Source organism: Lissotriton helveticus, chromosome 2_1, assembly GCF_964261635.1.
Source record: "Lissotriton helveticus chromosome 2_1, aLisHel1.1, whole genome shotgun sequence".
Taxonomy (NCBI): domain Eukaryota; kingdom Metazoa; phylum Chordata; class Amphibia; order Caudata; family Salamandridae; genus Lissotriton; species Lissotriton helveticus.
This window is the reverse complement of record NC_136059.1, coordinates 870,065,624-870,353,981: the sequence shown is the minus strand read 5'-3', so window position 1 is coordinate 870,353,981 and position 288,358 is coordinate 870,065,624. Positions and strand designations below refer to the sequence as shown.

At 45.2% G+C, this 288,358-nt stretch overlaps 1 protein-coding gene across 2 annotated transcripts; it reads right to left on the bottom strand.

The window, feature by feature from the left end:
• Positions 1–68,324: 68,324 nt before the first annotated feature.
• PHAX (phosphorylated adaptor for RNA export) lies at positions 68,325–222,749 on the bottom strand. 2 transcript variants are annotated; one of them, XM_078675593.1, is made up of 5 exons: positions 222,519–222,739; positions 160,911–161,542; positions 139,486–139,606; positions 120,000–120,083; positions 68,325–69,303 (listed from the first exon to the last, which is right to left on the bottom strand). In XM_078675593.1, the coding sequence occupies exons 1-5, from the start codon at positions 222,609–222,611 to the stop codon at positions 69,034–69,036; spliced, it is 1,200 nt and encodes a 399-aa protein (XP_078531719.1). In that variant the 5' UTR covers positions 222,612–222,739; the 3' UTR covers positions 68,325–69,033. The 2 variants fall into 2 exon arrangements, with proteins under 2 accessions (XP_078531719.1, XP_078531720.1); XM_078675594.1 differs by lacking the exon at positions 120,000–120,083 and having other exon boundaries at positions 222,519–222,749.
• Between the last annotated feature and the right edge of the window lie 65,609 nt (positions 222,750–288,358).

The following is a 288,358-nucleotide window of genomic DNA, read 5'->3' as shown; positions in this document are numbered from 1 at the left end:
GTGCAGTCTCTAACACGTGCAGTCTCTAACACGCGCAGACTCTAACACGCGCAGACTCTAACACGTGCAGTCTCTAACACGTGCAGTCTCTAACACGTGCAGTCTCTAACACGTGCAGTCTCTAACACGCACAATCTCTAACACGCGCAATCTCTAACACACGCAGTCTCTAACAGATGCAATCTCTAACACACGCAGTCTCTAACACACGCAGTCTCTAACACACGCAGTCTCTAACACACGCAGTCTCTAACACACGCAGTCTCTAACACACATAGTCTCTAACACACAGTCTCTAACACGCGCAGTCTCTAACACGTGCAGTCTCTAACACACGCAGTCTCTAACACGTGCAGTCTCTAACACGCGCAATCTCTAACACACGCAATCTCTAACACACCCACTCTCTAACACACCCACTCTCTAACACACCCACTCTCTAACACACCCACTCTCTAACACACCCACTCTCTAACACACCCACTCTCTAACACACACTCTCTCTAACACACACTCTCTCTAACACACACTCTCTAACACACACTCTCTCTAACACACACACTCTCTAACACACAAACTCTCTAACACACACACTCTCTAACACACTCGCTAACATATGCACTCTAACACACAGGCACTCTCTAACAAACACACTGGACCACACACTCTCTACCACACGCTCTCTACAACACACTCTCTATCACATGATCTTTCCCACACGCTCTCTACCACACGCTCTCTACCACACGCTCTCTACCACACGCTCTGTACAACATGCTCTACTAAACACACTCTACTACTCTTTAAAACACTTTCTGCTACACACTCTCTATTATGCACCCACTACTACACACACACCCTTCTACACACTATAACACACACTCCCTACCACACACTCTACCACACACTCTATACTACACACTCTTTACCATATACTCTCTACTACACACTCTACAATACACACTCTACCAGACACACTCTACCAGACACACTCTACCAGACACACTCTACCAGACACACTCTACCAGACACACTCTACCAGACACACTCTACCAGACACACACTCTCTCTAACACACACTCTCTCTAACACACACTCTCTACAACACATACTCTTTACCATACTGTTTTAACTACATACTCTTTACGACCCACTCTCTACAATATACTCTCACACACTCTCTACCACACACTATCTACAACACACTTTCTACCAAACACTGTACTACACACTGACTACAGAACACTCTCCTGTTACTATCTCTACTACTTACTATCTACTACAAAATGTCTATTGTTCACTCTATCTATTTTTTCCTTAATTGTTTCCACTTTTCTGTTATAAGTTGGCAATAGCTGATGATGAAAAAGTGAGCATGCAGGTGAAAACAAATATGCATACTCCCATGGTGTTACTTACGCGAGGCATTGTCAACATTTCTCAGCACTTTCATAGCTTGCTATTTCTCTTTGTTCACACTATTACACTGTGTTACTCTTCTAAACACACTCTACTACTCTTTAATAAACATCCTGCTATATACACTCTCTACTATGCACCCTGTACTACACACACTCTTCAACACACTCTCTATCACACACTCTCTATCACACACTCTCTATCACATGCTCTCTATCACACACACTCTATCACACGCTCTCTATCACACGCTCTCTATCACACGCTCTCTATCACACGCTCTCTATCACACACTCTCTATCACACACTCTCTATCACACACTCTCTATCACACACTCTCTATCACACACTCTCTATCACACACTCTCTATCACACACTCTCTACTATACACTCTCTACAACACATTTGGTAACACACACTCTCTACCACACTCTCTACTACACACACTCTACACAATATCGACTACACTCTCTAACACACTCTCTAACACACACTCTCTACCATACTCTCTACCAAACACTCTCTACCACACACTTTCTACATAATTTCTACTACACTCTCTAACACACCCTCTAACACACACTCTCTACCATACTCTCTACCACACAATTTCTAGAACACACTCTCTACCACACTCTACTACATACTTTCTATGGCACACTCTCCTATTACTCTCTTTACTACTTCCTATATAAAACAAAATGTGTATTGTTACTCTCCTCTCTCTTTTTCCCTACTTATTTCCACTTTTCTGTTAGAAGTTGGCAATAGCTGATAATGAAAAAGTGAGCATGCACGGAAAAACAAATATGCATAATCCCATGGTGTAACTTACGTGAGGCATTGTCAACATTTAACAGCACTTTCATAACTTGCCATTTCTCTTTGTTGATACCACTATTACACTGTATTACTCTACTAAACACACTCTATTACTCTTTCATAAACATTCTGCTATACACTCTCTATTATGCACCATCTACTACACACACTCTTCAACACACTCTCTATCACACATGCTCTACCACACACTCTCTACAACACATTCTCTACCACACACTCTTAACACACACTCTGCCACACACACACTCTTAACACACACACACCCTCTTAACACGCACACCCTCTTAACACACACACCCTCTTAACACACACACCCTCTTAACACACACACTCTCTTAACACACACACTCTCTAACACACTCTCAAACACACACTCATTACAACACACACACTCTCTAACACACACACACACTCTAACACATACTCATTAACACACACACACACTATAACACACACACTGTAACACACACACTGTAACACACACACTGTAACACACACTGTAACACACACACTAACACACACACTTTTACATTTACTTACATTTCCTAGCCTCTTTATTGACAAGTTAACAATTACTTAATAAAAACATAAAAGTACAACTACAAAGTAATCTGCTTACAAACATATTGTTACACACGTAATACTCTGTCAACATTTTAAACATTACTACACTCTAAAAGACTCACTTTACTACTCTATACTAAACACGTTATAATAAACACTTTAATACACACAATTCACTACACAATATCTACTACATACTACTCACTGTATAGTATAACCAGTCTTTACTAAACACTAACATCAACTTTCATGCTTTCTTGACATGCAACAAATGTATTTATAACAATATAGAAATTGTTCATTAATGCTGGTTTACATTCTTTTCTAGGTTGCTAAATACCTCTCAAAACATCACAGGCTGATAATTCCCTATCAAAACATCCTGAAGGTAAAGGTAGCTTAAGATTTTGTTTGTCTATCCACCTATACCAATAGGGAGCATTTCAAAAAAATAAATTACATATATATATATATATATTCACAGAAAAAACCATAGGTTATAGACCATATATAGTTAGGAATTAGCATTTACAAAACCTTGAAAATTCACTGAAAAAACCATAGGTTATAGACCATATATAGTTAGGAATTAGCATTTAGAAAACCTTATTTTACTCACACAAAACCATTGAAATTCCATATATAGTTAGTTGCACTAACTATATATCGCGCACCCGCAATCCACTGCTGATGATGTCACATATTACATCATTCATGACATGGTCAGTGACATCACTGATGACATCACTGATGACATCTCAAATGACATCACTGATGACATCATCTAGTGTCTGTGTGTTTTTGTAAAGTTTAAATACGTTTTACATATTGAAGAATGACTGGATGTATGGAAGACTGAGTGTGTGTGTGGCTGGCTGGGAGGTGTGTGACTCTGTGCATATCAATGTGTACTTGTATCAGTGATTGTATAAGAGAGTAAGTATGTGTTAGTATATGTGTGAAAAGTATGGTGTTCTGTGTTTAACTATAGATGAGGAAATCGAAGTGTGATTGATTCTTCACAGGACTGACTAGGTGTATGAGTGCATATGATAGTGTTCTAATAATAAGTGACTGTATGTATGAGTAATTGTATGGGTGAATGAGTGAATGTGTGTGTAGACGTACGAATCAGTGAGTGTGTATGTAGTAACTGGTATTGGTGTGTCATGATGTCATCAGTGATGTCATTTGAGATGTCATCAGTGATGTCATTTCAGATGTCATTAGTGATGTCATCAGTGATGTCACTGAAGTATGGTGTTCTGTGTTTAACTGTATAGATGAAGAAATGGAAGTGTGATTGATTCTTTACAGGACTGGCTTGGTGTGTGAGTAACTCCATGGATGAGTGGCAGTGTGTGACTGTCTGCATAGGTGTATGAGTGCATATGATAGTGTTGTAATAATAAGTGACTGTATGTATGAGTGATTGTATGGGTGAATGAGTGAATGTGTGTGTAGACGTAGGAATCAGTGAGTGCTTATGTAGTAACTGGTATTGGTGTGTCATGATGTCATCAGTGATGTCATTTGAGATGTCATCAGTGATGTCATCAGTGATGTCATTTGAGATGTCATCAGTGATGTCATCAGTGATGTCACTGACCATGTCATGAATGATGTAATATGTGACATCATCAGCAGTGGATTGCGGGTGCGCGATATATAGTTAGTGCAACTAACTATATATGGAATTTCAATGGTTTTGTGTGAGTAAAATAAGGTTTTCTAAATGCTAATTCCTAACTATATATGGTCTATAACCTATGGTTTTTTCAGTGAATTTTCAAGGTTTTGTAAATGCTAATTCCTAACTATATATGGTCTATAACCTATGGTTTTTTCTGTGAATTTCATTGGTTTTTTAACAGCTAATATCTGTAGCTGTAAAATGTATTCTTCTTTAAATCCAAAAATATATTTTATATGTTTATGAATAATTTTTTTTTTAAATATTTTTTTTTCTTCGTTCCCGCTTCGCGAATCGGGAAGCTTCCCGTTAGCTGACCTTGATGCCGCGAAATAGACCGCGAGCCGGTAAACGTTTCTTTACCGCAAGTGCCGCGTTAGAAAACAACATCGTGACGCCTCCCGTCCGCATGACGTTTCACGTTGTCGCGTGATACGTCATATGACGTACAACGTTAGCGAACTGGTACGCGAAGCGAGTCGCAAAGCGCAGGTTTCTGGAAGCAAACCGGGAGGCCCTGCAAAGCGCTTAACGTAAACACAGCAAGTCATGTGACTTGGTAATAACACTTTTCATTGGTTCATTTCACTTTTGGTTTCCTAATGATGTAAGACTAGGTCATATAATCTAAAATGAACACTTTTGATTGGTTGAGAACTCTTGTTTTTCCCAAATGATGAAAATCCCTCCTTCTTTCCTCACTCTGACTTTCATCATTGTGAGAGAAAGACCCTTTGTGATCACTGAGCAATGGCTTCTTTAGTAGCTTCAGCTGGTGCTTCCCCACCACCTCCACCACATCCAAGGAAGAGTGGACCACCTGCTCAAGTTATAATTCAACAAGGAGAGGAAGAAGAGGAACAGGAGGACGAGCACGAAGAGAGGCAGTTTTTGCCTGAGCAGCCCAGGACGTCTCACCGGAAAGAAAACTTCATTTGGCAATTTTTTAAAATTCCCAAAGGTCAGAAAAAAGTAAATGCAAGATACGTAACTTGCCTTATATGTCAAGATAGACTGTCCAGAGGGACCGACAAAAAATACAGTTTCGGAAACTACACAATGCATCGCCATATGACTAGGTGGCATCCTAACAACTACAGTGCTGCACAGTTTCGGAACGACCTAGATAATCTCCCTATTATGGCCAGAAGATCTGTTGTACCGGAAGTAACGGGACCAGAGGGCAGGGAGATGGTGCCAAATATACAAATGAGATTTGGTGATGTAAAACACATCTGCGTATTTTGCGATGGATTCATTTCCTACGGAGAAAAAAGCATCACTCTGATCAACAGAGCTATTGACTATCATATGCAAGTTTGTACGAAACGCCCAAAATAATAAATACTTCTTTTTTTTGTTTTGTTGCTCCTGTTGAGCCCTTTACAATGAATCGTTTTCATTGCCCCCTCCAAGAAAAACCCAAAAAAATATAAAACTGTTCAGAAAAATTCAAAAAAAGTAAAAAAATGTTCTGAAAAATAAAAAAAAAAGTTCTTTTCAGAACTACCTCCCCGTTATTAAAAAATTGGTACAATATTTGGAACTGTGCCAACCTCTATTTCTCTTAGTTCGCTTCCCAGTTCGCTCCCCGGTACGCGAACCGGAAGCGAACCAAAAACAGTAAGTATAAGGGAAGGAAACAGACACTTATGTTAAAAGAAAGACAGCTATAGGGGAGTAAACTAGAGATACTATTACCCGTAATCCACTGCTGATGATGTCACATATTACATCATTCATGACATGCTCAGTGACATCATCAGCAGAGGATTGCGGGTTTTTTGGCAACGTGCCTTATCCACGGTTTAATAACGCTGCCTTTTGCTTTATATAAGTTTTCAAATTGTATGAAATATATACCAATAGGTCGTTATGAACCTTTAGGTAGTGCTTTTCTTCATGAGGTCTGGTCGCTTCCATACACATACAGATGTTTCAAAGATGATCAAGAAGTTTATCTGAATGGAGAGGAATGCACTGAGACGCCAGATCATTCACTAATGTGTAGGCACATACAGTTACACGGTTCATGCAACAAACACCGACCAAATATGGCTTGCGTGTTGCAAGGCACGCCAGTTCCTGCTATCATCCCCACGTTCAAGTTGTTGGAAAATGGTAGTTATTTGATGCTCAATAATGAAGATTGTTCTGAGTTAATTAAAAGTATTCCTTTTATCGTAACAGTAAGTGAACGGGTTATTTGCTGCAGAAATGTTCTATTTCCTCCCACACATGAACATAGGGAGTTTTCAATCTGGCCACAAATACCAACCTTGGGACAGATTTCAACGGCATGGCAAGAATAAGAGCTCTTTTGTCTCAGAGAGAGGTGGCCTTGAGTTCGGCCCGTGAAACTTTCGTGCTTCACATAGCGAACACCCGTACAGAGGTGCACACACTTTTCAATTCAGATTTGCCTTTCAAATTCAGCAAGATGGTTCCGACTATCTTTAACGCATCCTCCGCAAAGTCCCTGGCGCACTTTTTTAAAGTTGTTACCAGTGGTCTCGTGACTTCATTTGAGAAAATCTTTGGACTCATCCCTGCTTCCTTTCATTCTATTTTCTCCACTCTGGTTCGTGGATTGGCATTTTTACTTGCATTACCAGCGGACGCTCTTGTGCTTTTTTACATTTTTAAATATGGATGTCCCTCCTATGCAACCTCCCACCCTGCAGCTGCTGACACTGTTCCGCAATCGCATGCTAGAATATTATGGCACAATGCCGTTGGCGATATTAAGCACGGCATATGGATTATCTTTTCGATTCTCCTACTTCACCTGTGTCCAGCCTGTATTTCACTGCCTGACCTGTGATTTCGATTGGGCCATTGATTTGTGTCTCTGCGGACCGGTTTCTCCTGACGTCGACTTTAATCAGCTGATGACTCCTATCATTACTCACTGGTTGGTTTGTCCTGGCGAAAGGATTATGGCTGTGGCATTGATGCATGGACTACTTGGTCCCTGGAATTTACTGGCGGCAGCACAGTCTTTCTTGGAACAGAGCTTTCTTGAAAACCCACCGAGCTGTCCTCTGATGGTGATAGAGGATCCGGTGCTGGGAGAGCACGTATGTTCTTTTCCGCTTTTAAATTGGATGGCTGAACTGTTTTCGGATGAAGACGGTGACTTCCTATTGGAGGCTGTTGCAGCTTATTTTGCATACACAGTTATGTCATAGACCTTTTTCATGTTTGATATGCTGAGTACTAGCATTTCATTGACAATTCATTGACTTATTTGTCAAGTTTTTATTATTTACCTTGCCTATTGGCTTAAGACTCGATAAAGTACTTGGCTGTTTTATTTTTCTTTAGCATTAAATTTTCCTAGTTTTTAATGCTTTACCTTGCGGACCGTCCACATATAAACTTGCAATCTGCTCTCATGAGATGGCACTTCTATTATCTTATTCAGTTCGTTTCCGGATCATGGGGAGGTGTCATCTAGGTCCTGGATATCTTTACACCGTGTTAAGTTAGCATGGGCTCATTACCGGTTTAAACGCCATTTTTCCTTTTTTGCAACTTCTGCACACGACACTTAGTTGTTGCTTTAGCTTTCCACCTAGTAGTTCATCGTGGTTTACATGAGAATAATATGTTATTGCTCTACTATCTGCTTTGCTTGTTAAACTATATCTGTACAGCGAGTGCTAAAGTTTCAAGAACAACACGATACAGAATTGTTATGAGGTCTGATCTCCACGACTTCATACTCATAACATAAGTGCAACTTCTGCCAATTCTGGGCATGAGGCGGGTTTTATATTGCTTTGCCGAACACACATACACAACAGTTGATGCGGCTCACATGAAGAGAGAGCTGGTGTATGCTGATGTGATTCCTTCAAATCTAAGACACTAAAGTATGGGCACGCCCTAAACCAACACAAAGAGACCTTCTTAGCAAATAATATAATATGTGTATTAGGGAGGGTGAGATATAAGCAGCCGCGGGCCGTGGAGGGAGTTACGGTGAGGCAGGGAGGCGGGGAGGGGGAGAAGCAGGGTGGAGCCCTCTCTACCTTGCCCCTCCCCCTCCCCGCCTCCCTGCCCCACCGTAACTCCCTCCACGGCCCGCGGCTGCTTATAAGTGTTGCTAACTCTTATTCATTTACAGCATGTTAACATACTATCACCATTCGCTTTTTATGTACTAGTAACTATGCTGGTAATTTTGCTACTGATAATATGTGTACTTGTATTATCTAAGATACTACGCCTGTGAAGACGGCATTAGTAAATAAACATTTCAAATACACATGTGTTCTTCTTAACTCCATGTTCTGGTTTCTAAGAAATACATAACGACCGACTGTTCATGAGTTCCACGTATCCTGAGGTACTATAAGTTCATATTCTGGATTGTCTAAACATTGAGAGTTTGTTATATCCAATGTGACACTGTACCTAGCTTGCTAAGGAGTTTTTGATTACTAACGTGAGTTTTGGGACACCCTAATTCGCCGAGGTTCCAATCCTCTGTCCACAGTTCTGTGTGAGAACAGAAACCCTGCGACAGGGGCACCCCCGACCCTTGCTGGAGCTTCATCACACTTGCGATACAACTCCAGCAATGCGCCACCTTTACGGCACAGATACATCACGCATCTGTGCTGTTTTTGCCCCATGATGCGCCGCATTGTAAATGCAGCACACCATAGGTGACGGAACAGCGGCACAGAATGACTAACACATCCCTGGTGATGCGCCAGTCATCATAAATGTATCCCTATGCTTCTTATCTTGTTAGAGATGAACCGCCATATGTATCATCAAAGTTTTTTGCATTTCCTAAATAGCGAACTTTAAGGAATAAATAGCGATTCTTTACCATTCCTAGTTTGCGATGAGCTATTTGCTAATTACAAATTACCCATTCATTTCCTTCATTTCCATAGGGCGGTTGGACTCACTTTTAGCTCGAACGGCTGAATGGATTTCCACGAAACTTGGCAAAATTGTAGGGACTGGTAGCCCGATGTGCCTTTGCTATGTCTCAAGATATATGCTCCAGTGGTTTTTACGAAAATTAACTTTGAAAAATATATATTGGGCTACATTGGCCTATATATATGTTGGAGCCCAAATGTAGCCCAAAGATGGCCGCCAGACACACAAAAAAACAAATGTAGCCCAAATATCAGCCAGATGTAGCCCAACTATAGCCCAGTGACAGAATGACCAATCAGCTTCGCAAACCTCCGTTACGCGAAGCGGAGCGCTGTTACAGATATATATCTTTTTTTGAACGTTAATTTCTTAAAATCCACTGGAGCACATATATTGAGACCTAGCAAAGGCACATCGGGCTACCAGTCCCTAATATTTTGCCAAGTTTCGTGCAAATCCATTCAGCCGTTCGATTATTATTATTATTATTATTTTTTGCCCCGCAGGGCCCTTTTAAAACCTCCACATCAAACCTAGGGGGTCAGCGAGGATCTACTATGCCCCCTTATAGTTATTTCCCCCTTTGTTTTGACCTCCTCTTGTCTCTCGATCCTACCGAGAGACAAGATGGCGGCCGCTACGGACTGTTTGGAATGTTGACAGACGCCGGAGAACCAATCAGCTTCGCTTCACAAAGCTCCGTTGCGCGACAAGTACGCGTCCTGGGCCGCTGCCCAGTCCGCTGTTACAGATATATATCTTTTTTTAAACGTTAATTTCTCAAAATCCACTGGAGCACATATATTGAGACCTACAAAAGGCACATCGGGCTACCAGTCCCTACAATTTTGCCAAGTTTCGTGCAAATCCATTCAGCCGTTCGGGCTAAAAGTGAGGCCAACCGCCCTATGGAAATTAACATGGGAAAAACGCGTTTTGGGACCCCCCTTTTTTCTCGGCCCCCCCTTGACGAACCCCCCCAAAATTTTCAGGGGCTGCTCAGAAACAAAATGTGCCATTTTCCTGAAAATTTCAGCCAATTCCGTCCACAAACGCCAAAGTTATTAGACATAGAATTTTCAAAAATCCCACAGAGAAAAAATCCTAACTATATATACCTACTGGCGACCGCCAGTAGGTAATATATATGGATTGAGAAAACATAACTCTCTCTCTATATATATTACCTACTGGCGGTCGCCAGTAGGTATATATAGTTAGGATTTTTTCTCTATGGGATTTTTGAAAATTCTATGTCTAATAACTTTGGCGTTTGTGGACGGAATTGGCTGAAATTTTCAGGAAAATGGAACATTTTGTTTCTGAGCAGCCCCTGAAAATTTGGGGGGGTTTCGTCAAGGGGGGGCCGAGAAAAAAGGGGGGTCCCAAAACGTGTTTTTAACATTGAGTTTTCCATAGGGCGGTTGGCCTCACTTTTAGCCCGAACGGCTGAATGGATTTGCACGAAACTTGGCAAAATTGTAGGGACTGGTAGCCCGATGTGCCTTTGCTAGGTCTCAATATATGTGCTCCAGTGGATTTTGAGAAATTAACGTTCAAAAAAAGATATATATCTGTAACAGCGGACTGGGCAGTGCTCCAGTTCGCGTACTTTTCGCGTTATGGAGCTTTGTGAAGCGAAGCTGATTGATTCTCCGGCGTCTGTAAACATTCCAAACAGTCCGTAGCGGCCGCCATCTTGTCTCTCGGTAGGATCGAGAGACAAGAGGAGGCCAAAGCGAAGGGGCAAATGACCATAAGGGTGCATAGTAGATCCTCCCTGACCCCATAGGTTTGATGTGGAGGCTTTAAAATCGTTTTTTTGGTGGGGTGCGCCCGGTTAGCGTAACGGGAAGCGGACTGGGGAGCGTACTACAAGGAATGAAGAATGATTGACTTTTAACTTATTGTATGTTTATAGACTTTTTTTTAACTTTTTTTTCTGCTGAGTGACGTCTCGGCCTATCTTCACGGGATGCAGTCCCTACCATCTCGGCGTTTAAGCCCAGGGGGACCAGTAGTGTGGGAGAGATAACGGGGCATATTATCAAGGGGGTTTATCTCCGCTTTTTTGGCTTTAAAAGCCAAGAAAGCGGAGATAAAATTATTTCCGTATTACCTAGCTGTCGCTAACACCAGTTAGCGACCGGTAATAGGAGATAGCGACCATCTTGGGCCCCACTTTGCATGTCAGTGATATTTATCACTAATGACATGCAAAGTGGGCATGCCAAGATGTTAGCGACTGGAAACAGTCGCTAACATCGCTATCTCCTATTACCAACTTTTGGAGATATTCGCGCTAAGCGCGAATATCTCCAAAAAGTAACACCTGCCCTGAGCAGTTCTTAGCCATGTTATCCAATGGGAGGTGGATAACATGGCTAAGAGCATTAGCTTGGTAATGCATGAATATCGCTGACTTTTCAGCGATATTAATGCATTGCGGCCGTTTTTTATCGCATTTGCGATAAACCTTGATAATAGCAAGGTTTATCTGCGATAATTTCTGACGATGCTTAGCGGTAAAAAATTTGTTGCTAAGCATCGTTAGGGATAAATATCGCTTAACTTTGGTAATATGCCCCAACGTCTGTTAACGTTCGATTCGAAGGAAATCAGGAAGTGTTGAAAAACATTGCCTGCGCCATCTTGCCTTTTTTCAAATGCCACACTTTTGTCGGGCACGGCAGCCATTTTAGATGACTTGACCAGACCCACTCTCTGCACGCTGTCGATCCTTAGCATGGCTCCCCACCCTCGCAAGCATCTCCCCCAGGCACTGGTCACCCCCGCTCTCTGTCTTATGCATGGGCAATAAACCTCCCCCCATCTGCGCTGCTCTTCCCTGAGAATCACACCCTGTGCCCGCCCGACACCTCCCTTTCGCCCTATTCACTACCGCACCCTCTGACACTCCTCTTCCTCTGTGTTCGATTGTCCAGGCCGGTCCCAGGCTATCAGCTAGCCCTGCAGATGTAGTTTATGGCCCCAGCTGTAAAGAATTACCCCTCTTCAAAGGAGTTATAGTAGATCAAGGCCCACACCCGATGAGATCCGTCACACCACACGCGTTCCTACTATCTGAAAACCATCCTGTATTGTGATTGGGGAGGGGACCGAGCCTGAAGCGGAAGATTCCAGGGATGACTCTTTGTACATCAAAATTTTTAAAATTATGTGTCACATTAAAAATATATAGCACTCCAACAAGGTAGTAGGATTATAAAACTTTAATAACTTATAAATATATACAACAAAACAAAAACAGTAAAAACATTTAAACATTTTTAGGGAAAAAGAAGGAAGTAGCGGTCGGTTGTGCGAATAGTCCCAAGGCAGCACAACGTCCAGATTTCTGGACGGCACCCAGGTGATGTTGCCTGGGTGCCGCACTGATTTCGGTATCCGGGGTGGGGTGTCGCGGGGGGTGGGTCATCAGTAGCGGTCTGTTGTGCGAATAGTTCCAAGGCAGCAGAACGATGGCACCAAGGTGATGTCCAGTAAGTTTCCGCCCTCCGAATAACGGCGTGGGGCGCCCCGGGGGGGGGGGAGGCGGCGTGAACGGGCCTCCCCAGGTGGAGCCTCATCTGCTGTAGTGGGGCGCCCCTTTACCGTTTCAGTTGCCATTCCGTCCGCTTTTGGTCCACTGTGTCAAAATCCGCAATTCAGCTGAGTTGCCGCCCTCCGAATAACGGCGTGGGGCGCCCCGGGGGGGGGAGGTGGCGTGAACGGGCCTCCCCAGGTGGAGCCTCGTCTGCTGTAGTGGGGCGCCCCTTTACCGTTTCAGTTGCCATTCCGTCCGCTTTTGGTCCACTGTGTCAAAATCCGCAATTCAGCTGAGTTGCACCCACTCTTGCGGTGCAGCGATAGGCGGCTGTCACAGGACTCTCAAAATGGCGGCAGGCTCTTTCCTTTTTGGGCCTGGTCCACTGAAATGGCCCTGGGACACCTTGGAAATCGGACGCTTGTCTGCTAGGTCTTGGACCCCATTCTCGAAAGCGTCCCCTCCGCCTTGAGGATTCTACAAAAGTCTTGGGGGCCCCCGACTCCTGCAGGCTTCCGGTGGGGAGCGGCTGCCATGATTGCTCGCGGAATGACCACGACGGAGCCACGAGATGGTGGTGCTTTCATGCTGACGCCAGCTTCAGTCTGAAACATCCAGAAACAAGGTGGGGCTTTCATCGTTTGGGAAAAAAAAATAGTTTTCATCCAATGAAAAGTGTTATTTTTAGGTCATATGATCAAGCCTTCCATCATTAGGAAACCAAAAGTAAAATGAACCAATGAAAAGTTTTATAAACAAGTCACATGACCTGTTATGCGGCATAGGGTATAAAAAGCGTAGAAAATCCGTTGGCACGTGAGGCGGCGTCAGTAGCGGACCGATGTGCGAATAGGCCGAAGGCAGCACAACGCGCCAAGATCCGGATGGCACCGAGGTGGTGTCCAGCAAGTTGTCGCACTGGTGTGGCCATCCTACAATGCTGAAAGTCGGCGTGGGGCACCCCGTTGGCCTGTGAGATGGCGGCAGTAGCCTACCGATGTGCGAATGGGGCCAAAGGCAGCGCAACAATATTTTCTGAATAGAAGACACCACAAGGCGCTGAGATGCCAAGATCCGGATGGCACCGAGGTGGTGTCCAGCAAGTTATCGCACTGGTGTGGCCATCCTACAATGCTGAAAGTCGGCGTGGGGCGCCCCGTTGGCCTGTGAGATGGCGGCAGTAGCGGACCGATGTGCGAATGGGGCCAAAGGCAGCGCAACAATATTTTCTGAATAGAAGACACCACAAGGCGCTGAGATGCCAAGATCCGGATGGCACCGAGGTGGTGTCTAGTAAGTTGCCGCACTGGTGTGGCCATCCTACAATGCTGAAAGTCGGCGTGGGGCGCCCCGTTGGCCTGTGAGATGGCGGCAGTAGCGGACCGATGTGCGAATGGGGCCAAAGGCAGCGCAACAATATTTTCTGAATAGAAGACACCACAAGGCGCTGAGATGCCAAGATCCGGATGGCACCGAGGTGGTGTCTAGTAAGTTGCCGCACTGGTGTGGCCATCCTACAATGCTGAAAGTCGGCGTGGGGCGCCCCGTTGGCCTGTGAGATGGCGTCAGTAGCGGACCGATGTGCGAATGGGGCCAAAGGCAGCGCAACAATATTTTCGGAATAGAAGACACCACAAGGCGCTGAGATTCGGTTAGCACCGAGGTGGTGTCTAGCAAGCTATGCAGCTGAGTTGCGTGCGCACTTGCGGCGAATAGGTCGAAGGCAGCACAACAATGTTTTCTGAATAGAAGACACCACAAGGCGCTGAGATTCGGTAGGCACCGAGGTGGTGTCTAGCAAGTTGCCGTACTGGTGTGGCCATCCTACAATCCTGCTCCGAATAACGGCGTGGGGTGCCCGAAGGGGGGGGGGGGAGGCGGCGTGAACGGGCCTTCCTAGGTGGAGGCTCGTCTGCTGTAGTGGGGCGCCCCTTTACCGTTTCAGTTGCCATTCAGCTGAGTTTCGGCCGCTCTTGATGCTACAGCGACAGGCGGCTGCAAGAGGACTCTCAAAATGGCGGCCTGTTCTTTGGATTTGGGCCTGGTCCACTAAAATGGCCCTGGGACACCTTAGAACTCGGACGCTCGAATTTTTTTTCCTTTCCTCTACATGCAAAAAAAGGTAAATGCCCGGTACGTTACACGCTTCATCTGCCACGATGTACTCTCCAGAGGAACCGAAAAAATATATAGTTATGGTAACTATACCATGCATCGTCATATGGAGAGGTGGCACCGATTAATTATAGTGCTGCATAAAAGAGAGATTTGGAGGAGAACCCCCGACCTGCCAGTACATTCATCAAAGAAGTGGCACTGACAGCATCAGAGGCAAGGGAAACGGTCCCAAATATTTAGAAGAACTTTGGAAAGATTAAAATGACATGTTTAGATTGTGGCAAATTAATTTCATGTGGACAGATGAGTGTTACTCTAATAAATACAGCATATGAACATCATCATAGTCGATGGTTGGTAGAGACATTTTGACTATATCCTGGACCTGCCCGTCCTCGCCCAAAATGGCGCCGGAATAAATGGGACTCGTAACTCCTTGTTGTGTACTGGTTGCACAACCTTGATATCACGAGATACGTATGCAGTTTTGAAGCACATGGCGGGCGGGGACGAGAATAGATTGAATATTTCGATATCCCTATTGATATTAAGTTCTGATGTGTTATTGATTACTGTACTATTGAAAGTTTGAATTAACGTCACCCATGGTACTTGCCCGCAAATGTATATCTAGATAATTTTATTGTAACTGGCCCTGTCGTATTTTAATTATAAAATGTACGTCCACCGATTCCGCAACTGTTAGACACTTTAGTTCTTGCAACCTAATGGCCCGCCCGTTACGTTCCTCTACAGTGTAAATGTCTACTCATCATATACGATTACAGTTTGCTCCGTGGCCGGCCCACGTGGTTATAGGCCCGTATTTGTATAATGACATTTTCACAATAAAGGTTTTTAAAAGAAAACATGGTAGTAGTATATACATTGGTAAAGTTTTTAATAATAGTCACTGTTTTAGAATCAGTAAAAGGCAAGTGAAATAAAGCAGACCAATTACATGAAGGGTAAAAGGTATAATACGCAGGAACGCAGTAAAGATAAATGGTCAAGGGCTGTTGTGTTTTCTACTCCTGCAACATAAAGTGATCAATAAGAATCTCATATTCAGGCGTATCGGCGACTAAGACAGCAGGCCGACCCTCTTTTGCTCAACGGCTCCGTCATGGGACAAAGAAACGCCCTTTTTCTCGAAAAAAGGAATATATTTTACTTGCAGGACAGTTGTAAATTTTCCGGGAAAGTACATTAGCCTGGAACATTATAACATATATTTAAGAAAAAATAATGTTCGAAAGCATCATTAGAATAAGAAAAGTAAAATGAACCAATGAAAAGTTTTATTAACAAGTCACATGACCTGTTATGCTTACGTTACGCGCTGCGCGTCGCGCCCCGGATCACTTCCGGATGCGCTAACGCGGCGCGTCATATGACGCATTACGCGACAGCGCAGGTCTAGAATATAGTCAAAATGTCTCCACCAACCAGCGGTCGGAACACAACCCCTTTCAGCAGGCTAAATAGTTCTGTTAAATGACAACAGAAGGGACAGGCAACAAGAACCATCAGTGAAAGAGGGGAGGGCTAGTTCTTCTCTACCGGGTCACGTTGGGGCGCTACCGGAACTGATCGAATTGGTAGTCTACAGTGTTTCTGGATGTTTCAGACTGAAGCTGGCGTTAGCATGAGAGCACCACCATTTCGTAGCTCCGTCGTGGCCATTCGACGAGCAATAATGCTAGCCGCTCTCCACCAGAAGCCTGCGGGAGTCGGGGGCCCCCAAGACTTTTGTAGAATCTTCAAGGCTGAGGGGACGCTTTCGAGAATGGAGCCCAATCTCTAGCAGACAAGCGTCCGAGTTCCAAGGTGTCGCAGGGCAATTTTAGTGGACCACGCCCAAATCTGAAGAGCCGGCCGCCATTTTGAGAGTACTGTGGCAGCCGGCTATCGCTGCACCGCAAGAGCGGGAGCAACTCAACTACATGGTGAGCGAGACGCTGTAGTCGAAAGAGCGGGCGGTAAACAGCTGAATAGCGGAAGAGGCACAGTGTAGCAAAAGCGGGCAGAATGGCAACTGAAATGGTAAAGGGGCGCCCCACTACAGCGTGTCTTTAGGTGAAACGGATTGTGGGACAAGGTCAAGAATGGAAGAGTTACCAAAAGGCAAAAAGTTCCGCTTGATCCCGGGAGCCGGCCACCTATGTCGGGGGCGATCTCAGGCTACACCAGGAGAACACTACTTGGGGAAGGAGCCGGAGCCAAGCGCCCCCTCCGAGTCCGCGCCATCACACCGTCCCTCGGGGGCCTCCGCCAAGCGGTTCAGGGTGGCACCACATTACATTGTTCACAAATGCAGTCACGTCCTCAAACAGCCCCCACTTTACTTTGAGAATAGTGAAGCTGAAGCAAGTGCAAATAGGCTTCAGACAGTGTTACAAGCACTCCTCAAAACTTTGAACCATCAGAGTGCATGAGTTTCATGCTCGATCGATTGAGCTAGCCGGATCGGGCAACAAAAAGTATAAAATAGTTATGTAAATAGTTGTTTAATAAAATGTTTTACCCTGTTACTTTGCTGGTGTGTTGTATATATTTGTAATATTTGCATAGAGTTTATCGTTATTTTGGGCGGGGTGGGTGGCGGAGCCGAGCTGTATTGCAGCCATCATGGTGTGGAGTTCAGTTCATCTCAATAGTTTCGTGTTTGTCATGAGGGGTTGTTCCTAATGTTTCTATTTTAGCGAGGTCAAAAAGAGATCCCATTAGTGGCCTACTGATTTTGCTCGATTCCTTTTGTTTTTTTACACGATTTTTCGCTATCTGCAAAGACTAAACAGAGTATTGCGACTCTGTGCTTGTTTGTAAATAGAGAATGAACCAAAGAGAACCAATTCTAAAACAGTAAATGCTTGGATAACAATCAATCAAATGGAGAGAGAAGCAGGCACGACGGATTACAACGGGGGCAAAGGCCTGCGTTACCTGCCCTTCACTATCTGCAAAGAGAGAGTACTCCTAATAGAAATGAGGGGGAGGGGGGGGCAGCATTCAAAGCAGATCAGTGTGCATAAACACGAAAATGTTTTTACTTACCACGTACTTGACATTCGACAGCTTATGATATTTGCTATTAAAAAACCTTGAAAATTCACTGAAAAAACCATAGGTTATAGACCATATATAGTTAGGGATTAGCATTTAAAAAACCTTATTTTACTCACACAAAACCATTGAAATTCAATATATAGTTAGTTGCACTAACTATATATCGCGCACCCGCAATCCACTGCTGATGATGTCACATATTACATCATTCATGACATGGTCAGTGACATCACTGATGACATCACTGATGACATCTCAAATGACATCACTGATGACATCTCAAATGACATCACTGATAACATCTCAAATGACATCACTGATGACATCTCAAATGACATCACTGATGACATCACTGATGACATCTCATTTGACATCAATGACCACATCACTGATGATATCATTCATGTGACAATACAATGCATCTCCTCACACTTTAATATAATCTCTGTTACACCCAGTGTTAAATACAGAGTATAATTTTTGAAACCATTGACACACCAATACTAGTTACTACATACGCACTCAGTGATTCCTATGTTTACACACACATTCACTCATTTACCCATACAATCATTCATACATACAATCATTCATCTTTACAACACTATCATATGCACTCATACACCTATACAGACTCTCACACTCTGTCACTCATCCATGGAGTTACTCACACACCTAGTCAGTCCTGTAAATAATCAATCACACTTGCATTTTCTAATCTATACAGTTAAACATAGAGCACCTTACATTTTGAAACATATACTAACACATACTTACTCTCTTATACAATGATTGATACAAGTACACATTGATCTGCACAGAGTCACACACCTCCCAGCCAGCCACACACACTCAGTCTCCCATACAAATACTTGGGCAATCAATCAATAACCCATATAGGTACTCATATAGCTACTGACCAACACATGCAGCAGTTTACAGAACAACAGACATAATGATGCACAAATTAAGACAGTTTAGTCACTAACCCATGCACTCAGTGAGACACATTTAATCACTCACTCATACAGTCAGTCACGCACCTACTAAATCCTTCATCCAGACACTTCTACATCTACTCATTCTTCAATATGTAAAACATATTTAAACTTTACAGAAACACACAGTCACTGGATGATGTCATCAGTGATGTCATTTGAGATGTCATCAGTGATGTCATCAGTGATGTCACTGACCATGTCATGAATGATGTAATATGTGACATCATCAGCAGTGGATTGCGGGTGCGCGATATATAGTTAGTGCAACTAACTATATATGGAATTTCAATGGTTTTGTGTGAGTAAAATAAGGTTTTTTAAATGCTTATCCCTAACTATATATGGTCTATAACCTATGGTTTTTTCAGTGAATATACATATATATAGATATAAATAAAAAGATCTCATGCATATTACATAAATAGATGCAATACAAATAGCTATAACATACCTGATAGATTTAAATGGACAGAACACCAAAAGTTAATATTTGTCTGATAAAACAACAGGGTAACATTTGCAATACACAGTAAATAGCAAATAGCAATAGCAATACCAATAGCAAATAAATATATATATAAATAGACATTCAGTTACACACACACAGAGACATTTAACTATATATATATATATATATATATATATATATATATATATAATGTATACAGTAGAAACAAAATATACTAAGATATAGCTATAACTAAACTAATAAAATTATTTAAACAAAGCTCCATAAATTGCTAAAACCCATTAAAACTTCATCATAACAAAAATCACTTACTAATAAGTTTCTCTACAAAACAACTGAATAACTAGTGTCATAAATATCAGTATCATAACACACATATATATATATATATATATATATATATATATAAATATATATATATACACATACACACACACACACACACACACAGTGGGGCATTTACCTATATATATATATTACCTACTGGCGGTCGCCAGTAGGTAGTTATAGTTAGGATTGGCTATCATAGGAAATCCACAACATTCTATTGGGAATAACTCTGGTGCCGATTGAGGAATTTGTGTGTAATTTTTCAAAATTTTGGCCAGCTCCGCTGCGCTCCTTCCCTGAAAGTTTCGGGGGGATTCGTGAAGTGGGGGCTGAGAAAAAAGGGGGGTCCCAAAATGTGTTTCGCCCATGTTAATTTCCATAGGACGGTCTGACAAGTCTACAGCCCGAACCGCTGAACGGAATTACGCCAAACTTGGCAAAATTGTAGGGACTGGTACGCAGATGTGCCTTTGGTATATTTGCTGAAAATTGCTCCAGTGGTTTTTTTGAAAATTAACTTCAAAAACACATATATATCTATAGGCGCGCTCCGAGCGCTCTCCGGTACGCGTACAGGGGAGCGCACCCGGCTCGCTACGGGAGTGTGCGAGCGGAAAGCTTATTGGCTGTCAACATTCTAAACAGTCCGGAGAGTCCGCCATCTTGTGCCTCGGTAGAATCGAGACACAAGAGGTGAAAAAGAAAGGGGAAATAATTAAAAGGGGGCAGAGTAGACACCCCCTGACCCCCTAGGTTTTCTGAGGGGGGCCTAGAAGGATTCTTAAGGGCAAAAAAACGTTTTTATTTTTTTTTATTTTCGCGGGGTAAGCGCCATGTGAAAGGGCCTGCGTCAGTCTTATGCCTGCTGTGAGGCAGGTGCAAGATTTTGACACAACGGCGTCCTAAAAGTGACGCAGTGAAATCTGATAGATTTCACTGCGTCACTTGTACGACCTTTCTTTGCGTCAATATGCCCCCTTTGCATACATTATACCTGGCGCAGGTATAATGTGGCACAGGGGTTTACAAAGTGACGCATCTACCTAGATGCCTCACTTTGTAAATATGACTCAACAAGGCCCTTTTTTTACACCACTGGTGCGTCACAAAAAGTGACGCACCGGCGGCGTAAAAGTGACGCATGGCCTCATAAATGAGGCCCTCAGTCTTCTACTCTCACTTTTTCTTTCACTTTCTCTGTCTCTTTACTCCCTTACTCACCTTGTCTCACACTCACTTGCCTTTATCCAGTCTGTATCTCCACTCTTTCCTAAACATCACTGCTCTTTTCTTACCCTTCCACACCCCCGTTCCTTTACTACATTTTCTTCACTTATCCTCATTCCCCATGTTCACTCTCCTTCTTCTCACTCACCTCCCACACTCACCTTCTTTCAGTCCCCCTACTTCACTTCCCTTCCCCTCTCGTCCCTTTCTTTGCTTTCTCACTCATTTTCCTCTCCTCTCTCACTGCACTCCACTTCAGTTACTCTTTTTCATTTTTTTTTAAGAACACAGCTTTTTTTTGAGAATTGGAGGTAGTTCTAAAAAGAACTTTTTTTTTCTTCTTTTTTCTTTTTTTTCAACAAAAACAAAAATAGGGAATGCAAACTGCTCAACAGGAGCAAAAAAAATAATCCAAATTGGGGCTGGTGACGGCAGCGGTGGTTCTCCAATGCTCGAGCAATGATCAAAATACTTTGTTTCCCGTAACAAATTAGGGCATCACAATGCTTGCATTTAATGGATGCCTCATTAAAAATAGGCTGAATGTTTGGGATCTGCTCCTGTGGTCGCCCCCTCACCGATGCAGTTGATCCTCCAGTTGAAGTAGAGGCACCATCTCTTGGAGCCTCTCTTGCCAGAGCCCTGACACCCTCCCGGGCATAGTTCTGGGGATGCCTTCTCTGTACATGGCGAATCATGGTAGAATTACCAAAACTGTACTTCTATCGGGGGTCTCCTCGGGAAAGTACAGTATGGCAGATCTTACATTCCACCTTTGGAGCATTTACTTTTTTAAATCCCTCAGGAATATAAAAAAAATTCCAGATGAAATGTTCTTTCACCTTTGGCTGAGGAGGCTCTTCATCTATGAATCCATCAGACTCCTCACTGCTGCTGGATGCTCTGGCAGCCATTGTATCCACAGATTATAAGCAGAGAAAAAAAGAGGTCTTGCTCTCACCAAAGTGAAAGAAGAAGTGAAGGAAAAGGGTGGGGTTTCCATTCTTTGGGAAAAAATCTGTTAGCAACCAATAAAAATTGGTATTTTAAGTTCACATGACTTGACGCGCTTACGCTAAGCGCACCGGAGCGCTTCCGGGGGCGCTCACGCGGCGTGAACGTAGGCGCTTCCGGGGGCGCTTACGCGGCACGAATGTAGGCGCTACCGGGGGCGCTTACGCGGCGCGCCTGAGTGACGTTTTGGTAGCTTTACGGATATGCAAAATCATTTTCATTCGGAAAATCAAAAATACTGCTTTATAAGTATGGTACAGAATGTCTTGCATTATTATTTAGTTTTCATACATATTTTTTTTTACAGACGCAGAAATAGCGCTCTCGCTGCGCTCTCGGGAGAGCTTACCGGTGCGCGCACCCTGAGCGCTCCAAGTCAAAATGATACGGGTAAGCTTACCGGTGCGCGCACCCTGAGCGCACCAGGAAAAAATGATTAAAAAAAAATGTATACATTGAACAAATCATTTTAAAAAAATATATAATTATTATTTGTAAAAAACAGCTAATAAAAAAAAAGAAACGTAGATTACAAAGTCGATATACAAAGGAATTAGCTTTTAAAAAAACTATGAAATTCACTGAAAAAACCATAGGTTTCACAAACGTTATAGTTAGGAATTAGCATTGAAAAAACCTTTGAAATTCACTGAAAAAAACATAGGTTTAACACTCGTTATAGTTAGGAATTAGCATTTAAAAAACCTTTGAAATTCACTGAAAAAACCATAGGTTTCACACCAGTTATAGTTAGCCGAACATTTTACTCATACAAAACCATTGAAATTCCCACGTTATAGTTAGTTGGACTCACTATAACTCGCGCGCCCGCAATCCACTGCTGATGATGTCACATATTACATCATTCATGACATGGTCAGTGACATCACTGATGACATCTAAAAATGACATCACTGATGACATCTCAAATGACATCACTGAAGACATCATCCATGTGATAATACGATACACATCCTCACACTCTAATCTAACCTTTGATACACCCAATGTTAAATACAAACTACCATTCCTGAAATTATTGACACACCAATACCAGTAACTACATACGCACTCACTGATTTCTAGGTCTACACACACATCCACTCATTCACCCATACAATCACTCATACATACAGTCACTCATCAATAGAACACTATCATATCCACTCATACACTTATACAGACACTCACACGCTGACACTCATCCACAGAGTTACTCACACACCTAGTCAGTTATGCAAAGAATCAATCACACTCCCATTTCCTCCTCAACTACACAGTTTTACTCACTAAACCTTACTTAATCAAACATATACTAACACATACTTACTCTCTTTTACAATCACTGATACAAGTACACATTGATCCATACAGTCACTTACGCAATCACAGGCTCTCATGTATAGTCATTTATATATGCCAACTCTCACATGCACTGTGTTTTACATATGTACTTACTTGGACATTGAGCACTGAGATAGCCATTCACTCACCAACACACCCATGCACACAGTCAACCACCCATACAGCTCTTTCAACATGCACTCTCGAACACATATACCAAGTGAATCAACTGCTCACACATATATGCACAGAGTCACACACCTCCCAGCCACCCACACACACACTCACCCTCAAATACAAATATTTGGGCAACCAATCAATAACCCATATAACCACTCATATAGCTACTGATCAACACATGCAGCAGCTTACACAACAACAGACATACTAATGCAGACATTCAGACAGTTTAGTCACTAACCAATGCATTCAGTAAGACACATTTAATCACTCACTCATACAGTCAGTCACGCACCTACTAAATCCTTCATCCAGACACTCATAAATCCACTCATTCTTCAATATAGAAAACATATTTTTATTTTTCAGAAACACACATTCACTGGATGATGTCATCAGTGATGTCATTTGAGATGTCATCAGGGATGTCATCAGTGATGTCCTTTGAGATGTCATCAGTGATGTCATCAGTGATGTCACTGACCATGTCATGAATGATGTAATATGTGACATCATCAGCAGTGGATTGCGGGCGCGCGAGTTATAGTGAGTCCAACTAACTATAACGTGGGAATTTCAATGGTTTTGTATGAGTAAATTGTTCAGCTAACTATAACTGGTGTGAAACCTATGGTTTTTTCAGTGAATATATATATATATATATAAAAACGAATGTATGTCTGTCTGTCGGTTTGTCCTTTATGCATTACTATACCATTCATCCGATCGCCATGAAACTTTGGGAAGTTGTTGAGTACACTCCCACTAAGGTTTCTGGCATAAATTTGTTTTAAATATCGGCCTCCCAGGGCCCTCATAATCTTTCGAATACTGATGTAGGCACCAGACGGAAAAACAACAAATCATGTATCCACAAGCACTCGAATAAATAAATAGAATTAAAACACCATTCATCCGATCGCCATGAAACTTTGGGAAGTTGTTGAGTACACACCCGCAAAGGTTTCTGGCATAAATGTTTTTAAAATATCAGCCCCCAGGGCTCTCATAATCTTTCGAATACTGATGTACGCACAAGACGGAAAAACAAAAAATCTTGTATCCACAAGCACTCGAATAAATAAATAGAATTAAAACCGCATTCATCCAATCACCAGGAAACTTTGGGAAGTTGTTGAGTACACTCCCACGAAGGTTTCTGGCATAATTTCTTTTAAATATCGGCCCCCCAGGGCACTCATAATCTTTCGAATACTGATGTACGCACAAAACGGAAAAACTAAAAATCGTGTATCCACAAGCACTCGAATAAATAAGTAGAATTAAAACGACACTTTGAAATGTTTTCCATATTAAAATGAATAAGTTTCAATAAAAATGACACAATGTAAATTGAATGTTATCATAACGAGTTTCCTTGAATTTCCTTTATTCGAAGATCGCAGCAACGCGCGACGGGTAAGCTAGTATATATATATATATATATATATGTAAATCTCTATAGTCAGATATTTAAGTACATATACATATATAGAATATATACAGTATAAATAAATGCAATAAAATAAAGCTATAACATACCTATATAATTAATTTAATATCATTAGATAAAAACTGATTTTCTGAATTACTATAAATATGATAAAAATACTGCAAGCAGATTATCATCAAGGTAATGGAAAATGTACAGATATTTCACGAGGTAAACAATGTTTGCCAAATAGCACATTTGCAATTATACACAACTATTACAAATCTGCAAATATATGGACTAAAGAAGAGTTTACATTACATTATGGACTTCGGTGATGCTTTGTATACAGATATGCATTCTATTAATAATGAACAACTTATGCATCCAGACGATTTGCCAAATTTTATACAACACAATAATACCATCTATTCTATTAAGCTTAAACAACCTTCTTATGGAGACATATTAAAACATTTTGATCCATCTTACCCAAATATACAAACAGTATTAAAAGCTGCACTAAATTTAAATTCAGGTGCTTTGCTTTGCATGGATATGTAGGTTATATCCATTATAAACAATAACAATTCATACTCTGTATTTGACTCACATAGCCGTGATACCACAGGAATGCCTCATCCAAATGGGACATGTATTACTATACAGATAACTTTTGAACAACTTATAGAGTACATTACAAATCTTACACATAGTCTAAAGCGACCAAATACAAACTGCGTAGCATATGAATTAACTCCTATAGATATAAATACAATTAAAAAAGAATCATTGCATAGGGCAATGCTCATTACTAAACAAAATACAACTTCAGTACCAATAAAAACTATTTATGTGCATTCTACTGAAGCATGTATAGACTTCTTTACAAACAAATTCAAAACTCGGATAGAAACAGCAAAAAATATAATTCGGATATCAAATACCAGCAGTTTTTTAAATGCAGAACAGCCATCAACATCATTATATAATATTCATAATACTGAAACATATCAAAAATCACCTTTAACTCCAATAACTACACCTAAACAACTGTCTACAAGAAACAGCAACAGCATAAGTACACCACAACATACTACAACTATTAACACATATGCAAGTATAGTTAAGAAAACACTTAAGCACAACACAGAAACATAGAACACAATAACACAAAATAATAGCAGCATAAACATAAATATACAACAACCAACTACATCAACAGATAATTTACATACCAACACATATATAGATAGTTGCCAACTAACATACATACCGATCAGTGAAAGGAATACAATAATTGTTCCACAAAGTAACACCAATAGCATACTGCCCAAAAGGCAACATATAACAAACAATACCAATATAGACGCACATTTTTTAGCACAAGCACAACAAGAAATAGTTTTTTAAATCACACACATAAACATCAAGAAGAGACAAATATTGGAAGGACATCAAAGTCTGCACACAATCTCACAAATAGTATATTTGCTATTCTATATAACTACTGTAAAACAGCAAATACTTGGGATAGACAAGATTTACATAATATTATGGATCTAGGAGATGCTTTATATACAGAAATGCACTCTATTAATAAAGAAAAAATTATGCAACAACAAGATTTGCCAAATTACATAGAACACAATAACATTATATATTCGATTAAACTCCAAAAAAGCTTTAGCGAAATAATAAAAGCACCATCTTTAAATGCCAAATTTATAACAACTTTAACTTCTACAATTGATTTACAAACTGGTGTATTAATCTGTGTGGATACAAATGTAATTTCCATTTTTAAAAATATCCATGCAGCCGAGTAGATTCCCACTGATCATGCGGTGCGCGTTTGGCATATTGCTAAAAAATGTTTGGGGTGGGAGGGCAGACTTACGCTAGCCACCCCTTTACTGAATTTGGAAAAGTTGGGCAGTATGTGGAAGTCGAAGGGCTTTGACAAGTGGGACCTGATTGGCATTGTGAGGATTGGGGATGTTTGGAAGAAGGGCGCGGTCCACACGTTTGGGTCCTTAGTGGCCCAGTACCAATTACACCAGAACGAATATTTTCGATATCTACAGGTAAGACACGCATTAGTCACACATGTCCCTAAAGGAATGGTTCTTCCAGAGGCTTTGCCTCTGGAGGACCGAGTATTGGATGGACATATCCGTGAAAAGACGATTTCCCTGATATATCGCAAGCTGGTGAATCATTCAGAGGATCCACTGCGGAAGATTAGGGCCCAGTGGTTTGAAGATGGATTGGGATTGGATGATGAGGACTGGACAGCTGCGGTGGCTTCTCCCAAGGAGGTAGCGATTCAGATGCGGCTGAGGCTGGTTCAGTTGAAAATCCTGCATAGATCCTATATCACGGGACAGCGCCTGGTTCGTATGGGACGTGCTGAGAGTGGTGTGTGTCGGAGGGGATGTGCGGAGGATGGTACCCTAATGCATATATTGTGGCATTGTGAGAGAGTGCAGGAATTCTGGTCGACCATGCATGTAGAGCTGAGCCGGGTGTTGGGCATTGAGATGAGACCCGAGGCTCGGCGTTGTCTATTGAATGTTTGGGAACCGTCTGATTTGAATGAGCCCCAGAAACAATGGGTGACATTGGTGAATATGGTTGCCAAACGCAATATTGCTCAGCTCTGGGGCGCCAGTCAGACGCCAGGGGTCACCAAGTGGGCGGAGGACCTGGACTGGTGTATGGTACGGGAAAAGTCGGTATATGTGGCCAGAGGTTGCCCTCGCAAGTGGGGGAAGATCTGGGGAGCCTGGAACAGCTACAGGGGCGACATCTGTGCCCCCCCTGAACCCAGCCCTGATGAAGATGTGCCCGAAACCATTGACCCCTGAGATTTTAAAGTGGAACATGTAATTCTGATTTCTCATTCGTACCAATGTATTGTAATGTTTTGGTTTCCCTGAGATCTTATTATTGGTTTGTATGTGTGATTTATGTTTTAATAAAAAGATTTACAAAAAAAAATATCCATGCATACTTTATATTTGATTCACATAGCCAAGATGAAAAAGCAATACCTCATGCTAATGGAACATGTATTGCTCGTGAAAGAAACTGTATTAATGAAGTTATAGAATACATCATAAATCTATCTTATAAAGAAAACATAACAAATTCTGATAGTATTACTTTACAGTTAACTCCAGTGAAAATAAACACAATTCGCAAAGTGCCACTTAAAGAAACACAAAGAAACCACAGCAAAAAAAATGAGAAAGCTATAAAGGACATATATGTCCATACTACAAAAATAGCTCTAAATGCATTAACACATATTTCTAACATAACTACTAGCAATATTAATGTACTAACAAACACATTAACACATAATGATGAATTACAAACTCAAACAGTAGCTAGGATACAAAATCACAATAACAGAAAAAGAAAACATACAGAACACAGAGAAAATACAGATAACAGTGATACAGATATAACTTTACAAACAACTACTGACATAATTACTAACTTACATGAGCAAATAGCATATGGGCCAGAATACGCACGCACTATTTGCAATCAATTATGGCATAAACAAAGTTTGCAAAAAACACACAATATTAATAAACAGGCAAAATTCATAGAATATAACATTAGCACATGTCAAACAGATGATATATGCAAAACATGTTACACATATATTTGTAAAGATAAAATACCACTCTGTTCTTTCTATAATGGGATGACATTTCCTGAAATTCCAGAAACTTTACACTTGCATAATGTAGAAGAAAGATTAGTATCACCAAGAATACCTTTCTTACAAATTAGAGCACTACCACGTGGATTCTAAAAATCTCTGTCCGGCGCAGTTGTTAATGTACCTGCAAATGTTATGAAAACTGTTACTGTTTTACCAAGGCAAATTAATGATAACATGACAATTCCCATAAAAATAAAAATAAAATTAAGTTATAAATCATATACTCATTTTGAGAATGTTAGACCAGATAAAGTAAAACGTGCTGCTCTATATTTAGCAACTACTAGCAGTATGTTCCAAGAATATGGAGTCACTGTTAATCCAGATTGGGAATATACTCCAGCAAATATACTACCTTGTAATGACACTTCTGATACAAACAATACATCTGCTTCTTCAGACAACATTGCAGCAGGAAACTTAGATGCTATGTTAACTAATGAAACTATTACTACAGAAAACATTAATATTTTAAGTTTAGCACTTGCAGAACATAACACACCAAAAGGTCTATATGAAGACAAAGATTCAGAATATTTAGCTTTCCCTACAATATTTTGTGGAAAGCAAAGGCCAACTAATGAAGAGAGGAATGTACCAATACATTACAGCACAATATGTCAATGGGAACTAAGAAGTTATGATCAAAGAGTAGCAAAGTCTATAACAAATGTTTTCTTTAAAGTAAAAAAATTACACATAAAACAAATACAAAGCAAAATATACACTTCACTTAGAAAATACTTTACTAATGGCAACATTATAACTGCAAAAGATATTAAACAAAGACTAGACCGCATTTTGCAATTTTATGAAGGGTACAAGATACTTAAAACTATACGTAGTTCGCCACCATATTGGGAGCAATGCAAAAAAGACTGATCTGCTATGATTAGACAATTAGGAATACCAACATTTTTTTTAACATTATCAGCTGCAGAAACAAAATGGTATCATCTAATTAAGATAATATTGCGTACTGAAAACAGGAAAGAATGTACAAAAGAAGATTTTGAAAATATGTCATGGGAAACAAAACGTACGTTAATACAACAAAATCCTATTACACGTGCAATACATTTTGACTTCCAAGTTAGGAAATTATTTAATTGTATTTTATTACATGAAAGTAATCCAATTGGCAAGATTATAGATTACTTTTATAGAGTTGAATTCCAACAACGAGGATCACCAAATATACATGCTATAATATGGATAGAAAATACTCCACTATATGAAACATCAGAACTCAGTGAAGTTATTACTTTTATAGATAAGTATATCACATGTGCAAAAACACAAGATCCAAATATAGAGTCTTTACTAGCTCTCCAAACACACGGACATACAACAAATTGCTGTATCAAACAAAACAGAACATGCAAATATCAATACCCGAAATACCCAATGCCTGAGACTTTTATACTAGAACCATTAGCACTAAACAAAACAAATGAACAGCGCCTACAGCCAATTGAACTAATACATCTAACTATGAACACACAAGACTTCCAAAGTTATACTTTTAGTCAGTTTTTAGATTCCATGCAATTAAATATAAAACCAGTATGTTTTATGTATACAGTCTATTATAGAAAAAAATACTATTTTTCTAAAAAAGAACACCAGCTGAATGCTTTATTAATAACTACAATACTACTATTTTACAAGCATGGCAGGCAAACATAGCTATACAATACATCTTAGATGCATATGCATGTGCCGTATATATTGTTTCATATATTAGCAAATCACAACGTGGAATGAGCAGAACAATTGCACAAGCTGCAAAAGAAGAATCTCATAATCCAAATACAAAAGATCAACTTAAGCACATAGGTAACAAGTTCTTAAACTTTACAGAAATAAGTGCACAAGAAGCAGCCTATCTTATACTTCAAATTCCTTTACGTAAAAGTTCAAGATCTTTTGTATTCATTAATGCAAGCCCACCAGAAAAGCATACATACTTATTAAAAGAAATAGATACTATTAATTTATTACCAGATACATCCAGTAGAATACAATATGATAATATTATAGTAAAGTATAGCAAACGTCCTAAAAAATTAGAAAAATGTACATTAACTGACTATGCATCCATGTATAATGAAAATAAACAAAGTCAAAAGAAAAAAAAAGAAACAGACCATGACAATTTTCTCGCTGAAAATAACTTTTATAGCTCAGATGAAGAAGAACTTGAGATTAATTTACAAGATGAAACAATAGGAACAGAATATACAAAACGCAAATAACTAAAAATAATTCGGTATTGCAGATTTAACCAAAAAAATGACACAGAAAATTATTATAGAGAATTGTTAATGCTTTATTACCCCTGGAGAGTAGAGGATAAAATAATTAATAATAAGGATACATATTATGAACAATATCTACAATTTAAAGACACAGTTGACTTAAATCATAATAAGTATAAGAAGCATAATAAAACACTAACAACTAATAGCAATAACAACCGTACATCAGATACATACTTATACCTCCAATAGATATTGAAACAAATGACAGCATGTGTCATGAAGTTGAAGTTAATGAACCACTATTATATGACTTGTCATTTGATTTAGGCATTAGAAGTACAAGTATAGAAGAAGCACTAACTAATAATATAATGCAAGTGAGCAATATGATAGTATAATGCAAAATCTTACTACAGAACAACTCAACTTTATATACCATCCCTTACATTGGATGAAAACAAAAGAAACCCCGCTATACATTTTGTACAGGTGGTGCAGGAGTAGGCAAAAGCTTCCTTATTACAGCACTTTACCAAACATTAGTATGTTATTACAATACAAAAGTAGGTGAAAATCCAGATAACATATATGTATTGCTTACAGTTCCAACAGGCAAAGCAGCACATAACATTCATGGTAAAACACTACATAGTACATTTAAAATACCAGTTTCTCAAATACTAACTCATAAACCACTAACTCATGAAAACAGAAGTACATTACAAAACAAATTAATGCATCTTAAATTGCTCATAATTGATGAAATATCAATGGTAGGGGCAAATCTGTTAAATGTCATACATAATAGATTACAGGAAATATAAATGTCTAATCTCCCTTTTGGTGGAATAACTAGATTAGCAATTGGAGATGTTTATCGATTAAAACCAGTTTTTAACACATACATATTTGAAAATTCAAGACATTCATCTGACTTAACTGAAGTAGTAAAAAAAAAAAAAAATACTATCACAATTACCCACAGACCCAACTAAAATAATGGGCTTGCCATACATATTACATATTGCATTAAAATTAAGATACAATTTAACTTGCAATATAAATGTAAATGATAGCTTAACAAATGGGGCTACAGGTATAGTTGAATTTGTAGAAAATATCAAAATATCAATAACACCCCTAATGTAATTTGGATTAATTTTGATAAAGAAATCATTGGTAAATTGACAAGGCAAGAAAATAAACACATATCACACTAACATTTTGCCTAATTGGACCCCAATTCATGCAATATCACAACATTTTCAATTTACACAAAAATGTATAACAATTATACGCAAACAATTTCCCCTACAACAATCATCTGCGCGTACTATACATAGAACACAAGGAGAAACTATTGAACCACTTCACATCCACTTTAACAATAGCAAAATACATCATTTGCATTGATCAGAGCTAAATCATTAGCCAACATATATATTAAAAACTTTCATCAAGACAAAATAGTTGTACATCCAAAAGTACATGAAGAAATGGCAAGGTTAAGGACAGATATGCAATTGCAAATATCAGTACCCCAATTATGTAACTATAGCCAACAGTGTAATATTATTGTACATAACATACGTTCACTACAGAAAAATTACAAAGCGATGAAAGCTGACACAAACATCATGAATACAGATATTCTATGCCTCACTGAAATAAACACAAATAGGAACACAGATAGCAATAATTTGTTGCTAGAACAATACCATCTATTAATATTTGATAAATTCCACAATCAGCAAACTAAGCACGGAATAGCAATTTATTACAAGAAAAATATTTTCTGATTCCCAAAATATGAAGTGCAACATGGAATTCACATTATACATTTTACTATGCATCTTAATAATTGCGACTACTTAATTGTTATACTATACAAACCACCACATGTACATATACAAAAATTATTAGAAGTATTAACTACCATATTAAACTTTTATTAGACGTATAAATATATAATCATGGGTGACTTTAACACATGTAACCAAAAAATACAAGAATTCACAACTGACTACAATTCTACAGTAGATCATATCTACACTAATGTAAATTTAACACACTATGGTATATTAGTCATATTATAGTGATCACAAAGCCTTATGGGTAGCAGTTTAATATGCATAATGTATCATTTAATATGGTCTTTTCTTTCAGACTTTACCAATGTTTAGAAAAAGTATGTCAAGAATGTATACTAACATTTTTCTCTCATTTCAGATGATTTCCATACAAGAAATTAAGCAGACAAAACAAGAAGAAAGAAAAACAGATAAAAAGCTATAAGAGCTAACATAGTAAAATGTTCAACAAAAACCAACGACAAAAACGTAAAGCAAGAAAATAAAATATTATATCATCTGGCTCTAGCAGATGAAAGTGGTTCAGTTAAAGGAACTTGCTACAGCGATGATTTTTACAAACAGACAAAAGAAGGAAATGGAATTATAATTAGAAATTTTCTTACAAAGAACAATGTAATAATATTAACCAAGAAGACAAAGATATTCGATAATGCCACCTTTAACAATTCCACAGGAAATTATCCAAGAAGCAGAATACATACTGCAGCCACCTGCTCCACCACTTTCACCAATAAAAACAATAAGAGAAGCCAACTTACGATCCTTGATGAGCATATCAGGGACAATATTTGAGGTACGTTGCTTAAAAAGTAAATATGCTTTTAAACATATTCACTGTTATACAAGTAATTCTAATCAGTTTACAAAGGTAAACACAATAACTTTAAAGGCATATTTTACTATATATGTAACTATGCATGCATATATATTAATACATATATATATTCATGTAAAAAAGATACAGATATTAACTAGTCTAGGATGTTCAGCTTGTAAATGTTTAATATTTGCATAATTATCTCCCCTTAGGAAGTACTTATATACCACACACTCTCTACAACACTCTCAAACACACACTCTCTACAACACAATCACTAGGACACACTTATTACACACTCTCTAACACATACTCTTTCATAAACTCTCTAGACCATACTCTCTAACACAAACTCTGTACTACTAACTCACTACCACACACACTGTACTACACACTCTCTACAACACACTCTATTTAACAAACTCTCTACCAAACACTCTATTCAACACACTCTACTGCACAATCACTACTACACACTTACTATAACACACTCTACAACAAACACTCTCTAACACACACTGTCTAACACACATTCTAACACACATTATAAAACACACACCCTCTAACATACACCATCTAACACACACCATCTAACACACACCCTCTAACACACACCCTCTAACACACACCCTCTAACACACACCCTCTAACACACACCAGCAACAAACACACTATAAACACACCCTTAAACACAGACTCTCTTACACAGACTCTCTTACACACACTCTCACTAACACACACTATCTAACACACACACTCTCTAACACACACACTCTCTAACACACACACACTCTAACACACACACTCTCTAACACACACAGTCTCTAACACACACACTCTAACACACACACTCTAACACACACACTCTAACACACACACTCTCTAACACGCACACTCTCTAACACACACACTCTCTAACACACACACTCTCTAACACCATATCTAACACACTCTGTAACACACACTGTGTAACACACTATAGATCCACAGTCACTACCCCACCCTAACTAATACACACTATACTACACATTTTCAACTACACACTTTCTACAAAACACTCTTTAACACACACTCTCTAACACACTATCAACCACACACTATCACACATTCTCTAACAGACACACTCTCTAACACACACACTGTCTAACACACACACTGTCTAACACACACACTCTCTAACACACACACACTCTAACACACACACTCTCTAACACACACACACTCTCTAACAGACACACAGTCTATTATACACATTCTCTAACACAATTAATCTGTCACACACTATTTGAACAACACTCTAAAACACACTAAAACACACTCTAAAACACACTAAAACACACTCTAAAACGCACTCTTTCTAACGCACACTCTTTCTAACACACGCAGTCTCTAACACACTCTCTAACACACAGTCTATTATACACATTCTCTAACACAATTAATCTGTCACACACTGTCACACACTGTCACACACTGTCACACACTCTAAAACACACTCTAAAACACACTCTTTCTAACGCACACTCTTTCTAACGCACAGTCTATAACACACACAGTCTATAACACACACTCTCTGCTGCACGCTCTCTGCCGCACACTCTCTGCCGCACACTCCCTGCCGCACACTCCCTGCCGCACACTCCCTGCCGCACACTCTCTGCCGCACACTCTCTGCCGCACACTCTCTGCCGCACACTCTCTGCCGCACACTCTTTGCCGCACGCACTCTGTCGCACGCTCTCTGCCACACGCTCTCTGCCACACGCTCTCTGCCACACGCTCTCTGCCACACGCTCTCTGCCACACGCTCTCTGCCACACGCTCTCTGCCACACGCTCTCTACCACACACTCTCTACCACACACTCTCTACCACACACTCTCTACCACACACTCTCTACTGCTCACTATTCCTGCTTCTCTATTACACACATTACTAATATTTATTAATTACTTGTACTCACTCTATAACACACTTTAAAATATACACTCTCTACAACATACATTTAAGTACACACTTTCAAATACACACTCTCTAATAGACACTCTCTACGACACACCCTCTACTGCAGTCTCTCTTTGTTCACACCACTACTACACTCTATTACTCTACTAAACACATTCTACTACTCTCAAATATACACTCTGTTCCACAATCTATATAAAACACTCTATAACACACACTCTATAACACAATATCTAACACATACACTCTCTAACACACACACTCTCTCTAACACACACACACTATCTAACACACCCTCTAACACACACACCCTCTAACACACACACCCTCTAACACACACACCCTCTAACACGCACACCCTCTAACACGCACACCCTCTAACACGCACACCCTCTAACACGCACACCCTCTAACACGCACACCCTCTAACACGCACACCCTCTAACACGCACACCCTCTAACACGCACACCCTCTAACACGCACACCCTCTAACACGCACACCCTCTAACACGCACACCCTCTAACACGCACACTCTCTAACACGCACACTCTCTAACACGCACACTCTTTAATGCACACTCTTTAATGCACACTCTTTAATGCACACTCTTTAATGCACACTCTCAACCACACTCTCAACCACACTCTCAACCACACTCTCAACCACACTCTGTCTATTACTTACTAATCCTCCTTATCATTTACACACATTACGAATATTTACTAATTTCTAGTAGTCACTCTATAACCCACTTTAAAATATAAATACTCTAAAACATACATTTAACTACACTCTCAAATACACACTCTCTAATACTCACTCTCTACTACACACCCTCTACTGCAGTCTCTATTAAAATATACTACATGCATTGAAGTAAAAACTGACAACTCTACTATTCTCTCAAATGCCTATATTACTCAATACTATACTTTACTACTTCCTCTAAACTACACAAACCCTGCTACTGCTACTCTCACTACTACTTACTTTATACTACACACTATGTACTATAAACTCTACTTACTCCTTTTTCATTTACTTTTTCACACTTTTCAATTATAAGTTGGCAATAGCTGATGATGAAAAAGTGAGTATGCAGGTGAGAACCAATCTGCAAACTCCCATGGTGTTACTTTCGTGAGGCACTGTCAACTTATTCCACCACTTTTTACTTACTATTACTCTTTCTTCAAAGCACTAATACACACTATTACTATACTAAACACATTCTACTACTCGCTAATATACACTAGCTACAAAATATCTACTATGCCTCCTCTACTACACATACTATCTTACACACGCTCTACTACACACGCTCTACCACACACTCTCTACCACACACTCACTATTCCACACTTACTATTACAATCTAACAACCCTGCTATACTCTACTAAAATTTTTATTTAAAGTTCCTCAACAAAATAGTAAGCAATACTGCTCCACTATACACAATGTATTAAAAAGAAATACAAATAACTTTTTTTTGTTTTTTACAGGAGTGTTGGACCCGGTCTCATGGCGTGGTCCTACCCCTCCCGCATGGCGGGCCCAGAATGACATCGGCCCTCCGCCGAGCCTCGGGCGGCCCCTTTTGCCCGACCCTGCACGCCCCAACACTGCCGGTCCGGTTACCACCCCGGACCACCACTACCGGCCTGACTCCGTCTTGGGCCCACCACGTCACGAACACGTGGCCTCGGCCAAGGCCCCAGCGAAGCCCCGACATCGAGGCACCAAGATCCACCCAGGTGGTCGAGTGGCCACTCAACAGATCCAAGAGGAGGGAAGTTTCGATGGGCCTCCAGCCATCCCCGGACACCTGGTATCGATCGCCCTCCGGCCTCCCTGGGCGCAGGCTCCACCCCCCTGCTGGGTGTCTGGGCACCCTCCTCCCGGCCCCTCTGACCCCCAGGCGCGAGGGTCCGGACATCACAGGACTCCAGTCCTATATCTGGGCCAACCCCGGAGTAGGACGCCAGTTGTATCCTGGACTGGAGAGCCCTGCTGACGCTGTCGCGGCCAACACCAGAAGAACTCATTATCCTGTTACCATAAAGCTACCCTGGGAGCCTGCTGGCGTGCCGCGGCCCACCTTCGCTGAACTCTCTTGAGAGCCTGCTGGCGCTGCCGCGGCCCACCTTCGCTGAACCATCCTGAGAGCCTGCTGGCGCTGCCGCGGCCCATCTTTGGCGAAACCTCCTTGAGGCCTGCTGGCACTGCCGCGGCCCCCTCTCCGTTAAAGACCATCTGTCGAGTCCTGCTGGCGCTGCCGCAGCTCGACCTCTCGGAACCCCCGGCTCGAGGATTGAGAGCTGTGCGCAGGGTATCCCTTCCTGCACCCGTACTGAGACTGTACCGATACCCTGTCCTTTATTTACGAGACTTTACAGATCCCTCGATCTGCCTGTACATATTGCTGAGAACAAGCAACCGTTATTCTTGATAAAGCCTACGGACTTAACTTCCTGTATGGTGTCCGTTTGTAGTGGTGTGGTTACTCTGCTGTGCGATCCTAGGAGAGGACCCTCAACCAGGAGGCCTCTCGATAACGCTCGGCTACTTCTCGACGGAGAGGTGGACCTAGGGGTGGTCAGTCAGACATCTTCTGCCTCCCCCGGGATCGCCTTTCTAACATTGGTGGCAAGCGACGGGATCCGAGCCGACGCAGATCGCACAGAGAGTGATTCACCCACTACCGAGAAAAACACACTACGACCATGACTACTCAAGAAACCAGACCGACTACGGAATTCCAGAAAGAGAAAATGGAATATTACAGTCATAAGGAATTAAAACAATTCTGCAAAGACCTGGGCATCACTACCACTGGCCTAAGCACCAAGGAGGACTTTAAATCGGCCCTACAAGCATGGGTAGAAGCCGGTGACATGCCACCCCAGAACGAAGATAACCCGGGCCCGAACGGACGCCCGGAGACCGACACGACCCCAGCGGGGGAGAGACCCGCAAATCTAGGCACGGGCCTCCCCCACGAAGACACCCGAGAACGAGAGAGGAACCGGCTCCACGAATTGGAGCTCGCCCGACTCCGGCTAGACGGAGAACTACAACTGACGACAAAAAAGATAGCCCTCGAGCAACTACGGCTAGAAGGAGACCTGGAGGAGAAACGAAGACAAAGAGACCTCGAGGAAAAGAGACTCATGCTCGGGCATGAGCGTGGCTTAAAGGAACTAGAATTCAAGGCCAAAGCGAACGATGCCAGCGCATCCGGGGGCAAGACCTCGCCCCCCCCCTGTGGACACGAAGGTGCACATACCAAAGGACGTCGTCAAAGAGTACTACAAGAACAACGACATCCAACAATGGTTCAAAGCCTACGAAGTAGCCATGACCGCCCATCGAGTACCCCTCAAGGACTGGGGCGCCGGCCTGTGGGGGAAGTTCATCAACGAGGGGAGAGACGCCCTGCTAGAGCTTCCCAATGTCGAGATGACCTCGTACGAGCACATGAAAACCGCTCTCCTCACTCGCTACGGACTCAACCCCGAAATGTACCGGCAGCGATTCCGAGACTGTAAATAAATCCCCGGTACCACATGGGTGGAGTACGTGAACTTTTACAGCAGAGCCTTCGAGGGGTGAATCAAAGGCAGCCAGGTCACCACCTACCAGCAGTTGGTCGACCTCATTATATGGGAACATCTTTCCAACAACTTCTTCATCGAACCCCGGCAACATCTCCTCGACAGCAAATTGACAGAGCCACGAAAACTCGCTGTCGAGGCTGATAGATGGGTGAGCACCCGAGTCCCCCGGAGCCCGATGGGAGACTACGGCTGGGGATCCCCCGGAAACCACCGACCACGAGGCGGAGGAGGAGGCCAGAGCAGGGGCCGAGATCCCCCCACGGGGTTCTCCCCTACCTCCACTTCGCCATCCCTAGGCCGAAGGGGGGCCCCTCCAGCACGACCGGGGCCCCGCCTGAACGTTACTTGCCACAGATGCCAGCGACAGGGTCATTATGCGAATGACCCCCTCTGCCCGATGAACCAGCGACCCGGCACCACCGGCCCTCCGAACCGCCAGATCGCGGCCGCCGCCCTGGGTACAGAAGGAGGCGAGGAAGAGGACAACGACCCCGAGCAGGCCAAATGGGAGCACGCCACTATGATCCTGGCGTGCCTGGGTGGACGAGACATGATCCCCCGAGACCCGATCCCAGGCAACACACAGAAATACCGCCAATGGGTCACCATCAATGGATGCCGGGCCGAAGCCCTCCGTGACACGGGAGCCAGCGTGACGGCGGTCCGCTGCCACTTGGTGACCCCAGAACAAATTCTACCCAATGTCCGATGCCCGGTACGGTCGGCGGACAACTCCGAGAGTTTGTGCCAGATGGCCCGTATCCCCTTCGAATGGGGAGGGGTGTCGGGTATGCTGAAGGTGACTGTCCGGGACGATGCCCCCTTGGACTGCCTCCTCGGGAACGACCTGGAAAGTTCCGCCTGGGCCCACGTCGAGCAGAGAGAGCATCTGGGGATGCTAGGCCTTCCTGAGTGGGTCTGTGCGACCACTCGATCCATGACCGCCCGGGCCTCCGCCCCGATCGAAGATGCCCTACCGGAAGAACCGGAGTGGCCCGCACCTCCACCGGCCGCCGTCCCCGAGGACGCCGACCCTGAACCCGGCCCTCAGGGGCCCAGCCACGAAGACCTCACCGAGCTCGGCCACCTTCCAGAACTAGCTCAATGGCGCCAAGAAGGTGGCCCCACCCGCGAACAATTCCGGCACGAACAGAAAACATGTCCCTCCCTCGAGGGGATCCGACAACAAGCCGCCGCTCAAGCCGCTGGAGACCCCTCGGGGTCCCACTGGGTCTATCTGGACCACAACCTTCTCTACAGCGAGCAGAAGATTGCCGAACTAGGGGCCAGCCGGGTGCTGGTCGTTCCCCTCCGATTCAGAGACTTCCTCTTGAACTTGGCACATGACGTGCCCCTCGCCGGGCACCTGGGGCAGGACAAAACTTACAGCCGCCTGGTGACCCACTTTTACTGGCCGAAAATGCGCAACGATGTGAGTAATCACTGCCGATCCTGTCCGACCTGTCAAGCCAGCGGGAAGAGCGGGGGAAGAGTCAAAGCTCCACTCCAGCCTTTTCCCGTGGTCACCACCCCCTTCGAGCGAGTGGGGATCGACATAGTGGGACCCTTGGACCCCCGCACCTCTCAGGGGCACCGCTTCATCCTCGTTCTGGTGGACCATGCCACCCGCTATCCTGAAGCCATCCCCCTCCGAACCATCACGGCCCCAGTAGTAGGCCGAGCCCTAATGGGGATCTTCTCCAGAGTCGGCTTCCCCCGAGAAGTCGTGAGTGATCGGGTCACAAACTTTATATCTAAATATATGCGGTCCCTGTGGCAACAGTGCGGGGTCACATATAAGTTCACCACCCCGTATCACCCCCAAGGAAATGGGCTTGTAGTGCGGTTTAACCGAACACTGAAGGGGATGATCAAGGGCTTAGAAGAGCCGCTGCGACGCAAATGGGATGTCCTACTGCCATGCCTCCTGTTTGCCTATCGCGAGGTACCCCAGAAGTCCCTGGGGTTCAGCCCCTTCGAACTATTGTATGGGCACCCGGTCCGAGGCCCCCTCAGCCTGGTCAAAGAGGGCTGGGAGACGGCTGTCCGAGGTGCCCCACCAGATGTCTACCAGTACCTCCTGACCCTCCGCAACCAGACTCGGAAGTTCCGGGAACTTGCCGAGGCCAACCTGGAGACCAGTCAGGAGGAGATGAAACGCTGGTATGACCAGAACGCCTCATCCATCGAATTCGAGCCGGGCCAGCAGGTCTGGGTCATATCCCCGGTTGAACCGTGTGCCCTCCAGGACAAATGGACGGGGCCCTTCAAAGTGGTAGAGCGCAAGAGCCCCGTCACCTATCTGGTGGACATGGAGTCCCCCAGGAACCCCCTCCGGGTTCTACACGCTAACCGGCTCAAGCCGCACTTTGCCCGCACTGAACTAAGTCTGCTGCTAGCGACCGATGACGGAGCTGAAGACGACTCCGAACCTCTACCAGATCTCCTGAGCACCACCGAGAAAGACGGCTCCGTCGAAGGGGTCACGCTCTCCTCTACCCTGACCCCAGAACAGCACCAAGACTGCCGGAAGCTGCTGGGGCAATTTGCAGATCTATTTTCCCTCACTCCTGGGGTCACCCGGTGGTGTGTCCACGATGTAGACACCGGAGACAGCCCGCCTGTAAGACACCGAGCTTTCCGAGTGCCCGACCGAGTTCGGGCCTGTATTCAATCCGAAGTGGCCAAGATGCTAGCTCTGGGGGTAGTCGAACCCTCCGACAGTCCCTGGGCCAGTCCCGTTGACCTGGTCCCTAAGGCCGCCGCCCTCGGCACGCCCACGGAGCTCCGGTTCTGTGTTGACTACCGGGGGCTGAATGCAGTCACCAGGACCGACGCCCATCCCATTCCCCGGGCGGATGAACTGATCGATCGCCTGGGAGCCGCAAAGTATCTCAGCACCTTCGACCTCACGGCCGGATATTGGCAGATCGGCCTCACCCCTGGAGCGCAAGATCGATCGGCCTTCTCGACCCCCGATGGCCACTACCATTTCAAAGTGATGCCCTTCGGCATGAAAAACGCCCCGGCCACCTTCCAGAGACTCGTGAATAGGGTGCTGGCCGGGCTGGAAGAGTTCAGTGCCGCCTATCTGGAAGACATTGCGGTGTACAGCCTCCACTGGAATGAGCACCTGACCCACCTCTGGGAGGTCCTGACGGCCCTCCGACGGGCCGGACTGACAATAAAAGCCAGCAAGTGCCAGATAGGCCAAGGGTCCGTGACCTATCTGGGACACCAAGTAGGGAGCGGCCAGGTGGCTCCCCTCCAGCCAAAGATTGACGCCATCCGGGCCTGGAGGCCCCGGTCACCCAAACAGCAGTCCGAGCCTTCCTGGGGCTCACCGGATATTATCGGCGCTTCATAAAAGACTATGGAAGCATTGTGGGGCCCCTCACAGAACTGACCTCCAAGAGACTACCACAAAAGGTGCGCTGGACCCCCGAGTGCCATGCAGCCTTCGAGACACTAAAGACCGCTATGTGCACCGCCCCTGTGCTCCAGGCCCCCGACTACAGCCGAGAGTTCGTGGTCCAAACTGACGCCTCGGAGCACGGCATTGGGGCGGTCCTATCCCAAGTAAACCCTGAGGGAGTCGACCTTCCCGTTGCCTTCATCAGCCGGCGGCTGCTGGCCAGAGAACAACGATGGAGCACCATCAAGAGGGAAGCCTTCGCCGTCGTGTGGGCCCTAAAGAAGCTCCGGCCCTACCTCTTCGGCACCCACTTCCGAGTCCAGACCGACCACCGGCCCCTGCGGTGGTTGATTCAGATGCGGGGAGAAAACCCGAAACTATTGCGATGGTCCATCTCCCTCCAAGGGATGGACTTCACTGTGGAGCACCGCCCCGGCAACGACCACGCCAATGCTGACGGCCTGTCCCGATTCTTCCGCCTCGGCGAGGAGAACCCCCAAGAAAATGGGTGACTCTCCCCTGCCTTCAGCTGGGGGGGACGCGTGTTGGACCCGGCCTCATGGCGTGGTCCTACCCCTCCCGCATGGCGGGCCCAGAATGACATCGGCCCTCCGCCGAGCCTCGGGCGGCCCCTTTTGCCCGACCCTGCACGCCCCAACACTGCTGGTCCGGTTACCACCCCGGACCACCACTACCGGCCTGACTCCATCTTGGGCCCACCACGTCAAGAACACGTGGCCTCGGCCTCGGCCAAGGCCCCAGCGAAGCCCCGACATCGAGGCACCAAGATCCACCCAGGTGGTCGAGTGGCCACTCAACAGATCCAAGAGGAGGGAAGTTTCGATGGGCCTCCAGCCATCCCCGGACGCCTGGTATCGATCGCCCTCTGGCCTCCCTGGGTGCAGGCTCCACCCCCCTGCTGGGTGTCTGGGCACCCTCCTCCCGGCCCCTCTGACCCCCAGGCGCGAGGGTCCAGACATCACAGGACTCCAGTCCTATATCTGGGCCAGCCCCGGAGTAGGACGCCAGTTGTATCCTGGACTGGAGAGCCCTGCTGACGCTGTCGCGGCCGACACCAGAAGAACTCATTATCCTGTAACCTAAAGCTACCCTGGGAGCCTGCTGGCGCTGCCGCGGCCCACCTTCGCTGAACTCTCTTGAGAGCCTGCTGGCGCTGCCGCGGCCCACCTTCGCTGAACCATCCTGAGAGCCTGCTGGCGCTGCCGCTGCCCATCTTCGCCGAAACCTCCTTGAGGCCTGCTGGCACTGCCACGGCCCCCTCTCCGTTAAAGACCATCTGTCGAGTCCTGCTGGCGCTGCCGCGGCTCGACCTCTCGGAACCCCCGGCTCGAGGATTGAGAGCTGTGCGCAGGGTATCCCTTCCTGCACCCGTACTGAGACTGTCCCGCTACCCTGTCCCTTATTTACGAGACTTTACATATCCCTCGATCTGCCTGTACATATTGCTGAGAACAAGCAACCCTTTATTCTTGATAAAGCCTACGGACTTAACTTCCTGTGTGGTGTCCGTTTGTAGTGGTGTGGTTACTCTGCTGTGCCATCCTAGGAGAGGACCCTCAACCAGGAGGCCTCTCGATAACGCTCGGCTACTTCTCGACGGAGAGGTGGACCTAGGGGTGGTCAGTCAGACATCTTCTGCGTCCCCCGGCCTTTCTAACAAGGAGGAAGCAACAAAAACAATATTTATTGCGGGACAAGAAACAAAACTCAAATCTATAACAGTTAATGATGCAACTGACTTAAAATAACACTATGGAGAGACGCTACAGACTTCCCAAAAGAAGTTGGAACGTACATTAAAATAACTCACTTAACTGTGCATGAGTTTAATAGCCCAAAAATATTAAATACAACTCTGAATACACAATTTCAAGTAAGTACAAATTGCAATACAATATTTATAGCTACAATACATACATACTCTCAAAAAGACATACTTATACAACCAATAACAAACACATATTACATGCAACTGTTTACTCTAATAAATAACTACATCTCTCACTCACTCATCTACACGCATTTTACAATAATAGAATTAACTCACACAAATTGGATACCTTACTATATATCACTTTAACTACTTACATATGCATAACTCCCTAAACCTGTCTCCCTTTATATCTCTAGCTCCATAAAATGTTCATTAATACCTATACTTCTATCTTTCTCTTTGTTACCATCTACATACAAACATCTTTATCACTATCTCCACCTAACTTTATATCTCACTATATCACAATACTCAACAATTCCCAAAACATAACATTACCACTATCTACTAAACTTAGTAACACTCTTCTACATTCCTCACTTTAAATACTTCACTCATTGTACTTTGTTCCCTCTATATCAATCAATTTATCGCTCCGCCAATAACTCTCCCTAACTCGCTCTCTACTAACACCTATCACTCTCTACCACACTTTAACTTCTTCTAACTCTCAATATCTCTCTTCTTCCCTCACTCCAACACACTGAGTAAAATGCAATAAAATATGTATAGCTACATTACATGCATACTCTCAAAAAACACTTACCCCTACATATAATAAAAAAAATACACGACATCCATCTATGTACTCTCCTAACAAACTACATCTCTCACTCTCTCACTTTTAGATACCTTTTAATATATTGCTAGCTAACTCGACCCATACTACCTGTCTCACTCAGTATATATCCCTTTACATGCTACCACATGCAAAACTCCCTATAGCCAAATTCCTCTATCACTCTTTTTCACTCTAACTCCCTCAAACTTTCAAATAACCATTTCTTCTACCTCCCAACATACATATCTCTATCTCCACCTAACTATATATGTTCATATCTCACAACAATAAAAAAATGCCTCTACATGACATTGCCTCTCTGCTTAACTCAATACGTCTCCTCTACTTTACTCACGCTATATAACTCCCTCTCTCTGCCTTTCTAATTCTATAACACTAGTTTATATCTCTTACACTCACTCTCCCTACATCCATCTCTCTCAAGGTCTTTCAATTTCTAGCTCTCAATCACTCTCTATGCATCCCTCCCTACAACTCACTACTTCTACTGCACTCCACCCCCCCAAAAAAAGCCCTCACTATCTGACTCTCTTTCTGTCTTTATCATTATCTATCTATACACATCCATCTAACTATCTCTCTATATTATCTGCATTCAGCTTTCACATCTTTTTCTATTTCTGTCCCTATCACACTGACTTTTCTCTTTATCACAGAAAAACATTACCAAGATGCCAATAACAAAATGTAAATACACTCTAAATGCCTCAATGAACACATTTTTTTTTCTTCACAGAGAATAGAACCACCTCAAGAAAAACTCACAATTACAATCTATGGACTGGAGAATACAACTCAGGAGAAAAGCACAATAACAGTACAAATTGAAGATGCCGAACATTTTAAATCTGTAGAAATAACAAATTCAATTCCAATGGACTACCTAAATATAGCAGGGGACATTGAGGACTTTGGAGACGCTCTCATGCCATACCTACCAAAAACATTGAATGTCATCTTTCAAAATGGATGCATAATTGAAATTATTGAAGAATCTTAAAGTATACATACGCAAGCATCATAAAAGTGCAAAATAAAAAAAATTATACAAAATATTTAAACCTGATAGTTAATAAAAGATGTTAAAACATTTTGCCTATTGATTATTGACATGAAATCAATAAATATTAGTATGTACTTGCATGCATATATATGCAGCACTCTGCAAAGATATTAATATGTATGCACATGTATATGCATTAATATCCATAACCATATACAGCATATATATGTACAAATATAAATACATATTTATAAATATGTATCACTATACTTTATAAAGAGTACTACTCAATGTACTCTACTACTCACTCTAAAATTTAGAGTTTTCAACACACTATTTAATACTCACTCTTTCGCTCTTTATTAACAACTATTACTCACATGCTACTACACAATATCTAATACTAAGATACTCCCTCTAATTATAACCTTACTACTATACTACTTAGGCTACAACTCTATAGGGAAACACTATCTACTACTCTACTAATAACACTAATGTTCAACACGCTCTCTACTACTCACTCTAAAACTCACTCTACTAACACTATTAACACTACTAACACTCTACTACTCCACTACTCAGTCTTTACAAATGCCTATGCTAATAACTCCATAAAAATAACACTTTACTACTCACTCTTTAATATTACCTCTCTAATACAAAACAACTAACTCCACTTCTATACAACTGTATAGTACTTACAAATGACTATACTATCCACACTCTACTACTCTCTTCTCACTAACTACTATCAATAATGAATACTACTCACTAAAATACAACTTACAACTATATAATACACCGTAACTCTACTTACATATTACTCTATGATAAACATTCTGATAATCAACTAAACACTCACTAATACTCAACATTACTCAATCTACTACTAACTGTCAACTTCTTACTCATTCTTACTAACTAACTTTCATGCTCACTCTTGACATCAACTCTACTAATAATACTACTCCTCTCTATTACATCTCTGCTACTCACTCTCTAATACACACTAGAAGTACTCTCTACTAATGTCTATGTGTGCCTCTATATATATGCCTCTATGACTCAACTAACTACTACTTACACAATTACTCAAAAAATAATTATTACTGAATAATACTCGCTAATAATGACAACTACTCTATAGTACTCACTACCACTCTACTACACACTCTATACTCCTCTGAAATGAAACTTTCTAATAGTCACTATTAAGAACTCTACAACTCACTCTATACTACTAACTCTCTAATACTCGTTTTATAAGACCCTACTCACACTATACTAATTAGTATATCTACAAAATACTACTAACTTACCGCACATCAAATACTCTATACTACTCACTAAAATACTCTATAATACCCTCATCATAATACTCTCTACTACTATACTAATAATAAATCTCTACTACGCAGTCTCTACTACTCTAAATGAAAATACTAATAATTTCCTATAAAATTTACAATGCACTGCTAAAACTATTCTAATATGCATGTCTACACAGTCATACTCACTCATTATTACTCTCTATAATGCTCTACTACACTTTAACTACTCAATTAACTACTACTACTGTAAGCTAACACTTTAGTCAATGTCTAATACTCTCAATTCACACTCTACTAACTCAACTAACACTAATAGACCCTATAACTACTCTCTACTACATAAAAGTCACACTCCTCAAGACACACTAAATTAAACTATCCACACAAATATACTAACTCTCTACTACAATACTACTGTATACTACACTCTAATTCTAAAAACTACTAACTACTGCTATCTAATATATACTCTAAAGTCATTTTCTACTTACTCTAAATACATATACTACTCCATATACTATTACTCACTACACTACATCTACTTCTATATAGTAATTTTCAGAACTCACTACTACTGTCTCTACTACTCACTAAATACTACACTCTCTACACCCTATCTACTACTCACTCTATACTACCCTCCGCTAATCGACACTAGTCACTAACTACTATTGACTACAACTCACTCCTACTCTACACAAGTACACTCTCTATTCATCAACTAGTCACTCTCTAGTAACTATTAATAACTGCTAATACTCTCTACTACTCTCTACTGCTTACCTATTGCCATTGTAAAACACAATACCATATATTTATGGGTTTAAAATAAATGAAAACAATAACATTTGCAATGCCAATAGCTCTAGCTTTAACAAAGACGAGACCATTGCATTGTAAATGCTTTTTACTAAGGTGTGAAGAGCACGTTCTGCCACAGAATCTGGTTGAGGGAAGAACACGGGCAACTCAACAGATTGGTTGATATGAAAGGTAGAAATGACTTTAGGTAGAAATGTGGGCTTAGTTCTAGGAACTACTTGGTTTTGATGTAATTGTAAAAATGGTTCATCTACTGCTAGTGTCTGAAGCTCACCCACTCTTCTTAGAGATGTGATAGCTATGAGCAAAGCTACCTTCCAAGTGAGAAATTGCAGTTCACATCTATACAATGGCTCAAAAGACAGACCCATGAGTCCTGTAAGAACGATGTTGAGATTCCACACTGGAGCAGGTGGAAGTCTAGGAGGAATGACTTTTGAGTCCTTCCATGAAAGCAGGCACTCTAAAAAGACAAATGTCTGTTCTGCAGATATGGAGCTATCGCAACAAGATGTAAACGTATGGATGTATACGCTAAATTGGAACGTTGTAGATGTAATAGATAACAAATGAGGTTTTGGATTGAAGCGTCGAGCGGATTGACTTGATTGTTATTACAGTAAATCACAAACCGCTTCCTTTTTTCTGCACAGCATTCCCTTGTGGTAGGACGTCTAGCCTCTTTGGTGATATTCATGAAATCTGGGGAAGATTGAGGTAGCCAAACTATAAGATTTCAGGTGCCAGATCACAAGGTTGAGATAACTGGGATCGGGATGCCTTCTCTCGCCATGGTTCTGAATGAGGAGATTGGGAGTGAGATGGAGTTTTTGATGGGGAACTACTGACAACTCCAAGAGGGTTGTGAACCAGGGTTGAAGGGCCCATGTGGGAGCAACTAGGATTAGAGTCAGGGAGTGCTGTCTGAGTTTCCGAACCACTAATGGAACCAGTGGGAGAGGCGGAAAAGCGTGAGCAAATATCCCTGACAGGTTCATCCATAGTGCATTGCCTTTGGACAACGGGTGTGGATCCATGCATGCGAAGTTTGGGCATTTTGTGTTTAGGTGGGTGGCGAACACATCTATGTCTGGGAAGCCCCACATTTCAAAGAACGGGATGAGAATCTGATGGTCGAGTTCCAATTCGTGGATCTGTTGTCATTGACGACTGAGCAGTTCTGCAATGTGGTTGTTTACTCACTTACCGCAAGGAGATACATTTTGTGAGGTATGGCCCATCTCCAGTTGCTCTGAGCTAACTGTGAGAGCTGGAGAGTGTGTGTCCCCATTTTTGTATGTAGTACATTGCTGTCATGTTGTCTGTGCGAATTAATACAGTTTTGCCTACTAAATGAAGTTGAAAAGCTTTCAACGCTAGAAAAATTGCTAGAAGTTCTAGGTGGTTTATGTGGAGTTGCTTTTGTTGAAGAATCCACATGCCCTGAATGGTAGGTTTTTGTAGATGAGCTCCCTAACCAGTGAGCGAAGGGTCTGCTGTTAGTGCTATCTGTGAAACCTGTTCGACCAATGGCCGCCCCTTAGAAAGGTTTTTTGTATTCACCAGTGATGGTTGCTGCAATCTACCAACACTAGATCTGAAAACTGACCTTGAGCCTGCTTCCACTAACGTGCCAAGCATTCCTGGAGGGGACGCATTTGGAGTCTTGCATAAGGAAAGATTAAAATGCAAGACGCCATTATTCCGATCAATCGCATGAACACTCAAGCTGGTAACGAGTGTTGTGACTGAAACTGAGAGATTAGAGTCTGCATGTTGCGCATTCTGACTGGGTTGGGAACATTAGAGCTTTTTGAGTGTCTATTGTGGCTTCTAGATACAGTTGTGTAATGGATGGTTGGAGATGAGACTTGGTGAGGTTCACAGTAAACCCAAGGTTGTGAAGCAGTGGCTTTTATGAGCCAGTAGTGTAGGTAAGGGAAAACGTGAATGTGTTGTCTTCTTAGATGAGCCGCGACTACTGCCCGGCATTTGGTAGAAACCCTGGGCGTGCTAGTTACTCCAAATGGGAGGACCTTGAATTGATAATGTTGGCCGTCCATCAGAAACATGAGGTATTTCCGGTGAGCATGGTCAATGGGAATATAGAAATAGGCATCCTTTAAGTCCAGAGTGGGCAGAAAGTAGTCTTGCTGAAGGAGTGGGAGCACTTGTTGGAGGGTGATCATGTGAAAGTGGTCCGACTGAACGTATAGATTTAGTTCTGAGGTCTAGAATGGGCCTGAGAGAGCAGTCTTTTTTGGGAATTAAAAAGTACAGGGAGTATACCCCCGTCCCCTGATATTGTAATGGGACTGGCTCTATAGCGTGTTTTTCCAAGAGAGAGAGAGAGAACCTCTTGCTTTAGAAGGGTAAGATGCTCTGGTGACATTGCATGTGATCTTGGAAAAATATCTATGTGTGTGTGTTTAAGTTTCAGGCAGTAACCATATTGGATAATTTGTAGTACCCACTTGTCTGAGGTGATTGAATTCCAGACAGGTAGGAATTGAGTGAGACGTGCCACGACAGGAGTGGAATGATCGGTGTAACGGAAGAAAGGCAGTTTGTTTGCGGGGGAAGTGTGTGTGGAGTTGCCTCTGCCTCTTCCCTGATTTCCTCTGAAACGACCTCTAAAATAACCTCTTGAAGAGGGGGGTTGATTGTTGTCCTTGTAAGAGGAGGAGTGATTTTCGGTGGATACACTTTGGAACCACCCCTATAAAAGGAGCGGCGAGAGGAACCCCTAGTGGCAGGCAATTGCAAAGCCCCCATGGACACTGTGACCTCCGTGTCTTTTTTCATCATCTCCAGCGAGGTATCAACCATTGGGCCATCGAGATGTTCTTTGTCGAATGTTTGGTTGAGGATGGAGGTTTGCACCTCAAGCTTGAATCCTGAGACTCTCAACCAAGCATGTCTGCCTAGGAGTACACTGGTGTTCACTGCACGAGCTACTGCGTCCAGGGCACACCTGATTGAGGTATTAGTGATAAGTTTACCTTCTTGGATAAGGTCATTAGCCTTAGTTTTGTGTTAGCCAGGTAAAAATTGCATGAGTTTTTCTAACTTCTCATAATGAGCCCTATCATAGCGAGCCAACAGAGCTTGAGCGTTGGCAATGCGCCAGTGATTTGCCGCTTGTGAAGCCACTCTTTTGCCTGAGGCATCAATAAGCTTAGACTACTTATCAGGAGGAGGAGCCTTACCTGTCGTTTGTGAGTTAGATCTCTTGCAAGCGTAGGATACCACAAGAGCGTCTAAAGGCAACTAACCTCTGATGTAAACAGGGTCGGTGGGTGAAATTTTATATTTTTTCTCCACTCTAGGTGTAATGATTCGTGCCCTCAAAGGATCTTTAAATATCTGGTCTGTGTGTTTCAAAATACCTTTTAGCATTGGTAAGGTATGAGTGGCTCTCTGAGAGGAACTAAGTGTCTCAAAGTGGAAATCCTCTTCTAAAGGCTCTTTATGTAACTCCACCCCGTGATATTGAGCAGCCCTGTTAAGGAGGTCAATGTACCCAATGTTATTGTCAGGCGGGGAGGGTCTAGACGGATGCAAATGAGGGTCATTATCTGAGCTTGGGTCAGTATGATAATCCTCCCAAGGGTCAAGGTCCTGTGGCCTATCCTGATCGTCATCCTCATCCCCGTCATCCTGTGGGTCGGGTGTAAATGGTAGTGGTGGTGAATTTGATGGTGTAATAAGTAAATTGGGATCAGTGGGGAAAGCAGGTGGAATGTAATGTGGAGAAGGGTTATCCAACAGGGCCTATTTCAGGAAAATTATAAAGACCTGGCTGTTTTTAAGGTCTAAAAGATCCATTGTTGTCTGCATCGTATTCACCCACCGTCAAGACGCCTCGGCAAAAGTGAGCTTTATAAGCTCTTCAGTCAGTTAGTGCACACATTTTTGCGAGGAATGTGGTAGTCCTCTGGCTGCTCCACTGGCTGGTCTATCTTCTGTTTTTTTTGGAAGAGTGGCATGGATATGTCCTGTATCAGGGTTGATCACAAGCTTTTTAGCTTCAGATCCGAAGGCAGGGCATCAGGTTGAGGCTCTTCAGACAGAGTATCTTTAGTGGTTTGTTTCGTCGTTGAAGGCTTCGGGCTCCGAGCCGTTCACTGTTGAAGGTAGAGTCTTTGGCAACGGTGGAATTGTGACGACACAGGTTTAGATTTGGGTTTTGGTACCAAAGGTGTTTTTTGGCACCGGAGTGGGGCCAGCTCGAGCCAGAGCCGGAAGGCTTCACTTTGTTTCGGAGCAGGGCCAGAGGGCGGGGCATCGGAAACCTTTGGTCGGTGCTGACCTTGCCCTGAAGGCAGAGGAGGGACCGGAGCCTTTGTTTTTGGTTGAGGGGGGCAAAGGGGGACGTTGACCCGGAGTAACTTGCTCCTCTTCTTCCATGTCGGAGTAGACTTCGGACACAGAGAAATGTTCTTCATCTTCGGCTCATTGAGCTTGCTGTTCTGTGTCGGAGTCTTCACTGAAGATGTCCGGTGCGGAGGAGCCCTGGCGTTGCATCTCGGGGCGTCAAACCCGATGGTAACAAAGTGTCTTTTTCGATCGACACGCGTCGCAGTCTTTCTCGTTGTGTTCCGGGGACAGGCAGAGGTTGCAAACTTCGTTCAAGTCAGTGCGTGGCAATTTAGCATAACAACCGAGACATAACTTGAAGGGAGTTCGTTCCATCGACTGCTAGTGTGGCCGGTGCAGTTAAACCAGAGGGCCCGCAACGAGTTTTCTGATCAAAGGTTTTCCTTTCAAGGTGAGACGATAAGCGACTAATGGAGAACCGCGATCGATAACAATATTGTTGAGGGTAGTTGATTGCGCGTCATAGGGAACTGAGAAATAGTGCAGAACTAGAGCGCAGCAATACACATCTGAACCCAATGGCGGAAAACACCAAACAATCTAACAATGGAGTCGATGCTCATCCGCACTATCACCAAAAGGAGGAGTCACCTACCTCGTGACTGGAAAGACTTCTTCGGAAAAAACAAAGTGCAAACATCCGGACCCAAAACAAGATGGCGATCTATGCATAGCATATGATCTACAGCTCATATGCCCCAAACACATTTTCGGATTAAGAAAAAGTTAATGGAGGTAAAAGCGGACCGTTTATCCTCACTTTAAAATGGGGGGGAATATCTTAAGAGTTCTTTACTAGATCTTAAAGTGCTTACTTAATGGTGCCAATACAATCAAAGCATCGAAGGTTCTTCAGTATAGGAAGGTGATCTGGCAGTTTAATTTGCACCTTTTAGAGCTTGTGTCCGCATTGTTCAGGGTGGAGTAGCGCAGGGTAGAGGGCAGTGGCACAGTGGAGAGTGCAGGTGCACGGAGTTCGGTGGTACAGAAAAGAACAGTGCGGAGTGAAGCAGTATGTAGTGGCGTAGACTAGATTGTTTCATAGTAAAGTGAAGTGGTTTAGAGTGAAGTAGTGCAGGGTAGAGTGTAGTGGCATACAGTGCAGTGATAGAGCGCAATGGTGTAGAGTGGCGTACTGTGCACTGGCATAGAGTGCAAAAGAGTAGAGGTGTTGAGTTCAGTGGCAGAGTGCAGTGGCGCAGAGTGCAGTGGCGCAGAGTAGAGAGGCGCAGAGCACAATACAGTGGCTTAGCCTGCAGTGGCTTAGTGTGTTGTGGAGTATACTGGCAAATACTGCAGTGGTGTAGTTGGCAGAGTGCATCTGTTTTGAGTGTTTTGAGTAAAGTGGTGTTGAGTATATTGGCGTAGAGTGCAGTGGTTTAGAGTAGAGCTGTGTACAGTGGTGCAGAGCAGAGTGACGTAGAGTCAGCAGCACAGAGTGAAGTGCAGTGGCAAAGAGTAGATTATTTCAGAGTAGAGTGAAGTGGAGTGGTGCAGGGTAGAATGGAGTGGCATAGAGAGGTGTGGAGTGGAGTAAAGTGGCATAGAGTGCAGTGAGTATATTGTTTCCGAGTAGATTGAAGTGATGTGGAGTGTGTAGGGTAGAGTGGAGTGGAGTTGGGCAAGGTAGTGTGTGCTGTGGCAGAGTAATGGTGTAGAGCGTAGTGTTGCAGAGTAGAGTGGAATCGAGTGCACCGGCAAAGAGTGCAGTGGCGCAGAATAGATTAGAGTGGATTGGCACAGAGTGCAGTGGCGTACAGAATAATGATGTAGAGTGTAGTGCTATATAGTTGTAACCGGGAGGAGGGGTGCGCCCCCCCTGTACCCCGGAAAGCGCCTATAAACTGTGACCCCCCCCTCTTCTCTCAACAGGTGTCTGAGACCACGAGCTGGAACCACGGGATGGACCAGTATAGCTGCGACGAGGAAGACTTAGAGCACGGCCCCTTTAACTGGCCCGACCAGGTGAAGAGGAGGAGGGGCTGGACATCACTATAAGAGACGCCCAGATGCCGGAACAGGGGTGTCTATACACCGGAGGAGCGGTCAGAGAGGAGAAGAGTGGAGGCGAGGCGTGGAGCAGCGGAGTAGATAAGAATAGAGGAGCGGCGTGGAAGGGAGACGAGGCGTGGAGCGGAGAAGATTGGAACCGAGGAGTATCGTGGAGAGGTGGAGAGGAGCGGAGAGGCGGAACCGAAGGGCCCTCGGACAGAGCAGGGATCGGGAGCGCACCGGAGGAGTCGGGAGAGACGACGGGCGGCGGCACGTCTGGAGCGGGAGTCTCCTGGGGAGAGGAGGAAAAGCCGGGAAGCAGACGACGAGGAGTATTACGGAGAACCTCGGGAGAGACGGACCCAGGAGGGCAACGGACCCACGCTTCGCCCAGCCACTCCCCCGGAGGGGCGTGGCTAACAGAGGTACGGGGTCGGGTCACGGGGTGGTTGAGGTTTAAGAAGGGAGGACTTGATATCCCTTAGAGTAAAATTCCCCGTGCACTCCCCTCACTGACCGGGCCAGGATTGAAGCACTGAGTGTTCCCTCACCCCCTTACCCAGAAGCAACTGTAGGGTCAAACCCTGTACTGATACCCCCTCTGCTTTTCTTGTCTCCCCTTTCGGCGGAACCTGGGACAAGACGGAGCCCGAAGTAACAGGAAGGAGGAGCCCGATACGGCACCGAGAGGAGGAAGTCAGCAGAAAGACAAGGAAGGATAGAAGCCGTTCACCACGACCTGTACGCTTTCGGCCAACCTGTACAGACAGACTGTTTCAATCAATAAAACCGAGTTTGAACCCTAAAAAGACTCGTCTATTGCCTATTCCCACCCAACCAGTCACAGTGGTGGAGAATGCGGGCATTCAACCCATCAGTGTAGCAACGATGGAAGCGATCCTGGAGAGACTGGCCAAAGGACAGGAAAGGCTGGAATGGGTGGTAGAGAAGCAGATTCAGTCGGCCGACGCCGATAGGGAAATAATGAAGGCAGCTGTGACAGCCCATGCCCTGGATCCTGTTATTGCCTCGGTAGCCCCAACGGCCGGCACGGTACCCCACAGCATAGGGGGCGTGTCCCTACAGAAGTACATACCTGGAGAGGACCCCGATGCGTTCTTGCTGAACTTCGAACGGGCGGCACGGGCATGTGGATGGCCTGTGGCCAAGTGGCCGTTCTTTCTGGCCTCCCTGTTGGTGGGAGAAGCACAGGCCGCCTATCAGGTGGCCAATCCCACAGGAGACACCCCTTATGCCAACATTAAAAGAATACTTGACCATCTGGGTTTGGACACAGAGGCCTATCGGATCAAGTTTAGGAAGGAGAGGGGTGTCCCTGGGGAAACCCCCAAAACATTGTTTGTGCGGTTAAAGATGGCGGCAGACAAATGGTTGACTCCCCAGCTGTGCACCAAAGAACAGATAATGGACAGGGTGTATCTGGAACAATTCCTGGAGGCCCTGCCATATGCCACTCAAAGGTGGTTACGACAACACCATGACCTCACTACAGCTCAAGCCGTCGAGATGGCCACCACCTTTACGAGGGCACAGCCCAGAGGATCCTCTGCGTGGGAGCCGGAGAAAACAAGGCCCCCCCTGAAACAAGAGAGGAAACCAGTACGTTTGCCGGAGGCCTTGAAACCCAAACCTTGGAGGCCAGAACCCCAGTCGCACAGTGGTCCGCAGTGCTTTGACTGTGGCAATTGGGGACACATAGCAAGGATGTGCCCTAGGAGAAAGACCAACGAAGAGCCTATGGAGGTCGGGTACCTCCCTGAACAGTGCTATACTCGGCAGAGATGGGCCCCGCCTTCAGAGTAAGTGTGAGGGTGAATGGGTCGCACATACAAGCGTTACTAGACTCGGGGTGTCGTCAGTCCGTGGTACAGACCCAACATGTGAAAGCCTCCCATCTGCTCCCTGACGACCGGGTATATATTCGATGTGTTCATGGGGACGTCCGCCCCTATCCGGTAGCCCTCCTCCCCATATACCCCCGGGGGGGGGTAGACCTCAGAGCATCAAGGTAGGCGTATTGGACTCTCTCCCTGAGGACCTCATTATAGGGACGGATAACCCTGCATTCCTGGAGATGTTCCACGACAGCCTGGGACAACCCGAGGGGGAATCGTCCTAACCCGGCTCTGGTGTCCCAAGAACCGTGGGTATTGGACCGCAGTTTCCGGTTCGCACAGGCAAACGATAACACGCTCTTCAACGCCTGGGACAACGCACAGAGGACCCAAGGACAGAACCCCATTACTTATCCCCGCTTCTTCATCAAAAGCGACCTCCTATACAGACAAGGAAAGAAAGATGAGCCAGAGCAGCTGCTAGACCCCCTGGTGTTCCGGGACCAAGTCCTGTTCTATTCGCATGCCCACCTCGTCGCCGGCCACACTGGGGCCGAGAAAACGACCCAGAACATACTCCGCCATTTCTACTGGCCAGGCATTTATAAAGACGCCATGGAATACTGCCAGAGGTGTGAAACGTGTCAAAAAAAGAACATGACTCGCCCACCAGCGGTACCCCTACAGCCACTCCCCATTATAGGAGTACCTTTCGAACGTGTGGGTATGGACATGATCGGACCTCTTCCAAAGACAAAAAAAGGGCACCAATACTTGTTGGTAATGGTGGACTACGCCACCAGGTTTCCCGAGGCGTTTTCACTATCCTCCACCACCACTCGACACGTAGCGGATAAAATGCTTGAGTTGTTTTCCCGAGTGGGGTTTCCGAAAGAAATCTTGACAGATCAGGGGACCCCATTCGTGTCCAAGCTGATGAAGGAGGTGTGTCGTATGCTTAACATTCAACAAATACGTACCGCCGTCTACCATCCACAGACAGACGGTCTCGTGGAGAGGTACAACCGAACATTAAAGACCACCCTAAGAAAAATGTTGGAGGTGAACGGTGCTGATTGGGATCAAGTATTGCCTCTGGCTTTGTATGTGATTAGGGGACAAAAACAAAGCAGCACCGGCTTCTCGTCGTTTGAACTACTTTACGGAAGACAACCAAGATCCCTCCTGGACATGACTAAGGAGGCATGGGAGAATGAAACCCCCGAAGAGGCTATGAATACCTTGGAGTATGCCAGGAATCTCCGATTGAAACTGGGCAAAATGAGGGATCTGGCCTATACCCACCTAGAACAAAGTCAGAGGAAGCAGAAAACGTGCTACGATAAAGGGAAAAGGTGGAGGAGGCTGCAAAAAGGGGACTGGGCTTTGGTGTTATTACCCTCCTCCCATCAGAAATTTAAGGCCGAGTGGGGTGGGCCTTACCAGGTCGTATCAACCATCGGAAACACTAGCTACAAACTACAGGTACACCCAAAGAAGACCCAGGTCTACCATATAAACATACTAAAAAAATGGTTGGGTCCTCCACCTTCTGGAGTAAACGTGGTTGATCACCCTCCCCCAACAGAAGGGAGCACCCTAAGACATCTCGTGATAAACGAAGAATTGGTGGCACAGGAGAGAAAAGAATTGATGACAACCCTAAAGCAACATTCCTCTGTCTTCTCAGACCAGCCAGGTCGGACTTCCATGGCAGAACATCAAATACGAACACAACCAGGTCAAGTGGTAAAAATCAGACCGTATCGCGTCCCCGAAGCCAGACGAAGAGGTATTCAAGAAATCGATGATATGCTGCGACTGGGTGTAATTCGTCCCTCCAGTAGTCAATGGTCCAGTCCGATAGTGATGATACCCAAACCGGATGGAAGTCGCCGGTTCTGTATGGACTTCCGAGCCCTCAACGAAATATCCTCCTGTGACGCCTATCCGATTCCCAGGATAGACGAATTAATAGAGAAACTTGGAGAGGCCAAGTACATCAGTACCATTGATTTGACTAAAGGATATTGGCAGGTGCCCCTGCGGGAAGAAGACCGGCACAAAACGGCTTTTTCCACGGACTCAGGACACTACGAGTTCAACGTCCTACCCTTCGGGTTGCATGGAGCCCCTGCCACCTTCCAATGATTGATGAACAATGTCTTGAAGTATCTAACGATGTTTACATCCACATATCTGGACGACATAGTCGTGTTTAGTCCAGATTGGCCAACCCACCTAGCCCATCTGGATAGGGTGTTGGAGACACTCGCAAAAGCTGGGTTGAAGATTAATGCTAAGAAAACCCGATTAGCCTTCCAGAAAGTGAAGTATCTTGGATACGTGCTTGGGCACGGCATGATAGAGCCACAGATTGAGAAGGTCAGAGCCATCGCCGAAACCCCTTTTCCGTGTACCAAAAAGGAGATGCGTGCCTTCCTGGGTCTTATCGGATATTACAGGCGGTTCATCCCCCGGTTTGCCCAGCTCGCTGCCCCCCTCACGAATACTCTCCAGAATAACTTTAAATCGTCAGGGCTGTTATCCCCCACAGCGGATATGTTGAGTGCCTTTTCCGAGCTAAAACGAATGATCACAACGACCCCTATCCTGACCTCGCCCGATTTCAACAAACCCTTTGCCCTGCATACCGACGCCTCGGACTATGGAATAGGGGCGGTTTTGTCCCAGACCGGGGAGGACGGAGTAGACCATCCGATACTGTATGTAAGCCGGAAACTGTTCCCGAGGGAGTTGAAATATCCGACGGTGGAAAAGGAGTGCTTAGCCATCCGTTGGGCCGTGGACAAGCTGGCATACTACCTTGAAGGACTGCCCTTCACCCTGTATACGGACCACGCCCCTCTCCTATGGATGGCCCGCAACCGATCCAATAATCCGCGGGTGTTGCAGTGGTTTTTGGCACTGCAGCCGTTTGCTTTCACCGTGTGTCACAAAAAAGGAGCGGACAACACAGGGGCGGACTACCTGTCCCGTAATCCCCTTCCCGAACGGAAGCGTCCTGGGGGGGAGGAGTGTAACCGGGAGGAGGGGTGCGCCCCCTCTGTACCCTGGAAAGCGCCTATAAACTGTGACCCCCCCTCTTCTCTCAACAGGTGTTTGAGACCACGAGCTGGAACCACGGGATGGACCAGTATAGCTGCGACGAGGAAGACTTAGAGCACGGCCCCTTTAACTGGCCCCGACCAGGTGAAGAGGAGGAGGGGCTGGACATCACTATAAGAGACGCCCAGATGCCGGAACAGGGGTGTCTATACACTGGAGGAGCGGTCAGAGAGGAGAAGAGTGGAGGCGAGGCGTGGAGCAGCGGAGTAGATAAGAAGAGAGGAGCGGCGTGGAAGGGAGACGAGGCGTGGAGCGGAGAAGATTGGAACCGAGGAGTATCGTGGAGAGGTGGAGAGGAGCGGAGAGGCGGAACCGAAGGACCCTCGGACAGAGCAGGGATCGGGAGCGCACCGGAGGAGTCGGGAGAGACGACGGGCGACGGCACGTCTGGAGCGGGAGTCTCCTGGGGAGAGGAGGAAAAGCCGGGAAGCAGACGACGAGGAGTATTACGGAGAACCTCGGGAGAGACGGACCCAGGAGGGCAACGGACCCACGCTTCACCCAGCCACTCCCCCGGAGGGGCGTGGCTAACAGAGGTACGGGGTCGGGTCACGGGGTGGTTGAGGTTTAAGAAGGGAGGACTTGATATCCCTTAGAGTAAAATTCCCCATGCACTCCCCTCACTGACCGGGCCAGGATTGAAGCACTGAGTGTTCCCTCACCCCCTTACCCAGAAGCAACTGTAGGGTCAAACCCTGTACTGATACCCCCTCTGCTTTTCTTGTCTCCCCTTTCGGCGGAACCTGGGACAAGACGGAGCCCGAAGTAACAGGAAGGAGGAGCCCGATACGGCACCGAGAGGAGGAAGTCAGCAGAAAGACAAGGAAGGATAGAAGCCGTTCACCGCGACCTGTACGCTTTCGGCCAACCTGTACAGACAGACTGTTTCAATCAATAAAACCGAGTTTGAACCCTAAAAAGACTCGTCTATTGCCTATTCCCACCCAACCAGTCACAATAGTCCATGTGATGCAGATTGCAGTAGAGTGGAGTGGAGTAGGGTGCAAAGGCATACTTTGCTGAGAAGAGTCTCAGAGTTCAGCGGTGGAGAGGACAGTGTAGAGTGGCATAGGAATGAAGTGGCGTGGAGTGGTCCAGAGTAGAGTGCAGTGGCATAGCGTTCAGTGGCAGAGAGTGCAGTGTTGGAGAGTAGACGGTCGTAGAATGCAGTAGTGTATAGTAGTGGTATACACTGCATTGATGTTGACTACAGTGGTGTAGATTGGTACAGAGTAGTGGCATAGAGTGCAGTGACAAAAACTGTTAAGGAGTCGAGTATAGTGGCAGAGTGCAGTGGTGCAGAGCAGATCGGCGTAGAATGTAGTGGCATGGAGTGCATTGATTTTGAATAAAGTGGTGTAGAGTACAGTGGCAAGGAGCAGAGCGCAGTGGCAAGAAGTAGAGTGTAGTGGCAAGGAGTAGAGTGCAGAGAAGAGTGGTGCAGCATGGAGTGGTGTAGAGTACATTGTTTCAGATTAGAGTGGATTGGTGCATGGTAGAGTACAGTGGCAGATTAGAGTGGCGAAGACAGGATTGGCATAGATTTCACTGGCGCAGAGTGGAGTGGTACAGAGTAGGTGCATTGCAAGTGTCTTCCAACCAATTAGGGCAATAAAAAAAAGACCGGGTTAGGCCACAGGGGGCCAAGCTATGCAAGAGCTCATTCCTTACTCAATCCTTCAGTACACGCTATGGAGTGGGAAGTGGGGCATCTAACATGTTTCCAATGAAGACAGTGTGCTTTACAACAAACAGATTGGGCTGCTTGTTTTACTGCGAACTAGTGTTGAAATAAAGCTCAGCAGAACAAAGGCTACCCGCTCCATTTTAGGTTTCGCCTAAGACAGTGCATGCGCTGTCTTTTGTTAGACATGCTGTTTTTTAATAGTGAGCACAGAAGCCGTCCATTACCTACCAATAGTTGACCTCAACGTTACTCATGTGCTTCCAACCTCTTTGTGTGTTTGTCCCTCCAATGGAGCATGGACTCATAACTTGTGTGCTTCCACTGCTCATTTAAGACAATACTTTTTTCTGTGTTTAAGCACTCTACCAGAGTTAATCTTTTTCAGCTGTTTCCCTCAGGTACTTCTCCCCCTAAGTGTTTCTCATGTCCGCCAACCCTTCGCAGTCAGTCTATTCTGCTCCCCCATATGCCTCCTTCCGCTGTAAGAGAAACCCTTCCACCAATCATCCCTCCGTTGTTCATGTTGCACAAGTTACTACTTGTGTAACGATATATCTGTAAGAGACATTAGTTAGTGATAGATTCCTTACCTTAGAATATCCCCAGGCGTCAGACTGGATCCGGAAATTTGTGCGTAGCAATACCCCTGCGCGTCGGTAGGCGTCGTCTGCGGCTCCGCGTCCGTCGTCGGCGTCGTTAGCGCCGGAATGACGTCATCGGAGTACTTAGACGCCGCCCATGCACGCTGACGTCAGTTCTGATACACAGATTTTCCGCGCCAGATACGCAGAGCCATGATAGAACTAACACTGGTGCCAAGAAACTAGGGCCCTGAAAGGGGATGACCTTAACCCTAGATATCGGTTCGCAGAACGGGGAGGATGGGTGGGTCGGTAAGGAATCTATCACTAACTAATGTCTCTTACAGATATATCGTTACACAAGTAGTAACTTGTGCATCTGAAAGAGACACGTTAGTGAGATTCCTTACCTTAGAATAGATACCCCAGCAATACCAACCCCGGTGGTGGGTCTGCGAACGAATAATCACACCAGAAAGTCCTGGAGGACGGAACGGCCAAAGAAGCTATCCCTCCGGACTTGACTGTCCAGGCAGTAGTGTCGTGCGAACGTGTGCAGCGAGGCCCACGTAGCTGCCTAGCAAATGTCCTGTAAGGGCACTCCCCGACCCAGGGCAGTTGTAGTCGCCGTGGCCCGAGTGGAATGAGCCCTCAACCCAACAGGGGGCTCCTTCTTAGCCATGGAGTAACATGCCTGGATACACAAGATGATCCACCGGGATATGGTCCTCTTGTGCACTGCCTTACCCTTCTTAGCACCCACGTAGCCAACAAAGAGTTGGTCATCCACCCGGAACTGGCGTGTGCGATCCAAATAGAAGGAGAGCGCACGTTTTGGGTCCAGACGGTGGAGCCGCTCTTCCTCTTTAGAGGGATGCGGAGGCGGAAAGAAGGTTGGCATGGTGATGGACTGCCCGATGTGGAAGGCTGAGACAACCTTGGGCAGGAAAGATGGATTGGTACGCAACACAACCTTGTCCGGATGGACAGAAAGGAAAGGTGGAGTACAGGAAAGGGCCTGGAGCTCACTCACTCTCCTGGCAGAGGTGATGGCAACCAGGAAAGCAGTCTTTAGAGTCAGAAGACGAAGAGGACAGTTGTGAAGCGGCTCAAAGGGAGCGCACATCAGGAAGGTAAGAACAAGGTTCAAGTCCCACTGGGGCATCACGAAGGGAACAGGAGGGAACATGTGCGTGATGCCCTTAAGAAATCAATTTACAATAGGGGACTTGAACAAAGAAGGCTGATCAGGGAGCCTTAAGAAAACAGAAAGAGCAGAAAGGTAGCCCTTGACAGTGCCCAGAGCAGAGCCCTGCTGGGCAAGAGAAAGAAGGAAGAGGAGAACCTCAGAAAGGGGGGCAGAGAGTGGATCCACAGCCTTTGCTGTGCACCATGCCACAAATCTGTTCCACCTGCAGGCGTATACCGACTTTGTGGAGGGCCGCCTGGCCGCCAGAATGACATTACAGACTTCGGGAGGCAAGTCAAATGGCCTCAACTGTCGCCGCTCAAATCTCCAAGCTTGTAGGTGGAGACTGGACAGGTTCGGGTGGAGGACCGTCCCCTGCTGCTGCGACAGAAGGTCCTCCCGAAGGGGCAGACGAATCGGGGGATCTACTGACATGCTGAGTAGCTCGGGATACCAGTATCTTCGTGCCCAGTCCGGAGCCACAAGGATGACTTGGGCCCGGTCGCGCTTGATCTTCTTCAGCACTCTGGGCAGAAGTGGTATAGGCGGAAAGGCGTACAATAGACCGCAACTCCACTCGCAACGAAAAGCGTCTCCGAGCGAGTGCCGCCTTGGAAATTCCAACGCGCAGAACTGATGACATTGCGCGTTCTCTTCGGTGGCGAATAGATCTAACCAAGGCTCTCCCCATTGCTGAAAGAGGCCTTGCGCCACGTCCGAGTTCAGACGCCATTCGTGATCCATCAAGCACCGACGGCTGAGTTCGTCCGCCCTGGCATTCAGAGAACCTGCCAGGTGTTGAACCACCAGGGTCACGCCATGATGTTCCAGCCACTGCCAGAGGCGCAGAGCCTCCTGGCATAGGGTCCACGACCCCACCCCGCCCCGTTTGTTGCAGTACCACATGGCGGTGGTGTTGTCCGTGAACACCTGCACTACACTCCCCCGGACAGAGGGGAGGAATGCCTTCAGCGCTAGACGAATCGCCTGTAACTCCAACAGGTTGATGTGGAGCCGGGCCTCCGCCGGAGACCAGAGTCCTCTGATCTCCGCCTCTCCCATGTGGCCACCCCAGCCCTGGAGGGACGCGTTCGTCACAACTACGTGCTCCGGGTGGGGTAGGGAGAGGGATCGGCCACTGACCCAATCGCGGTCCGTGAGCCACCACTGCAACTGTCTTGCAGTGCCCTCCGAGATCAAGACGTGATCGGACAGGTTGCCCTGATGCTGTGCCCACTGAAACTTCAGGTCCCACTGCAGAGCCCGCATCCGCCACCGGGCGTGACCCACCAGGAGGATGCAGGAGGCCATCAGCCCCAGAAGCCGCAGCGTCAACCTGACCGAGACTCGGGATAAAGGCCGAAAAATGGGAATCCGAGCCTGAATATCCCGAACCCGCTGTTCGGGAGGGTAAACCCGAAACTGCGACAAGTCTAGAACCGCTCCGATGAAGAGGAGCTTCTGAGAGGGACACAGGTGCGACTTCGGCACATTGATGGAGAACCCCAGCAAATGCAGGAGGTCGGCCGTAGTCTGGAGGTGGCTGAGGGCTGTCTGGGGCGAGCCCGCCTTCAACAACCAGTCGTCGAGGTAGGGGAAGACTGACACCCCTAACCTGCGCAGATGAGCTGCGACCACCGCCATCACCTTCGTGAACACCCGTGGGGCGCTGGTAAGGCCAAAGGGGAGCACGGTAAACTGAAAGTGCTCGTGGCCAACCGTGAACCGCAGGTAACGCCGGTGGGCCGGCAGGACGGGGATGTGAAATTAAGCGTCCTGCAAGTCCAACGCTACCATCCAGTCTCGGGGTCCAGGGCAGCTAAGACCTGAGCCAAAGTCAGCATCTTGAACTTCTCTTGACGGAGGAAGCCGTTGACGTTCCGTAGGTCCAAGATCGGGCGCAGGTCCCCCTTGCCCTTCTTGGGCACCAGAAAGTAGTGGGAGTAACATCCACACCCTACTTCTGGCCCAGGAACGCGCTCGATGGCCCCCTTGGCCAAGAGGGCCGTGACTTCCTCTTGCAGAAGTTGCAAGTGATCCCCCGACACGCGGTGGAATTGCGGTGGCATGGCTGGGGGGTCGCCTCGAAGGGGAGGGAGTAGCCCCTTCGGACGATTTGCAGCACCCACCTGTCCGATGTGACAGTGCGCCAGTGGAAGTGGTGATGGCGAACCCTGCCTCCCACAGGCGTCACATGGGCCTGAAAACTCGGACTAGGAAGGCTTGGAGGCAGGTGCTGCGGAGGGAGGTGTGGACTGGCCTCGCCGCTGACCCCAACCGCCGCCGCCACCGCGCTGGGTATTCTGCGGTGCGTGGCTGGCAGCACGTGTGGGGACGCCCCTCCCGTGGCCACGAAAGTAGCGAAAGGCACCCGATTGCTGGCGCGTGGCTGAGAGGCCTAAGGACTTGGCCGTAGCCCTGGAGTCCTTAAAGCGCTCCAGCGCATGGTCTGCCTTGTCGCCAAAAATGCGACGGCCATCGAACGGCATATCCAGGAGGGTGGCCTGGACATCGGCCGAGAAATTGGCGGACCTCAACCAGGCGTGGCGGCGAACCGCCACCGTCGTTCCCATCGCCCTGCCCAGTGAGTCCGTGGTATCCAGCCCACACCGGATAGAGTAGCGCGCCGCATCTCGACCCTCCACAAGGGCTTGGGCGAGTTTAGCCCGGACCTCCTCCGGGCATTGTGGCAGCACGTCCGCGACCGTGTCCCACAGGGTGTGGGTGTAGCGGCCCAAGAGACAGGCGGTATTGACAGACCGCAGTCCCAAACTCAGGGACGAGAACACTTTCTTCCCGAACTGTTCGTATCTCTTGGATTCCCGATCGGGCGGGGCCGTCGGGAATGCGGTCTGGGAAGTGGAGGCCTGGATAACCAGGCTCTCGGGGGTGGGATGGGTGGACAAAAAGCAAGGGTCGCCCGGAGCCGGGCGGTAGCGTCTGGCCACGTTCCTATCCACAGGCGGACCCGTGGCGGGCTTGGACCAGGCGCCCACAAGAACGTCACATAAGGCTTCATTAAACGGCAGCAGAGGCTCACTGGAGCTTGCCTGCGGTTTAAGAACCTCAGTGAGGAGGTTAGTCCTCACGGCCGCAACGGGGAGCTTAAGGCCCAAGGCCTTGGCCACCCTCGTTAACACTACACTATAAGCAGCCCCCTCCTCCGTAGCCACGGTGGGAGGGGAGACAAATCCAGTGTCTGGCGAAGTGTCAATACCACTGGCCTCCCCAAGCTCATATGTCCAGTCCTCTTGAGACTGGCACTCCTGTGCCAGAGGGTCCTCAGACCCCTCCCAATCACCTCCGTCACCAGTCTCCTGTAACTCAGGGTCAACAGACTGGGCCTCCTCATGGAAATAAAAATCTCCAAAGGCCGTCGGAAGCGGCGCCAAACGGCGCCGGTCCGGCGCCAGAGTCGGAACAGAGGGAAGATCGGGGACGGCGCCCGTTGCGGGGACGACACCCTCGGGGCCGGCGCCGGTGAGGTCGTGAGGTCGACCGGCGACGACCCGGATCCGGAAGCGGGTCCGGTGAGGTCCTGCGGCGCCGGGACCGAAGTCGCCGGCGGCGCCGAGGACGAAGCACCCGGCGGCGTCGGGGCCGAAGCGCCCGACCCGCTAGGGCCTCCGGTCGGGACCGCTGGGCCCGAAGGCGCCGCGGTGCCCGGCCGAGGAGGGAGGGACTTCATGGCCATGAGGTACCGCTCGACCTCCTCCGGCGTCGCGCCGTGCCCAGGGACCCGAAGGTGTGGGGCAGGCGGCGACGCTTGCGACTCTCTCGGAGCCGCGTGGGCGGTGTCGCCCGAACCCCCGGCCGCATCATGCGAGCGTCGGGGTGGGTCGGAGGAGCGATGATGCCGCTCCGACCTCTCATGCCTCTTACCTGAGGACTTGGATCCCGACGACCGATGTCCACTCCCGGAGCTGCGAGGACTCCGACCCCGTGACCGGTCCCTCGACCTCCCGTGGGACCGGGACCTGGAACGGCGCGGGGCCGACTGCCGGAGCTCGAGCCGCTTGCGGGACCGCTCCCGCCTAGCCTTCGACGTCAGGGCCCGGCAGTCGGAGCAGGTGCGGTCGTCGTGGTCGAGGCCTAAGCACTTCAGGCAACGGCGATGGGGGTCCGTGACTGACATCAGTTGGTCGCACTTCGAACAGGGCTTGAACCCGGGCATCCCTACCGGCACCGTTCGAGTCGAAGACTCGAGTATAAAAATGATCAAAAAGATCAAAAGTTTTAGTCAAAAAATGACTAGGGGTAGAGCTTCTCCGGATCTGCGCTAGCTGGCGCGGAAAAAAGAACTGACGTCAGCGCGCATGGACGGCGTCTAAGTACTCCAACGACGTCATTCCGGCGCTAACGACGCCGACGACGGACGCAGAGCCGCAGACGATGCCTACCGACGCGCAGGGGTATTGCTACGCAAAAATTTCTGGATCCAGCCTGACGCCTGGGGATATTCTAAGGTAAGGAATCTATCACTAACGTGTCTCTTTCAGATGCCCCAACTTCCATCCCTCTGTTGTCCGTATAAGCATCCATTGCCCATGTTGCCCCCACCACCTGCCCTCCCTCTATTGTCTGTGATACCCTGCCATCCTTCTATCTGTTGTCAGTGTTGCACTTGCCACCAACCCTTCCTCCGTTGTCCATGTTGTCACATTTCACCCGCCCTCTACCTGTTGCCCCGTCACCCGCTCTCCTTCGGTTGTCTGTGTAGGCCCTCGACCCCTCATAATAAAAATAAACAATTTAAAAGAAAAATAAGCAATTTGACGCGGCCAGCGGTGGGCGTGTCAGTGCTTCTCCCTACACTCACTTGTTCATAGCCATGCCCTCACTACATGTTGCATCACGCAATTAAAAAAATAAACAAAAAAAAACTATGCCATAGTCACAGTCGACCGCATAATGAAGCCTTTTTTATTTTAATCTTCCAGCCATGCTGCTGTACAACAGGACTAAAAACATTGAAAAAGTCAATACCTCGCGTGGCAAGAACTACTGGCTTTATCAATGGTTATTTAAATATCTAACTCTTCATTTACAGGACGGAGGGGTTTTAATTTAAGACAGCAGGAGCCACAAAAACCAAAGGCGAATGACACACTGCAGATACAAAAAAGTTAGCATTTTTGCTTCCTTTCTGTTCATTAATAAACAGTCATTAAATTATAACCAACTAAATGAAAAAAACATTTCATTACATTTGCAGTGAATCAGAGTTCGGATAATTGATCCTGGTATGAAGTTAATCGCGTTTCAAATGTTTTATGCAGACTAGTATAAGAAACTATGAAATGCAGGATATAGTTTTTTTCTGAAAGCGTTGCCTGAATTTGGAACTGCCGATACGTTTTAGTTGATTACGGCTTACAAGATGGGAAAACACTTGGGCAGGCAACATCCTACATTTTTCCTTGCCGATGCATCACATTGCTTCGAAATAAAATTCAGCTATTTCTTCGTACATACAGACAAAGCTCTCTCTTTTTCCACATTACTTCATTCTGGGATGAAAACACAGCTATAAAATTGCAGATTTAAAAAAATGCCAATTTTAACAGTTTTCTCCCAGCTAATTTTTTTGCCTCAATAGACATATTTCAGATCAAAAAGTCTCCAGATCCTGACAATGATCAATTTCAATGGCATCCTCTGGGTCCACCCTCATTTCAACATGTCCATCATGAATATCATCAAGGGATGCCAAGGCCTCATTCGTGTCACTCGCAAACGTTTCTCGTGATGCATCATCGTGTTCTTGAAGGTTGATGCCTTTAATGGCCTGCTTCATCTTCAGTGCAAAAATGTGTCGCCTTCTTTTCTTGGCAGCTTTCTTGCTCTCACATTCCTTTTGGTTTTCCGAATGGAAGATAACCTTTAGGGAGCAAATTAAAATGAAAAGTTATACTAAATAAACTTACGAAAATTGTCACAGTAACTTATTACATGAAGGGATCCAGAGGTAATACTTTTTTTAAACACATTTCCGTCTCTACATATTTATTTTTTGATAATTTTTAAATTAAGTTGCAACTAGAATATTTGCTTTTCCTGATAAAATGTATTCTTTGGCTTCTGTAGGTGTTCAGTACTCGCGTACAATAAAACAACATTCAACACATTAGTATTTAAGTTTAGCACTTTAAGTTTAGCACAGGTGCATTACACTTTATCAGGAATCTTTTTTCGTTTTACTGTGGGCTATCAATACATACCGGTATTGGTCTTCTGATCGGAACGACAGCATGTAAGGAAACTAAAAGAATGGAAACGTGTATATTTTTAAACATTATATTCGTGAAGGGAGATAGATTGTTTTAATCTATGTCCTGTTGTTAAACGTCGTTTGGTTTTGTGGTGGCATAACGGCACAAGAGTAACTGAACTTAGCTATGAAAGTGGGTAAGAGGAATCTGTATATTGTTAATATTTTTTAGCCTTCTGTTTCTGGAACGCTGTGATGAATCCGCAACCAGCGGTTGCTGGATTTAAAGTGTTAATCTATTTTGTAGGGTGTGCGCATTCGTCCACCATTTAGCTATCCATTTGTGACAACCTCCAAGAAGGGTTGAGAGGCTAATTTGGTATGGAGGGGGTCTTTCCGAGAGATTTGAAGAAGGTCATTTTTTGGCTGCGGTTCAGCAGAACAGCACTGTTTTGTTTGATATGGCTGGGGCTACTATGGTGAAGGAAAGTGGTTTGGGATAATGCCAATTGACAGGGTGGGGAATTGTATTGCTGACTTATTTTTTGAATTTGATGATGCTGTCCAAGCAGTGGCTTTGATGTTTGAGGGGCTTGTGCACAGGGCTTTCATGTAGTGGCTGTCGCAGTGACATTATTTGAAGAGGGGAAAGGGCACCCCCAAGCGAGAAGGTTGAGTCTCCTGTGAGGAGGAACTCGTTTGATGTGAGGAAGAGCCTCGAGACCCGGGGATACAACTTTGTATTGTGCTTGATATGAGCGATAACCAGAAACGATTGTGTATCGTGTTGGGAAAGGCTTTTCATAGTCTTAGTAGCCGTTTGAAAGGTTGGAAAGGAGGGGTGGAAGCATACACTACTGAAGTAACACTAGATTATAGGTAAACTTCCAACCCTTCTAGAATGTCTATTGGTGTGAGCGAGGACCGACTCTCATCACATCTTTGGCACATCTCTAATTCACCCCCTAGGAGCCCAGTGCAGGAGGACTTTGGATTGGCAAATCTACTAGTGGATCCCCTCTTATCGGGTCCCAGAGCTCATGCTCAGCAGAATGTTAACCAGAACGACTGGACAGATTAGGCGCTTACTGGGTATGTAGCCATCTTGCCTCCTTTTAGACTACGCCTTCAATATGATCTCCATTAAGCACTATTCAAAGAAAATGTTCCTTAACCTAAAGATTGTGGGAGCGAGGCAATTAGTAAAGCTGAATTTGCTCCTTGAACAAGTATGTAACATTACAATGCACTTTTTTTTTACTACGTGAGCTGTCACAACATAGGTAACTGCCATACAGGCTATTGTTGGCCTATTTACCAGACAGTACTTTACTATACAGGCAAGTCCTTTTTTTAATCAGAGGACATTTTTAATGCAGCTCAAACAAAATAGGGGCGAGGGGGGATTTAAGGTGTGGTTTTATACATATATATCTATCAACGACTCCTCGTCCAGGATAAATAAAGGAATAGGGCACTTCAAGCGGTGTTCCACTTCAACTGTTTATTTCAATATGGCAAAAGTAAAGCGTCAGACATGCTTCGGCTTCATAAGCCTTTGTCACGACTTCTAAAGCCTAAACACGCCGATGCTTTACTTTTGCCTTATTGGATTAAAAAGTTGAAGTGAAACACTGCTTGGAGTGCCGTATGCCTTCGTTTATCCTGGACGAGGAGTGGATATGGATATGTATATATATATATATATATATATATGTATATATATATATATATATATATATATATGTGTATATATATATATATATATATATATATATATATATATATATATATATATATATATATATATATATATATATATATATATATATATATAAAACTTTCTAAAATAAAAAAAGGTGAACGGTATTTAATGGGCAGATGATCTAATATTTTAACATTGGACATCGAATCACTTTACACTAGCATTGAACATCACACAGGTCTGAATGCAGTCGAGCATTTCTTGGATAGAAGACCCCTGAACTGCTACAATCACAAGATGTTGCTAGACCTTATTTCATGGTGCCTACACAACAACTACTTCGTGTTTGGCAAAGATCTGTATAAACAATTGAGGGGTGTGGCAATGGGAGCCTGTTTTTCCCCCAGCTATGCCTGCTTGCACGTTGGCTGGTGGGAGGAACAGGTTCTTAAAATAACACACTCTGGTATGTATTCACAGCATGTAAAGTATTGGTTATGCTATACTGATGACATTTTTATTGTGTGGAAAGGCGATGATGAAAGTGCCATCAATTTTATTCAAAGTATCAACATGAACACTGCCAATCTCAAGTTTACATCACATGTGAGTAAAGAAAGTACTGAGTTCCTAGATGTGATGGTGTACATTAAAGATGGGAAGGTATCAACCACTCTACATAGGAAAGCCACGGCAGGTATTCCACGTTCCATGCCACCATGCGCACCCAAAACATTTAGTTTCAAGAATCCCATTTGGGGAACTCCTACGGCTTAGAAGAATTTGCAGTACACAAAAAGACCTAGATGAATACACACAGGAAGCACTCACCAGATTCAAGAGGAAAGGATACAGTGATTCTATTCTCAGGGAGGCAGTATTTTATATATTTTTTTAAACTTATAAAGCACGCAAATGCCCAATGGCGTCTCGTCGCTGCGGACAGTGGCAGAGTGATAAGCAGGTATTTGATTAAACAGCCAAGTCTTTATTTTTCTTCTGAAGGCTAACAAAGATTGACAGGATCTGATCTCCAGCAGGAGAGAGTTCCAGAGTTTTGCGACTGTGACAACAAAACGCTGATCACCCCAAGGGACTGTTTTAGTGCGAGGTACTGACAGAAGAAATGCATTGGAGGATCGAAGTGGCCTGTTGGGAATATGGATGGCTAGGCATTTTATAAGGAACTGGGGACCTAGATAACGGGAGGCTTTATAGGTGATGGATAATGCCTTGAATTTAATTCGGTTTCTCACCGGGAGCCAATGATATCTCTTGATGACATGTGAGATAGGCTTAAATTTAGGGGTTCCCGACAGCATTCTAGCTGCTGCATTCTGAACAGATTGCAGTTTTTGAATAACTTTGTTCTGTAAAGAAAGTGGGAGACAGACCTAGTGAATCTTTGATGCCAACAGGAGAGGAGGGAAGGAAACCTAAGCTAGATGATAATGCCCCAGACTTATAACTACCTATAATCAGCAGGAAGATCAGGTCAATCATCAAACTTAATTGGCCTATCGTACTCACAGATGGAGTACTGGCACATATACTTCCAGCAGAACCAACCATTACCTACAGGAAAGGATTATCTATGAGATCTCAGATAGTTAAGGGTAGCCCGAAATTGATCACAAAAAATAGATGGCTACAACCAAGACACAGATTTTTCAAATGCTCAACATGTAGAGTATGCAAATTTGGAGAGAATATCACGCATTACTCTGCCCCATTTAGCCCTGGTATGTCTATCAAGGGCAGCTACAATTGTAGGAAAGAATATGCGATATACGTACTAACATGCACCTGTGGCCTGCGGTATGTGGGAAGTACGAAGCTACAGGTGTATGTTAGGATATTGCAGCACTTGACTGCAATTGTTAATAACGATACCGCAAGAAGTTTCAAGTTGGAGCACAACAACGACCTGAAGTGCTTAAAATACGTTGTCGTTGATGCTATCCCCCAGCTCCGTAGAGGAGGCAATAGGGAAAGGTTGTTGCGACAATTGGAGTCCCGAATGATCCTTGAGTTTGATAGCAAAACACCTAATGGGCTCAACAACTCGGGATGACCTCTACAACTTTCTATAAATATCAGTAATACAATATGGTTGGCACCCTGGGATATTGTTGGTCTAAGTGAGGCCCCAATAATCCCACCATTCAGTTCCATATATGATGAGACCGCAGGAGCCTATCAATAAGAGACTGAGCTATCACCGCTGCGAGACAAAGCGAATATGTTATATTTTTCAAATCCCATTCGTGTAGTTTAAGGAAATCCGATTTTAATTTTGCCACTAGCACCTTCCAATTCATTTATTATGTGTAGCACTTCTTTGGCACGTAGCACTTCCATTTTGCAATATTGCACACACGATTGGAGCTGCCAAGCACTGTAGCACTTTTCAAATAGATGTGTAATACATTATGGAGTTAATTAATGAAAAAAACAGTACAAAAATGACAATAACATTTTGTATAGAGTTAACCAACTCCAAAGCGCAACATACTTTTTTTTTTTAAAACAGATGAGCGATGTTTTTAGCTATAGCGAGGGATCCTTATTCCAGCATTTATGCTTATACTTGGCAATATGACAGTTCCGTCACGCTGTAGTTGCAGATATATCCTTTCTACATGATCTTATGGGATCATAAGCAGGCATGCAGTACGGTATTAATGAAAATCCATGTATCAAATCAGTTATTTTTATATTTAAATATTTAACTATTTATTTATTTATATTTATGGATGGTTATTCAAGTATATTTATGACCATGTAAATCGCCATGAAGTACTATGTATTCACATTATTGATGTTGCCGCAAGATTTGCTTATACAAAGAGAAAACAGACTGACGATAGTGCTCAGACAGAGTGTCAGTATTTTGTTTGTTTCTTTATGACACGGGGGTGGTGAGCAGAACATATAAAAAAATATTGCGGACTGCGATTCCGTATGTGATCAAGGACACATGTTGTCCGAAACGCGTCAGAACGGAGGCTTGTGAGAAATAAAAGATCTTATGCCATTTACCCACTGGAGTTCGTGACTCTCTTTTGCCGGAAGGAGGTTTGGAGAGCCTGAGGTACTTCAAGAAAGCCAAAACGCGTTTTGACGACCATGGAGTAAAAACCAAATTTTTGAACTTATCTTGGGTCCATGTCCGTTTTTGGTGTCCGGTATCTATACTAGGTAGTTACAGTTAGATTTGTTTTTTTTATAGAAAATGCATTTTTTGGTTTGCTAATAACTTAGGCCCGGTTTGACGAATCTTTATAAAAAAAGTTAATCCACCTCAGATCCTTCTTGGAAAGTTTTGGGGTGACCGGTCACAAGCGGAGGCTTACAAAAAAAAGGGTGGGGTCCCAAAACGTAAAAGGCTCATTTATTTTCCATAGACTTCTTTAAGATGGGCTACAGCAAAAACTGCTGTTCGGAATTACACCAAATTTAGCAGGAAGCTAGTTCCTGCTCCACAGATTGTGCGTTTTGTGATTTGGTGTAAATCAGTTTAATAGTTTTTGAGAAATTAAGGATCAAAAATAATTGTACATTTAAGAACTTAGTGTCCAGGTATGCTTTGAATGGCCAATTTAATGGAGATTGTTCCATCCTGATTGATTGGTTTGTTTCAAACTGAATATTATTTTGGCCACCATTGCAAGACTCCGGATATTCATCCTGGTGTTCTGTAAATGAAGACAAAATATGTTAGGGGGCAGAGTGAGCACACCCAGACACCAAAGGGCATATTGGGTAGGGTCCCAATGGGATCCTTCCTTTATTGGCTGGCCACAACATTGACAACATGCTGTGGCAGCAGTTACAGGACTCTGGGACATGGCCCCATTGATATGCTTTGTATTGAATAGCAGGTTTTGAGGGTCACAAAAGGATAATGTATAACGGGCGATAACAGATTTCAGTTACAATATAAATCATTTGGTGGTGGCACCATACTGATTTTAGGAATTGTGGTGTGTTCTAAGGGGAGTTTACCCTATAAAAATGCTGATCTGCTAAGGTTTTGTGAATCATGTTTGAGAAAAATATTTGCTCATAATTTTCCCAAAGAGGTTATTGAGGGTGCTCCAAAAGCTAAAATGAGAGCATATTATCTGTAAATTCAGACTATCTTTCTCCACCATGTGATAATAAGGTCTGACATTCTAGTAAGACATGCTAGCAACAAGGGGGAGGGCAGTGCAGCACAGCACAGCACAGCAGACTAAGGAAAGCAATAGGGAGGGACTGGACCATGCACATGGAAAATAGAGAGCAGACGGGAAAGAGGCAAGAGCAGCAAGGTGACAATACCAGACAGACAGAAGGAGCAGTAACAGCACAACAGACCATGAAGGGCAGGAGGTAGGGGGCAGGGGCACGCCAACAGACTGTGGAAGGCAGGAGGGAGGGGAATGGGGACCCCCTCATGGAAAACAGAGGGGAGGCGGCAAAGGGACAGGCCAGGAGCTGACCATACACGGCAGGCGGATTGCCACTGGAAGCACAACACACCATGGAAGGCAACAGGGAGATTATAATGGCATACACACAGACAACGGAGGGAAGGTGGGAGGGGTCGGGCAGCAAGATGACCACACTGGGCAGGCGGGCAGTGGCAGCACAAAAGACCCTGCACTGAAAGCAGGAGGGTTAGTGACAGCACAAAGGCCATGGTGGTCAAGAGGGAGAGGGCAGGACCATGCACAAAGGACCATGGAAGGCAGAAGGGAGACGTAGTGGCTGGACACAGACAAGAGCGGGCAGGGGCTTCACAACAGACCACACATGGTGGGCAGGAGGAGCAGTTGATGCACAACAGAGCATGTAGGGCAGAAGGGAGTGGCAGAAAAATGGCCCATGTTGGACAGGAGGGAGGGGATAGGGGCATGGAACTTGGGCCATGTAAGGTAGGGTGGAGGGAGCGGGGACACAAGCGGCAGCCATCTGCCCATGCTGGGCAGGCATGAGGGACAGTGGCAGCACAACAGAGCACTCAGAGCAGACAGGACGGGCAGGTCCGTGGAACATGCAGGACAAAAATGAGGGCTCAAGGGCATGCATAGAGACATCGGAGGGCAGGGGCAGCAAGCTAAGCATGGAGGCTAAACAGGAGAGCAATTATAGGGGCATAGTCTCAGGCAATGGAGAGCAGGAGGAGTGAGCAGGGACACTGGTGGGCAGATCGGACCATGCAGGGCAGGAGGGACGGGGCAGATGCATGGATTCTGGCAAAAGAGGGCAGGAAGGAAGTGGTAGGTGCTGCAAGCTAACAGTGCAGGGTAGGCTGGAAGGCCAGCTACAATGGCCACACAGGGCTAGACGAGAGGGGGAAGGGGTATGGACTTGGGCAAGGAATAGGAGGAAGGTTAGGGAGAGAATGCTTGGAAAGGACCAGCACAATGGAAAATGCAAGGCCAGACCCTGCGTCAATTGTCCCTCCGCCATGCATTACGATGGACATCTTACTCAACGCTAAAACAACTCTAGAAATTCACAGAAAAAAACAGGAGGTTAAAGTAATGTTATAGTTATATAATTAGGTGAATCGGTCAGTGACAACATTAACGTGGGGGGACCCAGACATTTGCCAGTTTCACTTAGCAGAGTGAACTATGATGTGCACCCACACCATGTACTGCGTATGACCTCACATATTAAACCACCATGTTCTATGACATCTGATGCCAAGTCAATTGAGATCGATGACATTATCCAATGAATGTGTTAGTTTGTTTAACCCCTTGGCCGCGGCGGTAATTCCGCCACGGCACTGGGGAGGAGGGGGGTCTGCGCAGCACCGCCATGCTCGTGACGGAACCACTCCGCCACGGGCGCGCTGTGCGGAGTGTTTCCGTCACGGCCCCGCCCGCTCAATAAAACGGCCGCGCAGGTGCGGAATTGACGCCGCGTAGGCGGGGCGACCGCGCCGTGACGGAACCACTCCGTCACAAGCACAGCGCGTCCGTGGCTCGTGACGGAGTGGTTCCGTCACAAGCACTCAAGGGGTCAATAGTTACATAGTGGCCGGTAACTACCTTGTTACTTTTCTACCTAATTGTGTACAGTCTGTGTCCAGCTAATCCACATTAGTGTTTGCAAAACACATGTGCTCATAATGCACTATAAGTGTGTAGAGGTATGGAACACGTTATAAATCTTTGTATTTTAAGAGTAACTCTGTGGTAATGCAGAAAAAGATTCCTGCAGTGCACAGATAAGATTCTACATACTGAGTAGTTCAAGTTCAAAATCTTTAACACTTGAAAATTTCATTAGAGTATAAATTTATAAATTACATACCAAGTATTGTAAGCAGCCATGAGTTATTAAATCAAATCTTCTCAGCAAGACAATTTCTACTTAACGTAGAAGACTGTACTAACCTATGTGCAAAAACAAAAATTGATGGACAGAATGCAGAACAATGTCATACATTCACCCCAGTACAGAGATCTGGGCCTAAATCCATCGTTTTTTTGCACTCCACACCACCCCAGGTCAGACATGGCCATATGCAAATCAGCCTTGACCCTGTGCCTCATGGGAACAGTCCAGCCCGAACTGCCAAGCCTGGTCTTTCCTGGACCGGAATCAAGCATCCAAGTACTGGTTTCTGGCTATCAGCCTTCATCAGCCTGGATAGCTTGACTCCAGTGGTGTGGAGAGCATGGGACTCACGTCTGAGCATACCCATACCACTAGGGGTGACAAATGCAAAAACAACAATTGATGGACAGAATGCAGAACAATGTCATACATTCACCCCAGTACAGAGATCTGGTCCTAAATCCATCGTTTTTTTGCACTCCAAGCCACCCCAGGTCAGACATGGCCATATGCAAATCAGCCTTGACCCTGTGCCTCATGGGAACAGTCCAGCCCGAACTGCCAAGCCTTGTCTTTCCTTTCTGTTTTGCTTCAGAAGATGGGCTTTCTGTAAAGTTTCAACACAGAATGAACGCTGCAAGTAGTATGATATTTTTCATCTTCATACCTTGGTTATTTTAAGTGAATCTGTGCTGTTTGGACAAGTTGTGCATAAAGTGTACACTTTTCTTAGCAGATAATTTCTAATACTCTGTGGCATATTTCTCATGAGAGTTTCACTGTCTACAAACAGTGCGGTATAGAGTAAACTCTCCCCATGCAGTGTTAACAGTACCCACCTTTCTACTTATATCCACTTCTTTTCTCAATGTAGGTTCAGTAACTGTCAGGGGTTTGATACTAGTAAAGACTCTGAAGTAGGGCATTAGTTATGTAACAGGGCTTCAATAGCTGGAGGAAAATGATTTTTCCTGAATAGTTGTATGCAGATTAAACACTGTGTGCAGGATAGGTTACCTTTTTACCTGTAGTCATTAGTCCACATGAACTCAGCTACCCATTAAGTGTATAGTGTAGGGTCGATGTTGCACATAACACAAGATTGCTTTATCTATGGGGGTTGTACGCATGATAGCAGCAATGATGCTTCATATTTTTCCGAGCCATTTTACACTTACTTTCATAGATCTAATATTATACCCATATCTCTGTCATGCAGTTTTCGCATCAATATTTTGATAGCAAATGTTGCAGTGTGTAGGAAAGTAGGATATGCTTTCATGGTTATCCCCATTTTTTGATGGTTTCAGTGTTTATTGAACTAGTCTGACTGGGATCCTGCTAACTAGGACCCCAGTCACTGTGCTCCCTCCCTAAATTTGACATGGTAAGTGTGAACAATTTTATTTTATGTCCAGCTAGAGCGTCCCAAACACAGTAACAGAGTTATCCTTAAACCATGTTGTTGTTCACTGTCCCACATATTTTTGTTATATTATCATAGATTTTGTATTTATTTTCTACGTTTTTTTGACACCGTAATAAATACTTAAGGGTTCAAATTCTATTTAATTTGAATCTTTCATTGTTCTCATCCACTCAGTGCAAATAAGAATACTATCAAAGAGCTTCCCCCCTTCCTTTTTACTCAACTGAACTAGGTACACATGCATAATTTTCTTGTTACTGTGTCATCTTCCAATACCTCACTTATTGCCCAGTTTTAAAATATTTAAAAGGACATCTTGTCAAAATGATCTTGCGAAAATTTTATTTTCTCTTAGAAGACTTCATAAAATGCTTTCTTCTTTTTGGAGATTTATGATCGAGTGAGAGCAGCATAATATTTAAGTGCAGAATGCAATATGAGTACCGTAACCTCCATTATGTTAGTCAAGCAAAACCCTATATTTATAGTTTAATACTGAAGTACCTAAGGTGCTTGATCATAGTTTCTATTGAGGACTGTCCGTTACACATATTTGAGGTGCATAATGCTGTGTATATATTGCATAAGAATATAAAATACTATACAAATCTTTTTCATTTTTTCAATTTAAAGCGTATTTTTGACTTTTTTACATGGGGAACTTGGTCATACTTTTTGTGGAAATCGATGTCAGTTAACTGGATTTAAAGCTCAAAGTACTTTGTGGATGATCTAGTTCCCTCATAATAGTGTAATTTCACTAAGGTAAAGTGCATTAAATTCTACTTAAAGTGCACAGTACCATACAATATCTACTTATAGCTTTTTCTTTGTTCCCCTTTTTGGGGGGGGGGGGGGGGGTGGTCAATCCAGTCTTGAAATACCCACTGTGTTAAATATTCTACCTCGGGGCAATTACTCTTAGGACATTTCTGAGGTGAGAACGTATCTTAAGTTACTTCAACACAATAAAAAAAAAGGTATTATATACAGTATAAATTGAGAAACAGGATTAAGAAAAATGATTAAGAGAAAGGAAGGGTGAGGGAAGGAGGGAGGGAGTAAGGAAGGAAAAAAGGAAGGGGGTAGATTTTTACAATCTTCAAGTGTTATATAAGTTCTAAAAATAATCTTATATCCATTTCATCGAAGTGCAACTACCCTAACTCCAACATCACAGGCAAACAAATAGTTCTGCATCCATGATGTGGCACCAGGGTATTTCTGTCCCAATAGAGTATCAAACGTGATTCTTGCCTACTCAGTTCCTTTTCACGGTCACCTCCTCTTGGGGAGACCGCACATGTTTGGCACCCTAATAATTGAATGCGGATAGGAACCGGTTATGAACTTAATCAAAGTGACAGGCCATTGGGTAGTTCTCATCACCATTTGTTTTCACTCTCATATGTTGAAGGATTCTTAGTTTCACTTTGCTCTTCGTGCTACCAACATATAACTTTTTGCAACCAAATTTCAAAGCATAGATGGCATACTTGTGTTGCATGTTATTCTTTCCTTAATGGGTACCTCATGGCCTTCAACTGTGCGACTGATAACTCTTGCAATTAAGTCCATGTTTGCAAGCCTTGCAGGAATTGCACTTCGCAAAATCCTCCATATTTCTAACAAACCAATTTCCTAGTCCTTGTTCTTGCTGGCAAACAGTGACTTAGGGTCAGAATGTCTCCCAGGGACCTAACTTTTTTAGAAGTTACTTGTGGTCCTTTCTCAAAAATCTCCCCAAGATGTTCGTCATTTTTTAAGACAAAGCAATTCTTTATAAGGATTTTCTTGAAACTGAGCTGCACCATATTATATTCCAGGAACAGTCTCTTTACTGTTTTGCTGTTCTCTTCCAGAATGTTTTTTGGGTACAAAGACTGTAATCTAGTTTTTTCTTTAGCTCTTTCCTGGCGTTCTCCAATACTGTCATTGAGTATTCACATTCTCTGAAGTTCCTAACCATCATACACCCCTCCTCATCGTACAACTCTTCTGTTGAGCAAACCCTCCTTGCTCTCAACGTCTGGCTATAGGGAATACTCCACTTGAGAGCATCTGGGTGGCCGCTATTCGCATTTAGGATAGAGTTGGTTGCCGTCTTTTTCCTGTGGATCCTGGTTGTCAATATGTTTTCCCAGACCTCCAAATCTACATCCAAGAAATTGCATGATTGACGACTATATGTATATGTGAATTGTAAATTACAATCATTATAGTTTATTTTAGTCAAGAAGAGTTCTAGTTCACTTTTGCTGCCTTCCCACAGAATAAATAGGTTGCCAATGAATAGGGTCTATAGTGCCAATTTCTCAGTGTATTGGTTTTTCTCATCAGCCCAGGCCACCACCTTCTCCCACCACCCCATTAATATTTTTGCATAGGTGGGGCGAAGGAGGTGCCCTTGGCTGTCCCTTGCATTTGCTGGTAAAATGTGCCATCAAACGTAAAAATGTTATGTGTAAGACAGTAGTGCATGGCCAGGCCAGTCCCTTAAAAAGCTCTCACAAGCATGTATTCCTTTCCCATGCTCAACGGAGGTGTATAACGACACCACGTCCATGGTTATTATATATTCTGACTTCCAGGGAAAGTTATCCAGTTTCTTTTAGAATTCTGTACTATCCTTGAACTATGATGGGAGGGCCGTTACATATTCTTGCAGGAATAGATCTAGGAATCTGGAGCTGTTCTCCAACAGTGATCCTACTGAGCTCACTATTGGTCTTCCTGGTGGGAATTTTCGGTAGAAGGTAAAACTTGGCCATTCTGGTTTTCTCCTTATGGAGGTACTGCAATTCTTCCTAACCCAGTAGGCTTAGTTTAAAACCATGCCTTCAATTTTAAATGGTATTTCTTTTCCAGATGACCTAATGGGTTTGTTGTGAGGAGGGTGTAAGGTAGAGAGTTGTTTAATTGCCTCAGTGCTCCTGCTACATAGGTCCCTTGATTCATCAGGATTTTATTCCCTCCTTTATCGGACAGCTTTATGATCAAAGATAGATTGTTCCTTAGCACGTTAATGTCTTTCCAATCTGACTTAAAAAAAAATCTTTTTTTAGAAATATTCCACCATTTCCGTCTGAAAGTATCTAACTCATCCACTACCAATTCTTGGAAGAGATCAATACGATTCCCTGATGGGAGTTGTGGACAGAAATTACTTGGTGGTTTAAAGCCACCTCCAAACCGTTGATCCGTCACAAAGCCCATGCTCCATAAAGTGCTCACGAATGTATCATTGGTAGGATCCAGTACCCACCAGATCAATTTCCTGACTGCCTTGCCGGTTTTCTACATGATCCCAAACTTGTATTGACTGTTCAGTTAGATCATGGATTCTGACTAGGTCTGGTATGTCAGCAATTTTAAAAGAGGAGAGTATACAGTATTCAGTCATTTAACTTCCTTGTTGTTTGCTTCTCATCTGCTGGTATTTATGTAGTTTTAGTTTTCTAATGTATTCGTAAAATTCAATTCGAGCATCCACAAAGTCCAGATGTGTTAATGAGCAAAATGTGAAACCCAGGTTAAGTAATCTCAGATGGTTTGCATTCTATGGTACTGACGATACGTTCACAACCAAAGGATTTTTCGCTTTGGTTGGGGTCCCCAATTTTACTTGCAATTCCTGTTCATTCCTCGTCCTTTTCCTTTTTCCCCTTCTTGTTCGCCATCTTCTTTGGCGTGACCCTGTGGTGTTCTCCCTCTCCCTCCTTGTCTCGTATTCAAAATAAGCCCCGCCCTCTGGCTTACGGGCAGCATGGTCATTGTAGTGCTCGAATACGCCTCAGTGGGTTTTCATGGGGTGCCCCAGGGGGCTGGGCTTATTTTGAATACAGTAGCTGACTGCTAATTTCATGTGCACGAGCCTGAATTGCCAGTGACCGAGGGCAGTCGCCCGAAACGCGTTTGGCATCTGAGGTTACTGGGTGTGTCTGTCCCATTCGTTGCACCCTTACGCTGGAACTGCAACTTACCTGTTAGGCTTTCTCCACATGGGCAATCCTTCGTTGTTTGAATTGAATGTGGCCTGGCTCGGTCATGGAGACTGCCCGCCGCTTAATGGTGGATCATGAACACTGGATCCCCCGGTGTTCACGGCAGGTCGGTGTTCCCCGTGGGGGGGGGGCGAGGGGTTGGGTGGTGGGAGAAGTATTGGCAGGTTGTTAGAAAATGGACAATGCAGCAAACCCACAGGGGTGGTTTGATTTTATTAAGGGGCGCCACATGAAAACCCATTGAGGTGTAATCGCAGGACTACAATGACCATGATGCCCGGAAGCCAGGGGCAGGGGGGTTATTTTGAATAAAGTAGTTGACTGCTAATTTCATGTGCACGAGTCTGAATTGTCAGGGACCAAGGGCGGGAGCCCGAAACGCGTTTGGCATCAGATGTTGCTGGATGTGTGTCACATTTGCTTCACCCTCACGCTGGGACTGCAACTTAGCAGTGTGGCTTTCTCCACATGGGCAATCCTTTGTTGTTTGAATATATGGAAAATGCTACTTACCGGTATGCATCTGTTCTTGGCATGTAGAGCTGCAGAATCGTACACTTTTGCAATAGATAGCCACCAGGTGTTGGGCTCGGATGATTGCAGGTTGTTGTCTTCTTGGAAGAAGTCTTTGTAGTCACGAGATAGGTGACTCCTCCCTTAGACAATACTGCGCATGGTCATCGACTCCATCCTCAGATTGTTTTTCGCCATGATGGGAAATGATGGAGTTAGTAGGAGTAAAGAGAAAAAGGATGTCCATGCTTGTGCATCTAAGTAAGATGAGTCCTGGAACGGATACAAGTCCCGGGGAGGTGGGAGGGCGTGCACGATTCTGCAGCTCTACATGCCAAGAACAGATGCATACTGGTAAGTAGCATTTTCCGTTCGAGGCATAGGAGCTGCAGATCGTACACTTTTGCAACGATTGTGCAGCTGTGTCTCCCTTAGCGGTGGTCGCTTGTATCCGTTGCAGTATTCTGAAATAGTGTTCTAAGGACAGCCTGGCCTACTGCAGCTTGCTGCTTGGCCTGCACATCAACACAATGGTGTTTAGTGAAGGTGTGTATTGTAGACCATGTTGTTGCCTTGCATATGTCCTCTAGTGGTATATTTCCTAAGAAAGCCATAGAGGCTCCTAGTTTGCGAGTGGAGTGTGCTCTAGGAGGAACTGTTAGTGTACGTTTAGCTTTTTGATAGCATATTTGTATACACTTTACAATCCACCTGGCAATTCCCCCCTTAGAGATGGGGTTGCCTTTGTGTGGGGGAGAGAAAGATACAAATAATTGTTTTGTCTTTCTGAATGATTTAGTCCTATCTGTGTAGTATAATAGGGCTCTCCTAACATCTAAAGTGTGTAAAGCCCTTTCTGCAACAGAGTCTGGGTTTTGGAAAAACACAAGTAGCTCTACTGATTGGTTAAGGTGAAAAGGAGTGATAACCTTTGGCAGGAATTTTGGATTAGGCCTGAGAACCACTTTGTTAGGATGTATTTGAAAAAATGGTTCTTGTATTGTGAATGCTTGTATTTCACTAACTCTTCTGAGAGAGGTGATGGCAACAAGGAAAGCCGTTTTCCATGTTAGGAATTGCAATTCACACTTGTGTAAAGGCTCGAAAGAGGGTCCCATAAGTCTTGTAAGTACCACGTTCAGGTTCCACCCTGGAGCAGGTGGTAACCTAGGTGGGATTATTCGTTTTAATCCTTCCATAAATGCTTTGATTGCAGGTACTCTGAAGAGAGATAGATTTTGTCTATTCTGTAAATAGGCTGCAATTGCTGCCAGATGCAGGCATATGGAAGAATAAGCTAAATTGGACCTTTGTAGGTGTAGAAGGTAGCAAATGATATTTTGGATGGAAGCATCCAGTGGGTCAATGTGATTGTTGTTACAATATATTGCAAACCTTTTCCACTTAGCGGCATAGCACGCTCTGGTAGTGGGTTTTCTAGCTTCTTTAATTATGTTCATACAGTCTGGTGGCAGGTTTAAGTAACCGAACTCTAGGACTTCAGGAGCCAGATCGCCAAATTCAGTTGGCTTGGTTCTGGGTGTCTTATTTCTCCATGGTTCTGTGTTAACGGGGAGGGCGTGAGCCGTAATTTTTGATGTGGAACCAGTGAGAGATCTAGTAGTGTGGTGAACCACGGCTGGCGTGCCCATGTGGGAGCTACTAGTGTTAGTTTGAGAGACTGTTGTCTGAGTTTGCGCACTACTAGTGGAATGAGTGGGAGAGGCGGAAAAGCGCACAGAAATCTGCCTGACCAGTTCATCCATATTGCATTCTCCTCCGAGCGTGGGTGTGGAAACCTGGCGGCGAAGGTTGGGCATTTTGTATTCTCGTGGGTGGCAAAGAGATCTATCTGAGGATGCCCCCACCTTTGGAAGAATGGCAGAAGAACTTGTGGATGTATCTCCCATTCATGAGTCTGTTGTGACTGTCGACTTAACAGATCTGCTATCCGATTGTGAATTCCTGGGAGGTGTTCTACAGTCAGGTGTATGTTTTGAGGAATGGCCCATCTACAAATGTTCTGCGCAAGCTGGGACAGTTGCAGAGAGTGTGTCCCCCCCTGTTTTTGTATATAGTACATGGCTGGCATATTGTCCGTCCGGATTAAGACAGCTTTGTTCTGTACTTGCAATTGAAATGTTTTGAGTGCTAGAAAAATTGCTAGCAGCTCTAGGTGGTTGATATGGAACATATTTTTTGTTGGTTGTTTGTTTCATTGGCCTTGTGTGGTATAGTGTAAGAGATGGGCTCCCCATCCTGTGAGGGATGCGTCTGTTGTGAGCACTATCTGTGTAACAGGCTCTAGGAACGGCCGTCCTCTTGTTACGTTTTTGGTGTTCCACCATTGCAGAGAGCGATATGTACGGCTGTCTACCAACACCAGGTCTGTGAGCTGACCCTGAGCCCGATTTCACTGTTGTGCTAGACATTCTTGTAACGGGCGCATTTGCAGTCTTGCATGTGGAACTATGAAGATGCAGGACGCCATCATGCCTATTAGGCTCATGAACACTCTGGCTTGGAGAGACTGCTGGTGTTGAAAAACGGAGACTAAGGTCTGAATGCTCTGTATCCTGGCTGGACTGGGATACGCTAGAGCTGTAGATGTGTCCATGGTAGCTCCTAGATACTGATGAACGTGCGAAGGCTCTAGGTACAACTTGGTGTAGTTTATGGTAAACCCTAAGTCGTGCAGTGTCTGAATTGTTTGCTTTGTGTGTTGGACACGTTGACTGAATGATTTTGCTTTTATGAGCCAGTCGTCGAGATAAGGGCAGACATGTATTTGTTGTCTTCGGAGATGTGTCGCTACTACTGCTAAGCACTTTGTGAACACTCGTGGTGCTGTTGTGACCCCGAATGGAAGAACTTTGAACTAATAGTGCTGTCCTTGTATGACAAACGAATAGTTTTCTTACCTGTCGGTGTAGTTTTGCAGCTTGAAGATCTTTCTGGATTCACTATGCTGTGCATTATTCCGCGGTCTTGTGGTTGGGTCCGGATTCGTAGTCTTTTCTTTTTTTTTTTTTTTTTTTTCTTAGCCCAGGTGGGCGTCGGCGTCACACCCCCTTGGGTGTATTTCCGGTGACGTCGGCATGCTTCCTGCGGAAGCTCCCACTCTTGGGCGCCATCTTCGGGTTCTTTTTTTCCGTGTTTCTTTCGTTTCCGAAGTAATGGCAATGTTCTAATTAGTTGGTATTTTACCGCTTTGTACTTTTTAAATATCCTTTCTTTTGTTAACCACCTCTTCTCTCTCCAGCCTCATCTTTCTGGCGGAGGTGGGTGGGTTCGCTAGTGAATCCAGAAAGATCTTCAAGCTGCAAAACTACACCGACAGGTAAGAAAACTATTCGTTTTGCAGCGTGAATCTTTCTGGATTCACTATGCTGTGCATAGATTTTGTAGCGGTTTCTCATTTCTGTGGCGGTTGGGTGGAAGATGAGCGTTGGGTATTGAATATGTGCTGTAGCACCTTCTGTCCAACTTGAGCTTCCTTGTTCATCTGTATGTCCACACAGTAGTGCTTCGTGAACGTGTGCACCGAAGCCCATGTTGCCGCCAGGCATATGTCTTGTATGGGTGTGTTAGCCAGGAAGGCTATTGTAGCGCCCTTTTTCCTAGTGGAGTGGGCACGTGTCCCCTCTGCTAGCTCTTGTCCTGCCCGCTTGTGGCAGAGTTGGATTGTCTGTGCGATCCATCGTGCAATGGTCTTTTTGGTTACTGCTTTTCCCATGTAACTGTTGGCGAATGACACAAAGAACTGTTTTGTCTTCCTGTGTCCCTTCGTCCTTTCGATGTAGTGCATGACTGCCCTTCTGGCGTCCAGGGTGTGCAGAGCTCGCTCTGCCGCAGTTGTTGGTTTTTGGAAAAAACTCGGTATCTGTATAGACTGGTTCATGTGAAATTTAGATACCACCTTCGGCATGAAGTTTGGGTCAGTCCTCATCACAACCCTGTCATTGTGTATTTGTATGTAGGGTTCTTGTAGCGTCAGGGCCTGAAGCTCGCTTACTCTGCGTAGGGACGTTATTGCAACCAGGAAAGCTGTTTTCATAGTTAGCATCTTTAAGGACGCCTTGTGGAGCGGTTCAAAGGGCTCTTTCATGAGTTCCGTTAGGACTATGTTCAAGTTCCATGCCGGTGGCGGCACCCGCTTGGGCGGTGCGATCCTTTTCGCCCCTTCTAGGAATCTCTTCACCACCTGTGACGTGAAGAAACTCCTGCAAGTTTCACCCCTTGTGTAGGCGACTATCGCTGCTAAGTGAACCCTCAGGGAGGATGAGCTAAGGTTCTTCTCTAGCAAGTGCGTCAGGTACTTTAGCACTGTGGAATTCTTCTTCATTTTATTGTGAAGTCTTTCTTGTCTACACCATATTGTGAACCTCTTCCATTTTGCCACATAGCACTTCCGAGTGCTAGGCCTTCTTGCCTCCCGCAGGACCTTCAGTGTACTTTCTGGCAATCTTAAATGTGCGAACTCTATGTCCTCAGGAGCCACGCTACTAGGCTCATGCTCTCTGGCTCTGGGTGTAGCACCTCTCCGTTCTGCATGGAGAGTAAGTCTTTTCGCCTGCTGAATCTGTGGTGTGCACACTGTGTCATCTCCATGATCTGCGAGTACCATGTCTGCCTCGCCCACTGTGGTGCGACCAGTATCAGTGTCATGTTGCTCGCTCTGCACTTGCTCAGTACTCTGTGCATCAGTGGTATCGGGGGAAAGGCGTAGGCAAATGTCCTTGACCAATCTATCCATAGGGCATTCCCTAGTGACCCTTCCTCGGGCTGCCTGGATGCGAAGTTTCGGCATTTTGCATTCTGGCGTGTGGCAAACAGGTCCACCGATGGAGTTCCCCATCTGTCGAATAGGCGCCTTGTCTCCTGAGCATTGAGCTCCCACTCGTGGGATGCCGATGTCTGCCTGCTGAGCCAATCTGCTTGTATGTTGTCCTTCCCTGGCAGGTGTATGGCCAGTAGGTCTATCTTGAGAGGGATGGCCCATCTCCATATCTCCTGCGCTAGCGTTGAAAGCGGGGCCGACTGGGTGCCCCCCTGCTTGTTGATGTAGAACATCGCAGTGGTGTTGTCTGTTTGTATCAACACCTTGTGCTTGTACAGTCTTGTTTGGAAGGCTTTCAGTGCAAGGAAGATCGTCTTCAATTCTAAGTAATTGATGTGCTTTGTGGCATCCGTCGGTGTCCACAGTCCCCTCACCTTGAGCTCCTCCATGTGAGCGCCCCATCCCTTCAGGGATGCGTCTGTGGTGATGGTCACTGTTGGCGTTGGGGGCGTTAGAGGCTTTCCCCTTGCTATGTTCTCCATGATCCACCATGTCATCTCCTTCTGCACTGCGTGCGTTACAACCACTAGATCCTCCCAACTGCCTGTAGCTTGTGACCATTGCTCCTGTAGCCATTCTTGAATGGGTCTCATGTGGAGTCGTACATTCGGTACCAGGTGGATGCATGATGCCATCATCCCCATGATCTTGCTCGCAGTCCTCACTGTCCGAGCTTGTCCCTTCCGGTAGAGGCGAGTTTCCTTCACCAGCGCCCTCGCCCTCTTCTCGCTGGGGAACACCTTGCCCTGTAAGGTGTTGATTTGTGCTCCCAGGAAGATCTTCACTTGTTCCGGCTCCATTGATGATTTCTTCCAATGGATGGAGAACCCCAGGTTTATGAGCGTGCTGGTCACTGTATGTGCGTGCAGCTTGCATTTCTGGTATGAGTTTGCTTTCACCAGCCAGTCGTCCAGGTAAGGGTATACGTGTATTCCCTGCCTTCTTACGTGCGCTGCGACTGCTGCGAGGCACTTTGTGAAAACTCTTGGTGCCGATTTTAGACCGAAGGCCAGTGTCGTGAACTGGTAGTGGCTTTCTCCGACGGTGAACCTGAGCATGTGCTTGTGCTTTCTGTTCATTGGGATGTGCAGGTATGCGTCCTTGAGGTCTATAGTGGACATGAAGTCCCCGATCTGCAACTGTGGGAGCACCTCTTGCAGGGAGGTCATTTTGAATTTTTGCGTTCTTATGAATTTGTTCACGAACCGTAAATCGAGAATGGGTCTCATTGTCTCGTCTACTTTTGGTACCAGGAAGTACGTTGAGTATACTCCTGTGTTTCTTTCCTTGAAGGGTACCCGTTCTATGGCCTGCTTCTGCAGGAGTTCTTTTGCTTCTTCCTGAAGGCACTGCAGCTGCTTGCTTGCTAGTGGCTTTCTTTTTGGTTTTCTGCTTGTTGGCCTCGCCTCCAACTCTATGCAGTATCCGAATTGGATAATGTTGAGGATCCATTTGTCTGATGTGATTTCTCTCCACTCTTGGAGGTGGAATCTTAATCTTCCTCCCACTGGTGTCCTGTGGTCGTAGGTGTCTAGTTTGTCTTGACCCATCTGTACGTGCTGCCCCCTGGGGTCTTTCTTGCGGGCGGGCACACGGAGTTTTTTGAAGTCACTTGGAGGTGGGCTGCTGGCCCCCTCTTCTATTTTGTCCCCGTCCATTTCTCCCTCGAAAGGACTGGCCTCTTTGTTGGTACTGCCAGGGCTGCTTCTGATGACCCTGCTGACTCTGCGAGTCTGCCTGGTGCGTTTGCTGGAAAGCCTGGTGTGATGTACCTGGCTGGTTTCCGCCTCTCCCGCCGGGCCTCCGTGACGGGGTGCCCCTCTTGTTCCCTCTGAACTGCAATGCTCCCATGGATCTTGCTGTTTCGTTATCCTTCTTCAGTTGGCTGTGCTGTTCATCCACTGTTGGTCCGAAAAGCGTGCTGCCGTTGAACGGTGTGTTCAGGATACTGTGTTGCACTTCCGGTTTGAAACCGGATATTCTGAGCCAGGCGTGCCTCCTTTCCGTGACGCCCATCATCATGAGCCTGCTGGCGGTGTCTGCCCCATCCAGGGCCGTCTTAAGGCAAGAATTTGCCGCATTCTTTCCCTCTTCAACCAGCTTTTCGGCTTTCTGCCTGGCATCCTGGGGCAAGTCCTTCACCAACTGCCCTAGTCCCTCCATGATTTGGTACATGTGCCTGTTTATCAGGGCGTTGGAATTAGCCATGCGCCAGTGGGTCGCGGCATTCCGTTCGATCCTTCTGCCCACCAGATCCATCCTTTTGCTCTCCTTATCCGGTGGTGGCCCCGAGGTAGTGGGTACGTTAGCCCTCCTCCTTGCTGTGGCCGTGATAATGGAGTCTGCGGAGACCGTGCCCTGAATGTAGGCCGGGTCCTTTGTGGCATGCTTGTACTTCTTCTCAGTTCTGGGAGTTACTGCCTTGCATGTTGCGGGCTCCCCGAAAGCTTCCTTCCCCTGAGCCAAGACGCTCTCGAGCATTGGAAGGAACTGGCTCCTCGTTTGTGTTGGGAGCAATGTTTCTAGAAGGAAGTCTGCTTTCTGCTTCTCTTCGTCGAGCTTGAGCTTGAAAGCTGCTGCGGCAGATTGTATCACCGAGTTGTAGGCCCCGATGTCGTCCGGCGGCGAGGGCCTCGAGGGGTAGGTGTCGACCACCTCCTCCGGGCTGTCGGTGTCGACATCGATGTAATCTACCTCCTGAAGGTCCGAGGGTGCCGACTCTGTGTCTGTCCTGCCCTCCTCCTCCTCCCCATAGTTGTAACTATCGTAGGGGTTCTCGAACTCCTCCTGGTCGTCGATCACCTTGACGTCCTGGTCTTGTTCCTCGGTGACTTCGGCGATCTCCTCTTCCTCCTCGACCGGCTCCATCACCGGTGGCTTGGTCTTGTGAGGGATCGTGAAGGCTTTCATCTTTGCGTCGAAATCTTTCTTCCGCTGCATGATGTTCTCCATTTCTGCCTCGAGGCGCCTTCTCTTCTTTTCCATCTCGGCCGCGTGTTCCGCGTCGGATGGGTCGGCCGCTCTCTTCGGCGGAAGGCTCGTCGCCGTGCCTCTCGGAGTCGAAGTTTTCGACGTCGAACCGGATTTCGGTTCTCTGGTCGTCGTCAGTTTTGGGTCTTTCTCCCTCGGCGTCGATCGATCCTTTTCGGGGACGATTTTCGACGTTTTGTGCTGATCAGCAGCTCTCGGCGCCGGGGACTCCTTCTCGGAGGATCCGCTGGGCCTGGGAGTAGTCGCAGACGCCGCCTTTTTTGGCGTCGGCGCTTTCGGGGTCTTGCCCTCGATCTTTCTAGACTCAGAGTCTCTCGGGTTCTTGGGGGCCGAAGAGTCTCCTACCTTGTCAGAAGTCTTCGTGTAATCGGTCTCTACGACCGTGTAGCTGTCGTCTTCGGCGGCAGCGTTGTCTTCTTCCTCGGAGGACATCCCCAGCTCGTAGAGTGACGGAGTCGGGGCCTTCCCCTGCAGGGCGGCGTGTGCTACCCTCTGCCTCTCTCTCACACGAAGGGTCTTCGGGGTGAAGGCGGAACAGGCGTTGCAGTCTCCGCTTTCGTGGTCCACCGGTAGGCAAAGGTTGCATACCGGGTGCTGGTCCTTCTGCGCGTACTTGTGGTGGCAGTTACGGCAGAACTTGAACGGCGTGTTGTCCATCCTCGAGCGTCCAGGGCCTCTCTGGTCGCGTGTTCGTCGACGGTCGTCGAAGATCTCGATGGAAAACGCCTTATCCTTGCTTGTTTCTCGTCGATGAAGTCCCCTGGAGTCTTCAGATGACTTCTCCTCGTCTTTTCTGTATTTTCTTTCTTCTTTCTCCAAAAATGTCTGGAGCCCAAACGGGAACGATCCAGACCCGACCGCGGAAAAAAAGAATCTGAAGATGGCGCCCAAGAGTGGGAGCTTCCGCAGGAAGCATGCCGACGTCACCGGAAATACACCCAAGGGGGTGTGACGCCGACGCCCACCTGGGCTAAAAAAAAAAAATAAAAAACAAAGAAAAGACTACGAATCCGGACCCAACCACAAGACCGCGGAATAATGCACAGCATAGTGAATCCAGAAAGATTCACGCTGCAAAACCTTAGATACTTCCTGTGAGCAGGATGTATAGGAATGTGAAAGTAGGCGTCCTTTAGGTCTAGTGTTGAAAGGAGATCACCTTGTTGTAGTAGTGGGAGTACTTGTTGAAGAGTGATCATGTGAAAATGATCTGATTATATGTAATAGTTGAGGGGTCGGAGGTCGAGAATTGGTTGTAATGTCCCGTCCTTTTTGGGGATTAGGAAGTACAAGGAGTAAACTCCTGTTCTCTGTTCTTCTTAAGGAACTATTTGAATAGCATCCTTTTCTAGAAGTGCTAGAACTTCCTGTTGAAGCAGAGTCATATGGTTGCACAGTACTTTTTGGCAGGAATCACAGGTCGAAATGGTGTTTCTGCTGGTCTCTTCTTGTAAGGAATAGCTTCCACATGTCCAGTTTTAGGATTGATATGGACTGTTCTTTGTTTAGGATCTGGTCTAAACAGTTCTTCCTCCTCTACAATCTTCTTCGGCGTCGATTTATTCGGTGCCGATAGGGGTCGTTTTGTGTTTTTTGCTGTAGGAGGCGTTATTGAGTCCCGTGGCAAATTTCTCGGTGCCGAAGGTGTTTTCGGCTTGGTAGGCTTGTTAGAGGGTTTCTCTGTATCAGGCCTTGGAGTTTTTGGAGTGGAGACAGGTCTGATTGGCCTTGCGGCGCCGGACTCTGGCTTTCTATCTTTATTTTTGGAACCAGAAGGTTTCGGAGTGAGAGCTTTTTTCGGATTTGGTACAGTCTTTGGCTTTGGCACCGATGTATCTTTTGGTTTGGGTGCCGAAGGATCTTGGTCTTTGGGCACCGAAGGGCGTTTTGGCTTCGGTGTCGAAGAATCCTTCGGTGTCGAAGGATGTGTGTTCTTCGGTGCCAATGGAGGAGGTGGAATTGGCACATGTGGTTTTGTCGGTGCCAAGGCACCGGAAGGCGTAGTCGTTTTCCTCGTAGCCGAGCCCGAAGACGGGGCGTTGGAGGGGATATTTCAGTCTCGACTGGGCCCCATGGGCGGAGTGCTGACCGTTATCTTTGGCTTGGGTAGTGTCTGTTGTGCAGGGGCAAGAGTACTCACGGGTTAACGAGATGGAATCGAGTCGTCTGAGTCCTCTGCCTCCGATATGATCTGGAGATCAGGCGAGTCTTCCTCGGCGACGAGTGGAGCCTCATCCTCGGAGATGTCTTCGGGTGGATCTTCGTCCTCGGAGACGTCTTCTTCGACGATCTCTTCCCTCGAAGATGGCCTCTGGTGCTGGTGCTGATCTCCTCATTTCGTGTCGACGTGCCCTCCGATCCCGAATGGTCTTCTTCGATCGGAAGGAAGCACAAGCTGTACAGGTCGACTTGTCGTGTTCCGGTGATAGACAGAGGTTGCAGACCTCGTGATGGCCGCTATGAGGGAATTCTGCTCGACATACCGGGCATCTCTCGAATGGAGTGCTGTCCATGAGGCGTAGGCCGTACGGCGCCGACGCACCGGAATGTAGCGGATGTGGAAAGTAGTCTATTCGATGTCGATAATGTTTTTATAAAGTTTTAACGCTTCGAAGTTGCTGAAAAGTCTTTTCTAGCCGGAGCTGAAAACTTTCATCCGAACCCAGTGGCGGAAAAAAACAATCGGAGGATGGAGTCGATGACAATGCGCAGTATTGTCCAAGGGAGGAGTCACCTATCTCGGGACTACAAAGACTTCTTCCAAGAAGACAACAACCTGCAATCATCCGATCCCAACACCAGGTTGCGATCTATTGCAAAAGTGTACGATCTGAAGCTCATATGCCTCGAACATATTATATATATATATATATATATATATATATATATATATATATACACACACATATACACACACACACACACACACACACACACACACACAACAGAAGCGTAGACACACTGTTACAGTTCGGACAACCATAGATAGGAATAATTCAGATTTTTGACCCTTAACATTGCATCCATTTGACGAATCTCCACAGAACTATTGCCCCCTATACATTGGCAAAGCATGTAAAGTTTATTATATATTAGAAGTTATTTTCTATCGGTCTTTAAGCGTAGGATTAGCACAGTGTCATGCACACCGAGATAGAAAGGGACAAAGTTTTATATATAATTTATTTTTTCTAGATGTTTTCAGCCAGTCCTCTTAATTCATTGGTCTCTTGTTGTCCTGTTCAGATTTTTATCGCCCAACCCACCGCACACTACATAGGGTAAAAAGCTGTTCCCTTGAGTGAAAGGGGCTACCACATGTGCTTTCTCATACAGCAAAAAATATTTGTCCTTTTTTAAAAAATGCGTTTTATTGCTGTTGGTTGGTCTCTGCAATGGAGCTGTACGGTTCAGCTCAAGGCTGGCTTTAGGGCAGTGCGACTGGTGCAGCCGCACTCCGAACAGATCTGAATGGGGAGCACTGACCACAAGTGGTGCGGTGTGTTTAGCAAAAACCTTCTATTTAAAAGCACCTGCCGCAGAGTTCCTTGTGCACCCAGCTTTCAGGTAGCATTTCAAATATCAAGATAACTATTACTAAGGTTCTGCTAGAGAGAGATATCAAAATGTTGTCTAGTGACTGTTTTGACTTGCCATAAAGTAGCGCAGAGGATTAATATGCCTGCTGCAAAGAACAGATCTGTATTTTATGCAGATAGCTGTGTGGATTAGTAAAGTTAGCCTTTACCAGCGTCCTTAAAACAAGTTAAATATATGTGAGAGAGAAGCTATGGTGAGAGGAGGGGCACTTTTGAAGGGTGGTAGTGAGAGAATCAGAGGAGGAGGTCGGGGGCGGATAGGAAAGATTGTTTCACAGAGCGCCACCAGCGCTGAAAGCGGTCCTGGCCACTACTCACTCTGCTGTTGAAAGCCATCTGTCCTGCACTTTCATCATGATAGCTGCCACTCCGACAGAGCGCATTGTTCCTTGCTGATAAAAAAGAATGATGGAGCTCCAAAACATCTTCTGAAAGTTGTTTTGAAGCTCAGTCAATCTTTTTTATCAGCACTTCTGTGAGGCAGACTGTGCTATTGACAGGTTGCTTGTGCCACGGTAAACGTGCTACTAGGGCTGCAAGCAGGGACTGAATTTGTTTTGATCACTGAGCTTAAGCTTTCATGAAGCACTGCTCATTAGTTTCTTCAACCCTGCAGATGTTGGGAAGTGTTGCCGTGCCACCCTTTCTACCAGCTATAATGGAGGCCTCTTAATTGACCTCAGCAGAACTATCAGATAATTCTTCTTGGTTAGGAAGACTTATATTTCTGATATATTGTTACTTGGAACTAAAAGTTAATGTCTGCAATGTAAAGCAAATCAATAGCTCTAAACAGAGATTAGCATTCTCTCTTTTCACAAAGTTAGCACTCATTCTCATTTAGAAGGCAATCATATTTCCATTTTGTGGTTGCTCTGTATACGAGCACACCCATGGGATGTATTTCTTATTTCGACAGTAAATATCAGGATTTATGTGCTTGTATTTACTACCATGCAAGGCTAATCGGGACTTATGTTTTTTACTATATCTATAGGACGATCAGAGCATTCTCAGTGGTCATGAAGCTCCTACTATTGGAATTTCTACTGTGTTGAGATATCCTCTCTGTGATCTGCTTGTATCCATAGTGCTTTGGAGCTCAGCATTCTCCACAGTCTTGACTTATCATTAATGTATTGGATACCTTGTCCCCAGGGCAACCCTGTTGGAGTAGCAGTCTAGAATTACCGACAGAACTCACATGCCTCTCATTACCAACATCACCCTCACAACTATCACAGGCTAGGAGTCGCATACTACCAGAACCATTCTTACTCTACCCAAAGACAAGTAGTCACACTATCAACAGCAGCCTGCAACTCTTAGGAGAGTAGCAGTCACACAACCAACACCATTCTTGCTTCCCATCACGCAAGCAAGCTACCAGTCGCACACTTCTGACAACGCTCACAGGCTAGCAGTCTCCCACTACTGGCAGTACTGTATATCCCTTCATACACTACTAGAAGCACTCACACCCCCACAGAGTAGCACCCTCACTTTACAGGCAAAACTTTCTAATCTTTCACATACTAGCAGTCACATGTTCTCCAGACCCTCAGGCAAGCAGAATCACTGTGATAACGGCCCTCTCACACTAGCAATCATAGACTGAACACAACCCTCTCAAGTCCTGTCCCAAGGCCTCCAGGAGGCCTTTGGAAAGAATTCTATCAGAACTATATGGGGCAAAGAGCAGAGAAATGACTTGATGTCTATAATCAAGCATATGACACAGGAGTGCTACCAGAGTCCATATGGGATGCCCAGATAATCCTTATTCCTAAGGCAGATAGGTACCCAAAGGATTTGTCGGCATATCAACCACTATCAATGTTGAGTGCTAATGCCAAAGTACTTAGCAAAGTACTGGCCATGATGTTAACCTACGCGACTTCAAGCCTGATTCACGACGATCAATGTGGATTTATATACTGCATAATCTATCATACAGTACCCATCTGGTGGTTAAGAGGAAGACTAATTTGTGCAAGTCTTGCTAGATATTAAATAAGCATTTGCTGGTCTTACATGTGGAGGTATTACAAGATATGCGGCTGGGGCATGTGTAAATTAGATGGGTCACATTGCTGGGGAAGTATCGTGGCTGCACAATAACCAAAATAAATCCAGACTCTATCCGATAGATGGGCTTACACTTAACGTTTGACTACCTACTGAGGGTTGATGTTCCATGTGTGACCATGGACTTCAGATACCTGGGTATTCGGATCGCAATGAATGAAGATGACAGTTACAGGTTTAATACAGGAAGACGGACAAAGAACCTTAAATCCCAGATTCATTTCTGAAAAACAGTGCACGTCTGTCATGGGAAGTGGAGATTTAACCAAAATTGTGTTTCTGCTGCAGTGCTTGTATGTGCTGCAAGGAGCTATGCCTGTGATCCGGCAAATGGTGTTTAACATGAACAAACTAGAGGTGGAATTGATACAGGCAGGTAAGAGGAGCAGGATTAAACTCGCTATCCTGAAACGAGAATGGGAGAAGGCTGGTTTGGATGTGCCAGACATGGCGGCTCAACTTCAGCATGCAATGCACTGACTAGATAAAGTGAGAACAGGAGAATATGGAGGTGCACCTCTGCCATACTGGCTAATGAGGGGCCGCAGAGCACCGGTTTATTCGTCCCATACAATCATATAGCTCTCGATCATCTCAGCTAGAGAGATTAAAATAGTCTTGCAGCTCCCGCCGTTTGCACCAGATATATCAGCATGGTGTGTTCATCCTTTTAGCTTATCACTCATACTACAGCAGTGAAGAGCTGGAAACTAAGAGGCTGCTTAATGCTGGCTTATTTGTACCCAGAGAACAGATTTCAGACATTTGAGGGGGAAAAAAGATAGTTTTATTGTTGATAGGGGTCAGTTGATCTAGTATGCCGGTATAGCTCGTACTGCAAAGGATATGGACCACATTCCCAAAGACCGCCTAAGCTAACACAAACTATGGTAATGCTGCATTGCTCTGCCCAGTTGCAGAAAACTGGTTTCAAATATGTTTAGGGTGTTACGCATTGTAAACCCTACAAGTGAGGGAGAAATGCCAGATGCACTTAGATGAAGAGCCCACTGACAGGGAATGAATGGGTGGCAGTGTGTCAGGTTGTGAAGAAGGATTAGTTACTTACCTCTAATCCTAGTTCACATCCAGGGGTATACTCATCATAATCATAGTCATAATCTATGAATAATCACCACCGATGTGCGGGATCCCGGAGCATATAGAACATACATATATATATACACACACACACACACACACACAATGTGAAACGATATATTTGCAGCCTAGAACATTTCCAAACTGGCAAAGCTGCTGAAAATTACATGAATTAGCATACACACAGTTATACTCTCTCAACCCCTAAGGAAGAAAGAGAGCAGTAAACATTTGCATACAACAATGCATTATTGCCATAGAAAAACCTGTAATTGCAGGCATTTGCCAGTAGGCTGCAGTAGAGTATAAAGAAACAAAGAAAGACTGACACCTTGCCTTTAAGGCATTAGAGTAGGGGTACCGTGCCTTTAAGACCTGAAGGCGACCCCCTGCTCCCATGATGCACCACAGGTAGCAGTTGGGTCAGTTCTTTTTGGAGGTGCATAACACCGGAGTAGATCCATAGTAACATCTCATAACTTTATGATAATGCTCGTCTGGGGAGGTGGGCGGGAGCTTATGACTTTGATGAGTATACCCCTGGATGAGAACTAGGATTACAGGTAAGTAACTAATCCTTCTCATCCAGGGGATACTCATCAATAGTCATAATCTATGAATAGATTAGCAAGATCATACCCAAAGTCTTGCGGACTAGCAAATAAGTATACATTTAGACATTAATCAACATCACAATTAAAATGCAGTTATGCAAATAAATTCATCAACGAGGCCTGTCCCACTTGGGCACGGCCTGTGTATCTGAATCTAGGCAATAATGGCGGGTAAAGGTATGTACTGAACGCCATTTAGCCGCTTTGCTAATCTCAGAGATTGGAATATTAGGAAGAGAGCCGTAGTAGAAGCTTTCATTCTAGTAGAGTGTGCATGAGGTCTACACTGTAAAGCCTTGTTAGCTAACTGATCAGACAGAGCTATACAGGAGACGATCTAGCAAGAAATGGATCTTTTTGAGGCTGACAGACCGGTATTAGTTGACCCATAATTCACAAAGAGCTGGTCAGACTTCCTAAGCGGAAGGGTTTTTGCCAGGTAAAACTTCAGAACCCTCCGGAGATCTAGAGAGTGTAAAGACCTCTCTGGAGAGTGGTAAGTTGAGGAAAAAAGGTAGGCAGAATGATAGATTGATGGATAAGAAAGTCTGAGACTAGCTTGGGCGGGAAGCCTGGATTGCCGCTAAGTGAACCCTGATGGAGGGGTACTTCAGGCCTGACTTTGCCAAGTGCAATAGGTAGGGTAGAATCACCTACTCCTGACCATGGATAGGGCCAAGAGAGTTTTTAAGACACCACATGAAAAATCTCTTCCACTTGAAAGCATATGACTTCCTAGTGGAGGGTCTCTTGGCTTCCTTAAGAATGTTCATGCAGTCTGCTGAAAGGTCTAGGTGGCCATATTGGATGACCTCAGGAGCCATGTCGTCAAGCGAAGGGAAGGAAGGTTGGGGTGAAACACCTTCCCCTGGTCAACAAGTCTGGACGGCAAGGAAGTCGCCAGTGAGGGACTTCCGACAGCTGGAGGAGATCCGGGTACCACCACTGGCGTGGCCACACAGGCGTATCAGTATCATCCTGGTGATGGTCCTGTAGAATTTCTGAATCACCGCCGGGATCAGAGGCAGGGCAGGAAAGGCGTACAGCAATGTCTGAAACCAGCTGATCAAAAGTGCGTTTCCCCCGTGAGCCCCTTTGCGGGAACCTGGACACGAAGACGGGGCATTTTGCCTTTGCCGCATCTGCGAACAGGTCTATATCTGGTACGCCCCATTGTTGAAACACCTCCTGTGCGACCTCTTCGTTGAGCACCCAATCGTGAGCTTCTACGAAGTCTCTGCTTAGGCAGACCGCCTGGACATTCTGGATCCCTGGTAGGTGAACTGTCACGATGGATAGGCCTCTTGCCAGGAGCCAGTGCCAAATGGCTTGAGCTTCCAGGGATAGAACCCTGCTTGTTCAGATAGAACATGGTTGTTGTGTTGTCCGTCTGAACTTGAATGTAGTTGGTGCGCAGAGAAGGATAGAGGCATTTGAGCGCCAGATAGACGGCTCGAAGTTCCAAGAAGTTGATGTGGTAGCCTCGCTCTACTTCGGACCAGAGACCTTGGACCTGAAGCTGGTCCATATGAGCACCCCAGCCTTGCAGAGAGGCCTCCGTGACCACTGACTGAGATGGGGGGAGGTCGATGAAATGGAACTCCCTGCAGAAGGTGGGAACGTTTCATCCACCATCTGATTGAGTCTCTGGCACCTTGTTGTAGAGAAACACGGTCTTCCCAGTGACCTGATCTCTGAGACCATTGATCCTCGAGAGCTTGCTGCAGAGGCCTCATGTGAAGGCGTGCATTGGGTACAATGTAGATGCACAAGGCCATCGATCCCAGGAGAGACGACACTTGCCTGGCTGTGGGACAGTGAGTGTCCAGCAGGAGACAACACTTCAGGAGCATGGATGATAACCTCTCCTCCGAAGGACACACGCTTGCCTGCGCAGATTCTAGGGAAGCGCCCAGGTAGTGAATCCGTTGGGAAGGATTGAGTACTGAGTTTTTGACCTGCAACCTCAATGAATTCATCTGGTTGAGACAGAGCGATAGATGGTTCTGAAGCAGCGCCAGGAGTGGAGCTTTTTAGAAGCCAATCATCTAGATAGGGATAGACGAAGATCTTCCACCTGCGGAGAAAAGCAGCCACCACCGCCATGCACTTGGAGAATGTCAGTGGGGCGGATTTGAGGCCAAACGGAAGCACTCGATACTGGTAGTGATGACGTCAGATCTGAAACCTGAGAAACTTTTGATGCTTCACTGAGACAGGTATGTGAAAGTAAGCGTCCTGCAGGTCGATGGCAGACATCCAGTCTCCCTGATGAAGATGCGGAAAGATCTGGTGCAGGGCTAGCATACGGAATTATTCTTTTTTGATAAACCTGTTCAGTAGGCGTAGGTCGAGAATAGGCTTGTATTCTTTGGCTACTCCTCGTTTTTGGACGAGAAAGTAGCGGGAGTATCATCCTTGATTTCTTCGCATGGGAGGGATCTCCTCTATGGCCTTCTTTCTGAGAAGGACAGAAACTTTGTCCTGCAGCAGTTGACTGTGGAATCGGGGAAGGTGTTTTAGTTGAGGAAAAACTTGCGGAGGAGGGGACTTGAACCTCAGCAAGTAACCATGCTGCACAATACTCGGCACCCATCTTTCCTTTGTTATGGATCTCCACTCTTCCAGATGATGAGATACACTCCCTCCCACCGGAGTGGTGAATAGTGAATAGTTGAGGAGGAAGCAACAGCTCAGGGCTTGGGAGGCTGCTTGGAGGAGGACTGCAGTTTGTTGTTGTTCCCTCTGCCTCTGTCAGGGCGTCTCTGCTGGAACTGGGATTTTTGCTGTGTTTGGGATGATCACTGAGGGGTTTGAACCCTCTGCTGGTAAGAACGTTTGTCCCCCTGACAAAAGCGCTTCCTAACTTCTTTACGCTTCTCCAAACCCACAGCTTTAGCAGTGTCCATGTAAAGGATACAAGTCGTTTCCGCAGGAGCGTCAGGAATCCGAAGTATAATCCACAGCCTTCCCCTGCAGCCTTCCGACTCTATCGAACACTAGAGCACAAGAGGCGGAACAGGGGAAAACAGGGAGACAAAACAAGGAAAGGTGGGGGTAACAATTGTGTGATGATGGTCTTCCGACTGGATGTTTCAGCCTTCTTGGGGGCTTGGCAACGAGGTAGACTGCAATGCAAAGGAGTGATATTCTTGAGACTGAATAGGACAATCACATTCACAATTATATTAAATATCCTTTCATACCTAGATTGATGTGTGTTAACGTCCCTGAATGGAAGAACCTCTGGTAAGGGATTTATCTGGAGCTGCAGTGAAGGAGGCAATATATGCATAAGTCTAGTGTCTCTATGTTGCTGGTAATACAAGCTACGAAAATATGCTGCTCACTCTGATTTCTGTCTGAACATCCAAGAAACACACCCCAAAGGTTTGTGAGGATTCAATAACTCTGTTGCCAATATTCGTATTAGCTGGAGAAACATCTACAATAAACAAAACAGGATTTTACACACTACAACACAGTCTTTTGATAACAATATATATGTGCAGCGCAATAATGCGCTGTTACCGTGATTCTGGGACGTGCAGCTGTAGCCCGATCCACACTGGTCCACGCAAGATACCAAGTCCAAATACTTGATACTCCACAAGTGTAAGTACCCCAAGGAATGCCGGGAGTAGGGACGGGCAGGGCATAAGAAAAATAATGAAGAGGAGAACCCTAACTAACTAATACTAATTCACCGAGGAAAACCCGGCCGCCAGCGGAGAGAAAACCCGGCTGACCAGCGGAGCTCCCCGGTGAGGGTAAATGAAGGGAGAAAGCTAGCCCGGCCCGTCAGCGGAGACCAAGCCCGGCTGACAAGCGGAGCAACAAGGAGGGCTTGCAGAACGAAGAGGAATCCCGCCGGATGGCGGAGTAAAACCCGGCCGCCGGGCGGGACACCAAAAGAATGGGGAGGAAATAAGGCAATGAAAAGTGACACGGTCCGTGTCACAAGGAACAAGCGCAGAGGCAAGGCGCTTGCTCACAAACAAAGAGAGAGACCACGGAGGCTCGGAATGAACCCACAGAGCCGCGGACTCTCAACGAACAATTAGTACACTAGTACTCAGGAACGGAAGTCAGGCACAGGAAGTCAGGCAACAAACGGACCCGACGGAGCTAGACGCAAGAACGTGAAGCGTCGCTCCCTGGGTCAAGAAATCTTAAGTAGTGCACCAATTAAAGGGACAGCGCACGGGGAAGGGGCTTGAGGCATGACAGTACACTCCCCCCACAACAACCCCCAACCGGTTTGGGCTTGTCAGGATATCTTTGATGAAACACCCTTAACAGTCGAGGTGCATGGATATTAGAGAAGGGTTCCCATGTGCGCTCTTCCACACCGTATCCCTTCCAATGAACTAAATACTGGACCGTACCCCTCACTCTACGGGAATCAAGGATAGTCTCAACCTCATATTCATCCGAGTCCTGCAGAGTTAACGGAGTAGGTTTCACCGGCAATTTAGTCCCTGGTTCAACCGGTTTTAGTAGGGAAACATGGAATACCGGATGAATCCTAAATGAAGGTGGAAGTTGTAATCTTATGGCAACAGGATTGATGATCTTTTCCACCTTATAGGGACCTATGTATTTGGGATTGAACTTGCGTGGACCCCCAAGAGCAATGTATTTAGTGGAGAGCCAAACATCGTCCCCTGGTGTGTATATGGGTTCCAATCTTCTGTGTAGATTTGCCCCTTCTGTGTATCTCACCTTAGCCATCTCAAGACTCTCTAATGCCTTCTTATGTATCTCGAGTAACATCTCTACTCTGTCTGCAGCAGCAGGGGTTGGACAATCTGTGGAACAACCTGAGGGCAGCAACTTAGGGTGATAACCATACATGCAAAAGAATGGAGAAACCTCGATAGAGGAGTGTGTGCTGTTGTTATATGAGATTTCTGCTACTCAAACCAACTCATCCCAGTCCACTGGAGACTGCAATACCTGATTCCTTATGTATTGCTCAAAACACTGATTGACTCTCTCCGTCTGCCCATCTGACTGTGGGTGATGACTTGAGGACAGACGGACGTCTATCTGGAGCAAAGAACACAAACTCCTCCAGAACCGTGACACAAATTGGGCTCCTCTGTCGGAGACCAAGGCAGAAGGGAAACCATGAAGTCGCACTATGTGTTGCATGTATATGGAGGCTAACTCAACTGCTGTGGGTAAACGCTGTAATGGTACAAAATGGGCCATTTTGGTGAACATATCCACCACCACCAGCAACGTATTGTTCTTTGCTTTAGTGAGCGGTAGTTCCACTATAAAATCAAGGGACACCGTATGCCAGGGACCGGGAGGGGAAGGTAAGGGCATGAGAAGGCCCACAGGGTTGAGGCGAGAAACCTTGGTTTGAGCACACACATAGCATGTCTTAACAAAGCGTTCTATGTCTGCTAGCATATTAGGCCACCAGAAACGTTCACGCACAGTGCTAATGGTTTTCTTTATTCCTGGATGACCAGCCACTGGATGTGTGTGATACCACTGCATGACTTGTTCCTGTAATTCCCTCGTCGGTAAAACCACTCCCCCTTGTACACACACAAGGTTACCCTTCCTAGACGTGTCCTGTGAACCCACTATAGTCTGCATGTCTGCTAACGCTTGACTACACCTCACATGTGCCAGAAATTCATCCTCTGTCTGTGTGCCTCCTACAATACTCGTTCTGGGGATGATGTGTGTAGGTTCAATGGGATCTGTAGGGGTCTCGAATCCCAAACGTGATAGAGCATCTGCCTTCCCGTTACGTTTGCCAGGTCTGTACTGGACAGTGAAATCGAACTCACTAAAGAACTGAGACCAACGCAGCTGTCTCATGGAAAGTGCCTTTGCCGACTTGAGATATTGGAGGTTGCGATGGTCAGTATATACCACTGCGGGATGTCTGGCACCTAGGAGATACTGCCGCCATTCTTCAAATGCCTTCTTAATTGCTAGGAGTTCCTTATCCCCTACCGCATAATTGTATTCAGCCGGGGAGAGTTTGTGGGAATAATAGGCCACCGGATGACATTCACCGGACACGGCATCTACCTGAGACAGAACACCTCCCACTGCCACTTGAGAAGCGTCTACCTCCACCACAAAGGGCAGAGCGGGGTCAGGATGATGTAGCACCGGGGCACTGGTGAAAGCTTCCTTTAGCAACTGGAACGATCGCTCTGCCTCACAGGACCACACAAAAGGAACCGCCTTTTTCAACAATGATGTAATAGGTGTCACTAAGTCTGAGAAATTGCGGATGAACCTCCTATAGAAATTGGCCAGCCCTACAAAACTTTGGACTTCCTTGATTGTACGCGGAGCCGGCCATGCCAGAACAGCCTCCACCTTGGAGGGATCCATACGAAGGCCCCTAGGGGAAACGATATAACCCAAAAAGGGGACCTCCTGAGTATGAAAGGTACATTTTTCCAACTTACAGTATAAGCGATTGTCTAGTAACCGTTCCAACACGTTGCGTACATGCTGTTGGTGTATCGCCAAAGTAGCGGAAAATATCAGCAAATCATCAATGTAGGCAATTACATACTCATCAAGAATGTCTTTCAGCACTTCATTTATGAAGAATTGAAATGCCGCTGGGGCATTACATAGCCCGAAGGGCATTACAAGGTACTCGAAGAGACCGTATTTGGTGCAGAACGCCGTCTTCCACTCGTCTCCCTCCTTGACTCGTACCAGATGATAAGCGCCCCGCAAGTCCAACTTAGTGAAGTACTGGGCATTGCGGATTCTGTCAAGGAGGGAGGCTATAAGAGGAAGAGGATAACGGTTCTTGATTGTCACTTCATTGAGCTTCCTGTAATCGATACAACATCGCAGGCCCCCTTCCCGTTTAGGGATGAAGAACAACGAGGAAGAGGCTGGGGATCGCGAGGGTCTGATGAATCCCTTCTCGAGCATGGAGTCGAGATAATCACGTAAGTATACATTCTCTTTTTCAGTGAGTGCATACACTCTGCTACAGGGTATTCTGGCTCCTGCCTCGAGATCAATACGGCAGTCGTAGACTCGGTGTGGTGGAAGAACCTCTGCTTCCCGTACATCAAAGACCTCCTGCAGATCTTGGTAGCAGAGTGGGAGAACAGGACATGCCTCAAGACTCTCCATGGCTGCGTGTGTCTCTCCTTTAGTAGCCCCTACCATGGGCACTGGAGCCACAGGAGGAAAGGATATAGTGGATGTCTCCCAATTGATGTCAGGGTTTTGCGTTCTTAACCATGGAATACCCAGGAGCACCGGGAATTGTGGAGAACTAATCAAATCAAACATTAAGTCTTCATGGTGATCAGGTGCTATAACCATGTGCATTGTATTGGTGTGATGTGTAACTGGACCAGAAAGAATGGGGCTGCCATCGATGGTGGTGACATTACTGGCAGTCTCCTTTTCAGTGCTGGTTATCATGTTCTCCCTAGCCCATTCCATGTCCATGTAGTTTCCAGAAGCCCCTGAATCCACCATTATCAAAACGTGTAAACCAAGAGTGCCTTGTGTTAGGTATGCTGATACGTATAAATGATTAGTAGGAGTGTAGGTATAATCGGAAGAAGAGACTGTTAATCCGGACCTACCTGAGTTCCTCGTCTCACAAGAACCCAGGCTGACTAGTTTCCCGACACCTTGGACTGAGCGGGTTTAACTGGGCATTCTCTTAGGAAATGTCCCGCTTTCCCACAATATAAACAGAGCCGAAGCGTTCTTCTCCTCTGTCTTTCCTCGGAAGTCAGAGGACCTCGGACTATGCCTATCTGCATGGGTTCGCTGTCATCAGCGGCTTTTTCTGGGGCACTCTTTTTTTCCTTCAGGGCCACATACCGATACTCAGGCTTCCCTCTTTCTTTCTTCCTTTCATGCAACCGATGGTCAATCTTTACCACCAAGTCAATGAGAGCGTTACAGGAGGTAGGAAGATCAACTATCTGAGACAAGGCATCTTTCAGTTCCTCCCGCAACCCCCGGTAGAACATGGTACTGCGTTTTTCCTCCGGCCAATTGGACTCAATCACCAACCGGCGGAACTTAGTAATATAGGCTACTAGATCCCGAGTACCCTGTTTTAGTTCTAATAATTCCGTATCGGCAGAATGTGTATACATGTGTCGATCAAAGAGTTTACGGAATTCTCGTCGAAAAGCTGCATAGTTATGTAACAGGGGGTCATCTCTGTCTACTAAGGGTATAGCCCAATCTGCTGCAGAACCACTGAGGTAAGAAATTACAAAGGCTACCTTAGCCTGGTCAGAGGGAAAACATGGAGCCTTACAAGAGAAGTGTAGTTGACATTGACTGAGGAAAGCCGCGCATCGCGCTGTTTCCCCTGCAAAACGCTCAGGGGGTGCCAGAGGTATTGAAGGCGGAGTGGTCACCTGCACAACCGATGTCCCTCCTCCTGTAGCGCCAGGAGTATGCTGTCTTTGCAGGGTATCCATTCTGGCCATCAATGTCTGAGTTTCTACCTGTAGATTCCCCAACATACCTGCCACATCAGCCAGTGTGACCGCTTCGAGATCCATGACGCTCAGGCAGAACTCACCCCTTGGGCTTCACGTTCTGTAAAGGATACAAGTCGTTTCCGCAGGAGCGTCAGGAATCCGAAGTATAATCCACAGCCTTCCCCTGCAGCCTTCCGACTCTATCGAACACTAGAGCACAAGAGGCGGAACAGGGGAAAACAGGGAGACAAAACAAGGAAAGGTGGGGGTAACAATTGTGTGATGATGGTCTTCCGACTGGATGTTTCAGCCTTCTTGGGGGCTTGGCAACGAGGTAGACTGCAATGCAAAGGAGTGATATTCTTGAGACTGAATAGGACAATCACATTCACAATTATATTAAATATCCTTTCATACCTAGATTGATGTGTGTTAACGTCCCTGAATGGAAGAACCTCTGGTAAGGGATTTATCTGGAGCTGCAGTGAAGGAGGCAATATATGCATAAGTCTAGTGTCTCTATGTTGCTGGTAATACAAGCTACGAAAATATGCTGCTCACTCTGATTTCTGTCTGAACATCCAAGAAACACACCCCAAAGGTTTGTGAGGATTCAATAACTCTGTTGCCAATATTCGTATTAGCTGGAGAAACATCTACAATAAACAAAACAGGATTTTACACACTACAACACAGTCTTTTGATAACAATATATATGTGCAGCGCAATAATGCGCTGTTACCGTGATTCTGGGACGTGCAGCTGTAGCCCGATCCACACTGGTCCACGCAAGATACCAAGTCCAAATACTTGATACTCCACAAGTGTAAGTACCCCAAGGAATGCCGGGAGTAGGGACAGGCAGGGCATAAGAAAAATAATGAAGAGGAGAACCCTAACTAACTAATACTAATTCACCGAGGAAAACCCGGCCGCCAGCGGAGAGAAAACCCGGCTGACCAGCGGAGCTCCCCGGTGAGGGTAAATGAAGGGAGAAAGCTAGCCCGGCCCGTCAGCGGAGACCAAGCCCGGCTGACAAGCGGAGCAACAAGGAGGGCTTGCAGAACGAAGAGGAATCCCGCCGGATGGCGGAGTAAAACCCGGCCGCCGGGCGGGACACCAAAAGAATGGGGAGGAAATAAGGCAATGAAAAGAGACACGGTCCGTGTCACAAGGAACAAGCGCAGAGGCAAGGCGCTTGCTCACAAACAAAGAGAGAGACCACGGAGGCTCGGAATGAACCCACAGAGCCGCGGACTCTCAACGAACAATTAGTACACTAGTACTCAGGAACGGAAGTCAGGCACAGGAAGTCAGGCAACAAACGGACCCGACGGAGCTAGACGCAAGAACGTGAAGCGTCGCTCCCTGGGTCAAGAAATCTTAAGTAGTGCACCAATTAAAGGGACAGCGCACGGGGAAGGGGCTTGAGGCATGACAGTCCATTTCCGATTTCATCTTAATCATCTCGTCGTCAGCGTGAGTCCCAAATAGAGATGTACCATTAAAAGGAAGGTTCAATATCTTCTTTTGAGCCTCCGGCTTGAGGCCTGTGAGGCGGAGCCAAGACGAACGTCGTGAGCAGATTCCATAGGAGTAGCCATGGGCCGCGACGTCGGAAGCATCCGCCGCGGCACTGATGACTTGGTTGGCTACGATCCCTCCCTCCTGTAGGATCTCGGCCAAGTCCTGCCGGTCTTCCTTAGGAAGCATCTCCGTGAAGCGAGTGAGGGAGTCCCAGATCGACCTGTCGTACCTTCCGAGTAGAGCAGAGGCACTGGCCACCTTCATATATGAAGCTGAAGTGTTGCATACTTTTCTCCCAAACGAATCCATGAGTTTACTATCCTTTCCGGGGGTACCGAGGATGAGGTGGAAGCAGAATGGGATTTCATGGCAGCCGCCACGATAACCGAGTCAGCTGGTGGGTCCGACCTGAGGAACAAGGGGTCCTCTGCAGGAGCCTTATACTTCTTGGCGATTCTGGATGGTACAGAACCCACCGTCGCAGGCATGAGGAAGGGAGACATCGCCGGTTCTATGAAGCCAGGCACCAGAGGCAGCAGAGGTCTGGGAGCTGTCCGGTGATGTAGGGTATCAAAGATTATTGATGTGGGCACCACAGGGGAATGCAGAGATGTTAAGCTTCTTTGCCCCCCTACCAAGCACGTCCGTAAAGTTTATAGGTGAGACTCGTGAAGGCGTAGAGGAGAAGGTCGGAGAATAGTCCCGGACCATAGATTTCGTAGAAGAGGACCAAGTCGGAGATCTTGTGCATCCTCTTTTATGGGGCCGGTCGTGATGACGGCTGTGCCGACCCCTGGATCTAGACCGATGTCTAGAAGGAGATCTTGGCCTGGGAGGAGATCTTGGCCTGGTAGGTGTTCTTGACCTTGCAGGAGATCGTGATCTGGCAGGAGATCTTGGCCTGGTTGAGGATCGTGGCCTCCGAGGCGGAGACTTTGATGGTCTGAACTGAGTGCTTGTCCTTGGACCAGATGGTGAGAATGTGCGGGAGTAATCCAAACCCAGACTGTGACCGCCCGATACACTGCGTGATTTGTCCGCAGTTCTGGGGGAAATTCTGGAGAGATCTACACAATGTTCAACCCAGGAGATGAAGATCTGTCTCCTGATGATGCTCTGGACCCAGGTGACTCCACGATAACCGCGACCTCTTCTCTCGACGTCGAGAGCTTAGACGTCGATGACGTTTGTGTGACCATTGGCGTCGAGCGAGGCCTCGATGTTCTCGACGTCGAACGTCCACGTCGTGATGACCTCGACTGCTATCTTCAGCGTAGAGTTGGTGACCTCGACGCCGCTCTTCCTCGACGGCGAATCTTCATGCCGTCGTGTCGACGACCCCTTCTTCGTCGTCGTGTTGACGGTGACCCTTCCTGGCGTCGCCTCGACGTCGACCTCCTCAACGCCGAATGGTGGGATCTCGACGACCCTCTTGACGGCGGCATGCCAGCTGGCGGCGATCTAGAAGCCGCCATAACTCTCGACGCTGACCCCCTCGAGGGTGGCGGAGAGTGTCTCGACGTCGACGGAAGCCTCGAGGTCGACGGAGACTTGGACATGCCAGCAGCCACAGACTTCGAGCCCGAAGTGTGGCGTCTTGACGCCGACTTACTTGGATGCGGCGGAGACTCGACGTCGCGATGGAGTTCCAGAAGAGTGTCTGGGCCTCTTCGACGGCGATGGAGATTCTCGTCCTCCCTTCCTCTTCCTGGAGGCAGGAGAGGCGGAACCTCGCCATTTTTGGCCATGCTTGCTTGAAGACGACATCCTGGGGCCTCCATAGTCACCCACCTGATGACTTCTGTCTTTCTCCAACATGGCATGGAGTCTGATACGTTCTCTGTCACGAAGGGTCCATCTGGAGAACTTCTGAAAATGGTGGCACTGTTCAGGATTGTGTGCAGATGGAAGGCACACAATACACACAGAGTGTGGGTCAGCCAGTGTCATTTTCTTGTCACAAGAAGGACACTTTCGGAATAAAGCAGGCATTCTGACAGAAAATGTTAGTGGAATTCCACAAAAAACAAAAGCAGAAGCCTTAATGAACCAGAAGATGTCGAATTTTCTGAAAAATTCACTTAAACTACACAATTTCAGTCAAAACTGAAGAGCTCAAGCTCCAGGATCCTCTAAGAGGTGCCGGAAAAAAAGAACTGACCCAACTGCCACCTGTGGTGCATCCTGGGAGCAGGGGGTCACCTTCAGGTCTTAAAGGCACGGTACCCCTACTCTAATGCCTTAAAGGCAAGGTGTCAGTCTTTCTTTGTTTCTTTATACTCTACTGCAGCCTACTGGCAAATGCCTGCAATTACAGGTTTTTCTATGGCAATAAAGCATTGTTGTATGCAAATGTTTACTGCTCTCTTTCTTCCTTAGGGGTTGGGAGAGTACAACTGTGTGTATGCTAATTTATGAAATTTTCAGCAGCTTTGCCAGTTTGGAAATGTTCTAGGCTGCAAATATATGTTTTCACATATGTATACATATATATATAAATAGATGTATTTTCTATATGCTCCGGGATCCCGCACATGGGCGAGGATTATTCATAGATTATGACTATTGATGAGTATCCCCTGGATGAGAACACATCAGGTAATGCACACATCAAATTATTTCAGTATATGTACGTTCATATGACGTACCTGTGCTCAGCCAACCCGACTGCTGTTTTCCTGGGCAGGTCCTTTATATGCACCAGATATTTATTTCTTCATTTTATTTTGTGAGTTTTATATAGCACTGGCTAGACCCGGAGCACTGATCCTAGTCTAAATTCATTATTATTATAAAATGTTTTTTAAGGACCTATGCTTGTAATAAAGAGCTGATAAGAACACTGGGCATCTCTGTGTCATGTTTCTTGTATAGAATATGAAGCAGGATTAAGTGTGTTAACTGATGTTAACTTGTAAAAGATGTATTCTGTGTAACAATATGTAAACTGTCATGTAAAGCGTTCTAATACCTCCGGGTCTAGCCAGCGCTATATAAAACTCATCAAATAAATAAATACATAAATAAATAAATACATACATACATCAGAGCGCTTTACATGAGTTACATATTGTTATAGTTACATCAGATACATCAGAAACAAGTTACATCAGTTGCAAGGACGTTATATAGAGTAGAAAGGGAGAATAAGGGCGGGCAGAGGGTGAAAAGGTAAAGGGGAAGCAAATGTAGATTAGAACAGGACCATAGGTGGAACAAGGTGTTGATCAGGAGAAAGTCAGTTCAGGGGAATGACGAGACCGTAAGATGATAGTTTCAGTCACCCGGATCCCAAGTACCTCGCAATCAAAAATGGCAGCATTGCAGGCAAATACAATTCAGGTGAAAAGTTCCCAAAAAGGAAAAACCTACCCGACGAGCAGGGTTGAGATGGGGCACATACCAGACGCATAATGAAGGAAGTCAAAAGGTGGGAGATCGCCTACGACACATCGCAAATCCGGGGAAGAACAGGAGCAACGCAGCAGCCTCATAGGGGGAAAGCAGCCATGGGTCCGGCGGGCGCATCAGCCATCTCGGTGATCAGGAATAGCCGTGTGTGGCACTCGAGGCAGTTCTGACTAGGGGAAGACAGGACCCACGCGTCTCCCCGTCGAAAACCCCAGACAAGGTGCCAGCAGGACTCCAGGCTGCCACGTAGCGGAGCAGCGCAGAGGTGTAGGCAAGACCTCCTCGGCGCATTTTCGCTGTTTTGATTACTGATGAGCAGCGGGATGGCAGGCACCGTGTCTCGGGACCAAAGAGGAAGGCGGGCAGCCACGCGTCGCAGCTGCAGTTACCAGAGGCGCCGCAGGCAATAGATCCTAGCAAGGTCCGGAAAGGAAGCGTCGATCGGCAGGGCCACCATTGCGGCAAAGCCAGGCCTCCGCAGAGATGCAGCAAACTAGCGACCGTCAGACACGCAAGAGCTCGCTAGGAGGTGAAGGAAGAAAGGAGAGCCAGTGGAGTGAAGACTAGCACTGTGCCCGATGTCTGGCTGGGTAGGTGACGGCCGAGGCAGTGAACCGGAGCCGATCTCCTCAATAGCTGTCGGGGAAGCTCCATCGGGCATGTTGTTCAGGATCCGCCGCCAGTAGCATCGATCACGATTCCATGGGAGGTCTCAAGTCTAAGAGAGGAAGACCAGGGAGGTGAGAACCGCAGCACAAGATCCCAGGTAAGCAGGGAGGGTCGATGGAGGGAGGATTTCAGGGGATTTACGTCAAAAAGGCAAGCTCTAGCCGGGAACTCCCGGCAGAAGCTCCTCACCTGACGGCCATCTCCCCCCGCCCCCCCACCGATATAATATGGAGAGATTGGATTTTGTACATGTCACCTAGGAATGCTCAAAGTTACAGGGGCTCTGGGTTGAGGTTACCAGCAGTCTCAGAGGCTGCACAGGAGGCACGCAAACTCCCAAAATGAAACCGTGATTGCTGAGAATACCACCCCCAACAAAAAAAAAGCCAAAAAAAGATTAAGGGTCGCATGTGCACAACATTTTGAAATTCTATATATTCAGAACAGCACTGGCAAAGAGAAGTGCCATACATTTGTTGAGCTTTGGGCTCCACCTACTCTTGATAGCTGGGTTCGGTATACAATGGAATGGCTGCAGCACAGGAAACCCTAATACAGAAATGGAGGACGGATGATAAACTTATTGGAGGTCTAATGGAATGAGCTGGATGATCCACCATCCATCTGACCCACTGAGAACCAGATCTTCAAGAATAAAGGGGAAATGCCATCATACTTACGGATAATTAGAGATAATGCTGGGGAATACGTCTTAGTTCAAGCAGCAAAAGGAACTAAAAAAGGGAGAGGTCCCTGGATGAGAGTGGATGCATGATTAGGTAAGGAGTTAGATTAATGTAGAACCGGATATCATACCAGTTTGATTGGTTGGACCGTGCAGTCTACGGACAACCGGTATGGACATTCATGTAGAAATAGGCTAACATGCTACACTTGATATCACATAAATAGATGTGAACAATATAATTAATGGAGTTAATGAGGGGTGGGGGAGAGGAAACTAAATATACAACGGGGTGTGCGACTTGCCTATCAAGCTACTGTCAGATTATCATCACATTGGTATGGTTCTGCTTCGCCTAGTTCTAGACTGCACCTCATGTTGCCTTGCAAAGAAAAAAATATAGACGTCTACTCACTACAAATGTGCTGTCACAAGATAATTCTATTTGTCCAAAACATAATCAAAACATAAAAGAAAAAACTCATACCATTGAGAAGTAATTCCATCCAACCAACAGTACTCTGACACATCCCAAAAACTAGCAGTCTAATAATACCGACTGCACTCCCTCCCTCACTTTACTCTGCCAGAGCCTCTCCCACCAGCCACAGACTAGCTGCTAAGCCAACAGGTCTAGCTAAAAGTACCTTTTCAATTAGGGCTGAGTTTCTGTTATCAGTGGACGAGTAGGTAAATGCAAATATGAGACAATGATAGGATGAATAGTTGCTTTCCTGAAAGTAGAATGATCAGCTGCATGGAAGAGTGAGTGAACACATGGATTAGTGCCTGCTTGGATGGAAGATTCCAGGCACTTTAAGTTATACATCAGACAACGATGATCGACTGCACAGAGGATTAATAGTGATAGAGTGTACAGTTGGATGAGTGAGTGCATGGCTAGAAGCATCCAGAGTCTTCAAGTTACATCCCAGAGCCCTTGGTTTTGTCAGTGTTTATTCATAATGTGGATTTACCACAGAATCAAGGATCAGAAAGTGATCAATCAAATTTTCACAGGGGAACACTCACATTTCAGTTTCAATGATTCCAAACAATAGCTCAGAATGATGCAATAAATCTGAACTTGCACATATTCTTACATTTCGCTTTTAGCTAGAGCTTGAGTTGACAAAACGTTGTTGGACAGCTTCAGAGAGAAGATGCAGAGAAGAGAATTAAGACAAACTGGTCTTTTGTACAATGCATTTGAATGGATGTTTGCACCTCATTTTCTATATGCCCCTCTGAACAGTATACATTTGTATTGTTTATGTTCTAAATACTTTTGTTAATCTATAAGCAGCTTTGTATTTCTCTGTATGCGACTAAATATAGGGATGTGCAGTTCCTCTAGAAAACAAGCATTTGCAATGCAATAGGTCTCGCATTAGGAAAAGTTTGAGCCATTGGTCTTGTAAATGACACATTTTTTATTCATGTTTTGTTTTTGAAAATAGCGAAATTAATAGCTTTGTCATTTACAATGCCAATAGTTATAACTTTCGCAAATGTGACACCTATAGCATTTGTAATGCAATATGTGTTGTATTTACGTGACTTACATGTATTGATATTACAAATGAAAATGGCTTTTAATTTTTTTAAATAATTAATACTTAAATAAAAGTTATTGTAATTTTAATGGCAATAGCTTAAACATTTGTAAATAACTTTTTGTGAAGGTTATGTTCAGTGTATTTTATTGTGACGAAAATCCAAGAACAGAAGTGAAATATTAACATATTTGTTACATTTGTAATAAAGCTTGAAACATTGAGAGAACATATTTGAACCAGGTGTTGTTGAATGGTTGCACAGATTGATGCTGTGGTGGCGCTGGGTGATGTGATGGCAAACGAGTGATGCTGTGGCGTTCAGTGATGCTGTGGTAGCACATAGTGATGTTGTGGTGCCCCTGAGTGATGCTGTGGTGGTGCCGAGTGATGCTGTATGCTATGCTATGTTTTGTTATCCTATGTTTTGTTATACTATGCTATGTTTTGCTATCCTATGGCATAACATAGCATAGAGGGGGGTGAGGGTGAGTCAGGGTGTGTGAGGGTGAGGGTGTGTGAGGGTGAGGGTGTGAGGGGGTGTGAGGGGGAGGGGATGTGAGGGTGAGATGTGAGGGTGAGGGGATGTGAGGGTGAGTGGGTGTGGGCAAGTGTTTTTAATAAAACCATTGATGCATGTTTATAAGTGACTGTATGCCACTGTACTTGGATTATAAAATAAATGGTGTTTCAATTCCCTAATTTAATTGCACTTATTTTATCGACCTCATGGAACCTGGGAAGAAAAGACTAAACTGGCCCTGCCACCTATCAACCACATGACCTGCAGATTACGTGCAGATGTCAGCAGAGAGGGGGGTGTAGGCGTGTGTGTTGCGACTGAGAAATATATTTATAAGTGGAATCGTCGCTCTGCTTTTGGAGTGAGGAGACTTTGCTCCATTAAATCGCTCGAAGACATGTGTTTCACCCTTCAGTTTTGTTACAACTTTTCGTTGACACTACACCAACTCTGTATTTATTTCTCCCGTTTCAGAAAGAGCACCCACGCAGTAAGAATTAAGCACCCGAGAGTGAGGCCTCCCAATCTCGCCACTCCCCTGTAGATTTCTGAAATCTGCGTGTAATTCATTTAGTGTGTATTTTAGACCATTAGGGGTTACTCCCTGCGGTCCAATGAGATTAAAAGAACCAGCAGGGGCTGAACCAATTACAGCCATTTACAGGGGGAGCAGGTGACATTATCATAATTTAATTAGGGGCCGTGGGTAAGAGCGTCTCCTTCTGGGTGAGTGACATGTCGCTGGCAGAGACTACATTGTCATGTCCCCCTATAAATATCTTCCATGGGTCAGACGGTATTCATGTTTTGGATGCTTTGACATGCAGTGAGAGAGGGCATCTGTATCACAAGGGACTGCCTGGCCATATGTACTTCCCAAACGCCTTCTGAAAGGCTGGTGGGGCTGGGAAAAAGGCAGTCATTGATGTTTAAAGGGGATTTATTTACATGTATGTGCCTCTGAAAGTCCGCTAAGATTGCGGCATAGTCTGCAAAAGGGCCCAAGAACCTCTGCCGAGTCAGTGTCTCTGAAAGACCGGAAGGGCTGGGGTAGAGTCTAGTACCTCACATGCACACTGGCCTAGCTGCCTTTAGGTCTGGCCAGTTATTCCTGTCACAAAACATGAAAAGAGGCTCACATATTTGTAAAACATTTCTGCTCGCCATTTTTTTAGACCCTAGTTTTGATACCGTAGTTGTCAAACAGAGCTAGTATTAATTTGGGGCAGCTCAATCAGCTGATCATCATCTTACACCTGAAGCTATTTGGGATGTATCCTTCCACCTCCACTCAAGTGTTTGCTGTAACCTGCACGAGGGACAACTTTGCATCTAAAGACCTCTTCACTTGAAATAACAAAAAAAGTATTCTGTAAAGAAGGCAAAGGAGCCTTCAATTCACTCTTCCTTTTGTTGGTTGTCTGGATTTCATGAATTTACACTGCACGCTTAGGTGCATTTTACCAATGTGTGTTACTTGTAGAATAGATGTTCCTTTCCTTCCTGCTCACGTGCTCCTATAGCTTGTTGTGGATGAGTCTGACTGACATTCCGTGTTTTTTGGGGACAGCCTCCTTAAGGGGTTAAGCTTTCCTCCTCACCCATACTCGCCCTCATTGTATTAGAAAAAAAAAATGAATAAGAACAGAAACGTGTCTGACGTCATGTGAATCTTATTTTTTCCTATATTTCTTTTATTTTGCTTGAATTCCCTTATGGCTTTTTCTTCTGCAGCAAAGTTGTTGTTTTACAGCTCCTTCGGGAAACATTTGGAAACAAGCATCGGGGCACCTGTGCTCCACATCCGGGCCGGGGAGGAGACAGAGGGGGGATAGGAGCGCGAGGGCTGCTCGCGCATGCGCATTCCTGGATCTGCGGCTCGTGCACAGTGGCGGCAAGGCAGACTTTAGGGGGCTCCTGTAATCAAGACGGAGCCCCTCGCGATGCTGCAGTATGCCGATGAAGACATCGTGGGGTAAGGGGGTGTGCGTGCGTGGCTGTTCGTGCATGTGACGTTGAGTTTGTGCTATAGGCATATATGCAGGCCCAGTGTGTTCGCCTTCACCTCTGCTCTGCCTCTCGCAGCAGCTCCCTGTCCTGTGCATTTCACTTTACGTTTGTTCTATGGGCATAAGCCTACTGTGCTTGCCCTCAACCCTGCTTTGCGTCTTGCTGCAGATTCTTGTCCCGTGCATTTGACTTCACCTTTGTCTTATGGGCATACATGCAAGCCCACTGTTCTCAATGTGCGCGCCCTCACCCCTGCTGTGCCTATCGCTGCACCTCCTTGCCCTGTGCATTTTACTTTAAATTTGTTATATGTGCATATATGTGTGACAGTGTGCTTCCGTCACCTGTGCTCTGTCTCTCGCGTTAGCTCTTTGTCTTATGCATATGATCTCACGCTTGTCGTATGGGTATATATGCGAGCCCAGTGTGCCCAATATGCACGCCCTCACCGCTGCTCTGCCTCTTGTTGCAGCTCCTTGTTGTGTGTGTGCGCGCGTGAGCGGGAATGGTGCGGGGGAAGGGGGGTGTGCATGCATGGCTGTGTGTGTGCACGTGAACTGGTGAGTGAGCTGGGTGGGTGGTGGGTGCGTGGCTGTGTGTGTGCGCGTGAGTGGGGTGGAGGGGGGAAGGGGTGCGTGGGGGGAAGGGGTGCGTGGGGGGAAGGGGTGCGTGGGGGGAAGGGGTGCGTGAGCGGGGTGTGTGTGCATGGCTGTGTGTGCGTGGCTGTGTGTGCGTGGCTGTGTGTGCGTGGCTGTGTGTGCGTGGCTGTGTGTGCGTGGCTGTGTGTGCGCGGCTGTGTGTGCGCGGCTGTGTGTGCGCGGCTGTGTGTGCGCGGCTGTGTGTGCGCGGCTGTGTGTGCGCGCGGGCGGCTGTGTGTGCGCGCGAGTGGGGTGGAGGGGGGTGTGTGCATGGCTGTGTGTGCGCGTGAGGCTGTGAGTGGGGTGGGTGGGGGGATGGTGTGCGTGCGTGGCTGAGTGTGTGCGCGTGAGCTTGTAAGTGGGGTGGTTGGGGTGGGGGGAAAGGCTGTTGTATACATCATAAGGTGCACGTTTTATATAAAAGCAGATATAGTGGCAGTTAGACTGCTTCAGAAGGCCTTTCGTGAAGGAGCTGTTTTGTGAAGATTTTAACATTCGCACTGTAGCTTAAAAGCATGAAATAAATAAACGTGCATGGCGCCATGTTGCGCCAAAAACACGTTGTTTAAAAGCAGCCTAGGAAGTCCTTTGTTGAGGCTTTTAACAGTCACACTGAATAACAAAGCACGAAAAGAATAACCGCTCCCAAAAGAACATGCTGTTTAAAACCTACTTGCAAAGTTTCTCCATGAAACTTTTAACACTTGCAGTGAATAGTGACTCCAAAAGAAGGGACGTGGCATGGCGCCAGCTTTGCAAAACAAGCCGTGCTCCCATGCCTAATGGGAGAGCCCCGCGTCGGGCTGCGTTGGAGGAGCTGGAGTACCGCGCCGCAGCACCGGGTGATTTTGCACGTTTCCTGGGGGGGCTGGGGGGGGGGGTGGCTTGGTCGGAGGCAGGCGGGCTGGCTTGGTGGGGGGGGGGGAGGGGGTCTTAGTGGCGCGAGGAAAATGCCATTGTGCTGGAGGCTTGCAAGGGTGACAGGAGATGGACACAGCGCGTGCCTGTACGTGGTGAGCGCTCGACCTGATCCAATTCCGGCCTGCGCGTGCCCGTCTCCTGTCTCCTGTGAAGCAGAGCCGGTGACTATAGGTCTCTAGCGAGACAGCGCTTCACGCTGTAATCGCCACGAGACCTAAAAAGGGGAGAGAGAATGTGTAGTGTTCCGGGTCAAAGGAGTAGAATCAAATAGAAGCAAATGCCCTCACACGCCACGAGGGGTGTCATGCTTCATCACTGGGAATACTCCTCGTCCGGCCGGCGCTACAATTCCAAACCGGCACCTCCTAGGGGGCTCTTTGCCAGAGACCTTTTAAGTTGATGTATGATGAGGTGTGGGTATGATGTGTGTGTAGTGTGGTGACCAAAAGTGGATTAAATTAGGTGAAGTGATGCTCAAAATAAGATTTTAAGAATAATGCTCTCCCCTCCTTTTTTTTTCTAGAGGAACTGCACACCTCGATCTTAAGATGACTATTGCAAGGAGCAAGTGTGCTGGACCTTTTCGAGCTCCTGGTTTCTCTTTTTTTAAGAGTGCGATAAAACGCTACCATAAATTAACGCAACATCGCTTGCTAGATCTGTAAGACAAAACAGCAAGATTCCACTTAACTGAATTATTTTGTTCTTTAATGAAACGTAACGTTTAATAGTTACCTTGATTTGTTCTACTGTGATACTGGGGGTGTTTTTTAACAAGTTGAGGTAAACGCCACCTGGAGTTCTTCTTCTACTGCCGTTCTGTGCAACATTAAAAAGTAAGGTAAAAATCAGTCATTATAACCATTTCTTCTAATCCCAGAATTATTATGTTTAATGTAAACAAATGTTTCTACACCAGCAACATTCTATATGAGAGGGTCACTCCATTAGGCTTAACCCCTTCGCAGCGGGGGTAATTCCCCTGCTGGGCTGTGGGGCGCGCATAGCGCCCCGGTGCGCATGACGAGCTCAGCTCGTCATGAGGCACAGTGCTCGTGTGCTCATGACGAGCTGTGCTCGCCACACCCGTTTTCGTGGAACGTTCAGCACAGCAGGGGAATTATCCCCGCGTGTGAGAGTTCCACGGCTCATGACGAGCTCAGCTCGTCATGAGCACGGAAGGAATTAAGGGCCGAATGATCTAGGGCATTGATTAATACACATCACCGTTTACTCACTGGATGCCTGATCCACAGAAACGTTCAGGTGGAGTAAGGTAAAAGGAAAATGCTACCTACCAGTATGCATCTGTTCTTGGCATGTAGAGCTGTAGATTCATATACTTGTGCATAGCAAGCCATCTGGGGTTGGGCTCGGATGTTTGCAATTTGTTTTGGTCTTGGAAGAAGTCTTTTGTAGTCACGAGGTAGGTGACTCCTCCTTAGGACGATAGTGCGCATGGGCTTCGACTCCATCTCCAGATTGTTTTGCCATGGAGGGTTGTGATGGAGTTAGTAAGAAATAGAAAAGGATGTCCCATGTACCACGAACCAGAGATATTTTCTGTGAGCGGGGTGAATGGGAATATGAAAGTAGGCGTCCTTTAAAATCGAGAGTGGAGAGAAACTCGCCTTGTTGAAGTAGTGGGAGTACCTGTTGGAGAGTGGCCATGTGGAAGTGATCCAACTGAATGTAGAGGTTTAGCGGTCTGAGGTCCAATATGGGCCTGAGAGATCATTCCTTTTTTGGAATTGGGAAATAGAGGTAGTAAACCCCTGTGCCTTGGTGAGGCAAGGGGGCTGGTTCTATTGCATGTTTTTGTAATAGAGAGAGAGAACCTCTTCTTTGAGAAGTGTTCAATGTTCCGAAGACATTGGAAGATGTCGGGGAGGAATGTTTGAGGGGGGAGGGGGGGTAGAGGGGAGTTCCAGGCAGTAACCATACTGGATAATTTGTCTTACCCACCTGTCTACCTGTCTGTTGTGATTGAATTCAAGACAGGTAGGAACTGTGAGAGACGCCCCCCGACAGGAGTGGGATGATCGGGGGGTGGGGGGGGGGGGGGGAGGGAGACAGTGCAGGGAAGTCACTGTTTCGAGGTAGGGGAGGTACCGTTATTGTTGCAGCGACCTCTTCCTTTACCATTGTTGCTTCTGTAGCCTCCACGAAAGTATCCTTTGGAGGACGTTTGAGTGGGGCTCTTGTAGGAGGAAGAGGGATGTTCTGAACCAATGGTTTTGGAGCCAGCTCTGTACGAGCAGCGATGAAAAGAGCCTCTAGGGGAAGGGACTTGTAAGGCCCCCATGGACTTAGCAGTTTCTGTATCTTTTTTCATCTTTTCTAAAGATGTGTCAACTGAAGGCCTGAAAAGATGCTCTTGATCAAAGGGCTGATTCAGGATAACAGATTCCACCTCCTGTTTAAATCCGGAGACCCGGAGCCAAGCGTTTCTGAACAACAAAATACTAGTGTTAATGGTGCTGGATGCGGTATCAGCTGCGCCGAGCGCACATTTCATTGAGATGTTTGTTATAAATTTCCCCTTTGGGACCATGTTGTATCTGGCCAATAAAGCTTGGGAATTGGCCAGCCGCCAATGATTTGCAGCCCGAGACGCAATCCGTTTACCAGATGTGTCTATTAATTTTGACTCCTTATCAGGAGGGGGGTTGTCGCCTGTACTCTGTGAGTTTGCCCTTTTGCGTGCATTAGACACCACAAGAGAATCTGACCTTTAATGTAAATTGGGTCATTGGGAGCTGCCTTATATTTTTTATCTCTCTTGGTGTTGAGAATCCTGGCTCTGACAAGGTCTTTAAGAACTTCTGGGGCATGTTTGAGCATGCCTTTTAACATTGGCAGGGTGTGTGTGGGCGTTTGCGAGGGTGCAAAGGTTTCAAGTAAAAAGTCTTCCTCCAAGGGATCAGAATGTAATTGTAACCCTATATTGTCATCTGGTGGTGATGGCCTAGATGGATAGAGGTCTTGGTCATTGTGTGGGTCGGGATCTGTGTTGTAGTCATCCCAAGGGTCTAAGTCATGTGGGATGGTATGTGCATCATCATCCCCATGTGGATCTATATTCCCTCCCGTCAGTACGATCATCCTCCGTATCTGATATGTGAGGTGAAAAAGTATGTTGTGGGGAGTGAGGTGGAGAAATCAGAAGATTTGGATCAACTGGAGGAGGAGGAGAAGGAGGTGGGGAGGTGTTAGTACTCATCTCCTTTTGCTTCAAGGGTATTTCAGACTCCTCTAAAGTGTCCAGTTTACTCTTTTTTGGAGGCTTGGCTATGACTTTGCTAGTCTCTGGGTCAATAAAAAGAGAGTCTTTTGTTTTGGATCTGAAAAATCCGGTACCTGTTGTGTGGGTAAAGTGTCTTTTTTAGGTGCAGCAGATTTTGAATCAGAATGTTCTTAGGACAGAGTTTGAGGCTTTCTGTAGTGTTTTGGTCTCCTTAAGTTTTTTTTATAGGAGTTTGTGATTCCGAGACTTTTTCCAGCTCCGACGATTTTTTCAGCTCCTTAGATTTTTTCGGTTCCAAATGTTTGTCTTCAGTATGTTTCGACGCAGAGGCTGTCTTCGGTGCCGACGAAGAAAGGCGTAGAACATCTTTGGTCTTGTGCTTCGGTGCCGAACGTGACTTTTCGGCACCGGAACGGGGTTGGCTCGAGCCCAAGGGCTTCTCTTCAGTTTCATAGCCGGGCCCGAGGGCAGGGCTTCTGTGCCATGTTGCTGCTGTCGACCCGAGCCAGAGGGTGTTACCTGACCCTTAGGTTTGTTTTTTGGGAGAGGGGTTTCGGTACTCACGGACCGCTGAGCTGAGGTGAGTGTCTCCTCTTCGACATCGGAGTCGTCGGCCTCGGAGACCGAGAAGTCTTCATTATCACCTTGTTGCTCTGGCAGGACATTGGGATCTGCTCCAAAGATGTCCGGAATCAAGCTGCTTCCGCGAGACATTTCGCGACATCAAGCCCGACGATCACGGATGCTTTTCTTCGACTTGAAAGATGAATAGGCCTCGCAGTTCTGGTCTTCATGCTCCGGGGAGAGGCAGAGGTTCCAAACCCCGTGCAAGTCGTGTGGGAGAACTTAGCACCACACCCGGGGCATTTTTTTTAAATGAGTCCTTTCCATTGACTGCAGGCGTAATCGGCGCGGATAGGCCCAACAGCCCACGTCGAAGATCAAGGAGTTTGTTTTTAAAGATGCGCGTCAAAAGGGAAACACGATCGAGACAATACCGTCGAGTGTAGAGGGATTGCGCGCCGAAGGGGGGTTTGAAAGACACCGACCCGGAGCGCAGCAAATCACATCCGAACCCAATGGCGGAAAAAACCTAATCTGGAGATGGAGTCGATGCCCATGCGCACTATCATCTTAAGGAGGAGTCAACTACATCGTGACTACAAAAGACTTTTCCCAAGACAAAAACAAAGTGCAAACATCCGAGTCCAACACCAGATGGCAATCTATGCACATGTATACAATCTACAGCTCATATGCCTCGAACATAAAAAGAAATTGTGAGTCAGGGACAAGAGCATGGCAATCACTGCGCTCTTTCCCCAGTTCTATTTACTTCTTTTACACATCTCTTAACACAGATGAATGATGGGCAGATCCGTCTAAAGACATGGGGTAGGCTTACAGAGTAGAAACTAAATAGTTAGTACACAGAGTATAAATAGAACTATAGTTCTCCAGCAGTGGTACATTTTATAGGCTCACATGTGTATTACAGTATTCCCAGAGGTCGAACTGGCTCTCTTAAGTAGAATTTGAATAATATAAGCTATATTGCACATACAAACTTCAACATATCCCTCTGAAGCATCGATAGTTCGATATGATATAAGTAATACATCTCGGTACAGTTCGGTCTTGTCCATTCAGTGGTCCATTAGCCAATGAGAAGGTTTTCTGCACAGCTATTTGTCATTGTAGGAGGGGAAGGGGTATACAGGTGCAGTGAAATTCCATTTCAGCTGATCGAAAAGCCATCTCCCGTTCCAGGGATATTTAGAAGTAAAGCTTTGTTTGTTTGCTGTTCAATGGTTAATGTTGTGGCTCACAGCTGGAAGATGTAAAACAACTGTGTATTGGTGTAATTCCCACTCTTATCAGCTTTCTCTTGTGACATGGAGCAGGTCTCCTTTTTCATTTCATTTTGCTTCTGCACAATCAGGAATTTGATGTCAGACACCCATTTTCGCTGGTCTTAAGGCTTTTTGAAAATGCCAATATTTTATTGCCTAACTCCTACTCTTGCAGGACATAATCTGAATAATCTATAACACAGGAGAAAGACGCACTGCCAGGGTACCCGGAACTGATAGAGACTGGAGAAACTGAAACCCATACACAAGCATGAAGAACTATAAAAAGCAGTTAGCAATAACAGTAGTGAGGGTTAGGCATTGTACATCATCGTAAGTAACTTGATAACTAAGAATTTGTCTGAGAAGGGCAATTACTAAATCTATGAGAAGCAAACTTATTTTCAGAAGAAAAAGGTGTAATACTGCCATTTACCCAGCGCTTTGCAGCGCCTTGGCTGCTACTGCCTCTATATAGCTGGGGCCCTGTGGGCCAGAGCAACTCCTCACTTCAGGCCTGATCAAATGAACTGCCTGCTGGAGATTGAGGTCAGTGACTGTGGGTAGAGTCTTTACAGTGAGATGCGAGTGGGTCTTGCCCTCCACTGCAGTGACTACAACCCTTGGCCAACTGCTGCCTCTGTGCATCACTCTTAATCTGCAGGAGAGTTTGATCGCTATCTGGCAATTTCATCCCAGAGGATCCTACTACATGCTGGTGAGAAATGGTAATCTAAAGCAGTTTCGGTATGGTAGCAGACCACAACTGTGGGGTGGAAGGGAACAAAGGTAACATGCAACTTGGTGAGGCGGAGGATGACGCACGCTCCCTCCTATTTCAAATGCGCTCCAATTTGCAAGAGATATATGGCAAGCTTGAGAGCACAACTGGATCTCATGAAAACCAGAATGGACAAGCAGGGTGACAGGATGAAAGAAGTATAAGTAGAACATAGGATTAATATGCTGGCGGATACGATTAATGATAGGACTGGCAAGCTGGCAAAGATGATTCATACCTTCAAGGTATCCGCCAAGAATGAGGACCCTATATTATGCCAGCATCGCAACAAAATCAGCATTGTGGGAACTGCAGAATGCACAAATATTGGCAAACTGGAGACTTATGTGGAATCCCTGCTGGGAGAGTTACTGGGCAGAAAGAATTTCTCAATGTTTCATTGTCAAGCGCATTCATTGATCCTGGAGGCCTCCTCCAGGTGCGCTGCAACAACCCCTAATAGCTACACTTTTGAATTACCAGGACAGGGACACAGACCTACGATTAACTAGGGCGAAAGGGCCCTTACAACACCAGACTTTATCTTGGTGGTGTAGAAGGACAAGAGGTTGTATGCAAAGGTAAAGAAATTGCACAGAGACCATAACATACCCTAAGCCATGCTGTTTCCGGCAAAACTATGCGGCCAGCTGAGGAATAGTCCTGTCAGCGACGGAGGGAATTAAACGCCTTAAGACCTACTTCAGGGAACATGGTAATCCCCAGAGGCTCCCCTGCCTCCTTGTTGGAGGGAGGTGGCTTCGGGAGCCTAGTTTGGAGAAGCTGACAGAATCTGTTACAGTACTTAGTCGCGTTTGTAATGTACACTTGGGGATGCTCGTCTGTTGTGGCCCCGCGGCCATTCTTACATGGGGTGCGTCAGTGACCCTGCTGAAGTACTGACCCAGCGGGGAAACCCAAGACAACTGCGCTACCGGGTGCATAATGCATATCTTTGAAAATCATAACCTGATGTTTGGGTCTAGATTTGATACTCAAATACTGCTCTAGCTATGGTTGCTTCTACCTCCTATGAGTGGGCAGCGCTAGCTAGCACAGGCACACTCACCCGCTGCGTTAAACACTAGTTTTCAGTTTTTCTGAGGGAGTCTTATTGGCTTTCTTCCATTGATGGTTAGAGTGTGTGTGCTGTAAGGGAACTTTTTTAGGTTTTTTGTTACAGGTGGTTACCACTATCCGGATGAGCTTTGCTTGACTGACCTCGTCTGTCACTCTGAACATAGGTAGTGACTGCATCCTCCCCCTGTACAACATGCTCATGCTCTCTATGCAATGCAGGAGACTAGGTGCATGACCTGCAATGTTCAGGGGCTTGGAAACCTTAAAAAGCATAAATTAATCATTGAATATCTAGACCGGCACAAGGTGCACGTGGCCTTCCTTCAGGAGATGCATTTGACCCAAGTTCTTGTGCACCAATGGGGAACTTCTAATTACTTTGCTCCCAATATCTCGTACATTGCAGGGGTGGAGATGTTGATCTGTAAAACACTGCTATTTTCTACATAGACCCAAGGGAAGATATATTGTACCTTGGGGTCTAGGTAGACATATCTACCTAATAGGCCTTCTGTGTGACATACCCATTTTACTGTCAATTTCTTTTGCCCCTAATCATGATTCTCTGGAGTTTTTGAGGATATAATACAGCTTACCTGTAGACAGGGTGACTTAAACCTACTCTGGGAGGGTGACTTTAACCTAGTTCTGTACTCAGAACTCGTCAACACAAATAAGCTCAGGGATAGTGCCCCCAATGCGGTCAGCACCCACCTGAAAATAGCTTGGAGTATGATAGCTTGTATGGTATAAACAGCGGGGAGAAGCGCCCAGCAAAATGCGGTGTTCAGGGCAGAGCTCACTGAGACAATAGAATATTTTGACACAAATGTGGGCTCAGGAGCATCCTATTAGACATCTCGGCAGCGTTCAAAGTTTATATTCGGGGATAGAACTTTTCAAAACACACTGGAGTGCTGTAATATATAAGCACTCGCTTGAGTACTTTACGGCGGAGTGGATGAAGTACAGAGGCGCTATACTTCTATTCACCTGGACCAGCTTCAGCACGGTCGCTCCACCACGCTCCTCCTCACTATCTACTGCTACGCGCCCTGGTATCGTTTTCTGCACGTTTTAAACAGCACTGTAGTAACCTGCATTATAGCGCTTTAGACGCATAGCGCCACTGGAACGATTTGCATATTTCAGCGCGACCTCGCTCAGGCTATTGGGATAATATTTGCCTGTGTGTGTGCATTTGTCTCTACTGATCACTCGATCATTGTTGTTTGGGTCTGTGCTTTTGGTAGAATAGCATTTCTCTGTCGACGCATTTGGGTTTCTGCTGCCCCTGTCTGCCTTTCCCCTTTGACCCTCCATTTTGTTGTTGTTATCCCCTGGTCCGCCCCTCATCCACACTACCGCCTCCCTGCTGCCCCTCCCACGCTCCGCCCCCTCCACTCTCCATTTATGTCGGATGTCCACACGCGCAGTGTCCACGCGCTACGGCCGCGCCGAAGGTGCGCCAAAGGTAAGCCCGTCTACGCCCGTCCGCGCCTGGCCCGCGCCCAGCGCCAGACCCCCTAGTCCCCGTAATGCCCAGCCCACTCGCATCACTTACGACGCCACCACCCTCCTAGCCCTTAACCCCGGCCGCTCCCCCAACTGCGTCCAAGCCGCTCCCGGACACACCCATGGACCCTTCTCTTGCAACTCCTGCAAGTTCGACGGCACCAAAACCAACTCCTCATCTACCAACACCAAACAGAGACCTGACACCAACCACCTAAAATGCATCCTGCTCAACACCCGCTCGGTCCACAGGCACGCCATCGACCTCTGGAATCTACTAGACACCATTTCACCGGACGTCGCCTTCCTAACAGAAACATGGATGAATGCCTCTTCAGCCCCAGACATCACCATTTCCATTCCGGAAGGATACAAGATCATCCGAAAAGACCGCATCAAGCATACAGGAGGAGGCATCGCTATCGTCCATAAGAACTCCATCCGCATCTCAACCAGCTCAGACGCCAACCTCGCTAGCGCCGAACACCTTCACTTCCAGATCCACACCGACCCCAAGACCACACTCAGAGGCACCCTCCTCTACCGTCCTCCAGGACCCCGTGCACAATTCAGTGACGACATCACTGACTTTATCACCCCACACGTTCTCCCCTCCGAGGACTACATTCTATTGGGAGACCTCAATTTTCACCTGGAAAAGAGCAATGACAGCAGCACCACCACCCTTCTGGACAATCTCGCCAACCTCGGACTCAAACAACTTGTCACTACCCCCACCCACATTGCAGGTCACACACTCTACCCCATCTTCACCTCCAGCAAACATATCTCATTCAGTCACACCACAGCCCTTCATTGGACGGACCACAGCTGCGTTCACTTCATCTACAATAAGACCACAATCCACAACCACCCTCAACCCACCCTGCGAAGAAACTGGAACAAAATCACCATCGACCAGATCTCCTCATCGCTTCTTCTAAACCCCCCCGCCCACTCCTCAAACATCGACCAAGCAGCCATTAACCTCACCCAATGGCTATCCAACAGCGCCGACATCCTAGCACCGTTGAAAAAACGTCAAATCAAACTAGGCAGCAAAAACGCCTCCTGGTTCAACGATGATCTTAAGAAATCGAAGAAACTCTGTCGCTCCCTCGAGAAGGCCTGGAAAAAAGACCCAAACACCAGCACCAGGGACGCCTTCAAATACGCCACCCGCATACACCACCAACTAATCCGGTCAGCCAAGAAAGCCGCATTCAAAGACCGACTAGATAACAACGCCCACAACAGCAAGGAACTATTCAACATCGTCAAAGAATTTACCAACCCATCAGCCAACTCCAATGACATCACCCCCTCCCAAGCCCTCTGCGACTCCCTAGCTTCCTTCTTCCACAACAAAATCGCAGACATCCACAACAGCTTCGACAACCGACCCGGAGACCAACCCACCCAACCTTCTGCAGGACCTTCACCCCCCTTGAACATCCTTAACGACTGGAACCCAATCTCCACTGAGGACACCATCCGCCTGATGAACTCCATCCACTCAGGATCCCCAACTGACCCATGCCCTCACCACATCTTCAACAAAGCAGACTCCATCATAGCACCACACCTCCGAGACGTCATCAACTGCTCCCTCAACTCCGCCACCTTCCCGGAAAGCTGGAAACACGCAGAACTCAGCGCCCTTCTGAAAAAACCCACAGCTGACCCCACCGAACTCAAAAACTACCGCCCCATCTCGCTTCTTCCATTCCCGGCTAAAGTCATCGAGAAAGCTGTCAACAACCAGCTCGCCACCTTTCTCGAAACCAACAAATCCCTCGACTCCTCACAGTCCGGCTTCCGAGCCAAACACAGCACTGAGACCGCACTTATCGCAGCAACAGACGACATTCGAACTCTACTGGACAATGGAGACACAGTCGCCCTCATCCTCCTTGACCTCTCCGCAGCCTTCGACACAGTCTGTCATAGCACCCTTCTACAGCGCCTCAGAAACGTCGGAATCCAAGGAAAAGCACTGGAATGGATCACCTCGTTCCTCACCGGAAGAACCCAGAGAGTCCGTCTCCCACCATTCAAGTCAGAGGCCTCTGAAGTCATCTGCGGCGTGCCACAAGGATCGTCACTCAGCCCCACCCTCTTCAACGTATACATGAGCCCCCTTGCGGCCATCGCTCGCCAACACAATCTCAACATCATCTCCTACGCTGACGACACTCAACTGATCCTCTCACTCACCAAAGACCCTAACACCGCCAAAACCAACTTACACGAAGGAATGAAAGAAGTAGCCGAATGGATGAAGCACAGCCGTCTGAAACTGAACTCAGACAAAACAGAAGTCCTCATCTTAGGCACCTCCCCCTCCGCCTGGGATGACTCTTGGTGGCCAGAGGCTCTCGGAAAAGCACCCATCCCGACGGACCACGCACGGAACCTGGGCGTCATCCTGGACTCCTCACTCTCGATGACCAGACAAGTCAACGCCGTTTCATCATCTTGCTTCAACATTCTTCGCATGCTCAAAAAAACTTTTCGCTGGATCCCCACCGAAACTAGAAAAACGGTCACCCACGCACTGGTCACGAACCGCCTGGACTACGGAAACACCCTATACGCCGGTACCACCGCAAAACTCCAGAAAAAACTCCAACGCATCCAGAACGCTTCAGCCAGGCTCATACTAGACATCCCGCGTAAAGAACACATCTCTGGTCACCTGAAAAACCTCCACTGGCTCCCCGTAAATAAGAGGATTACTTTCCGCCTCCTAACCCACGCACACAAAGCACTTTACGAACTTGGACCCGAATGCCTCAACACACGACTATCCTTCTACACCCCCTCCCGTCAGCTACGATCCTCCAACCAAGCCCTTGCCACTGTACCTCGCATCAACAAAACCACCATGGGAGGTAGATCCTTCTCCTACCTAGCAGCTAAAACCTGGAACTCACTTCCCACTCACCTTCGCCTTACTCAGAACCACCTAGCATTTAGAAAGCAACTTAAAACTTGGATATTCGACAAATAATTCCCCACCCTTCCTCAAGCGCCTTGAGACCCTATGGGTATGTAGCGCGCTATACAAATCTCTTGACTTGACTTGACTTGACAATTCCTACCACACCCACAATGGTGTTATTAGACACCCTACTGATTGAATGTAACGACCTGGTCAAACTTTAAATATGGTTAAATATCCCCCATCAAGGATATACAGGAAAGGGAGGGGAGGAGGAGGGGGGGGGAATACAACAGATGCTCTCTGGCTTTTGAAAAAGGATGCAGCCTGGATCCTAGAGAGCGGGGGATGGTGAAATCACTGGAAATGGGCAGATAACAGACTTTACAGGGATCAAAATAAACTTTGTAAAGACCTGGGGTGTCTCTTCCACAGGAAGAACTCCACAACTTTCTGGAAGAGATAGCCCAGGCCTGGGGGACGGAAGTAGCCAGGAGCTAGTGCTCACCCCCATTACATCACAGGAGATAATGGGGCCGTAGGCAGCCTGATGGGGGAAAGGCAGTTGCTCGAACAGACTAATGCTTGAATTATTTAAAGGATTCAAGAGGCACTGGACCCGAGACTACTGGAGCTCTACCAGGCGGGCTGCTACTAGGGTGGCGATGGAAGCTCTTATATCGGTCATTTTGAAGTCAGGAAAGAATCCTGGCCACAGTTTTGGTTAATAGGTTGAACCTACTAATGCTGGGGTTGCTGCTGCTTGATTAGTCAGGTTTCACCCACTTCAGGGGTACACTCATCAACCTCTGGATATTGCTGGCATTGATCCATCAAATCAGGCTATAGATATTGGCAATATCAGTGTTTATGGACACTAAAAAGGCATTTGACTCCCTAGAGTGGCCATTTCTCTATCCAGTCTTCTGCAGAATGGGCCTGGGACACTAGTTTCTAAATATGACCAGGCTATTGTATACAGACCCCACTCCTAAGGTGCAGGTAAACGTATATATCGGACCCTTTCGGGGTATGCAAAATAGTTGTCTCGTTGCCGCTCCTGTTTGCACTCACAGTGGAGCCTTTAAATACACTACTGTGAGAAAGACACATCTAAAAAGGTATTATGTTCTCTAAACGCAGGTGCTTGTTCTCCATGTATGTTGATGACATGCTGCTTTATACTAAGAACCCAGACGAAAACCTAAATGCTATCCTTTAACCGGAGATTATTCTGTCGTGTAGGACTACCTGCTGATTTGGCACGAGGAGTCGGTGCTGTATCTGGACATCCTTATTAACAGAGACAAGGAGTTGTTACTGCGCAATAACTACGGCCCACTGCTTGAAAGACTGGCATCCCAGGTGGATCGCTCTTCCACTATCTACGGCGGGCCACATTGTATTAATCAAAATGCTGGTTCTACGAAAATTAGTATACCTCTTTATCAACATCCCATACCACCAGGAAAGCTCTTCTTTACCGCAGTTTGCTCCTAGCTTATCTGGCTAGTTTATTACTTCACATGTTAGCTGAGGCAGAATGCCACAGGCATATAGGCAAAAAGGATTAATGGTACCCGATCAGAAACATTACTTTAACAGCCCAAACACATTTCACAATATGCAGTTATCATGCGCCGTGCAATACCTCACCTCCCCAACACAATCCCACTAGGGCACCTCCTAGACCGCATGCCAGCATTGTGACAATTCACTGCACGCACTGGGAATTTAGGACCCTCGCGAAGAGCATCGGCTATGAGGTGAAGTACTCCTATGAGATGCAGTTATTCAATAATCTAGCTCTAAGCCCCACCATGGATGGAATAGTGCAGGACAAACGAACCAGACTGACTCTCACAAAACTGGGTAGCTGTTTGCTGCAGGCAAATTGAAGTCACCTGTGGAGTTCCACTCTTTTGGGGATGTCAGCAAGTTGGATTTATTTGCATATGATGGGCAGTGACATGCAGCCTCTGCCTGCTGAGCCAACCAGTATCCACCGCTTATGCAAATTTGTCTTATAACTAACACGAAGGGATGGGCGACCAGACTATCATATGACTGAAGATGCTCTTCCGGTGGTCAACGTGGACCTGCGAGAAAGATGGGAGGGCGACTTAGGTGTGTGGTTTCCATAAAAAATGGTGCTACTGTTGCAAGCAAACTAGATTGGTTTCCATTAACCAAAGATATAGACTCAGCCACTTTAACACTGAACAGGGTCTATTAACCAAAGAACTGCACCTCCTGGCTTACACCCGTACCACAAAGTGGTAAGAAGTGTTCTTTAATTAGCAGGCATATGCTATCTTACTTGTTCCTAGATCTCAACCTTTCAGAGAGTACATGGCGGAGGAAATAGAGACTGATGGCTGTGCCCCGTCTGGCATAGTGCCTTTGGAGACGGCGGATGTTGGCTGAACGCTCTGTGCAATAGTGCCATGAGGGGTCTGGTGGGCGAGACTTGAGATTGTCCGGCAGGGTGGCTTTGGGTTCTCGAATGTTGATACAATTGCTGCACCAAAAATTCTCTCTCTACCATCAACCGATTCAGAGCACATGCATGGTTCGTCAGTTATCGTCACCTGCGTCGTGAGCCCGCACTGTTTAAATCTGTTTTTTTATTTCTATTCTATCTGAAAATTCAATAAAAAGATTTAAAAATTAAATGAAAGCTTATTAATATGTATATGGTATGATCTGCATGTATTTTCTTCTTGGACAAAGAGGCATCTATATGGACACCCAATAACCCATAGGGAGGTTAATAATAGACTGGATTTCTGACATTTGACTGCTAAGCTCAGCATTCTTTTCAGAAAACGCGGGCTAACATTCTGCAGATATGTTGGTCACTTAATGATCCTATTAACATTACTCCCAAATGATGTTGCGTGACTTGCAGCTCCTGTGTCTGTCTAGGGAGGACCGGGAATTTATAGACCGTAACCTCACTACGGAAGAGGTGGCCTAGGCGGTGCACTCTTTAAACTCGGGTAAGGGGTTGGGGCCTAATGGGATCCCAATTGAGCTTTACAAGCTTCGACCTGATAGGATTGCTCCCTACCTGCGGCGCATGTTCATTGAAGCCCAGGAGAAGGGGATATTACCGTATGATCATTGGGTGGCCTCTATAGTGGTTATCCATAAGGAGGGTAAACCAAAATCCTGCTGTGCTTCCTATACGCCTATTTCGTTATTAAATGCGGAACCCAAGATCCTCGCTAAGATCCTATCTACCAGATTGATTAAGGTGATCAGTGGACTGATACACCCTGATCAGTCGGGTTTTATTCCCCATAGGAATACGGCCCTTAATTTGCGTCGGTTGCATGGGGTGCTCGCCAGGGCTCACACCCTGGTGGAACCCACTGTAATAGCATCGCTCGATGCAACAATGGCTTTTGATACGATAGAATGGCCTTATTTGTGGGCTGTCCTTGGTAAATTCGGCTTCGGCTCTGGTTTCATCCGCTGGGTCTGCTTGTTACATACTGAACCCCTTACCCAAGAAATCATAAATAACCGGGTCTCGTTGCCATTTAGTCTTGGACGGGGCACCCGGCAAGGCTGCCCCCTCTCTCCCCTTCTGTTCTCATTGGCGATGGAACAGTTGGCCGCCTGGATCCGCTGGGAGCCCTCGGTTCGGGGTCTCAGGTGGTCGCCACAGTGGGAGGATAGGCTCTCCTTGTATGCAGATGATATTTTACTTTATTTAGCCTCACCTAGGAGATCCCTGGATGCGGTTTGCGACGTGTTGTCCTACTTCGGGAGGAACTCGGGGATCTCTATAAATTGGGGCAAATCGTTGTTATTCGTTCTTAGTGGGGACGCCCCGCTTCCCCCCCCAAAACTACCCGATTCAAATAGCTACGGGGGGTTAAGTATTTGGGGATATATATTTCTTTGGACCCTGCGATCCGTTATGCTAGGAATCTCCTTCCCCCTTGGTCCGACTGCGCACTGATGTGGCAGGCTGGAAGAAACTTCCTCTATCCCTGCTCGGGCGGGCGACTCTTTTTAAAATGAGGTCTTTGCCCTGTTTTCTTTACGCCCTACAAAATACGTTCGACGTTGTGCCAGCGAGCTACTTTCGAGAGGTCGCGGGATTACAGCGAAGTCTATTATGGGATGGTAGACCCCGGATCGCATTGGCTAAACTGACGCTTCCGTGGTATGACGGCAGGATCGCACTCCCTGATATCAGGCGATATTATTGGGCCTCACAATTGGCAGCCATTAACCTTTGTACTTATGGATCCCCTACTGACCCCGGATATGCAATGGATAGATGGCTTCTTCCTGGGGGCTCCTATGGTCGTGCGCTGTATGCCAGGTCGGTGGTGAGTGGTCTGACAGGGCCGACTAGGCACGCGGTGCGGATTTGGCGTGATGCCACTAGCTCTCTGGGATGGAGGGACCGCTTGACGCAGGCTACCCCGCTTTTCGACACCGAAAAGTTGGCAAGCTTTGGAATACGAAGGGCTTTGATAAGTGGGATCTGATTGGGATCTCCACTATCGGTGCGGTTTTGGTTAAGGGGCGGATTAAGACGTTTGAGGAATTGCAAATTGAATATAGTTTGGGGAAAACGGAGTACTTTCGTTATGCGCAGGTCAAGCATGCGTTGCTGGCAGTAGTGCCGGCGGAGGCAGACCTCCCCGAGGCGTCTCCTCTTGAAGATAGAATTTTTGGATGGCCACCTGCCCGAGAAGACTATTTCCCTGATTTATAAAAAATTGATTAATCATAGGGCAGATCTCCTGGTAGAGTGAGTTCGAGTGAGTATCAAAAAACAAAAAGTGCAATTATATTTGCCTCAGTCTGCTTTATAACCTACCCTACTATCTTTCGAATGCATCAATATAGACGCTGAAGACCCTATTGTGTCCAATCTTCCCTGCCCCCGCCCTCCCCAAACCATGGTTGACTACCTCATCGATCAACAAAGAAAAGCTCCATCCAAACTGGACTACATCTATACAAAACTTTGTTTTAAACTCAAAGATGTAGATTATTCTAAGGAAGATTTTCCTCCTTGTGCAACTCTAGCGTCTGGGATTAATAATGTTATTACAACACTCATTTCGGCTCCAAACATACTAAATAGGTCTAAATCCGTACTAAACGTATGCGAAGATGCCCTGCTTATGGAATTTGTCTCAATGATTAGATGTGGTGGGTAATCGGCTGCCTCTATAATGGTCTGCTCCAGTTTTTATTCAGCAGCTATTGTTGCATCAAAAGCTGCAGCAAGGCTCGCTTTTTCCTCCCGATTTAGAACTCTGCATTTACAAGTTTTCCCTGAGCGGCAATGTTACTATTCTCACAAAAAATTCTATAACACCCGATTTTGCAACAAAAGTTTTATATTATTAAGGAGGGTGAGGGGGAAGAAGTACCAGACCTCTAGTTCAAGTGGTAATAGACACACTAAACAGGAGAGAGTAACCCAGTTACCCTACTTATATTTTTTGGCTCTGATGCAGAAAACCTTTGAGCGCATGCTTGGATCTTTGGTTTTAGTAAATACACAACAAGCTAGACAAACTGACATTAAAAGCAATAAGTAAAACAAGTGCATCACTTGAAGAATACAGTAAATTCGGCTTTAGAAGTCAATACTGTTCACTTCCTTCAAACAGCAAACCCAATACCTCTTTAATTAGGTTGGGGAATATAAACATCTTATTGTCCTATGTTGGTATTTAAAAAAGGGGGAGCTTTATGGGGGAAAAGAACACACACTGGCAATTATGTATGGTAAACATAGGGGGCAGAGATCATTCATGAAAAGTATCAAGAAAAGCAAGGGTATTATTGAAAGATCAAACTGGATAATTGATGGAAAACTTTAAATTAGATTCTCCCAGTTCAAAAAGAAATTTTCAGAGGGACTAGTCGCCTCAAAGACTCCACTTAACCTGTCACATAAATGAAAAACCCTATCTTCTAAACAAATGTTTCTTTTAACTATCCTATAGTACCAGAAACTAAGCAAGGGGTTGGAGGGAGACAACATGCCAGAAGTGTGCCACATGTGCTTCCAAACAAGAACCGGCAGAGACTAGACCTGTGAAGGGGACGAGTCAGCTATCAGTCCGTGGGAATTCTTTCTGTAAACCCGGTCTTATTAGGTCAAAACAAAAAGTTAAACCACACCCTTTAAACAGGAGAAGATCGGTATCCAACGGATCCCTCTTTGAAAGGGATGAGTTGAAACAACATGGCTCTGGTGGGGTTTTGCAACATGGACAATGCTGAAGTTACAAAAATGTGCTTTCATTCAAGCATTAATGCTAATAAATGCATAAAATAACCTCTAACATAGGTACAGAGCTCTGGAAAGGTCCAGAATTCAGGACCTCTAGCCCTAACTGACAAAAGCAATTGAGTAGAGCTTTTGAAAAATACAAGTCCTTCATCCATACATGATTCACTTCTGGCCTGCAAAAATGTTTTCTTTTTCTGGGACTTTTTAATAGAAAATTAAAGAGCCCTATACATCCCTTTCCATAGACAGGTGAACCACAATGCCTTGAACAATAGGCTCCTCAGACAGAGACTACCTAGAGGGACAGTTGTACTCAAATTTCTTTCCGTACCATATTTTCTAACATGTCCATATCCTCCTCATCACAACAGAAAATCTTGTCAATTTCGGTGGACCTGTCTTTCTGTTGTGCTCTTGAAATGATCTAGCTTAAGGTAATAAACATCTCCAAATGTATAGGTTGACGCAAGTTGACGGTACTGGCCATGGAGGTACAAATGTTTGGTGAAATGGCCTTCGCTATGTCCTTCTTTGTTTTTTAGCCTTCCCTTCAACTCTTTTTGTTTTTCCTTCTCCCTTCCTCCTTTAACCATTGTTCCGTTTGCTTGGGTTTCCATTTCTACAATAGTGGATTCTTGCCAATCCGGGTATTCAAGAGCTGTTCCTCTTCATATTTCTTCACTGTTCTGATGATTAGATTGCGTTCAGCCCTTGGAGTGACCACTTTGCCACTGGTGTGCGTTAGCCAGAGACATGCACAATTCTGGTGTTTCGAGCAAGGAGGAGTAGTCATCTTTTTACAATAGGCATCTGAGAACTGAACAAATCACTATATACTATAGGATTTCATATCATTGATCAATCAGCAATGGTAAGACCAGCATCACATTAAGTAAGACTGGCAGCACAGAACCCAATGTGTGCTTTCTGGTTTTAATAACACTGTACATGTACTCGTGTAGGTAGCCAGCCAGAACAAAAAAGTACCACATCTCAAAGCAGAATGGGAGTGTGTCAGTTCATCAACGTGTGTTCGCTAGAGTGTGCTTCAGTACAGGTGGCAATTCATGCCATAATGGAGTATCCATGGCAGGAGGATTGCTTCCCCTCTTCTTACCCATAGCAAAATGTAAATTTTTCACAAATATAAGCCTACATTTGACAGCAAAATGTACAAAAAGGACAAGCGAACTTTTAGGGACAAAATTATTTATATCAGGTCAATGTAATCTGTCTACTTTTTGAACCTGCAAGGTCTCTGTAACCAGTACAATTTGACAGAATCTACTCTACTGCCTCAATTTGCATGACCTGTAGACAGTTGCTTTGGTAAATGAAAGGCATGTAAAATTGCATTTTCCTTAACTGCCTGCATCACCTTAAGCTTTCTAGACATTGTTTAAGGGCACCATGTTGCCACCTTTTTTCTCCAAGTTATCTTAGACTGTGCAAACCTTCCTGGAGACAGTCAGGACTTGGAGGTCTTATCTAAAAGAAGGGCTCTAGGTGTAGCTAGGACAACCCTAGTTTGCAATATCTCCACATCTATAGGAAAAAACACCACTTAACCCGGAAAATGGTTTTGTTTTCGTAGACACATTAATCGACTCGACTGAGCTCTGAAATACTACTTGGCCATCTGCAAGGTTAGTTTTGCACGGTTTATTTCAACCAGTTTTTGTTGTACATCATTTTTGAAATACTTAATTATTAGAATCATAACAAGGTAACTAGAATTTGGGAAGAGGATTACCATCCTGCATTTCCCTGTAGTCCCGTTTGTGATCGGGTAACAAGTGCAAACGAGGTATGTTGGCAAATACTGCATAAGCCATATAAGAATTTTATCGTAAAATAGTGGTTTGGGATTTCTCATTTTTAGAAGTTTCCTTTTAGTGTTTGGGAGCCACGAATAGCCTGTATATTCTATATGAGTAGTGGATACTATGACAATCAAACATACCGTCCATCTTTATTGTTTACATTGTTATTTAAAAAAAATTTTTTACTGTCAATATATTTATTTATTCATTTTGACATATTAATAAACTGTTGTGCTTTACAAAAATTTACTTTGGGTAGTCAGTCACATTTTTGTTGTAATTTGGTTACACTTTACCAAGGATCGAGGCAGGTGACCCAAGGGACTTGGGAGGCCAATTTTCCATTGCAGACAAACAACCTACTGTCCTGTGTTAGTGGAACACATTACGCACTGCTAGTGCTCGGTTGACTTGGGAGAAGAGCCCAACACTGCTTTTTCATGTGCTTTCTCTTCTTAAACCAAACTTTTGAGTTAGCTGGTGTAGAGGGTGCTGTCGGACTGAAGGACTTTAAAGGGCTTTTGTTGCATTCCCGACGTTTGAGAATTCTGGTCAAATCAATGTGCACAGGACACAGATTAAATGAACCAGAGAGTAAATTTACCTTAAACATATATGGTAGCACCAATTTCCCAAAGGTACCTGAACTCCAAGTACCACAGACTTCATCAGAAAACATTACCACAAAATGTCCTTACCATTACAAACAAGCCTCCGTTTTCCTCCACTTCCGCAGTTTCCATCATTAGCTCGATTGCTTTTTTCTTTCCAATGGTCTGAACAACCTTGGATATTAAATCCTTCTTTGGTTCTCTAAGGCTAAGGAAGAAAATAAATGCCATGTTACTGGAGCATTAAAGACAAGGAGCAAATGACTCTGCTTTACCCGACAAAGCATTCTCTAAACACTTTAAAGAAGATAAGTAAATAAATAAAAACAGGAGGTATATTCTATTGCCATATGTTTTCATTTGTGATTTAGGATGCTTTTAGACTTATTTGTCTCAATCCTATCCATGAATTCACTGCTTTTCAGTTACCTTTTATCGCTTTCGATTAACCCCCAATAAAGTTGCACTATCAATCTCTTAAGTCATTCCAATTGTATGTATTAATGGCTACTAAGTGGTAGCCGTTTAGGGGGAAGCCAACACCATATTGCAATCTGTGATGTTTAGTTTTCGAAAGTACATTTGAACTATGGGCTAAAAAAACAAACCTAACTATGCACAGCACATGCTGGCTAAAAAGACAGGATTGTCTGAGGTTGTCGAATATAACAAGAGGCTTCTAAGGCATAGGTTATTAAATGCCGTTTGGGAGCTCAACCCCCTGCAGAACCCGCAGATATGAAGCTACCTCTAGCATGCTCGCCCTTAGAAAGCTTAAAGATTTATATTTGCAAATTAAAGAGGCTGCTAAGAGGAAAATAACTTTTCTAGATAAAAAAAAGTACAGGCTCATGTATATGTTGAGAGTGAGATATCCAGCAAAACTCTATCCTGGCTGTTGAAGAAAGAACATCCATGCACTGTTGTACAACTCAGTTTGAGCTCAGAAAAAAACAGACAACAGGTGAAGTTTCGCAAAATGTCTTGTATTATCATACAGGACTCGCCAAAAACATCACCACAGGATCCACATAGAAAGCTGCACTCAACCTCTACCACCAACTACAAGACGCAAAGAAAAAGGCCCCAATTCTCAGACTCTCAGCCAGCGAAAACAACGGCAAATAACTTTTTAGTATTGAGTTCTCCAATCCTGCAGCTGCCAACGACATCATTCCATCCCAAGCATTCTGCAATGACCCACTCAAACTTCTTCGTACAGAAGATTGCCAAGATCTACAACAATCTCGACCCACAGAATATCAATACGAACTCCGCCGACCGGCCACCTCCCTCATCACCAAACAAGAGCTAAGCAACTGGCAGAACCTCTTGAACAAACTACCGCCCTGAAGAATACCATCCACTCAGGAGCTGAGAGAGCCCCACGTCATATACAATCTTGGAAGAACCATCATCTCCCCCACGCTCACCACTATCATCAGCATCTCCATATCCACCACCACATAGCCAACACCATCCTAAAACATACTTCTGTCTAGGCAGAACTATGCCTCATGGTCTGCAGGGGTAGAGGGGCTTGTAGTCATACCCTATAGAGATATAGAGCATTTAGTTAGCTTGGAGCAGAAAGAAAACAAGAAGAAACTGCCTAAACAAGCACTTTACGGTGTCTACCCATATCATGGATGGGAGATGTTTTTAAGAACAAAAACGTTCTTCAAACTGTCCGTAAATGCTATTGAGGACAAGCATTTACAATGCAATAGGTCTCGCATTATTAAAGTTTGAGCTATTGGCATTGTAAATGACAATGCCTTTTATTCATTTGTTTTTAAAACCTGCAATCGGTGCATAAACATGCACTTTGAACGTATAGTCCTTGCTTACAATGAGCAAGGCTGGCAGTAAAAGAGACTGCCATCCTTGCTTTTCATAAGCATGGACTATAAGTACAAAGTGCTTGTTTACGCACCGATGCAAATGAATAAAAGGCATTGTCATTTACAATGCCAATAGCTCAAACTTTAATAATGCGAGATCTATTGCATTGTAAATGCGTGTTATTCTTGTGATGTTTGGGCCCTGTCCAGCTGGTGAAGTGGGATTGTGTGACAATAAGCTGTGAAGCTACAACTGTGAGTCCAACACACACAGCACTTTCCCCATTTAAGCACCTTGCGACTGGCCACAATTCAGCACTTTAAGCATGTTTGTACTTTATATCACGCTGCTTGCATTTGATTAGGTCCACTAATTTCTAATTTCAACCCTCTGCTCATTGCTGGCATTGCACAAACACCCACTCCTCTCTTTTCATGTGCATTCGACGCATTTCATGCTTTCCCCTACGTAGTCACTTCAAAAAGTTATTGTGCAGTTTCTCGGCCATCTTGCGGCTGACCAATGAGAGCTCCCGTTTCTCCTCTGTGATTAACAATGTTTCCCGCACACCCGCTGCCGTTCACGCGCATGAGGGCTACCCGAAGGTTGCTGTTGAATAATAAATGTTTGTGTTGCTCGACAGCATATCTTGTTGACAGCCGCACATTCAAATAACGTGGTTTTTGAAATTGCTTTTGACAAGTCACCACTCGCGTCATATGGAACTGCCAAGCAGTTGTGACACGTGTAAACATCACCGTGACACCGGTGTGTACATGCCAGATCCCGTGTTCACTCACCTTGACGTGACCTACATAAGACACTCTCCGTGCTCGAGGGAGAGGCCGAGCTGGTCTCCTATGCACACACTGGAGTAAACACCGTCCCTTCGGCCCGATGTACCTGCTCTTTCCTGCTGCATATTATTTGCTTAAAGAACAAGTTACTTACCTTCGATAACGCTTTTTCTGGTAGATACAATATCTGCCTGTGGATTCCTCACCTTGTGAATATCCCCTTGCGTCAGCAACATTCGGAAATTCTTTTTGTAGCCTCGCGCCGACGTGGACTCTGACGTCACAGAGACATGGCATCGCTCGCGGCTCCGCTGACGTCACCGACGCCTACAATAGGCCCATGCCGGCGTGATGACATCAGTTCCGCCCTTTTTTCCGTGCCCTCGAGGCACACGGACGGACCAATGACAGTAGACATATACACAGTATACGCAGTACAAATATCATAAAAATATCAAGGTAACACACATAGTGTGAAGCAAATGCAATAAAACATTTGACATAAACAAATCCTTGACAATAAAATAAATACATACAGAAACTCTGGTATAGAAGAGTGGACAACGGGGAGGCGGGTGGGTCAGTGAGGAATCCACAGGCAGATATTGTATCTACCAGAAAAAGCGTTACCGAAGGTAAGTAACTTGTTCTTCTGATAGATACATCTGCCGTGTGGATTCCTCACCTTGTGAATAGAGTCCCACAGCAGTCCCCACTCCCGGAGGAGGGTCTCCACTCTTCTAAACCAGGAAATCCTGGAGGACAGAGCGCGCAAAGTGACCGTCCCTCATCACTTCGGAATCCAAGCAGTAATGCTTCGCGAAAGTGTGGAGGGAAGACCAAGTTGCCGCTCTACAAATATCCTCTACAGGAACACCTCTAGCCAATGCTGAGGTTGAAGACTTAGCTCTTGTAGAATGAGCCCTTATACCCTCCGGTGGTTCCTTACCGGCCAAAGAGTAGCAGATCTTTATACAGAGGACGATCCATCTCGACAAGGTTCTTTTATGGACCGCTCTTCCTTTCTTGCAGCCAGCAAACCCAATGAAGAGCTGGTCATCCAAACGAAAGTCCTTAGATCTGTCCAAGTAAAAGGACACCGCCCTTTTGAGGTCCAGACGGTGCAGTCTCTCTTCCTCCTTAGAAGGGTGAGGGGGAGGATAGAAGGTAGGAAGGGTAATGGACTGTCCTAGATGAAAGGGAGTTACCACCTTAGGCAGAAAAGCAGCCCTGGTCCTAAGAACCATATGATCAGCATGAATGGACAAGAAAGGGGGCTTGTAACTAAGAGCTTGAAGCTCACTTACCCTCCTTGCCGAGGTTATTGCAACGAGGAAGACTGTTTTAAGAGTCAGAAGCCTCATAGGACATTTGTGAAGAGGCTCAAAGGGAGCACCCATCAAAAAGGTCAATACAAGATTTAAATCCCACTGAGGCACAATAAAAGGAGTAGGAGGGAACCTATTTGTGAGGCCCTTCAAAAACCTTAAAACTACAGGAGATTTAAAAAGAGATGGCTGGTCAGGCAAGCAGAGAAATGCCGACAGCGCTGAAAGATAGCCCTTCACCGTGGCACCAGCAAGCCCCTGTTGCGCCAGAGAAAGGGCAAACTGGAGAACACTAGACAAATGGGCTCTCAAAGGGTCAATAGACTTTTCCCCACACCACGTGACAAATTTTTACCATCTATAAGAATAGATAGACTTAGTGGAGTCACGCCTGGCTGACAAGATGACATCCACCACGTCAGGCGGGAGGGAAAAGGAAATCAGGTTGCCCCGTTCAATCTCCAGGCATGAAGGTGTAATGTCTGGAGGTGGGGGTGTAGAACCTGCACCCCCCATCTGAGAGAGGAGGTCTGCCCTGAGAGGGAGACGGAGCGGCGGGTGAGAGGAGAGGTGGAGAAGATCTGAATACCACACCCTTCTTGGCCAGTCCGGGGCAACCAATATGACTTGCGTCCGGTCTTGGCGAATCTTCCTCAGAACCCGAGGAATCAAAGGTATGGGAGGAAACGCGGAAAGGAGTTGATTTCCCCAACTCAACTGAAACGCGTCCCCCAAGGCTCCTTGCATCGGATACTGGAGACTGCAGAACGACAGGCGGTGCGCATTCTCGCGAGTAGTGAACAGGTCCACCCGAGGAGTCCTCCACATCTGAAAGATGTCGTGAACCACCTCGGGGTGAAGCCTCCACTCGTGGTCGGCAGAGAACTGCCGACTGAGACTGTCCGCACGAACGTTCAGAACCCCGGCCAGATGATTTGCCATCAGACAAATCTGATGGTCCTGAATCCAAGAACAGAGACGGAGGGCTTCTCTGCAGAGACACCGCGACCCCACTCCTCCCTGTTTGTTGATGTACCACATCGCGGTCGTGTTGTCCGTCAGGACCTGAACCGAACGACCGCGAAGGGAGGGGAGGAAGGCCTTGAGCGCCAAACGTATCGCCCGCAATTCTAGAAGGTTGATGTGAAGCAACCTTTCCTCTGGAGACCAAAGACATTTGACCTCCAGATCCCCCAGATGAGCACCCCACCCTAGAGTGGATGCATCCGTTATCACTGTGGCCACCGGAGGAGGCAACTGAAAAGGCTTCCCCTGAGACAGGTTGCCTTCCACGCCCCACCAAGATAGATCCGCCGCAGCTTCTCTGGAGATCCTCACAGACTCCCTGAGATCTCCGTTGTGCTGATACCACTGCCTGCGGAGGCACCACTTGCCCCTTCTTAAGAAGCCGGGTGCTGACCCTGCCGAGCCATCGAACTATCGTCCCATCTCCCTCCTTCCCTATTTCTCTAAAATCTAGGAGGCCCATGTCACCCGCTGCCTATCAAACTTTGTTGAATCTTCCCAGTACCTCGAGCCTAACCAGGCGGGCTTCCGACCTGCCCACTCGACCGAGGCGGTCATTCTGGCGGTTCTTGATACTCTCAGGAGCAACGCTGACGTCGGGAATCCCCAAGCCCTCGTCCTTCTGGATCTGTCCGCCGCGTTCGACACGGTGGACCATAACATCCTTCTCCACCGCGTCGAGCAGGCTGGCATCCGAGGCCCTGCTCTCGAATGGGTCAGATCCTTCCTTACTGGAAGAACACAGGCAGTTCGCCTGGGCCCTTATACGGCCAAAAAATCTCCTACGCCCTGTGGAGTCCCCCAGGGCTCCTCCCTCTCTCCGCTTCTATTTAATTTGTATCTCCGGCCACTGATCCAATCCCTCCTCAAATGGGACATCACAATCTTCAATTATGCTGATGATTTGCAGCTCGTTTTTTCACTTAATTCCCCACTAGCTATCAATACGTTCCACGCAGTAATGATCCACATACAACTCTGGATGGACCAGAACCAATTAAAACTGAACCCAGGAAAAACTGAGTTCCTTCTCCCCGGCCTAAGCCACACCCATTGGGGCCCTCAGTTCTGGCCGCCGGAGCTTGGTTCCCCTCCTACCCCAGCTAAAACAATAAAAAGTCTGGGCGTAATTATCTACGTTGAACTTTCCCTCAAAGCCCAAGTTGGAGCGGTAATTTCATCATGCATGTTCCAACTTCGGAGGATTCATAAAGTCCGTCACCTTCTCCCTGCGGCACTCACTCAATCTGTCACCTCACTTGTACTCTCTCGTCTTGATTTCTCCAACTCCATTTACCACGGTCTCCCACTCTATCTGCTTAACCGCCTTCAGGTCGTACAAAATCAGGCAGCCCGCTTGATCCACGGATTACCTAGATGGCAATCCGCTAAACCCCTGCTTCACAGCCTCCATTGGCTCCCAATGAATCAAAGGGTCGCCTTTAAGGTGGCATGTCTCACCTTCAAATGTCTTCACTGCCCCAGTCCAGGGTTTCTCAACTCCCTCATCCGACCCTACCGCCCCACACGCAATCTTCGTTCTGCCCGCAATGACTTACTAATTACCCCTAAAAACAAAACCAAGAAATTTGGTGGTCGCCGCTTCTCTCACTTGGCCCCCACTCTTTGGAACTCCCTCCCTCTGTCTATCAAATCTTCCCTCTCTCTTCTCTCATTCAGAAAACTCTTAAAGACCCATCTCTTCCCACCCCTATGTTAGGTTGCTCTGTTTTCCGTTTTCTCCTACCCTGTCTAGCAGCGCCAGGAAGCTTTGGCGTTAGTGCGCTTTACAAATGGCACCTAACATAACATAACATAACCACTGGAGTGCCCTCATGTGCCAGCGTGCATGGTTGACCAACAGAATGCATGAAGCCATCAGACCGAGCAGGCGAAGGACCTTCAGGACTGGAACGACCGCTCCATTGTAAAATAAAGGAATCATTTCCTGTATGTCGTGAATCCTTTGAGGAGGAGGAGGGAATGCACGACATACAGTTGTGTCCAGTACAGCACCTATGAACAGGTTGCGCTGGGAGGGCACCAGGTGAGACTTGGGTACATTTATCGAAAAACCCAACCTGTACAACAACTGGGTTGTCTCTCGCAGATGATGGAGCACTTTCTCTGACGACTCTGCTTTGATCAGCCAGTCGTCCAAATAAGGGAATACAGGAATTCCTGATCTTCTGAGATGCGCCGCCACCACTGCCATCACCTTGGTGAAGACTCGAGGCGCAGTAGTAAGTCCAAACGGAAGGACCGCAAACTGATAGTGCTGCGAACCCACTGTAAAACGGAGATACTTCCTATGCGACTTCAGGATTGGGATGTGAAAGTACGCACCCTGCAAGTCGAGCGACACCATCCAGTCTTCTTCCAGCAGTGCCTGAAGAACCTGAGCAAGGGTGAGCATCTTGAATTTCTCCTGTTTCAGATAAAAATTCAAGATCCTGAGATCCAGGATTGGACGAAGTCTGCCATCCTTTTTGGGAATCAGGAAATACCGGGAGTAGCATCCCTGACCCCTTTCCTGCTCTGGGACCACCTCTATCGCACCCTTTCTTAATAGAGTTTGAACTTCCTCCTGTAGGAGTAACAGATGTTCCTCTGAGCAATATCCCTGACAAGGAGGGTAATTGGGAGGGAATTCCCGAAAGGGAAGGGCATACCTATTTTCTACGAGATTGAGAACCCAGAGATCTGATGTAACCGATTCCCAATCCCGTAGAAAGTGGGTAAGCCGGACCCCCACCGGACCCACATGATCCTGAATGGCGGATCTAGGGCTGCTTTTCGGTGGCTGGGGGATTGGAAGAGGTGGAGGAGGAAGAGGCTTGACGCTCTCGAGGACGTGCCCTTTGCTTTCCCCTGTACGACTTATAAAAGGTATTTTGCTGCTGCTGCTATTGTTGCTGCTGCTGACCTTGTCTATATGTACGAAAAGAAGAGCGTCCAAAACCTCAACTTCCTGGTCGTTGAACCTCTAACTTGAAGACCAAGAGATCTAGTAGCCCTGCTATCCTTAAATCTCTCCAAGGCTGTATCTGCCTTTTTGCCAAAGAGTCCTTCACCATCAAAAGGCAGATCTAACAAAGCAGATTGTACATCAGCAGAAAAATCTGAGGATTTTAACCAAGATGAACGCCTTGTGGCAACAGCAGTGCCCATGATCCTTGCCGCAGAATCTGCAGTATCAAGGCTGCTCTGGATCACTTGACGAGCTGCCGCTTGAGTGTCAGATAAAACTTCCTCAAAGTCACTTCTGCAGTCTTCTGGAACCTTAGGGATCAATGTACGCATAGAGTTCATAAGTGCGTGCACATATCTTCCCATAAGGCAAGTGGCATTTGTTGACTTTAATGCCATACTCGCGGAAGAGAAAGTTTTCTTGGCCACTTGATCCTGCTTTTTAGCTTCCTTGTCACTAAGTACTTGTGGAAAAGCACCAACTGACTTCTTTGAACATGCAGCTTGAATCACCAAACTTTCAGGAGAAGGGTGAGATGACAAAAAGGCAGGGTCCTCAGGAGCCACTCTATACCTCCTAGCCACACCTTTCGAGACAGCAGGAGCAGAAAGAGGCTTCTTCCACACCTCCATAATGGGTTCAGTCAAAGCATCATTAAATGGGAGCAATGGCTCCACAGCAGAGCTCGGAGAATGAAGAACCTCAGTCAGCAGATTTGATTTAAATTCAACAGTAGGCAATGTTAAACCTAAAAGTCCCGCTGCTTTTTTCATTACCATATGATATGGCTGAACATCCTTAGACGGTGTATCAGGACCTGATGGTAATACCCACTCTGGGGAAAAATCAAGACCACTAGCCTCTGCTAGATCTTCGAAATAATTTTCATCCAGCTCACCTTCTTCCAAGTCAGAATGAGACTCACAATACCTCTGCTCTTCCAGGAGACGTTGAGCCTCTCTCCTAGATCTCTGCTTAACACGGAGTGCAGCCGGATCCACTGTCGACTCCGACGGCGCCGGAGCCGACGTCGGTATCGAATCCGAAGGTTTAGAAGGGTGCTCCAGAGATTTGCTTGGAGTGGGCAACGCCGGTGCCGGAGTCGTCGACTTCGGTCGAGCCGGCGTCGGCATAGACCTCGGTGGAGCTTGGTACTGCCACAACGGGGTCGGGGCTGGCATATACGGCATGAAAAGGGCCGGGGCATAAGAGTGAGGCACACCCAAATTAAATGCCATCGGACCCATGGGACCCGAAGGCGCTCCAGAGGGGTACCATGACCTCGAGAAAACACCATACATAGCGTTGAGAAACGCCAAAGGATCCTGACCTGGAGTTGGAAAAGGTGGATGCTCTGGTCGACCTCGAGGTAGATTCGAATCTGTTTCAACAACAGGAGTCGATACCTCTTCCTCAACAGGAACTTCATCGACCTCTTGAGTTGGAGATGGTGCCGGAGTCGGATCGGGAATCGGAGTCGGAGAATGAACTTGCGACTCCGAAGGCGAGGCCTCACCTTCTTGATCCGAAATCTCTTGTGGAGGAATCACTTTCGATTTTAATTTTCTTGGGTGATCTCGACCTCGAGTCAGACTTATCACCAGAACGACGTCGAGATTCAGGTCTCCTTTTCTTATGCTTCTTACATGACCTCGAAGCATGATCCGACGAAGACCTCGAAGCCGACGCCTCTCTAGACTTCGATCTAGACTTCTTCGAGTGGGATTTCGAAGATTTCCTATTCTGATCAGCTTTCAATTTTGCCACAAGAAGCTTAGACTCCCTTTCTCGCAGGGCCTTCGGATTCATCTTTTGGCACGACGAACACCCATCCACATCGTGGTCGGAGCTCAAACACCAAATACAGTCTTAGTGTGGGTCCGTAACGGACATCATCTTTCCACATTCTCTGCAGGGTTTAAAACCCGTCTTCTTTGTCGACATAATAAAAAGACAAAGAGTCAAGATAACAGAGAAACGAAGAAAAACAGTAACAGAGTTACTAGAAGCTACAGAGTATCCCGAAACCGTTGGTGTCGACGACGCGGAAAAAAGGGAACGGATGTCATCACGCCGGCGTGGGCCTATTGTAGGCGTTGGTGACGTCAGCGGAGTCGCAAGCGATGTCATGTCTCTGTGACGTCCGAGTCCACGTCGGCACGAGGCTACAAAAAGAATTTCCGAATGTTGCTGACGCAAGGGGATATTCACAAGGTGAGGAATCCACACGGCAGATGTATCTATCAGAAATTAGCCTTGCCTCTGATCACACGTGTGATCCTCTGCAATGGTGAAGGTAGCAGTGAATATTCACAGCACGCTGTGGGAGTCTGCGGCACTGTTTTGGAAGGAAGCGGCAGGGATGGGTTTAAGGCACCCCAGGGTCTGTGGCCCGGGACGCCCAAGGAGTGGACCTGTCCCGTCCTGTCTCCCTGTTCTTGTTCGAAGGTTTCTTCCTGGATGAGATGTGCGGGTGAAATCCTCCTAGCGAGACTATGAGGCGCTTTGTAGCACCAACAAGGGTGACACGTGATGTATGTGTGTGTGTCCCTGGAGTACATTTCAGTGCAGGGCCCTTACCGTAGCGCCAATGTTGTGCACCGGAAGTACACTCCCCAGGTCGATACATTGCAGCAGACGCCTCGGGTTCCCTGCTCCCCCTCTCGATGCCCTGTCTCTCGACTCAGCCAGACAGGGCACAAGTCCTAAACAAACTTTTACTCTTAAATGCTCTTAAATGGATAATGATGTAATTTCTACTGATCTGCATCTTGAGGATTGCTGTTTCTTTTAAATTTGCACACGTGTTATAAAACTTTCTAGAATATTTTATTATGGAAATAAACATTCAGGGAAGTTCTTAATGACTTAATAAAAAATGGGCAGGACCAATGCATCGACTGCTGGAACGAGTTGTGAAAGAGGCATACATTCGAGAAATTATAAAACACAAATGCATGGTAGAAGCTGGCATTTACTGCTGTTATTTAAAAGTCCAGTGACAGGTCTTCATCGTTTTCAACCCAAGTGTTTTCTAGGTCACTGTCGAGATTCCTCAAACAGGTCCTGCACAATTAATGAGCACAAAAGCAATTACACCTCTTCCGCCACTAACTGACCTGACCAGCCAATACATAAACCTTCAGCAACCTAAAACCATGCAATCTATTTAAAACAAGATTTAAAAAAAAGAAAGAATCGCCGCCGCCGCCCGGCCGGAAGTCAGGCAGGCCGGGGGCGGGACGACAAGACAAACCGGAAGCCCAGACAGGAGCCTACCCCGCACTGGGACGTGTGGGCAGGAGGAGAAGGGCGGCCGGCGCTAGCGGGGCTCCCGTGAGGTGAGAGAGCCCCGCACCGAAGGAAGAGACCGCGGCCTGCAAAGAGCCCCGCCTGGAGAGCCGGAGACCAGTACCAGTGAGTGGGGGCCTTCTTCCTTTGCTGAGCTGCGAGGGCTCCGGGGGGCATTCTGAAGATATTGAGTCCCCCGGGAGGGGGGGGAGGGGGGGGGGGGGTGGAGGGAGGTTCTCGATGTGTGTGTGTGTGCGTGCGTGTCTGTCTGTTTACAAGGAGCCAAGGGACCTGATCCGATTCCGCAAGGTTGCGCGTGCACATCACTAGTCTCCTGTCTCCCTTGACTCCTTGTAAGCAGAAATGATTACAATAGAGTCTCGCAGCGACGATCGCTTCGCGATCGGTTCGCAGGTGCGAGACCTAAAAAACGGTGTTAGTGAACTTACTTCATCAAAGCACACCTATGTCTGATAACACTCAATGGCAGAAGGGCTGACCGCATCTTATCGGGTTCGTCTCCCAGGACACATTAAATAGGGATTCAAAATCAGCCCAGTCACGCTCATGGTCTGAGGTGCAACTAGACCGAAGGAAGGAAAAGGGCCGTTGCTGGTGGCAGGACCACAGGCCACCGTGGGAGAAATTATCCAAGTGACCGTATCGGTTCCCCTAGTCGTGGCAAAATAATGCCAGTGACCAGCGAAAAGCAATAGTGCGGTTGGAATTAATATAATAGAAAATATAGAAAATAAATAAAGAAAATCAAATAACTAAAAGCAAAAAGGCTACGAAATCGGCCGTGCTCCCGGTTGCAGCTAGACCAACAACAAACTAAAAATGGCCATCCATAATGGCTGGGGAATTCATTAATCACTAGAAAATCCACATCCAATCGTTTCTGGGATCGGATGCATTTTGGAGCCATTCTCCAAGTTCGCGGTTGCCTACCTGCGCACCTGATCCAAAAAACTAACACCTACTTGAAAGATACGAAAGTAGTACTCTGCCTCCTTCAAGACCTGCAGTACGACCCGACATCCAGCGTCCTCATCTGCTTAGATGTGGAGAGCCTGTTTAGGAGCTTACCCCATAAAGAAACCCTGGACATTATAGAAGAGGTCCTCTATGAAGCAGAATTGACCTACCACACACCAAGACACCTGGTCCTAGAGTCCTGGAAGTGGGCCTTGACGAAAAATTACTTTTGTTTTGAGGAAACCTTGTTCCAACAACAGCGCGGGACCAGCATGGACAGTACTTTAGATCCAAGCGTGGCGGGATTATAGGTTTACCACTTTGAAGAGCACATAATCCTGTCCGACAACAACCCACATTACCCACAAATTCTACAATGGAAAAGGTACATCGATAATGTCCTCTTGATTTGGAAAGGCGACAAATCCGAAGCCAACGATTTCATCGAGTGGCTAAATCTACAGGACCACTATCTAAAATTCACTCATACCATGAGCAGATCGGAACTGATTTTTTTAGACCTAAATATCTACGCTGCAGAAGGTGTCCTTAAGACAGCAACGCATTTCAAACCAACTTCAAAGAACTGTCTGCTCTTATACGACAGTTTCCACCCAAGACACCTGAAGGAGAACCTCCCTTTTGGACAGTTCCTCAGGCTTAGAAGGAACTGTTTGGAAATGAAGGACTACAAAACACAGGCAAATGACCCATTGCAAAAACTTCGGAAGAGAATGTATCCACAGACTAGGATCATTAAAGCCTAGAAAGGTGCGGCGAACAATCATAGTGATGCAATGCTTGAAACATAGAAGGAAGACAGGGAGAAAGACAAAAGACCCATATGTATTACAACATTTAACATCGCATCAGACAGTCACCAAAATAGTCAACAAACATTGGTGTATCCTTAACAGTGGCCAGCTAAACATCCCAAACCCCATGTTCTCACATTGGAAAGGGAAAAGCCTCAGGGAGATCCTGGTACACACCCGTCCAAAACCTCTACTCAGAAAAGAAAACCACCAACAGGTGATTAGCACTCTACCAACGTGCCACCACCCATGTGGTAATTGTAGAGTGCTTCACCTTCACCTAACCACCTAACCACTATCTCTAAGAAAGTGACCTTTAACACAGGAACAACTTGGGAATTGCGAAAATGTACCACCTGCAACACCACAGGGGTGGTGTACATGATCACGTGCATCTGCGATCTGCACTATGTGGGTATGACCACTAGGAAGGTCAGCACTAGGTTATGTGAGCATCGCAGCAACATCAGATGCCACAGAGCCAGCACAAAAATGACATCACATTCCAACGCAATGAAACACACCCCAAATGATATGCGTTCGGTAGTGTTAGAGCATATCAAACACTGCGACAATCTAGAACGGAGGTTACTAGAAAAAGAACAGAGATGGGTGTATAAATTGCACACAGACACAGAAGGCATGAATGACAATATCCCATGGGGTCAGTTCACAAAATGATTTACATCACCACCCACGCCTGTATAAATATGGGTACTCTATCCTAAATACCACTCTGGGTAGAACCCTACGTTGTGGTAACACAACTAATAACATCTTAAAATACCCCCGGAAGGACAATCCTCTCTCTTATATCTACCTATCTTTTAATAGCTCACTCTCTATCCCTTTTCCTTTATTATTATTATTTTTGTTCTTTATTATTATATACCACCATGAGGGGTCAACTAGTTTAGTTGCCTTAGGACCCTTATGGTCCCACCATTTGTCACATACGGGGGCCTTTTCTGTGAACTGCATGGGCTGATTAGGACCCCTTTTTGAAATCTGACCTATCCTCCTCTTCCCCCCTTGTTATGCGCCCTTGATGAGTACTGCCTTCATTCGAGGACCCCCGTTTAAGGGTACTCAAGAGTTTTATTTTCTTCATTTTGCCTGGACTAGGGGAACCAATACTGTCACTTGGATAATTTCTCCCAAAATGGCCCGTGGTCTTGCCACCAGCAACTGCCATTTTCTTTCCGTTTTCCATCAACGGTCTAGTTGCACCTCAAACCAGAAGCGTGACTGGGCTGATTTTGAATCCCGATTTAATGTGCCCCGGGAGACGGCCTTGGAAGATGCGGTCCGCCCGGGTGCCATTAGGTGTTATCAGACAGAGGTATGCTTTGATGAAGTAAGGTCTCTAACCCCGTTTTTCCTCAACAGCATTTACGGACAGTCTGAAGAACGTTTTTGTTCTTAAAAACATCTCCCATCCATGATATGGGTAGGCACAGTAAAGTGCTTGTTTAGGCAGTTTCTTCTTGTTTTCTTTTTGCTCTGAACTAAACGCTTAATATCTCTTTAGGGTATGACTACAAGCCCCTCTACCCATGCAGACCATGAGGCATAGTTCTGCGTAAACATAAGTATGTTTTAGGATGTCTGCGAACTATATGTATATATATATTGTAGTTCATGTGGTGTTTATTCACAAGTGTTTTTTAACTTTGCATTTAACCACGCTTTCCCACAAAAGGAGACATCGAATGGGTTTTATTTCACCATATTGGATATAAACACTAATTAACTATTATCTCTAAGGACACTGAACACCAACTATAGAGGAGCACATTGATCGGATTTACCACAATTTGGTCTGGGCCTGCCTACGTGACAGGTAGGCAGGCAAATTGTGTTAACTTCCAATTCTGTTTTATTCCCTAACAGATACTAAGAGTCAAGGGTTTAACCATATGTATTTTAGATAGGTGCTCACACATTAGGTGTGCATCTTGTTTCCTTATTACAGGTTTTCACTAGAAGTGGCACACGCGGGGCTGGCCAGTGTGTGGTTCTGAAGAAGAGGTTTAGGGGATACTTCGAAACATGTCGACCAAATACTAGGGACTCTATACACATAGTAGTTATATTTCTCCCTATTATTAACCCCTTTGTATTCATACCAACTAGGAGCAAGAATTCAATATTAGTTCACTAGCTAGGTATTTTTAGCATCACTTTCTTACTCCACAACACTGCACTACACATTTTTTCACAAAAGTGCTCCCTCTTAGTTTCGCAACTTGCAGCACGCCCCAAACAACAGCTGTTTGGGACGGCCACAATGATGAAGCAGGTCACCTAGGGGCAACCCTAGGTGAGTGAGGGGACTCAAGAAAATAATTACACTTTTCTTAAGATAGGGGCACATTCAGCGGAATCCCCGTCCATTTGGTTATGTTTTTGATCTGACAATTACAGATTTCTTATGAACTATATGTAGCTTGGAGGGCGCACCTAACCTTTACCTCCATCTTCCCCCATTTTTGATTATATGGCTATAACAAACTTCATGCTTTTGGTATAAATGTTACTCTAGTGTTCATTGAACCTGGTTTTCATCTTCCTTTCAGTTTTGCCAACATATACCAGCTCGCATGGGAACTTCAGCAGATATATGATGTTCTTAGAGTAACTCTAAGGTACATTTTGGTCCCTTTCATAGGGTAAGAGATCCATGTTCCTTTTATGATACTGTTACAGTTATTACAATTATAACAGGAAATTTTCCCTTTATGAGTGACTTTATCCGTGTTGATATTGACTTGTGTTAATATTTCTTTGATTTTCTTCCCTCTTTGATATGCAAATATCAGATTCCCTGAGAAAATGCCTTTGAAATCAGGTTTAGTTGTGAGCATTGGCCAATGCTGTAGAATAGATTTTCTCAACTGAAAGCTCATAGTGGAAAATGTAGAGATTAAAACCATCCTTTTACTTTATTTTTTCTCCAGAGTGGTTTTTAACAATTCCGGTCTTGTTTTCTAGGTGCATCGTTCTTTAGCTTGATCCAACACCTTGTTGGGATACCCACAGTTTCTGAATTTATCAAGCATTTTCTCCATTTGATCAAAGGATGTTTCAGGGTTAGATACGATACTTTTCACGCTTAAGAGTTCGGAGTATGGTAAATGATTCTTCAACTATTTCTGATGAAAACTATTATAATGAAACAGGCTGTCCCGACCTGTTATTGTGTCTCCTTGAAACTTGAAAAGTCCAAGAAGTCCAAGAAGCCTGAAAAAAGTTTTTGGCGGTGAAAAAGTAGCTGTGGGACCTCAACATTCCATATGCAATTATTTTTCTGGCCAGGCTGAGGGTAAGAGACGGCGGCAAGGGCAGTCTACAATGAGCCCAAAGAAGTGCTCAAATTTCTGCAACAAAAAGGCACACAAACACAGCGCAGACGATCACCCAGAGGCGAGCAGGAGGAACACGGGGGTGCTTTGAACATAGAATGAAGAACTGCCCTCCCTTGCCTAACTGTGGTCCCGGGACGGCACACACTGGCTTTCTGGGCGACGCTTACTTTGGACACAGATAATTGGAGAACATGGCTGGGTGGTTAAATGGCGGGAGTGTAGACCAATGGGTAAAACATACATGACTGCAATACAGGTATATCAGCACAACTGGGGCATGTATTCTAAACATTCTAAACGCATGGTTCTTCGAACATAGCAGATTATGCCAATAATTTTAATTATGCTCCTCTACAGGGGATCGGATAGGTGACCCCCCATGTGACTTTGAAACTGGGGATTCCGGCTGACGACTCCCGCTACCCTATGTGCACCACAAAGGGCTTACCCGAGAGGGGTCGTAGATATTACTGCACAGCAGGAACAGTCACAGTATGCGAGTCCAAGAAAATACAGTACGGGGAAGCAACACAAAAGAAGAGATGAATATGGAACACTTGTAATTCCACAGTGAGAGCAGGAGTCTTCGGTGTCTCTGGCGCTGCTTTGTATTTTCACAACGTGGAGGTATAATACTCAAGTTGCCTATTACTGTGTGCACCACACCAGGTTATTGGTTCCTCATGTTTGGGTTGGTTGTTGTTCATGGAGGGATTCTTAGTTTCAACACGGGATGGTTTTAGCAATTGGCGTATGTTGAAGTGGTTGGGGGCGGGGGGATGGGTTAGTTCTGTATTGGGGTGTGTTACTGTGATTGTACCGACGTATAAGATGCGGCTTATGTTGATTGCACTATTAGACTACTGCGGTGAGATATGGAACTCAACAGAATTTGTGTTTCAATCTGAATATGGGTGAGAAATATAACTGCGTAACATGGAACGTTCGGGTGCTCAACACCCCGAAAAAAATTAGGCAAGTGCTCGTTTATTTAGATTGCCATAATATTCAGGTTGCTCTCCTAAAGGAGACGCATTTGACGATGATCTCAGAGACTAAAATCGCTCTTAAATGGGCTGGGTACAAGTTGGCCTCATCGTATTCCTCCTATGCTAGGGGGGGTGATCATCCTTTTTAGAAGAGGGCTTTACTTCACACCTATAAAAACATACACAGACAAAGGACGGTGTGCAATGGTGCATGGCAAACTGAGAGCAACCCTGGTCACATTTAGCAATGTTTATGGGCCTATAGTAGATGAACCTGAAACCTTTACGGGACTATAGTGTTGTGCGTGAATGGCCGGAAGCAGCTATCATGTGGGGGGGGGGGGTGATCGTAACACGTATTTAGACCCTCAATTGGACAAATCCAGCCCGAAAGGCCTACGCACACCTAAAGTCGCACACAGTATTAACGATGCCAAGCTCGAATTTGTCCTATACAGGCACTGTAGAGAGTGCGTCTATTTTATGGAAGGCTTTCCAAGTGACCATAAGAGGGGTTTGCATCAGCACAACGGCTGGTATTTTAAAAGACAAACAGGATCAACTTGTAAGGACCGAATCAGAGCGAACAGCATTAGAACGCCAATACACTACCGCACCCTGTCCCGAGACACTACATCAGATTCATGAAGCACTTTTGCAATATGACGAACTGGCATAATCCGAGATTCGGTATAGATCTCACAGACATGCAGCACGGGCATATATGGAAGGGAGACGTCCGGGCCGTAACCTAGCAGCAAAAATTAAATCCTGAGCTGACTTTCACCTTACCACTAAAATCACAGATAACCATGGGACGGAACATTATACCCCCATGGAAATAGTGGAACAATTCTGTGGATTCTACGCAGACTTTTACACGTCGCGTGGATCTGCAGATGAACAGAAGCTAAAAGCCTATCTGTATGTGCATGGCTCGCTGATAACTACAGCAAATATTTAGACCAGCCGACAAACGAAACGGACAAAAAAGCAGCAATCCGCGAACTACCCAACCAGAACTCACCAGGCTCAGATGGGCTTCTGTCGAATTTTACAAGGAATATATCTATTTACTTGCGCCTCACCTGCTCGAGATGTATGCTGAAGCGCATGAGTCCAGCATATTGCCACCATCCCTTCGCCAAGCACTAATTATTGGAATATTGAAAAAAGACATAGCCCCGGATCTGTGCGAATCATACCGACCCCTATCGCTTATCAATCTGGACACCAAGATTCTGGCAAAAATATTGGCACCAGACTGCAGCCCCTGATGCCTAACCTGGTCCTGCCGGACCATTCTGGTTTTATACTGGAGCGCTCAACATCTCACAGTCTTAGGACAATATTTGCCATGTTTCATGTCCTGGATCCAGAGTTGCAAGCCGCCGCGGTCATGCCAGGCTCGGCAAAGGCGTTTGACTCCATAGCGTGGAGCTACATGTTTCATGTTTTATGACAAATGGCATTTCTACCGCTGTTTCTCGGCTGGGTGCGACTATTATATAATGACCCGTCCGCACTGGTGCGTGTCGGGGGCCTGACTTCACAACCTATTCAGATACAGAGAAGCACCCGTCAGGGGGGCCCACTCTTGCCATTATTGTTCGCTCTGGTACTTGAGCCGCTGGCCTGTATTATTCGGCAGCGCCACAGAGAGACGGTCCTTAATTTTCTTCACCGTCCGGTCGGCATCTCATTATAGGCAGATGACATGGTGTTATTTCTTAGAGAACCGACACTGCACCTGGTGATCGTATTAAGGGCATATATTAGATTTGGGCTCTTCTCAGGCCTACAAATTAACTGGGACAAGTCATTAATGATTCCGCTAACACCTAAAACAACTACCCCGCACATGGAATATCCCCTGGTGTGGACAACAGAAACAGTAAAATACCTGGGTGTCTGGGTGCATTGTGACCCTGACATTGTAATAAGGGAACTATGGCAGAGCACCCGCCTCCCTAGAACAACAGGTAGATAGAATATGCTACCCCTCTCCCTGGCGGACCGAATTGCGATCATTAAAATGGTAATACTTCCACGCTTTTTATACCTCTGCTGCAACATCCCAATCAAGCTAACAACACTACTTCAGCGAGATAAGATTGTCCCGATATGGGGAGGGCGGCAGGCCAGGGTGAGCTGGGCCACACTAACGCTAGATTATAGCAAGGGCGCATTCAGCGCTCCTGACCCGTAAATATATTACCTAAGCGCTCAATCGCAACATGCGTACTATTGGTTCAGACCACATGCATTTACCCCACATGTTGCAGTAGAACATGGTGACGCTCATCCAGTCCCTCTGGCTGGCATTCTCACACACACCCCCAGAGGCACGCCCAACACTGAAATTAATACGTTGGACACAACCACGTTGGACACAACCATCGCCGCATGGCAGGCTATAGGTGCTATCACCAACAAGTTCCCTGTGTATGTGCCAGCACTTCCCATCGCGCATCACTCAGCACTATCCGCGACACAAGAAGAGGGTCCACTCAAGGCGCTGAGGGAGGTGGGCATAGTAGCCTTGCAAGACATATACCCTGAGGGGCACTTCCTCACCACAAAAAACCTAAACTACATTATTAACACTTCACTACTGTTTAACTTTAAGATAAACATATTGCGGCCGGCTGCTAAAGCCCACTACCACACGTACAAGGCTGAGCCCCAACACTGCACACACTACAAATGCTACTGGTGGCACCGTCAAGGCGTAAGTTAGTAACAAAACTGCATAGAGGGATACGGGATGAGAAAGTTCCTAAACCGGATAAAAGCCTGGCCTGCTGGAACGACAGTCTAACCCCACCACTACTAGACACGGAATGGGAACACATTTGTAAACTGACCAGCGCCCTCACGCCCAACGGTAACTTGTGCATTATGCACTTTAAGTACATGCATCAGACTTACCACACCCCTATCAAACTAAACAGGTGTGGTCTCAGGGAAACAAGCAATTGTAAACGTTGTTATCAGCCGGATGCTGATTTCCTGCATCTTGCGTGGGAATGTAGATGGGTGCAACTGTTTTGGAGGGGGGTATTGGAGCATATACAGGAAATGACTGGCACTCTTTTGCAATGTATACCATCAATTTGTTTGCTATGCTAGGTCGCCCTTTAAAAAGGTACAACAGGTAGATTTGTGCGCATTGCACCGTTAAGGGCCAAACGTCGAGTCACTATACACTGGGAAAGCAATACGGCCCCAAAGGGTGAGAGCTGGATCAAAGACTTGGTGTATTGCAGGGACAGTCTACAAAAACGCAAAATAGCTGTGGGTCAAAAGACATGGGAAATTAAAGCTAACTAAGTACCTGACCAACAATCCGAGTGAAAAGTATATGTAGAATACAATATGCCAAATGTGAAGGAGAATCTCTTCTGATGGTGAAAAAATACCCATCAATTGTCGACCAGTACCGCCCTTGTCATCATTTGGGATCCTTCACACCGAAAGAAGATGTTACAACCATGACAAAAATGATTTTACGATAGGTTGTACAATGTTTGTAAATCGGTGTATCCTGGAAGGATATGGACGTGTGGTGACAACTAGTCAGTGCCAATAGTAGTTTAAACAAATAGCTACTATAAATATGAATAGGTCAACATGTTTCTGCAGTCTAATTGACCCCAGTAGGAGTCAGCTGCATTCTTCAGGACCGATTGTCGCTACTGCTTACAAAAAGTGATGAGAAATAATAAATGGCGAATTTCACCTGGATTTCCTAGGTGTATTCATTCTCCTATATTTGCAGGAGAGAAAAGCTCCACCTCCCCTGGCCGCGGCGCAGGTAAATAGAGCAACGCTCGTCCAGTCGGTACTCCGGGCGTCCCTCTGGGACAAGGGAGTACAAAAACTCAAAGGTGCTCTGAGGAATTTAGCATGACTTAAACAGTGCACAGATTGGTGTTACATGTGGAATTGTGCCTTTTGAGTGATAAGATAAGCAAAATATCTATAAACTTTCACCACGTAAAATATTTTCAAACCGTTCTGCATACATGTTGTGAACAACAAGCAACACTGAAAAGTACCCAACAACAACTTAAAAATGATAGAAAGTGGCCAAAACCTCACCGGAAAGCAATCTCATCAGCAACTTTGTCTTCTGTATCTTCCTCTGTGATCTCAAATCGTCCTTTAAAGTCCATTTCCAATCGTTCCCCCAGCCTCTCTTTCACAGGGCGCTTTCGTTTGAGATGGGCATGTCCATTTTCCTCCCCTTTGTTGGCTGGTTTCTTATCCTCATTTTTTTCCTCGTTCATATACTCATCCAGCTCTTTATCCAAGATTGCCATCTCCTCCCCTCCTAGCTTTTTTTCTTTCTCCATTAATTTCTTAGCCAGAATATAATTGTAGGCCTCAGACTGCCGGCTCATATCAAGCTGCCCATCCATGCCCAATATTCCAAGTTCCGTTGCTACTAAATCTTGACTCTGATCCTGTAGAACAGAGCCCCAGATATTGTTCATTTTTTTCATGGGGGGTGCAGCTGGCCTTGAATACCCTAAAACAAAGGGTAAGGGTTCTGGTTTAGGAGGCAGATTAACCTGCTTTTGTCGTTTCCACAAGGAACGGACTTCATCATCAGAGTCCGAAGCACTTTCATCACTTGAAACTGCACCCTTGGTTGTGCGATAACTGGAACCAGAAGGAAGGGTTAAGGCGATGTTTTGAACACTTTGATCTGTGCAATTCAAGAAAGATTTCTGAAGAAATAAAAAAATAAAAAACAATGAACACAAGGCTAGAGGAAATTACCGTACAAGAAATAACTTAACTGCTCACAAGCTAGTTCCTCCCATACAATGCCAGAGGTAATGGACACAACTAAGACAGCAAAGGAGAAAATAAAGTCATATTGTTAGCGGTGATAGTACAAACATGCACAAACCATTCTCATTCATCCTCTCCAAATGTATTCGCAGTGCTGCAATTATTTTTTATATTTCAGAAGAACTCCTGGTCTAATGGAAATCGTCATATGGAACAAGCTGCGTGAGTTTTGCTAGCCCTGGTATCCCATGCTGGTATACCTCGTTCCTGCTTTAGCTACTACTTCGAAGTCATCCATACTACCATTTCTCCTGCAACTTCTGTGGTGACCACAGATTTCCACCTTAAAATACTTTATATGTAACCGTTACGGACGTTCTGTGATCTTGCAGCCGGGCACGCAGCGTGAGGGGTGAAGGGGGGGGTGGGGTGGTGGGATGCCATAAATAAACTCACCTGTGCTGCAAAACACCTGCTTTGTTGTTCCTTAGCAATACTTCCGTGGGCTAATGTGACACTGGTGAAGAACGAGGAGAATAAAGGCACCCAAATATGCACTACCATGGAAGAAAGGGCACAATTTCATCTAGAAATGGGCATACAGCGGAGCATAGATATCCAGGTCACCCACTCCCAGGCGCCATGGAACGTTTTGTGCACAAAGTAACATTCATCATTGAGGGCGCTAGGTGGCGCCGAACCAAGATGGCCGCACTACCGTGAGGCTCTCGCCTGATTGAGCACCCTCACCATCCAAAAGACCATCCGGACCTGTGAATATCGTCGGAAAAGCACACCATCTCATCCGCGACATTCCCCAGCACACAGCGGTGCCGGGAGCGTCGCGGTGGCCCAACCACCGGCCGAGTTATCTGCTGACACCCGGGGGCGGACTGCCGGGCCGCTTCGCGCTCGCTGCCCTGCTGGATCGCGCAGCCAGGAAAGACCGCGGCTCTGGGGCCTAAGCGGAGTAGCCCCCCCCCCCCACACTGGAAATCCGGGATTGTTGGAGCCCCCGCTGCGATTGCGGACCCCCCCCGCTGCCACGTGAGTAGAGACCCTGCTGGCTCCAAGCCCACCGGCACGTCAAACAGGTCGGCAGTCCTCGCTGAGCTGCCGCAGTCCACGCGGCCTGACTGGGACCGTGGCCGCTGCCCTTGCCGCCCGCTCCGGGACACGATTAGGCGGGAGATTGGGCCCGGCTGTGGTGCGGTGGCGGCCCGGCCCCCTCCCCCCTCCCGGTCCGGCACTGGGTTACCCCCTGCCTGCCGAGCTCCCTGGGCCTGTACCTGCTTTGCACCGGCGGCGCCCCGGAGGAGGGTGAGGCCCCTCCCCCCCCCCCCCGACTACCGGACTACTCTTGCCTGAATACCTGCCTGGATAACGCTTTTCAGATTCCGGAGCCTGGGGGACGGCACGGGGGCTGCCCTTCCGGCCGAGGACTGTTGAGCCCTGCTGATCTCTGTCCCCACTCTGCTCCTTAGCGCTGCATGCCTGTCCGGCCTCTCACATCCCCTGCTAAGACTCCACTACTTAAGAGGCCCAGGGAGCGACCTACATTCACCGCTGGGTGAGGACCTGCTGCTGCGACCGCCTCCTCTGTGACGCCGGGCCCCACCGGACCTTGGCCCTGCTGGGCGCCAAACCGCCATTTTGCCTGCTGTGGCCTGCCCCGCCGACTCACATCCAGCAGCCTACAGCCTGGTTCACCGATTCGGCTCAAATTCACTACAGGAACTTATACCTACGCGCCAGGCTGGTCTCTGCCTCCTCCCCCAAGCCCGGGGGGGCCGCACACACATATCTGAACCGAGGTGATGTGCCTGAACCGGCCAGTGCCGACGCGGGAGGTGGCCGGACACTGAGGCTACCGTGGGTGGGTACCACTGCCACTGCTGCGCTCTGTGACTCTCTGAACCTAACAACCCCCCCAGGACTCTCCGCCCTGCATCCCCTACAGCGCTGCCGCCACCGAAGTTCACGATGGGCCGTACCGACACTAGGCAGTCGAAGATTCCCTTTGAGGCCAGGAAAACGCCCGTACCCGGCTCGGCTGCTGGTGCGGAGAGGAGTCCCCCTCCGCCGGAGCCGCAGGACGAGGACTGGAAAACCATTCTATTGGGCATGAAGCAGAGCCTTACATCCATCGACTCTAAAATGGACGCTATTAACTCCCGCATTGATAGCGTGGTCTCTAAACTAGAGCGCCACGACACGCGTCTCCAGGAGGCAGAGGAAAGAATATCTTCTTTGGAGGACGGCGCCGCTACTAGTTCCAAACAGGCTACCCAAATGGACAGACTCCTCAAAATAATCGCCGACAAAAACGAGGATTTGGAAGCAAGGTCCCGGCGCAACAACGTCCGCGTCGTGGGCCTTGCGGAATCCACGAACGTGGGGAAGATGGAGGTCTTCATGGAAAATCTGGTGATCGAACTGTTCGGGAGGGAGGCCTTCTCTCCGCATTTAATTGTTGAGCGCGCACACAGGTCACTGGCCGCACGGCCTCCCCCTGGGGCCCAACCGAGACCTGTTATAGCAAGATTCCTCAATTACAGAGACCGTGATGCCGTGTTACGATGTGCCAGAGAGCAGGGCCCGGTAAAATACGGCAACACTACCCTGTCCTTCTTCCCCGACTTTACCCCATCGGTCCAAGAAGCCAGGCGCAAATTTGCAGGAGTTAAGAAGAAGCTTCAAACAATGGAACTCCCCTACGCCATGCTGTATCCTGCAAAACTGAGTGTCCCTACATGGAAAACAGCACTTTTTCCAAAACCCGCAACAAGTGGAGGATTTTTTGAAGCAGCAACGGAAGGGACGACCCCACGCAGATGAAGAACGACAGCGCTCCAGGTCTCATTCCCCATTGTCACAACAAGACTGAATCTTCTCCTGGTTACTTCGCCTACAACTCCTGCCACCTCTGACTCCTTGACTCTTTATGGCCGGAGGGCACGCGAGATGGCCGGAGGCCTCCGCATTTGTTGAGCTACTCCCTCCATTGCATTTTGGACTGCCAATCCCTTGATAGGCTAGAGATGGGTCTGTGGCGACGCACTTGCTCCATGTGCCGGTGAGATGCTCGTTATGATGCTTATATTTCTTTGGTCAAATGTTAACCTGTGTGCTCGATCACCCACCTCCGTCCCGCTCCTTTGGGCGGGTGTAAGTAGGGAGGTGGGGGGGCTGGTCTGGTGCCCCTAGTTCAAACCCCCAATGGGCATTCCCCTGCGAACCTCTGCCTTTCTAAGGTTGGGAGGTGGGTTGTTAATGATTCTTGTTTTTAATTTCGGGGGTTGTTTTGGGAGGGGGTGGGATTCTTCTTCTCGGCAGGTTTGGGTTGCCGTAGTGGGTAGGGGTGGGTGGGAATGTCATGCCGCAGTGTCTATTGCCCCAACCACCTGCATGCTATCTGGAATAACGTACATGACAAAATACACTGGGACTTGGCGTGACAAGGGGTTGTATTTGTTGGGATTGGTTATATCTTACCTAGGTTCTAATGCTACTGATATTGCAATGTCCCGAGAACGGGGAGGAGTGAGGGGGACGAATTTACGAATTTCAATGGTTGGTGATTTTAATTCTAAGTGTCTAATCGCGTTTGTCGCATATACTTGCTATGATTTATTTTCATGGGTTAGATGGAAGAAATGACTGCTGGACCCCCCGCACTTGACTTTCATCTGGTGTCGTGGAATGTAAGGGGGCTGAACGACCCTAGAAAGAAAAGACAGATACTGGGCTATCTAGACAGACACAGTATCTCCATCGCATTGCTGCAAGAAACGCACCTCCCCCCCGCTGGGCTCCCCCTCTTTGCCTCGAGATGGGCTACTCACAGGGTATTTGCATCCTACTCTACCTACTCCAGAGGCGTGGCTATACTGGTGAAGAAAGGATTGGGCTTCACTCCAGAGGGGACTGAGGTGGATTCGGGAGGGAGGTACTGTATGGTCTGGGGCACATTACATACCCATCGGATACTTTTTGCCTGTTACTATGGCCCCAATATTGATGACCCGGAGCCGCTTCTCAATATGTGGGGTAAGATCCAGTCGCTAGACATTGCCCGCGTAGTGTTGGGAGGGGATTTTAACACCGCTCTACTGCCAGGGCTGGATAGGTCGCATCCGCAACCAACGCACTACACCCACACCCAGCGCACCCTACAGGGTATAGTAGACGACCATCACTTAATTGACTCCTGGCGGCACCTACATCCCTCCCTAAAACAGGGCACACACTTCTCAGCAGTGCACTCCACATGGGCCAGGTTGGACTACATTTTTCTAACCCCTGGCATGGCCCCCTGGATTGTGAAATCCCTACACCTTGCACGCACTCTGTCGGATCATTCTCCGGTCCTCCTTTCCCTGCGTGTCCCCCTTTTAATCTCCCCATATCTATCCTGGCGGTTGAACCCTGCACACCTCACTGACACCGCTTTTAAAGCGGAATTGGAACAGGACATCACTGACTTTTTTGACCGCAATATCAACTCTGTTGCTAGCATGGCCACGGTCTGGGAAGCATTTAAAGTCACTGTCCGGGGGTGGTGCCTATCAAAAGGTGGAGGGGTCCTTAAAGCACTTAGAGGCTCATTGCGACGCCTTGAACTTGAGATCAAGGAACTGGAACGTGAGTTGGTCCACAGCAGGCATGATAATGCGGCTAGGGTGCGACTTCGTCGCAAAATTGACGAATACGCCACTGAGGCTGAGAAGGAATGTAACTTTCTGGGGAAACCATACATTGCGCGTGTGTACGGAGAGGGCGACAGGCCAGGTAGGGCGCTCGCCTCGACCGTTCGGCCACTGAGACATCACAATTATATTACTACCCTGATGGACGAGGGGGACACCCCACATAGAGACCTCCCCAGCCAACTCGATGTCCTGACCAACCACTACAAGACACTCTATTCCTCACATCGGCGAGAGGAACTCAATCTGGGCTCCTATCTCGCAGACACGGCCATAGCCTGGCTGGGCCCGACCCAACAAACATTCCTCCACCACGCGTTAGAACTCGATGAAATCAAGGACGCTATAATGAGTATGAAATCCGGCAAGGCCCCTGGCTCGGACGGCCTTCCTATAGATTTTTACAAAGCCTACATCCACGTTTTAGCTCCTATTCTGCTACAAGTGTACTATACCGCCTTTGAGGAGGGTTCGCTGCCATTCAGCATGAGAGAAGCCCTCATCACCTCCCTTTTGAAGCCAGGCAAACCCCCTGAGCGCTGCGATTCGTATAGACCCCTCTCCCTACTAAATACAGACGTTAAGATATTGGCTAAAGTATTGGCCACTCGCCTCAACCTCCTTATGGAGCGATTGGTCCTCCCGGATCAAGCAGGCTTTGTCCCGAATCGTGCTACATCTCATAACTTACGCACGCTACAGACAATCTTACAAGACATCACTCCCAGATGTGAAGCCGCGGTAGTGTTCCTAGACGCTACCAAAGCTTTTGACTCCCTGGAATGGGATTACTTATTTGCATTGCTGGAACGTATGGGCATCCCCTACAGTTTTATTGCCTGGATTAAGCTTCTTTATAATAAACCTCATGCGGCGGTCCTGCTGAATGGTGCTAGATCCGACATCTTCGAAATACAAAGAGGCACCCGGCAAGGATGCCCTTTATCCCCGGTCCTCTTTGCGATTGCTATCGAACCCCTAGCCGCCAAACTCCGACAACACCACAACCAGCGCTCTTTGATTTACCCTGAAAGGCAGATACTCGTCTCACTCTATGCTGACGACATGACCCTATATGTCCATAAGCCGAAAGACAATCTGAACCCTCTCCTGCGGGAGATCACTAAATACGGAGCTATCGCTGGGGTCCAAATCAACTGGTCAAAATCAGCTTTATTCCCCCTTACGGATAGAACCACGCAGTTCGCTCTCGATTACCCCCTGGTGTGGGAGGGAGACGAGATAAGGTACCTGGGCATAACTATCACCAGAAGCCGCGAAACCCTCATTAGGGCGAATTATGGCACCGTCCTGGACAAATTAACGGACACTATCACTAAGTGGATTCATCTCCCACTCTCCATGGCGGGGCGTGTCTCCCTGATCAAAATGATTATACTCCCCAAACTATTGTACCTATTCACGAACATCCCTTACAGCCCTGGGTCGCACTTCTTCCGCGCACTTGATTCCCAACTGTCCAGATTGATCTGGGGCGGTAAACAGGCCAGGTTAGCACTTTCAACGCTGAAACTGCCCTACCATCAGGGCGGGTTCGAAGTTCCCAACTTCAGCCTCTACTATGATTGTGCACAGGCTCACTTCGCGGCCTACTGGCTCCGACCTCCGCCCTTCATGGCACATCTAGCCGTGGAGGATGGGTATATGAGGCCTGCTATGCCTTCAGGATATCTCTACACGGAACCCCGGGTGACTGAGCGTGATCCCACCACTGTGGATTGTACTGTTTTGGCCTGGCATAGGATTGCGACCCGGGCGGACATTGCCTTCCTCTACTCCCCGCTTATGCCTATCGCCCATGACCCCAGACTGAGCATCGCCTGCGAGGAACTAGGTCGCAAAATGCTTACCAGGCTAGCACTTCATAAGTGGGGCGATCTGTATGTGGCAGGGAAATTCCGCTCTGCTGCCCACCTATTCGGGGATCAGGCCCCCACGACCATGGACACTTTCCTTTATGCACGATTGCGGCACGGCGTTAAGGCAGTCACTCCCGACTTCCCGAGCGAGCCCGAAATTATAGCGCCGTTGCATGCACTACTCCAGACTACTGCCCCGAAACATGTCGTCTCTATGTTATACAAGTATGCGTACTCGGCCGCAACGCCTCCTACCCTTCGAGCGCGCGCTGAATGGGATGGTGATCTCGACGTACCACTCACGGATGACCAGTGGGAATTGAGCTGCTCCCATACCAACTCAGTGACAGGTAATGCCCGCCTCAGAATACTGCACTTTAAATTCCTCCACCGCCTCTATCACACTCCTGCTAAATTACATCGCTTTGGCCTACGCAAAGATGACAGGTGCCTCCGCTGCAACCGCTCGGGTGCCCACTTCATGCACCTGGCGTGGACCTGCTCCCCAGTCGCTTCCTACTGGGTGGAGGTGTTTGAAGCCTTGTCGGAAATCGTGGATACTACAATCCCACCATGTCCGAGAATCGCCTTGCTAGGACTCACTCCCCCCGAGCTGAAGACCAACCGTAAATTGTTTGCTCTGGGGCTTCTCTTAGCGAAACGACAACTTGCCTGCAGATGGGGCCGCGGCCGCGCCCCCAAGTTTAAAGTCTGGCTGACCTCTATGTCCACCTGGCAAGATCAATTACATAATTATGCAGCACTGTTACCACACACATCACGTCCTAAGGACCTCTGGGGCCCGTTCACAGCGTACCTACACAAACACCAGACCGAGGCTGACCCAGATTCAGACCCACGCGTAATGCCTGAACACACGACAAACAATGCAACACAACACAAATAGCCTGATGCGGGTTCATATACAAGACGCGCCTCTATCTGTAACCCGATACTCTAGACGCGCCCTCATACCGCCGCTTTGCCCTTACAAGCCTACCGTCCACAATGTAGGATAGCCACATTCTACTGACCAACGAGGACTCTAGTCTACGTGTTCCCTCACTTTTCGCCTATCACTCCCCGCTCATTAACCACTTCCCAGTAGCCATCTACCTGATATGCGACACTACGTATTAGATGTTTTCCTACATCATAACGCAATCCACGTTAGAACCTCCCTCCTCCGTTACTCTCCATTCCTCGCCCACCACCAGCAGGCACTCACCCACGTAGGCTCGAACACATGCAAGCCTTGCAGCGTGGGGACACTAAGTGCTGATCGATACTTTTCACCTTATACTGCGTATGGTGGGAATGTTGATGAGTGGGAGGGCTACACTGATCCCCAAGTTGTTGTTCAGATTTATGAGTTATTGTAAAATGAGACCTCATAGGTTGCCTGTTTACTTTCTCTACACTATTGAAATAGCAGTGACCGATAGTCCTACCTGCTTGTGATACATTTTCACGCGGCCGGCCCTGTTGGGTTGTAGGCGACATGCTGTGTTCCCTGAGTTTTTCCCCTGATAGAATTGTATTGTTTGCCTCGACACTCTTTGAAAGCGCTGCCGGCCTGTATACTACAGGTTGTAGGCACACAAGCTGTGTACCACTCCTATTGACGCAATAAAGGTCTTAAAAAAAAAAAAAAAAAAAAAGTAACATTCATCATTGAAAAAGATACACAGAGAAATATGCAACGATCGTTGCGATGACCATTGGCATTGAAAAGTAGTACCACCAGGGGAAGAGTGAAATGCAATGGAAGTTAAGTGTGCGCATCCGTTCCAACAAAGACACTCAACAACCAAAAAAGGGCGCACTGATACAGGGTCTGAGGGATAGAAGCATCAAAGTAACACCAAAGCTAGAAAAGCTGCCCCAGGCTGCCACTGTGATGTCGGAAGCCAAGCCGAGGTCCTGGCCGGGGGATAGTGGTCTGGGCACGAAGACTTTATCTATGCAAGCTACAGTGGAGACAACTTTAAAGAGCACATTATTATTATTATTATTATTATTATATTTATTGAGCGCACAGCTACCCGAAGGTTTCCCGGCGCTAATTGGTAAGGAGCAAGAGGATCGAACCCAGAAGTAAAATCATGCTGGCTGGTAACAGCCACACCGCTGTAGAGACTAACTGAAAAATGCTTGTTGGTGACAGGCATACCATCTTGTAGACTGAATAATAAAGAAAATATGTTGAAACTGAAAAACACATGCTTGGTTGTCGATGACAAATGCACTAAGCCTTGGTACAGAGTTGCAATATAGGGAAAGGTGTTATCAACAGATATTAAATAAGATTTAAATATTTAGAAACTGTGACCTCCGCTTGAGCTCTGCATTAAACGGAACATTCATGCTGGTTTGTGGAAAAGGGGAAAACAAGTCTAAGAGAAATTGGGCACTTTAAGTGGAGTCTTGTGTTAATTTTAATCACTGTCAGCCCTCGTGTTGTGTTTTTTATTTGGTGCGTTTGTAGTTTGGGTGTTTGGTTAAGTGCATGAGAAGCACATTTGGAAGTGCAGATACAGAATATCATGCCATCAGCGATTTTTTAAAGTCATCCTGGGGAACCACTGATACATTGGAGTAAACGAAAAAAATAAGAAAATAAAGGACAAGAATTATGCAGAGTGTATGGGCCAAATATGCCAGTGGAGTGAATAATGGCCCTCTCATTGCAAAGCATTGAAACAGGTCAAGAATTCTTGAATAATTTGCCACATTTGGACAGAAATTATGCATGTGGCGCATAAATTGGATTACTGTATTAAAAAAATAGATGTTCATTATGTATTGAGGTTTTCTGAAATACCTGAAATATATTTTACACGGCTCATGTATGGGAAAGAAGAAAAGTGGGGAGAATACAACACATCAATAGGTGTGCAAATAGGATAAGGAAACATGGAGAGAAGAGAAAACATGGAGCGCAGCAATGGAAGTAAGGTAAGAAAAGACTGATACTCGACTTCTCACGATCCACGACTGGTTTAATGGCGGCTGGTCTGATCCGGCGTATCGCTTGGAGCTTCACATCTTGGGGTTATCCTCTATCCAGGGGATGGTTTCTGGGACTGCGGTTCCTCGAGCTCTTCCTGAGGTCACGCGCGGAGTATTCATGGCTTGGCAGGAATCAGTCATACCCAATGCGCAGGTAGGTTGACTCGCTACACTCTCTTGTGGTGTGGCACCAGGCTTCGCAAACTTGCCTCCCTGTCAGGGTTCCGGCAATGGGATCTCGTCGGGGTAAACTTATTGGGTGACGTCTGGAGCGGTACCCATATCTGATCCTTTCGAGATTTACAGGCTAGACACTCCCTCCATCCCTCTCAATTCTTTCGCTACTTACAATTGCGCCACGCCCTTCACTCCCACATTCCAGACGGCACGTCCCTGCCCGAATATAGCCCACCCGAGGCGCAAGTCCTGACCGGGGATTTGGGGAAGGGTGGAGTCTCTCGGATCTACCGCTCACTTACTAACAATACCCCTAACTCCCTTTCCCTGCTCCGGGAGAAGTGGGAGGGCTGGCTTGGGACCCTGGAGGATGAGGATTGGAGGGATGCACTGATGGCCCCTAGTATTATCACGGTATCAGCAAGACTGCGCCTGGTCCAAGTCTATTTTCTGCACGCCGCCTATCTTACAACCTTGCGTCTCCACCACACTGGGCTTCGGCCTGATGCCAACTGCCCCCACTGCTCCCACCCTCACGCTGACTTTTATCATATAGTGTGGCAATGTACTGCGATTCAGGGGTACTGGGAATCATTAACACAAGACCTGACAGGGGTCCTGGGCTGGGAGGTACCCCTGGACCCCATACGTGTTCTGCTAGGCATCACAGACGGATTGGATGGCTCCAGGGCTGAGAAGCTCTTCCTCAACACCGCGTTGGTGGTTGCCAATAGGGACATCGCTGCTCACTGGCTAGACACTGCTCCTCCCACTCTAGGTCACCAGCGCCGAGGGGTGGATTGGTGTGCTGCGCAGGAGAGGCCTTTATACGTAGCCAGGGGGTGTTCCCGGACGTTTCAACGCATGTGGAGGAAATGGGTCGGGGTACTCGACGACTGAGATGGTGTGGTGTGCTTTTCAGGTGCACGTGGGTACGTTATTCTTGCTTTCCTTATGTAATCTTGATGTCATCACGATGTGTGTTGTTCCCCCCCTATTCTGCCAATGTACAATGTAGCTCTGACTGGTGCGGTTTGTTGTCAACTTTCAAACTCAATAAAGTTGGTTGTCAAAATAAAAAGAAAAGACTGATGTGAATCAGGCTACAAGTGTTACCTGTGTGGTGGGCCACATGGCCAGTAGTAGAGAATGCCCAGCGAATAAAGATATCTGGAACAGGTGTCGCACCCCCCAACTTTTCTAAGAGGAAGCAATAACTGAAAGAAATATGTGAGGAGATTGTTTTGAAGCTGGGAGAGAAAGGAGAAGACAGTCCTGCAGAATGGGTGGTGCTGAATGAAGAGAAGGTAAAGAGATTGATTCTTGCTCTAAATGCTACATCATTTTAGAAAACCAGTATAGGAAACGTTTTGCAGAAAGAAATGTGGTGTGTGAATGGATGCAAAGCCAGGAGGATATGGAGGTATGTTGATTAGAAAAAAAAATGAGGGATTATTTTGAAGCTATGTAATTGCAGGTGTGTGTTAGCTAAGGAATGTCTATCAGTCAAAGAGGATGAGATTTTATGGTGGCTACACCAAAAAGAGCTGGAGGTTCATTAGGATCCAGTACATGTCCTAAAGTACAAGTGCGACAATTTGAGGTAGGCTGTAAAGGCTTTAAACAAAACTTTCCAAGGGTTTTCTGTGGAAAACTGGGGTGCTTAAAAACCTACCTATAGAAGATCAGGTTAAAAATAACAAGCCTGTATCTGTGAAAGTCAGAAAGTAGTGTGTGTGGCTGTGCATGAGTAGGTCAAAATGGAAAAGCTGTGTAAGCTAGGGCTTTTGAACCTGTTATGGCAACTGAGTGGTGGGCTCCAGAAGTGGTGACAAAGAATGTCAACTGGAAAATGTGCTCAAGTGTGGATTTCATATCACTGAATGAAGAAATTGTTGGGGATACATTTCAGTTCAAATGTAATAGAAATGTTGTCTAGGGCCAGGTTGTTTGCCAAATTAAATTTGGCTTCAGTATATTACGGCTACACAAAGACTCGCTGGATCTGACACCTGTAACAGTCTATTACACCGATGATTACTTTCAAATTTGTACAAATGCCTTTTGGACTCATGAGAAAGGGCCTCTTTTGACATTGTTAGACCCCACTTTTTGCCCGCTATTGATGTGGTTTCAATTTAGTGTACAGGGTGCCTGCCAACCAGGTCCTCATTGCCAGTGCTTTTTTTCTGAAAATGATGCCACAATTGGCCCTTCAGGCCCCTTGTATGTCCCGAAATGGTGCCTGGGTACCAAGGGAAGTGGGACTGAAGGGGGTCCCCTAGGGACCCCTCACCTAAGCCATGGAGACTGCCACTGCAGCATGCATGGCCTGGTGCAGACAAAAATTACAAAGTTGACTTGGCACACTGCCTGTGTGCCAATCCACCTAGCCTTCGAGCCTTAAGGCAGGGTGCACTATACCACAGGTGTGGGCATACATATCTGCATGAGCAGTTATGCCCCAACAATATTTAAGGCCATTCTTAGATATTGTAAGTGTCACGGAAGCCATTGTGAATACATGGCTGGAAACTCTACAACTCGAGTTCCCCAGCACCATGATGGCTTTTTTGAAGCCAGGAGTGTATGGTACCAAACTCCTACTTTCAATAAACCCACACTGATGACAGTGTAGGATTTATTGAACCATTTACCCAGAGGGCACCTCAGAGGTGTCCCTTGAAAACCTACCAACCCCGGTGTGGTCACAGACTGGCTGTAGGCGGCCTGCCACCACCAGACATGTTTTTGGACCCCCTGGGTGATGAGCCTCTGCTCTCTGGGACCAGAAACAATGCACATCCTGGGTGGAGGTGTCACAACTCCTCCCCCAGGATGGGCACAGTGCTCGAGAAGGAAGCATCAAAGGCCGGCCACCTTTGTATGCAACCCCCAGCACCTGCTGGTAACAGCAAATGGCAGCCCGCTGTTTACACCCCCACTCTGGGCGTGAAAGGTGGGGGAGGAGAGATGAGGCACATCTTTCAGTCCCCGCCATCTTGAAGATGGGGAGACCCCTCAAATTAGGGCTAGGTCTATGTCCCCTCCCACGGGAGGGTGGCATAACTGAGGGTGTAGTCACCCCAGGTAAGGAGCCCATTGACCCTACATGCTACTCCCCTCAATTTTGTATTTAGGCGGCTCCCCCAGACCTGGAAATTAGTTCCTGCCGACCTAAGAAGACCGGAGACGACGTCGGACAGTGAAGCCTGAAGAGGACTACTGACTTGGCCCCAGCCCCACTGGCCTGTCTCCAGCTTCAAAGATCCTGCAAAGACAGGGACGCCTGTCCAGCACATGAGGAAGACTGCCTGCCCTGCACATGAGGAAGACTGCCTGCCCTTCGACAAAGACCACAGACTACAGAGGCTCTGTCCCCAAGAAACCTACATAGAGGACTCCTGAGCCCTCCAGATCAGCAAGTTCTGCTCACTCTGCACCAGACACCTCCGGCCCATGTCCAGTTGAACCAACGATACAGAACAGATTCCCCGGCGATCAGGGCCTCTAGTCCAGCACTGTCTGACCCCTCCTAGACTCCATGCAACACCTGCAGCCTGAATCTAGAGGCTCATTCTGACAGCAGCCAGTTCTATTAAGAATCAGACGTCTAAAGCCCCCCTGCACCAGTAGCCCTTGGGCCTTGATGAGCTGTACAGACTGTGCCCCTATAACCCCCCCTCCCAACTCTACTTACCTCTGTGTCGCTGGTCTCCCTCATGCAACCTCCGGTGCGACGCCTTCACCCTGATTGTCTGAAGCAAGTTCTTCATTAAGAAGCATCTGGCATCCTACCTGCAAGCAGTGTGGCTATGAGCACTCTAAGTCTTTATTGAAACGCATTGGGCCAAACTATGATTTGGAACTCTGCACTAGGCCTTCCTTGTGCGCTTGTGGTGCGGTTGTAGTACTCACCTGGCCCTTGCTGACCTTTGGTCCCAAAGACTGGAGCTGTAAGTCGTCTACTTACCTTGATAGTCGCATTATTGTTTTCCTCCTTAGGATAACAATGAACTGTTCAGAAACTGCACTAAGTGAAGACATTTAAAAGTTTTAAGTATTTTTCTTGCAAAACGTACTTACCTTATTGTAAAGTTCTTGAACTTGAAATAAAACTTAAACAAAGCTTATTTTATAAAATTGGCGTGGACCCCCCTTTTTAGGTCGAAGCACGACCTGCATTCAATGCGTAAGCATTGATTGCAGTGTGCTTCGACAACTATTGCTACCCGTTTTTGGGAATGTGGACAGGAGAGGGTGCACGAGCGCAGATCTGCTCAGTTTTGACCTCGTGAGCGCGCACGGCGCTGTGCCCCTCTCCTGCCTCATTCCCTTGCGCAAACACTCTGAACTCACGCATGCGCACATACACACACTGCATACACACACGCACCCTCCCTTAAACAGACAGACGCGCACACAGACAGACAGACGCACGCACAGACACACTCAGACACACACGCGTACACCCCACCCCCACTCACCCCTCCTCTCCCTCAACACACTCACCTGTTCTGGCGGTGCTCGGCGGCGGTTCTGCCTCTCGGGCGGCGGTAGCGCTTTGCGGGGCTCTCTCACCACATGAGAGCCCCGCCTTCCCCATGCGCCCGGCCGCTCTTCACCCGGTCCCCCATCTCGGGACCGGGACTGAATCCGGAGACTTCGTGGCTCTCTCTCGCTCTCTCCGCAATGGGGCGGGACTTCCGGTTGGGGCCGCGATGGGATTCGCCGGCTGCCCAACCGCTTCCGGGTCGTCGCAGGCAGCGCGGCGGCCCGGCGGGGACTTGTTCACATATTTTTTAACTAGGTGCTGCACAGTGACTGGAACGTGCTTGGGTAATTAATTCCTGTCCAACTCTAAAAAGTTATGCGAATATAATACAACTTTTCTCCTGTGCGTTCAAGCTATTACAAACTCACCTTGAACAATTGGTAATTTTAATGTTAGATTTTCTGATCACTATTCATTTGTTGTGTTCTACGTTGTGTATGAAAGTGTGCAACATTTGAAAAGTTGAATTTTGTAAACTTCTTTGTGAAACTTTGCCAATTTTTTTCACTTCACATTGGGCAAGTTAAACTATACGTTTCAGGTGAAAAGTCCCCCAAAATAGATTTTGCAGGCAGTCTTCCATAAAACTTTTTTTGCAGGACATTTTAGAAACGTTTTTTGAAAAGAAAGTAGCTGTGAAGTTGGAAATGTTTGCAAGTCAGCAATATGTGAGAACATTGATAACAAAAAAAGATTTGCTTAAATGTATTGTTTACAAAAATATCGCTCCAAATGGGGCAGTTAATCTGCTATAATTCCACTGGGGCAGTATTTTTTTTAACAATATTTAGAGCACAATATTTTGGCCAGAAGATGTATGATCCATGGTTCTGTTGTACTATACCTTTAGGAAAAGGTTACCACCAGAATAAGAACTTCACACACCCTTGCTTGTATGACGAAAAATAGAACATTTACGTTGGTGTACATAGTTAATTAATTATGATGCTATTAATGTGTATGATGCGGGAGTCCATTATTTATAATTGAGCACTTTTTTGCATCTGGGGGTGAGTACGGGAACGTGTAATAATATTCTGTTTCTTGATCCTTCAGGATGTAAGGATGAGATGCCATGTGTAAGCCTAATTACATTTTATGTTATTATGGAAAGAATAAAAGGAGATGAGCAAAAAAAGGGGAGACAGAGGAAAGGCCAGGTTGGCTCTGAGAAACATGCGGCAGCAGCACTGGTGGCCAAGCGCTTCCTCTCGCGAGTCCTTTTTTCACAGCTTGATGTTTCTGTATTAAACAGTAAATTAGTTTACAAAATATCTCTGACAGATGGCTTTCGACCATTTTGGAGCTTGGTGGCTTTTCAGAAAGCTTGGTTTGACCACTGTGATGCAATGTCAGTAGTTTCATCGAATGGCGTCATGTAGACGTACTTCTGTATTCGGGGAAGAACAAGGCCTACACAAAGGGTCAGAAGCAGAACACAGAGACTGGGAAGCCTTCTTTCCAGCCAACAAACGCACATTGTGAGGGAGGGTGTTTGCCACCTTATCTTTTGACACCCAGCATCCACCGCCAGCACTCTGGTCAATGCTCTACCGAGACTGTTGATGTTGGCTGGATTAGCAAGCCTCAAAATACAAAGTAGGTTCCATCAGTTACCCACGAGAGAGTGAGCCTTTTCATTCCAGGATCTCAATTTAACATGGCTGCCAGCGGAGCGCCTCCGCGATCATCATTCGTCATTGCCTTTGTACAATGTGCACTTACACGCGGGCAGAGCTCGACTATTTTCTTTCTTCAATCATTTTAACATGACTTTAATGATACCGCTTGTGACCAGGCAACTTAGGCTAAAACCAACACATTCAATCTCGTCCCGAGCACAGAAGGCCACGCTAATATGGAACCAGTGCATCGGTCTGTGCCACTGATGAAAACCACAAGCTGCCACTAATGATTTTCAACTGTTTAGCTTAGAAACACAAAGGGGGTACTGTGGGGAACCAAAATCTCTTCCCTGAATGTCAACTATAGAAATGGACACTTCAGTCAGCACAGATACACAAAAGAGACCAGTTTTCTATTCTCATTCACGGAGAGCCTGATAGAGTAATTTTGTACATTCTACCTGCATTATGTTCCCTGCATAGCAGAAAGCATACAAAGCACATAGTGAATATGCGGTGTAACTGCCAAGGACTATAATGGCAACACCACACATTTCAAGTAACAATGTTAATCATAAACTAAACATAAATAATCTAAACTAATAAACTAATCATAATAATCAAATAAACTAAAAAACTAATCATAAATAAACATAAACTGTTTTCATTCCCTTTTACAATTTCACTCCAGCCTCCTCGTGCTCCATTTTTATTCCTCTTTCCTTCTTTCTGCCTTGCTGTCCCCTCCCTTCTTCTCCCACTAACACCTCATATTTCTCTATTTTCTCTCCTCCACTAAACATTCTGCCTTCCACTCACTTCTGTTCTGTCTCTTACTAACGTCCCTTTAGACCCGTTTACATGGTCCCCTCTCTCCTTCGTTCACCGTGTCATTGCATTTTCTTCTTTATCCCTTCGTCTCATTCTATCCCCCTCACTCGGTCTATCTATTGCCCTCACTCTCTGTCCATCACACTCACTATCGCCATCACTATCGATCGGCCACACTGTCTATCTTTCGATACCCCTCACTCTATCCATCTATCTATCGCCCTCACTCCATCTCTCGCCCTCCCTCTATCTATCTCTCGCACTCACTCTATCCATCTCACTCACTATCGCATCACCACAGCATCACTCAGGACCACCACAGCATCACTCAGGACCACCACAGCATCACTCAGCGCCACCACCTCATCAATGTGTGCAACCATTCAACAACAACTGGTTCAAATATGTTCTCTCAATGTTTCAAGCTTTATTACAAATGTCACAAAAAGATGTTAATATTTCACTTTTGTTCTTGGATTTTTGTCACAATAAAATACAATGAAAATAATCTTCACAAAAGTTAAAGCTATTGCAGTTATAAATTACCATAACTTTTAAGTATTCATTATTAAAAAAAATTAAAAGCCATTGTTATTTGTAATATCAATACATCTAAGTCACGTAAATACAACACATATTGCATTACAAATGCTATAGGTGTCACATTTTTTCTCTTTTGTTTTTCCCACAGAGCAGGGACCCAGACTGTATCTATATGCTTTGGTTGTTTATCTGTTCTTTGGGGGGCTGTTTTTAGGTCGAGCAATTTATTGCTCGAAACCTATTACATGTGACCAAACTCTCTTGAACAAGCCGGATTTCCTACAATGCATATTGTGTACTGGAGTGTAAAAGCTTCCTTAGTCGCGCGCTTGGCCTCACTCACACCCCAAATGCCTGCTCCCCCTCCCCCGCCCCACCACGCCTCGCACCAGACTCCCCCGCCGCTCGCCATATGCTCGTTCCCTCCCACTGGCAGCCTGCGGCCACTGATCACAGTAAAGGCTTTGATCTATCTCCCACCCCTCTCCCACTCTCTCCTCCCACTTGCTCCTACTGACCATGTAAAGGGGACGACACTGGAACAATGGCTGCCTCGCCAGGAATGGCCTTCTGTCGACCCCTTCTTACATCCTCCATACATGGCTGAAGCAGCTTCTTCCTGCAGTTTGTTCTTTGGGCGAGGGTATTCCTGGGTGTGGCAGAGCTGCATGCAGTGTAGGTCTATGCACACCACAACTTCGCCTTGCTTTGTTGTATTTTTGCATTGTTAATGTTCACATTTGTTCGCAATTCGCCATGTGCCTTTCGTTTCTGTCTCACTCTCTCCTGCCCCTTCACTGTTTTGGCCTCTCCACTCTTCCTCTATTTCTGTCTCTCTCTCCTGCCCCTTCACTGTCTTGGCCTCTCCACTCTTCCTTTGTTTGCCCACTCTTCCTTTGTTTCTGTCTCACTCTCTCCTGCCCCTTCACTGTCTTGGCCTATCCACTCTTCCTCTATTTCTGTCTCACTCTCTCCTGCCCCTTCACTGTCTTGGCCTCTCCACTCTTCCTCTATTTCTGTTTCACTCTCTCCTGCCCCTTCACTGTCTAGCTTCTGTTTATTGTATTTGCACAAATCTAATATTTTGGTCTATTCCTTTTCAATAATCAGGCATTTTTGTTTATTAGGTGTTTTATGTTTTTGATGGGTTTATTTATAGGCACTTTCTATCTATAGCCCTCACTCTATCGATCGCCCTCACTCTATCGATCGCCCTCACTCTATCGATCGCCCTCACTCTATCGATCGCCCTCACTCTATCGATCGCCCTCACTCTATCGATCGCCCTCACTCTATCGATCGCCCTCACTCTATCGATCGCCCTCACTCTATCGATCGCCCTCACTCTATCGATCGCCCTCACTCTATCGATCGCCCTCACTCTATCGATCGCCCTCACTCGATCTATCTATCGCCCTCACTCGATCTATCTATCGCCCTCACTCGATCTATCTATCACCCTCACTCGATCTATCTATCACCCTCACTCGATCTATCTATCACCCTCACTCGATCTATCTATCGCCCTCACTCGATCTATCTATCGCCCTCACTCGATCTATCTATCGCCCTCACTCGATCTATCTATCGCCCTCACTCGATCTATCTATCGCCCTCACTCGATCTATCTATCGCCCTCACTCAGCACCACCACTCAAGGGCACCACAGCATCAATCTGTGCAACCATTCAACAACAACTGGTTCAAATATGTTCTCTCAATGTCTCAAACTTTATTACAAATGTCACAAAAAGGTGTTAATATTTCACTTCTGTTCTTGGATTTTCGTCACAATAAAATACACCTGACACAATCTAAACAAAAGTTATTTACAAAAGTTTAAGCTATTGCTATTATAAATTACGATAACTTTTATTTAAGTATTAATTATTGAAAAGAATTAAAAGCCATTGTTATTTGTAATAGCAATACATCTAAGTCACGTAAATACAACACATATTGCATTACAAATGCTATAGGTGTCACATTTGCGAAAGTTATAACTATTGGCACTGTAAATGACAAAGCTATTAATTTAGCTATTTTCAAAGCCAACACAGAAATAAAAAAATTGTAATTTACAATACCAATAGCTCAAAATTTCCTAATGCAAGACCTATTGCATTGCAAATGCTTGTTTCAGTCATGTGTCCCTTATTGGTCAATGTTGTGCAATATATGTCTTACACTCCTCTGTAGGCCTAGGGCTGATCGTCCACACTACCACTATAATACACTAATAGAGCACTTTGGGTTTACATTGAGCCCTGTACACTTCTGGGAAATCTCTGGACTCTGTCCACGGTATAACCACCTAGTGGCATACCATATACAGGCCAGCTTCCTACAACTCATATCTGCAGATTCTGTTTTTCAGAGTTTTATGCCTTATGTTAGGCAACATGGACACTACAAGGGTCTTACCAGGAAGATATTTTGATTCACGGCACACTAGGAGAGCTAGAATGATCTTGGAGAAATAGTTTGTTTAACTTTATGGGCAAAGAAGTGTAGTTTAAGGAAGCTGGCAAACACATTTAGGACATATAATTAGTGCTAGTGGGGTGAAACCAAAAAACAAAGTTAGTTGAGGCAAGTAAGGAGATGGAGGTGCCTACTTGCAAAGAAGGATTCTTGTTTTTTTTAAATGGTGGACCACTAGGGAAGACCTGCTCTTAATTTATCAGACAGAACTAGTAACACACGACTATTGTTGATAAAGAAAATGAAATTTAAGGAGAATTGTGTGTGGAAAAAAAGATTGCTCGGTTAAAAAAATAAAAAGAGATAGAACATGACTCTTTGTTATAAGGTTCAAACCAAGTACAAACTGTGTTAATCACAAGTACAAGTTTCAAAAGATTAGCTGTTCTGACACAAATTGATGATTGTAAAGGAAAAAAAATGATGCCACTTGTTTAACGCGGCATTGAGAGGTGCTGAGTTGAACTATATAGTATTAACAGAAGAACTGGCTGTGAAATTAGTCATTAAGTTTAGGACGTTTCTCTGGGAAACAGTTTTTAAGGGGAAAATGGAATATAGGATAATATCATTGCCAAAAAAGTAACTCAATGTAATCTCTTACAGAATAAGAAAATAGGAATTGCATTAGCATGAATAAATGTTCTGTGTCAAGTACATAGCTATGGTGGTGAACAATGCGGTATACTATTTGTCCAGATTGGTCAAAGAAGAATGTGAAGAGAAAATTGATGACGATGAATGTATGTAGCAGAGTCTCTGTGTTATCACTAATGGTTTGATACAAGAGGAATAAAGGAGAACTGAAGTAGAGAAAGATATTCTCTATGGAGGTGGAAAGAATTGTACAAGTAAAATGTCATAAGGTGGAAGAGATTACAAGCTTTTTGGAATGTGTGGGATGACCCATCTGTGAAAGCTAGCCATCTTTTCAGGGATACTAGATTGATCACTTCTGTGTATGAGGAAAAGATTGATTGAGTTGGCTCATGGAGGCCATTTGAGCACAGTGAAGACAAAAGAACATTTGGGGATCGATTTTTGGTGGACACAACTAGATTTTGCGTTAGGATGGCTATTTGACAGTGTTGGGAATGAGGTAGAAATGAGAAGTTCTTTAAAAGGAGTGCCTACCAAGTGTCATCGCAGGTTACAGAGCATCCTTCAGAATAAGTCACTGTGGACACCATGGGGCTGTTGAGTGGTGAGATTACTTGAGGAGGGCAGAGGTTTAACTGGTATTCTAAATCACCTCAAAGAATGTCATTTGATTCTTGGAGAACATTTTTCTAAGAGATGTATTACCTAGCAACATTTTATATGACAATGGTGTTAATTTTTGTTCAAGAAACCGAAGAATATTCTGATGAATGTGGGATCAAATATACACAATGTGTTTTCCATCTTCCATAAATGAATTGAGTAGTTCAGCATTTCAACAAAACTTTAATAGATAGTATTCAACTGGAACCAGTGAATGGTTGGATTAGCAAAAGAAGTTGTTGACGAGGTTGGTTGCTTACAGAATTTCTCTGCTCCACAGAAAAACATTCATTTGAGATGTTCAACGGGAGGAAACCAGACAAGAAGGTGGTCCCTGGCTGGATAAATTGTAATAGACAGGCCTTAATAAATCTACTCGCACACTCACTACGACAAGTCAGATTTGATCAGGCAGCGTAATATTTAGGGCCTACTGGCCTCGTCTGGCGAGAGCGCTAATTTGGCAGAGAGCAGGTGTTCTATTCATTCAGAAAGTGAAGGAGCAATGCAGATGCCTTTAAATCTTGATTTTAACTTGTCACATTTGCTGTGTTGAAAGACAGAGGTCAAATGTCAGCTTATGTCTAACATATTGCTGCTTATTTCATCCTGGAGGTTGAGGTTTCCTTTTCTTTCTCAGACTGCAGTTAGAGGATTTTGTAAAGTGAACTGTCTGACAAAGGTGATGGGCACACAACATGTAAATAGCTTGTAAATGAACCAAACAATGATATCAAAATATACTGCAGCAGTTATGTAAGCATTTTTTGGTAATTCTGAAGTGAAATGGGAACAGAGCTTTTAATAGGATCAACACAACTCAGAATACTTAACTCGGATGTACAAATAATAACTATTTGGTGAAACCCAATTTGGTCACATTATTGTTTGTACGAGACATAGTTTTATCAGTAAAACTACATTGAGTGGGAATGGTTATGGCAATTTCAATGGAAAATGTCTGCCTGTAAATGGCAGTGCACTATCATAATATGCTTTAGAACTATATTTATTAAAAATACAAGTTTTTAAACATGAACTGAGAAACATTCCTATTCGTGACTTGATGACAATGCTATTACTGAAATAAGAGACTAGTCAGGGGTCATGTGCAGCCCTATGGGTGGGCTATATTGTTATTATACTTGGAGCAAACGTTTAATCTATTAAATGAAACAAAAGCTTTTTTGTAAAACAGACATTCTGAATGCACATAATTGAAGTTGCTCTCATATGCGTTTTATTGAAAAAGTCTACTCAGTGAAATAAAATATTTGTCTAGGATCACCCAATTAAAGACGCGTTTATGGGTCAAGCACGTAACAGTTAAGTTGAGATGATTTTTCACATTACTAGACCTGGAGGTCTGGTAACAATGTTCATGCCCTGATAAAGATTGGGAGATGAAAAGTAGTTTTGGGAACATGAAGGAGAGAAAGATTGAAAAGCAATAAAGGAAAAGGGATGTGGAAGTGAAAGTGGGTGCAGGTGAAAGCAACTACAAGAACTGTAGAGTGGTCCAGGTTTAACAACCACTGAAGTTTGTAACTATTTTACAATGCTGTTAAAACAGATGGCAGGAGGATTAGAATGTGTGCAGAATAACGTAGGATGCTTTTGGAGGAGTCAACAGAAAGACACGGAATCCAGAGGGAATGTTTGCGTGAAGAAGCAAGATTTGGGCAAATTCTAGTGAACATGAGAAGTCAGTGTGCAGGACACCAACGTTTCTGCAAGATTCTATCTGCAATTAAATATAGAGAAGGTGAATTCATTTCTAGGAAATCTATAGCATTGTATTACGTTTGGTTTTACATTCACAGCTTTTTAGTTAGTCACATGATCTGTCATAATTTGAGTTTTTTGCAGATCTGGGTCATAGGTTTGTTTTCTTGTATTTTTCTTTTTTTGGGGAACGTTCAATAAAGGGTTCGATGTTAGAATGTTTGATATGCACTGTGGCAAATTAATTCACCTGTGCTGCAGTTGAGAAAGCCTCTAGTGGGCCAACGTGACATCATCTTGGAACATTCTTTTATATTCAGCTAACTGCACATCTCCTAGACTACCACTTAACGCACTTTATTACTGCTACTTTATTCCTCCAAATAAGCCTTTAGAATATTTCTGTCTTTGGAGTGCTCTAGACTCCAGAGCCAGTTCAGAAGGAAGTATGGGCAAGGAATGAGACAGCCTTTAAACCTAACTCCCCTGTGACAAGCCAAGGAGGTGATTTAAACAATTACCCTTAAATGTTTTAAGCTGAGATTATCCCGCATTCATTTTCAACTTATTATTTGCACAGTGGGTCTCAAGTTCAGTAATGTGTCTTTGGAGATCCTGGCAGTATAATCAATTACTTCCAAGTCATCTGTGTACCAAAGTGCAGTAGTCAGATTATAATTCAGCTTTTTTTGGGCGGTGAGGGGGCATAACTACTTAAGACTTACACATGGATTCTGGCAGACCTGCAAGAAATAGAGAGAATTGACGCCACTTGTCACAACCAGATTCAACGATTCTTCTGATGGATGCACTTCGATGCCAGCCCCAATGTACCCAAAATAACCAGTAGCCAGTTTCCACTGTGAAACGCCATTGTGATACACAAAAATTCTGGAAGATGCCCAGTGAGCTGCCTAATCAATCTCGCCAGACAACACAGAAGCCAACAAAACATCAGAGTCTACCCCAGTAGCCACTGACCTTTGGGTTAGATACAAGAGGCAAACCCTGAGTCGACTGTAGAAAACTATGCACTGAAACCCACCCACTTAGGGGGAAAGCCATAAAATTAATCAGCCGAGGACTGCAAATGTCTCAGGTTTAAGTGGGCAAAGATTTTTGCAGATACATCTTGGAGGGAGATTAATGTACAGGTACCAGGGTTCTTTGGGTTGCATTTCTTAAAAATTGTTCTAACCAAAGTTCTGCCTTGAGAGGATAAGTGACTTCATACAACAATTTTGGATTACTAATGTAGATGGGAGTTGGAAGGTTATCCAGGCCGGCCACTATATGCCCTTAACCTAATAACGTGAAACCAAAAAGAGGGTTTGGGCTCCATGCAGTAAGGTCAAGCCTCACTTAGCTGAATAGCAAAATATAAACACCAGTACTGCAAAATTACTCTGGAACCCACATTCACCCAGACTCACTAGAGCCACTCATACTATTTATTTACACATTACAACTAATATAACAATGTCAATAACTTGAAATCAAGAAGCAACCTTGGAGTCAATTTCACTTCATTATATACATTTGATATTTCAAATTTCCTAAGGACCAGCCTTTGTGCGACCATAGGAAATTTGAAATATCAAATGTATATAATGAAGTGAAATTGACTCCAAGGTTGCTTCTTGATTTCAAGTTATTGACATTGTTATATTAGTTGTATAAAATGTATAATGTGTAAATAAATAGTATGAGTGGCTCTAGTGAGTCTGGGTGAATGTGGGTTTGGATGGTGTGATTGGAGATGACGATTGTATATTTGTAATCTTTTGTAATATATATGTGATATACAACAAATTGAATTGTGTTCTGTATCCTATGTGTCAATGGGATCACAGACATAACCTCGACAGACCGAATATCGACTGGACAAAATATCGATGACAAATTATCGACTACATAATTATCGATTGCCTATACTTAAACAACAAACCACAAAAATATCGAAACCACAATATCGACTACAAAAAACAACGACTACAACAATATCGACTAACAACATTATCGATTTCTAAAACATCGATTATCACATATTTAAATGAAAAACAGTCAAAATATCGAATACAAAAATATAGATAGCAAATTGATCGTTTTTTTAAAATATCGACATTACTACATCCTTGAATACATCACTTTATTATCTTAAAATTTAGTCATACTAATCATAATTAATCATATATTGTTTATATAAATCGATAAAATATATTATATAATTTCCTAACATTTATAACACAAAATAAATACAAACATACATTTTATAATACATAAACAATATTAATAAGGAAGCAAAAACAAACAATGCAGTTGAAGGATGGCACAATGCCTTCCAAGCAACTACAGGCAGAGGAACGCCTACCCTTCACAAATTAATACAATCCTTACAAAAAGAACAGAGTTACCAGGAGCTCCGAATGGAGCAATCAGTAACTTTGATCGGACCTAAACTCACCAAAGAAACAAAAAAAATGTATAACACACTCCAAAGTCAAGTTACCCTCTATCCAACTAGCAAAGGACTAGAATATCTATCAATGATTGCAAAAACTATTCTTTAAAACATTACATAACTATACACGTTAAATTAAGCATTTTTTTTTCTAAATTCCTTGATTTTAACATGTAACAATTTGCAATTAAATGATCAAATACATAATATTAACATATATAAAATGTATTTAGATAATGTATTTACAAAATGTTACATACAACGCAAGTAAAGCAAAAATTAAAACAGTTTCCCCACCCATAAAAAATTTGGTAAATACTTAAAGTTCTGTTGCAGCTTCAAACGTAATCCAATTCCAAGCAATCCATACGACACCATTGCAAAAACCCATACAATCCATGGAAGCCCAAATAAAAATGCAAAAATACAAAGAAATCCATAGCGACTCCTTTCCAATGTAATAGACACGATATACAATAGAAAACCCGAAAATAGTAATGTTGAAAAAAATACGCTCCTGGAAAACTTGAAATCCAAAATAATTGTGTGCAAAAATAAGAGTATATAATACTCGTCACACAACTCTGATCGAAAAATAAGAAACTCCTCAAAAACAGTAAAACGCGACGATAACCTGCAAAAAATAAAATACATACCCACCCACACAAAAACACCCATACATATATAAAAACACATAATTATACACCAAACATTATCTTTGTAACATTTCAACATATTACCTCACCCCACACACCTACAACTAAAACGCGGTAAAAATCTAATATCGTACACTCTACCTAACACCTAACACACAATCTTCTCTTAATAACCCTATCTACATAAACCTAAACACACCACACATACACTAACAATAACTTCATTAACTTGTAAAATACAATTAAAACAAACTTACCCTCTCTAACGCGAAGCAGCATCCAACCGCGATCTGTTGAAGCACCAAATACGCCTAAGTAACATTACGCGGTTAAAAAGTAGTCCCTGTATACAGCAAAATCCTCGTTAATTTCTATATTCCAACACTTAAAAAAATACACTGAGTATTATATTAAGTGTAAATAATTATTTAAATTGTAGAAAATTATTTCCAAAATATTCATTACTTTCAAATAATTATTCAACTGTTATGTGATACTTTAAATAATATTTGATGATTTATATATACATTTTAAAAATAATGTATATGTTAAACAAATTTACATCTATTACTTTGTTACAAATAATTTGTTTATAAAAATAGCAAATATTAGTTAAAACATTATGTATGTATATAAAAATTTATTTTTGTGTTTATCTATGTAAAAATAATATTATAAATATGTTCAATATTCATAATATTAATTAAAAAGAAATATGAATACTTTGTAAGAAACAAAAATGTTACTGTTACAAAAGAAATGTACATATTTATCTATGACAATATATTCAATGTCTATGTGAATAACATAATTGTTATTAAATGAAAAGTACATATTACCATTATTTTTCTTTGACTATTAAATTTACAATATATGTTAATAAACATAAAATTATGTTAATATCATTTATGTGTTAAAAACATATATATATGCATTTCATATATTGTTTTGGATAATAAAAACTGTTTAATAAAAAATTTCAATTGAAATTAAAAATAAATCTCTACTTACAATATATTTTTTATATGTTAATAAACTGTTTTTCATTTATTACATTAAACCCTGTGTATGTTTCCTTCTTTATTATAGTATATAAATATTAATTACATATGAAATATTCTATATAAAAACGCATTTAAAAGTTTAATAATTTAAAAAATTGATTAATCTTTTAAGTACTACAATAACAATAATTATAATTATTAAAAAAAATTCTATGTTATGTTAAAACTTTATTATAGTATCCTACCAATAATAATTATTTATATAAAAAATGTCTTCTTATTTCCACTGCACAAATTATAAACTCACAAAACCATACTACACATTAAAACCATACAAATTACAATTCCCATTTCACCAATTGTAAACTCATGGAAGGTGCTGGACACTGAACCCATACTAATTACTATTCCCACTCCAGTGGGTGCAACAGTAGGGAAAGTAAATACTTCATATATTAATAAATAAATTAAAAAATAATATAAATTTAATTTTTTTAACAAATGATTAACTATTTAATTCAACATAATAATTAGTATATTAAAAATACTAATTAACTATCATTATTTCTATAACTTACCTATTATTACTAAATTACAACTAATTACCAATAATTTATTTGTTAATTAAAAATTAAGTTTCAATTTTTTTCTATTAAATACAATAAAATAAAATATGTATGACGTTTGAACACATACTTTTACAACGCATACCTTTACAACAAAACTTTAACAACGCAAATACCATTACACCACATTTATTTACAACGAATGTTTTTACAAAGCAAAGACCTTTACAACGCCTAGCATTACAACTTAAGTATTTATAATTATATAATATTGTATTTAATGTAAATTAATAGAAAATAATTTAATTAAATGTATTTAAATGTAATTAAATTAATGAAAATGTAAATTTACCTTATTTGTACCCTGTACCCCTCTACCCTAAAACCCCAAACTGACCCTGAACCCTAAAAACACCCCTTTACCCACAAACTAAAAACTGACCCTGAACCCTAAAAATACCCCTTTACCCAAAAACTGAAAACTAACCCTGAACCCTAAAAATACCCCTTTACCCACAAACTGAAAACTGACCCTGAACCCTAAAAATACCCCTTTACCGACAAACTGAAAACTGACCCAGACCCCTAAAAATACCCCTTAGCACACAAACTGAAAACTGACCCTGAACCCTAAAAATACCCCTTTACCCACAAACTAAAAACTGACCCTGAACCCTAAAAATACCCCTTTACCCAAAAACTGACAACTAACCCTGAACCCTAAAAATACCCCTTTACCCAAACACTGAAAACTGACCCTGCACACTAAATATACCCCTTAATCCACAAACAGAAAACTGACCCTGAACCCTAAAACTACCCCTTTACCCAAATACTGAAAACTGACCTAGAACACTAAAAATACACATTTACCCAAAAACTGAAAACTGACCCTGAACCCTAAAAATACACCTTTACCCAAAAACTGAAAACTGACCTAGAGCACTAAAAATACACCTTTACCCAAAAACTGAAAACTGACCCTGAACCCTAAAAATTCTCCTTTATCCAAATACTGAAAACTGACCCTGAACCCTACAAATACCCCTTTACCCAACAATCAAAACCTATAACATTTTAAATATAATTATATACTTACCAACACTTACGTTGTAATGGTATGCGTTGTAAAAATACCTGCATAGTATAAACTTTTTATCTACATACATGCATTGCTATGGTTTTTACATTGTAAAATGTTCATTGTAAAGGTAGTGCATTTTAAACGCTGTGTGCAAAACATTATATACCTTAAGTAAATATTAATATTTCCTTATTTATTATTATATTACTTCCCAGTCTATTCCCCTATAAACAGACAACCCACTACAGAAAATTATAAATTTAATGTAACATAATTAGCAATTAATTAATTAGATAAACTTATTTAGAATTTATATTTTAAATTATGAACATTAATGTTTACATTAACAATTATTTAAATATTACTACAAATTAATTAATTAACATATTTAATACATTAAAATTAAATTACTTCCCACCCTATTCCCCTATAAACTCACAACCCCCTACATGACATAAATTATTTAACATAACATAATTAGCAATTAATCAATTAAATTAAATTATTTACCAATTAATTTTTATATAATTTAAATACATTATTTAATTAACAAATATTAAAATATTACTACCAATGAATACATTTACCTTTTGAAATAATTATAATAAAATTACTTCCCACCCTATTCCCCTATAAACCCACAACCCGCTACAGGACATAAATTTGATAAATTTACATAATTACCTATTATTCAATTAAATTAAATTAATTACCAATTAAATTTTATTTAATTAAAAAATATGATTTAATTATCAATTATTTAAATATTACTACCAATCAATAAAAATACATATTTAATTATTTAAATTTAAATTACTTCCCACCCTATTCCCCTATAAACCCACAACATAACATAAAATATATAAATTTACATTATTACCAATTATTCAATTCAATTAAACAATTAAATTATAAATATTTAAAATATAATATTTAACAATTAATTAAATATTAATGCAAATTAATTAATTAACATATTTATTTATAATTAAATTACTTCCCATCCTATTCCCCTATAAACTCACAACCCGCTACATGACATAAATTATTTAAATAAACATAATTAGCAATTAATGTATAAAATTAAATTAATTACCAATTAAATATTATAAATTAAAAAAAATTAATTAACAATTAATTAAATATTAATACCAATTAATACATTTACATATTTAATTAATTATATTTAAAACACTTCCCACCCTATCCCCCTAAAAACCCACTACCCGCTCCTAGAAATTATAGTATTTGAAATATATTTTTAAATTATTAATTATTTTTTAAATTATTTCTATATAAACAAATAAAAAAATTACATATATTTTAACAATAAATGTAGTAATAAAACATTTAAACAATGTACATTTAACTATTAGATATTATTTATATCCATATTAATAGTCGATATCATGACTGTCGATAACACAACTTTCGATATTTTTAAACTACTAGAAAAATCGATATTTTTTACTAACGATATTACTTACTCGATATTTTATCAATCGATATTTTTTCAAAAACATAAAAATCGATAAAAAATACATCGATATTACTTACCTCGATATTAATGCCATCTCGATATTCTGGAGTCGATATTATGTCCAGTCGAAATAAAAAACTCGATATTAAGACTGCACACCGTGTCAATGTGTTAAAAAATGAAAAATGTAATTTTTTGAGAAAAAAAAAGTATATATATATAAAGATTCAATTCAGACAGAAAAAGTAGTCTTATCTATATGGTGTTTTGCTTCACTATATAAAGTTCACTCATTCCAGAGTAATTTTGCAGTACTGGTGCTTAACCTAATAACATCATGTATTCTTTCCTCTGTAGTTTATTCTGGAAATTCAAAACTTTTAAGCATGGTTTTGTTGCCAAAATAAAATAAGAGGGTAAAAACTGAGCTCTTACACGCAATACTCCTACATGCTAAGTGCTTAAGAAGAGAAATAAATCCTCCCCCCCTTATCAAAGCACACTGCACCAACTAAACAGCAGTGTGCGTTATTTAAAACTATTTTTACTTCATACATTGGCATTGCGTTGTACTTTCGCATACACTACAGAGCCCATGCACAACTGCAAGAATGCAAAAGTATTATCAAGGTTCCTTAGCAAAAGGCTAGTCACTTAAACGTTTATATGTACAGAGGGGTGATTATCACAACTGGAAGTATCTGTCCTTGAAAGCTTGTACTAGCTATGCCATTTCCATCATGTTGCTTTGTTCCTAAAGTTCGTCTTGCGTTTTAGCATTTTATCTCAAACATCTAATCCCAAAAGACCCCAGTACTGAAATCTGGCGCTACTCGGGGATACCTCAGTATATCCATGGGGGAGTCCCAAATGTAGTCTCTTGCCTCCCTACAATCTTGATCGGTGGGTTGGTGCCTCCTTTTAACATGGTTCTGGGTGGTGGGCGCAACAGTTTTGTGGGTGTAGTTGCTGCATCCAGAGAGAAGTCTACTGTAAGTTACAGTAATTGCCTCTTCGGTTGAATGTTTTAACGAAGGATAAAGTTCACAATTTCCGAGTTGTGATTGCAATAGTGATCACAAACATCAAAACTAGTGCAGAGTGTTATTGTGATCACCTTTGGTGCACCTGTCATTAGGGTGACTCTTGTATAACGATCAACAAATTTTGTTAGAAATCTGAATGTAAGGCAGCTGACAGCTGATGACCACAGAGAAACAATATGGACGGCCCACCTCCACTACTACGTCCTACTTGTTGATTCTTATTCGGCAAGCCTAATCTGAAGGGTTATTCCCAAAGTATGCTGCCAAACCTTAACTATTTCTAATATACTTGCCTGGTTTCACATAGCCACTCATGAAACAGATGAGACAGGGTAGGACATGGTGGGAGTATATTCAATAACTAATGAACAACTCTGTACTTTCAAGACAGAAACTGCAAAATACAAATTTATAGCCAGCATTCCATAACACTCTTCAATTAGAAGTCCAGCCAGCACACAGAGCTTTGAACAGCTTTGGCGATTCACAGCAACTAAAAAATCATCCCCAATTCTGCATTTCATGGGCCGGATGCTCTTTGTAATTCTGGATGTTGCACTTCCACCAGTGAATGAAACTGAGCTACTTAGGGCTTCCAGTTGGTGTGCAATATGAAGGAAGACCCCTAGATAAATGTCCAAAATACTGCACACCCGGAAGAGGCTGAGTCTACTTTCTGATTTGCTGAATAGGGATGTGAGAGATAGAGCTGTGGAAGCTTGCTCCTGAGTAGACACCCGAGGAGCAAAGAGACTGTAGAAGTGTGCTGGGATGGTTCACACACCTTTTCTTCTTGACACCATTACTGACACTTGTCTGTGTACACGACACAGGAGATAGTCTGCCTGTCAAAAGCATAACTAATTGCTAGTATGACAAAGTCAAGAATGCATTACAGCAGAAGTGGCTAACATGTTGTATTTGGGAGGAATTAAGAGATCTTAGTCCTTGGGCCAGGTCACAAGTGTTGCTGCTCAAGCAAAGTTCCACAGACTACTGCTTTTGTATAGACTATAGGGACTATCATGAAGTCACCACAACAGATGCACATCCGGTCCCCAGAGTAAGGAGCTCGTACACTTGGCTGGGTACTGCAAAGTACTTGAGCACCATTCATATGGGCAGTGCTTACTGGTGGACTGTTTTAGCATTGAATGCTACAGAAGACTGCATGTTCTACTTCAGCAGGGTTATTCCAATTTAAAGTAATGCCCTTAGGGTTGAAAAATTATCTTGCCACTTTTCAGCGAACAGTGAACTAAGTGCAAACATTAGTTTTGCACTCATAAAAGTATTTACTCACAGACGTTTGTCAGAGGAGATTTACTCATGGGTGCTGGAAGTAGGTAGGAAGTGGTAGCTCCAGTGCTGGAATGCCATATGTTTGTAAACACTCATAAACTTAGCTATTTAAGGTATTCACCAACTCCTCTCCAGCCACTTCCTGCTCGGGAAAAGGTTGAGACAAATTTCTGTCAACGCCACGCTTAAAAAAACCTTTCCCCGGTAGGATGGGCAGGGATTACACCTGCAGAAATAAATAAAGTGTGTAGGGGAGAACTTCAAAATTGGGGTTGGAAGAATTACAGACCCTAAAGAGAAAAAATAATTCACACTTTGAACAGGTGATTTTGCATTTGCTCAGCAGATTTGCAAACATACACATGCATATTCACTCATGTGAAAATGGAATTACTATACGTACGGATTCTGTGGCCATTTTTTTTTCTTTTTCAAATTGCAAACATTATTTGGGTGTATTTTATTTTGAAACTATCACCAAGCATGCTTTCAGTCTTCTGCATCTATTTACATTTAATGGAACAGCATTCTGGAAGCATTATTTAATATGCCATACATTGTTGAATTTTGCAAGCATTAAAATGCCGGTCTGTATGAAGAACATTTAATTTCACTTCAAATGAAACCAAAGAGACTTAAATTGTCGAGCTACTCTAAGCTAAACAACAGGCCGTGTCTGCAGGCATTAATGTCAGCACTTAGTAACAAGTAGGACAAGGCTATCCGAGACCAGAGTAAAGTAATCAGGAGTCACTTAGCACTTATCACCCCCTTGCCAATCATCTTGCAGCTTGTATTTTCAATCTCAAAAGGATTCTCTTGCAGCTTCTACTTATCGTATGGTCATCCACACAGTAATGTTATAGAGACAGATACTTTATTTATACTATTCATTAAGCATCAATCAGTTCATCTTCTGAGTTTAATGCATATGTTGATTAAGATCATAATTAAAATGTTTTTGCTTTTCGTTCTTTCATGGACACCTTTTGCTAGCTTGTCTGAATGTCTTAAAGCGGTGGCGGGATGGCCAGGTAAAAACTAAGTTTTATTAAAGCCTTCAACTCTAAGGCTGCGACCCTTTTCTTCTCAGCATTCTCCCCATTTGTCTCACCTTCATCTATTTTGTAAGAAATTGGAGTAAGTTGAGGGAGATAACTACCCACCTCAAATAACAGTCATAATCATTCGGGCTGAACGACTGAAGACACCAAATTAACTTAAACTCAATCCCCTAGTATCTACAGTACCAAGCTGATAGGCTTAACTTCATGTCTATTCAGTATTTATGCAGTACCAAAACTGTAATAAAGTCAAAATGCAACACAAGAAAAATAGAAGAATCGCAAACAATGAAGAAAATATAGTAAATATTAATAAATAAAACGGCAAAAAATCTAATATGGCGAACCAGTAATATGACTTTTTAAAGTTTAAAAAAAGATATATATTTGTATTGATTTAAAACAAAAGTCGTACATCACATGTCAAATAATTTTATATAGTGCACCACATTTATAACATTCGCAGGGTCAAAGGAATCAATAATGACTTGGCTCTATACTCCTATCTCACATCTGCCACTTTGACTCCTTTCCATATCTACAGTTGGCGAAGTACACAACTCTCCTCAATACTCGTTCCATTTACCCCATTTTCTATCCCATTTCTTAGGAAAACCCTGGGATTTAAACACATCTTTCTCTGTGATCATACATTTGTCTAATTCCTGCACCCAACTTTTTGGTGATGGTTCCTGCCCCACCCCCATTTCATTGCAATGGCCCGCTCGACTAGTGTGTATCCCAGTGTGGTAATTTGTTGTTCCACCTGTTAGGTCCGTTGCCTCCCAAATATTAAGAAGCCCTAAGCATGGCGCAAGTCGAATTTCTTTACCTAGCGCCCTTTGCATGTGTCTTGTAGCTCTTTCCCACATAATTTGTATGCAGGGACACTCCCAAATAATGTGGTAAAAAGTTGCCTCTGAGCTGCAACGACGAACACACAGCGAGTCTGGTCTGCGCCCAATTTTTGCTAGTGTGACCCCAGAGAGGTATGTTCTATGAAGGGCTTTTAATTGGATCAAGTGGAGCCTTGGAGAAATGGATGTCTCTTTCGGGGACATTAATGCTGCTTGCCAGTCCTCATCTGCAATCTGTCAAACATCAGCTTGCCACCTCTCCCGAAGAGTGTAAAACGGATCAGGTAGGTTATTGCATAATTTCTTGTATGTCAACGATACGACTTTCTCGGACGTAGGTTCTGACAGCAACCGATCCTCTGGAGGGGAGGACTCTGGTAGATTTGTAAAGTCGGAAATAGCTCCAGTAAGGGCATGAGGGATCTGTAAAAAACGACAAATTTACCCGAGCTACTACATATTAGTTCTGTAGTTCCGTGAATGTTAACATTTTACCTTTTTACACTAGGTGGCCTACGGGCGAGATGCCTATGGTATCCCACTTATCAAATCCCGGTTGGTGACATAGCATACCCAGTTGTTGGGTGGACCAAAGCAGAGTGGCTTGAGTCAGTCGGCCCGACCACCCTAAACCTCGGTTAGCTTGGTGCCATATCTCTACTGTGTGGGCTGTCGGACCTGGGTATCGAGTTTTTCAAACTTTTGAGTAGAGGGTTCCTAGGTAGCCTTCCCTGCCCATTTGATATTTATCTAGCAGATACGCTGGGTCCACCGGTGAACGGTGCATCCAATGGTACACCCCTATCAATTGAGAGGCCCAATAATATAGTCGCATATCAGGGAAGGCGATACCACCATCATACCAACCCTTGGTCACTTTTTGTAGAGCTATGCGAGGCGCCCTCCCATCCCAGATCAAAGTTCTAACCTCCCTGTCAATATTCCTAAAGTAAGAGTCAGGGACCTTATGTGGACAGTTTTGAAGAATATACAAAAACCAGGGGAGCACCAGCATCTTTAAAAGGGCAGCTCGACCCAGTAGAGAGGGGAAGCGACCTCTAATTCTTGACATCGTTACGAAGTCTCTCCAGTGGAACAGCCAGGTTTTTATCATAAAAGGTCTGAGGGTTTAGAGTTATAAAAACTCCCAGGTATCTGAATCCTATTGTAGCCATCTCCACCTCACACCCCAAAGGTAGTTTGGGTATTGGATCCTGAATTCCAAAGATCGCCAGCTTACTCCAGTTTATTGAATTGCCTGAGTATTTCCCAAAATGTGTAAATATATTGAGGATTCTATGCATCGATGTATAGGGGGATGCTAAATATAACAGTATATCATCTGCGTACAGAGATATTATGTCTTCTTGTCCTTCTGCCTATTTCAGCTCTCTGACGAGTGGATCCCTCCACACCCACGAGGCCAGAGGTTTAAGAATTAGTGAGAAAATCAGGGGAGACAGAGGGCATCCCTGTCTGGTGCCTCTTTTCAAGGAGAAAGTTCGAGAGACACGGTTGTTGAACCTAACCTGCCCCTTTAGGTCAGTATAGAGCATTTTGACCCAGTTCCTAAATTTCGGGCCAAACCCCAGGCGCTGAACACCGCGAAAAGATATGGCCATTCTATAGAATTAAACGCCGTTTTGGCGTCCAGTGACAATACCACTGCGTCTTCTGCTATGACATGTTTACGAACAAGGACATTATAGAGTCGGATATTTAATGCCATGTTTCGTCCGGGCACGAAGCCCGACTGATCTCCATGAACTAATGACAGAAGCTTCGAGATCAGGCGAGTCGCTAGGACTTTCGCTAAAATGTTCACCTCCATGTTTATAAGCGATATCGGCCTGTAGGAACTGCAGCGGTCTGCCGGCTTCCCTGGTTTACGTATAACCACAATGGAGGCCAGCCGTTGGTCTTCGGTAGAACCCCTTTTTGATAGCTTTCATTATACATTTCTCGCAGATGAAGCGCGAAATGTAGAGTCGTCATTTTAAGGAATTCAATGGGATTTCCGTTGGGTCCCATCACCTTTTCTGATTGGATACTGTTTATTGCCAGGCGGATTTCATCGTCCGAGAGATCCTTTTCTAATGCCTCTCTATCCTCTAGGGACAAGGTAGGCAGCTGAATGTTGGCTAACAATTGTTGGGAGTCGTCCGCTGTGGCGACAGTGGAGGAGGTTTAGACTTCTAAATGATCTGCAAATGCATCAGCAACCTCTTGCAGATCTGAGATATGGTGCTGATCGCGGAGTGTCAATCTAGGCGCCCAACGCACATCCTGCTCCCTTTTCTCCAACCACACCAGCAATTTGCCAGCTCTATCACCCATTTCATAGAGCCTATGTCGTGTGGCTAGCATTCGGGCTTGTTCCCGCTCACCAGTCAAAGTTTTATATTCAGTTTGTTTAAGGTCCAAGCAATGGGACGTATTTTCACTAGAAGACTGTGTGTGGTCTATTTCTAGCTGTTGGAGATCAGTCTCCAACAGTATTAGTTGATGCTGCTGTTTTGTTCGAAAGCCCACCTTGAGCGCCAATGCCTGCCCCTTTAAAACTGCCTTAAAAGCCTCCCACACTACTTGTGCAGAGTCAACTGAACCCATGTTTTCAGTAAAATAGTTTTCTGCATGCGTAACTAAACTCCTTTATATGTGAGATTTTAAGTAGCCAGGGGTAGATCACTATCGTGTTGTGCTGCCTCTGATTAGGATAGGTGAATTCCACCCAAATGCCTCTTGGTAGGAAGTGTTGGTTATGCAGATGACCGACGTCTGCCATGAGAGTCAGAAAATAGTCTATTTGTGACAGACTTTTGTGAGCGTTTGAGTAGTATGTGAAATGGGTAAGGTCCGGATGAAAGTATTGCCATACCTCTGTGAGTCCCATGGCTGTGGTGAAGTCTGACAGGAGTGTGCTGGGGCGTGCCTGAGGGCGAATCGGCTGTCTGTCTTAGTGATCATTAAAGATAATATTAAAATCCCCACCTAGAATTTGGGTTCCACTCGGGAGATCTACCATAAGTTTACTACGGTCTGCAAGTGCCTCTTTACCCAACGCTGGTGGAAGATATACAGAAATTACTTAATGTCATTTCTGTATATCTACCCTTCCAGCTTGCCTCCAGCACAGCAAATCTGCCCATGTCCGCAGCGGAGTCAGTGCAAGATTTTTTTTTATTTTTAAGAGATTACCTGTTCCCCTTGACCCGGATGTGAATCTCACGTGGACCAGAAGCTTATAACCCCAACGTGACAGGGCTCTACACTTATTTCCCACTAAGTGCGTTTCTTGTAGGACCAAATCAGGGGCCTACCTTTTAATGTATTGTAATACAACTCCTCTTTTTATTTTATCCCCCAGCCCATGGACGTTCTAAGTTAAGACAGAGTGATGTGAATACCAATCTACCCACAATATTCCCCCCCAACACAAATGCCAGGGAGCCAGAGGGCCATCCATATGGGACGCAGACTTCCATACCTACTGGCTCCCCCATTTCTTCAAGCTGAAAGTGCCTGTCAAGCCAATGACTTCCTAATGACCGCATAGAGACACATGTGGTTAGTTCAAATCTTTCAAACCTTGTGACTGAAATACTTCATATACCCCCCTCCACCCAATTCCCAACTCCCCCCATGCCTGTGGATTCAGAACTACCCACTTCCAAACTAGGCAGAGTGCCTGTCGTCCCACCCTCCAGTTGAACGTGCCTGGTCTACAGCGCTTAGCCCTCCCCCACCTTGATCTATCTATTTCTATTTAAAACATGTATTATGTGGGGTGACCCGCGTTCCTGCCTCTGGCAGTTGTCCATCGGACAAACATTAGCAGTCTTCTTGCCGCTGAGAGTATATACTTGGATCCGTTAGGACCAACTACAGCAGTCAGCAGGCCCCACCTATGTCTGCTGAGAATACCCAACTCCCCCAGAGTCACTTATCGGTGAGCTGCAAAATTCACTGATGGGACCAGAGCCTTTCCGCATTTAGCTGTGAGTTGTTGAGTCCATGTCTCTGTTGAATGAGTTACTTTGTGGCCCCCAAAGGTGTTCCGGGATGTTATTCCATGGTCCGCCTTGTTGTTCCTTATGGGGTTTTCCTACACGCCTCCAGCTGTCTATCCAGTGCAAGGTTTCCTCCGGTGTGGAGAAGAACAAGGTCTTTCCGTCAGCTTCTGCGCAGAGCCGTGCTGGGAACATCATAGCATATTTCACCTCTTTGTCCCGCAACGCTTTTTTAACCGCTATAAAACTGCAGCGTTGCTCTTGGACTTTCGTTGTAAAGTCAGGAAGAAAGAAAAACAAACGGTCTTCCAGTGTGGCGGGTTGGATCCTTTTCTAATGCCTCTCTATCCTCTAGGGACAAGGTAGGCAGCTGAATGTTGGCTAACAATTGTTGGGAGTCGTCCGCTGTGGCGACAGTGGAGGAGGTTTAGACTTCTAAATGATCTGCAAATGCATCAGCAACCTCTTGCAGATCTGAGATATGGTGCTGATCGCGGAGTGTCAATCTAGGCGCCCAACGCACATCCTGCTCCCTTTTCTCCAACCACACCAGCAATTTGCCAGCTCTATCACCCATTTCATAGAGCCTATGTCGTGTGGCTAGCATTCGGGCTTGTTCCCGCTCACCAGTCAAAGTTTTATATTCAGTTTGTTTAAGGTCCAAGCAATGGGACGTATTTTCACTAGAAGACTGTGTGTGGTCTATTTCTAGCTGTTGGAGATCAGTCTCCAACAGTATTAGTTGATGCTGCTGTTTTGTTCGAAAGCCCACCTTGAGCGCCAATGCCTGCCCCTTTAAAACTGCCTTAAAAGCCTCCCACACTACTTGTGCAGAGTCAACTGAACCCATGTTTTCAGTAAAATAGTTTTCTGCATGCGTAACTAAACTCCTTTATATGTGAGATTTTAAGTAGCCAGGGGTAGATCACTATCGTGTTGTGCTGCCTCTGATTAGGATAGGTGAATTCCACCCAAATGCCTCTTGGTAGGAAGTGTTGGTTATGCAGATGACCGACGTCTGCCATGAGAGTCAGAAAATAGTCTATTTGTGACAGACTTTTGTGAGCGTTTGAGTAGTATGTGAAATGGGTAAGGTCCGGATGAAAGTATTGCCATACCTCTGTGAGTCCCATGGCTGTGGTGAAGTCTGACAGGAGTGTGCTGGGGCGTGCCTGAGGGCGAATCGGCTGTCTGTCTTAGTGATCATTAAAGATAATATTAAAATCCCCACCTAGAATTTGGGTTCCACTCGGGAGATCTACCATAAGTTTACTACGGTCTGCAAGTGCCTCTTTACCCAACGCTGGTGGAAGATATACAGAAATTACTTAATGTCATTTCTGTATATCTACCCTTCCAGCTTGCCTCCAGCACAGCAAATCTGCCCATGTCCGCAGCGGAGTCAGTGCAAGATTTTTTTTTATTTTTAAGAGATTACCTGTTCCCCTTGACCCGGATGTGAATCTCACGTGGACCAGAAGCTTATAACCCCAACGTGACAGGGCTCTACACTTATTTCCCACTAAGTGCGTTTCTTGTAGGACCAAATCAGGGGCCTACCTTTTAATGTATTGTAATACAACTCCTCTTTTTATTTTATCCCCCAGCCCATGGACGTTCTAAGTTAAGACAGAGTGATGTGAATACCAATCTACCCACAATATTCCCCCCCAACACAAATGCCAGGGAGCCAGAGGGCCATCCATATGGGACGCAGACTTCCATACCTACTGGCTCCCCCATTTCTTCAAGCTGAAAGTGCCTGTCAAGCCAATGACTTCCTAATGACCGCATAGAGACACATGTGGTTAGTTCAAATCTTTCAAACCTTGTGACTGAAATACTTCATATACCCCCCTCCACCCAATTCCCAACTCCCCCCATGCCTGTGGATTCAGAACTACCCACTTCCAAACTAGGCAGAGTGCCTGTCGTCCCACCCTCCAGTTGAACGTGCCTGGTCTACAGCGCTTAGCCCTCCCCCACCTTGATCTATCTATTTCTATTTAAAACATGTATTATGTGGGGTGACCCGCGTTCCTGCCTCTGGCAGTTGTCCATCGGACAAACATTAGCAGTCTTCTTGCCGCTGAGAGTATATACTTGGATCCGTTAGGACCAACTACAGCAGTCAGCAGGCCCCACCTATGTCTGCTGAGAATACCCAACTCCCCCAGAGTCACTTATCGGTGAGCTGCAAAATTCACTGATGGGACCAGAGCCTTTCCGCATTTAGCTGTGAGTTGTTGAGTCCATGTCTCTGTTGAATGAGTTACTTTGTGGCCCCCAAAGGTGTTCCGGGATGTTATTCCATGGTCCGCCTTGTTGTTCCTTATGGGGTTTTCCTACACGCCTCCAGCTGTCTATCCAGTGCAAGGTTTCCTCCGGTGTGGAGAAGAACAAGGTCTTTCCGTCAGCTTCTGCGCAGAGCCGTGCTGGGAACATCATAGCATATTTCACCTCTTTGTCCCGCAACGCTTTTTTAACCGCTATAAAACTGCAGCGTTGCTCTTGGACTTTCGTTGTAAAGTCAGGAAGAAAGAAAAACAAACGGTCTTCCAGTGTGGCGGGTTGGCTCACGCCACTTGAAGTACAACGTCCCGATCTCTGAAGTTGAAGATTCTGGCTATTAGCGGTTGAGGGGGAGCACCCAGTTTAGGCCTTCTCCCTGGGACACGATGAGCTCGCTCCACAGAGAAATAGTTTAAGAGTCTATTTGGTTGTAAATGTTTCAGTATTAACTCCTCTACAAACAGATCTGTTGCAGGGCCTTCCGCTTGTTCTGGCACAATGGCTCTCCTTCACGTAGGAGTGCAGGCGCAGCAGCACAGCTCAAAATAAAGCAGCCTTGCAGAGAGTTGAGCTCCTCACCTTTGTGACGCTGTGTGGCTGGTAGGGAGGATCTCCCGCCCAGCTCGTAAGTTCCGGAACGCTACAAGCTAAGTTGGCAAGCTCTGATGTAAAGAGTGTATTTGTTTGCTCAGGGAGAGGGCTGCACTTATTGAAGGTGACAAGCCCGGCTGGTTATGGCTGATCTTCACTGCTCCGCGCCTATCAGCAAGTCTCAGGGTTTGCCGCACTGTATAGGCCTTCAGCTGTACCTGGGCCCACCGCCACGGTTTGCTCCAACTCTGGCTCCTTCTGGGGCCTTAATGCCACATGCCGGTGGGCTTCAGTCGGCCGTTATGCCGCTGCATGCTGGTTCCACTCCGGTGCCGGTAGATATGCTACTCAGGGTACTTTGAACTGGTTCATCTAAAGCTGCGCCAGTAGATGCGCTGCTATCCTTCGCGGGTGTGACGCACACCACAGCCCCCGGAGAGTTAGGTTGCAGGGCCTGTAGGCTCACCGGAGCCGCTCCTCAAGCGTGCCAAAACTTTTCGGCCACAGATGTCTCGCAGGCCTCACACAACTGGACAAGCTAACGTCACCCCCACCCTGGGTCAGTAATTGCGGCGACCCACACTCATCCGTCTGAGGTCTCTAAGGCCTGCACTGTCCGCAATCAGCCTCTATAAAGCACACTATTGCTGAACACCTTATACTGCCCGGGCTCGGGGTTTCATGGCCGCGCCCAGGCACAACATATAATGCACCGCCCCAGGCAGTCAGGGAGCAGGACATGCCGGATCGCCAGGATCCGGGTGCCTATTAAGTTATTCACACTGTGCCCTGCATCGGATTCTTCTGCAGCAGCTGCGATCCAGCACAGCTTGAAAGCCACATTAGTCACGCCTGCATTCATTCTCTGTCTCCGCTTCCTGACGTTAGTTGTTTTCCGGGCTTCGATTGAGCTCCGGTCTGGAGTTTTAGCGCTTCAAACACACCTGCACATGGGGGCCTGGTCTCACTCACCCATCCACCAACACACAGGTCAGCACTGTGCAGCGCACGGATACAGCCTTTTCCGAGTCGGCTCCCTCTGCGCCTCACGGCCGCGCCCTAGTGTCACATACATCTCGCCATCCCGGACAGACAGGGAACAGGATACGCTGGGTCGCAGGGGTCTGTGCATCTGTTCAATTTTCCCCGCTGCGCCTTGCACTGGGAGTCTCCCGTGGCAGCCGAGATCTACGACCAAGTAACTGCGTACCGCACGCCGCCATTTTGCCCGTCTCCGCTCTTCAGCATTTATTACTTCCTGGGCTCTGGACAAGCTCCAGGCAGGATTTTCAGCGTCTCAGACAACCCTGCACGTGGGGGACAGGGTCTCTGCTACCCAGGGCCATAATTGCTTGATTTACAGCAGGATATTTAGCTGGATTCTAGGCGAGGGCTACGGAGCCGCGCTAGTGTGCAGCCATGCCAGTCGGCTGCACGCCACTCACCCGACTTTTTAAAGTTTTAAGTATCAACACCAACAAGAAGCACAAAGTGCCAATAATAGTCAATGGCCGCTGTAGACTGGGATCAAGGTGCAGCTTGAGGCGAACCGCAACCAAGTGCAGGTCGGATACACTAACCATGTTCAACTTGGTCAAAGATACAACCTTCTGACTAATTCCTTCAAGTTCCAATCCGACACACTTTTAAAGCCTTCCAAGACCTCAGATGAGACACCTAATAGATTGCATGGTGCCCGGCAGAGGCTGACAGCAGAGTCCAGTCCAGGTCTAGTTGCCACTGATCAGTTGGGTACATGCAAGAAGAGGCCTCTTGTGGCTTATTGTGTCCCTGTAGCTTGAGCAGGTTAGCTTTTTGACCCTTGGAAGCCGCCTCTTTGTCCTGGGTACCAGAGGGAGCAGGTCCAGACCTTTAGGGCTCCTTTCAGGTCACAGACAGTAGGTCCAGTCTACTTTTGTACTTCCTCAGGTCCAGGACTGCTCTGCAGTGCGTGTCTAGCGATGCCACATATGGCTGGCACAAGCTTATAGGTAGGAATGCCTTCTGGCACACTAGGACTAATGGAGTAAAGGTTACCAGGGACAAACTTTGGCATGTATTCAGCCACACTTAACTTGGGCTCCGAGGGGTGAAGAGTGTCAGTGTGTGCGCGCACACACTATGGTATTTCTAGTGTCCTCCCACATCTAGCACTAAAATCCAGTTTGGAGCAGTCACTGTACCTCCAACAAATAAAAAAAAAAACACACGTCTGGCACAACAAACAAGACGGCAAACACACAAGAACTGTTTTGGAATCCTGTTTCCCTTCTTTCAAGTGTGACCCAGAGTGTTACGTAAACCCAGCAGACCTGTCAAGCAGGTTTAGACTCTAATGTGTCTGGTGGGTTAGTGGACTAATGCATCCACTATAGGGATTTGTGTCCGACCTCATGGTCACAGGTTCAAATCCCGGCAGGTACACTCAGTCTTTCATGGGTCGATAATGAGTACCATTGCGTTGGAGAAGAATAAACATCTGTTATATGGTGCCAAGATAACCTTCTGGGTGAACGTGCACAGTACAAATACGCAGGTTATGTTTAATGTCAAAAAAGAAAAAATATGGTCCAGCAAAAGGCAAAAAAGTAAGGTTACCCACGCATAAAAGGTGGATTTACTACATATTTAACATCTTCAGGTGGTGCTCGAAATATATGAATCTCTTTCCAACTCCTCTGCCTCTTTGAAAAGCATATTTCTGCCATTCGTATACCCATCAGATTCAGCTTCATAATACTGGGGAGGGAAAGAATACGTCTCTCTCCACGTGGTATACCCTCAATTTACCTGTCCTTAGTACAGTGCACTGTGTGTGTCCAGGGCCTGTAAATCAAATGCCACTAGTGGGCTGCAGCACTGATTGTGCCACCCACATAAGCAGCCTGTAAAGGTAACTCTGGCCTGCCATTACAGAGCCTGTGTACAGTCTGGTATTGCCAGGTCAACTAGGCACGGGCACCCACTTACCAGGCTCCTAACCTTCCCTTTTCTTACATGTTAGTTACCCCTAAGGTAGGCCCAAGGTACCCCTGTGGGCAGAGTGCAATGTATGAGAAAGGTAGAACATGCCCTGATGTGGGTGGCATGTCCTGATAATGAATTACTGCCAATTTCATTTTTCACGATTGCAAGGCTACCTGTTTCCGTAGGAAAGAATGGGGAGTTTGTTTACAACATCTAATAAACATAACTACCCCTGGGAACAAGGTAGGGAAATAAAGTTTGATATGCCTGAACTCAGAATGTTAAAATACATCTTTCAGTGATGGTGATTTTTACATTCTGCCTCTGAAAATACCACTTTTAGAAAGTAGGTATTTTCTTGCTTCGCCATCCAGCGTGCCTCTGCTAGGTTTGGGTATTGCATGTCTGGCTGTTGGATGACAAGGGCCTGATGAGTCAGGGCTGGGCTGAATAGACCTAGGCTGCATTTGTAGTAGGGGGGAAAGATTTCCCTTCACCTGAATGGGCCAGGTCTGCCGAGGACAATGCGGTCTCCACCTCCTACCAGGAAGCTGCACCAGAGGACAGAACTGGTTTTGACTGAGCACAGGGCTTCTCTGCCACCAGAGAACAAACGATTTTACGGTATAAATATTGGGGCCCAGACCACAGAACGTTAGATAATTTCTGGGATTTAAGAGGAAACTTTGCCAAGGAGAAGAGCCGGAGAAGCTGAGGAGGAATACTGCCTCTGTGCTGTTTGCTGTCTGGGGCTGGCCTGCAGTGGCTACTTGCTGTCACGGAAAGAAGAATAGGACGTGTCTGCTTGCTGTGTCCCCTGCTTGAAGAAGATCTCTAAGGGCTTGAAACAGAGCTTGCCTCCTGTTCTGAAGTCTCAGGGACACAAAGAATTGCCCACCAGCTCCACTGAACAGACTTGCTGGGAGTCCTGACCTGCAAAGAGGTGGCTGCTGTTGTTTTGGACCACTAGAGTCTGTTTTGAGCTGGAAAATCAACGCAACACCAAGAAGCGTGACATATCCGTACCTGTTTCCGACGCATCGCCGAAAAAACTGTTGCAGCGCCTGCCGCGGCTCGAGAAATCGCTGCACGCCACATTGAGTGCAACGTTCTCCGAAGTCCGAGATCACCGCACCGATTCCAAAGTAAGCCCTGCTGTGTGGCTGCAAGAATCTAAGCATCGTCGCATCACAGTGCCAAGTCTGTCGCATTGTTGGGGGAACACAGTAAGAAACCAACACATAACCTCCCCACGCAGTAAGAAACCGACGCATCACCTCCTTTCTCCGGTAAGGAACCAACGCATCACCTCCCCTGTAAAGCAGTAAGACACATCACCTTCCCCAAGTGTAAGGAACCGATGCATCATCTTCCCTGAGTATAAGGAACTGATGCATCGCCTTCCCAGAGGCCCGTTTTGTTTGTTTGCGTGACGCACCCAAGGTACTTCGTGTGAAAATTGTTGCATCTGCAATTTGCTTTGAACTGAACTATTTCTACCATCTGAAAGTCATATTTTTAAGTCTCGGCTGGCAATAGCAGCGCGCATGCGCTGCTCTCGGCATTCGAGAGCTTCTTGAAATCAATACGGTTGAGGAAGGGGACTTGAAACCCCGCCCCCTCTTCCCATTGGCTCGTGTCATAGCATAGGCTAAACGCTGGCATTCTATTGTTAAGGGGGCTTTTTAGTCTCTCAGTATTGCCGCCCTGTCCACTTTTGGCCACATCCACCGGGACTGGATCTTTTACTGGCGGCAGTACACCGTCTTTTTTTATTGCTTTTAAAAAGTGCCTCTCGCCATCCGTCCGTATCAGTACTACACCACTATCACAGGCAACTGGCAGAGATCAAGCTTCATACCAATGACAGCGTCACCCGCAGCTAGCTACATCACTGACATGAAAGCCAGCGACCGAATTAAAACATTTTGAGCGAACGAAGAGAGAAATACTTGCGGTGTGCATCCAGTGACTAAATTGCACCCTGAATATTCGCATATGTTGGTGCTTTATGCGCTTTCCCCCCCTTTTTTATTCACTCATCTGAGACGGAGAGGTAAATGAAATAAAAACAAACATTAAAAATGCAATAGGTCTCGCCTTTCATTAGGTTAAAGTCATTTGCTTTGCTTACAATACCAATAGCAATGCAAATAGCTTTAACTTAATCAAAAGGCGAGACCGGTTACATTTTCAATGCTTGTTATTACTGTATTGTGGATTTTTGTCATTTGGTCTTGTTTTGGTTTAAATGAAGATTACTTATTTTTCTAAACTGGTATGCTGTCCATTTAGTGTTTTCACTGTATGTGTTCACAAATGCTTTACACACTGCCTCTGGGACCTGTCTGCTCATGCCAAGCTACCAAGGGGGTTATTTTAGAAGTGTATCCCCCTTACCCTGACTAGAAGCAACGGTATCTATTTGGACAAAGGTGCCAACCTCTGCAAATTAGAGACCAACATTTCTAACAATTGCTATAGATGTGAAACATCTCCTTGAGAGTAGGCTGGGAGACACCTTTAGTGACATTGGCACTGCAACATGTTCCACGTTAGAATGCTTGCTACTTGGTATGCAAAGAAATGTTGAAGAGCAACACAGGAAATTTTATTTTACAATCAACAAGAAATGGTGTGCAATGATGCATAGAAATGTCCCTTCACCAATCATGGCATTTGAGGTCAATGAAACCTTTCGGTGGTACTCTGCACAAGTTTTAGATCCCTTCCGTAAAGGGGAATTTTTGCTGGACTTTCAAAGGTACTGCTTCATTTGTGACCAATTCAATAACTCTGAGGGCATATGCATCCAGTTTAACGCATATGTTGCAGAACCCAATCGCAGTCTTCATGGTGCACCAGTATTGCCATGGAAAGCTCTCTCTGTGGCCAGAGTTAGCAAATTGTGTACTGGCTGTTTTAGCGTTGCCTGTCTCAAGTGTCAATGCTGAGAGGTCCTTTTCATAGATAAAAGTTTACATGGGAAGGAAAGAGCTAGTGACCATGACCAAAGAATCACTGAGGAAGTATTGTATTTTGTACTACAATAAGTTTGGTTTGTAAAAATATGTTTGGACCTCATAAACACTGTCTATATATATCATGCACTATCAGTGCAGAAAGCATGCAGTAACAGAAGTAAAACGTTCCATAAACACCTGAAAAACACTGTTTCTGTTGTTTTTAATGGCATGAAAATGTGTAACCACGGTTTAAGGTATTGAAATAACTGGAAATCACTGAAAAAAACTGCACCAGCATTTACCAAAAATACGAAATGAAAACAGGAAAGCTTATTTATATCCTGTCCATTTAACCTTACAATACAACCCACTTGGTCATGTAGACCATAACTATGGCACCGTCATAAATAGATGATATATCAATTATATTCAGTCTTTAATATGCTCTGCAAAGAAAGAACTAACAGTGATCTGAACCTAGTCTATGGCAGTTACCATGAATAAATAAAGATATTAATTTCTCAACCAATCTTGGAGGCTCATGACTAGTTGTACAAAAAAAGACTGACAGCATGCTAAATCACTAAAGAAAGGCCCTTATGTAAACAATAGATGGACCTTGAAACAGTCTGACCGATTGTTACACTATAAACTTAAAATCCTAGAATAGTCTAAAAAATCCTAGTACTGCATATTGGATGGTATTTCTCCCTGGGAAGCTCTACTTTAAACTTTGCGGTAGAATTATTTTGATAAGGGAAAATGTATTTGTCCGATGTGATATTTTCCAAAGTAGGCAGCACATAATTCTTCTGGCTCTGAAAATAGAGTACCATCAAATATAAATGTTTTAAAAAAAAAAAAAAGAATGTATATATTGGTAAAAAGAAAAAAAATAGAGTACATTACTATTTTATGTTTAAACACAAGATTGTATAGATTGGTAAAAAAGAGAAAATCAAGCTCTTTGCTCACAAAAGAAAGCTGTACTCCCCGATTTTTTTTGTGTGCTAACAGCGGTGTCCTCTTTAGGATCTTTTAGATTATGGTAGGTTTTAAGTCAGCAGTATATTAAATAATATTTTTTTGTACAATTAGTAAGGAACTTCCAAAATTGGGAGAAAAATCAATGTCATTATTTAAACATAGTAACTTCCAATCTCTAGGTGCAGATTACATAACCTTTGACAGTGTATATAATTGATATACCATCCATTTATGACAACCGCTACAGTTGTGGTCTTTATGACAAAGTGGGCTGTACTTTATGGTCAAATGTATAGGATAGATGTCATTACTGCTGTGCTTTCTGTGGAAATTTAGTTTTCAGCTTTGTGAAATTGTTTTTATCATGCTTGTATGTGAATGTTGGTTTTAGGCATGTGCCTAACTTAATAGGATGATTTTATAATATTAGCCACATGGGAACTTAGAGTGAAAGCTTTCTAACTCTGGGTCTTAAAGAAGAAGGTTGCTATTACTCCTTACCACCGAAACACGTTGATGAATACTGTGCACTCATTTCTATTCTTACACCAATAGACTGAAATAAGGACTGGCGACATTCATCCAAGGAACGATGAAGAATGAGAAATAGTTATAAAACCAAATAAAAGAGCGGGTTTTGTATAATCTTGGATAGTGTGTGAATAGGCATTTTAATAAGTGTACAGTGTTTTCAAAAAGATAATAATGTTTATTTTTTATTTTTGCACAACATATATATTAATGTATCATTAGATCTCCTAGTACATGTGAGACCAGAGGGGAGTTTTGGTCCCTTTGTCTCCTAATCACAACATTCTTGAGATAACAGCATAAGATGTATTTTAATTGAACACATTTCCTCAAAAGTTTAATCTACCCTCTAAGCCACCGGTACTCATAGTACGGCCCGAGGGCCGCCAGCGGCCCGGCAAGCCTTCCTTGGCGGCCCGCGGACCTTGCAGGCATTGTACCGGTGTTTAAAAAAAATAAAAAATTAAAGAGTGTCAGCAAACATCCTCGCAGCAGCGCGGACTCCGAGACACGGCTCTATGGGGGCCGGACGATTCACAACAAAGTCACATTAACAAGTAAAGGGTCTTTTAAAGACCTGTGAAGTACTCGGGTGCGGCTGTGTGTGCGCCCGGGAAGCTGGGGTGAGATGACAGACAGAGGGAGAAATAGAGGGAAGGAGAAATAGAGGGAGGGCGTCAGAGAGGGAGGGGGGCGACAGAGGGGGAGGGAGGGGCGACAGAGGGGGAGGGAGGGGCGACAGAGGGGGAGGGGGCGACAGACAGGGAGCGGGGGGCAACAGACAGGGAGCGGGGGGCAACAGACAGGGAGCGGGGGGCAACAGACAGGGAGCGGGGGGCGACAGACAGGGAGCGGGGGGGCGACAGACAGGGGGGGCGACAGACAGGGAGAGGGGGGGCGACAGACAGGGAGCGGGGGGGCGAGACAGGGAGCGGGGGGGGCGACAGACAGGGAGCGGGGGGGCGACAGACAGGGAGCGGGGGGGGCGACAGACAGGGAGCGGGGGGGGCGACAGACAGGGAGCGGGGGGGGCGACAGACAGGGAGCGGGGGGCGACAGACAGGGAGCGGGGGGCGACAGACAGGGAGCGGGGGGCGACAGACAGGGAGCGGGGGGGCGACAGACAGGGAGCGGGGGGGGCGACAGACAGGGAGCGGGGGGGCGACAGACAGGGAGCGGGGGGGGCGACAGACAGGGAGCGGGGGGGGCGACAGACAGGGAGCGGGGGGGGCGACAGACAGGGAGCGGGGGGGGCGACAGACAGGGAGCGGGGGGGGCGACAGACAGGGAGCGGGGGGGCGACAGACAGGGAGCGGGGGGGGCGACAGACAGGGAGCGGGGGGGGCGACAGACAGGGAGCGGGGGGGGCGACAGACAGGGAGCGGGGGGGGCGACAGACAGGGAGCGGGGGGGGGGACAGACAGGGAGCGGGGGGGCGACAGACAGGGAGCGGGGGGGCGACAGACAGGGAGCGGGGGGGCGACAGACAGGGAGCGGGGGGAGCGGGGGGGCGACAGACAGGGAGCGGGGGGGCGACAGACAGGGAGCGGGGGGGCGACAGACAGGGAGCGGGGGGGCGACAGACAGGGAGCGGGGGGGCGAGACAGGGAGCGGGGGGGGCGACAGACAGGGAGCGGGGGGGGCGACAGACAGGGAGCGGGGGGGGCGACAGACAGGGAGCGGGGGGGGCGACAGACAGGGAGCGGGGGGGGCGACAGACAGGGAGCGGGGGGGGGGCGACAGACAGGGAGCGGGGGGCGACAGACAGGGAGCGACAGACAGGGAGCGACAGACAGGGAGCGACAGACAGGGAGCGACAGACAGGGAGCGACAGACAGGGAGCGACAGACAGGGAGCGACAGACAGGGAGCGACAGACAGGGAGCGACAGACAGGGAGCGACAGACAGGGAGCGACAGACAGGGAGCGACAGACAGGGAGCGACAGACAGGGGGCGACAGACAGGGGGCGACAGACAGGGGGCGACAGACAGGGGGCGACAGACAGGGAGCGGGGGGCGACAGACAGGGAGCGGGGGGGCGACAGACAGGGAGCGGGGGGGCGACAGACAGGGAGCGGGGGGGCGACAGACAGGGAGCGGGGGGGCGACAGACAGGGAGCGGGGGGCGACAGACAGGGAGCGGGGGGCGACAGACAGGGAGCGGGGGGCGACAGACAGGGAGCGGGGGGCGACAGACAGGGAGCAGGGAGCGACAGACAGGGAGCGACAGACAGGGAGCGGGGGGCGACAGACAGGGAGCGGGGGGCGACAGACAGGGAGCGGGGGGCGACAGACAGGGAGCGGGGGGCGACAGACAGGGAGCGGGGGGCGACAGACAGGGAGCGGGGGGCGACAGACAGGGAGCGGGGGGCGACAGACAGGGAGCGGGGGGCGACAGACAGGGAGCGGGGGGCGACAGACAGGGAGCGGGGGGCGACAGACAGGGAGCGGGGGCGACAGACAGGGAGCGGGGGCGACAGACAGGGAGCGGGGGGGCGACAGACAGGGAGCGGGGGGGCGACAGACAGGGAGCGGGGGGGCGACAGACAGGGAGCGGGGGGCGACAGACAGGGAGCGGGGGGCGACAGACAGGGAGCGACAGACAGGGAGCGACAGACAGGGAGCGACAGACAGGGGGCGACAGACAGGGAGCGGGGGGCGACAGACAGGGAGCGGGGGGCGACAGACAGGGAGCGGGGGGCGACAGACAGGGAGCGACAGACAGGGAGCGGGGGGCAACAGACAGGGAGCGGGGGGCAACAGACAGGGAGCGGGGGGCAACAGACAGGGAGCGGGGGGCAACAGACAGGGAGCGGGGGCAACAGACAGGGAGCGGGGGCAACAGACAGGGAGCGGGGGGCACCAGACAGGGAGCGGGGGGCACCAGACAGGGAGCGGGGGGCACCAGACAGGGAGCGGGGGGCACCAGACAGGGAGCGGGGGGCACCAGACAGGGAGCGGGGGGCAACAGACAGGGAGCGGGGGGCAACAGACAGGGAGCGGGGGGCAACAGACAGGGAGCGGGGGGCAACAGACAGGGAGCGGGGGCAACAGACAGGGAGCGGGGGCAACAGACAGGGAGCGGGGGGCAACAGACAGGGAGCGGGGGGCAACAGACAGGGAGTAACAAAGTTGTTATGGGTAGTCTGTAAAGTTAAGGATTTATTAGTACCCATATGAACTCTTTTTAGCAACCTCTGAAGGACAAAAGAGTGAGGAACATGTAATATGGTCCTACACCTGCTTCCTGCAGTTTGCATGCAGCTCCTTAAAGTTGGTTTATAGATCATGGTGCTATACCAGGATTGGAACTTATTAACTGCACGAAAAAACAGACCCCTGAAACAAAAAGCAGTTATCAACTAAACTAGGTACAAAAAACACATATCTGTTGTTAGACGGGGACCTGGAGGGTCGGCCGAGCACAGTGTTCGCACAGACAGGTAACTTCCCCCCCACAGATGGACACCACACAAAGCTTATGGTAACACCTTTTATAGGCACTTCGGGTAGTAGAGTGGTACGATACAGGGCGATCAGGACACGATGATCCTCTCAATTCTAGTCTCTAGTAAGGGAAGGGGGTAGCGGGACAGTCTTGGTACCCACGGGTACGGGTGCGTAACGGTGATAGCTCACAATCCTCGAGCTCGGTGTTCGGAGGGGCCAGACCGCGGCAGCGCCGGCAGGTCCCGAAGAGGTCGTAGGTGGCACGGGCCGCGGCAGCGCCAGCAGGTCCCAACGAGGATGAAGGTTACAACGGGCCGCGGCAGCGCCAGCAGGTCCCACGAGAATGCAGGTTGCAACGGGCCGCGGCAGCGCCAGCAGGTCCCACGAGGATGAAGGTTACAACGGGCCGCGGCAGCGCCAGCAGGTCCCACGAGAATGCAGGTTGCAGAGGGCCGCGGCAGCGCCAGCAGGTCCCACGAGGATGAAGGTTGCAGAGGGCCGCGGCAGCGCCAGCAGGTCCCACGAGGATGAAGGTTGCAGAGGGCCGCGGCAGCGCCAGCAGGTCCCACGAGGATGAAGGTTGCAGAGGGCCGCGGCAGCGCCAGCAGGCAGGATAATAGTTCACAAGGCAGGGCTGTGGCAGCGCCAACAGTCCGTCAAGGATGAGTTCGTCGCGGTGTCTCTCGACTCCAGGATACAACTGCCTTCCTGTCCTGGGGCTGCCTCAGTTATAGGTCTGGCGCCCTTTGATGTCCGGACCCTCGCTCTTGGAGGTCGGGAGGTCTGGGATGAGGGAGTCCAGACACCCAGCAGGGGGGTGGAGCCAGCGCCCGAGGAGGCTGGGGGTGCTCGGCACCTGGCGGGGGAGAGCCATCGACACTTCGTACTCCCATTGACCTGCCAAGTGGGCCGTTCACCTCCTGGGTGGAGGGTGGTGCCGGGATGTCGGGGCCTGGCCAGGCCCAGGGTTGGGGTCGGGCTGAGGCCGCGCGGCCGCGTGGTGCCGTGTCCAAGATGGCGGCTGGGCCGGGCAATGGTGCTGACGGTGGCCCGGGCCCTGTCCTGCGGGGAGGGAGCGAGCCCTTCATGTGGCCTGTCCAACATCTGTGATATGTTACGATTGTGCTTTAGAGCAGGCATACTCACTACCCCTGTGTTATGCATAAGTGTACTGCCAGGCCCTTTTTTTCATGACTCAGCCCCTCGTGACACCAGACCCTTTCAGCTGTCACACCCTGGTCCCCATTTGATGGGATCCAGCAGTAATTTTGTTACGATTTTTATATATAATTGGCTAACACCAGGACTACACGTGAACATGGCTTTTAACCTTAACTAGCAGCCTCAAGGGATGCCACTCGTCAGGGGCGGATTGGCAATGCGGGCATTCGGGCATGGGCTGAAGGGCCGGTGTCTCTGTGCCCTCTGTGGGCCGTTTTTTTTCTCCCCTTTCCCGGCCGTACAGTGAAGCTGCATTCATTTCTCTGTCTGTCTCCATGCTCTCTGTGGACTAGGAAAGGGGAGAAAAAAAACGGCCCACAGAGGGCACGGAGACAGAGACAGAGAAATGAATGCAGCTTTGGCCTCTCCTTCACCCCCTGCCCTGCCAAGCAATCACGCTGAGGGTGGCTGGGGAGGGGGTGATTGTTTGCAAAAATCGGCCTCCCTGGGGGCCAGGTGTTGCTCAGGCCTTTGAGCGATTTTCACCTCGGCCCCCCTGGGGCCCACGCAGCACAAATACAGTGTTCGTTTTAACACCTCGCTCACAGCCCTTCACATTCGGGGCATAGTGGGCGTGGAAGAAAGGGTCTCGCTGTGGGGGCCAGGTGATCTTTGCAACTTGCACCAACTTCACCTCAGCCTCCCCCTGGCTACCATGGAGGACCCAGCAGCTGTGTGTTGTGCTCCCCTGCCAGGACATTGCCCGGAGGCCTGGAGGGCTGATTAATTTACTAATTGCAGGGGCCTTACTGCTGTTCATGTGCTCCTGAGCTGAAGGTCTGGGGAGGGCTGAGGGTTAGCAATAGCTGGGGCTTCCCTGCTTATTAGGTGCTCATTCCCTGGAGGGCTCGAATAATTTTGTGACTGAAAGGGGCCTTGCTGTTTTTTTTGTTGCTCAGCATGTAGGCCATTGTCACCTTGGCCCTGTGTCCTGTGCAAGAACAGTATCCTCTCACTTTCATTCCTTGTCTGTGCCAAACATCTTAAGGATTTTGAGGGCCCTGGGCCAAACATATTTTTGGGCCCCTTTTTGGAACAGATTTGAATTTATAATCCAATTTCTGCTCTTTGATGCCTTATTTCAGCTAGTCACTGGACAGTGCACTACCATACTTGTCCAAATTCTTAATGTATTTACATCTAATATTCAAGGGCATTGACGTGTGTTTTCAATATTACAACACAGTAGCAGCTCACTAAAATTACTGAAAATAATCACAGTGACATCCTCCCATTTCTCATATGTGATGGCCTGTTTGATATCAAAGACATTTTTTTATGGATGTTGCATGAAACAAACACATTTTCCTGCAAAATCTCTGTGATAGGTTCTTACTCAACGCGCATATTAAAAATAAATTTGAAAAAATGGTATTTAAAACAATCTGTTTAAGGAGCATGCATGGTCATTGGGGCAAGATTCTCTGCAGAACAGAGCTGGCTCTATCAGGGGGCTCCCTGAACGGCTGGGGCCCTGGGCCAGAGCCCACATTGCATGAACAAGAGTAGGGCCCCCCTCCCAAATGTCCTTTAAGGTCAGAGAGTTGAGGGGTAAAATAACCAGAAACAAGAAAGGAACTCCATCTTGACCTATATCCACTTTATCATTGGGGAAAGCCTCCAATAACACGGGCATACATAAACCACATCTTCAACTTTTATAAGTTATTTATTCATTTTTATTTTTAGAGTTTTTTTGTCATTCAAAAATTCATATTTTCTTTTTTCTTATTTGAAAACAGGTAGTTATTTGCTATATTTCATGTGATTTTCTTTAAACATATATTCAAAAATTCATATTGTAATTACAAAGTCACAATAGATAAACATATCTTTTTTTTTTTAAATAACGAGACAATAATTATAACCCAGGACGAGAACCACAAACACAACACATCCACTCTATCACACACCCTAGTCATACATCACTCTACTACACCAGAAAAAACACCCCGTTGTTTTACACCAGTTTGTCCACTGTACAACCAAAGGTTGGATCTAATTAGAAGAGAGGGCCAACGCGTTTCGGTGGAAGAACTGCAATGGAAACCACCTTCATCAGGGCCAGCCAGGGGCAATTGCAACAGAGGGTCTCGCAACCTGGAGCAAGTGTCTGAAAAAAATATAAGTGCAAAGAAGAGGTTTTTACTAGTATGCCCAACAATGTTTAATTTGCACAGCCTATTTTGAGACAACAATGACAAGGACCATACATGCTACGCTCACATGCTATGCAACCAGTGTTACCTTATATCCCAAAGGACGTGAACATGTACACTGAGTGTAATAGAAATAAGAAAAATCATGACAAAAGGAGGGTTCAGGGGCGGTGATATGGAATTTTTGGCCAGAAAATCTAGCAAGCAGCCTAGTTGTAGTTGAAATAACTTGGTATCTACCTCTTTATTAAAATGTAATGTTCCAACCTGCCAATATGCTGCACCTTAACTCCTTGACTACAAGCCAAGGATTTTAGGCCATTTTCATTAGCTGCCCAAGGACAGAGGCTTCACAACTGTCCTAAGGAGAAGTGCAGAAAAAGCGCACTATTTAATGTAATTGGTGATTACAAAAAGTACCTGACTACAGAATAATAGGTCTCTTAATTACCTTCCCATTCAAAAGACTGTAATGGAGCCAGTCAGAGCAGTGCTATAGGCTCCTGTAGAGTATCGGCTTAAGAAGGTTTCAACAGAATGCACTGCAAAGGTAAAAATCAATGCTTATATTTAAACTCACAAGAGATTACACTATACAGACCGGTGCTAGTCAACATGCAAAGACTGCAACTTGACATCATAGTACCTTTCTCTTACGAGCAGAACACCTTTCATATATGTTTCAAGGGAAATCCCGATATACTTCTTATTTCCGCTGCCCAAATCTGTAGTGAGAAAAAGACAAACTATTCTAGTACTCGTCCTCCTCCTGATACTAAATGGAAAAGGACCTAATCCCATAGTAACAGCAGAGCACTTACGTAATGTATTGCTGTATGAATCCTGCAGTTGTCTGATGCTTCTCTACAGACACTGTAGCTCTGGTAGGAGTTTTTGTAGGGTGTATTCATCAAATGGAATGCCTAACAAATTAAAGGCATATACACTATTATAACTACTATTGAGCCCCTAAACATCAAACATATTGATGTGGCTAAATACTAAAGCGAATGGGCGGTATTATTTATACTTTGTTCTCATTATTAATGCGCAAAAATGGCAGAGTATCCTATACGAGAACCGGGTATGGAAAGCTGCCCCAGAATAAGTTGTAAACGGAGGGAGAAAGATGTTATTTCCAAATACCATGAAAACCCGTCAGTGACCTCCGTATATGCCAGCCCAGAGTAGTTATATAAATACACATAACAAATCTCATACGTCCCTGCATTGTGTCTCCGCCGATCGAAGTTGAGCATTTCTAGCGAGCATTGTACCGACAAACACATCACATCTGCCACGACACAGAATATTCACCCCCAATATGGCGTCGACTCGTTCAGTCCATCGTTTATGTTGATGCCTGTATCCGGATACACTTACAACCGGATATACTAGCAAGGTTGTGCGGCAATGATTACACAGGTGTTAGGCTTTAGAATAATGAGCCTCCAGTATTTAAAACGACGTGTATCTGCAGTCGTTATTTGCGGTAACAAAGTGCAGCCGGTATGCTGGTGTAGCTCTGGGACGTATGTGAACACTTTCAAAACAGGTAAGCTGTGCAGTAGAGCTAGGTTACTTTAGTAACGGCGATTTAAAGTTTAAAGAGAACACCGCACTGTTTACGCTGGGCATCGTGCTGGTTCTCTTTTTCGTTTTGTAATTGAATGTTTTTTGCTACAAGAAATACTTTCGAGGTAGGAGTGTTTGTCGGTACAATGCTCGCTAGAAATGCTCAACTTCGATCGGCGGAGACACAATGCAGGGACGTATGAGATCTGTTATGTGTATTTATATAACTACTCTGGGCTGGCATATACGGAGGTCACTGACGGGTTTTCATGGTATTTGGAAATAACATCTTTCTCCCTCAGTTTACAACTTATTCTGTGGCAGCTTTCCATACCCGGTTCTCGTATAGGATACTCTGCCGTTTTTTTTGTGCATTAATAATGAGAACAAAGTATAAATAATACCGCCCATTCGCTTTAGTATTTAGACACATCATTATGTTTGATGTTTAGGGGCTCGATAGTAGTTATAATATTGTGTATGCCTTTAATTTGTTAGGCATTCCATTGGATGAATGCACCCTACAAAAACTCCTACCAGAGCTACAGTGTCTGTAGAGAAGCATCAGACAACTGCAGGATTCGTACAGCAAAACATTACGTAAGTGCTCTGCTGTTACTATGGGATTAGGTCCTTTTCCATTTAGTATCAGGAGGATGAGTACTAGAATAGTTTGTCTTTTTCTCACTACAGATTTGGGCAGCGGAAATAAGAAGTATATCGGGATTTCCCTTGAAACATATATGAAAGGTGTTCTGCTCGTAAGAGAAAGGTACTATGATGTCAAGTAGCACTCTTTGGATGTTGACTAGCACCGGTCTGTATAGTGTAATCTCTTGAGAGTTTAAATATAAGCATTGATTTTTACCTTTGCCGTGCATTCTGTTGAAATCTTCTTAAGCCGATACTCTACAGGAGCCTATAGCACTGCTCTGACTGGCTCCATTACAGTCTTTTGAATGGGAAGGTAATTAAGAGACCTATTATTCTGTAGTCAGGTACTTTTTGTAAATCACCAATTACATTAAATAGTGCGCTTTGTCTGCACTTCTCCTTAAGACAGTTGTGAAGCCTCTGTCCTTGGGCAGCTAAAAAATCCTTGGCTTGTAGTCAAGGAGTTAAGGTGCAGCATATTGGCACGTTGGAACATTACATTTTAATAAAGAGGTAGATACCAAGTTATTTCAACTACAACTAGGCTGCTTGCTAGATTTTCTGGCCAAAAATTCCATATCACCGCCCCTGAACCCTCCTTTTGTCATGATTTTTCTTATTTCTATTACACTCAGTGTACATGTTCACGTCCTTTGGGATATAAGGTAACACTGGTTGCATAGCATGTGAGCTTAGCATGTATGGTCCTTGTCATTGTTGTCTCAAAATAGGCTGTGCAAATTAAACATTGTTGGGCATACTAGTAAAAACTTCTTCTATGCACTTATATTTTTTTCAGACACTTACTCCAGGTTGCGAGACCCTCTGTTGCAATTGCCCCTGGCTGGCCCTGATGAAGGTGGTTTCCATTGCAGTTCTTCCACCGAAACGCGTTGGCCCTCTCTTCTAATTAGATCCAACCTTTGGTTGTACAGTGGACAAACTGGTGTAAAACAACGGGGTGTTTTTTCTGGTGTAGTAGAGTGATGTATGACTAGGGTGTGTGATAGAGTGCATGTGTTGTGTTTGTGGTTCTCATCCTGGGTTATAATTATTGTCTCGTTATTTTAAAAAAAAGATATGTTTATCTATTCTGACTTTGTAATTACAATATGAATTTTTGTATATATGTTTAAAGAAAATCACATTGAAATATAGCGAATAACTACCTGTTTTCAAATAAGAAAAAAGAAAATATGAATTTTTGAATGACAAAAAAACTCTAAAAATAAAAATGAATAAATAACTTATAAAAGTTGAAGATGTGGTTTATGTATGCCCGTGTTATTGGAGGCTTTCCCCAATGATAAAGTGGATATAGGTCAAGAGGGAGTTCCTTTCTTGTTTCCAGAGCCCACATTGACCATGCTTTAAAACGTCTCTGGTCTGTGCATAGGCATATGTGGCCTGACGCCAGAGTTGCAGAGATCGGGATTCATGTTTGAGTCCTAGCGTCTGCTCAACAACCTGTGATTCTGGGCAGATCACTTCATAGCCCAGGCCCTTAAACAAAAAATCGGATCATGTGTACTGTAATTGGTACTCATAAATAGAACTCAAATAGCCTTTGTCTTGGGCTGAATTCGCACTATATGAAACTGTCAAATGGAAAAACAACTAAAAAACAACTATAAAAAATAACCATTTGTTCATGCTTAATGATTCTGCAAAGGTACCATGATAATTAAAGAGGACACTTTATAAAAACATGTCCATATTTTTTAACACAGCTTTTCTGATGCAAAATGTTTATTTTGATGTAATTCCCCTAAGTGCCTCCCTGTCTGGTTGTCTTATGTTGTGGAGGCTGCGCTCTGACCCTTAAGTCATTCTGTACCTCTTATTGGGGGCACCATTCTACTTCTATGTTCTTTTTGTTATTCCGGGAGAGTCTAAGCTTGCACTAAGATAACATTTCATAGTATTCATAATTTCCAGTGACTCCCTCCTCAATGGGGGATCTTGTTGGGTGATGTTTGTGGCCTTCCTTTCCCTCCCCAGCTCCTGCCTCACCTCCATATGGACACACCCCTTACTCACTGCCTGCATGAGTGGGAAAACAGCAGGCCAATAGGTTTCTGTCTCACTGCTCTGACCACACCCCCTTTCTCAGTCAGCCAGTAAGACACAGTTTCTGGATTGAAGTGGGGGTAATAATTCATAGATTTCCTTCCCACCTCCTGATTACCACGCCAGCCAGGTGAGGGACATAAAAGCAGCTTGCCAACAGCTTTCATCAGACAACTTCAGGTTGGACTCCACAGTACCCACCACCAGGAGGATCGTATCCAGAAGTCGCAGCAGGAGATCAAAGACCTGCCCAGCACTCAGGTGCCCAGAAAACCTGCTTCAACAGGCTGCTCCTTCAGCCTACATCATCTCCTTAGTTGACAACCTTTTCCTACATGTGTAGACCTTCAGTGACCCAGTCCAACTCCTAAGGCTTAGGAAGAAGACAATGGTACTTGCTCTGTAAGCTTTAAAAGGCTTAATTTACTAAATATTTCTCTACAAATTAGACCTCAAAGAGTAACCAAATGGTGTTTCATGAAAAGGCGCGCCCCTTGAATGTGTGGACCACGCCCCTTAATTGTGGGCCACGTCCCTTAATTGTGGGCCACGTCCCTTGAATATGGGCCACTTTTTTCGTCAGTGCCCGGGCCAAATTGTGATCCCAATCCGACCCTGCCACTCGTCAACTACAAGGTCTTTCTTCCTTCAAGATTTTGCCAGGTCGACGCTGAGTACTAAATAGTACAAATGCGTATTGCCGTAGACACTAAGGTTCACGTGCACGTCTCGGCGCTGACAGAATGACAGGGATCTCTGCTCTCTGACCCACTGCAGTAGTAACTGGCGCTGCGATAAGAAGCTGCGGCCGCAAGCCTCTGCAGAGGAAGCAGCAGGTGGCAACCTGGCGTGCGTCTACCGAAGCCCTGGCAATAGGTAGAAACTAACGGAGACACAAACACCTATCAAAGTGCTAACGTAAAGACGTCTTCCAAGGGACGGGACGCTATCCTTCTAAACACACACACGAGTAAGCGGATCTCCGTGCCACCTGCCCTAAGGCATTTTGGGAGCTTGCGAGACGCGGGAAACCGTCACGGAGATTGAATACTGCTTTGTGCTGAAGCGGCGGGTGGGATATTCTCTTACCCCACCGTTCAAGCATTCAATACCTGTTCTTGCGGATCCTTCACCACCACGGCGGGAACGCCAACCTTCATATCCGAATCTGAGTCGGAGATCTCGCCATCCTCCACCTCCGCCATCTTCGTCCTCGGAGCCTCGACGACTTCACTGGTGCTGCCTCACCCAACGGAATGGGGCATCTATAGTAACTCCCCACTCCAATATGGAGTCTAGTGCCGTTCTAATGAACGCTAGGTCGACGCTCAAGAATCCATGGAAACAGATAGCGGCACTAGATAGTCTAACCATAGACGTATAACGTCTAGGTCGCGGCCATTTTGGAACAGGTAAACAAACACATTTCCAATATTTAAAGGCATAAAGGTCTAATGGGAGCTACCGGTTTGCTGCAATAATATATTCATTATGGTGCGTGCGGAGGTTGGGGTGTTCTACTCCAAGTTCTATTTATATATGGGTTTTTATATAGCTCGATCTTTACCCCACGGTCTCAGTGCGCTTTACAATAGAACCAGTTACATACATAAGGACTTCAGAGTACACGCATTACATAAAAGGTAGGAAACTCTTAAAACTCTAAACTCACATAAGAATGGTATTGTCTGCTGCAGATACTAGAAGTTAGAGTTACATACACACAAGTTGCAAATTCACTCAAGATTACATTTTAAGAAAATTTGAAGAGAGTATGGTTGGACAAATATATATTACATACTTTAGAACGGCCAGGGCTGTGACGTGTAGCGACAACACGTCACCGTCCCCGACTGGCACTTATAAATTACTTAGTATCTGGGGAGCCTGTTTTATATTTTAATATTCAGTTACTAAAATGTATAAGAAACAACAGAATTTAACGAAATGTCCAAGTTAAAACATATGTAGCTCCAACAGCAATATCATTTCAGAACTTTTAGGAACACTCAACTTTTCAAGACCAATGCGGGATATCTACGTGGTGGGAGGACCAGAGGCGCAACTAGAGCCACATTTCGGGGGGGGGGGGGCTAAGAAAAAATTTCGGGGGGGGGGGGCTGAACCTTTAATCAGTAGGCAGATTGGAGCTGCAGGGCCTCCAACACTGGGTGAAACAACAGCAAGGCCTAATTTGCATTCAAATGGTCTTTTAAAGACCTGTGAAACGTTCGGGTGCGGCTCTCTGTGTGCCGGGGATCTGTCTCATCCCGGGCTGCCACACACGACGGGGGGGAGGGAGGGGGGGGCTGAAGCCCGGTGAGTTCAATGGGTGTTGCGCGCCTGGGGAGGACCACCTCTTTCCCTGTCATTTAATAAAAGCAGTTACATGCCATGAACCTTTATGTGATCAGCTAATAAAGTCCACATTTGTAAAGCGCACAATCACCCGTAAGGGTCTCTAGGCGCTGGGGGCCGTCGGGAAGATTAAGCGAGCTATTGCCCAGAGTCACATGGTGCTGGGCTAACCTGCCGCCGGAGCCGGGGATCGAACCGTGGTCCCCAGATTCCAGCGTCAGTCGCCCTGGCCGCGGCGCCACACCTCTCCCACAGCTAATGCACTTTGGGTGTTGTAGTATTGCTCTGCTTCCATTGTACTATTTAGACTAGTGTATTTAAAACAGTGTCCTGGGTCACATGACTTTGTAGGGTTCTGCTGTTGGGGTTTGTGTATTCCTGCCAGACTGTAACGCAAGAGGTACTGAGTGTAGGCAGGATGATCATCCTGCCTGGATTTCTTGGGGGCGGAGCTTTTTTCTGCCCCGCTTACATAGCTGCCAAGGTTTCAGATGGCTATCAGCCACGGCCCGTGTAGGGCGTGCCACCAGGCGGTGACGTGGGGCGGGGGAGGGGCAGGGTGGATGGTTGTAAAATGCGGGAAACTGATGATTTCAGGTAAGTACCGGGAAAAAAAATTGTGGCGCGCGCTGCACCGCCAGATGTGATGCAGCGTACGCAACAAAATTTGTTTTCTTTTCTGGTACTTACCTGAAATCGCCCGTTTCCCGCATTTTACAACCCCCCACCCTGCCCCTCCCCACGGGCCATGGCTGATGGCTATGTGTGACATTTTCAGAATGTCAGTGTAAATATGAGTGACATTTCAACAACTAGGAGTGACACCTTTGCACGAGCAAAATCCAGCAATGAAGACGAGGGAAACATATAATAAATTAAATTAGAGCAACAAGAAAATCGTAAAATTGCTGCACATCACCAGAAATGCATTAGGCCTCAGGCTGAGGGACAGAGAAGCCTCAGGCAGAGTCAGCAACTAGGGCACTGTAGTTGTATAATTTTATAAACGAGTCTCTCTCAACACTTACACAGTTGTTTTGAAGTTCTTCAAGGAATGGCCGGTTCAACCTGAGGCCGCCCAGCATGAATTAGTTAATATACAGAATAAACGTTCTGCTCCACGTTCCATCCACATGCTCCAGTAACTATACAATACAATAATGTATTTTTGATGCGCATCAACTTCAGTTTAGTTAGCCATTCATGTATGACACGTATACGTCCGGCTACCAAACGCCTCACAAACACGGGCACCACCTTCAAGAGACACCCACCAGCCTCTCCAGAGCGCCGGATTTAATTGCCTATCGTGACTAAAGTAAAGCAGTTGTAGTTGTTGGCTGGCCCACAGTGAAGGGAAAACTAATTGTTGCAGACTGTAGCATGCACGGCGGGTATTTGGGGCAAGGCAGCCTCAAGCCAGTGCGCAATTATATGGAACATCAAGTGTATTGAGTGACATTAGTATAAGTCAAGTGAGTGTTTATGCGGCATCGAGAAATCATTTTACATTAGCTGAGCCGGCCATGAGAAAGGTGTCATGCTGTATATGTTGTGTATGCACGCGCACGCGTGTCACTGACTGGCATTTTTGTGCACGTCTGTGTGTGGCTTCGAGTGCAGTGGGTGGCGCGTATTTGCCTTGAACTTGGAGTTGGTCGGAATGAAAAGCCAGGGGCACAGATAATTTAGACATTTATTGCCAGTGAGTACTCTTATTTTACACCCCTCTCTAATTTTAGGTCTATGCACACACTTACTCGAGAGCAGCTTCATTTCACGCGATGCCAGCCGCCTAGCTCGCCTCTCCCTGTTGTGACCGGCCGCCTGAATCAGGCTCGCCCGACCGGCTGACTCAGCTAGACAGTCCCGGTGCTCTGGAGCCCCGGTGCTCTGGAGCCGCGAACGAACCACTCCGGCTGCCGCAGTCTTCTCAGGTGTTCTAAGTGACTGCCGCTGTCCGGGCCGGGGTGGGACAGACTGGGTCAGGCACATGTGATGCGGCGGGATTCATTACCGTGCCAGCTGTGACCTTATCAAGACCAGCCTGACTGGAGCCATTTCTGATATCAGCTGCTGCCCATGAACTCACAAAAGTGAAAGTATGCCGCGCTAGCGTGCAGCGATTCACTACAGTTGTTACATTGTAGCAAGCAGCCAACTCACAACCCAGCCCCCACGAAGTCTCCCATGGAGCACAGGCTGCCTTCCTATACCAATGTCACTAGTGTTTTATAATAACAGCGCTTGATAGGCACAGGTCCTTATATGCGTGACTTCGCATTTCAGTGTAGTGATGCGGACCACTTGGCAGGGCTGCGATTACCTGCCTCCAGAGCACATATAAAGGAACCTTGCACTAGTCTTTTGTCACCCCAGACTTCTTGGAGCTTTGGCAGGGGAAGGGAAGAGCTTTCCAGAACCAGATCTGAGGGTAGTCTAGAAGTTCCCCCAACTTCAAATGCTGGCAGCAGGTATAAATATTGGACCCTCAGAACACTTCAGTAGACCCCTGGACCCGCTAAAGACTTCAGAAGGCCTGCCGTGTACCACAGAAGACTGCCCTGCTGCTCACAGCCTACCTTGTTCTTTAGAGGACTGCCCTGCTGCTTAAGGCCTGCCTTTTTATTCAGAAGACTACCCTGCTGCTTGAGAACAGCTTTGCTGCTTCAAGGGGAAAAGGCCCTCTCCTTAAACCCAGGACAACCAGGGCGACTCAAAGGCTAGGCTTGTTGGCTGGTCTCCTGTTTGAGCTACAGAGACACAACAAGCTCCAGAGGCCTTGATCCCTGCACCTGGTCTCTGCTGGAGTTAGTCTTAAACCGCAAAGTGGTGCTCACCAGGTCCTGGACCATTGGAAGTGGTGTTAGAGTTGCTATTCCTCCCTAACCATAAAAGTTGGAATTTTTCACCTAAAAACGCCAGAACTGTCAGAAGAACAGGACCTACGTGCCAACCGATCTGCCCAAGGTGTTTTGCTGGTCGGCCTGATTCGTAGTAGCTCTTGCTACTTTCTTCTCCGCTGCAGCAAATCCTGGGAGTCTTTCCTAGGTGTGGGTCCCATAGTTCCGAACCATAAAGTGCCGCTCTGCTTGTTTGAGCATTATAGATCTCTACAGCTGGTAATATTGGGGTCCAGTGGGCTTTTAAAAATATTGTACATATTGGCAGAATTCACGTGTGTATGGGCAATAGTTAATAATAGGTCATAATGTTTAGCACATCTCCGGACAGCAACAGTGCAGAAGGTAATGGACAATTGCTTAGAAATGGGTTATTAGTATAAAATTATGTAGGACGTGTCGAAATCCGATTTCCTTAAAAAGTGTTATCTCTAATCATGCAATGCTGAAACTGCAGTCTTTTTTCATTTTGAATGCTGAAAATGTGTTTAAAAACCGCTTAGTTTTGGGAGTGAGCCAGAGATTTTTCATTTTTTACTATATGTGCTGCCTTCTCTCTATGATTTTGACAGTTAGATTTGAGAAGACCTTCCCGTTCAACTAGTAACTTTGTCTGTTTCTCTTATGATTTGCTGTTAATTTAAGCTTGGAATATTTCCAAATTCTAACTATGTAATTTGCATTTACGCATCATGGAATTTAACATTTACTCTATAATGCTTGATTTTGAGATTTCACAAATAATTTTTTTTAAACTTTTCCCTGATCTAGAACTAAGTTATTGAGTTGTCCCAGTTACTTATTACTCTGATAAGTTAATGTTGGGTCTGATGTTGAGGAGGGGCTTTTAATGCAACCGGAGTGGAACCGCCAGAGGTAAGAATTTAGAGAGTTTTTTAAATTTAGGTGTGTCCTTAATTTTGGGATTTGGGGTTCCGCGCCCACACTTTTGTTGGGATGGGACTATCTCCTGCATGGTGAACGGGCATGTAGTCCGGCCCTGAGTGCCTGACTGCACGTGAAACTGGTATCCTGCCATTTTGTTTGGCCCTGGCATCACGATTATTTGTGCAAGGTCCAGAATTTGTTCTGCTAGCTGGAGCGGTATCAAAGTGTACCTTCATAGTAGACAATGGACTCCTGTTTGTGACCTGGATAAGTCGCATACATTGGTGATGACAGCATACTGAGTTATTACGGATGTTTAGTATGAATTGACCCTTTTCTCCGTGTCAGGAGAGAACACCGTCTACTGATCCCTCTAGTGTAAAGGTCTGACCCCCAGACCTTCCAGTGACATTCCTTGTGCATGTCAAGTGCTTGTATGTGTAATAGTGTATAATAAATGTGTGGTAGTTAATCTGTGTGTGTGGTGAGAGTCTAAATACTTAAATAAGTGAGGTCCATTGCCCCAGGTTCAGCATGGCACAAGAAGAGGTTGGATTCTGCTTGCCCAGATAGTGGAAGTATATTGCCAGCCTTCCGGTGGTTGGACGGTGAAGATCCAGACACTGAAGTGAGTGAGGATAGAGACCGGTTTGCCTTAAAAAATGTAATGAGGTCTCTATTGGGGTGAAGGTGTGTCCTAACAGCCAGAGCTGCTGACTCTGGAACAGAGGAACCAGGTTCAACTCCTGGAATTGGCTAAATATCCTTGGATTCTGGGCAAATCTCTTATTCTCTCTAGGCCTAAAAAAAAATGAAACTGATCTCATGTGGTGTAAGTCAGTGCTCTTGGAAAGTGCTCTAACACCCTCGAGCCAAGTTTGTGTTATATAAAACGGCAGAAAATAAAATAAAAATAAAATAATAGCAAGGTACTGCTATTAGTTCTTACTGAGCAATGCTTTTTTGGTAAATAATAGCTGTAAAGGGTGAGACTTCATTTTCTGTTGTTTACGGTGGGAATATTACTAAGCAGGGTCTACCCTTTTGGCTCTTGATGATACACAGTGAAGGCAGGACACACTTTGCTACGTCCTTGTTTGAAATACTTCTGCTTGGACCCAGCACCCTTGCTCCCTGCTGTAAGAGCCATTACCTTGCCTAAAGGTTGTGTCTGAATAACAGTACAAATGGCATTAAAATTAGAACCAACCCAAACCTGTTCTGAAGCCTTAGACAGTGAATCTCCATCCTGTGCCTGGAAAATGTATATAAAATTGCATCTAGTTAACCCAACATTATTCCAGTTCTATGTTCCAATCGACTACAGAAGGAAGTGCTTTGCAGCACCCTTGAAGGACAGTAGTTTGACCAGGCTAGTGTCTGCATGACAGCCAGTCTCCCAGAAATGATAGGGCATGACCTGAAGTCTACAGCTTGCTGGAGAAACTAAAAATGTGCCTAAGCACATGGAAACTTGCTTGAAAAGATAGTGCCTGACCCTGCAGGAGGAGAGACTGTCCAGACCGAGAAGCTCAGCTTGTTCTTGGTGTGTGGAATACCCATAAGTCCTGTTCTACTGACATGGAACAAATGGTATTAATCCACAGTGTAAGAGTTACACCTGGTCATCTGGTGCAGTTCCTGTTGTGAGCTGTGTAAGAATTTGTTCACCAAATAATTATCTTGCTGCCTGGCTTTTCCACCACCGAAACCAAACACCTGCTGCTACCGCTGCAACAAAAGGTTCCCATGCATTAGGAGCGCCTGCATTCGCCTGAAGGCCGTAACTGCACAATAAAGGTGTCCGTCTGCATCGGTCCCAAATGCTACAAATGCCAAAGACAAGAGTTTGTATGCATTGGCCTCCAGATGCCTCATCTTTTGAATAAATATTCCTTTATTGGACTGGAGGTAATGGGTGCTGAGAAGTCAGCCAAGCACACTGTTCAACCCAGTGACCCTTTGAAGCATAGACCACTGTCCACAATCTGACTTAACTGACGCTGAAGCTCAGGGATGCAGAATGGCTGACTGTTCCGGCCATCTTTGTTGATTCACCATGTTGTTTAAGGAAGTAAAGTGGGGCTATACCCACACAAACTGAAAAATTGTCCCTAATATGTGCAAACAGAATCTTTTCTGTTAGAACGCTAATCTTAACCAGTATAGATTTTTTGGACATAAAGACTATTGAACTGATCAGCGAGCAAACAGTTGGGGTAATTGATAGTAATCTGTACTTTTGCCTAATCTACCCATATCTTTGACCAAGTTACCATGGGTGGGAAACTCTCTAAGAGAGAGGAGGCACCACAGAGGGTATCGGCATTTCCATTGCCCTTGTAGGTAGATTGTAACTCTTTACCTGAACTACTTTTGGCGTGTGTAATATTTAATTTTGCTGCATGACTAAAGTACTTACCTTTAAATAAAAGATAAGCACTGTGCCTTTACTGCACAACATTTCTACCATGAGAGTCTAGTGCAGCAAGAGTGTACTTGGCCCAGTTTGTAGAGTCATGGTAGAACAAACACCATTGACCAATGATCTCAACAACATGGTTAGGGCCAAGGTGCCCCTGTTTGCCATATGGTCTCCCAAATGGAGTCTGACAGCTTCCGATTTCTAATCAATTTTACTGTTGAAGTATGTAAAGGACAAACTGAGTAAAGTAAATGCCTAAGGCAACAAGATGAATAGGGACAGTGCAGTTTTTCAAAGTAGAGCTGAACAGTAGTGAGTGAGGCGAGCTGAATGACTCATAGGCTGTCTGCAACTAGGACATTAACAAGAAGGTAATGCATTTGTCCCTGTCGACCAGCTGTGATGACTGAATTGTTGAGTGATGAATGCATTCAAGTGGCATATTTGCATCAAAAGAGAATGGATCACTTGTATCAATAAACCAGAGTCTGATGTAGATGATATTGGAGACACTCAACTTCAATACCTTGTGGGCAGTATATATTGATTCTCTGCCTTTATGGTTATGTGAATTAAATTATCATAGGGCCCGTCACTTGAGTGTCCCCTTCTTCAAGTGACCTTCTTTCCTCGATCAGTAGGGAGATTGGCTGGATTTCGAGAGTCGTGATGAGTGATTACAAATTTCTATTTTCCCGTAAAATCTTCCTTTAAGGAAGATTTATTGGACTGGAAAATGATAAGGCTAAAAAGGAATGATGATGTTAAAGTGGGCGAGTTATTGATCCACAACACCTAGTGAGCGGTCGAAATTTCTGGAGACTCCCTTAGTGTAAATGAGGTAAGTGATTTCACTTACCACTCTTCGTCGTGTAGGTGCATACTGTTGACCCATAACTTAAAAAAAAGGCAATTAGTCCTCCATAAGGTGATGGAAGGAGAAAGACATTGCTTTATTTGACACGTCTTTGCCAGCACTACCTCAGTCCTCCCCCCTCTCTTCTTTGGTCCTGATGAAGGTCACCTGAACCGCTTGGGCATCTCTGACCGAAACTTGTCAACTGCTTACTAGGTGTTGTGGATCAATAACTCACTGAGTTTAACTCAGTTTTGATGATTCAATCCACATAACCAGAGAGGCGGAGAATCAAGATATACTGCCCACAAGGTATTGTGCTTGAGGGTCTCCAATATCGCCTGTGTGAGACTCTGGTTTATTGACACTAGTGATCCATTCCCTTTGGATGTAAATGTTCCATATGTTTGGAAGCTGGATGGATCTCTGCTTCTTTCTCCCTCCCTTTTGATAAGATGCATTCAAGTGGCAGACAAATAATAAAGGAGAGGGCACATGAAATGCACAAAAGAGACATTTTGTCCATGCAGGTGGTTGTTTACAGAATGCTAAGCTTTAAAATTTGAAGAAATGGGAAGCCAGAGTACCCAGCCACATGAGAAGACTATTACTTGCCGGCATTGGTACACAGAAGGAATTGATGATGTTGTCATTTGTAAAGCAAGAATAACAACAAAATAACTGCTCCGCTGACAGGGCTCGACAAATCCACTCGCCCGCTCGCATTTGCGAGTGAGAACGGATGAGGACGAGCTATTTTTAGGTCCTACTCGCCCTTTCTGGCGAGTAGGAAGTCAAACTAACTTTTGTCCTATGTCTTTGAAAACGGAGCAAAAGTGACAAGATAACACGATTTAAAGGCATTTTTATTGCTCACAAAGGGAATGAGCAATAAAGATGCCTTTAAATCTTGTTATCTTGTCACTTTTGCTCCGTTTTCAGAGACGAGGTCAAGTGGGTTGCAGTCAGGTCGAGGGGATTTTCCATGGTACCAGACCTGCAGGACTAGTACCATTTTTCGGATTTGTCGAGCCCTGGCTGATTAACAGAGGTGTGGGGAAATGAAGAAGCCAACCAAATTAGATACCATCGAGTTTAAATATGAAAGTTTGAATGAGCCCTGAGCCTAAAGTGTTAAACATGTAGGTCAGACTCTTAGCGTTGGTTGCAGAAAAAATCAGGTGGATAAACTGTCTGAACCACTGTGTAAACTGTATGGCAGTTAGCATAAAAGCATAAAATCCAGAAGCCGAGATGATGTGCACCTCATGTTTAAGTAAAAGAGAAAATGTGTTTGCCAACACTTGCAGTGGTGTTAGTCTGCAAGAATGAGGCTTTGTGTTGTGGTGGGAAGAAGATGAAATGACAGCCATATATTTGTATTGACACTGTTATTAAATAAAGAATCCCAGGAGTTAGATCACATAATGGGGTTGGGAAACAAAACAAGTACGTTTATAACCAGGATAAAGGGCCTCTGTGTTACTTTTACCTGTCTTTGGTGGCACACAAAGGATGGTAAGTGTGACCCACCCCTGAGGCCATTCTGCTCTTCCTGACATCGACACAAAAAGTAGAGGCTGGAAGCAGATCAAGTGCCATTAAATGCTGAGCACAGAAGAAGATCTAATAAAGCGCCAAGCACCTTGATGAGATAAGCAGATAAAAACCTATCCAAAACAACACACTAAGACAAGGAGCAAACAAAGAGTCACAATAAGGCAACTCATTAAAGCAACCAGGAAAAAAGAACTAAGGCACGATAGAGGAGACAAGGGAATTAAGTGCAAAGGCCATATACCACAAACAAAATGAAGTATCACTGAGAGATGCAAGGAATGAGAATTCATACTGCCATTTTTTAATAGCTCAGATAAATTACACCAGAAACAATGGAACATGATCTTGAATTGGGAACATGGCAATATCTGAGAAAGAAAATTAATTTGGTTGGGTAAAAGGTAGCTCATCCTTCCAGCAGCAGGCACCCATGAATTCATCCAAAGCAACACGTATTTATGTCTACAAGAAAATACAATGCCCCACATTTTGAGTTTCAGTACTGTAAGACAGGGTCACCCTGTGAAGAATCTGGGGCAGAGCAGAGCGATGGAAGTCAAGATGGGATCTCAGCTTTGAGATCGTGCCACCCAGTTCATGAGGCCTAGCCTGGTTTCCTCACCAAACAGGGCTGTGGGGAGTTGGCATCACTTGCAGCCTGGTGGAAGTGCACTTCACGCCTCTTGGAAAGATCTGAAAGTAACCTGCATTACACATGGGGATCCATGTTAAAGATGATTTTTTTCCCTCCATTTCTATTCTCTCCTAGTGGTGGCCATCTTGTTTTGAGAATACATCAGTATTTATCTATGTCTCTTATGAACACCAGGTCTCTGAGCACCTTTGTGGAAGAGAATGGGGTATTGGCTTCCCGTCAGGCTGGTTTCCGCCCCGCACACTCTACGGAGTCCGTAGTCCTTTCGGTCCTTGACAACCTCAGGGAGGGGAGGGATACCAATCAATCCCAGGCATTGGTCCTCCTCGATCTCTCTGCCGCCTTTGACACGGTGGACCACACCATCTTACTCTCCTGTGTCGCGGCGGCGGGGATCGGGGGCTCGGCCCTGGTATGGTTATCCTCCTTCCTGAGGGACCGCACCCAGGCAGTTCGCCTGGGTGACTTCTCTGCGGACTTCCGGAAAGTTCAGTGCGGGGTCCCCCAAGGTTCCTCCCTCTCCCCTCTTCTATTCAACCTTTACATTTCTCCCCTCATTTTTTCTTTAGAACACATGGAGGTCTCCGTATATAACTATGCGGATGACCTCCATCTTGTGTTCAACCTATCTTCTTCTTCTGCTTCTATTTCTAATTTCCAGTCTACTATGATTTTTATCCGGGACTGGATGGATTTCAACCACCTGAAACTCAACCCCGATAAGACCGAGTTGGTGTTGACGGGTGGTTGCTCCAGTCCCTGGTCTTCACTTTTTTGGCCCCCTTCCCTTGGTCTCCCTCCGGTCCCCTCTACCTCTGTCAAGACTCTAGGCATTAAACTTAACCCTCACCTTACCCTTCACTCCCAGGTTAGTTCTGTGGTTTCCTCTTCCTTTCTTTCCCTCCGTACCATCCGCAAAGTCTCTCGATTTTTCACCTTCGAGGCTTTGAAGCTGATTGTCCTCGCGATGATCATTTCCCGCCTGGATTACGGCAACGCCCTATATGCAGGTATACCTGCATATAGTCTTAGGCGGTTGCAGATGATTCAAAACCAGGCGGCTTGGTTGGTCTTTAACCTTCCTAAATCCTCACATGTCACTCCCCTCCTGAAAACCTTACATTGGCTTCCGGTCCGGGAACGTGTCCAATTCAAGCTTGCGACTATCACCTACCAGGCTCGACTGGGCACGTCCCCTGCTTTCATTTCCTCGGCGATTATCCCTTACTTTCCAGCTAGGGAGCTTCGATCCTCGTCTCAATTTTTGTTGACAGTCCCCCGGTTTCGCCGGAAAAAGTGGGGGGGTTCAAAATTTGCGACCCTTGCCCCAGCTCTCTGGAATTCATTACCCTTAGAGCTCAGATCCCTAACTTCATATTCCCAGTTTCGAAAGAAACTTAAAACTTATTTTCTCAGCAAAACCTTTATCTAGTTTCCGGTCACCTGTCCGCCCCCCATTTTCCCCTGTGGAGATTTGCTAGTTACAGCGCCATGAAACCGCTGGTGAAAGAGCGCTATATAAAAACTTTTAAACTCAAACTCATGATGTTCCAAGCTTAAAAGTACTTCCTGCTATGCTCTTTCACTTTCTGAGCATTTTAGGTAATACGAATATTTAGGGCAGAACTTTATTTGAAACCTTGTTTGGCAATCTTGCTAGTTGGTTGTCTCTTGTGCTCAGTTCTCAACCAGCTGCCCTGCTTTGAGCACCGCTGTTGTTTTCATTGTACTCTTGGTACCCATTTTTGCTCTTTTGTTTGTTGTTGCTCCTCTTCCTCTTACCCTTTTTTCCTTCTGCTTATTCCTGCAGGGCCCCATATGAACATTCAGAATCTCATTCTGGACCTGGTTTTCTTGCAGACCAAGCAGGGTGCATTACTCACCTACATGTTTTTTAGGTTTCGCCTATTATCATTCGCTTGCGAATGTAATAGGCGAAAATTCAAGTGCTCAATCGACTTGTGAAACCACTGCAGTTTTCTCACAGTGCATGTGAGTCACGGCGGGTCACGTGACCACACAAGCACGCGCACCTCAGGCCGGCATTTCTCCTCCCCTAATTACCGGCCGGCACATCAAAGGCTGCTGCTCCCCATGCGTCTTGTCACCCGCCTAATTACCGGCCGGCACATCAAAGGCTGCTGCTCCCCATGCATCTTGTCACCCGCCTCCGCAATGCCGAGAAAACACAAACCCAGTACTGACTGATTATATATTACATGATCGCCTGTAGCTATTTATCTTTATGACAATGTGAACCCCTGACGTCAGAGTGGATTGTTGGGTGCATTCATACCAAATGCGTGACATTTATATTTTCTTTGTCCTGCTCTTGTATACGGGGTTGTTATAAAAAGGCGTCTGCGCATTATATTTAGAATGACGCATGTACCACAAAGAAAGACTGCTGTATAAAACACAACAGATTTTAGTCTCTCAGTGGTTAGATTTGATCTGCCTTGCTATATTTCTGTGTCGCTGTTAATTCCTAAATGTATAACTAAACCTCCAATTTCTGGTTTACAAAGGCAGAGCCTTGTCTTGGTGGGACGGCCCACTCCGTTTCTGCAGACACCGAAAGAAAACAAGGGGCAATCGCAGTGGCGGCAGCCTCACAAGGACGGCTGTGGCGGAATGTGGACACTAAGACACACAGTGCTCACCCTGTGACCTGCGCTGTCTGAAGGTTGTGTAGGGAGGAGAGGTCTGAGGCACACAGCACACCATAGCATAGGCGAGCTCTGCAGACTCACCAGCGAGGCACAGCTCCAGCTGTCACCCAGTATGCGAGCATTGCTCAGCCGGCATTGTGTAATGCATAAGAGGTGTGCTAAAACAGCAAAAAGAAAGGCACTGAGAATATTCAAAAATTACAAAATGCACGTCATCTATGCAGTTCCTGCTCACTTCAACTTGCTACTCTCGGCATGTTCCATTTAACACAGTGATCTCATGAATATGTGACGACAGAAACCGAATCTACCCAAAATACAAGGGGGGAACAGCAAGAGGCACCCGAGTAACTGTAACTAATGCTGCACTTTTCACCTAGCTGAAGAGTTCTTCTGCTGTAGTCTGTCTTCGCAGCTATGTCGGGGGCACTGGCACCCTTGAATAAGGTCAACATCGCGCTGTACATGAACTAAAGTACATAAATGCAGAGCCCTAAATGAAGTCCAGACATGGGGCGCATAGATCACAGTGACATACCATTCGCCATATGCAATGACACAGTTACATGCGCGGTAAGCAGAAAAGGGGCAAAATGCTTCGCCACACTCATGAATTCCCACGAGGCTCTACATGAAGCATTTTACTTTCATATTAACAGACACGAATCTCCTTTGAAATAGACGTTCTACATCTGTCCTCTACGCGCACACTGCCAAACATATACAACCGACTGATGGCGTTCTGAGACTGTATGAAAGTGAGCCCAGATAAAGAAAGCGCCACAGCACCAGAATACCAATAGAAAGCGCTATACAGGGGCCGATAACATAGCACTCCTGCTAGCAATAACATTTACAAGCAACTTCCAGACATTTTTTACATAAATGGATACAAAGATACATGTGTTTTAGAAGTACCAGGAACTAGTTACTTAGTTCGACTTTTGAATAAATCCTAGCTGCTCAGAACATGTATAAAGGCTTCACGCCTCGCAACGGGGTAAGGAAAGAGGGATACAAATAACAATACAACTTGGAGTTTCCACCAGCACGGGCATCAAGATTCAAATTATTGTTGTCGATAGCACATAAAATACATCATACACTTTTGTAGTTAAATGGGTGAAGCAATTACACATTTACATGAGTTAAAATGAGTTAATTTTGAAAAAACAGACAAAGGCTGAAAAGTCATTAAAACACAACACTGTGGATAAGAATTGCGGGTCCAGTGTGTACTGTCCCTACTCTTTCGCTTCAGAGGGGAGTTCTCATGTTATCAGAGTGGGCGCCGGGGTCCCTCACTGATACTACTAGCAAGCTGGATGATGAAGCATGCTCACTCGGAACACTCACCCTAAGAGGTCAGACTGCAGGCCCACAGACAAACGCCTACACTAGGTAGAAGTGCAGACGGACAACAAGACAGACAAAGCCGGACTCGCCGCATCTCAGTCCTAAGTGGGACAGCACCCCTCGCAGCCAGCCTTTCTTCCTAAACATTTTAAAACAAGCACTGGCGTTGCCAATAGGTTTCGCATTTGGAAAGTTGGAGCTATTGGTTTTGTAAATGACATTTTATATTTATATATTGTAATTGACAATGCCAATAACGATATATAAATATAAAATGTCATTTACAAAACCAATAGCTCCAACTTTCCAAATGCGAAACCTATTGGCAACGCCAGTGCTTGTCTACAGTTACTACAGACTAGTTCTAATACTTTATCGAAGATCTTTCTGTTTTTTCCCCCGTGCAGTAGGCCACTGGCACTTGAAGGGGGCTCCAAGTTCCATTCTCCTCCTTTCTTATTTTTTCCTGTTTCCCTTTAGTTCTGGTGTTTTTTAAGATAAACTTGGTAAAAAATATATCAATCAGTTGCAGCACCCCTTTAATGCGTTAGCTCAGGCAGTCAAAATGTTTTAACAAAGAGCTTTGACTAGCCAAATCAAAGAACTACAGTGCTGGATAGGGTTAATTAGTTAAAAATTATGATCTTATCTGAAATCAGGGGTTTCCAAATCAGCACCACCAATGAAGAAGAAGAAAAGATTTCTCTCTACGCTGATGACATCCTCCTGTATGTCTCAAGCCCTGACACAACAATTCCAAAACTATTTGGCACCATAGTGGAATATGGCAGTCACTCCGGGTATAAAATAAACTGGAACAAATCTACCCTTTATTGTCCCAATGCCACTAAGATAAGTTGGCCGACACCCGGCGAACTGAGTACTGCCCAGAAGGGATTTCAATATTTAGGGCTCTTCCTGACTCCACACTGCCTTAGCTCAGGCAGTGGACATTTTTAACAAAGAGCTTTGAATAGCCAGATCTAAGAACTACTGTGCTGGATAGGGTTAATTAGTTAAAAATGATGCTCTTGCCTGCCACTCAGACTCCCACCACTTCATTTGGTTCTTTGCCTTCCCAATCACATGGGTCTGTGTCTGCTCCTGTAGCTATCTACTCACCCCACATCCCTTCCCTAACTGGCAATAGTAGTGCATCTCAAGAAAAATATTTAGGGAATCCCACATGTTTATATACTTTTCTGGCTCAATGACGGTTAAATCTTTTTTAATCAGGAGGCGTGGCCTGGCCAATGGCCGAGTAAGACGCTGGCTTAGAGAACTCCCGCCAGAGCTATTAATCCGGGTATAATCCTACGGAATCCCAAAACAAAAATAAGGCTTGAAGGATCCCCAAAAGTAGAAGAACCACACTGCAACACATCAGAAAAAGAGAAAGCTGTCCAGGCTCGACATAATTGTGAGAAAGTGCGGGTGAAAACATCGCCAGCCGTGACTCAAAATGGCAGCCCCCCATGCTTGAGACTCCCCCGATCTCAGGAAGGAGAAGGAGAGTAATCGAGTGCCTGCGGAACCTCCAGACAACGCCGCTGATTGAGGGAACAGAAGGAACCCCCTACCACCACCCATCCTAGACGATCTAGCCCAGTTGGAATCCGGGGTTACAGGTCGGCTAGGGAACAAGGGGCCAGAGCGGCCGCAAGTCAGGGGAAGCAGAAACCTAACACGAGCCGACTCCGCCAAACGGGAAGAAAAGCCGGAACACAGAGGTCCAGGTGAAGCGGACCCCCTCCAGGACGACTGAGCGAAGTCTTTTTTTAGGGTGAGTGGCGGAGACGGGAGAGACAGGTGGCAGCTCCAAAGTGCAGCGGTGTAGAACAGCCAGGAGGCTTCTCCGGGCCATTGCAATTAAGAAGTCCGGGCCAGCCAACAGATGGGCACTGCGGCCACCCTCCCGTCTGTCCATAATACCCAGAAGGACTATCTTAGGGTCTAGTGGAAAGTTCTATCCCAAGACTCTTTTAAGCTGTAAGTGAACATTAACCCAATACTGGGCAATAAGAGGGCAACTCTATACAATATGCAAGGATGTGCTTCTAAAGCTTCTCAGGCGGCCGATGGGGCTTGTATGGTACCAACAACTGAAGCCCCAGGTGTACAGCGATGCTGCTCCTAAATAACCAAATATTCTGGGTTGCAAGCTTGAATGCCCAATAATAAAGCTGGAGTTTGGGGACTCCCTGACCCTGTTGAGTGTGGCAAGTGTATATTTAGCTAGTGCAACGCACGGAGTGACTACCACCCATAAGAATCATGTGAGTGCATGTAGCAATGAAGGGAAGAATTGTTGTTAAAGTGGCTAATTGTAGTTTTGTGTGAAATAGGGAATACAGTGCAGGGTCTTCATTTTAAAAAGGTCGCAACTGTCCATAATGTTGAGAGGGAGTCTAGGCCAGTTCCTCATATTTCGCAAGACCGCACCCCCTCATATTTCACAAGACCGCACTCTGTATTGGGACAATATTAAGGTTCCTGCTATGAGCCGGGTCAGGAGTAATTAAGATGCCCAAGTATTTAAGGTGGATGGGGGCTAGCTATAAATTCAAGATGTGAAGTTTTTTGGAGGAGGTCACCCACTTGGGACATATATGTTGATTTTCCCCCAGTTAATACGAAGGCCTGAGGCGTTGTCGTAGATCTGGAGTATGTGGAATATTCTTGGCACAGAACATGCGGGTAGCTGTAAAGAGAGTAGTATATCACCAGCATAAAAGGCAGTTCAGTCCTCAAAAACAACTGGCTACCGAAACTCCAAGACCTTGGCATCTATTTTGATCCACTCCTCAAGTGTCCATCGCTAACATGAACAGGAGCAGAGACAGAGGGCATTCCTGTCATGTGCAACAATGAATCTTGAAAGGGGCACTGTTGACACTGACCTGGGCCCAAGGGGAAGCATATAGTTACTTCACAAATGCAAGAAACTGTCGGCCAAATCCCATTCTTCCCAGAGCTACAATCATCAAAGGCCAGTGTACCCTATCAAACGCTTTCCGAAAGACAATTGAAATAGGGGCGGCATCACCTTCTAACCTTAGCAGCTGCATTAAAGCCACCTGCAGTCTACGGGGACAGTGCCTGGAATTCTGACTTCTGTCTTTACATTTTGCTTGACTTAAAAGGGTGGATTTAATTTGGAGGGAGCATGTTTTCTTTGATTGTGATGTGGGGTACCATGGGTGATGAAGTTTATTGGTATGGTTCACAAAAAGGAGGGGCGGAGTGGTTCACAGGTTGATTGCTCACAGGTATGCGATTTTCTTTTTTTTAAAACGGCACGAGCGCGATGGAAAAACATCAAGAGTACTTGTCATGAGGAAGTGAAGTGAGGTTATGCTGCCGGTTGTGGCGCAGTGAAGGTAACTTAGGGAGAAGGGTGTTGCGTAGCTCTGTGGGAACTGTAGCTGGGAGGGAGTTGTGATTTGTTGCACATATCGAGTACAATGGTGATTGACACTGTGGGAGAGGGTAGGGTTTGAACACGGAGGGAGTGTCATGTGTCAGTGTTAATATCGGTTTTGTCTGTTTGGTTGAGGGTAGAGTTAGAGTAATCAGTTCGAGTATACAAATAATGGTCGAGCAGCCAGCTTAATTGGGTTTTTATTATATTTTCAGTTAAACCCCTGACGAAGAATTTCAATAATTCGAAATGCATTGGGAGCACACTGATGTCATAAAACCACTGTTGAAACATGTTTGTCCTCACATGCCTCCGTTAAAGCCTGGATTGGCAACGTTTGGTATTTGAAAATGATGAATAAAGAATTCAAAATGCAAACATGCTGTCTCCGTAGTGGCGTAATTAAGGAAGATGTACGAGTTAAGATGTTGGATTAATATTGATAAACAGATAACAATGACGTAACTATGGAGCAAGAGTTTCACAAAGGAATGATTTCCTTAATCGCAGTGCGACAGTCGGGTGCAGGAGAGATGTGCCCCATTGGATTTGTTTCTAACTGAACCGTGATGAGGCGTTTCACGGTTGCTGTTCGCACGCATTTCACCATTTGAGCTGGAAAACAAGAGTAATTCACAAAGTGCAGAGGCTCAATCTTGACTTAATTTGGAATTCTTTCCATGACGCCATTTGGATCAGTGATGACAAGAATGAGAATTTTTCCCACTAACCTGTACACTTGAGTTTTAGCAATGAATATGGTTTCTGTATTCACGAGGGATATAGGGCAGTATGATTCACAAAGTTGGGAGTGTGTCCCAGGTTTAAGTATGACTGGTATGGTGGTCCCACTTAGGTCGTGAGAGAGCTACACTTTGTCTCATGTTTCTTGGTACATTTCTAGGGAATACAGTAGTATGAGTGTAGAGTACTTTTAAAAGAATTTGATAAGGATTCCATTTGAGCCATATGTCTTACCTGAAGGCATCTCTATGATTGTCTGTTGTATTCCTTTTAAAGTAAGAGGCATATAAAGTTCCTCTGAATCAGTTGCGGAGAGTGTAGGGGTAGGGAGGTCAGGGATGATGGGTCTCTCCCTCACCATAAAGGGTAGATCTTTAGCTGCATAGAGTTCTTCATACTGTTTTGCGAATGTTTGTGAACTCCGCTGCCTAGGATACTTGTTGCCCCTGGACATTCAGAATCATAGGTATGATCCTAACTTCTGGGTCTTTTGTAGCCACCCATACCTGAAGTTTTCTCCCTTTGTCTCTCACTCGTATAGCTTGAGTCGTGATAGGATCCCTGTGTGTTTAGCGGTGTTGAGGAGGTTGTCTCTAATGACATTACTTGCGGTCAGTATTGGCTGGTGGGTATCCATGCGGGTTGGCAAAACAATTAGTTCTTGACTCCTCTTCCTCCCCTATGCACTCCCTTTAGTTTTAAGCCTGTTTCAGATGTTGCTGCTCCTTTTTTGCCCTAAGAAAAACCTATGCATATTGGGAAAAAGCACAAAAAGATCAACATTGCAAACTGAATCTTTGAATGTAATGTGACTCCCCATTTACCAGGAAACCTCAATGCCCAACCATGAACAGCAGACAAGGTCCAAGTGTTTGTCCATTACCTATTCCTGCTGACCATTCTGCTTATTTGTATGATAGTTAAGCTTTCTTTGCTCAGTCAACCTATTAATACTATGGCTTTATTGGAAGTTGAGCCTCAGACATTTTATTGACCACAATTATGCAGCACAAAATGGCATGATCCTGAAAATGAAGCAGAAACTTGAAATTATCTGCTTGGTGGGTGATAAGCCTTTAACCTCTAGAGATATCAAGCATGTCACCAAGAAAGTTATTATTTACCTTTGGTCACCTAGAGCCTATAAGTTTCAATATTATTAATGCACCATCCTTTACTCTATTCGTGGTTCAACCTGGTTGAGGAAACATAACTCTTTACTGACTGGAAAAATAATTCTATCTCCTTTACATCTGCTTTGTCTAAAGAAACATGTTTTTCTTGTGAGTCAAGAATCATTACTCAGAATGTAACTTGTCTAACCCAAAGATATACGTCAGAAATTACCAGCACCATATAATGTTTTCTGTGATGTCTTCATTGACAAAGCTGCTGAAGTGCCAGGAGCTAAAATTCACCTAGGCCGATTGTATGCCCTATCATAAATGGAATTAAAGAAATACAATTTATCTAATGGATTTATTAGGAACTTCATTTCACCCGCAGGATCACTCATCGATTTTTTCCAAAGACCAATGGCGAATTAAGGACCTGTCTTGATTATTGACAGTAAAATACAGTCACTTTTAAAAACATATATCTACTACCGTTAATTTCACTTGTGTTGACCAGCTCTGAGATGCCTCAATCTTTACCAAGCCTGATTTGTGGGGTGTATATAATCTGGTCCAAATAAGAGCTGGAGATAAAGGGAAGACTGCCTTCAACACAAAAGATAGGATTTTGAAACCTTGGTGATGCCATTCGGGCTTTGCAATACCCCAGTCACCTTTCAACATACCATTAACAAAATCTTCAGAGATCCCCTGGATGTTTATCTTTTTGTTCACTTGGATGATATGTTAATTAGTTCCAAGAATTTATGGAACATAGATGTAATGTAAGATTAGGCCACTGTGTAAACATAATTTATATGCCAAAGTTGAAAAGTACATTATTGAAGCCTTCTCAGTACCCTTTTTAGAATCCTTCATGCATGGGCAATTAAAAGGTTGCGGCATTATTCCAGTCACCTGTTCCTAAATCAGTCAAAGATTTCTTGGGTATGCTGTTTTTTATTGACAGTTCCTTCACTGTTTCTCCACTGTTGTAGCACTTACTCTCCAGTTGGCCAAGAAGGGAACATCATTACATTGGGGTGCAGGACTACAGGACAAGTGCAAACATTTGCCACTTCATCTTTTAGGATTCTATACACATACTTTAACTAAAACAGAACAACACTACTCTATCTATGATATCATGATTATATCTATGATAGAGAATTACTGGTCATTAGAGTTTTCGCCTTGAATACATTATTCAGAGGAACTAGACAGCAAGTTGTAATATAGACAGATTATAAGAATCTAGGCTTCTGGAAATCAATGAGATGTTCAAATCACAGGCATGCCCTTTGGATGATGTCTTCTCCCAGTTGATTTTGTAAATCCATGCAGACCAGGGAGCAAGCACTTGAAGGCTGTCGCTCTTTCACACCTTACAAAACCATAAAATGATACTTCAGTAGCTCTGTATATTTTAGTGGCTACAATAGCTGAGCTTCCGTTTTATGAAGCCTTGCAAGAAGCCATTGGGAATGTTTCTGTTGAGCCATGGGTAGCCCAAGAATGTAAGATTTGTCGATATTTTGATGTGATGGGATCAGTGGCAAGAAAGGCACAACAGAGCAGGACGAGGAAGAAGTGTGATTGGAGAATTTAGATGGCTAGTCAGTGGTAGTTGGGGCACAGGGGTGTCAGATTTGATACTGGGTCAGAAGTGCTAAGGAACCAATAAGTGTTGAGTCCCCAGAGAACTTGGAACCTTCAGATGAATTTAAGAACCAACAGTAACCTTGCGACTGTTTAGTGTGTGACTACTCACTTGTAGTTCGCTCACCATTATTCCTTGTGTAGACCCCTTTGTTGTTTATCCCTGATCCCTCTTTGTTCCCCTCCCCCTAGACTTATGACTTCCTGCATTCCAGTGCTTACTGAGTATAGCAATCCTGATCGGGTGCGGTACAGGCTTGCCAGCATCTTCATCTGGCATTCTTCAGACTTTGCATTTGTGTGGCTCCCTAACGCCCACACACCGTAATATCATATGATTCAATCTTGAGCCTCTCTGAGTAGTAGTAGATATTCCGGTGCTGTTTGGCTCTTGCTCTCATTGAGAATCTGGTAAGTTTTGCATTTCAGTACTGTGTGTATGGATCTAGAGTACAACTGTCTCTATTGCTAATATGTCTCATGCTTCATCCTATTAGGATGTACTGTGGGGAAAATAGTGTAAGTGTAAAAGAAAACAGACACTCGGGATAGCGCATATGTAAAGACAAGTTTTCACACGGTTGACCAAGGATAAAGTAGTTATTTAAGCATAAGTTCCAACACACTGAAGTTGCGCAGGTCAAGGGGAGAAACAAGAGGTGAGTCCGGTCAGCTCAGTCATCAGCTGTCATCTGGCAACATTCCAGAAAGTACAGCTGATGACCCGACAGGGAGCTGGGGTATGGTGTCCCTGAGCGGACATTTGCATAAAGGCATAAATAATCACTGCACATATTCCTCCTTCCGGAAAGTAAAATAAAATAAAAATAACAATGACGATATACAAGAAGATGCACTACGGAAGAAGTAGTCCATGGCATGAGTAACCTTTGCAGAAAAGTGAGCGAATATCCCAAAGTGGGAGATGGAAGGAACTCCGGTGGGTGAAAAGAAACAAGTTACCCAAAAAAGCAGAAGAAGAGCACTAAAGCGGAAACTGCGGAGACAAGCACAAAGTTATTCATATACATAATCTGTCAGTTTCCTGGGTCAGACAGACTACTGGACGTCTGACCCTCCGGGTTTTGTTCCAGGGCGGCTCTCCTTCAACGACAGGAGAGTACTCCGAATCAAAATGAGATTCTTGCTGATTCACAGGGGTATGCATGCACTCATGCTCATCTTCTTTGTCCCACTACCCTTCGCAAACAGAGGCACAAACACAAACCTATGTGAGCAGTGTTGCAATCACGAACAGTGGGTCCATGGTCCGGCTTAGGCATCGCAACATCCACACGTTTACACAAGGCCAAACCCTGCCATCACTCAACAAGGCGGAATTACAAAACACTTTGCTAACAATAAGGGGTTGAGTAAACCTGTTCTGGCCCTTACCTTATGGTCACCTTTCTTGACTCTTACAACATCAACAATTTTCAAGTGAACAGGCCTGCTGCTGTGTTTCATGTCAAAGCGCTCCTTACACTCTAACTGAGCTTCTTCCAGTTTACTTCTTACTTTGTCTGCAGAACAATCTACCCTTCTAGCTGCTGCCAAACAACCCATCCTTGGACATTGGAGTTCTGCCCCTTATAAGAGCAAAAGGACTGAGACCCGTGCGTTTGCACAACGAAATGTGATACGCCCACAAGGTTCTTCAGAATTTCAGCTTTCCAAGCTAAATTGTTGTTACAAGCCAGCTGTTGAATGCCCTTGATAACACAGTTGAAACATTCTTCTGCACCGTTACCTGAGGCATGATACACAGACGTGGTTTTGTGAACGACCTTGTTTCTGTTAAGGTAGGCTACAAAGGTTTCCAAAGTGAATTGGGAACCGTTGTCCCTAACTGTGCACTTGGGTAAACCTTCCCTGATGAAGAAATCATCCAAAAACTTGATTATACTGCTGGCATCTGCTTTGTGCCCAAACCCACTTTCTGGCTACTTTGAAAAATTATCGATTAGGACAATCGCAAATACTTGCTCACCCCGTCCCATAATAGGTCCGTAATGTCCACGCCAACTTTCTCCCACTGCATAGTCATACAATCGAAAGGGTGCAGGGGAGGCCTGAATGTGACCTGTGTCTTGCCGAATTATGACACAACAACAGTCCCTAACTGACCTTTCTATTGCAATTTTCACTCCAGGCCACCAATTCTTTGGGTCTTCCCAATCTTCCCAAATGTCCCTTGTGACAAATTTGCAGTATTCTGCTCCTCAGCTTGGACGGAGCAATGACTTTACTGCTCCTTAATAACAACTCATTTTTCTCTATTAATTCATATTTAACCTCCCAAAAAGAGACAAGTCCTTGGGGATAGACTTTTTTCTGTTCAACCTCTAAAAAGCATACTGAGAACCTTACTCAGTAAAACATAATTTTTCTGCTCCAATCTCTACTCATCCATAGATGTTCTATGCACCTCCTCATGAATGTTAGCCACACAGAAATCTCCCTCTGCGTTGTTGTGGAAATCATGAAGAAGGACAGGCATGCTACTCAAGAAATCAGCAACCACATTTTTCACGCCAGGTACATATTGAACCTCATAATTAAAATCAAACAATCGAACAGACATCCAGTCAAGCCTAGGGGATTTAGCATAGAGAACTTTAGTGGTTAGGACTGTCGTTAAGAGCTTGTGGTCACTGCACAAAATTACCTTGTTTCCCCAAACTAATTGACGGAAATGTTCAAAGCCCCACACACAGGCTAAAGCTTCCCGTTCTATGACGGAATACTTTTCTACAGTAGGTGTCAGAGAGCAGGAAGCAAAGGCAATTGTACATTCCATACCATGTGCATCTTTCTGGGTGAGGACAGCGCCCAGGCCTTTGCCACTAGCATTAGTGGGGATAATGTTACATATATTGAGATCAAAACCTTGTAATGGGGTTACCAAGCACATTTCCTCATTCATAGAACAAAATGACTTCTGACATGCCTCCGACCACACAAACTTGTTCTAAATTTGAAGTAATTGCCTCATGTCGTATATTTTGCATGAAACTTTTTACATTAATTTTGAGTAGAATTCGACAATACCCAGTTCATCCCAGTTCTTGGGTTCAGGGGCATACCGTATGGCATCCAGTTTCTCTTTCTTAGGTATGGTACCATCCCCAGTAATTACATGTCCAAGATATGTTACTTCTGTACAGGCAAATTTGCACTGACTGTGCTCTGGGGTTAACCCCTTAGATTCAAGGATGCTAGGAACCTGTGACAACTTCATGATGTGGTCTTCACTGGTTTTGCCCATGACTAAGATATCGCCCTGAAACATAAGTATGTTCTTGACACCTTTGAAAATTTCGTGCATCAACCTTTGGAACATTGCTGCGGCAGAGGCTAGACCAAAAGGTTACCTCTTGAATCTGTAACATCCAAAAGGCATAACAAATTTGGTATGGCTCTTACTGTTATGTTAAGTTATCTAGGTATTTGTGAAGCGCGCGGCTACTCCGTGGAATGTCCCGGCGCTGCGAAAAAAACACGTAACACAGAACCAGAGAACACCAGAAACTACGACAGGCCAGGCTAAAGTTGAAAAAGCCATGTTTTTAGTTTCTTTCTGAAGGAGAGGAGATCCTGTACCAGTCTTAGAGAGAGGAACAGGCTATTCCATAGCCGCGAGGCCACCACTTAAAAGGATCTGCTGCCCACCCAGGAATGCAAAAACGTAGGCCTAGACGTCAACAGCTGTGTGGAGGACCTCAAGGTCCATTGTGGAACATAGTTCTGGAACCTTTCTCCAAGATGTTGGGCCCCTATCTTATAGAAGGCCTTAAAAACCAAGACTAACGCTTTAAACGGAATCCTTTTAAATACTGGCAGCAAGTGCAGTAAAGCCAAGAGAGGAGTCATTGGTGTCCTGGCCCCTGCCGAAAAAATGGCTCTGGCCACCGCATTCTGTACCACTGGTAGGTGGCTGAGTAAGTAGTCAGGGTGCAAAGGAACTTGGTGGTAGGCCGCTTTCAGAACTATGGTGGAAAGCCACTTGGCACCCTTCATGAGGGCTAACATTTCACTGATGCGTGGCAGAGGGAACTGGTCAACTATGATGTTGTCGCTGAGGTTGTGTAAATCAATATGCAACCTCAATGTTCTATTAGGTCTCTTTGCCACCACCAAAGGAGCCACCCACTCTGAAGACTCCACCTGTTCTATAATTCCTTCTTCAAGTAACTTTTCCAGTTGTACCTTTACTTCATTCTTAATAGCAAAAGAAATGCTCCTAAACGTGTGAATTTTAGGTTTAACCCCATTTGTGACACAAATTCTGTGTTCGAACGCACTCAAAAGGCTGATTGCCCTTGAAAATACCTTCGGAAACATTTGTAGCACACCCTTGCTGAACTTTTCATCAGACTATGAGGACTGGATCAGAACTGTTGGCATCCAGAATAACGCCTAGACTTCACTGATCTATACACCCTAAAATGGACTGCCCCGTCATGGACACATACATTTTGGCCAAAGATTCCCTGCCTTCGAAGGATAACTTAAGCTTCCTGTAGCCACAAAGATCTATAGGATTGCCTGTAAATGTCTTGATGGTGATGTCAGACCTCTCTAACTGTTTACTTAGGAATGGTACAAACTTCTCTTCCGATACCATTTCGTTAACAATTGTATAGGGAGAGTCCGCCGCAATGGAGATGTTGATCCCACCTATCAACATATCACAAACTGTTTTCTTCACCCTGGCTTCTTGCATGATATCAACTTGCATCACAAGGCCATCTTTGATATTGGGAACATACATGTTCACTTCATTTTCGTCTGAAGTACTAGTGGCAGCTTTGCGATCTCCCTCAATCAACTTAACAAAACAAGAACGTTTTTTCTGGCAAACCTTTTGGAAATGCCCAATAACCCGACAAAATGAACATTTCTGTTTCCTGTCCAGGCATTTCGTATTGTTCGCCAAATGGCTGGAACTACCACACCTGCAAAAACGTTTCCTGTCACTAACATACATTTTATCACTAACAGGCTTGTTATTATAACCTTTCTTCATCTGTTTAGTAAACGGTTTTGTGTCCCCAATCTTTGCGCAATACCTTCTTCTTTATTTTCTTTGTTTTCAGCAAGAACCGCTTTTGCACACCTACCATTAAGCTCGGCTCGTCTAACAATGTCAATTACATTTTGTAAGGGGTTCTCACCCGTGGCCCACAAATTCTCCTGGATACTAGAACTACTTCCCTAATAAGATCATGATGAAGACCACCGAAACGACAAGTGAGAGCCAGATTTTTTAAGGCTGACAGTCATCAATATGTTCTTTTTTACCTTGCTTTCTGTGGAAAAATGCATACTTGTCCACAGAAACACAAACTGAGGGTTTATAGTTACTGTTCAAATCCTCAATAGCATTGATGTACACATCACCCACCACTTGTCCCTAGGTTTTTTAGGTCTCGCTAGACGAAAGCAAAAGCAAAGCTTTTGCTGTCTATGCGAGACAACTAATGTAATCACTTTTGGGGGAATGTGGACAGCAGACTGTCACGAGCTTCTCCTGCCGGAGATTGGACTTTGTGTGCGCGCACGCCCAGCCGGCGCCGTGCACATCCCCTGCCTCTGATTCTCACCTAAACACGCAGTCAGGCACACACGCAGGCAGGCAGGCACCCACACAGACGCAGGCACATACAATCACACACGCACATGCCCCCCCCCCACACACAGCCACGCACGCACACCTACCACTCACGGGCGCGCACACACACAGATACAACCCCCCCTCCCACTCACCGTGCTCTTTCTGCCTCGTTTTAAATTGTGCTTGAATACTGTTCTGAAGGTTTGCAGAACTGCAGGAAATCGAGCATTGTTCCGACACCCCTGTAACACTGACGAAGCCCCCGGGCTCCCCTAACGCTGCGCCTCCTGTACAGTTAGAGCTGCGTGCGCTCTGCATCCAGCGGGAGCCCGCCCAGCCTTCAGCAGTTCTTGCAGTCACGCGCCCTCTACACAGATACAACCCCCCCTCTCCCCCACTCACCGTGCCCTTTCTGCCTCGTTTTAAATTGTGCTTGAATACTGTTCTGAAGGTTTGCAGAACTGCAGGAAATCGAGCATTGTTCCGACACCCCTGTAACACTGACGAAGCTCCCGGGCTCCCCTAACGCTGCACCTGCGCCTCCTGTACAGTTAGAGCTGCGCGCGCTCTGCATCCAGCGGGAGCCCGCCCAGCCTTCAGCAGTTCTTGCAGTCACGCGCCCTCTAGTGGCCCGGTGTGGTAGAAGAGCTCGCGCGCGGCTGACGTCAGCGGCGCGGCCGCCTGAGCTTGGAGGCTGCTGGAGCGCGAGACGAGCGCGCGGGGAAAGAGTTGCTGGCGGAGCAAGGAGTTGTGCGGGGGGCACGCGGGCAGCCGGAAGGGAGCCGGAGCATCGGGAGGACGCGCGGCTGGAACAACGGGGTGCAGGGGCGACTCCCGCCGCCGCCAGTCCGGCGGCAGCCATGGCGCGGGCGCTCGCTGCCATCCTCGGGACTTTGCTTGGACTTGTGACTGCGGTGCGGGAAGGCGAGACTTACACAAGTAAGGAGAGCTGCGGATGGGACAGATCTGGGTGCTGGGGGGCGGGCAGCCCCCTTGTTGTGATTTTGCTTGATGCTCTGTTGCAGCAGAGAACCGGTGACATGGGACGTCGTCTACCCCTGTACTGCCAACAGTGCCCCTGCAGTGCTAACTGTGCCTCTGCCAAGCTAAGGGGTGCACGGGCACAGGATGCATCTGTAGTTTAAGGGTGAAAGTGTTTATGTAGAGGCCCGTGGCGTGGGTGAGCCCTTCCCTATCAGTGCATGCAACAGTGTGCGTACTTGGCAAACTCCTCACCTGTGACTCGGGAGCTCTCTGGCAGCAGGCGCCCTGGCACGGCACATGGTATCAGCAGCAACTTCAGGGTGGCGCCCAAGGCTGCCCCTTTCCTCGCCCGAAACTGCCCCCTGGTCTGTCATAGGATTTCTATGCTTCCATTCCTGTGCCCTTTCAGCTTTTGTTGCAACTCCTGATGCTACCCTCTTCCCTATACCATGAGGGTGCCCTCGCCACCATGCTGTATCACTCCCGTTGTATGTGCCCTCATGCCCAATGTGGCTGCCCTCCTTCCTTCTCTGTCGGCTCGCCGCAGTTGCCCTGTCCTGTGCATCTGACCTCAGGTCTGTCTCCTGTGGGCATATCTGCGGTGTATTTACCCGAGATCTGCCCTTTCAGTTGTCCTATTCTCTGCTCCTCTTCATAGCTTAGGATCTGTGTATTTTTGCGGTCAGGGGGTGGGGGCACCAAAGTCTGCATGGTTCGCACGGGGTGCACCCCAAGCAGCGGCTCCTGCTCGGAGCCGATGTGCACTTTAAATGGGCAGGTACAGTTGGATAAAGAGTTTCTGCACTTTACTTATGAAGGGGGAGCACCTGCCCTTCTTAGCAGAGATGCAGGGGAATATTACCGTCACTTCGCAGTATCCCGCGGGTATTCTGGGACAGTGAGTACCTAAACTTCTGTATTTTCATTTCAAATACTGGAACAGGAGCACACCCAAACCTAATGTCAAATCTGCTCCAAGCCCACTGATAGTCACTCCTTCTCGGGCAGTCTCCAGGGAATCTTGGCAAAGCTCGCCCGCGCCCTCCGCACCTCCTGTGAACTTCCAGTGCCGGTCGCTGAGCAGACACTGCCTGATAAACATACTTCCCATGGCGGGTCGACTGGGTGGGACAGGCCTTCTGCCAGTCTCCTCAGCGGGGGATCGTCAGTAAACATTAAAGAAGAACGGGGGGGGCGCGATTCGCTCCAAACGCATCTCTTTCCAGAGATGGTGCGGTGCCCTGCAGTTTCAAAGTTTGGAGCCAGGGCACCAGCCGCCGAATCCTGGCGCTCCCCTCCCTTCACCTAAAGTGTCTGACACTGGGCAAATCTCTGTAATTTCCAGTTCCACGCTTCCTTATCAACGTGAGGGCTGGGAGCACTTACGCTGAAGTCTGACGAGCCTTGCTGAAATTAAGTCAAGTTCACACTTAACTCTACGCCTAGCCGCAAATTGACCCCAAACTCTACTAAGCTCGGTTTCCGTTGCTGAATAGCATCCTAGCAGGGGCGTCTGTCAGTCATGGTGGTTCTCCCCTTGGGGCAGGCTACGTGCCACCTAAATTTGTAATCTGTAAATATGTAACTCTCACCTCGAATAACCGTGGTAGCCATAAATGTGGTTCCTTACTACCTTGTTACTTTAAACCTTCTCATGTAGCACTCCTCGCTCCAATGTAGAGCGCTCTGACGCCTCTGGTAGTGCAGGCGCTATATAAAATCGCATACATAAATCTGTAATATTGACTAGTGCGTGTTCTTGGAATTGTCCCAGTTGACTTGCTATGACTAATAAAGTACATTTGAATTACATTTTGCTGAGGCCCTGTAATCCACCCTCCCCCCGGAGTGTTCTTTGGGGCTCGTTAAAATCACACACTTGAAGCGAGCACCAGGCACACACACCACCAGCCGTCAGTGCACGCTTTAGCCAGGCACATACCACCAGCTGTCAGTGCACACTTTCACCAAACACACACAATACCAGCCGTCAGTGCACACTTCCACCAGGCACACACACCACCAACCGTCAGTGCACACTTCCACCAGGCACACACACCTCCAGCCATCAGTGCACCATTTCTACAGGCACACACACCACCAGTCATCAGTGCACACATCAATTGTTAACGCATCCACAATTAACTATTGTAGAAATCGCAGTATGGCACACTTTACTTTCCACGCAACCACTGCATTACTCAGCGCAACCACAGCATCACTCAGCGCCACCACTGCATCACTGGTTCAAATATGTTCTCTCAATGTTTCAAGCTTTATTACAAATGTCACAAAAAGATGTTAATATTTCACTTCTGTTCTTGGATTTTCGTCACAATAAAATACACTGAACATAATGTTCACAAAAGTTATTTACAAAAGTTTAAGCTATTGCCATTATAAATTAGAATCACTTTTAAGTATTAATTATTAAAAAGAAATAAAAGCCATTGTTATTTGTAATACCAACACATGTAAGTCACGTAAATACAAAACATGTTGCATTACCAATGCTATAGGTGTCACATTTGTGAAAGTTATAACTATTGGCATTGTAAATGACAAAGCTATTAATTACGTTATTTTTAAAAAAAACACATACATAAAAAATTTGTCATTTACCATACCAATAGCTCAAACTTTACTAATGCGAGACCTATTGCATTGCAAATGCTTGTTTATTAATGCCATTGTACACTTTTATACCACCAGCATTTAAGCAATATAAAAGTATTTTTAATTTCTTGTCAGTAGTTAACTCCTCATCATCATCAAAAGTTGAGATGTTATTCGTGAAATATTCCCTCCATTCCTCTCACTTGAGTACAGGCTCGCCAACAGCAGGAAGAACATTTTGGGGAGAAGACAGATGCCACAGATAACCAGAAGCTATGTCTGAAGGGAAATAGGCAAGACCTCAACTGGATACCAGAAATGTTAAAAATGCAAGACTTAGATGAGTCTTTTTTTTAAATTCAAATCGTTTTTATTGAAAGAATAAAGCAAAGGAACAGACACAAAAGTAACATATACATGAAATGAGCTCACATACCCTGTCTTAAAGGAAAATAAACGAAGGCAGGATAATACATAATCCCGTAGTATAAGCAGGTATACATGTGATATAAATGAAACAAACAAACAAACAAATAGGTCCGGCTTAATGAGGAAACAGATCAATCAGTTGTTACATATGGAATGATTGTTACGTTCAAGATGACCATGTACAGGCCAGGCCCAGGCCCCTGGGACTCCAATTAGGGTAATCAATCAATCATGGCATTTATATAGCGCGCTACTCACCCGGAGGGGTCTCAAGGCGCTGGGGTGGGGGGGTCTGCTACTGTTCGAAGAGCCAGGTCTTGAGTTGCTTCCTGAACGAAAGGTGGTCCTGAGTCAGACGGAGGTGGGTAGGGAGGGAGTTCCATGTCTTGGCCGCCAGGTAGGAGAAGGATCTTCCTCCGGTGGTGGTTCTTCGGATGCGTGGAACGGTGGCGAGGGCGAGGCTGGCGGATCGGAGCTGACGAGTGGGGGTGTAGAATGACAGGCGGTTGTTGAGGTATCTCGGGCCCAGGTCGTGGAGAGCCTTGTGTGCGTGGGTGAGGAGTCTGAACGTGATCCTTTTGCTGACGGGGAGCCAGTGCAGGCTTCTCAGGTGTCCGGAGATGTGGCTGTGTCGGGGGATGTCCATGATGAGTCGTGCGTAGGCGTTCTGGATGCGTTGGAGTCTTTTCTGTAGTTTGGCTGTGGTTCCGGCGTAGAGGGTGTTCCCGTAGTCCAGTCGGCTGGTGATGAGTGCCCGGGTGACCGTCTTCCTGGTGTCGGTGGGGATCCACCGGAAGATCTTTCGGAGCATGCGCAGGGTGTTGAAGCACGATGATGAGACGGCGTTGACTTGTCTGGTCATCGAGAGGGAGGAGTCCAGGATGAAGCCCAGGTTACGTGCGTGATCCGTTGGCTTGGGCGCGTTGCCTATGGCAGGGGGCCACCAGGAGTCGTCCCAGGCGGAGGGTGATGATCCCAGGATGAGGACTTACGTCTTGTCTGAGTTCAGTTTCAGGCGGCTGTTCTTCATCCACTCGGCTACGTCTTTCATCCCTTCGTGTAGGCTGGTTCTGGCGGTGGCGGGGTCGTTGGTGAGGGAGAGGATCAGCTGGGTGTCGTCGGCGTAGGAGATGATGTTGAGGTTGTGTTGGCGTGCGATGGCGCTCATGTAGACATTGAAGAGGGTGGGGCTGAGTGATGATCCTTGTGGTATGCCGCAGATGACTTCTGTGGCCTCGGATCTGAACGGTGGGAGGCGGACTCTCTGGGTCCTTCCGGCGAGGAACGAGATGATCCATTCCAAGGCCTTCTCTTGGATTCCGAGGTTGTTGAGGCGTTGTACTAGGGTGCGGTGGCAGACCGTGTCGAACGCTGCGGAGAGGTCCAGGAGGATGAGGGCCGCTGTTTCCCCGTTGTCGAGCAGGGATCTGATGTCGTCTGTGGCTGCGATGAGGGCGGTCTCGGTGCTGTGGTTGGCGCGGAAGCCAGACTGTGAGTAGTCGAGGGATCCGTTCGTCTCGAGGAAGGCGGTCAGCTGGCTGTTGACGGTCTTCTCGATGACCTTGGCAGGAAATGGGAGGAGTGAGATGGGACGGTAGTTCTTGAGGCCGGTGGGGTCCGCTGTTGGTTTCTTCAGGAGGGCGTTGAGTTTGGCGTGCTTCCAGCCCTCCGGGAAGGTGGCGGTGAGGAAGGAGGTGTTGATGATGTCCCGTAGATGGGGTGCGATGATGACGTTGGCTTTGTTGAACACGTGGTGTGGGCAGGGGTCGGTTGGTGATCCGGAGTGAATGGTATTCATCACGCGGGTGGTGTCCTAGGTGCTGACTGGGGTCCAGGCGCGGCGGCTGGTGGTGGGGGTCGTAGGTTCGGTGGATGGGTGCGTGGTCTGTGCGCCGAAGCTGTTGTGAATGTCGGCGATCTTGCTGTGGAAGTACGAGGCGAGAGAGTCGTAGAGGTCTTGAGAGGGGGTGATGTCGTTGTTTCCGGCGCTGGGGTTGGAGAGCTCTTTGACGATGCTGAAGAGTTCCTTGCTGTTGTGGGCGTTGTTGTCTAGTCGATCCTTGAATGCTGTCTTCTTGGTGGTGCGGATCAGCTGGTGGTGTTTGCGGGTGGTGTGCTTGAGAGCAGTCATGTTGTCTGAGGTCTGGTCGTTGCTCTAGGCTTTCTCGAGGGTACGACAGTTCTTCTTGGAGTTCTTGAGTTCATCGGTGAACCAGGAGGCTCTCTTGTTGTTGTGTCTGCTGGGGGGGGGGGTTTCCAGAGGTGCGAGGTTGTCTGCGCAGTTGGTGATCCACTGTGTGAGGGTATCGGCTGCTTCGTTGGGGTTCGTTGTGCTGGTGGGAGGGTTCTGGCTGAGGGAGGTGGTGAGTTGGTCGGCGGTGATCTTGTTCCAGCTCCTGCGAGGAATCTGCAGCTGGTGGTGGTGGGTCGTGGTTCTTCTGAAGCTGAAGTGGACGCAGCTGTGATCAGTCCAGTGAAGTCCAGTGGAGTGGCTGAAGGAGATGTGCTTGCTGGAGGAGAAGACGGGGTCAAGTGTGTGGCCGGCGTAGTGGGTGGGGGTGTTCACCAGTTGCTTGAGTCCGAGGGTCAGCATCATGTCAGCATCATGTGACACAAATGCGAAAATGGCAGTGTATGGGGATGAGTGGAGCCACATCTTACAAACTAGTACAGAGTATTCCATCACAAAATATTGTACGTGATATAAGCACATTGTGGCGACATGTATTACATTAAGAGGGTAGGGGGTCACGGGGGATCAAATGAGAACGATGATGTATCTAGGGATTTCCAAAGTTTCTTATGAGATATGCGCCAGGGGAGGAATGCAACGCAGGGTTGCCAGCTCCTCTTAAAAAGGATAACCACTCTTGCCAGATTTTAAAGGATACTTCCGAGACGTTCTTCCACTTGCATAACACAACTTTACAGGCCAGAGTGAGCAATAGGTCAAGCAGTTGGTGGTCATACTCGTTAACTAGTTTCGGATCAAGAACACCCAGTATGACTAATGTGAATTCCCTTGTAGGTTTGACATTAAAAATAAATGTGTTCTATACAATCAAAAATTTTCCCTCAGTATAGCTTCAAAGATGGACAGTTAAAAAGAATATGAGCCAGATCTCCAGTAGTTGAATTACAATTCCAGCAAGTAGGGCTGTCTCTCAGGTGGAGTTTGAAAAGTCTATCCGGTGTCGAGTACATTCTGTTAAGCAGCATATATTTGGTTTGGGACAGGATTGGGGAGATTTTATTCGAGAAGGCCGTGTTATGGATTTTGTCCCAGTCAAACGTCAAGCCCGTAGAGTTGGGCTCCGCTTCCCATTTAAGTTCATTTTGTTTATGCATTTTCCTAGGCAGAGGGAGGAGGAGTTTATATGCTTTAGAGACAAAATGGCCAGCTTCCATGATACGTGGTATCTGAGTTAAAAGCCAAGGGGTATAGGGCTTAAAGGAGCGCACCGAGAGGAGGGCTTTCAGTTTCAAGAAGTCATAAAAATCCATAGGCGTTAGATTGTGCAGAGACTGAAGCGATGTGATCCCGCATATAGATCACTTACTAGGTTGACGCCTTTCCTAGATCAGGATTCCCAGTGGAGAAGTTTTGCTTCATTTTTAAGGGAGGGATTCTGCCACAAGGACACCAGGGTAGATTTTTTGATTTTTAAGTTGGATTTGTGAGACTGTTCTAGCCTTAAAAGGGTGCGCCTTGTGTTAAGAAGAATGTATTTGGAGTGAGACAGGTGGGAGAGATCCATAGTGAGTAGGACTGGAAGGGGGACATTGTCAATGAGTGATTTCTCTATATCAAGCCATAGCGGGGTATAGGCAGAGCTCGCAGTCAGCCAGTTCGCGCCTTGTTTACAAAGGAACGTCGTCTGGTAATTTCTGAAGTTGGGGAGACCCAGACCGCCTTTTTCTTTAGATAGCTGTAGCTTTGTCATTGATATTCTGGGTTTCTTCCCCTGCCAAAGGGAAAGTACCAAAGAGCTTGTCGACCTTGTTTAGAAAGTCACTGGAGAAAGTCATCGGTAGCATACTTGCCAGGTAATTCACCAAAGGAGTCACCATCATTTTCAGAGTTTCGGCTCTGCCCCACCATGAGAGATATTTAGGTGGCCACCCATCTAACAATGTGGAGATTTTTTTGAGTATCAGATTTTCGTTGATATGTAATGTAGAGATTAAATCCTTGTCAAAATCTAACCCTAAGTACTTGAAGCAATTTGGTTGCCAAGTTAGACCAGAGTTGCCCAGCACATCTTTGCTGCCCAGATTAGTCAGTAGTTTTACTTCAGTTTTGTCCTTGTTTAATTTGTACCCTGATACGCGCGAGAAGTTGCCAATAGTGAACATGAGGGCAGGTATAGCCTCTTCGGCCTTTTCCGAGACAACCAAAACGTCGTCTGCATAGGCGGTTAGCTTTATCGTGCAATCGTTAAAATGGATTCCCGAAATGTCATCATTATTTCTTATGTGATGTAGGAATGGTTCGATTGCGAGTAAAAATAATGAGGGGGAAAGGGGGCATCCCTGTCTGGTTACCTGTTGTAATCGGAAGGATGAGGAGAGCGAGCCCCCCTGCCCTAACTCTAGCTGAAGGGCAGAAATAAAGGGCCATTACCATTCTCGTAAAGCTCTTCCCAAGATTAAATTTATTTAGCACTGCCTCTAGATACGTCCAGTCCACCTTGTCAAAAGCCTTTTCGGCATCTAGCGTTATCGCTGCTGTGGGGGTGTTAATAAGTTTCGCCTTTTCTAGTACATGAGCTAATATTCTGGTATTATCACTGGAGAGTCTGTGTTTTAAAAAGCCTACTTGTGAGGGATGGACTAGCTTGGGTAGAACCTTCTGAAGACGGTTGGACAAGATCATGACAAAGAGCTTACAATCTATATTGATAAGGGAGATAGGCCTATAGTTTTTAGGGAGTGTTGGGTCCTTCCCCTCCTTAGGTAAAACAGCAAGTATAGCTTCAGACAGTGTACCCCTTATCTCACCCATGTCATCGAGTTCCTGGAACAGATGTAAGAGTGGTTGCGATAAGAGAGAAGGGAAGCATTTATAGAATCTTGCACTAAACCCGTCTGGCCCGGGGCTTTCCCGCATTTTAATGATTTGATTGCTTTCTCTATTTCCAAGCCCGATATTGGGCAGTTAAGGTCTAATTGCTCTTCAGGGGAGAGGGACGGTAGGTCACATTCCTCTAGGTAGTCTTGAATTTTAGCCTCCTCTACCTCTTTGTTTTTGGCATAAAGGCTATTATAAAAGTCTTTAAATACTTCGGCAATTTTATCCGGATCTGAGTGAGTCACTCCATCTTGATCTTTAATGTTGTTTATAGTGTTTTTCTGCACTTTAAATTTTAAGTATGCAGCCAGGCTCTTACCCGCTTTATTTGATTCGCAGAGCTTAAACCTCTTCCGCCTATTCAACCAGACCCCTGCCGTTTTGCTTATTATTTTATTGTATTCATATTTCTTGTTGGCCAACTTATTCAACGTAGCATCGGACCGATCTAACAGGTGCTTGCTTTCTAAAGCTGAGAGCTCTTATTCTAAATCTTCTAGAGCCCTGTTATATTCCTTATTTACAGCTGATCTAATTTTAATAATTACTCCCCTGATAGTACTTTCAAGGCTTCCCAGCGAGTTAGGTCAGAAGTGTCCCCTCTCTTATTGTGATCTAGGTACATTTGGATAGCAGACTCTATGGCAGACCTATGTTGCTCTTTCTCCAGTACTTCATCATTCAGTCTCCATACAGACTGACGGGTGGACGGTTTTACATTGGAAATGGAAAGTGAGATACACGAGTGGTCAGATAGAACCCTGGGTTCTATTGTTGTCTCTTCTATTCTAGGGATGCCATTCTTTGTAATGAGGAGATCATCAATTCGGGTATATGAATCGTGAGGAGGCGAGTAGAATGTGTATTCTCTACCTGTAGGGTTTTGCAACCGCCATGAGTCCACTAAGTTGAAGCGAGCACAAAGGTTAGTAAAGGCTTTGTGAGGTTTATTGCAGCGGAAAGTGCACTTGGGGTCCCTATCAAGAGTCGGGTCAAGAGGTAGATTAAAATCTCCTGCCAGGATATGTACAGCCGAGTCAGGGATAGTGTCAATCTGTTTAGTGAGATCGTTCCAGAAGCTCAAATTGCTGGTATTAGGGGCGTAAACATTCGTGACGTAAAACTCCGTGTTATCTTTAACCAACTTAGTAGTGACCCACCTCCCGTTACTATCCGCCGTGAAAGATATCAGTTCAACATTTGATTTTTTTGCTATCAGTGTCAAGACGCCATTTTTCTTGCCTATCGCTTCAGACCCTACCATCTCATCATAGAATTTATTCCTAAGTGCATTGAATTGTCTGGCATCAATCTTAGTTTCCTGTACCAAGACAATATCACCTCTTTGTCTTCGGAGATAGTCCAGGATCTTCTGTCGTTTAATTGGTTGATTAAGACCCATAACATGGAGTGAAATTATTTTTAGGTTGCCCACCCTGGTGATGCCAAGTGACGTACTACCTGAGGTGTGTGCCATGGGGTTATATTAAAAGATCAGACCCGGTCAGATTCATAATTCTGCTCACAATGACGTTCACAATAAAACGCTTCCAAGCAAATAACAGGACAACCATAAGGCAGGAGCCCCAGTAGATTGTGACTTTAACCCCTTCCATGAACAAGTGAGAATCAGGGTGACCATAGGACCTGAGATAGATGTAGATCACAGAGCAATACGTAATAGTGTTTGCGTAGTGTGAGTAACAACAGATGGACCTGAAAAAGCAAAAGGTAATGACAACATACAATAAAAACAAAGTGAAATCCCCGCCCCCCTCCCTTCCCACCCAGAACAAGTACAGTAGGTATGGTGACTAGGGAAAATGGCTTCCCTCCCATGGCAAATATCAGAACCATAACGGGATATGTAAGTGGAGGAATGAACAAGACAGTATGTGTACCTGGAACTGTAACACTAATTTAGAATAACCTATCCCGGATGAGGTATGACATAAGAGGGGAAATGCAACTTCTTGTGGAATTATTTTACATGGTGATGTGTTCATCCAAGACAGATGGTAATCTTTAGCACATTTTAGCACATTTTAACATCCCCGACGTTGCGTGGGATAGTAGGGATAGTAGGACTACAAACTTGAATAAGAAACAGTGACCACGTGGACACAGAGAACAATGTTATAGCAATCAACTACAATCTTATCTATAAGACAGCCATAGTGAACAAAAATGAGCCTTATTAGAAGAACATTAGAAGAACATTGACCAGAAAGTAGAACCAATGCAGATAAAAGGGTACTCATGTGGTAATTGCTGAAGCCGACGTGTCCATCTGCCTATCATCCGAGCCATCAAGGAATCGTCTGAGCTTCTGAGGGTCCATGAAAATCTGGGGAGTGCCTTAGATAATCACGCGGAATCTTGCCGGTCCCACGAACCCAAATTGATGGCCTAGCGAGCGGAGCCTTGGGCGGAGAGCAAGAAAAGCCTTACTTGTATCAACTGTTTCCTTGCTATAATCTTGCGATATGAAGATCTTGCTGGATTTCCAAAAGATGTGGTTATTCTTACGCATAAAAGATAAAATCTGTTTGACATACTGATAACGTTAAGGCTTGCAAACAATTGGCCTGGGGCCTTTTTGGGTCGGCGTGACTCTGCCGGGGACCCTGTGCGCTCTATCGAATTCAAGTGGCTGATGGAAGGTTAGGTTTGTTGCTTGCGAGAACCATGACTCCAAGAGGGATATACATGAACCAAAGGTTTCCTCCAAACCTTCCGGTTTGCCAAAGATGCGTAGGTTCCCCCTACGGTTTCTGTCTTCTAACTCAGACAACCTCTTTGACATGGAATCTGAAGCTAAAGATAAGTTCTTAAGGGATTTGCAGTTTTTTGTCTCAGAGTCTTCCAGGCGGCTTATCCTTGTCTCCGTCTCAGCCAGTCTAAGATTAGTGTCTCTAATATCTTGCCTGATCGCTGTGATTTCTTCTTTTGTGGATCTCGCTAGATCATGAACTTCCGCCAGTTTGCTCAGTATCATATCCATTGTGTCATTGATGTCCTTCCTACCCTTGATCGGTGATACAGGAGCAAGCGGCTCAGCCTTGAGCCTCTTAAGGTTTTTAGATTCTTTCTCGCTCATGATGTTTGATGGAGGATCCAGGTATTGATACTGACTAGCACACACTAGCACACACCCGACAGTGTATTGAAAGCAGTATCTACGTATGATCAAGAGTTGGGCCCACTCAGCGCACACCGCAGTAGAAATTGGGACCAGCTTGCAGAGCAGCAGGCACAGTAGTGTGGGTTGATATAACACCGTTTACATGCCGATATACGTAGGCACATTACAGTCACTTTACACACTCCACAGCAGAACAGCAGGTCCGCTAGGCTCAGGTTTGAGGTGGCAGCAAGAGCAACAGGCTCGTAGTGGTGTGGCCGTCGGCTTTAAAGACTCGCTGTGATATGTCTGGATTTATACAGTGACATGACATGTGGCCTGCAAGGCCGGCGAGGCTCAGGAATGATCGCAATGGCAAGAGGTGTGGCAAGTAGATCTACGTTGTATATTTAGTTGAGCTAATGCTTGGTTCTACACATTGGAACAAAGTAGGGCGCCTTTACGTGAAGAGAACAGATTCAAGACTCCTCGAGGAAGTAGTGCATAAAGAAACTCCATTTGCGTGGTGTGTGCGGTTAGTTCCCTCGCAATGCAGTGCCAGTTGGTAGCATCACTCATCACATGCCAGTTGCTAATGACAAATCATTATGCGCCACTATGAAGCACGAGACCCTCAGTAGACATGTGCTCTTCCTTTCCACTGTGTGTGCGAGCTGCTAAACATATACAAATCAAACAACCAGGCCTCTGTAAGCCACTTCAATTCTGTTAGTGTGTCCCCAGTGTCATCAACATATGTTTCTTGGCATCGACTGCTCCATTAGCGTCTTTTGTGATCCCTGATATGACTCTCACAGACTTATCACAGCCACTGGGTCACTCACCATTGCTCCGACCCGGGGTTGCGGTGTGCATTATCCGGCTATCAGGAGCGCCCGCCATTTTGTTTCATAGCGTTCCTCCGTTCACGGGGCTGAAAAGACCACACACCCACGGTATCGAGATGGGGCCTCGGCAACAACCACTCATGTAAGCGAGCGCAGTGATTACCCATGCATAGCGGCGCTTGATTTCACTCAAAGGCTCCTCTACAGTCACTTCAAGCTTCAAGCATGTCCGCCATTTTGTTTAATGCGCGCAGTCTATTGTGTACATTGTTTACATATGGCACGATCTAAAAGTAGCCGCTCTACCAGCTTTTCTCACTGCATGCACTGTCGAGAGTCTCAGGGGGCAGCATGGGTTGCAGATGTTTCCTCAGTTATGCGCAGTATCGCCGCAATTGTTTCCACGAGAGCTCCGGTGTCGGTCCAGGACTCGGCCGAGGGCCGGTGAGCAGTTGATCGTGTGTCCGCCCTTAGAGCCGTTAGATCAGCATCAAATCTGGATCATCAATGCTCCACACTATCCGCTAGCAGGGTTTGGTGTCAGCATCGGGATAGCGCCCGTTCTGATGGTTGAGATAACGGGTTTTTCCAGACGCCACGGGAGGAGGAAAGACCTACGCCGCCATTTTCTCCGGCGTCCAAACCACGCTCGACTTAGATGAGTCTTTAAACTACAAGCACAACCCAATACGTAGCGCCAAAGAAACAACGCTCAAAACAGCTGAAAAACGAATTATAAAAGTGCAAAATTAGTACACGCTGCAGCAGTCTAATAAACAACAAAAGCATTGCCTGTCTGCGAGGCAACTTGCATAATCCGGTGTATGTAGTTGAGTGATGCAGAAATTACCAGGCAATGAGCTAAGCTGTGCCCATCAGCGATAACAAGCACTGGGCAGCTGTGCCTGTCAGTGAAGTTTTGATGGCATCACCATGATGGACGCAAAGAATACCCGACAACAGTAGGCACTGCAATGTTGAGCAGTGCCAAATAACGAGGTTGGCCTTTGATGAAAGGACAACAATGCAAAAAGTAGGAGTGCTGTTAAGATAACACCGATAAACAAAGGTGATCCTCTTCCACCAGGTAGTGTGGAGTGCTGTATCAGCAGGTGATAAACAAGGTTTTCTAAATGGCGGCACGTAACGTGAGAACGTCATGGTAAGCACATCTGGATGTCCGCCTCTGCAAGTTAGCAATGAAACTAGTGCGCGGCCAGATGCAGGTGTAGGATCCCACGCAGTGGACAGGTGACCAATTCAGGCACGTGCAAGCAAGAAATTGCAGTTGAACTGTCGCGAAGCCACAGAAGCGAGCAAAGCGGCAGATTTACACATGAATATCCAAAGCACTGACCTGATCAAAGAGTCAAAGATTGGGTGAATAAACTCTCACAGGTGAAGTACCAGGAGGGCCACACATGTGCGAAAGAAAGCTCAGGCACAAGTTTGAAGATACCTGCTGAAGGTCCGGTGTGTTTGAAAATTGACACCAAAATTTGTAAAGACGAGATTCCACATGGTTAACAAGAGATAATATTTTTATCTAAGCATAAGTTCCAACACACCGAAGTTGCTCAGGTCAGGGGGAGAAAAAAAGAGGTGCATCTGTTCAGCTCACGCATCAGCTGTCATCTGGTAACATTCCAGAACGTACAGCTGATGACCTGACAGGGAGCTGGGGTACAGTGCCCCTGAGCGGGCATTGGCATAAATAATCACAACAGCATAGAAAACATCAGACCTGTAAGAAGCTTCCTCTCTCTTTCTCTTCCCCCCGTCCTGCCCTCTCCAATCCCCCTAACCCCCCACAGTATCACCCATTGGAGAGCCTGGGCTTCAAGTCTACACTCCGCAAACAAAAGACACACAGATGATGGATGAAATCCAGTGCAAATCAAACATTCACCCCCAGTCAATAGATATGGGTTGAATCCATCATTCTTTTGCTCACCATGCCACCCCAGTTTAGACCTAGCAATATGCAAATCAGTCTTGACCCTGTGCCTCATGGAAACAGTCCAGTCTGAACTGCCAAGCCAGGTCCTCCCTGGACCGGAAACAAGGATGCTGGGACCGGTTTCGGGGCATCACCCCTCAGAACCATGTATCTTTCCGAATGTAGAGGCTTGGGGTTGGGGACAGGGACGTAACACAGGTCCCTGCAGGGGGCCCCCTCAGCAAAAGGCACACAATTGATGGACGGAATGCAGAACAAATCAAAACATTCACCCCCAGTCAAGAGATCTGGGTTAAATCCATCATTCTTTTGCTCACCATGCCACCCCAGTTTAGACCTGGCCATATGCAAATCAGTCTTGACCCTGTGCCTCATGGGAACAGTCCAGCCTGAACTGCCAAGGCAGGTGCTCTCTGGATCGGAAACAAACATCCTAGAACCGGTTTCGGGGTTTCACCCCCTTCAGCCAGGATAACTTGATTCCAGTGGCACAGTGAGCCCAGGACCCACGTCTGGGCATACCTGGCGCACTTAGGGCGAAAAAGCAAAAGACACACAATTGATGGACGGAATGCAGAACAAATCAAAACATTTACCCCCAGTCAAGAGATCTGGGTTAAATCCATCATTCTTTTGCTCACCATGCCACCCCAATTTAGAATTGGCCATATGCAAATCAGTCTTGACCCTGTGCCTCATGGGAACAGTCCAGCCCGTACTGCCAAGCCAGGTCCTCCCTGGACTGGAAACAAGCATCCTAGGACTGGTTTCGGGGTTTTACCCCTCTTCAGTCAGGATAGCTTGATTCCAGTGGCACAGTGAGCCCAGGACCCACTGTGTGGGCATACCTGGCGCACTTAAGGCGAGAAAGCAAAAGACACACAAATGATGGACGGAATGTAGAACAAATCAAATCATTCACCCCCAGTCAAGAGATCTGGTTTAAATCCATCATTCTTTTTCTCACCATGCACCCCAGTTTAGACCTGGCCATATGCAAATCAGTCTTGACCCTGTGCCTCATAGGAAACTGCCAAGCCAGGCCCTCCCTGGACCGGAAACATGCATCATAGGACTGGTTTCATGGTTTCACCCCTCTTCAGCCAGGATAGCCTGATTCCAGTGGCACAGTGAGCCCAGGACCCACGTCTGGGCATACCTGCCACACTTAGGACTAGAAAGCAAAAGACACACAATTGATGGACGGAATGCAGAACAAATCAAAATATTCACCCCCAGTCAAGAGATCTGGGTTAAATCCATCCTTCTTTTGCTCACCATGCCACCCCAGTTTAGACCTGGCCATATGCAAATAAGTCTTGACCCTGTGCCTCATGGGAACAGTCCAGCCAACTGCCAAGCCAGGTCATCCCTTGACCGAAAACAAGCATCCTAGGACCGGTTTCGGGGTTTTACCCCTCTTCAGTCAGGATAGCTTGATTCCAGTGGCACAGTGAGACCAGGACCCACCGTCTGGGCATACCTGGCGCACTTGGGGCGAGAAAGCAAAAGACACACAATTGTTGGACCGAATGCAGAACTAATCAAAACATTCACCCCCAGTCAAGAGATCTGGGTTAAATCCATCATTATTTTGTTCACCATGACACCCCAGTTTAGACCTGGCCATATGCAAATCAGTCTTGACCGTGTGCCTCATGGTAACAGTCCAGCCCGAACTGCGAAGCCAGGTCCTCCCTGGACCGGAAACAAGCATCCTAGGACCGGTTTCGGGGTTTCACCCCTCTTCAGCCAGGATAGGTTGAGTCCAGTGGCACAGTGAGCCCAGGACTCACGTCTGGGCATACCTGGCACACTTAGGGCGAGAAAGCAAAAGACACACAATTGATGGATGGAATGCAGAACAAATCAAAACATTCACCCTCAGTCAAGAGATCTGGTTTAAATCCATCATTTTTTTTCTCACCATGCACCCCAGTTTAGACCTGGCCATATGCAAATCAGTCTTGACCATGTGCCTCATGGGAACAGTCCAGCCTGAACTGCCAAGCCAGGTCCTCCCTGGACTGGAAACAAGCATCCTAAGACCGGTTTCGGGGTTTCACCCCTCCTCAGCCAGGATAGCTTGATTCCATTGACACAGTGAGCCCAGGACCCATGTCTGGGCATACCTGGCGCACTTAGGGTGAGAAAGCAAAAGAGACACACACTTGATGGACGGAATGCAGAACAAATCAAAACATTCACCCCCAGTCAAGAAATCTAGGTTAAATCCATCATTATTTTGCTCACCATGCCACCCCCGTTCAGACCTGCCATGTGCAAATCAGTCTTGACCCTGTGCCTCATGGGAAACTGCCAAGCCAGGTCCTTCCTGGACCGGAAACATGCATCATAGGACTGGTTTCATGGTTTTACCCCTCTTCAGCCAGGATAGCTTGATTCCAGTGGCACAGTAAGCCCAGGACCCACGTCTTGGCAGACCTAGCGCACTTAGGGCGAGAAAGCAAAAGACACACAATTGATGGACGGAATGCAGAACAAATCAAAACATTCACCCCCAGTCAAGAGATCTGGGTTAAATCCAGCATTCTTTTGCTCGCCATGCCACCCCAGTTTAGACCTGGTCATATACAAATCAGTCTTGACCCTGTGCCTCATGGGATCAGTCCAGCCCGAACTGCCAAGCCAGGTCCTCCCTGGACCAGAAACAGGCATCCTAGGACCGGTTTCGGGGTTTTACCGCTCTTCAGTCAGGATAGCTTGTTTACCCTTCTTCAGTCAGGATAGCTTGATTCCAGTGGCACAGTGAGCCCAGGATCCACCGTCTGGGCATACCTGGCGCACTTAGGCCGAGAAAGCAAAAGACACACAATTGATGGACGGAATGCAGAACAAATCAAAACATTCACCCCCAGTCAAGAGATCTGGGTTAAATCCATCATTCTTTTGCTCACCATGCCACTCAGTTTAGACCTGGCCATGTGCAAATCAGTCTTGACCCTGTGCCTTACGGGAGCAGTCCAGCCAACTGCCAAGCCAGGTCATCCCTGGACCGGAAACAAGCATCCTGGGACCGGTTTAAGGGCCCCCCTTGATCCAGCGGGCTATAGAAAATATATCATAAACAACGCTACCCAACTTCATAAACTATAAACTAAATTCTATACTAAATTACGGACCCATTTATAAACCTGACATATTTTGGGCCTACTGAATCAGGTGGTCAGATTAAATCTATATACACATTATCTACAAACTATATACAATTTTATACATCTGCGGAAAGAATATTGTCATTAGAATAAATCCTAATTATTTAAACGACCACCATAGGCGACGTGCTCTAGCTAATAGTAACCTGCACTTCTGAATAACCAAGACCAGCTTGTTTGTCAAAAGTAAGATTTTATTTACTAAATTATGGTATTTTAATTGATAGTTTTATAAAAGTAATTTATTAGTATTGAAGCAAGCATGATTGTAAAGAAACATAAGAAAAATACAATTTAAGCAAGATGAATCAAAGTTATAGTGAGTATTTAAAGTTTAGCATTTCTAAAACCTAAGTCCCTAACTGAGCTAAATAGATAGAAATTAAAGTAAAGTTCTTTGAGGATTCTTACGTGCTCCACGCAATGTCCGACAGCACTTCACCCTCATCGGAAAGTCAGAAAGCAGCAGCCAGCCCATCCCTAGGGGCATGACTTTTTATACCTTTCTACACTAACTAAACTACGCAAAGGAAAGTTTTCAGAAATCTTCGACGTCCCATTGGCTGAGAGTGACAAGTGACATGTCACCCATATTTCAAAAGTTCCATTAGGTCACTTTTCTTAAGGACCATTGTCTTTTCTGAATGCAACCAGGAGCTTCCTAGGTTTGCAACAAATGTACATTAATGTTCTCACTGCTTCCAATTGACTTCCGCGGATGCCAAGTTAAGGGCTGACAAAATGTTCTTTTTCGACCTTGGCCATGTCCGACAGAATGATGATAGCACATCAGTTTTTGCTTTGTGAATGCAGCTTTTGACGATCACTTTATTTCAGAATGGGCGTCTCGTGACTTTTGCAGAAGTAAAATTCAGCCTTTTTGTAACTCGAGCAAACTAGGCCCAAAAGCAGGCAACTTATGCTTTCTAGTATAAAACAAACACAAGAAAAGTATTAATGTAAGAAATAATGTAGATTCTGTATCCACCCCAGGATTTACTAATTAATTAACCCACTCGATTAATCTAATGTTACCTAGCAAATGCAAACAAATAAAGCAGCTTTTATATCTACCAGTCTTCGTTAATCCATGAGACTTATGTGCACCTAGAATAGTAGAAATGACATCACACAGACAAGGAAAAGCAAAAACAAGCACATGCTTCTTTTAAGTTTGCAGCAGTTAGTAGTGACAAAAACGAAAACAATAAATTATTTTATTATTTTGCACGAACAAAAAGATGCAACAATTATGCACGTTTATGAGCACACATGTTAGTCCCCCCATGTGTAAAGTTTAATCTAAGTTGTATTAGCACGACATATCACAAATCATTAATATTATTATTCATGTTATGGAAATGTGACTTCACGAGTTTAAACAAAATTTTGTTTTCTATCTCGCTCCATCAACTCCCTCATCTGGTGATTAACAAATCACCACACCAGCACCCAAAATTTTGGTAATTTAAACTTCCGAGAAATCGATTCAAATTCATTTGTATCAGTAATCTTAAAAGTCTGTTTCTGCATAATCTTTGGAATTAGCATAACGCTCTCTATGTAACTCCTGTAATTCGATCTCCCTTTCTTCTTCTTTTCTAAGTTTATAGATTCTTTTCTTTTCTTTCAACTGCTTCTTTCTTTTATGTAACAAACAACCTATTTTGGTCAAAATAAAAATGAATATTATTATAATCAAAGGTGCCAAAATCTTGCCAAGAATTGAACTTCCAATATCGTGAAACCAGTTTTTAATTGCTTGGAACCTTTTTGAAAGTTTCCCTGTAAAATCATCTTCTTCTAAAGGAATTATCTCTGAATGCATTTGTGTAATATTCTTGATATACATTTCAATATTCTTACTTTCGTCAGGTATATATGTGCAACAATGTTGTACATGTAAAATGCCACAGACTCCTCCCTCTTTTGCTAGGAGTATGTCTAAAGCAAGGCGGTCTTGAATTACCATGGATCTAATTGCAATAACTTCAACATTCACTAATTGAAACCCATCAGCTGTGTCAGTTGATAATCTATCAACTATAGTGGACAATTTTCTGATTCTCCCTGCATTTAAGGTTATACCAACAAAAGGTATTACTGCTTGAAAAATATCTCCCAGAACTTCAGTAAAAGTTTCTCTTTTAACTCTATTTACATAATTATGAATTTTAAACAATCCTTCTGAATCTCTGTCAACATGAAACACTTTAGGAAAAACAATTCCCACATAACAAGTTCCATACCAGTGGTCTGGAAGGTTGTAGTAGGCTTTGTCACCACAAACAAAATAAATCCCAGGAAAGATTGGATCCTTTCCACCTTTGAATCCCCAACCTCCCAAAATTTGATAAGTATCTTCACAGTTACTTGCACCTACAAAGTAATTATCAAAAAGTGTGTTATCTCTCCTAATGCAAAGTTTTCCACTAACTGGTTTGTCTATGTGAATTGCAATATTTTCAAGCATTTTGCCATTTAACTTCTCATCCTCTTTCTGCCAGAAATTAGACTTAGTCTGCTTGACTAATTCATTTCTCTTATAAATTGCTCTTCTTTCCTCAACCATATTCAAAAATTTCTTTCCTTCAGCACTTAATTTGCAAGTTAAATTATTTTTATAAGCATACTCATAAGTAAGTTCGTTAGTAACAAGGAAAAATTCTCTCATTTGCTTTGCTTTCTTATGTTTATTTAAAGCATTTTCAATCTTAATATTTGCAAAAATTTCGTCATAATTTGAATAGTAATATTCTAAACGTCCAGTTTGATAAAATAAGCTAGTTAACACACTACATGTTACAGCATAAGTGAGAGGAAGCATATTATATGTTACTCCCTCAGAAACAGAAGCAGGTAACTTAACGCAGACGTAGCAGTCTTTTGCATCCATTACCTTAACATATTCACTCAATAGCTTTGTGAATGTATTACTTGAAAAATCACTAATTGATTTATCTTGATGAATGTTAGGCTGATGATCAATAACTTTTGCAGACGCACTATGTTTAGTTTGGCTAACCAGAGCTTTGCTTGTTATGTTAACTTTGTGTAATTCTCTATTCATCTCCAAAGGGATAATCACAGCTAAAACCAACCAGAGCAGAATTAAAATGAGCAGACACACCAGAGTCATCTTACAGCATCTCTTAAAAACAGAACACTTTGAAGTGCTCTCCTTAACATAAGGCATTTTTGGTTAGTTTAGCCTCAAAATAAAATAAAATAAAACAAAATTTTTAAAATCTAAATTTATATTTACACCCCCCTTTTAAAATATTTTTTTTATTTATTTATTTATTTTTTTAAAACCCTAAACAAGATTTCTTCGACCTTATGTCATACATAAGTTTTCTTTAACTAAACAGTTTTTCTTCGACCTTGTGTCAACTAACAAATTTTCTTCAGCCTTTTGCCAATTTAATATTCCTGTACTTCAATCATTGTCACTAATTTCTTGGACTTCGTCTTCTTCTTCACTACTACCATATATGTCAATAACAGGTGGAATTACTAAATAAGTCCACTCAGGAGACTTGTATTTTTGGTTTGGTCTTACTATTCTTTTTCCTTTTCTCGACACCACTTCAATTCTCCTTCCAACTCCAACTTCTTTTCCAGGACTCTTTTGACTACTGATTTCTTCAACTTGTTCTTTTGGTTTCTTGATTAATCTGACTCTCAATCTTCCACCAGGCCAGTAGTCTGCTTTTCTCACGTACTTCTTCTTTGGTTCAGAATTATTTGATTCTGACTTCCAAGTCCTTTTCTTTCTGTTTTCACTTTCACCATCCACGTCACTTTCTTCAGTTTCGTAGTCTGAAATTTCAATTGACTCAGGAACTTCTCTATTCGGCAATTTCACTCCTTCAGGAACTTCACTTTGTTTTCCATTACTGGTACTCGGTAATTCGTCTTCCTCTTCTTCTTCAATTACCCCCAACTTCCCAGATTTCGGATTTCTGTTCCTTACTCCAGAGCTTGTTCTCTGCCTTTCGATACTCTCCTGGTCTGAAACTTCTTTTTGTTCTGCTTCTTTGTCTTCGATAGAGACAACCGAATCCTCAGTTATCTTTCCTTTTAATAGATTCTCTTCACCTTCAGAATCTATTTCAATGATTTCCAAGTCTTTTCTTGTCAAATTTCCATTCACTGGCACAGTTTCCAGATGTCGACTTTCTTGTCGATCTTCAGAATCTGGATTTATTTCACCTTCTGTTTCGCCTTCTGCTTCAGAATCAGAATCATCTGTGGTATCACTTTCAACATCAGAACTCTCAGGAGTTGGTACTGGAATAGTATGACTAGGATGAATCCAGCGTTTCAATCCTCTGCACTTTACAGCATTAGTAGTGATCAAAATTATCTGCCTAGGCTTCTGCCATCTAGGAGCTAGACAATTCCTTCTCCGATGTACTTTCGTTCTGACCCAATCGCCAGGTCTCAGATCATGTGTCAAAACCTTTTCATTTGATTGTGCTTCAGTTCCCACCTGATTAGACACAGAAGTTACCATATCAGATAACCTTTTACAGTAATCCAAAATAGCACTGTCATTTATGCTCAACAGTTTACCTACAGGTACAAAAGCTTGCCTCATAACTCTTCCCATTAAAATTTCATGAGGACTCAAACCTGTCTTTTTATCTGGTGTACTTCTTAATGACATCAAAACAAGTGGAAGAGCATCAGTCCACTTTACACCTGTTTCAAGACACATTTTTCCAATTCTGTTTTTAATTGTTCCATTAATTTGTTCAACCACCCCTGATGCCTCTGGTCTGTATGCACAGTGTATTTTCTGCTCAATGCTCAAAGCTTCGCAAATTAACTTCATCAGTTTGTTATCAAAATGGCTTCCTCCATCACTCTCAATAGTGACTGGAAAACCGTACCTTGGGATGATTTCTCTGAGCATTAGTTTTGCTACTGTAATTGAATCACAATGTCGTGTAGGGAAAGCCTCTACCCATCTTGAAAACAAGCAAACAATTACAAGCACATATTTCAAACAATTGTGTAAGGGCATTTCAATGAAATCCATTTGTAATCTGGTAAAGGGACCACCCTCTCGACCAATTATTCCTGTCCCCACCACTGATTTTCTGTTTGGATTAATTTGTTGGCATGACAAACACCTTTGACAAAAAGATTCTGCAATAGTTCTAAACTTAGTATTGAACCATGTTTCTCTGAAAAGTCTAACCATAGAATCTCTTCCTAGATGTGCTGGACCATGATATAATCTGGCCATGTCAGCAATCAAGCAATTTGGTAAGACTACTCTGCCATCTTTGTAAACCCACACTCCATCTTCTTCACGTGGTCTACAATCTGATCTTAACCACAAGTCCTTTTCTTCATCTTCTGCTTCATTTTGTAAATCTCTAATCTCATGCCATGTTTCTACAACTGTTGTTAGCATTAATGAATTTGAATCAGTTTCTTTACTTCTCTCCCGATTGTATGCATAATTTTTCCTTGCGCAGTATTTAGCTGTTTCATCTGCGAAGGCATTGCCTTTGGAAATATAATCAATTCCTCTAGTGTGCGCTGCACACTTAACAATGGCGATTTCTTTCGGCAATTGTATTGCTTCAATTAATCTCCTAATGAAAACTGCATTTTTAATTGGTGATCCTGCTGATGTCATGTATCCTCTCTGTGACCAGAGTTGTCCATAATCATGCACAACTCCATACCCATACTGACTATCAGTAATGATGGTAACTCTTATATCTTTTGATATTTCACATGCACGAATCAAAGCAATTAATTCAGCTACTTGTGCTGAACGAACTCCTTCGAGACATGATGCTTCTTCGACATCTTTGACTGTACAAACTGAATATGAAGCTTTTAAGACACCTCCTTCGGATCTTAAGCATGAGCCATCTACAAAGTAGACAAAATCCGATTCTGACAAAGGTCTGTCTTTGATGTCTTTTCTTGGTTTAGTGCAGAATTCCATGACATCTAAACATTCATGTTCTGTTTCAATGTCATCAACAATTTCAGAATCAGGCAGTAATGTAGAAGGATTCAGATTTAAACATCTTGAAATCGAAACATTATCTGCTTCTAGTATGATTTTCTCATACTTTGTCAATCTGCTACTTGTTAAATGCTGAGTCTTACCTCTTGTCAATAATATTTCTACTGAATGAGGTACAAAAACTTTCACAGGAAATCCCATAATGATCCCCTCACTTTGTTCGAGACTAATACTTGTAGCTGCAACTGCTTTTAAGCAACCTGGTAATGCTTTTGCAATTGGATCAAGAACTGCAGAGAAGTATGCAATAGGTTTCTTTAGATTTCCATGTCTCTGAATCAACACAGATAATGCACATCCTTCTCTCTCACTGCAATACAGTTCAAAATCTTTCTCATAATTTGGCATACCTAAAGCAGGAGCTTGACATAAGCTCTTTTTCAGGTTTTCAAAAGAATCCATCTCAGCATCATTGAGAATAATTGGATCTTTTACATCTGACTTTGTCAGTCTTTGTAGTGGTTTTGCAATTACTGAAAATCCACTTATCCATTGACGACAGTAACCAACCATTCCCAAGAACATTCTGACCTGTCTCTGTGTTCTTGGTGGTAACATTGCTTGAATCATTTTTATTCTCTCTATTGTTACTTGTCTTTTTCCCTTTGCAATTCTGTGACCAAGATATTTTACTTCTTGTTTGCAAAACTGTAGTTTTGCTGGGGACACTTTATGTCCTTCTACTGCAAGGCGATTTAACAGAATTATTGTGTCTGTCACACAATTTTCTCTTGTCTTTGCAGCTATCAACAGATCATCAATATACTGCACTAACGTTGACCTACCAGGTAAATCTAGGTCTTCTAATGATCTTTTTAACAATTCATTAAAGATTGAAGGACTTTCTGTATAGCCCTGAGGGATTCTTGACCATCCGAGGGTCTTACCTTGGAATCTGAAAGCAAAGATTTCGTAACTGTCTGGATGTAAGGGGACAGTAAAGAATGCATTGCAAAGGTCAATGACTGTATACCATTCAGCATCATGTGGAATCTGGAATAGAATTACTGCTGGATTTGGAACCACAGGACAACATGGAACAACAATTTGATTAACCTTTCTCAAATCTTGTACGATTCTAAATGTTCCGTTAGACTTTTTGACTCCCATAATTGGTGAATTACAAGGACTACTCTCCATTTCTTTTAATACTCCTTGTTTGATTAATTTTTCAATTATAGGTGTAATACCTTCAATTGTTTCTGTTTTCATTTTATACTGTGGAATGTTAGGAAATTCTATTCCCTGTTTCAATGTAATTTTTACTGGATCTACATTTTTCATTAGACCCATCTCGTTCCCAGTAAAATCCCATATTTCAGATTTCACTGTTTCCTTGAGTTCTTCAGGTAAATCCTTTTCTTCAAATGCAGGAAACAATTTTGTTTCTTCTGCTTCCATCATCATCATTGTCATTCTGTATAAACCATCTTCCTCCATTGTTTGTAACTCAACTTCATCAGGAGAACAATATATTCTGCAATTCATTTTACATAGGATGTCTCTGCCCAATAGATTCACTGGACTACTATTACAAACCACAAATCTGTGTTTGTCTCTGTAATTTCCAATTTCAACTGGAACTGGATCAGTTAAGTCAGTTTTAATTTGCTGATTACTTACTCCGACAACTTGGATGGTATCCCCAGAGAGAGGTAGGTTTTCAATTTCCACTGATCTAACAGTAGAACGGGTAGCACCAGTGTCCACTAGAAAAGTGATGTCTACATCATTAACTTTCCCGTTTACAAAAGGACCAGACTGGTCAACCTCAAGAGTGGCTCCAACAACACACTCTTCCTCCTCTCTCGGGCACCGTCAGCAATAATCATCAGAATCGCGGTCTTGACTTTCTGCTAATAAAAACTGTTGTGAAGCATTTTGCATTTGAACTCTTTGCTGCTTTTGCTGTTTTTGCGGTTTTATTACCTGTTCACTTCCCTGAAATCCCACGTTTGGATTATATTTTTGAACTCCCCCACAATTCGGAAAAGGTGGTTGTGGCAATTGATCCTGACGATTATTCACCTGTTGCTGTTGCTGTTGGTGCAACTGTCGCTGAATGTTTAATTCGTTTAAACCCTGTTGCATCTGTAGCTGTCGCTGCAGGTCAACACCATTCTGCATCTGTGGATTCAATAAGGGATTCTTTAAGTTTTTAGGAGGATGAGGACACTCGTCTCTCCAATGTCCAATTTCGCCACAATTAAAACAAGGTAATCTTTGTTTCAACTCCTCAATCTTTGGGCTAAATTTCTTTGGGAAATTATTACTTTTAAACTTTCCTTGTATCTGGTTTGTATTTCCATTTTGAACAAAGTTAGTGTTCTTATTACCCATGCTGGCAATCTGTTGCTCAGCCACTTTTACCTGAGCCCACATGGCTTTCTCCTTGAGCTTCTTCTGTTTTACTTCTATTTCATCACTGCAATACTTAGCCTTTCTTAGAATATCATCTACAGAAAGTGATTGCCATCCTACAATGCTATTTCTGATCATTTCTCCGATTTCAGGTTTTAGTCCATAAACAAATCTATAGACAAAATGGCTCATATCCTTTTCATCTAGTTTTTCATAACCACTGTATTGTTTAAAGATTAACAGTAGTCTTTCATAAAAAGAATGAACTGATTCTTTTGTTTCCTGTTCTGTCCTTTCTATTTTAACCCAATCGACTTCTTTGGGTGGAATTTTGTTTTTCATCCAAACAATCACTTTTTCATAAAAATCCATTACAAGAGGATTAGGAGCACCTGTTTCTTTGATTCGCTCAGGTTCTGTTTTTGGCCAACTAATCGATATTTTGCATTCTGTCCAAAGATCTGATGGAACGACAATGTCAAAAAATCCATCTAAATCAATCCACAGAACTTTTGACACTTTGATAAATCTATCTACTTGTCTGTACCACTCCACTGGTTTTTCCCTCAATTTTGGAAAGTCATTTGTAAACAACAGAATGTCCTGTCTCGACCAAGGGACATGAACATATCCTCCACCTGCAATTTCTCTCATTGGAAATTGTTTTGACAATTTTTCCAATCTTTCATCTTCCTTCTTTTTCGTCCATTTTACTCTCCACTTATTCAGTTCTCCTAGCTTTTTGATATAAACAATCAAATCTTTTATATGTACTATTCTTCCCATTGAGTTCAAACTCTCAATGTCACTTTCTGAAAAGTCTAATCTGTAATGTTTCGCAAAATTCTTTTGTTTGCTCACATCAATTTCAAGTTCAGCTGCTAGATCCTCTAGTTGATCATATTTATTTTTTGTTTTCCACTGAATGCTTTTGCAAATGAACAGTAGTTCATCATCTCGATAGTAATTTAAACTATCTGGACCGATTGTTCCGATTATTAATTCTTCGATATTCGCTTTTAATTTGGCCACATCAAGTTTTGGTGTGGTTACCCTGACTTCAGGACTCCCTATATCTGATATAGCACCCATTGGTGTTTTTGGAGATAAATCCTCATTAAAGGTTAAATCAGGCATTCTCGATTTAGAAGAGTTTATTTCAGATAAGTCTGAATAAAATTTTTCAGCAACCTTTTGAACTTCTGCATTCAAAGGAATAGTTAATCCTGTCTTGTTTGTTTCTTTTTGGTCAAATACAGGCTGAACAGGACCAATCGTTACTGGAACTGTCACAGCTTCCATGCCTTTTGTCATTCTTTTTATTAATTCTTCTTTAGATCTTAAATATTCATTATAATCGACATCTTCAACATTTCTTGCCTCTCTTGTATAATCTTTTGGAGCTTCTCTTGCCCTTGGAGCCATTGTAAAATGTCTACCTTCATTTCGAGCATTTTCAAATTCTGGTCTTCTAGGAGTTTCAATGATTTCACAATTATTTGGATAAAGTTTAGGAGCTTCATTAATTGGAGGTGCACTCGGTGAAGTTTCAGTAGAAACCACCGGAGTAGACCATGATCTAGGAGGTCTCAAAGGTTGATTCTTTCTAGCTGTAGTATATATTTCTTCCATAACTGCATCCTCAGATTTACTTTCCATAGATTTCCCTGTAGGAGTACCCATTACCATTTCTTGTATTAAATACAATCCTTCACTCATGTTTCCCTGTCTCCACATTCGCAATCTATCTTCATGAGTTTCTCTTCTCCAAGGTGGATTTTTAGAAGGTCTTTTAATTCCACTAGCTTCTCTTTGTAACTGATACATCTCATCTTCCCACTCAACTAAAGCTTCAAATTGAGTTGGTCTCGGTTTCGGGACAAGAGCATTCATTTTCTCTCGTAAATTTCTCAAGACTTTTACATTAAATGAACCATCATCAGGCCAAGTTAAAACACCGTCGTTCTTAGTATAGCGTTTCCAACTATCGAACCATAAGACAGTATGATATCCATATTCACCTTCCATATACGCTGCAGGTGTTTTATACTTATGAAGTAATTTACCACCTCGCGTTTCAATTTTTTTATCAGGTGAAAATAAATTCTTAAACTTCTGAAATAATGTTGGCTTTTTCTCAACATGTTTAAAATGATAACTCATTTTTAAGAGTTAAATCTAATTCACAAAATCGTTCGTAAAATATTTCCGGGATGTTCCGCAAAACGACCAATCCGTGCGCGAAACACACCAACAAGCCAATGACAGTTGAGCTACGTCACTTTTCTGCTCAACCAATAAAATTGGAGTTTTTCTGAAGGACCAATCAGCTTACAGATCGTCAGAGACTCAAGAGCCAATCAGAATATAGCTTGTGACGTAGGTCACCCAATCCCAGCGCGGCTCTGTGACGTACACAGCAGCTGCGGTTTCTCGTTTCTCACTCCTGGCGCTTACCCCTCCTTCACAAAATCTTTTCACAGCGCCATTTTAAGAACACTTTTCAGTGTAAATTAATTCTTAACAATGACTATAAGGACATCATCTGTTCGTTTCACTATTTAGGATAGTTTACATACATTCAAGTATCCACACTTCGGAATAGACGGCGCTATTCACACTAAGGATAATATCCAATTGTCAGTAGAGTAACCCTTACTCCACCCTTCTAACACGTATAATTATGAACTCGCTTTGCTCTGAACGCACCGCGAAGTGACAGTTCTAAGAGTTCCACTTGAACATAAAATACAAATCAAATTCGCACTTTCACACGGAAAATTCCCTAATTTCAAACACACATGAAATCCGTACAGGACTCTCACCTGTTTATAGAAATCAAGCACCGTTAGCAAAATAACGACGTTATCCGTACAGGGCTCTCACCTGTTTATAGATATGAAACATGTACCCGTACAGGACTCTAACCTGTTTATAGATAGTCATGCACCGACGCTACTTTACCCTTCATTCAAGCTCGGATATAACCAATACTCTTATCACAGTGAGTTTTATGGAAGGCGCTTTGTCCCTATTCTCATGCTGCTCTAATTTCTTAGAAAACCCTCACTATACAAGATTCACACCTAGCCCTAAAACTGTGCTGCTCGGCGACAACACTATGGTACACGGCGATACCTCTTGTGATACTCGGCGATATCACTACAAACAGAACAGATGGCTTGCGTGACTAATTTCTCGCCACACAATCTATACCGGTATAGCTTACAGATAGCACGAAAAACGAACTCAACATGTGTTAAAACGTCGATCCTATTTCCATACCATAACACTTTAGTAACCCTTAGCAACCAACATATTACCTTGGTTACCCTTAGCAACCATCAATTTCTGCTACCAGAGAATTGATCCAGCGGGCTATAGAAAATATATCATAAACAACGCTACCCAACTTCATAAACTATAAACTAAATTCTATACTAAATTACGGACCCATTTATAAACCTGACATATTTTGGGCCTACTGAATCAGGTGGTCAGATTAAATCTATATACACATTATCTACAAACTATATACAATTTTATACATCTGCGGAAAGAATATTGTCATTAGAATAAATCCTAATTATTTAAACGACCACCATAGGCGACGTGCTCTAGCTAATAGTAACCTGCACTTCTGAATAACCAAGACCAGCTTGTTTGTCAAAAGTAAGATTTTATTTACTAAATTATGGTATTTTAATTGATAGTTTTATAAAAGTAATTTATTAGTATTGAAGCAAGCATGATTGTAAAGAAACATAAGAAAAATACAATTTAAGCAAGATGAATCAAAGTTATAGTGAGTATTTAAAGTTTAGCATTTCTAAAACCTAAGTCCCTAACTGAGCTAAATAGATAGAAATTAAAGTAAAGTTCTTTGAGGATTCTTACGTGCTCCACGCAATGTCCGACAGCACTTCACCCTCATCGGAAAGTCAGAAAGCAGCAGCCAGCCCATCCCTAGGGGCATGACTTTTTATACCTTTCTACACTAACTAAACTACGCAAAGGAAAGTTTTCAGAAATCTTCGACGTCCCATTGGCTGAGAGTGACAAGTGACATGTCACCCATATTTCAAAAGTTCCATTAGGTCACTTTTCTTAAGGACCATTGTCTTTTCTGAATGCAACCAGGAGCTTCCTAGGTTTGCAACAAATGTACATTAATGTTCTCACTGCTTCCAATTGACTTCCGCGGATGCCAAGTTAAGGGCTGACAAAATGTTCTTTTTCGACCTTGGCCATGTCCGACAGAATGATGATAGCACATCAGTTTTTGCTTTGTGAATGCAGCTTTTGACGATCAATTTATTTCAGAATGGGCGTCTCGTGACTTTTGCAGAAGTAAAATTCAGCCTTTTTGTAACTCGAGCAAACTAGGCCCAAAAGCAGGCAACTTATGCTTTCTAGTATAAAACAAACACAAGAAAAGTATTAATGTAAGAAATAATGTAGATTCTGTATCCACCCCAGGATTTACTAATTAATTAACCCACCCGATTAATCTAATGTTACCTAGCAAATGCAAACAAATAAAGCAGCTTTTATATCTACCAGTCTTCGTTAATCCATGAGACTTATGTGCACCTAGAATAGTAGAAATGACATCACACAGACAAGGAAAAGCAAAAACAAGCACATGCTTCTTTTAAGTTTGCAGCAGTTAGTAGTGACAAAAACGAAAACAATAAATTATTTTATTATTTTGCACGAACAAAAAGATGCAACAATTATGCACGTTTATGAGCACACATGTTAGTCCCCCCATGTGTAAAGTTTAATCTAAGTTGTATTAGCACGACATATCACAAATCATTAATATTATTATTCATGTTATGGAAATGTGACTTCACGAGTTTAAACAAAATTTTGTTTTCTATCTCGCTCCATCACCCTCAGCACAGCACTCTGGCCGGGAGCTCCTGATTGAGCCCAGAGGTTCCTTACGCCAGTGGTTGGGAATTAGCATCAGAATAGAGAAACTTGCTTCCTCAACACCAGTACCTTTTTTATAGCAATAATAAATTATTGGTTCCCACAGTAGCACTAAGAAGATTTTGTAATAGTTTTGTAACATTCCTCTAGCTGGTCATCTCGGATGTAAATGTACAGTGGTTTTGACTCGACAATTGGTGGCCGCAGTTACGATCAGATGCCAAAAATCATGTCCATGCTTGATTGTTATGTGCCTTGATTATATTTACAATAAAAAAGAATTTAAAAAAAAGCATGTCCATAAGAAACCTATTGGATTATTAATGCCTGTACCAATGCCATCAAGACTCTGTTCTGGAATATCATTATCAGCCAGAGCTGACAGTGCTTGTTTACCCTTTTCTCTCAACAATGCCTTCTTCTTTCATGCTCCAGCTCTCCATTCCCGCTTCCTTCCTCTCTACTTGACAGCCACTTTCTTTGTCCATGTTGCAGTTTGTTTACATCACTCGCTTGCTGCAGCCTGTTACTGCTCGTTGCATTTGATGTTGCACCTTTTTACCTCTCATTCATTACAAGCTGTAGATTCTCATTGTTCAGGCATATTAAACGGAACAAAATACAACTCTTGGAAGATGCCTTGTGTGAGCTCGTGTTCTTGGAGATACCTTCATCCAGAGCTGGTGTTTAACCAACAGCTCTTTAATGAATAGGAATTGCACTTTGGGTTTTCCCTTCGTGTTTGAATTTAAACCCCACCGTCTGCAAGGTAACATCCTGTGTGCTTAAAAAGTAAAAACCCAAGCTGGATGAAACAGACACTTGTGATAATGGGACCATTTGACTGCTATATTCATGGGCCACATGATATAAACTTTGCAGGGGTGCAAACACGGGGTAAATGTTTGTTTGCACTACTTCCTTTAAAGGGAATTGAGAATGCGAAATGTTACATTTTTTCAAAATGTATGACACTTGTTTTTCTCATGAATTACTTTCAATGCATTTTAATAAATCCCCCCTTTATTCGTGTAGCACTGCGAGCTGGCGATCTTCAACTTGAAAGGCATGGCAAGCCAGAGTTTAAAAAAAAAAAGAAATCGAATTCTCTTTTCTATATTTTATCATCAACCACACAGAAGACGGTTTCCAGAATGCTCAAGGCCCCTTTTAGGGGTGTAGCTGTTATCCACAACGTTTGCAGCCTGGAGATTTGACTACTAGTTGTTACTGGAGGCACTTCTTGAAGGAGTGCGAAGGGGCTTGTTTCAACATTGCTTTTTTAAAGCTGTCCACAACTTTGCGGCTGATGCTGCAAGTCACTAGCTCCTCCCCAATAGTTGTTTTCTCTGCTTTAAGCTAGAAAGTTGGCTCTGTGAGTTGAATGTTCGAACTTGCAACACACAGTGTTCTACAGGCCACGAGCTTGATTCCTGTTAAGGCTGACCTAATGGCAGTTTGTCAAAGCAAATTGTGCTCCACCTAAAATATATTGTTTATAGCTCTTATATTTGGCAGAAACAGAGTATGAAATGCTATATAAAAACAAGCATTGTTAAATGCACTAGGTTTCGCCTATGTGATTAATAATAAGCAGTGTTTTGTTGTAAGTTGTAGCTTGGGGTAGTTGTACAATATACGTTACAGAAAGTCTGTTAAAGCGTTATGACTTGTTTATGTACAAAAAGGCAATATATTGTTAAAACTGAAATGATAGATGGAGTGATGTAATAGCAATAATATGTGTTTAGAGGAGATCTGACAACTTTTGGGCCTGGTGCCAGTGCACCTGCTACACTTTTCAGATCACCATTCGGATCATGACCCTATTATAGTAAGGTAACTGCACTTGTGACTGCCTGTTCAGTAGTAGATTATTCCAAGATTTGGTGTTTAGAGGGGTTCCTAGAGCTGTGTACCCCGGTGTCACTGCACCTGCTGCTCCATTGAAATCATGACCCTATTGCCTAAGAGGCAACTATACTTGTGACTGCTTATTTAGTAGTTAAATCTAGCAATATTTTGTGTTTAGAGAATTTCTAACAACTTTTGACATAGGTGCCACTGCACCTGAAGTACCATTGGAATCATGGCCCTAGTGCCTGCTAGAGAATTGCACTTGTAACTGACTGTTTAGTAGTCAAATGTAACAATATTCTGCATTTAGTGGGCTCCCTGGAGCTTTTGGCCCCTGTGCCACTGCACCTGCTACACCATTCAAATCAAGCTCCCCTTAACTGCAAGATTTAACTGCAATTGTGCCTGCCTGTATTGTAGTAAACTATAGCTGTATTAGGTGTTACAAAGAGGTCAAGGCACATTTTGGGCCCGGTACCACTGCACCTGTTGCACCATTTAAATCATGACCCTGTTGTCTGCATGATAACTGCACTTGTGACTGCCTGTTTCGTAGTAAAATATAGCAATATGAGGTGTTTAGTGGGGTGCCTAGTGCTTTTGGTCCTGGTGCTACTGCACCTGCTGCACCGGCCAAATCATGACCCTATTGCCTGCTAGGTAAATATACGTAAATATACGTGTTACTGTCTTGTTTAGTAGTACAATTTTGCAATAATCTGGGTTTGGTGGGGTCCCTAGAGCGTTTGGCCCCAGTGCCAGTGCACCTGCTGTACCATTTAAGTCAAGCCCCTTTCAACTGCAAGGTAACTGCAATTGTGACTGCCTGTTTAGTACTAAAATATAGCTATATTAGGTGTTTAGAGGAGTTCTGACAACTTTTGGCCTGATGCTATCGCACCTGCTTCACCATTAAAATTGAGACCCTGCTGTCTGCAAGGTAACTACACTTGTGCCTGCCTATTTATTGGTAAATTATAGTATAGCTCTTGCAAATCAACTTTATAACTTCATAATAAGCAAATAGATTAAGTTGAAAAAATCAACCTGATAATCCCTACAAAGTGCAAAGAAAGGTACTGAAGCATGAATAGTAAATGCCACAAATGTTCTAGGCTAAAGCTTCTACTTTGCAGAACTAAGTAATGCAAGCATTGGCAAAGCCAATAGATCTTGCTACACTGAGCCATGGCTTTTCTTTAGCTATATTGTAAAGCTCTGCAGCATGACCGAAAAAAAAAAAAGCTATGACACGGCTGGCGATGAATGCATCAGCGCTTTTATTTTTTCTTTACTTCCAGCCATGTAGTCGCAATGATGCACCACATGGCTAGAAGTTATTCTCAAGCCAAAGGCCCTTGCGTTGGCAAATACAGTTGGCTTTGCAATGCTTATTGATATATACTTTTAGAATAAAATATAGAAGCAAGCCTTTTAAATCAGTCTTAGCCCTTCAAAATGATTATTTATTCTGACAATTTATCATGTTAAGTGCTTTGCTCAATAAATCAAAAATAAATCTGATAACTTTTAAATGCCGTCTTAATGAAACTATTTCAAATACCGTATGTAGGGTTTCTGCATTTTGCACATACATAGTGAACGTGCTTCAAAGCTTTAGCAACTATGCTATGTAATAAGACCACACCAGAATTGTCTTAAATTACATGTTTATTTCAAGAACACATTTACTTCAGAGGTTTCCCGCAGGTCCTCCTCTGAGAGAACTCAGAGCACCACAAGCATGAACTGGCGGTATTTTGAACATAAGCTGAAATAAAGGGTCTGTAAAACGATGCTTAAAAGGTCATAGAAAATAACGTAGTTTAGATTTAGACACCACAGGGAGAAAAGCCTTCTAAGTAATGATGAATCGCTTGAGATCACTAAATTCTAAATATTGGTAGCTAACCATAACGGTGAATATGCAGCCAGGGCTTTAAGTGGGATGAAAAAACTAGGGGGCTCCCAAAGGGGCGTGACCAAAGTAATTATGGGCGTGGCTTTAAACACCAGCTAAAAATGTGTGCTTAGCAGAGTATGCCGCCCGACTTGTATTTTGCTATTTATGTCACTGCATCCCGATATATGATACAAGAAACATAATACCTACAACCAGTTAGGACTATTGGCTATGTCAATGTTAGTTGCTCTTGCTTAAGATAAATAAGAAGCAAGTATGGCTTGTATAGAATATTGAAAAAGCTTCCACTTAAAGCCCTGGTGACACCACGACAATGTTGCTGCTCCTGAGTTTCAAAAACAGAAGGGAAATCCAGAGAGAAAATGACTCTCTAAAGGATTTCCCTTCCCCTACAACGCTCACCTGGTATGACGTCATGCCGCTACTTCTCAACTAGTGAGAAGTGAGCCGTGTTAGCTTCCGCACATGGATGTGCCTGCTGTCACTGCAGTCCGTCAAAAAACGGGCCACCTGTGCCAGGTCACAAAACAGAATTTAACTACAGGAGTATGACCCATAAACCACGTTGAGATTACGGTAGGTACATGAGAACAAAGAAGCAATATCTCAACTGGTATCACTTTAAATGACAATCAAACATGTATGTATGAAACATTATGTGAACAGAAACATGGAGACTCTATAATGATTTTGAAATGTGCTCATGGCATCGTATAATTGAGGTCAAAAATAACAAATATACAGTTGTAGCAGCACTGTAGGTAGACAAATACGAAACAACCCAAATTGGACTTGGTGCTCTAAATGTGTACGTGACACAGAAGGTGGCGACGCAAGTGACAATTGTGTAATCAGCGGAAACGGCGAGTGGTGCTGATGTGCATGAATATATACAGTGTGTCCAGTGAACGATGTGGCTCAAAACAATGATTTATAATGCGAGATATACAAGTTTGAGAACAATTTTAGCAGAGCCACAGTAGGAAATGCGCCATCAGTTACGCTGAGGAGTCGACGACGTTTCGATCCTATCAATCAGGATCATCTTCAGGACCGGGTTGTGAGTAATAACGGTGCTGGGAGGTGGCGATCCTCAGGGGTGTAGGGCCTGGGAGGGCAGGCGGTGAAAGTCTCAAACGATAGTCGGCAATCCTGGGGACAGACACAATCAGGTCGATGGTTTTCAAACGTGTGCCGTGTTCCGAAGGACATCGGCAGGGGAGGGTAAACTGCTCCTCGGTATCCCCTGGATTGGGCACTGATTGAGGGAATCCTTGAGAGGTGGACCTAATCCAGCAGTGGGGGAGGCAATGATGATTAGCCTGTTTAGTCATCTGCAGTATGTTGCACCTGAAGAGCCCTCACAATATATATTTTTTTAAATTGCGCACTCTGGGGTATAGGGAACAAGCAACAACCGAGCAAGAAGTTACAAAAAATCAGATTGACAAAAAAGTCACCTATTATTCTTAAAACAAAGTTGAAATGGTCACCAGTTACGATTTGAGAGAAATCACTATTTAACTTAAAAAGAGTAAACAGATTGTTCATGGAATTACATTGTATGCACCTTCCTTGCTCACCAGTAGCTCATAATTCTGCATTTTGCCAAACCTGATAGCTAAATTTCGGTAGGATATTCGTAGGCACACGGCTGTTGTGTTTTCTGTCGGCAGATTGAAAGAGTTGGCTCTTTGGCTGTGGGGATCAGCAGCAAAGAGCTCTGCACACATGTGAAGAGGTTTTACACATGGATAGCGCATGTCCTGTGTGCCGGTGCTAAAAATCGTCATTATTGGCAGCGCTCAGGTGCAGCACTGGACACAGCGCAGGTCTCTTCAGGAGAAAAGACGGAGAACACATTACCTTATAAAATGCTTTTGAATGTTAGAGGGGAGGGTGCGGGGATGCCTGTAGGCCACAGCAGAGCCGGGATTGTGGCACATCTTGCCCTTATCAGCCTCTGTTCTGCTGTGAAGTGCCAGACACATGTATTTGAATTGGCAAGGACGCAGGAGAGAAAATAAAATAAAAGTGATGCATGTTTTTTTTACTGTTGAAAGCAAAGATACACAAGCTGGACAAGCCAGCACACCTACAATACGCTGTGAAAAATATTTCACTTTGTAGCCAACTAGTATGATGGTAAAAACAACACAAGGGAGCACTCAGTGCAGTTAATGAAAACTAAAATAGTACCAAATGGGTGCTGCACAACACCACCTCCTCTATACATGAATATCAAGCAGATTTCAAACTGTGGCCCCCACAGTGATAGCACACAACCTAATCAGATGTGAAGCTATTTTATTGCAATAAGGTGTCTTACAAGAGCTGTGCTCTTACTGCATCAGCCTACTGTAAGAGTCTTGTAGCACACTCCGACTCTGGAGGCAGGGGCATCCTTTATGACATGCAAATAAACAACACAAGAAAAACAAGTATTATAGATGAGGAGAGGAAGTGCTGCAGTGGGCAGAGCTACTGCCTCAATACCTGGGGATCCCGGAGTCTCAGTGGCGCAACATCCTGTGATTCTGGGCGAATCACGCTATAAAAGTCTGCTAATTTAATTTAAAGTATTGCAGGAAGAAAAAACAGAGAGACAAAACTTTAGGATTTTTTTTTCCCCACCAAAGAGGATGTTAACAGTATGTCGGCTACGGGAAACTGATTAGGGAAGCAGATGAGAAGCATTGGTAAGTTCAGCAACATATGCTACAGCCAAAAGAAATGGAGGAAAGGTAAGTGGCAAGCACAGAAACCAATGAAAAGCAAGGGGGCGTGATATAAGTCCCTTTTAAGATTTATATTAAAAACAATAGATTTCACAAGCAGAGCACAAAAACTGTGCAGGCAAGACCTAATAAGTTGGTCTCATCTTGCTGTCTGTTGTAGAAAAGACCTATTGTGGATCAAAGCAAAATTTAGGATAGATTTTCTATCCATTGGTTGGTTTGCTTGTCACTCACATTTGTTTGCATCTTACTCAATGGCTTTCCTTCCACTTCTTGTCATTGTCCTTCCCTTGGAGTATAGTGTTTTACCATTTTTATTGGATGGCTTGTATTTTATTTTTATTTTTGATTCTCCCACATCAAGCTCCTCTTTTGCACCTTTCTCTGTTTTGACTATTTGCTAGTACTTCCTGCTCCTCCGTTGCTCCCCCACCTCTCCTGTTGCGGTCCTGTACCAAAAAATAAGGGCAGGTGTTTTAATTTATTTAAAGGACCCTGTAACTGCTTGTAGCTGCTGCTTTATTTTGAAAAAGCACTTTCACACATACTAAAATTAATTTTTTTCATTCACCTGTTCAAGTGACGTCCACTATCTTGAAACCTTAAACAACAAGCATTTGCAATACAATAGGTCTC

Bases quoted from the DNA above. Each gene is read 5' to 3' on its own strand.
- PHAX (XM_078675593.1), bottom strand. From the start codon at position 222,611: ATGGCGGAGGTGGAGGATGGCGAGATCTCCGACTCAGATTCGGATATG. The intron at 161,543-222,518 runs GTATTGAATGCT...TTATTTCTTCAG, and splicing joins TGAAGGATCCGCAAGAACAG to AAATCTTTCTTGAATTGCAC. The intron at 69,304-119,999 runs GTAACTATTAAA...TGCTCCCTAAAG, and splicing joins TCACAGTAGAACAAATCAAG to GTTATCTTCCATTCGGAAAA.